General features: G+C 40.5%; 8 protein-coding genes across 27 annotated transcripts in view; 7 read left to right on the forward strand and 1 right to left on the reverse strand.

Moving 5' to 3' along the window:
• Window positions 1–36: 36 nt before the first annotated feature.
• On the forward strand, window positions 37–2,788 carry bola3 (bolA family member 3). The gene is made up of 4 exons (XM_061882690.1): window positions 37–203; window positions 280–400; window positions 1,984–2,072; window positions 2,389–2,788. The coding sequence occupies exons 1-4, from the start codon at window positions 138–140 to the stop codon at window positions 2,449–2,451; spliced, it is 339 nt and encodes a 112-aa protein (XP_061738674.1). The 5' UTR covers window positions 37–137; the 3' UTR covers window positions 2,452–2,788.
• Window positions 2,789–2,931: 143 nt separating this feature from the next.
• vat1l (vesicle amine transport 1-like) lies at window positions 2,932–44,576 on the forward strand. 2 transcript variants are annotated; one of them, XM_061882667.1, is made up of 9 exons: window positions 2,932–5,668; window positions 8,690–8,819; window positions 8,936–9,151; window positions 15,860–16,002; window positions 22,604–22,707; window positions 28,242–28,297; window positions 28,401–28,595; window positions 39,445–39,528; window positions 41,134–44,576. In XM_061882667.1, exons 1-9 carry the CDS (start codon window positions 5,451–5,453, stop codon window positions 41,230–41,232), a joined length of 1,245 nt encoding a protein of 414 aa, XP_061738651.1. In that variant the 5' UTR covers window positions 2,932–5,450; the 3' UTR covers window positions 41,233–44,576. The 2 variants fall into 2 exon arrangements, with proteins under 2 accessions (XP_061738651.1, XP_061738660.1); XM_061882676.1 differs by lacking the exon at window positions 39,445–39,528.
• Window positions 44,577–45,731: 1,155 nt separating this feature from the next.
• clec3a (C-type lectin domain family 3, member A) lies at window positions 45,732–51,355 on the forward strand. Of its 2 annotated transcripts, none has more exons than XM_061922583.1 (3): window positions 45,732–45,869; window positions 45,947–46,033; window positions 50,019–51,355. In XM_061922583.1, the coding sequence occupies exons 1-3, from the start codon at window positions 45,776–45,778 to the stop codon at window positions 50,414–50,416; spliced, it is 579 nt and encodes a 192-aa protein (XP_061778567.1). In that variant the 5' UTR covers window positions 45,732–45,775; the 3' UTR covers window positions 50,417–51,355. The 2 variants fall into 2 exon arrangements, with proteins under 2 accessions (XP_061778567.1, XP_061778572.1); XM_061922588.1 differs by having other exon boundaries at window positions 45,953–46,033.
• A 4,046-nt stretch (window positions 51,356–55,401) lies between these two features.
• usp47 (ubiquitin specific peptidase 47) lies at window positions 55,402–95,863 on the forward strand. 2 transcript variants are annotated; one of them, XM_061882710.1, is made up of 29 exons: window positions 55,402–55,721; window positions 64,650–64,844; window positions 65,529–65,645; window positions 66,544–66,694; window positions 66,792–66,888; window positions 66,961–67,106; window positions 67,200–67,279; window positions 69,477–69,626; window positions 69,734–69,829; window positions 69,940–70,092; window positions 70,216–70,374; window positions 72,212–72,343; window positions 72,774–72,850; window positions 81,452–81,507; window positions 82,041–82,153; window positions 82,235–82,336; window positions 82,414–82,621; window positions 82,717–82,832; window positions 82,965–83,084; window positions 83,186–83,981; window positions 85,376–85,551; window positions 85,632–85,712; window positions 85,797–85,912; window positions 85,993–86,111; window positions 86,185–86,315; window positions 86,392–86,439; window positions 86,524–86,654; window positions 88,114–88,307; window positions 90,753–95,863. In XM_061882710.1, exons 1-28 carry the CDS (start codon window positions 55,677–55,679, stop codon window positions 88,277–88,279), a joined length of 4,077 nt encoding a protein of 1,358 aa, XP_061738694.1. In that variant the 5' UTR covers window positions 55,402–55,676; the 3' UTR covers window positions 88,280–88,307; window positions 90,753–95,863. The 2 variants fall into 2 exon arrangements, with proteins under 2 accessions (XP_061738694.1, XP_061738685.1); XM_061882701.1 differs by lacking the exon at window positions 90,753–95,863 and having other exon boundaries at window positions 88,114–89,205.
• dkk3a (dickkopf WNT signaling pathway inhibitor 3a) lies at window positions 83,654–107,976 on the reverse strand. Its single transcript, XM_061882809.1, has 7 exons — window positions 107,858–107,976; window positions 106,526–106,819; window positions 106,335–106,394; window positions 103,742–103,834; window positions 94,477–94,621; window positions 91,142–91,277; window positions 83,654–90,853 (listed from the first exon to the last, which is right to left on the reverse strand). Exons 2-7 carry the CDS (start codon window positions 106,805–106,807, stop codon window positions 90,766–90,768), a joined length of 804 nt encoding a protein of 267 aa, XP_061738793.1. The 5' UTR covers window positions 106,808–106,819; window positions 107,858–107,976; the 3' UTR covers window positions 83,654–90,765.
• mical2a (microtubule associated monooxygenase, calponin and LIM domain containing 2a) lies at window positions 107,709–198,485 on the forward strand. Of its 11 annotated transcripts, XM_061882777.1 has the most exons (25): window positions 107,718–108,170; window positions 136,591–136,960; window positions 141,864–142,071; window positions 145,196–145,312; window positions 145,909–146,010; window positions 149,329–149,484; window positions 149,571–149,671; window positions 150,044–150,301; window positions 150,412–150,527; window positions 151,559–151,685; window positions 153,494–153,578; window positions 153,882–154,029; window positions 154,818–155,017; window positions 162,617–162,720; window positions 162,827–162,898; window positions 165,910–166,029; window positions 167,339–167,443; window positions 169,886–170,149; window positions 181,291–181,398; window positions 183,716–183,896; window positions 184,083–184,153; window positions 184,222–184,318; window positions 185,695–185,725; window positions 189,710–189,741; window positions 195,046–196,773. In XM_061882777.1, exons 2-23 carry the CDS (start codon window positions 136,700–136,702, stop codon window positions 185,721–185,723), a joined length of 3,030 nt encoding a protein of 1,009 aa, XP_061738761.1. In that variant the 5' UTR covers window positions 107,718–108,170; window positions 136,591–136,699; the 3' UTR covers window positions 185,724–185,725; window positions 189,710–189,741; window positions 195,046–196,773. The 11 variants fall into 11 exon arrangements, with proteins under 11 accessions (XP_061738722.1, XP_061738706.1, XP_061738731.1 ...); XM_061882770.1 differs by lacking the exons at window positions 189,710–189,741; window positions 195,046–196,773 and adding an exon at window positions 198,031–198,485; XM_061882762.1 differs by lacking the exon at window positions 189,710–189,741 and having other exon boundaries at window positions 107,719–108,170.
• Window positions 198,486–200,472: 1,987 nt separating this feature from the next.
• Window positions 200,473–202,648, forward strand: LOC133540229 (craniofacial development protein 2-like). The gene has a single exon (XM_061882821.1). It carries the CDS (start codon window positions 201,142–201,144, stop codon window positions 201,793–201,795), a length of 654 nt encoding a protein of 217 aa, XP_061738805.1. The 5' UTR covers window positions 200,473–201,141; the 3' UTR covers window positions 201,796–202,648.
• Window positions 202,649–248,454: 45,806 nt separating this feature from the next.
• The window catches only part of tead1b (TEA domain family member 1b), a 179,241-nt gene continuing 139,337 nt past the window's right edge, over window positions 248,455–288,358 (forward strand). For all 7 annotated transcript variants that reach the window (XM_061882826.1, XM_061882839.1, XM_061882847.1 and 4 more), the window contains exons 1-2: window positions 248,455–248,622; window positions 249,045–249,174. The gene's annotated coding sequence lies outside the window, so the exon portion shown is untranslated. The remainder of the gene's footprint in view (window positions 248,623–249,044; window positions 249,175–288,358) is intronic.

Here is a 288,358-nt window from a genome sequence, read left to right on the forward strand (position 1 = left end):
ACATACAGTCGTCGCATTCTTCAAATGTCGTACCCGGATGTTTGACGTCATATTTAAGGGACGTTGTGTAAAGAGTCACGAGCCATATACATAAACTCCTCGCTCCAGTTTAACAAAAAAAAAAAATAATAACCAGCATGTTTTCCATGTTGGCTGGTAAGGGCTCTATCATATCTGCGCTTCGGATTGTTTGCAGGAGTAAGGTAAATACATTTTTAAAAAAACATGGCGTTCACTGTCTGATAGTGGTTGGCTATAATTTCTCCTCTGCGCCTGAAGGCAGTCCTTGGCCGGCCCAGGCGGTGTCTGTCCACGCAGACGGAGGGAGAAGTCCGCATCGCGAAGATACTCAAGGAGAAATTCCCTCTGGCATCATCGCTCAAAGTCGTGGATATATCGGGTACGTGAAAACCATACATAATAAAACATTTGAACTCAATATGACATTGAACAAGATACTTCATGTATCCCAATTAAAACTGAATACGTTTTGGTCTAAAATGGCATATACCGTTTTTCCTTGAATTGCCGCCTGGGCGCTAATTAATTTAAAACCTCTTCTCACTCCTGCGCTTACCAAAGGCATGCGGTAAAAGTAAGCATGCGCTAATTATTTTAAAACCTCTTTTCACTCCGGCACTTACACAAGGTATGCAGTAAAATTAGTTGAGATTTAGTAGAGAACATCCACAATAAAGTTTGCAACAGTCGGTACTGAGAGAAATGCCCTGCTCCTACCGGAAGTCGCAGACAATGACGTCGCAAATGTGGGGGCTCCTCACATATTCACATTGATTTTAATGGGAGCCTTCAACAAAAAGTGCTATTCGGACCGAGAAAACGAGAATTTCCCCTTTAATTTGAGTGAGGATTAAATATTTGTGTTTGAGGATATTGATAGCGACGGACTAGAAAAAAAAAAAAAAAAGTTTAAAAAAAAACGTGATTGAATTGGGACGGATTCAGATGTTTTTAGACACATTTACTAGGATAATTCTGGGAAATTCCTTATCTTTCTATTGTGTTGCTAGTGTTTTAGTGAGTTTAACAGTACCTGATAGTCGGAAGGGTGTCTCCACGGGTGTCTTGACGCGCAGTGTCTCAGGGAAGTCGACGGCAGTTTCATGGATGGCCCCAGCTCAGTTTTTCTCCGGTAAGAAGCGACTTTTCAACCACAATTTTCTCACCGAAACCTGCTGGTTGACATTTGGTCGTGTTTCATGTTTGCTTGACCGCGCTCTTATCCATAATAAATTTTCACCTCCGGGAATTTTAAACAAGGAATCACCGTGTGTTTGTGTGACTAAAGGCTAAAGTTTCCCAACTCCATCTTTCTACAGTGACTCCTCCAATATTAATTTAACAAATTGCCAAAGATTCAGCAACACAGATCTCCAAAATACTGTGTAATTATGCCGTTAAAGCCGACGACATTTAGCTGTGTGTGTGCGTAGAGCTCATACTTCCTAAAAACGCTTGACGTCTTGCGTACACGTCATCATTACACGACGTTTTCAAGACGAAACTCCCGGGAAATTTAAAATTGCAATTTAGTAAACTAAAAAAGCCGTATTGGCATGTGTTACAATGTTAATATTTCATCATTGATATATAAACTATCAGACTGTGTGGTGGGTAGTAGTGGGTTTCAGTAGGCCTTTAATCTTCTTCCCTTTATGCGATTTCAAATTACCAGTATTGAAATCAGCCTCCTCCATTTTGAAAATGACGACAGGGGAAGTGTCACTCGCGACGTCACGAGTTTGACCAGGCGGTAATATTAAGCACGCGCAAATTATTTTAGGAAGCGAGTTTGACCCGGCAGTAATTCAAGGCAGGCGCATACTATATGCCCTGCGGCAATTCAAGGAAATACGGTATTGATTTTGTTTTAAGTCCGGCATTGTGAATTTGTTTAGTGACGTTCGCTACTTGTTCAAGATCAGCAATTATCCCATAACCTTGTGTGCGATCTTGCTCCAGGCGGCTGTGGGGCCATGTATGAGGTCCACATAGAGTCCAGTGAGTTCAAAGACAAGAGAACTATTCAGCAACACCAGCTCGTTAATCAGGTACTTGTCCGTGTTGAGTACATCCACCCATTTTCCACTTCATTTTGTGAACCTACCATGAATTGATTAATGTGGACCCCGACTTCAAAGAGTTGAAAAACTTATTCGGGTGTTACCATTTAGTGGTCAGTTGTATGGAATAGGAACTGTACTCTACTATTAAATGTTTAAAATAAAGTTAAAATAATTCCTCCTGACAGTGAATCAAAATAGAGCATCATTTAAGACAGAGTGCTTTCACTGGCCTTTTGTAATAGTTGTCTGCGCTTACTCACATTTGAATTATATTTCCTCTCTGTTTGTTTTTCCCCTACAGGCACTGAAGGAAGAGATTCAAGGAATGCATGGGCTGAGAATATTCACAGATATTCCAAAATAATACTATACAAATTTCACTACTACTACAAAATATGCCATGAATCAACAATTTGTTGGTAGATATTATACATAAACAAATAATGTGAAATACAACATTGCATACAGTAAACATACACAAAACAACGGATGGTCCTGCAGTTTAAAGTATTGCCACGTTGCCTGAGGCTGTGAGGCAAATATATACTCTTAATGTCCCAGGATAGTTTATGTATTGCACCTGAATCAGTCAGTACACTGCACATGGGGATAGTGTATTTATTTATGATAAACCAACACTATGCTAGAATGTATAAGCAATTTTTACTTGACTTGCTCCATTAAACTATTTTGTATTATTACATTCTTTATTTACTTTTCGTTAGAAAGAAGACTATTTCAGTGCCTAAAAAAATTAAACCAAACAAGATCCTGGATATGTATAGTACCATTGATTATTTCATAAAATAAATCAGTTTCTAAAACCATACATTTGGTAAATAACCAAACAAAAACATTTGTATGACTACCTATTGTGAAGTAGATATGGCATATAACCAGAGTATATATTGATTGTGATACTGATGATTTTGGATATACAGGTTTCTGTAAAGCTTCTGACCACAAGATTAGGTACACCCAAGATCCAAAACAAGAACTGTGTCAAAACATTTGCATTCAACAAAGATAATAGGCCTGATGCTCTAAACAGTATAATGCACTGCTGATTTTTGGGAGAACATTTCTTCCGGGAGGTTTTCGGGAGAGGCACTGAATTCCGGGAGTCTCCCGGAAAATCCGGGAGGGTTGGCAAGTATGCACATATGACTTCTTCCCCAGAAATGAAAACCACTGATGGTCAACCAGGCTAAGATGACTGTTTTACAGTAAGTAACGTGGAAACTATTTGAGTAGAAAAAGCTTAAATCTTCCTGCAGAAAGCAGATGCGAGCAAAAAAAATTCAACTGCAGTAGATACCTATACTTTATCAAAAAAAGATTTGTTGAGTGATATTAAGGATTCTGCGTCGGGCGTGTTTCCAGACATAGTGAATTATTGTACTCCAGATGTCATTCTACACAACAAAACAGATGAAAACTTGGAAAAGCATGGAGGTCTACAACTTCTTGGTGTGTAACTGGGTCAAAGAAATCGGTATCAGGACTCTGGGATAAATATACATTGTTTTTATCTTGAGTAAGGTTGCATTTAATGATTTAATTTGGGCAGCAATGTTTGTTGCTTTGCTGTTACACGCACAGTTTACGAGTTTCCCCATCTTCAACAAAATCTAACCATAGATGTCAACATTGTGAATGTGCTGAAATCTTCATTTATGATCGTTTCCTCTGGTAAAAGCTCAACTCTTTTAGGATTTGTTCACATTTGGCTCGTAGGTGCTATTGAAACACTCGTGGCAAAAATGTGTTTTAATAAATTTGAATTATATCAAGACAATACTTAAATGGGAAATAATAAAGGTTAAAAGTACGTCAACAAACCTTTCACAAAGATATCACTGCAAACTCATGCATTCTTCGACTCTGCTCCCTTGGACTGGAATGTGTGCTGCTTTTCTTCTTGTTTAGTAAAATCGTGCACTCCTCTTTTCTTTTTGACTACCTTTTAAAGAACTCTAAAGAAACGTTTATCCTTTTCGCAATTTAAACGTACAGCCAAAAACAACACAAGCATAGGGCATTTTTCTTCAAGAAAGGCTAAATCGTGCCCATACCCATTGAAGACAAAGCTAGCTTGACCTTCACACATATTTAATGAGCGGGACGTGAAATGAAAAGTTCATTTTGGTTTCATCTGACCACATGACATTCTCCCAATCCTCTGCTGTATCATGCATGTACCCATTTTGGTATAAACCCAACTCGTCGTGTTTGGAGGAAAAGAATACTGAGTTGCATCCCAAGAACACCACACCTACTGTGAAGCATGGGGGTGGAAACATCATGCTTTGGGGCTGTTTTTCTGCTAAAGGGACAGGACGATTGATCCTTGTTAAGGAAAGAATAAATGGGGCCATGTATCGTGAGATTTTGAGCCAAAACCTCCTTCCATCAGTGAGAGCTTTGAATGGTTGACCAAATACTTATTTTCCACCATAATTTACAAATAATTTAAAATTCCTACAATGTGAATTACTGGATTTTTTTTCACATTCCGTCTCTCACAGTTGAAGTGTACCTATGATGAAAATTACAGACCTCTGTCATCATTTTAAGTGGGAGAACTTGCACAATCGGTGGCTGACTAAATACCTTTTTGCCTCACTGTATTTGTAAATTGCAATCAGTGAATATGTTGAAGAATGAGGGCTTTGCTTTTCATTTCCAAGTGTCCGTAAAGGCATCTCACTTGTTGAGTGACTCAAGCCACATGAGATCGGTAGGTCGTGAGTTCAAACCCCGGCCGAGTCATACTAAAGACTTTAAAAATGGGACCCATTACCTCCCTGCTTGGCATTCAGCATCAAGGGTTGGAATTGGGGGTTAAATCACCAAAAACTATTCCCGGGCGCGGCTAGGGCTGCTGCTCGCTGCTCCCCTCACCTCCCAGGGTGTGATCAAGGGTGATGGGTCAAATGCAGGGAATAATTTTGCCACACCTAATGTGTGGGTGACAATCATTGGTACTTTAACTTTAACTTTAGCATGCATTGGTGAAGTGTAAAACTCCCTGTCACAGTACATTCCAGTGCAATGCAAATGTAGTACGTTACACCAGGAGGTGGCGCACTTGCCACTCGATCAAGCCTATGTGGATATGACGACTGAACGAACACCTACACCAATCATGACAAGTTCATTAAAATGACAAAATGTTCAAGGAGCTGGAATGACAATTCTAACGAGATTATGTGGGTGTGTGAACGCATGAGCGAGTGAATGCGGGCATCAGACGGTGGGCCAAGTCTGCGGTTCAGCACACAGCGCCACTGTGCAGGTTGCAGCGCACATCGGTGACCCTTCCGGCAAAGCAGCTCCAAGAATCGAGCACCAGCCGCACTCATGGCTCATGAAGGAGCACACATGACAGAGGAAAGCGAGTGCATGATCGGCAGAGACGTTGGCAAGAAGCAGGGAAGCGTGCATGAATCCTGCGGGAATGTTAAAGAGATGCGGGCGGTGGTGCTGTCAGGCTTCGGGGGGCTCAACAAACTCCGCGTGACGAAGAAGCCAATGCCCGAGTGTAAGCCTGGTGAAGTGAAGATCCGCGTCAAAACATGGTAAATATGCACACCACATGATGTCACTGCATGGTAAATATGCACATTTAATGACGTCAATGTTGGTTAGGGATGTGCACGTGCACGGATGATACAGAAGCCACAGGTCTTTTTTTCCCCCACTGAAGGTGTGGGCATGTAGCTTGATTATTTGCAACCTGTTATGTACATTTGGCACTTTTTGGTTAATGTTTCGGAAAATACAATTGTATTGTTTTGCATTCCTGTGATGAGATGGTGACTTGTCCAGGGTGTACGCCGCCTTCCTCCTGAATGAGGCTGAATTGCATAAACGGTCAAGGTAAAGAAACCTACTGTTGTGAATGTAGCCCCACTGATGAGTCACTTTCCCCTCACAGGACTAATATACAAACCCTGTTGCCATATGAGTTGGGAAATTGTGTTAGATGTAAATAAAAACAGAAAACAATGATTTGCAAATCATTTTCAACCCATATTCAATTGAATGCACTACAAAGACAAGATATTTGATGTTCAAACTCACAAACTTTTTTTTTTTTGTTGCAAATAATAGGTAACTTAGAATTTCATGGCTGCAACACGTGCCAAAGTAGTTGGGAAAGGGCATGTTCACCACAATGTTACATCACCTTTTCTTTTAACAACACTCAATAAATGTTTGGGAAATGAGGAAACTAATTGTTGAAGCTTTGAAAGTGGAATTCTTTCCCATTCTTGTTTTATGTAGAGCTTCAGTCGTTCAACAGTACGGGGTCTCCGCTGTCATATTTTACGCTTCATAATGCGCCACACATTTTCAATGTGAGACAGCTCTGGACTGCAGGCGGGCCAGGAAAGTACCCGCACTCTTTTTTTACGAAGCCACGCTGTTGTATCACGTGCTGAATGTGGCTTGGCATTGTCTTGCTGAAATAAGCAGGGGCGTCCATGAAAAAGACTGCGCTTAGATGGCAGCATATGTTTTTCAAAAATCAGTATGTACCTTTCACCATTAATGGTGCCTTCACAGATGTGTAAGGTACCCATGCCTTGGGCACTAATGCACCCCCATACCATCACAGATGCTGGCTTTTGAACTTTGCTTCGATAACAGTCTGGATGGTTCGCTTCCCCTCTGGTCCGGATGACATGATGTGGAATATTTCCAAAAACAATTTGAAATGTGGACTCGTAAGGCCACAGAACATTTTTCCACATTGCATCAGTCCATCTTAGATGATCTCGGGCCCAGAGAAGCCGGCGGCGTTTCTGGATGTTGTTGATAAATGGCTTTTGCTTTGCATAGTACAGCTTTAACTTGTACTTACAGATGTAGCGACAAACTGTAGTTACTGACAGTGGTTTTCTGAAGTGTTCCTGAGCCAATGTGGTGATATCCTTTAGAGATTGATGTCAGTTTTTGATACAGTGCCATCTGAGGGATCCAAGGTCACGGTCATTCAATGGTGGTTTCTGGCCATGCCGCTTACGTGGAGTGATTTCTCCATATTCTCTGAACCTTTTGATGATATTATGGACCGTAGATGTTGAAATCCCTAAATTTCTTGCAATAGCACTTTGAGAAACGTTGTTTTTAAACTGTTTGACTATTTGCTCACACAGTTGTGGACAAAGGGGTGTACCTCGCCCCATCCTTTCTTGTGAAAGACTGAGCATTTTTTGGGAAGCTGTTTTTATACCCCATCATGGCACCCACCTGTTCCCAATTAGCCTGCACAACTGTGGGATGTTCCAAATAAGTGTTTGATGAACATTCCTCAACTTTATCAGTATTTATTGCCACCTTTCCCAACTTGTTTGTCACATGTTGCTGCCATCAAATTCTGAAGCTAATGATTATTTGCAAAAAAAAAAAAGTTCATCAGTTTGAACATCAAATACCGTATTTCCTTGAATTGCCGCAGGGCATATAGTATGCGGCTGCCTTGAATTACTGCCGGGTCAAACTCGCTTCGCAAAATAATTTGCGCATGCTTAGTATCACCCCCGGTCAAACTCGTGATGTCTCGAGTGACACTTCCCTTGTCATCATTTTCAAAATAGAGGAGGCTGATTTCAATACCGGTAATTTGAAATCGCATAAAGTGAAGAAGATTAAGAGCTATTCAGTAGGATTAAAGGTCCAAACTTACATCACACTCAAATTTTTACTGCATGCCTTTGGTGAGTGCCAGAGTGAGAAGAGGTTTTAAAATAATTAGCACATGCTTACTTTTACCGCATGCCTTTTGTAAGCGCAGGAGTGAGAAGAGGTTCTAAATTAATTAGCGTCTGGGCGGAAATTCATGGAAACACGGCATGTTGTCTTTGTAGCATATTCAACTGAATATGGGTTGAAAATGATTTGCAAATAATTTTATTCCGTCTATATTTACATCTAACACAACTTCCCAAATCATATGGAAACGGGGTTTGTAGACATTGGTCACCAAATCATCCATCCATTCTTTTTTCTACCGCTTCTCCCCTTTTGGGGTCACAGTGGGGCTGGAACTATGCCCTAAACAAGTAGCGTCCTTGTCACAGTTCTAACACAGACAACATTCCCCTGCAATATCAAATGGAATTAAAAACATCTACTATTGGGATTCTCAAACTGTGGTATGTGTACCACTGCCGCTATGCTGGCTCCTTGTAGTGGTACGCCAAAGACGCACAGTGTTTTATTTGTCTATATTCAAACAGCGTGTGACTGTTCAAACTGTGTCTAATGGCCAAAATATTTAATATGCTTGTTAAAAAAAACCTCACTTGTTTTTAATGAATACATAGGCCTACTACGCTGCTGTATTTTAATGTAATTATGGTGGTTCTTGGAGAGCCCAATTTTTTCTGAGGTGGTAATTTGTGAAAAAAGTTCAATAACCACTGGTCTACTGTATAAAAGGCAGTGGCGTAGAATTGCATGTCTCCCTCCAACATCAGTACATCAGATGAATGCTTCTTTAAAAGTGATATTTTAATTTTAATGAAAGAATAAATCTATAATTGTAGTGTCTGTCTATCACATTCTGTGATCCTCTTTAATATGCGTTGCAGTGGTTTAAATTTCCTGGATTTGATGGTCCGTCAGGGAACTATTGACTGTCCTCCGAGGGCACCTCTTGTTCCGGGCTTCGAATGCTGCGGAATCGTGGAGTCCGTGGGTGAAACCACAAAGGGATTTGAGGTTGGTCAAAAAGAAGCATCCACCTCCTTTTAATATGCAAATTAGCACTGCCTGAACCGCCTTTTTTGTCGTGTTTTTTTGCATGCACTGTCTTTTGCTTCTATCCATCCTTTCAGATAGGTGACAGAGTCATGGCGTTTGTCAACTACAACGCCTGGGCAGAAGTTGTCTGTGCTCCAGAGGAGTTTGTGTACAAAATGCCCGACGAAATGACTTTTGCGGAGGCCGCGGCGTTCGCTCTGAACTTTGTTGCTGCCTACATGATGCTCTTTGAGCTGGCCAACCTCCGAGAGGGCATGTCAGTGCTTGTGCATTCAGCTGGGGGTGCTGTTGTAAGTCAAACAAGTGAATAATTCTCTTGTTCTCATTCTGTACACACGAGGGATGCAGCAATCCATTATTTTAGTAATCGAGTAATCGTATACGACACACTTTTAAGCCTCAATGTGTATTTTTGGGAAAATTGTTGAAATAATTATAATTTAAAAAAAATCTACATGATAAAAAAATAGAATTAAATTAGACTTAACCTAAGAAAAAATGTTTTTAAACTCTACGCTGTTCGCCACCAGATAGATCACTGCACTCACACACTATGTCTAGGTATTACAGTTCCGGGCACTCCATTTTTATTAGTTGCACTCATAAGGTGATTAACCGAAGCAACAAAATATAAATCAAAGCTTTTTTTTTCTAATCAAATGTAATTAAATTGATTAATCCAGGAGTGTCAAACGTAGGGCCCGCGGGCCGGATCAGGCCCTCGAACAGGTTTTATCCGGCCCGTGGGATGAGTTTGCTAAGTACACAAATTAACCTGAAATTTTTGAATTAAAAAAACAGCTCTTCTACATGTGTCTACTGGATGTTGCAATAGCAATTCTTTGTATCTCTGTAGATCAGGGGTCGGAAACCCGCGGCTCTTGGATCACTCTGATGTGGCTCAGCTGCATACTTGCCGACCCCCCCATTTTTCCGGGAAGTTTTCCGGATTTCAGTGTCTCGCCCAGAAATCTCCCCAGGATAACATTCTCAGATTTTCACCCGGAGAACAATATTGAGGGCGTGCCGTCATCTTGACCATGTCGTCGCGTCCACTTTAAGGCCACCCTCAGTGTGACCTGTATGGCTGTTGGTCTTTCATTCACTTATGTGTGTCTGCAGAAGCCATATACAACATGTGAACGGGCTGGTAAGCTGTTTGTTATGGTTGTAGAGGGCGCTTAACGCATTGTCATCATAGCACGCCCTTATTATTGTTGTTTGGGTGAAAACCAGCACAGTCGAGAGAAAGGTTGCCCTGAAACTTGGTAGTCTTCCAGAAAACTTGAGATGGTTGGCAAATGTGATGTTGTCAAGCAGCATTCAAATAAAACTCGCGGGCCGCACTAATATTAAATTTTCATATTAAGGTGCGGGCCGCGAGTCTGAGAACCCAGGTTAATACATAGCACAAAACAAAAGCACAAAAAAAAAACTATGTACGCTGTGTTATTTCATTTTAAATTTCAAAAGAGTCTTGTGCCTCCCATAGTTTTCTTTATTTTGTGAAACGGGTCAAAATGGCTCTTTGAGTGGTAAAGGTTGGCGACCCCTGCTGTAGATGATGGTACATATGTACAAAATAAACCACATGATGTTAGCACATCAATCGAGGAAAATTATCAAACTACATACATGGGATACTGTAATTTGATTTTGATATTTTTTTATCTTGATTGATGGAAAATGAACACCATTGAGTTGACTGATGAACATTATCACATCATTCATTCAGAAAATATAAATAACGACAAATAAAGGTAGAATACTATTAACCGCAACATGTAAGGGTAAAAAAACAACATTATGATTTGTACATTTTCAGAAAGTGCTTCTTCTATTTTTAAACACAGAAAACAATCTGCAGGTGTCTTTATTTTGAAGTTATCGTGCAGGGATTTTACCAGTCCGGCCCACTTGGGAGTAAATTTTTCCCCATGTGGCCCCCGATCTAAAAGCAGTTTGACAACCCTGAATTAATCGTTGCCGCCTCAGCACACATGCACAATCAAGCGATATCCATTAAAAGATCTTTATCACAAATATACTAAATTAACTTTATAATTAAGTTCATTTCAAATGAATGGCTTCACATTACAGTTGTCCCTCATTTATTGCTGTTAATTTGTTCCGGACATGACCACGATAAATACAGAGTAGAAATCATTTAATATTAAAAAAAAAAATCTCTTTAGCTAGCTTGTAAATATATTTTTGACATTATTACAGCCCTTTGGAAATGAAATAACACCCTTAAGTCACCTTTACATTATTTTAATCCAATATACCGTATTTTTCGGATTATAAATCGCAGTTTTTTTCATAGATTGTTCTGGGGTGTGACTCATTCTTTAGAGCGATTTATGTGTGAAATTATTACCACGTTACCGTAAAATATCAAATAATATTTTTTATCTCATTTACATAAGAGACTAAACGTACCAATAGAAGAGGAAGCGGCTCATTGTCTACCTTTGGAGTTGGCAGAGTTGTTTAGAAGCGACACCGGGGAAGAAGATTTCATCGGATTTAGCGATTAGGAGTGACAGATTGTTTGGTAAACGTATAGCATGTGTTATATGTTATATCTTGTGCTTGAAAATAGTTACGTTAGGACCAAAAAATGGAGACTATACTTTGAAAAATGTTTTGAAAATCTGCCATGTGGTAAGCCTTGATGTGGCGATGGACGACTGTATACTTAAAAACATTTTTTATTACGTTTGAGATCCAACAATAGTGTATTTGTAGAGTATTACCCAAAATATAGTTTAAACATACATTGAGTAAGCCCTATGGTAACAAAGTGTTTTGTGTCTCTAGCTTTAAAGGGGACCTACTATAGAAAACCAACTTTTCCTACCTATCTGTACCTGTTTTTTGGGGTATTTGGGATCTGCATTAGTCCTGAACATTTTAAATCAAACCATGGAGTCATGGTGGAGATATTTGTTAAACAGTCTTGCCTTCCTTCATACTTCCTCCAAACGAGCCGTTTGGAATTTGCCCAATTTGTGACCTTCCTCCCATTGCTAACATCAGCGGATATTTTCATATGTGGTAAAGTTCAAAACTTTGCACGAGTCCGCCATTATAGTCTGAGGCTGTAGTCAACGAGATCCTTCTTTTTTTCCATTCTTTTGTTGTGGGGCAGACTGGCTCCTATATGCACATGCATCCTCCGCTGTTGCCATTTTTTAATACAATTTTTTTATAGCTCACACTTATATCTGCCAGTAGATTTTGCTATGGAAGCCCTAAAAACTAGAGGACACAGTAGAAGTGGAGGCAGCAGACCAAACGACTCAGAAAGCAGCTTGAAGATAGTCTGTGAAACCAAATATATGCAAAATTTGGACCAAAGAGCCACCATTACATGTTATGTTGACAACAAACAAGTGTTTTAAATGTAGAAAAAATGTGATATAACCCCTTTAATGCTAATAAGTGGTGTTTGTCCAGAGTGTGTGGCTCCAAGTAGGGCGCTTGTGCGCTTTACCAACTATTTACATATACACTGTGACTCTGCACTTGTCCAATGTAATATATGTCATACTGTAACATTAAGGAATGGGACAGGAAGATATCAAATTTAGCCACACTAGTACAGCACCAAGCAGGGAATAAACATAAAACTATGGTACGAGCGGGAGTTGCCAGTGCCACAAAACACCTAGAAAAGTTGGCTAACAAAAGTAGCTGTAGGAGGGCAAGTAGAAAATTAGCAAAAATGTACAGTAATACCTCAATGTACGAGCTTAATTGGTTCAATGAGAGAGCTCTTAATTTAAAAAAAATTGTATCTCAAATCAACACCACACTTTGAAATGATAATAAATAAATGGGTTTGGTGCTTGACCCCACCAGAACAGCACCATTGTAACATGTACAGTGGGGCAAAAAAAGTATTTAGTCAGCCACCGATTGTGCAAGTTCTCCCACTTAAAATGATGACAGAGGTCTGTAATTTTCATCATAGGTACACTTCAACTGTGAGTCAGAATGTGAAAAAAAGAAGATTGATCCGCGATAAGGAAAGAATGAATGGGGCCATGTATCGTGAGATTTTGAGCCAAAACCTCCTTCCATCAGTGAGAGCTTTGAATGGTTGACCAAATACTTATTGTCCACCATAATTTACAAATAAATTCTTTAAAATTCCTACAATGTGAATTCCTGGATTTTTTTTCACATTCTGTCTCTCACAGTTGAAGTGTACCTATGATGAAAATTACAAACTTCTGTCATCATTTTAAGTGGGGGAACTTGCACAATCGGTGGCTGACTAAATACTTTTTTGCCCCAATGTAACACAAGTTTTAAAAATTAAAACAAGCTTCTGGATAATAAATACTGTATTAAAAACAACATAATAGAATTCATGACAAGTACAGTAGTTATATGAAGCAATGTAAAAAGAATGTAGACTATTTACCTTGGAGAGTGGACTTCTTCCAAATGCTTTGCTGTTAAACACACCATCAGCGCCTTGTTCATATGTTTATGGATAAATGTCTCTCATTTAGAATATTTTCAACATTCTTGACTAGCGTTATTGACTCATTCTACTTCAGTACGCTGCAGACTAGTAGTGATACGCTGAAATTGTTTTGCCAAGTCGACTCCCTGCTCTCTCATGTTTGTGATGATTTCTTTCTTTAATTCAATGACTATCATTCACTTCTATTTCTCAGCATTGTCCTTTGCACTCATTTCCTTCCATACCATAATATGAAAAAAAATTGTAGTTGATCTACCGACATGTTAATAATGATAGTGAGTAATACCAGATTTTTGGGCGGATCTTACAGGGTTCACTGTAACATGTCCTACGGCAGGTACGCTTTTAACTCAAATTGGTGCTTGTAACTTGTAACAGGCTCTAAAGATACATATTCTTAGATCTCTTTAGTGTACGTCACTAAAAGTCCATTTTACTTAATAGGCGACCTTTCAGGCGAATAGGTGTTTCTCGTAGTCTTGTTGAGATGTTTACGTTGAGAGTAAAAATCAATTTCCTCTTAAGGGGAAGAATACAGTTCTTTTTTTTAAATAGTACATATGACAACAAAGTATTTTATCTAGTCTTTTTTATTTCAATTAAATTAATTTAGTATTATTTTTTATAATGATTTTAGTTTTATTCATGATTTTATTTTCCTTTTTGTAATTTTATGACTCTGCAAATCAAATCAAATCAAATCAACTTTATTTATAAAGAACATTTAAAATTTACCACAGGGGTAGACAAAATGCTGTACAATAGGCAGGTTAAAAGATAACACAAGGAAAACGAGCAAACACAACACAACACAAACGGAGCACGATAAAAATATAAATAAATAAATAAAACATAGGAAACAGGTTCACAGCAGGTGCATAATGGGATGCCATAGCACTTTAAATTGTCTTGTTTGCGAATTGTGCCCTATAAATTAAAGGCCTACTGAAATGAGATTTTCTTATTTAAAAGGGGATAGCAGGTCCAATCTATGTGTCATACTTGATCATTTTGCAATATTGCCATATTTTTGCTGAAAGGATTTAGAAGAGAACATCCACGATAAAGTTCGCAACTGGAGAAAAGCCCTGCCTCTACCGGAAGTCGCAGACGATGACGTCACATGTTGATGGCTCCTCACATCTTCACATTGATTTTAATGGGAGCCTCTAACAAAAACAGCTATTCAGACCGAGAAAAAGACAATTTCCCAATTAATTTGAGTGAGGATGAAAGATTTGTGTTTGAGGATATTGATAGCGACGGACTAGAAAAAAAAAAAAAAAAACGTGATCGCATTGAGACGGATTCATATGTTTTTAGAGACATTTACTAGGATAATTGTGGGAAATTCCTTATCTTTCTATTGTGTTGCTAGTGTTTTAGTGAGTTTAATAGTACCTGATAGTCGGAGGTGTGTGTCCACGGGTGTCTTCACGCGCAGTGTCTCAGGGAAGTCGACGGCAGCTTTATAGACGGCACAAGCTCAGCTGATCTCCGGTAAGAAGCGTCTTTTTAACCACAATTTTCTCACCGAAACCTGATGGTTGACATTCGGTTGGGATCCATGTCCGCTCTGATCCATAGTAAAGTTTCACCTCCGTGAATTTTAAATAAGGAATCACCGTGTGTTTGTGTGGCTAAAGGCTAAAGGCTAAAGCTTCCCAACTCCATCTTTCTACTTTGACTTCTCCAATATTAATTGAACAAATTGCAAAAGATTCAGCAACACAGATCTCCAAAATACTGTGTAATTATGCCTTTAAAGGAGACGACTTTTAGCTGTGTGTGTACGAAGCGCTCATATTCATAACAGCCCGTGACGTCAAGCGTACACGTCATCATTACGCGACATTTTCAAGAAAAAACTCCCGGGAAATTTAAAATTGCAATTTAATATTTCATCATTGATATATAAACTATCAGACTGCGTGGTGGGTAGTAGTGGGTTTCAGTAGGCCTTTAACTTGCCTTTTTCTTACAAGGCACAATACTTTGGAGTGCATTTCTACACCACTGCAACCACAGGCACAATAATAAACATAAAACCAGTATTGCTGAAATCTTGTGAAATAATTATACAATGTTTACTTTGCTGATCAGATAGGGGTTAATAGCACCAAATATGTATCTTTGCTGTAAAAAAACGCTACTTTGTGAGGACTGGATTGTATTGGAGCTCATTAAATTGTGCAATTTTATTGGAGTGCACATTTAAATGCACCACCCTATCATGTTAGATGACAGTTTTGTGTTAAAAAGTGTTTTTTGTATAGCTTTAAATGCTGATAGATATTAAACTTCCGTAAATTGTCTGTTATCAGCCACTATTTAAAATCCAGACACAATAGTGTTAAATAAATGAAGAATAGGAGCTATATTGTACAACACCCAAATGCAAGTAATACATAACCATGGTTTATCATCTCAATAAGAATTATATTGAACACTTGGGCAGCTGCTGATAAACTATCATATTTGTCATTGTCGCCTTCAGGGCCAAGCTGTGGCTCAGCTGTGTTCCACTCTACCTAATGTCACCGTCTTTGGCCTGGCCTCAAGTTTCAAACACGCCGCCATCAAGGACTCGGTGACTCATCTATTTGACAGAAATGCTGATTACATACACGAAGTCAAAAAGTAAGCTCCTAGCAACAACTTTAATCCTTTTTTTGCTATTGATGTTCACTTCATGTGCTTTTGTAATGGGATGGCATTGCACGGGATGACGTGGGCAGGAAATGGCCGGTTGTTCTGATCACATTGGACTTACTGAGCGAGGTTCCCGTTTCATGGTTTGTCGTCATGGTCACCATGGCAATGCAGATCTAATCCCAGGGGCGCACTGAAGGTTTGCAATTGAGCCAATCAAGGGCTGATTATTGTATAATATATTACTGTATATTTGCACGTTTACTTCCAGATAAAAAATTGTACTGTAACTATAATTTTTAGATTGCAATGACATTTTGCCTTCTGCCTACATATCAAGAGTGGTAGTGGATTAATCTGCCTTTCATCTCTCTGCACCACACATTCCACTCAGGATCAAGGCCAAAGTATTACTAAATCAGTGTTTTTTACAAAAGGAATCACAAGACCACAAAGCAGAAAGTAGGCAATATAGGTCCCCTAAATAATGGCATGCCATTCATTCTTTGATATCCATCCATTCATTTTCTACCGCTTATTCCCTTTGGGGGTCACGTGGGGCGCTGGTGCCTATCTCAGCTACAATCGGGCGGAAGGCGGCGTACACCCTGGACAAGTTGCCACCTCATCGCAGGGCCATTCTTTGATATACCTGCTTTCAAAGGCCTACTGAAATGAGATGTTCTTATTGCAACGGGGATAGCAGGTCCATTCTATGTGTCATACTTGATCATTTCGCGATATTGCCATATTTTTGCTGAAAGGATTTAGTAGAGAACATCCACAATAAAGTTCGCAACTTTTGCTTGCTAACACAAAAGCCCTGCCTCTACCGGAAGTTGAGAGAGTAAAAATCAATTTCCTCTTAAGGGGACGAATACAGTTCTTTTTTTGAAATCAATCAATCAATCAATCAATGTTTACTTATATAGCCCTAAATCACTAGTGTCTCAAAGGGCTGCACAAACCACCACGACATCCTCGGTAGGCCCACATAAGGGCAAGGAAAACTCACACCCAGTGGGACGTCGGTGACAATGATGACTATGAGAACCTTAGAGAGGAGGAAAGCAATGGATGTCGAGCGGGTCTAACATGATACTGTGAAAGTTCAATCCACAATGGATCCAACACAGTCGCGAGAGTCCAGTCCAAAGCGGATCCAACATAGCAGCGAGAGTCCCGTTCACAGCGGAGCCAGCAGGAAACCATCCCAAGCGGAGGCGGATCAGCATCGCAGAGATGTCCCCAGCCGATACACAGGCAAGCAGTACATGGCCACCGGATCGGACCGGACCCCCTCCACAAGGGAGAGTGGGACATAGAAGAAAAAGAAAAGAAACGGCAGATCAACTGGTCTAAAAAGGGAGTCTATTTAAAGGCTAGAGTATACAAATGAGTTTTAAGGTGAGACTTAAATGCTTCTACTGAGGTGGCATCTCGAACTGTTACCGGGAGGGAATTCCAGAGTACTGGAGCCCGAACGGAAAACGCTCTATAGCCCGCAGACTTTTTTTGGGCTTTGGGAATCACTAACAAGCCGGAGTCCTTTGAACGCAGATTTCTTGCCGGGACATATGGTGCAATACAATCGGCAAGATAGGATGGAGCTAGACCGTGTAGTATTTTATACGTAAGTAGTAAAACCTTAAAGTCACATCTTAAGTGCACAGGAAGCCAGTGCAGGTGAGCCAGTACAGGCGTAATGTGATCAAACTTTCTTGTTCTTGTCAAAAGTCTAGCAGCCGCATTTTGTACCAACTGTAATCTTTTAATGCTAGACATGGGGAGACCCGAAAATAATACGTTACAGTAGTCGAGGCGAGACGTAACAAACGCATGGATAATGATCTCAGCGTCTTTAGTGGACAGAATGGAGCAAATTTTAGCGATATTACGGAGATGAAAGAAGGCCGTTTTAGTAACGCTTTTAATGTGTGCCTCAAAGGAGAGAGTTGGGTCGAAGATAATACCCAGATTCTTTACCGTGTCGCCTTGTTTAATTGTTTGGTTGTCAAATGTTAGAGTTGTATTATTAAATAGAGTTCGGTGTCTAGCAGGACCGATAATCAGCATTTCCGTTTTTTTGGCGTTGAGTTGCAAAAAGTTAGCGGACATCCATTGTTTAATTTCATTAAGACACGCCTCCAGCTGACTACAATCCGGCGTGTTGGTCAGCTTTGGGGGCATGTAGAGTTGGGTGTCATCAGCATAACAGTGAAAGCTAATACCGTATTTGCGTATGATGTCACCTAGCGGCAGCATATAGATGCTGAAGAGTGCAGGGCCAAGGACCGAACCCTGGGGAACTCCACACGTTACCTTAACGTAGTCCGAGGTCACATTGTTATGGGAGACACACTGCATCCTATCAGTAAGATAAGAGTTAAACCAAGACAGGGCTAAGTCTGACATACCAATTCGTGTTTTGATACGTTCTAATAAAATATTATGATCGACGGTATCGAAAGCAGCGCTAAGATCGAGGAGCAGCAACATAGATGACGCATCAGAATCCATTGTTAGCAATAGATCATTAGTCATTTTTGCGAGGGCATTCTCCGTGGAGTGATTTGCCCTGAAACCGGATTGAAAGGTTTCACATGGATTGTTAGACGCTAAGTGTTCATTTAACTGCTCCGCAACAATTTTTTCGAGGATTTTTTAAATAAAGGGAAGGTGAGACACCGGTCGGTAGTTTACCATGAGGTCAGGATCGAGGTTAGGTCTTTTAAGAATAGGATGAATAACCACTTTTTTGAATGCTAGGGGAACAGTGCCCGAGGAGAGTGATAAGTTTATAATATTTAGCACTGATGGACCTAATAATACAAAGAGCTCCTTGATCAGTTTCCCAGGAAGAGGGTCAAGTAAACAGGTTGTCTGTTTTATTCCATTTACACGTTGTAACAATTCCTCTAATGTTATTTCCTCAAAACGAGAGAAACTATTTTGGAGGGCAGTATCCGCCGTATATACCATCGTATCAGTGTTAATAGAACCCCGTTGTAGCTGGGACGCATTGTCTTTAATCTCCTTTCTAATGACTTCAATTTTTTTACTGAAGAATTGCATAAAGTCATCAGCTACTGGAAGGGGTCCCTTGTTGGGTTAGCGATGCTACCGTACTAAACAAAAATTTAGGATCGTTTTTATTACGGTGGATGAGATTTGAGTAATATTTAGCTTTAGCTAAGGTAAGCATGCGTTTATAAGTTATTAAACCATCACTCCATGCTTGATGGTGCACCTCAAGTTTAGTCGTGCGCCATTTGCGATCCAGCTTTCTACATAATAATTTCTGAGCTCTAGTTTCTTCTGTAAACCACGGGGTGCGCTTTTTTGGAGCCTTTTTTAACTTTAGCGGTGCTATGTTATCAATGGTTTCGCGCAGGGCGTCGTTAAAGTTGTTAGTGAGGTTATCAATAGAGCCCACATACTTTGGGAATGGTGCCATTACCGAGGGCAATAGGTCAGCAAGAGTTGTCGTTGTGGCTGTATTAATGTTGCGGCTGCTATAGCAGTTATTATTACTATTAGTTTGACGAACATGCGTCTGAACCTCGAATTTTATAAGGTAATGATCGGACAATACTTTAGTATACGGGAGTATCGTAACTTTGGAAACGGTGATACCCCTGACAAGCACTAGGTCTATCGTATTACCGTTGCGATGCGTGGGTTCATTTATTATTTGTGTGAGACCACAGCTATCAATTACAGTCTGGAGCGCTACGCACGGTGGGTCCGATGGGGTATTCATATGGATATTAAAGTCCCCCATTATGATTATATTATCGGCGTGTGTCACTAGATCAGCAACGAACTCTGAGAATTAATTGATAAAGTCCGAATAGGGCCCTGGGGGGCGGTAGATAACAGCCAGGTGTAGAGGCAGCGGTGTGACAGACCTCATGGTAAGCACCTCAAACGATTTATATTTATTATTTATGTTAGGACTAAGGTTAAAGTTTTCGTTGTATATTAGTGCGACCCCCCCACCCCTTTTAAGCGGACGGGCAATATGCGCATGTGTAAAGTTAGGAGGACATGCCTCATTTAGCGCAAAAAAGTTGTTTGGTTTAAGCCAGGTTTCGCTGAGACCGATGACGTTAAGATTGTTGTCTCTGATAATATCATTAACTAATAACGTTTTGGGAGACAATGATCTTATGTTTAAAAAACCTATATTATAGGTAGTGGGCTGTTTCAGGGAATTTTTGATCAAATTATCCGTAGTAGCAATATTAATAATGTTGTGTTTATTATGCCCAGTGCATTTAGTATAGTTACGACCATATCTAGGAATTGATACGACAGGAATTTTCCGATTGTTTGATTGTTGCTTTGATAAACTGCACGCATCATGGTTAGCCACCTCAGTAACGGGGATTTTCCGATTGTTTGTTTGTTGCTTTGATAAACTGCACGCATCATAGTTAGCCACCTCGGTAAAACACATGTCCAACGCTGAAACACTCAAAGCAGAAAAAACTTGTTCTAATTTAACTGACTCCTTACCCAGACCAGTAGTCTCGCATTTTCCATTTAAATCCGTCTTCAGGATGGAAGGAAGTGGTGTTCTGTGGGGATTAGCCTTCTGCTTTGTTTTTAGCCCCGCTCGACATCCGCGTTTCCGATCACGAAATAGTGCATATGACAACAAAGTATTTTATCTAGTCTTTTTTATTTTAATTAAATTAATTTAGTATTATTTTTTATAATGATTTTAGTTTTATTCATGATTTTATTCTCCTTTTTGTAATTTTATGACTCTGCAAATCAAATCAAATCAACCTTATTTATAAAGCACATTTAAAATTTACCACAGGGGTAGCCAAAATGCTGTACAATTGGCAGGTTAAAAGATAACACAAGGAAAACGAGCAAACACAACACAACACAAACAGAGCACGATAAAAATATCAATAAATAAATGAATAAAACATAGAAAACAGGTTCACAGCAGGTGCATAATGGGATGCCATAGCACTTTGAATTGTCTTGTTTGCGAATTGTGCCCTATAAATTAAAGGCCTACTGAAATGAGATTTTCTTATTTAAACGGGGATAGCAGGTCCATTCTATCTGTCATACTTGATCATTTCGCGATATTGCCATATTTTTGCTGAAAGGATTTAGTAGAGAACATCCACGATAAAGTTTGCAACCGGAGAAAAGCCCTGCCTCTACCGGAAGTCGCAGACGATGACGTCACATGTTGATGGCTCCTCACATCTTCACATTGATTTTAATGGGAGCCTCTAACAAAAACAGCTATTCAGACCGAGAAAAAGACAATTTCCCTATTAATTTGAGTGAGGATGAAAGATTCGTGTTTGAGGATATTGATAGCAACGGACTAGAAAAAAAAAAACACGATTGCATTGGGACGGATTCCGATGTTTTTAGACACATTTACTAGGATCATCCTAGGAAATCCCTTATCTTTCTATTGTGTTGCTAGTGTTTTAGTGAGTTTAACAGTACCTGATAGTCAGAAGTGTGTGTCCACGGATGTCTTGACGCGCAGTGTCTCAGGGAAGTCGACGGCAGCTTTATGGGCGGCACAAGCTCAGCTGATCTCCGGTAAGAAGCGACTTTTTACCTCAATTTTCTCACCGAAACCTGATGGTTGACATTCGGTCTGGATCCGTGTTCGCAGTGATCCATAGTAAAGTTTCACCTCCGTGAATTTTAAACAAGGAATCACCGTGTGTTTGTGTGACTAAAGGCTAAAGCTTCCCAACTCCATCTTTCTACTTTGACTTCTCCAATGTTAATTGAACAAATTGCAAAAGATTCAGCAACACAGATCTCCAAAATACTGTGTTATTATGCCGTTAAAGCCGACGACTTTTAGCTGTGTGTGTACGCAGCGCTCATATTCCCTAACAGCCCGTGACGTCAAGCGTACACGTCATCATTACGCGACGTTTTCAAGAAAAAAGTCCCGGGAAATTTAAAATTGCAATTTAGTAAACTAAAAAGGCCGTATTGGCTTGTGTTGCAATGTTAATATTTCATCATTGATATATAAACTATCAGACTGCGTGGTGGGTAGTAGTGGGTTTCTGTAGGCCTTTAATCCGCCTCGGACACTACATCACTTGTGGCAGTGATAGTCATGGAATATTTCTAAGGGAATGTAGGTTGTAAGAGGAATGTTGGCTTTATATTACAGTGACACCATTAGACGTGTAAACATGCAAATAAAAAAGAAATATGTTTTTAGTAGAAGATTTTCCTGTTCTAACAAAATGTACTGTTAGGATAGTTAAATGTTGCCCAATTAGTACAGTAGGGAACACGCAAAAGCGGGATACACGGCTCTAATGGCTGAACTTAAGTCTAGATGTGTGTGCCAAATTAGGTTGGTGTTGAAATGTTATCAATAGGAAGAAAGAAACACAACACAATAGCAATTCGACAATGTATTCTTATAACCACTGGTCAAGAGCCAGTAGCATGTGAAGAAACTATACTGTACACAGTCACAACAGCCTGGTCACACACTGCTGTGGGATGCCATTCCATATGTTTATATTTCTCCCCCTAATGGACATGTACTTTGTTGTTGATGTTTTAGGATATCTCCAGAGGGAGTAGACATTGTGTTGGATTGTCTGTGTGGGGAAAACACAGGGAAAGGCCTCAGTCTGCTGAAACCATTGGGAACATACATCCTCTATGGTAGGAAACAGACAATGTGTGTGTGTGTGTGTGTGTGTGTGTGTGTGTGTGTGTGTGTGTGTGTGTGTGTGTGTGTGTGTGTGTGTGTGTGTGTGTGTGTGTGTGTGTAAATTAAAAAAATGTTGCGATTCCCTCTGATTAGTCATTAGATTTACACCCCCGTTATTTACTTTTTAAATTGGATCTCAAGTCTGTACACTGCTCCTGGAATTTTATTTTCCTGAGGGAACTCTCCTGAAAGAATCAATGAAGTACTACCTAGGGACAGCGTGGCGCAGTGGGAGAGTGGCCGTGCGCAACCCGAGGGTCCCTGGTTCAAATCCCACCTAGTACCAACCTCGTCACGTCCGTTGTGTCCTGAGCAAGACACTTCACCCTTGCTCCTGATGGGTGCTGGTTGGCGCCTTGCATGGCAGCTCCCTCCATCAGTGTGTGAATGTGTGTGTGAATGGGTAAATGTGGAAGTAATGTCAAAGCGCTTTGAGTACCTTGAAGGTAGAAAAGCGCTATACAAGTACAACCCATTTACCTATCTATCTATCTATCTATCTATCTATCTATCTATCTATCTATCTATCCATCCATCCATCCATCTATCCAGCTATCCATCCATCCATCAATGGGCCAGTATGTAAGATTGTGACTGTATCACAAGGCATTACAATTACGACTCTTAAATGTGTTATTTTGAAATGTCTTTATTTAAAAGTAGATAAATTAACTTTTCAGTCAGTCAATTTTTAAACAATATAAAAGAACATGATGAAAATGGAGCTTATCTATTTAAAATAACTGCATTCTTTACAAATTATGTACAGTTATCAAAGTATTCTACTTGTCCAAAACCAAGTCAAGGGACAAAATTTTAAAGGGGAACTGCACTTTTCTCTGGAATAATTTGCCTATCGGTCATAATCATTATGAAAGACAAGACGACGGATGGAATTTTTAAAAATGCATTTTAAATATTAAATAAAAGCGATCAAAAGTCAGCTTACAATGGAGCCTATGGGAGCCGATCTATTCTTCCTATAAAGCCCTTAAAAAGCATCCAAACACCTCCATTAAGGTTTTATATACATGATTTAAGTATGTATGTAATATAGTAACAGGCACATTTATAATAACATTTAATATTTACATATTTTGATTTTAAGCATACGCAGCGCATTAATTTAAAAATCGCATCACGTTTGCTTTCTTTTCTTCATCACTGTTTATTACTCACTGCAGACTTCATGAGAGCCTCCAAACATTTTAAAACATCACTTACTGTACAATGTCTTCTGTTGTTAGGATGCTGTTTGCTAGGATGTTCATATATTTCCATTTAGATGAAGAATGACTCAAAATCCTCAAGAAGAGAGGATTATGGTCTGAAGATCTTTTTGCGTTGTTCTCGCCATTTCCGGGTGTAATTCTACTAACTTGTCGTATTATGTCATGAGCCTTCATCTATCCAGATTGGAGGCATGATTCATGATCTACAAAATCTTTCAGGGAGTGAGGAAGCAGCAGACCACTCGATGATGTCAACATCAGCACACACGGTTTGTGATCATGGCACCGCTATAAATAGATCACCTGCATTAGTGCTCATAATAACAATATCACTAATACTTGGTTAATATTCAAGTCAAAAAATGCAAGTGTTGTTGGCATTTATTGAATGTTTTTTTATTGGGCTTTATGGGTGGAATAAAGGACCATGCATTGGCTCCACCGTAAGCAGACTTTTATTTATGTTTATTTATAAGTTAGAATGCATAAAAAAACATCCCTCGTCATGTCTTTCATAATGATTGTGAACGATAGGCAAAATTCCCCCCCCAAAATTAAGCTTTCCTTTAATATTTTCTTTGTAGAAAAAAAACAAAAAAAAACTAGATAGAGGGGACTTTCCTCCTCTATCCATCATACAACATGCAGGTCCGTGCTGGAGGAGGGGTCACGTGATGGTAACAATTTCTGTCATGGTACCACAGGGACAGCATGAAGGAAAACGTTTGTGGTTTTGAAACTTTTTCATATCACGGTATACAATGGAAGCGGCCCACACGTATTTACAATGTGTTATTTTCTTGTGAGGTTCACAATGCTGCTTAATGGAAACATTTTGGGGCAAATAAACCCACTGTGAATTAAATTGCAATATTTAAAATGTGTCCATTAAGACCATGATAAGATTAAAAAAAATAGATCTTGGATACTCAAAAAATAAAATGGAAATTAGATATACAACCCTTAAACATATGGAATCACCAGTCTTAGAGGATATAATTAAGTCGTTTTATTTGGTTGAAAAAAGCAGATAGTAATACTATTTTAACTTTCTGGCTTTAAGTAACACTCAAATAAAAAACAATTAAAAACATGATGTTAGTCAGTAACAGTTTGATTTTAGGACAGTTAGAGTGAAACACATGGAATCACTCAATTGTTATGGTAAATTATGGAATCATGAAAAACAAAACAAAAACACTACAACACACTACCAGTAGTTTGTTGCACCATCTTTGTTTTTGTAACAGCTTGCAGTCTCTTGAGGAATCAATCTTGCTCCAAATTTCTCTGATTGCTGTTGTCAAGACCAGCTGTCGGAATTATCAAAGTGTGGTTAAAGCTGAGAAAACAAAATATCTCTCAGACTTACTTTCAAAAAGTGTCAGCAAGCCACATGTTCTTTTCAAAACTATTAGTTCTGTTTTTAATCCGAATTCAGCCACTTCACTGGACATGACAAGTGAAACTTGTGAAAAATTGCCCTCCTTTTTTAATGACAAGGTTGCTTCTATTCCAGCAAATCTATCTCTTTCCCCATTGAGTTTCAGTGCTCGGCTGTGTTTTGTCAGTTTGAGTCTGTGTCCATGCCTGAGCTTACAGGAATAGTTGACAAACTAAAACTCTCATCCTGTCCCACAGACTCATTCCCCCCTCGCTTTTTTAAAGAGGATTTTATCTGTTAGAGACGTCATCAACAGCAGCTTGATTTCTGGCAGTGTACCCACTTTTTGTAAAGGAGCTGTTGTTGAGCCTTTGATAAGAAAAAAACAACAGGTCATGATCCTACAAGTTTGTCAATTTTTGGGCCCATTTCTAAATTACCTTTGGTGTCAAACATTTTGGAGAGCTGTGTTTTGGTGCAACTGCAGCCTTTTTTAGTTGAAAAGACCACTTTAGATCCATTTCAGTCTGGATACAAAGCTTTGCACAGTACTGAATCTGCACTTTTAAATGTTTTTAATGACTTGCTTTTAATGTCTGATTCTGACAGCTCTGCTATTTTAGTGCTTTTAGATCTCACAGCTGCCTTTGACACAATTGACCACACAATAAAGCGCCTGAAAGACTGTGTGGATGTCAGGGGGACTGCATTCGAGTGGTTCAGATCCTACCTGTCAGAGAGGTCATTCTCTGTCAGGCTGGGAGACGCCACTTCTTCTTCTGCTCCGCTTTACTGTGGTGTCCCCCAGGGATCTATTCTAGGCCCCATCCTGTTCACTCTATATCTCCTTCCTCTTGGAGAGATTTTTTTAGAGGCATAGAGTGTCTTATCACTTTTATGCAGACGACTGCCAAATTTTTATGCCGATTTCAAAAGGCCACGGCCCCCTGACACCCCCTCTCAACTGTCTATGTGACGTCAAGGCTTGGTTAGCCCAGAATGTTTTGATAATAAATGAGGGAAAAATGGAAATTTTAGTTTTTGGTCCGGCCCTCATTGACTTGGGGCTGTAGCAAAATTATGTGCGTCCCAAGGTCACCAGCCTTGGCATCACTATAGGCAGTAATTTTAAACTTGAAAAACAACTCAATGTCGTTTTAAAACCATGTTTTATCATCTTCGTCTTTTAGAAAAAGTAAAAACGTTTTTATATTCTAACATTTTTGAACAAGTCGTGCATGCTTTTATTTCAAGTCGCCTGGACTACTGCAATGCACTTTATGCTGGCAGTAGCCAAAAAGCTCTCTCCTGGTTGCAGTTAGTCCAGAACGCGGCAGCACAACTAAGGGTCCAGGAAACACGAGCGTATCACCCCAATTCTTGAGACTTTGCACTGGCTCTCTGTTCATTTCAGAATTGATTTAAAAAAAAAAAATCTGTTTGGTTTTAAAGCTTTGCATGGACTGGCACCTCATTATATCTCGGACCTCATCCAAATTTACACTCCTGCGCGCACTATGAGGTCTGAGAGGCAGCTCCAGCTCCTGGTGCCTAAGATGAGACTTAAAACCAGGGGAGACAGGGCCTTCTCTGTGGTCGGCTCTAAACTGGAACACTCTGCCCTTCCATGTTCCAACTGCTCCCACAGTGGAGTGTTTTAAGTCTCTTTAAAGGCTTTTAACACTACATGAGTTGTGTGGTCCTCTGTGTTTTTAAATTTGTATTTCTATTTATTGTTTCAATTGGTTTTACCCTTTAAAATAGTTTTTAAACTTATTTATTTTTAAAAAAAAATTTATATTTATTTATTTTTACATCACTGAATATGACTTACATCTGGATCGTCATCCATAGTCCATGTTTACTTTTCCTTAGCCCATTGTAACCTTGTTTTTTTCTGTTAAGTTGCTAATGGCGGCTTTCGTTTAGCTTTTCTGTATTTAAATCCCATTTCCTTTTGTCGGTTTCTTACAGTTTGGTTTCAAACGGTTACTCCAGTTTTTGCCCATTTGCTCTTCATTTGTTTTGCTGTGCATTTTCTGTTTTCAAGACATATTGCTTTAAGTTTTCGGTCTTGGCACTTTGAAGTTTTCTTTGGTCTATAAGTATGCTTGTCATTTACAAACTTGCTATGTTGTTTGTACTTGATCCAGATTTTAGACACACCTGACTGTGAACAATCAACATCTTTTGCAACATTCACTTTCTTTAGGAAGTTTTACTATCCTCTCCTTTCTTTCAATTGACATCTGTCCTGTTGGTGCCATGATTCATGTCAAATCACCTGATGCTACAGCTCTCCAAGGTGTGAACACCCTTTTTTAATTGCAAACTAATGAACAAATTTAATCTGCTGTTAGCTTTAGAGATAAAAACATTACAGTGTGATTTATAATCATTTTCCTCAAAATTGAATGATTCCATAATTGCTCGATATAATGAAACTGTTACTGACTACCCCAGTTTATTTTCTTGATTAATTTTAGTATGTATCAAAGCCAGAAAGTTTCAATTGAAATGATTATAATTTTGTGTCATGTCTGTTATTGTTTTTTTTCTACAAAATTAAACAACTGAATGAACTGTGATTACATATTTTTTTTCCCGGAGTTGTGTTCTGAGTCACAGCTAAACTGCTGTTAATCACTCAAATGATTTTCAAGCCTCATGAATCGAGCAACATAATTACATTGCCAATTAATGATTTAGTGCCAGTTACTGTACATGTGCAAAGGCATGTTTGCACGGATGCTGAGGTGGAAAGGTGCCAATCGTTTCTCCCCCTTCTTAGCCATCATGCTTTGCTTTTTATTGTCCACTCAACTTTGTCCTGCAACACCCAGCGATCCTTTTATTTTTGTTTTTTCAGGCGCGTCAAATATGGTAACCGGGGAGACAAAGAGTTTCTTCAGCTTTGCAAAATCCGTGAGTTCGAGTTGTCGTGCATCATCCTCGTTTGATGTTAGCATACGTCACGCACATTTCACAGCAAATTATGAATTTGTATTGTTTGTTGTTTTCCTCCAAGTGGTGGCAGGTGGAGAAAGTGAATCCTATTAAACTGTATGAGGAGAACAAAGTCATGGCAGGATTCTCGCTCCTCAACCTGCTCTTCAAACAGGGAAGGTCCCGTTTGGTGAAATTAGTGATGGACAAACTTTTGTGTCTCTACGACCAAAAAAAGATAAAGCCAGTGGTGGACTCTTTGTGGGCTCTGGAGGAGGTAAGAGTTCTGATCAAAGGTAAAACATAAATTCTATCCATCCATATATCTTCTGTACTACGAATCCTGTTCAGTGCTCCAGTCACCCCAGACTTGTCATTGATCAATCGCAGGGCTTTTGTGAATGGGACATTGAGTTGCAATTGATCCCAGGTTGGCAAGTTAAAAAAAAATGCTAATGTTATTGATTTAATGTGGCTCTTAAAGTTCAAGTCTTAGTACATTATTAAGCCTGGATTTCTTCTTACCGGATTACTAATTTTCAGAGAGAAGGTCTTAAAATCACTGGTAATATTTTCTCTTTTCTTCTGTGGGCCGCAAACAAAGATTTCAGTTTTGTTTGAGTTTTGCTGAAGAATATCGCTTTGCATCCTCGCATTGATCATCTATATTATGCAGGGACTCTCAGTGATACGTACTGTAGATCTGAGTGTCTGCATAGGACACATTGTAGCTATGTATTAGCTGGCCTAATTGGCAGCATGAAAGGAAGATAGATGTTACCAATTAGAGTTACCAGTTTCAACAAATTATGTCCTTTTTTCGAGATGGGTCTTAAACCGGTTAAGAGCAGAACCAGATATTCCAACCCAGTCTTCTAACCTCTGTAATAAGATGGTATGGTCAACTGTGTCAACTGCAGCACTCAGGTACAGCAGAATTAAGACTGACTTTTCCTGTGTCTGTGTTCAGGTGGAGATCATTTGTCACCTTGATCAGAGCTGTTTCAGTGATGCGGTTTGATTGATTGATTGAGAATTTCATTAGTAGCTTGCAAAGTACAGTACATATTCCGTACAATTGACTACTAAATGGTAGCACCAAAATAAGTTTCATCAATTCATGGTATAAATATATACTATCAGTATAATGCAGTTAATCGTCAGGTGGGGCCTTAAGCCTGACTTGAAAGTATCAAATGAATTGCAAGCTGTTGGTATACAACTTTTTCTAGGACTTTGCGCAACAATGTCGGGTTTGATGGTTGTTGTTACTCTGGCATCAAGCCTAATCTTCTTTTGAGGGGGCTTAATGACAGCTGTTTTTAAGGCCTTTGAAAATGTTCCAGGCTGAAGTGGGATGTAACTGGATGAGAGATTTGTGGTAAGAAATATAGTAGGTAACACATCAGTGCAGCATGTTCATTGACTAAGAATGTGGAAGACGTACTGAATCTGAATATAAAACAACAAGATAGTAAGTACAGGCATTTTGAATAAAATTCATAAAACGTTTTTTACAGCAATTAATCGAACGCCATTTTTTTTTTGGGTGGGACAATGTCAGCTATGGATGTTTACCCACAGATGGTGGGTAGGCTGTGCATCTTTTCCCTGCACGATTAACTCACTCCTACAAAAAGCCAATGAACAAGATTCACTTTTCCACAAGTCGCAAGGAGATTGAATATGACATAGACAACTCCTAATTCAAAGACCATCCAAGGACAATCTCTTTGTAGTTGTCAGGTCATGGTTTATTTTATTTTGAATGGTCTAAAAATGACATGAAGCAACTCCACATGTTTTCATTAACCATTAACGAAGGTAGTAGGCCAGCAAAATGAGCAGGAGAAAGTACAGCTTCTTTGTGCCTACCTGTTTTCCGAGTCTCTTCCTGTGTTTTGGTTTAGGTATAGTCCATTAGGCGACTGTTTATTTATCTGTACCATTGCAGATTTAGGTGTATTTCGAAAGGTTTAGAGGCAGATATAAAAGCGATCACGAAACCAATATTTCAAATGGGATGGAGTGGATTTTTAGACTCTCAAGAAAAATATTTTTAAAAAGATTTAAACCATTTATCATCACCAGGTGATTGCTGTTACCTCACTTCACTGACACTCACGGTATTTCGAGAATAAAGCAGGTTAAGGGTAGCATTAAAACAAGAGAGAGTGATTGTAGAGTTTGAGCAGAAAATGCCATATTGCTGTTTTGTTCTTGGGCGTTTCAGTTGTTCAAATAGAGAGATAGGGAAGACCTTTCATAGAGTCCCAAATGAAGTGGCTCATAAAGGTAATAAAGTCAGGAAAAAACAAAAGTGCGTCAAAGCAAATGGCTCTTAAAAATATCCCTTTCATTATCTTGACGAATACAATAAGACCATGTATGCAGTGACCATATTGTAAAAAGGTTGTTTGAACATTGGATTTGTTTAACAAACTTTCTGTGAAGTAATCAAGTTTGGTAGCAGAATCAAACGTTAAGAAAGGACAATATATCACATTAGTTTTTTGTTGGGTTTTTTTATGGTTGATATGCCTATAAATATAAATACGGAGTGCTGGTTGTGCAAATAAACTGATATGTTAAGTCCTAGTAATAAATATTGTGATTGTTAGTCCAATCCACCATATTTTCCTTGTCCATTTTCATATCAGAAACTAAAAGCTTAGTTTTTGTGCAGGAAAGCCAAGATCGACACGGATGACCACGTTATAGCGTCTTTGGTTTTATTTATTTGCATCAAGAAAATATCCCTAATAGTATTAATAAACTAGATGAATAAATCTCTCGCAGGCTAACCAGCATATACTGTATCTTGATATTGCAAGCAAAGATTCCTGCTGAACAACATGGACATATGCAGCTAAATAATGAGAAAAATATACTTAAATCAAAAACAATTTCAGACATAAATTGTAGATGAAACTAATATTTGTAGCAGGAAATAAAACACAAACAAACTTATCCTTTTTGTCATTAGCGTCACGATCACAGCAGCACAGCACTCGTTATGTCAATCAAATACGTTACTTACAGATGTTTTTTTTTTTTTTGTCCTGTCCAGCTTCTCGGGCAAATCATATAGTTGATGTAGATGCCTGTATCGACTGTTCAGATTTACTTTACAAAAGAGAAGTGTAAGATACTTCTCTTGTTGCCTTATTTGAATGTGACTTTATTAAATGTATTTATATTATCATTTGGTCCAGAAAGAGAAAAAAAGGAAGACAGAGGGGGAAATTGTGGGGATGAGAGGGGGATTAGACAGAGAGACCAAAACAACAACAGAAGTTACTTACTGATATTAATGTTTCATTTGTGGACCCCTCAAATGTAAACACAATCTTTTCTTCTCTAAATTCTGTAAATGTGAAATGAAGTCAGGAAGCAGTAACGTCTTGGTGATGATAAATGGTTTAAATATTTTTGTTAGGAGTGTAAAAATCAGCTCCATCCTATTTAAAAAAAAAAAAAATCATGATTGCTTTTATACTTGGGCAGCACAGAGGAAGAGGGGTCAGTGCATCTTCCTCACAATAAGAAGGTCCCGAGTAGTCCTGGGTTCAATCCCGGGCTCGGGATCTTTCTGTGTGGAGTTTGCATGTTCTCCCCGTGACTGCATGGGTTCCCTCCGGGTACTCCGGCTTCCTCCCACCTCCAAAGACATGCACCTGGGGATAGGTTGATTGGCAACGCTAAATTGGCCCTAGTGTGTGAATGTGAATGTTGTCTATCTGTGTTGGCCCTGCGATGAGGTAGCGACTTGTCCAGGGTGTACTCCGCCTTCCGCCTGAATGCAGCTGAGATAGGCTCCAGGTACCCCCCGCGACCCCAAAAGAGACAAACTGTAGAACAAGGATGGATGGATGGCTGGCTTTTATACTTGCCTCAAACCTTTCAAAATACACCTAAATCTGCAAGGATTCAGATAAATAAACAGTAAACTAATGGGGCTCAGATCATCTCCTGAAACCCAGAAGTGCCCGGCTGTGCCTCTCGGTCACGTGATTGCAACCCACCTATAAAGTTTCTGTCCAGCGCTCTTATTTGTTTTTTTCTTATCTTTCTGTTTGTCTTCACTCTCAGCCATTTTACCTTTGCCTGAGCATTGTTTTCTTAATCTGTTTCTGGATTGTCAATTTGACCTGCACAACGCTTCTCTTCTCTGCATTTTGTCACTCCAGAGTCACGTTTAACATGTGATACAAAAGTTTAATAGATGATCTAATAGATATGTAGACAATTTCATCCAGTGTTTCTAAAATAGTGAGTCAAGACCCCCCTGGGGGGTACCGATGTTTCCATTGTCAATGTGTACACTCTAGAATTACTGTTAGAGCGATATACGAGCCTACAACTACTGTAAGTTCAAACAGTACTAGTCAACCTGCTCCATGTTCTAACCAGTACAAGTATTGATTGCACAGGAATTATGCGCACAGAGCTAACAGAGGCGGAGAGATGGAGAAGTTTGTGACAGGAACAAAATAAAAAAAGGAGCTGTCATCAGCGTTAAGGAAAATAACCTGAGTGAAAACACCCCATAGTACAACAAAGTATAGCCTTTTAATTCACACTAAATACAGTAGCTATTCTGATTATGATTATGATTGTGATACTGATTCTGATTCTGCCCCCAAAAAAAGGTGTGTTGGAAAGTGATGGCAACAAAAAAAGACAACAAATTAACCACCCGATTCGGTTTTTCAGACTGGGGGGAAAAAACTGCACTTCAAGATATTTGATGTTTATTAAATTGCAACTTTTGCAAACAGAGATTGCGAGTTAAACGTATTTTTATGTTTGTTTACTTATTTAAGACAAGTTATTCACCGTCCAGCAAAATTTGTAATTGTTTCAGGCCTAGTGATTGCCATGGTCAGTCAATTAGTCAGTTTGCAACATGATTTAAACAGTTACTGTATGGGCAGATTTTCGTTTAACTTTCGGGAAATGTCCGAAACGGGATAAAGAACAAGTGATTAGATTGTGAGGGTGTACTTCATAATTTCTACTATGTTAACGTACGTTTACGGTACGGCACTGAACTTTCCTGTTTGTGTATGCAAGATCGTTTACTCAGTTTATCTCATTTTGCTATGGAACTAACACACCCAGCTGCTGACATTGATGGAAAGAGTAAACCCTCTTGCAGCCTGTGCTTAAGTAACCTCTCTATGCCTTTACCTTCAGACTTCTTCTGTTTGTTTGAGATTGTCATTGATGCCACAATTGGTGGAAAAGTGTATTACTATTGAGTACCGCCGCAGCCCTTACGGAACACAGCTGAGAAACACAGATTTAATGCCGCTCACGGCCCAACAATGGGTCCTGGCCTTATGGTTGAGAAACACTGTAGTAGCGTAGTGTATGGTCAGTACCAGTGGCGGGCCATGCATTTCACACCTAGGCTTTCAGTGATGTCCTACTTTGCCCAACTTTAATAAATACCTTTCATAATACCATAATTAATGTCACCACATGACTACGGCTGCAGAAATACTATACAGAATCACACTTGTGCACTACTGTCCATTAAAACACGTCAATAGTGTACAAAACTGGCTATTTTCCGGCGCATTTAAAAATCAATAAAAAACACATCAGCAATTAAAACATATCTCCATGGTCATAATCAAAATAATTGTCAAAACATATTAAACGTGAACAAATAAAGAAATAACATATTTGAACTCATAATCCGCAGCACCCATTGGAAGCCATAAGCCAGGGGTTGATTCGATTCGATTGGAAGTGTCAAACTAACTCACCGGTTAGAGTGAGTTAGGTTGACCTCATCTTACGAGATCTAGCTTCTCCCAAAAAATTTTTCCAGAATATGACCTTGCAAATACACACTATATTGCCAAAAGTATTTGGCCACCTGCCTTTACTCACATATGACCTTGAAGTGCCATCCCATGGAATCGTCCAAAATGTTTTGGTATCTTGGAGCATTCAAAGTTCCTTTCTTTGGAACTAAAGGGCCAAGCCCAACTCCTGAAAACCCAACCCCACATTAAATTCCTCCTTCACCAAATGTCCCACTCGGGACAATGCAGTCCGAAATGTAGCGTTCTTCTGGCAACCTCCAAACCCAGACTGGTCCATCAGATTGCCAGATGGAAGAGCGTGATTCATCACTCCAGAGAACGCGTCTCCACTGCTCTAGAGTCCAGTGGCGACATGCTTTACACCAGTGGTTCTCAAATGGGGGTACGCGTACCCCTGGGGGTACTTGAAGGTATGCCAAGGGGTACGTGAGTGTGGAGGTTTCCTGCGTCTCGCCCGGCTTCTTCTGACCACAGTATCACACAGCTCAGGATACAGGTTTGACACAGTATTTAATACATCTTTTACTTTACACAATTGTCCGTCTGTCCAGCTTCTCAGGTTTGACACAGTCTTTAGTATATCTTTTACTTTACACAATTGTCCGTCTGTCCAACTTCTCAGGTTTGACACAGTCTTTAGTACATCTTTTACTTTACACAATTGTCCGTCTGTCCAGCTTTTCAGCTGTCTCTTGTTCGTCTCTGTGCGTCTGTCCTGCGTCCTCATGCCTCCCTCCATTTCATGGTCTCCAGCGCTGCTAATAAAGGGAACAGGTGATTAGATCACTCGTTCCAGCTGAGGTATCCACTCACCTGTTGGCTGCTTCATGGCCGGCCCCTGCACACACCCCGCCCGCAGGGGACGCGTGGAACACGCCCCTCTCCACAGTGAGATTTTTTTTTAAATATTCTAAAAATAGCAACACTTCAAAAATCCTTTATAAATATATTTATTGAATAGTACTTCAACAAAATATGAATGTAACATCATAAACTGTGAAAAGAAATGCAACAAGGCAATATTCAGTGTTGGCAGCTAAATTTTTTTGTGGACATGTACCATAAATATTTATGTTAAAGATTTATTTTTTTGTGAAGAAATGTTTAGAATTAAGTTCATGAATCCAGATGGATCTCTATTACAATCCCCAAAGAGGGCACTTTGGGTTGATGATTACTTCTATGTACAGAAATATTTATTTATAATTGAATCACTTGTTTATTTTTCAACAAGTTTTTAGTTATTTGTATATCTTTTTTTCCAAATTGTTCAAGAAAGACCACTACAAATGACCAATATTTTGCACGGTTATACAATTTAATAAATCAGAAACTGATGACATAGTGCTGTATTTTACCTCTTCATCTCTTTTTTTCAACCAAAAATGCTTTGCTCTGATTAGGGGGTACTTGAATCAAAAATATGTTCACAAGGGGTACATCACTGAAAAAAGGTTGAGAACCACTGCTTTACACCACTGCATCCCATGCCTTGCATTGGACTTGGTGATATATGGCTTAGATGCAGCAGCTGCGAGGAAATTTCCCGACTGGATTTGTTGCACAGGTGGCATCCTATGACAGTTCCACGCTAGAAGTCACTGAGCATGGCCCATTTCTTCACAAATGTTTGTAGAAACAGTCTCCATGCCTAAGTGCTTGATTTTATACACCGGGCCAAGTGATTAGGACACCTGGTTATCATCATTTGGATGGGTGGCCAAATACTTTTGGCAATATAGTGCATATATGCAACCAGGCTTGTCGCAACCACATAGGCAAACTAGTCAGTTGGCTAGGGCCCCCAACTAAAAGAGGGGCCCCTAACAATGACTAGTAATGTTTTAAAATTTAACAGCAACAGCAGCTTTGTGATTCTATCATCGAAAAAATACAATGACGATATCAGAATAATGTCAAAGACACTAGCTGTGTCCCCCTTGAGGGCCCCCTTCCAGCAGCCAAAAGTCTCATATGCACAATGACACTGACAATAACCAATTAATCAATGCCAATGACACTATTGCACAGTCTCATCGACACTGCGGAATCCCCCTACCAGCAGCCAACCAAGTTGGAAGAGTGTGCACAGCCACTCGTCGTGACGTAATCTGAACTTTTGCTGACTGCCAGTCGAAATACGGTTAAAAAAATTAAACAAATTTACCCTCCAGGTACCCTCTTTGCCTAGGGCCCCCAAATACCTAGAAACAGGCCTGTCTGCAAGCTAATCAACATTTTACTCTACTTCCTTGTGGGTTAAAAAAGCGAGTCAATATCAGAGTTGTCTGGGAGCTGGGTATGGCTCCGATGTGGCACTACTTGCACTCGCAACTCAACACTTGTGATTGGATGCTCACTTGTGTGAGTCACAAGTGAGTATCCAATCACAGGAGGCGTGAAAGTCACAGGAAGCTATCTAAAAGGGTTACTGACAACAACTTGTGATCTGATTGCTATCACAATTGTCTATCAACATCATGTGCCCGGTTCACCTATATTGCACACGATGGCATAATGCTAGCTGAATTCTGATTGAATAAAAGCTCTAATGTAAGAACAGTAACACCTGAGCCCAATATGACATGAAGAGAATATGATGAATAATTGTATATATTTAGGGCAGGGGTCTGCAACCCACGGCTCTTTGACCACTCTGATGTGGCTCAGCCGCTTACTTGCCGACCGCCCGGAGTAGTCCGGTAGATTTCCAAATTTCAGTGTCTCTATCAGAAATCTCCCGGGTAAACATTCTTCGATTTTCACCCGGACATCAATTTTGAGGACGTGCCATGATGACAATGCCTCGACCACCCTTTCTACATGTCATTGTGCCAGGATTTTCACCATGCTACCTGCGTGCCGGCCGGTCGGTTACATTTTGGATGCGACCTCTATCCGAACGCATTCGCTACTGCAAGGCATACTTGCTCAACAGCCATACAGGTCCCACTGAGGGTTGTGATTTAAACAACTTTAACACTCTTACTAATATGCGCAACACTGTGAACCCACACCAAACAAGAATGACAACACATTTCGGGAGAACATCCTCACTATTACACAACAGAAACACAACATAACAAATACCCAGAATCCCATGTATCCCTGACTATTCCGGGCTGCATTATACACCCGCCCCACCCAACCCCGCCCACCTCAACCAACGCACGGAAGGGTGGGGGGTTGGGTTGGTGCTAGCTGGGTGTATAATTTAGCCCGGAAGAGTCAGGTATACATGTGATTCTGGGTGTTTGTTCTGTCGTGTTTAATGTTGTGTTATAGTGAGGATGTTCTTTCTGAAATGTGTTTGTCATTCTTGTTTGGTGTGGGTTCACAGTGTGGCGCATATTAGTAAGAGTGCCAAAGTTGTTTAAATGACCCCCCTCAGTGTGACCTGTATTGCTGTTGAATAAGGATGCCTTGCAGTCTCTCATGTGTGTCTGCAATAGCATCCTCAAACAATTATTTGAGCTGGCAAGCTATTTTTGTACAAGCTGTAGAGGGTGCTAGCAGTAGTGCCATCATTGTACGCCCTTATTATTGTTCATTGGGTGAACACCAGCGTATATCCGAGAAAATAATTACTCTGAAATTCGGGAGTCTCCCGGGAAAATTGGGAGGGTGGGCAGGTGTGACGCTGTCAAGCGGCATTCATATAAAACTTGTGGGCCGCACTAACATTAAATTTTCATATTAAGGTGCGGGCCGCGTGTCTGAGACCCCTGGTTTATACATAGCACAAAGCAAAAAAAACTCTGTATGCAGTATTATTTCATTATAAATTTCAATAGAGTTATGTGGCTCACATTGTTTTCTTTACTTTGTGAAACGGGTCAAAATGGCTCTTGGAGTGGTAAAGGTTGCCAACCCCTGATTTAGGGAAAGTAAATTAGAAATGAAATTAACTTTTTATCAATTTATAATCATAATTTATGTTAGGCCATCAGAGAAGGCCTTGGCGGCCCACCACTGATACTGACTGGTCATTAGGTGTCAATAACATTAAAAGCATGAATATTCGAAAGTTAATAAATGTACGTATGAAAGTAAAACAGTATTTCACAAAAGCGAACAAAACTAAGATCTCATTTGCGACTTTTAATGGCTTAAAAAAAGGTTAGGTCACGTTTTTGAGGTTCTGATCCGGCGCAGTACCAAGATAGATTAATAAAGATTAACAGGAAATAATAAAGATATCATTACAATTTTATTAAACGCTTCGACTGCAAGTTTGATTGTTGAATCTTCCGAATCAAATGGTCAACTATTTGAAGACAGCTCTGATCTTTTCATTATTTTATTTTCTCTTTCCATAGCAATGATAATTATTGAAAACACTGTATCTGGTGCAGTGATAAGCATTGCTCCTATTCAAGCAGTTGTGCTGGGTTCAGTTCTTGGCCAACGCAGATTTCATGTTTGTTGGTCTGATGGTTGAAGTTCACAGACTTTCCCTCTGACTTCAGGTTTGGGTTTTTCCTGGTAGGAATCCAATTTGTTGCATTCACTGAAGAAGGTTAGGATGGTGTGCATGGATACAATGTCAGGGCACATTCAGCCTCATTTGTTGTCATAGAAAATATTAAAGATTGTTTTAGTTTACGTGTTGTCGTTGGGTATGGATTTTTCAAACCGTAGGCATCGTATAGTTCTTTAGCTGCTCTCTTACAGTACTTATATATTACTGACAAGTTTAAGATTGTAATACTTTATAAACTGTCTCAATTATCAGTGTTTGTTTTCTGTGAGACAATGTGTAAGGCAAAAGTTTCTGACCTATTTTCACCTTTGGCCTGTGTTATAGCATGTTTAACAAATTAGTGTGTATGGGACACACAAAGAAAGACATTGAATGGTGCTTCTCTAATTAGATAAAATATTTATTTAGCATTTTTTAAGCAACAGAATGTCAGAATTCTACTTCAAAAGGATCATAATGATTCACTGGTTTGTAATAGGGAGATTAGAGGCTCTGTTGTTGCCATGGTAACCCGGATTGCCTGCTTTTGTGGTGCATAATAATTGGTGGACCAGCCAGGACACTTCTCATGTTGTGTTAATGATGATATTGACAACTGTTTGCAGTGCTTGTACATTTTTTTGACATCATAGTTTACCACAGATACACTTTGTTTGAGTTCAGCACTAGAGTTTAGGTATTTTACATTAATATGCTTGTCTTTCTGCACTTATGAACATATGCAGTCTCATTACATTGGGTTGATGCCTGCGCCTTAAGTAAGCTGTCCTAAATTCTTATTTTTTTATTTTGGTTATTTTCAGGTTAAAGAGGCCATGCAGAGAATTCATGACAGAGGAAATATTGGGAAACTAATTTTGGATGTCGAGAAGTCACCTACTCCCTTGGTAACAGCAATTTCTTTAATCAATCAAGTACATTTCCCAGCAAAAGTATTGCCAGCATAATTGATCTGAAGTTTCCTGTTATTAAAAAAAACTTCTTCTTAAATATGAAATATGTAAAAAAGAAATTAAGTACAATAAGATGGATGCAGTTCAGTATAAATTCAGGATAGGGCTAAAAGTTGAAACTAATAATGCTGCACTTGTAATCAAAAGAAAAAAGTTAATTTTTTAGCAATACTAATAACCCAAAAACAAATTTTTATTGAACTGCAGAGGCATTCTAGAAATATAATTTGTTATACTGTGTACATATATATATATATATATATGTATATATATATATATATATATATATATATATATACATATATATATATATATATATATATTGTGCCATTAGGAGTGCATGTCTGATGCAAGGGCATGTTTATATACACATAGCCGTGTGTGTGTATACATATATGTGTTTGTGTGTGTATATATATATATATATATATATATATATATATATATATATATATATATATATATATATATATATATGATAAATGGGTTGTACTTGTATAGCGCTTTTCTACCTTCAAGATACTCAAAGCGCTTTGACACTACTTCCACATTTACCCTTTCACACACACATTCACACACTGATGGAGGGAGCTGCCATGCAAGGCGCTAACCAGCACCCATCAGGAGCAAGGGAGAAGTGTATTGCTCAGGACACAACGGACGTGTCGAGGTTGGTACTAGGTGGGGATTGAACCTGGAACCCTCGGGTTGCGCACAGCCACTCTACCACTCGCCACGCCATATATTTATATATATATATATATATATATATATATATATATATATATATACATATATGTATGTCTGTCAGGGCTGTCAAAGTTAATGCATGTCATTATTTAAAAAAATAATATTATTACATCATTTAATCATTTCATTTTTCTGTATGTTGTTATTTTATTTGTTTATTGAGGATTTAATTCATTTATAACATACCTGTCCGCAGATTGTGGTTTTTCATGGTGCATTAAAAAACAACAACCACAAAAGCTAAGCAGTTTAGCTTTGTGTTCCACTATTGTTCCTAAAATAAAAATATAAAGAGGTAGGTATATGTTATTGATGAGCATGGTACATGAGAAATATATATTTTTTTAAAGCCTTCTGATAATATTATAAAGATATACAGTATGTTGGTATAAAATAGATATTTTACAGACTGATTTGATTTATAGTGCTTTATTTCGTGTTTGTTCATTTTCAAGGCATTTAAAGTTCAAAATAAAGATCAGTGAGAAGAATATCATCTTGTTTTTCAGATGATCTGCGTTCACCTCTCACAAAATACTCACCAAAACGTGTTTAGCTACAATACAGTGAGGGATATTACGTGTTTTCTGGTGCTCATTAGCTTGTGCAGGTATACCTGATGTAATGGCTGATGACACTGGCCTATAGAAGAGCTTACATTTTAGGCTTGGATTGTGTATCTGTTTCAGATCACATTGTGGTTCACTGCACCTTTGAATTGAGTGAGTCATTTGATGTTTCACTATCAAGTCATGATGGACCAGTAATCCTTTTTCTTTTCCCCATCAGATGGCCAGTGACAGCACTGAGACCAGTGAAGCGGGGGAAGAGGAAGAGGAGCCCGAGGGGGACAATGACAACAAAGAGCGCATGCCTTTTATCCATTAGACCCGACCTGACAGGCTATGAGCTTCACCTTGTAGTGTCACAGTCCCAGAGTAGTGCCGTCCGTGTGCATGTCATGTACTTTTGGAAGTATATTCATTTTATTTGTTTTTACTTCAGAATCTTTTGCGTACTTGGTCGACTATGAGAACTGCATGAAGGAATGTCTGTTTTTGTTTGTTGTTTTTTTTTGTTTCACAATTATTTGAAACTGAGCTACATCTAGAGAAAACAATTACCTCAATACACTATGATAGAATATGCAACTTGGCCCAAAGACCTGCTGTAATCATAGAAGATCAATTGTATAAAAAAAATTCCTTGTTAATGACCAATGATACGTCACATTATTTTTTACAGTAGGTGCCAATCCTGTTTTATTACGGGATCACTTGTGCCTTTGAGTGCGTAATACTTGAAACATGTTCCGTAATGTCAGGCTAGACGTGAAGAACCTAACAAAAGAGAAATTTATTCATGATATGATGAAATATGTATTTTATTTCACAACTCTTACTAAAATGTTTTATATTTATTTTAGTGCTGTCATATGATTACATATTTTAATCAAATGAATCACACTTTTAATATGGATTAATCATTATTAATCACAGGTTCTTACTCAATTGCATAATTTTTATTAACTTCAAAAATATTTGGACACAAATCCAAGAATAACTTTTTTTTAGGTTTTAGTTTAATGCACTTAATTTATTTCCTCAAAATCTAGCAACAGTTTGATCTAAAGTCCTTGTCAGTGTGTATACCAGGGGTCACCAACCCGCGGGCACCAGGTAGCCCGCAAGGAGCAGATGAGTAGCCCGCTGGCCTGTTCTAAAAATAGCTCAAATAGCAGCACTTACCAGTGTGCTGCCTCTATTTTTTAAATTGTATTTATTTACTTGCAAGCTGGTCTCGCTTTGCTCGACATTTTTAATTCTAAGAGAGACAAAACTCAAATAGAATATGAAAATCCAAGAAAACTTGGTCTTCACTTGTTTGAATAAATTCATTTATTTTTTTACTTTGCTTCTTATAACTTTCAGAAAAACAATTTTAGAGACGAAATACAACCTTAAAAATTATTTTAAGATTTTTAAGCACATATACCTTTTTACCTTTTAAATTCCCTCCTCTTCTTTTCTGACCATTTAAATCAATGTTCAAGTATTTTTTTTTTTATTGTAAAGAATAATAAATACATTTTATTTTAATTCTTCATTTTAGCTTCTGTTTTTTCGACGAAGAATATTTGTGAAACATTTCTTCAAACTTATGATTAAAATTCAAAAAAATTACTCTGGCAAATCTAGAAAATCTATAGAATCAAATGTAAATCCTATTTCAAAGTATTTTAAATTTATTTTAAAATTTTTGTTCTGGAAAATCTAAAAGAAATAATGATTTGTCTTTGTTAGAAATATAACTCGGTCCAATTTGTTACATATTATAAAAAAAAGTGCAGATTGGATTTTAAGCTATTTAAAACATGTCATCAAAATTCTAAAATTATTCTTAATCAGGAAAAATTACTAATGATGTTCCGTAAATTATTATTATTTTTTTCCAAAAAGATTCAAATTAGATAGTTTTTCTCTTGATTTTTTTCGTTTGAATTTTGACTTTCTAACAGTCAAAATTGAATATAAACTATGCTTCAAAATTTAATGTTCATTTTTTTCGTGTTTTCTCCTCTTTTAAACCGTTCAATTAAGTATTTTTTTCATCATTTATTCTTTACAAAAAACCTTCCGTAAAAGGAAAAAAAATGTAAGATGGAATGACAGACAGAAATACCCATTTATATATATATACTGTATATATTTATTAAAGGTAAATTGAGCAAATTGCACATTTCTGGCAATTTATTTAAGTGTGTATCAAACTGGTAGCCTTTCGCATTAATCAGTACCCAAGAAGTAGCTCTTGGTTTCAAAAAGGTTGGTGACCCCTGGTGTATACAGTAAGAAAAATCTGCCAGCGAGCACACCAGTCAGAGTCTCCTCACTGATTTTTGCAGTGACTTATGTAATGACCTGACCCTGACCGTATAACAACATGCTCCGCCTTTTAGGCAACCATCCACAGTTAAGGTAAAACAATCTCTAGTCTGTGCATATACATGATAAATTGCGATTATTTTTTTGTAATTATTGTCATGAATTAACTTGTTAATTTTGACAGTCCTAATTTATTTCCAAGTTACAAATATGGTAATGTTTTTTGACATTGTGGCCTTAACAGGACTTTATTTGTGTTTCAAAAGGTACATTTTATAATCTGTTTCAGCACAAACTTGTGAAATGGAAACAAATTGAAATGCATGGGATGCTTTCGTCCACTCAGACTTTTTTTTACCTGTCTGACCAAAGTTACTTCTACTTGCTGGTGCCTGAAAACAAATGTGCCCTAATATTTTTAGAATAAACATCGCTGCAAAATAGAAAATAGACATTTTTAACCGACCCAACTCTACTCAGATGAGGTATGCCACTTTTGCAGAACTGACATAACTAACTTAAGCCACAGTATTCTTAACACCTTCAAAATTTATTCAAATCAGATCCATCATAGAAAGGAATATTTGTTATAATCAGAAAATAGCTATTTATTCAGTAGTCACTTGAAATTACTCTAAGTATCATGTATTTATATTAGGGATGTAAAGGTATCAACATCTCATGGTACAAAATTGTCTCGATATTCAGCCCACTATTATTGTGGTATGTGTCCAAAAAAAAAAAAAGACTTGGCATAGTGTGTAAAATGAAGTGGCAGGAATGTTTAGGATAGACACAATTACTGTAATTCAACACAGACGTAATGCTCAAATGTTCTAATCAAATGTATCACTCCAAAAAAGTATATATGTATATTTTTTTAAATATACTTTGAGTTAGGTGTCTTTTAACTGACAATATAACTATCCAGTGTAACAAAATGTTATTGTTTTGTAAACACATATGTATGTATATATATATATATATATATATATATATACACATACACACACACACATACATATATATATATATATATATATATATATACAGATCTATATATAGATATATATATGCATATGTGTATCTATAGATATATATCTATGTATATATATGAAGTGAAGTATATTTATTTAGCTCTTTTCTCAAGTGACTCAAAGCGCTTTACATAGTGAAACCCAATATCTAAGTTACATTTAAACCAGTGTGGGTGGCACTGGGAGCAGGTGGGTAAAGTGTCTTGCCCAAGTACACAACGGCAGTGACTAGGATGGCTGAAGCGGGAATCGAACCTGCAACCCTCAGGTTGCTGGCACGGCCACTCTACCAACCGAGCTATACCGCCAACCGAGCTGTATATATATATATATATATATATATATATATATATATATATATATATATATATATATATATATATATATATATATATATATATATATATATATATATATATATACAGTTCTATATATATATATCTATCTATATATATATATATATATATATATATATATATATATATATATATATATATATAGACGTATATAAACATATACATAGATATAGATACATACATAGATATATACACATTTTCTACTGCTTGTCCCTTTTTGGGTGGCGCGGGGTGCTGGAACTTATCTCAGCTGCATTCGGGCGGAAGGCGGGGTACACCCTGGACAAGTCGCCACCTTATCACAGGGCCAACACAGATAAACAGACAACATTTTGTCTGTATAACTTTTTGGTCATGAATTAAGCATTTACAAGAATAAAAATGGCCTAATAAACTAAAAATGTCTTACTAAAAATTCCATGTCCATGTCCGAAATCAATAAACAGCGCTTATTGCGTGCGAGAGTGCGCGGGTGTGAAAAGAGAAGGAAAAAGAGCATGCTTTTGTGTGTTTGTGATATTGTATTACTCATATTGTTTTGAAAAAAGTGCTTTTGAAAACTTCCCTGGCCACTGATTTATACATTGTGCACTTTGTTTACATGAATAAATTGATCTGCAAAATATGAGGAAAGTGTCATTTTTGTATTTTTTGCAAACTACAAACACAAAAACAATAATTGTTTTGATGAGTACAAATGCAATGTTTTAAACTTTGCAAATAAATAGAATTTACAATGGGGGTTGAACAATTTTTGAATGTGACTGTCTATGCTTTAATATCATATTAATTAACTGAAATCCTCAGGAAAAGCTACTCTAGCTGGCATGAGCTAGCGATATTTTTGACAAACATTTACTGTAATATTTTTGGCACGTCTACAGTTGTCAGTGAGAACTTTCAGCATTTGAAATTAAAGGACACGCAGTGAAGCCCAAGTCAATATTTCTCAAAAAATCCAGACACAAGGAAGGCATTATTTGTCACTCCACCTTAATGTCTCCTTCACCTCCTCTGCATGAAAAAAACCACCACCATATTAGCCAATGCAGTGGCAGCACACGGAAAGCTAGTAAATATATTGGGCTGTCCTCAGACTTTGACTCCTTTCACACCAGTACAAGGTGTACCACTGTATTCACCGGTCTCCAACATGGCTCGTCTCGGCCTCCCCGTCTTTTTTGTCCTGTGCTTCTCTCTCTTCCAGTCCAGCTATGGACTTCCGCCTCGCATCAAGAAGGCAACTGGTAAGCTTACATTATTATCAGAACGTCATTTTTATTACAGTAGATGTTGACCTAATATTATTTTCTTGTGCATTGAGCTGCAGAGGAGGATGACTTTAAGGGCCAGCTCGAGAAGTTGTGGCGAGAAGTGAATTTATTGAAAGAGATGCAAGCCTTGCAGACAGGTATAGGTGCAATTCTTACAATAATGGCTTAATGAGGTATTTCTTTTTAACAATAGAATTGTGGCCAAAGGTAACTCGGATTTTGTCTTTGGTTACAAAGTAAAACATATTAAGTTAACCCAGCTCCTCATAGTTTGTTTGAACTACATTTACTATTAAACATTGTCGTACATATCATTTTTGTATTCATAGGTTTATAATATACTGTACAATAGAGACTGTATCATATCATTAGACATTGGCCAACTCATCTGTAACACCTCCAGTATTTGTTATCATAGTAATAACAGAACTAACAAATAATAGTACTATCATTATTATTATCATTAATTGTGATACCAATGTCATGTTTTTTCATGGCAGAGGGTTTGATGCCCTGCCTGTGTCAGAGAGGGCACCAGGCGTAAAGAAAAGAAAACAGACATCCATTTGGTTTACTCACTGTGGCGACCGTTGACAGGGAAAAAACACAAAAGTGGAAAAAAACTTTAATATTTATGTGGGATACTGTATTTATAATTTACTATCTATATAGTTTGTAAACATACACTATATAATAATGGTCATACACTGTACACTAAGTGTCTACCCTTTTGAGTGCAATGGCTTGGAAACATTTTGACTGTTAAAGGGGAACTGCCCTTTTATGGAATTTTGCCTATTGGCCCTGCGATGAGGTGGCCACTTGTCCAGGGTGTACTCCGCCTTCAGCCTGTTTGTAGCTGAAATAGGCACCCGTTCATGTCAGGCTTGGACAAAGGAATTAACTCAGATGCAGAGTATGGATACTTAGTAGGGCTTTTATTTTGACTGCTCTTTCACCTCCAGAGTCAGATTAATACAAAATCTACAAATAACAAAAACAGTCAGCGAAAAAGGTTCCAAAAAGGGGAATAACCAAGAATTACTCCTAAAAGGAGGAAAATACAAAAACAAAGACAAACTAAAATTTGCGCCAAATCTGCTATGAAACTTATACATAACATAAAACGATCCAACAGGAGGAAGAAAACAATGATTACGAAAATGTCTACACTTAATCTTAAACTAACAATTCTAAACAAAAATTCACTCAAGAAATTTTAGGAAGGAAAGATTAGTAGGGAAAAAAAATAACTCACCACTTTGGTTGAAAAAAAACAAAATAGCAAAATTCACTCTACTGAGGAGGAGAAAAAGTCAAACTCAAAATAGCAGCATGGGAATTCAGGATCCAGGAAAATAAGTGTGGGACGAGGCAAGGCATGGACATAGACATGGAAGCGAGACAAGCACGAAAACTCGAGACAATATGGCATGGAACAAGGGGAGGCATGGGCTTATATGACACATGACGGTAATGGGAAACAGGTGGAAACAATCAGGGGTGAGGGATGACGTCAGACTGATGACACAAGAGGGGTAAGTGATCTGAAACAAGAGGAGTTGTTTTTCAAAGTAAAACATGCAATTCGCAAGACGGAAAAAAAAACAAGACATCCCTCACCGCGGTGTGACAGTTCACAAGCATTGAAAAAACAAATACATCCGTCGTCATGTCTTTCATAACGATTGTGAACAATTGGCACGTTCCAAAAAAAAGTGCAGTTACCCTTTAAAAGTAGAGATGCTAAAAAAATATAAATCAACCAAAAACAATCAATCTAATTCATTCGTATTCTAAATCAATTCCTCATTTTCAATCGATTAAAAAAACTAAAATTATATATATATATATATATATATATATATATATATATATATATATATATATATATATATATATATATATGTATGTATATAACAAGAAAAGACCATGTGACTGCTGGAGAGACAGCTGACAGGGGGAAATAATGCTACAGACACAACTAAAGAGAGAACACCCCCAGAATCTGCGAGAGCGGGGGCGGAAGATGACTCATCGACGGATACCATGGTTTTAGACCCAGGAACAGAAATGACTACAAGGAAGACTAGCACTGAACAAGAACCAGGCACAGCATTATCATCAACATTGCAGAAAAGGCTCCAGGTGTGTTCTTGTGGTTGGAAGAAAATAACATCTTCACAGGGCTTGAAAATACATCAAGGAAAGAAAGGGTGCATGAGAGAGGGAAAACAGGGATCTCGCATTGATAAGTACTTCTTGAGAAGTCAATCAAATCAGTCGATTGAAGTCCAGCAACGGGAGTCTCACCAAAGATTGCAGGACATCAGCCGCCGTGAGGAACGAAACTCAAGCACATTGACAGATGCACAGGAAGGTGCAGAGCCCATCCAGCCAAGGAAGCCTGCAGTGGAAAAGAAGATCAGCAGGAGAAAACCTCGGGTGAAATGGCCCGGAGCCTCCAAATAGAAAGGATGGGCAATCATAAACTCAGACCTAATCAGCATCCTACATGGACTAAAGGGCACCGTCGAAAGAAAGCTTGACAAGATGGGAAACATCTACAACTATGGGGCAGAACGATATGGAGCAAGAGTCAAAACGACAAAGGTAGTAACACCACAATGCAAGTCCAGACGGCAGCAGGAGATAGAATGCCCGATATGGGAGAGAAGACAACTTAAGAAGAAGTGGAGGAAGTGTTCAGACAGTGAGAAAGAAGGCATTAACAATCTCCAGGGAACCATCAAAAACCGGTTAACAGCCCTGAGACGAGCAGAAAACCTGCAAAAACAGCGGAAAAAGAAAAAACGTGCAAGATCAAGTTTTTTCTAGGACCCCTTTAAATTTGTGAAATCACTTTTCACTGAAGAAAAGGGGGCAAACCTAAAAACCCCTTAGCAGGAGCTGGAGAGACATCTGGAAGAAATGTTTGTGGATGACAAGAAGAACGTGCAGACAGTTATTCCATCGGACATCCCACCAATTGAACAACCACAACACCAGATGGACATTAGCCCCCCAAATTTGAATGAAGTGGAGAAAGCAGTAAAGCGGGCAAGAGCATCATCAGACCCAGGGCCAAATGGAGTTCCGTATCAACACTTCAAAAGTGCCCCTGATGTACTTTGCTTCCTGTGGCGGCTAATGAGGGTGGCTTGGGAGAAGGGAATCATACCCAAAGCATGGCGTAGGGCCGGGGAGTCTTGATTCCGAAGGAGAAGGAATCTACAGATATCAGCCAGTTCCGCCCCATCAGCCACCTCAATGTCGAGGGTAAGATTTTCTTCAGTGTAGTTGCCCAGAGGATGACCTACTACCTGGACAAGAACAGATTTGTGGATAGCTCAGTCCAAAAAACAGGAATCCCAGGGTTTTCCGGATGCCTCGAACACACCAGCATAATCTGGCATCGAATCCAGGCTGCGAAGAAAGAGAGGAGAGATCTCCACATCATCTTCCAAGACCCTGTCACCATGAGACGTTCTGGGGTTAAAGGAGCGAAACGTTGATGAATGGTGGTCCCCAGCTGATGACCCGTTTATGCCCACAGAGGTGTTAGTGGGGTGTCACAGCACACCTGTCAAAAGGCACTGGAGGAGGTGCGTCAGGAAGCAATGCCCAGCAGGAATTCCATCACCTGTATCTTAATATGCGATAATCATGGGTACTTTAACTTTCTTTTTTCTTTTTTTCTTTTTCTTTTCCTAGTTTATTTCAAACATGACATACCTACAACATTTTAACTTTAACTTTAAAATGAATGGGCGGATGGAAAATGACATTCATTAAAGCACAACATTTAAAAATGACATTTGGATGATACAATTGCATTTGTGGCTAAATTTTAGGTTGTTTTGTTTGGTTAATTTGAATTATGTAAGCAAGTATTTTACTGTAATTAATCCAAATTCCAAAGTGTATTAAATCCATCCATCCATTTTCTACCGCTTATTCCCTATTGGGGTCGCGGGGGGCGCTGGCGCCTATCTCAGCTACAATCGGGCGGAAGGCGGGGTACACCCTGGACAAGTCGCCACCTCATCGCAGGGCCAATCTGACAAAAAAAAAAAAAGCATTTTAGCAGCACTTAATGAAACACATATTTCTGTTCAACAGTGTGCCTCCGTGGCATCAAAGTTCACAGGAAGTGCTACCTTACAATTGAGGTACCCAAACACTACCACGAGGCGAATGAAGACTGCATCGCCCAAGGAGGTACCCTTGCTACGCCACGAGATGCTATGGAGAACAATGAACTGCGAGACTACGCTAAGAGAAGTTCTCCAGGCTCCAAGGACTTCTGGATCGGCGTGGCTGACATAGTGAAAGAAGGCCAGTATGTTGACGTCAACAGCCAGCCCGTGGTCTACCTCAACTGGGATCGCTCCAAGAAGCAGCCCACAGGAACCAAGAGGGAGAGCTGTGTGGCTCTTTCAGTAGCTTCACAGGGCAAGTGGTACGACGAGGTGTGTCGCAGCTTGAAAAAGTACATTTGTGAATATATTATCCCCTGAAGGCTACCCAGTGCTGTAGGCTTGATGACCAGCTACTTCCTTTGCAAGTCTATGGATGAAAGAAAGAGCATCTCTTGCCGAAAATGTGATGGTAAATGCAAAGTAAACATCATTGTTAGTATTGCCCAGTCCAAACACGCTGTTTAGTTCAGGGATGTCCAAAGTGCGGCCTGATGGCCATTTGCAGCCCAAAGCTTTTTTTTATTAGCTAGCGATATTTTCAAGAAAAAATAAAAGCAACTCGGATTACAACATTTCACAAAAAAATAAAAATGTAATACATTTGTGTAAATCCAAATAAGATCCAAAACCCAAAATGGCTGACGACCTCTGTGTCTAACAGTATATTGTATGGTCTTTGATGATTTTCGGGCATCCTATCATGATAAACGTGTCCAATTGTTTTGCAATACAGTAAGTTTTTAAGTGTGCTAAAGTCTTAAAACATGTTTAAGTTGGCGGAATTATATTTGTAAAGGGTTTTGATTAGATATTACACTCTAATTTGCTTTGCTACTTATCACATACAGCTAAGTTGTTGTGTGCCAATCGCTTGATTGACCGACTTTGTATTGTTTGAGTGTCTTTAGTGTACACAATTTACCAAAGTGCATGCCCTGTATCATTAAATTTTTCTGTATGCAACTTATGCAACTCTGACTGAAAAATATTTGGACAGCAGTGGTTTAGTAGTACATTTGTTTTAACATAATCAATTTAAACTAAGTAATAAAAAATTAAGTATGAGAGTTACATTATTTTCTAGTTGTGACGTCTAGCCACTTTATAAATGTGTGCAATTAAAGCGGATTTCCCTTCACGATAGCTGGTGCTGCTCAGGAGTGCAATGATGCTCATCGCTTTTTATTTGCTGCATCTTTTATCAACCAGTCTGAAAATGTATGACAACCAACAAAGAATAAAGAACAATATGGCTGATTTATGGTTTCTGTGAGTACTTTTGAACTCCGAATGCCTCCCTAGAGGGGTGTTTAGGGCACGTCCAACCGGTAGGAGGCCACGGGGAAGACCCAGGACACGTTGGAAGACTATCTCTCCCGGCTGGCCTGGGAACGCCTCAGGATCCCCCGTAAGAGCTGGATGAAGTAGCTGGGGAGAGGAAAGTCTGGGCTTCCCTGCTTACGCTGCTGCCCCCGCGACCAGACCTTGGATAAGCGGAAGAAGATGGTGTGTACTTTTTAAATTCCCGTTGCATTTACCTCGGCAAAAAAAAATCTTACTCTTGCTTCCGTATTTTACAATATCTAACAGTTGCTTTTAGAGACATTTGGCTAAGAAACATCATAAGTAACTATAAAAAAGTAATTAAAATCAACATATAAATGCTGGTATTAATGTTGCCCCTGATTTTTTGCCTTTCACACTTTTACCAATTACTACCGCAAACTGTTACGGCGTCGTTTATAAACTGCTGTTACATAAAGTGTCCAGCAGAGAGTGCTCTATTACTGACTGTACTGTACTGCGCTGTGTCAATATATGAAGCACAAGCACTGATAAAGATGCATTACTGTATGGATGTTTAAATCATTTCAAATGATTTAATGTGGCACAGTATTAACGACATATCAGTGTGTACTGGGCTTTAATAACCATGTTTTGTTTACAAACATATTTAACAGTGTGATGTTATGGCTGCTTCGTCTGAAAGTCAAGTTTGGAGACGTTTTTGAGATTGTACAAACCCCGTTTCCATATGAGTTGGGAAATTGTGTTAGATGTAAATATAAACGGAATACAATGATTTGCAAATCATTTTCAACCCATATTCAATTGAATGTGGTACAAAGAAAACATAATTGAAGTCAAAACTGATAAACATTTTTTTTTTTGCAAATAATCATTAACTTTAGAATTTGATGCCAGCAACACGTGACAAAGAAGTTGGGAAAGGTGGCAATAAACACTGATAAAGTTGAGGAATGCTCATCAAACACTTATTTGGAATATCCCACAGGTGTGCAGGCTAATTGGGAACAGGTGGGTGCCATGATTGGGTATAAAAGCAGCTTCCATGAAATGCTAAGTAATTCACAAACAAGGATGGGGCGAGGGTCACCAATTTGTAAGCAAATTGTCAAACAGTTTTAGAACAACATTTCTCAATGAGCTATTGCAAGGAATTTAGAGATTTATAGGCGCAAAGTTCAAAAGCCAGCCTCTGTTATGGTATGGGGGTGTATTAGGGCCCAAGGCATGGGTAACTTACACATCTGTGAAGGCACCATTAATGCTGAAAGGTCCATACAGGTTTTGGAGCAACATATTGTAGCTGAGATAAGCGCCAGCGCCCCCCGCGACCCCGAAAGGGAATAAGCGGTAGAAAATGGATGGATGGATGGATGTTATCATCCAAGCAACGTTATCATAGACGTCCCTGCTTATTTCAGCAAGACAATGCCAAGCCAGGTGTTACAACAGCGTTGCTTTGTAGTAAAAGAGTGCGGGTACTTTCCTGGCCCTGCAATGAGGTGGCGACTTGTCCAGGGTGTACCCCGCATTCCGCCCGACTGTAGCTGAGATAGCCGCCAGCACCCCCCGCGACCCCAAAAGGGAATAAGCGGTAGAAATGGATGGATGGATGGTGGGTGAGGGGTTAGTGCGTCTGCCTCACAATAAGAAGGTCCTACAGTCCTGGGTTCAATCCCAGGCTCGGGATCTTTCTGTGTGGAGTTTGCATGTTCTCCCCGTGAATGCGTGGGTTCCCTCCGGGTACTCCGGCTTCCTCCCACCTCCAAAGACATGCACCTGGGGATAGGTTGATTGGCAACACTAAATTGGCCCTAGTGTGTGAATGTGAGTGTGAATGTTGTCTGTCTATCTGTGTTGGCCCTGCGATGAGGTGGCGACTTGTCCAGGGTGTACCCCGCCTTCTGCCCGATTGTAGCTGAGATAGGCGCCAGCGCCCCCCGCGACCCCGAAAGGGAATAAGCGGTAGAAAATGGATGGATGGATAGATTTTAATTAGTTTCGGGCAGGTGGCGGTTGAACCATCCGGAAATATTTGATATGCATGGTTCTGTGATCGGTATCCTTTGCAATTCGAAGTGTCATTTAAGACCCATGTCTTAAAGCGAAGAAGACAATAAGGGGCACTATTATTCTCCTTTAAAACTGCCGGTAGTCACTCAGATAATAAGTCACTCAGATAATGAGTGATAGGGCACGCTATGAAGACATTGCCTGTCTCCTACTGCAACATGTACGATCTACGTGTCAGTCCAGCGTCATGTTGTATGTGGCTTACGCAGCAAAATGCACACGACTGCAAGGCATACTGGGTGACACAGAGTACACTAATGGTTGTGATATAAACAATTTTAACACTCTTACTAATATGCGCCACGCTGTGAAGCCACACCAATTAAGAACGACAAACACATTTCGGGAGAACATCCTCACAGTAACACAACATAAACGCAACACAACAAATACCCATAATCCTTTGTATTCATGACACTTCCTGACTATTTTATACACCCAGTTAGCAGCAATGCCCCCCCCCCCTGTGCGTCAGTAAGGTGGGCGGGGTTGGGGGCGCAGGGGTGTAAAATATATTCAGGAATTGTCACGGATACAAAGGATTATGGGTATTTGTTGTGTCGCGTTTATGTTGTGTTACTGTGAGGATGTTCTCCCGAAATGTGTTTGTCAATCTTGTTGGGTTTGGCTTGACAGCGTGGCGCATATTAGTGTTAAAGTTGTTTATAACACAACCATCAGTGTACTCTGTATCACCCAGTATGCCTTTCAATCCTGAACATGTAATTGCAGAAGCTGCACATAACATGTTGATAAACCAACAATCAGTTCGTACATGTTGTTAATGGTGTCTAAGGCAATGGCTTCACAGCACGCCCATATTCTTGTGACCAGGATGAACGTTAATGGATAGTCACTGGAACGTCAACGGCTCCACTTGTCATCATTACACTGTGAAACAGGTTTAAACAGCCCTGTAAGTGGTAAAGGCGAACAACCTCTGATGTATTTCAGTGGGCGGTTGGCAGGCGGGTACGGTCCTGATAAAATGTTGGTTCGGGTGGACGGCGGGTGGATGATGACTTTGGTGATGCGGATGATATAATTGCCTATCCGCGCATCTCTAGTGTCAATGTGAGTGTGAATGTTGTCTGTCTATCTGTGTTGGGCCTCTGATGAGGTGGCGACTTGTCCAGGGTGTACACCGCCTTCTGCCCGATTGTATCTGAGATAGGCACCAGCGACCCCAAAAAGGGATCAAGCGGTAAAAAATGGATGGATGGAGTTCCCAAATGTTTATTGAGTGTTGTTAAAAGAAAATCTGATGTAACACAGTGGTGAAAATGCCCTTTCCCAACTACTTTGGCATGTGTTGCAGCCATGAAATTCTAAGTTAATTATTATTAGCAAAAAAAAAAAAGTTTATGAGTTTGAACATTAAATATATTGTATTTGTAGTGCATTCAATTGAATATGGGTTGAAAAGGATTTGCTAATCATTCTATTTCGTTTATATTTACATCTAACACAATTTCCCAACTCATATGGAAACGGGGTTTGTGTATATTATTGAGTCCTCAATTTTGGCAGTCGGATTAATTCAGTATTTTTGGTTCATTCATCTATTTTGTAGTGTGTACGTATGAACGTATTTTTTTTTTGCACTCATTAAAAATATTTATCCGGCCGTCATCCACTTTCTACCGCTTGTCCCTCTCACGTTCATGAAAACGATTGCTGACTAAAGCAAAGTGAGTGAGCAGTTGCGCTACCTAGCGGGGAACTTGAGCTATTACACCTACATCTACTTAATCTCCCAAAAAACAAAAATACCAACAACATAAATACTATTTTAGACCATAGTCCGTAGCTTTAATACTTTTTTTTTCGAAACATAGAAATGCAAACCAAAATAAACAAAGGTCGGTGTTGTTCGGTTGAAATAAAGGCACTTAAACGACGTCATCGTGTCGCGCGCGTCACGTACGTGCGCATGACGTCAGAGGTAGCAAATGAAGTCTCACGCCAGGAACACAGCGGCCATTTTTCTCGGTAGCACGGCTTCCTTGCCGAGTGTCACCCGGAGTGTTGAGATCACTTTGATAAGCTTCCAAGTTTGAACAAGTGTTCGGGAGGCTTATCGACGCATCCAAAGTCTGAACGACAGGACAAAAGCCATGCCAGTGTGGTCTTCCGCGAAGGTTTTTCGCTGACATCCTTGTCCGAGTAGACGCTTGTCTAAAAAAGTGTCGCACAAATGGAAATGGTGCCCAGCGAGGAGAAGCAGTTCGTATCGAAAGAGGTGAGCTGAACTTGGCTGTTTGCTGACATCCTGAGTTATCGTCCAGTGAGCGAAAACAACGAGAGAAGTTTACTACAGAAGTGTTGTTTAGAGGCTAACTCTCAGCTGCTAACTGTTAGCTGAAGATGACTTGGACGGCCTCTCGTGACATGGATAATAACTAACATTGGCGCCGCAGCTGCCGTCACTACGTTGAATACAAAATTTCAGCTTTAGCCCAATTCTCAATAAAGTGTCCAAACCGCGAATTGGACTGACTGACAACAAGTTGTGCATATTTAAACGCTATTTGCGCAACAAACAATTAGCAGCTGCTAGCACAGTTCGGCTAGCCAATGTCGTCTGATTAAGTCCAAACATTGTCAACAACTCTAGTTTGCTAAACTATCGATAATGCAATATTTACATAAATATACATGTATTTCAGACGTCCTGGTTGTTGCAATAGACATGTGACGCCAATTTTTATTTGTAATTTTTATATCTTTTTGTTGACGTTTTCCAGGTTGTTTTGAAATGAAGTTTGAGCCTATCACTTTATGCTAGCTAACGTGCGTCAAAGGGTAGTCATAGTCAAATGTGCCATTTCACTTCTATCAGTAGTCTCAACCGAGTTTTGGGATTTTTTTAAAGCATTTAGATTGCTTAAAGGTGTTAGCCGTTGACGTTTTAGCACACTTTATCGACTTGGTGGTCAGCTGTCACTTAACCTTGTTTGTTATGCTCCATTTGACTCGATGCTTTCTAATTCTACTGTTAGTTTACACCGTGCAAATTACAAAATGTTCATTTTTTTAACAAAGGTTTTGTATTTCATGAAAAAACATCCCCCACTGTTAAAAATTTAGAAATGTAGCCGCTGATGCTCATTTGCTGCTCAATCTTTATTATTTTGAATTGCCGAGATCACATATATAATCCATATTTACCCCTGTACGTCTAAAAGGCTGCCAAAAATTATTTTGAGTTCAAATTAGGGCTGGGCGATGTTGTAGGCACAATACCAATGTGAGCAATTTGCAAAATGCGCAACCGCATTTTGCACATTTGTATAATGCGCAATCTTTTTGCAAATTGCTTCCAGCTATATATTTGAATAATGTGTGGTGCACATTTTGCAAATCAATGGGCGCAAATGCATGTTTTTGCTGTCAAAATAATTTATTAAATACTTATGTAAATCTATTCATTTGTAGTCGGGACAATATAACTGAATATTGCCCTCAAATCAGTCCAACCCCAACCCTAACCACTATACAGTGTACATCCACGACTAAACTACTGACTAAACTACTACCACAACTTGCTTTACTATTTATAAAATAAAATAATGTAGAGGAACTGACTAAACCATCCACAAAATCTCGTCTTAAATCTTGTCTAGCGATATGCAAATTGCTTGCGCACAATGGAAATGACGTATAATTTGCAAAGTGCGCGAGATTGGTGAAATGCTTACAAACAATAGTCAAATGTGCCATTTCACTTCTCTCAGTAGTCTCAACCAAGTTTTGGGATTTTTAAAGCATTTAGATTGCTTAAAGGTGTTAGCCGTCGACGTTTTAGCACGCTTTATCGACTTGGTGGTCAGCTGTCACTTAGCCTTGTTTGTTATGCTCCATTTGACTCGATGCTTTCTAATTCTATTGTTAGTTTACACCAGGGGTCACCAACGCGGTGCCCGCGGGCACCAGGTCGTCCTGAAGGACCAGATGAGTAGCCCGCTGGCCTGTTCTAAAGATAGCTCAAATAGCAGCACTTATCAGTGAGCTGCCTCTATTTTTTTTAATTTTATTTATTTACTAGCAAGCTGGTCTTGCTTTGCTCAATATTTTTAATTCTAAGAGGGACAAAACTCAAATAGAATTTGAAAATCCAAGAAAATATTTTAAAGACTTGGTCTTCACTTGTTTAAATAAATTCATTTATTTTTTTACTTTGCTTCTTATAACTTTCAGAAAGAGGATTTTAAAGAAAAATACAACCGTAAAACTTATTTTAGGATTTTTAAACATACCTTTTTACCTTTTAAATTCCTTCCTCTTCTTTCCTGGCAATTTAAAATTTAAAGCCCACCAGGCTGCACCAAACTTTTGGTGCCTTGTTGACACAGAAAAGTACAGGGGTGTATGCGCAGCAGTTATGAAGGTTGCAAGCCTGTTTGGTTCAACTTATCTTTGTGAAATAGCCTTTTCTGACATGAACTTCATCAAGAACAAACACAGAACACGCCTCACTGATGCACATCTGCAAGACTCACTCAGAGTTGCAGTGTCAAATTACACACCAGAGTACAATACACTAGTTAACAGCATGCAATACCAGGCTTCCCACTAACTGACAAAGCAACAGATAACAGATTTGGTGTCCAGTTCAAAGTGTGACATGATTTATTTAAAAAATTGAGAATTGACTTTTGTATTTTACATGAATTATTATTTGTGCAAACATGGTGCAAAGTAATTCACGATTTGTTAAAAAATATTACTGGCTAGCTAGTTAAAATGGGATATTGTGATTTCACAAGACTGTGAAAATGTTCAATTTGAAAAGCGTGCACTTAGAGAAAATGAAAATATAAAGTGTTGCTCATTGATATTTATCTGTTTCTATATATATTTGTGAGAAATAATTAAAATGATCAGTGTTTCCACAAAGATAAATATCATTAATTATTAATAATAACATAGAGTTAAAGGTAAATTGAGCAAATTGACTATTTCTGGTAATTTATTTAAGTGTGTATCAAACTTGTAGCCCTTCGCATTAATCAGTACCCAAGAAGTAGCTCTTGGTTTCAAAAAGGTTGGTGACCCCTGGTTTACACTATGCAAATTACAAAATGTTCTTATTTTTTTGACTAAGCTTTTTGTATTTCATGAAAAAAAATCCCCCACTGTTATAAATTTAGAAATGTAGCCGCTGATGCTCATTTGCTGCTCAATCTTTATTATTTTGAATTGCGGAGATCACAAATATATTCCATATTTTCCCCTATACGTCTAAAAGGCTGCCAAAAATTATTTTGAGTTCAAATTAGGGCTGGGTGATGATGTAGGCACAATACCAATGTGAGCAATTTGCAAAATGCGCAACCGCATTTTGCAAATTTGTATAATGCGCAATCTTTTTGCAAATTGCTTCCAGCTATATATTTGAATAATGTGCGGCGCACATTTTGCAAATCAATGGGCGCAATTTGTATAATGCACAATTTGTATAATGCACAATCTTTTTGGCAATTTTGGGAATTGCTTCCAGCTATATATTGATTGTGTTGGAAGTTCTGGCAACCAACCCTAACCCTTAATGCCATCTACGCAGTGTTGGGAGACTGTTATGCTGTTTTTCTTCTGTTTGATGTAGCTTTCTGTGCAGGATTCCGAAAATTCTTCTTCAGTCGTCTTCAAACCATCCATTTGCACAGTCGCGCCATTTTCAAACAAAATCTCGTCTTGCGATATGCAAATTGCTTGCGCACAATGGAAATGACGTATAATTTGCAATGTGCTCGAGATTGGTGAAATGCTTACAACAGTGATATGGCCTTTTTTTAGTATCTCAATATTTTTAGGCCATATCCCGATACATGATATATATCTCGATATTTTGACTTGGTTTTGAATTAAACACTTGATACATATAATCACAGCAGTATGATGATTCAAGATGTCTACATTAAAACATTCCTGTTCATACTGCATTAATATATGCTCATTTTATACTTTCATGCAGAGAGGGAAATCACAACTAAGTAAATTGACCAAAAATGTTTTTATTAAACAGTTGTTAAGCAATGGCACAAACGTTCATGTCATTTCCAAAACAGAAAGTGCAAGATTGTCACCTACATTTTAAAATAAGCTATTAGTGCACTGTAGCGGTAAAGTCCTATACTATTACTGCTACTGGTTGCCGAATATAAATGAAGCTAGTTCAGACGTGTGCAGCCAGCTAATAATTGATGTCCAAAATTGTGTCCATGTTTAACAAAAATATTTAATTTCATAAAGTCACATTTATATAACACACTTTGTACAAAAACTGAAAATACAAGGGAGCAAACAAACACTAGCCTGGCACTATCAAAAACTGTTGCGCCTCTACTCAGCAACACCTGAGCAAGATCCTGACTCCTCCCTAAATAGAGAGGCACTTGGCCTTGGAGCCAACCCCTTTAGTGACGTCATCAATTTGACAGACAGAAAGTGTATTTGGCACTAACAGTTCACTTTTGTGCATGATGTCGCTAAGATGACTTATCAAAACAACACAAAATTAAAGTGCACTTTTTGTACAGAACACAACTACAATAGTTAAAAACAAATAAATTGCACTTTTGTGCATAATGTCACACAAGATTTTTCAAAAACTGTCAAATAAAAGTGAACTGCATAATAGGAAATCAGTGTATGTCCTTCGTTCTGTGGTAGGTTCCTGTGGTCGTTATCTCCTTCTGTTGTTGATTTTTTTTTTATACAGTGTTGATCTGGAAATGGTTGCTTCGACATATTGTTGATGTGGCACCAAACAGAGATGTTGACATGCAGTTTCAAGCACTCTTCATTCTTTAGCAATTGACTTTTCAAAAGATACTACAAATTAGCAGTGCTACTACTTTTTGTAGCAACTTTTTTGCCACATAATTGTCCAACATATTCTTGTTCGAAGCCAAACCACCGCCAGACGATGCACTCTGTGCTGTTTTTCTTGGGAATTTATTATTCCCCCATTTGTTACCAGATTTGCACCTTCTCTCTCTCGTATTACCACTCGCATCGCACCGTTCGCATCACAGCTAATGTTACCCATGTAGCTACCTCTCTGCTCGGGTAGGGCATGTAACATTGCACGCGTGACAGTATGTGACGTATGTAAGAAGGTGTGCTTGTTTTTATGTCTCTGTGAGAAGGAGAGCCAAGAAAGAGTGGGAAACGGATGTAGTGTAATGACCGCAGCTAAAAGCAACTGTGTGAGAACATATAATCGAATATCAAGATATGGTCATTTTCTATATCGCAGAGACAAACCCGCGATATATTGAGTATATCAATATATTGCCCAGCCCTGGTAGAACCGGAAGTGAAACAGACACAGCGATTGAGGAGCGGGAGCCTACCCATCGTCTGTGCTCTGTTGTGGGACAATAATACAATTGGATCTCTTTATATATTAAGCCAATACTTAAATATAAATCAATAAACTTTTCCCACGGATGATGGGTAGGCTCCTCCATCGTTTTGTCTGTTTCACTTCTGGTTCACCATCGCTGTGTCTGTTTTACTTCCGGTTCACTGACATAGGAAAAAAAACTAATAATTGTTTTCCATCCATGTCCCTGTAGGGACTTCGTACCGATATGGCTGAAAACTCTATCACAATATACGTTTTTATATTGGTCGATACTGATAACTGTTGATATTTTTAGGACCTATGAAATATATTGGCAAGGAGAAAGTTTATTAAATGTTAACATATTTATTTCAAATCTAACTGTGCTCTGATTATAAACCCCCCAGCTATCAAGGCAGGAAGGAAAGGAAATTTAAAACACCACCATGGAAAACAATGTAAACACAATTCTGAAATCACGGTAAACACTTAACAACAACCTCTATAAATTAACATGCAAAAAAGGGAAATATGTAAGAAATGCTTAATAAAGTGTAACAAATTAGGGCAAAGTGTTAAAATGCATGGAGAAATCTGATAAAACAGTTTTTGGAGGTTTTTGCCAGGAAGTTAGTTACAAGTGGTAGGAAATGGATGGATGGATTCTTATTTATATATGGACATTTTTATGTTATGCAGAATATATATAAATATTTTTGGACCAAAAAAATTTTAAAGTACAACGTTTGTTATATTTGTTATGTTTTTTGTTAATACACTCATGTACTCGACTCTTTACCTGTTGTTTCCGTACATCTGAATAGGGAACGGACGAGGGTTGAAAAGAAAAGATGAGCGCTCGAAGGATTATGGTCCGTTTAAAAAAAAAATCCCTGTTTTATTGACAATTCCTTCCCTCTCTGCCGCACTCTCTGCTTTATTCATTTTTATTCTATCTTTTCACTACATGCAGAGAATCAACAGCGAGACAGCAAGATGGCCCAACCAAACTTGATAGTTGATACTGTTACGCAATTGGCTGTTTAGCACGTCTCTTCCTGTTGTGTTAGGTAACCAGACCGCAAGTGGCTTTGTTTATGCAACCAACCATAATTAATTCTTTACGTTTGTTACCTACAAAAAAATATCTATATATAATCACATTTTTTATTGATACTTATTACTTGTCTTTCGCAATATATATTGATATCTTTTTATCATCCCAGTCTTAATTCCAACACTTCATTTAAGCTTGCTGCAAGTGACTTTACTGCACCTTATTCATAACTGGACTAAATTCAACCAACCATACTTCATTCTTTCGGGTTTTTTCCTACCAAAAAAAAAAAATTAATACAATCACATTTGTTATTGATATTGATAACCGGTACATGTCTTTAGCAATACATATTGATATCTTTTTTATCAGCCCAGCCTTAATTCCAACATTTTATTTAAGCTTGCTGCAAGTGACTTTACTGCACCTTATTCATAACTGGAATAAATTCCTTTGACATTATGTTACTATATATGAAACTGGACCAGTCAGGTTCAAACTTTGCACCCAGTTAAAAACATTTTTACTTTCGGATTTGAACATGTTTGTTTTGCTTGTCCAAAACTGGCAATAAGGTTCCTTTTGGGGCGTTTGTTTGACATTAGAGTTTAAAACCGTGCTTCTGTACTGTTATTTTGACTATTCCACTGAATTTGTTGTAAAAATGTCTGTCTTTATTGTGTGGTTTAGTAGATTTTAATTTAAAAGTAAGTCTTAATGTTTTAATTTAATCTTATCAGCTGGTGCTTATTGATACTTTGAACTTTGGTCATATGTTACCATTACTGCCTTTTAAATCAGGTATAGCTGCACAAATATTAGAGCCTCTACTGCTGTGCTATACATGTGGCTTCATGTCGGCACGCTGTGATTATATCCATGGTAAAAATACCCTTTAATCTTATAATACACTTGTGTGTAGTCAGCTGCAGCTTCTTTATGGTACGTGCCACTCACTTTTTGCTAAGATTACAAACCGAACACGTGTTGCAGAATTATAAAATAAAAACAAAGCTTGTTGTTGCCCGTACTGACAAGCATCACAAATGCACTTTTTTTTTAAGCAGACGTGCTTTGTATTGTCATCCATTTCTGTGTCCATTACTATTAGGGTATGTTTTGGAGCTGCAGACAGTCTTTTTGATGAAATGAAGAGGATTTCCCAGGTAGCAATGCCTCATGTTTGTGTGTGCTGTGGGAAAGAGCCCTCATCCAAGCATCTTGGTAGCTAGCTGCATGTACTACAGACCCATGAATACCATACAGTTAAAACCTTCATTTAGGACTTATCATAGCAAATTACACATGTAAACATAAAAGACTAAACAAACAATGGTCTTTAACAGACTATTTTTATACCAATTACTGTTTCCAAGCAAGATTTCTGTATGAAAAATATGATAATTAAAATATGCTGTATAACTATGGGGTGAGTTGAAGATTTTGGAGTAAAAGCTTTTGGAGTAAAAGCTTTTTTTTTTTGTTTATACTACGGATATAACGGTAAACTACGGTACAACTCCAGATGATTAGTATTACTGTTTTAAAAATACAATGATCATAATCCTGTGATTGATAACAATTTGATAAACTCACGGACCGGTGATACTGTTCATTTACTGGAGAAGCATGCGAGCACTAACTCATTAGCCATCTTAAATGCCAACACAAATACATAGGACATTGGCGTCTCTCACCATTAAGAAACCGGACACTTAACTACTAACTTGTATCAACACATTGCTGTCTGAGCAACTGAACTATTCAATTGCGTACATTGAATCTACACATTTTGCTATTTTAGATAGAGTGATCGATCTGTAATGGCAACAGAAAGTGAACTCGCATGTTTTTTATTGTTCTTAAAAAACAATAAAACCTTTACAAATCAAAAACAAATCAGATAAACACATTTAAGCACACAAAAATATGGCAAGAACAATATTCTATATTTCTTCTGCCAATTAAATAACAGTATATTATGTACCCATCCATTTAATGAATATTCAAATAAAAACTGGTTCAAAGATTTCAGTGTATGTATAAGTACTTTATGAGCACATTCAAAAATACCGTGACGATAATAACATGATAATTTAATTCACAATAACCGTGATATAACATTTTAATATCCCTATATCCCTATTTTAATGAACATTTACATAGTTAATCTTTGCAGTGCTAGTAAGTAATAAGACAGAAGGTTATATGTTCGCTCTTTGCATTTTTCTTAGTTAAAGTTATGATACAAACTATCACTAAACATTGTGAAATTTTTATGAATTGAACAGTTCTTTACATAATTGTCGCTATGAGCTGAAAGTAACTTTATTATTATTCAAATGACAGTATTTTTCTGTCTTCATGAACCAGGAAGTACATTTTACTATACAGATGTTCCTTTCCTTTGCATTTGAATTTTTTGGTCATGTTTTAATCTAGATTTAAATGTGTAGCATGGGCCCTGACTTTTTTATTTAACACTTTATAAAATGTAATTGGGTATGAAGTTTGAACTTTTTATTTCACTCGTCTTTTGCTATCCTTGTCAAAGACATGTTTAAATGTCGTCTGATAACTTGCTGCATGTGTTGTAGAAGGTCACACAACTTGTATTTTGACTGTCTGATCAGTAAAACTTCCATTTGTGCTGGCTCTCTACGTTGCATTGCACAATTAAAAAAAAAAAGGTAACCTCTTACTGGCTTCTTACAGATTAAATTTAGAAACTATGTATGTTATTTTGTCTTGTGTTTCAGATCCAAAAAGCCGCAGAGGAGCCCAGAGTGCTGTGTATAATCCAGGACATTACCAGTGCGAAGACTGTCAATGAGAGGTTGACCTTTAACCTGCCAGCATCCACTGCACTCTCCAAACTTTATGAAGATGTTGCCCACAAAGCAGGATATGTGAACGGCTCATTTGACCTCGCCTGGGGAAACACACATGACATGGTTGGGAAAATTACTGTACTGCACAAGTCATTAAAATCTGGTTGTCATGCCATTGAAGTGTTTTTGAATTTGGTTACACTTTTTAAAGTTGTTCCAATGTATATGTTCTGTATCTGAACCTTAGTGATGATTGGATATTGGAAAGTCACACAGGGCTCTTTTTTCCCCCTTTCTTCCAATAATGAATTTGGACATACCATTGTTCAAAGTAAACACAATATGATAGTGTTGTTAAAAATGTGATTGCTCATATTTGCTTAAGCTGAATGGCATAGAAGAAAGGCAATCCCTATGTGTGCATATAAACTACGTGCTCTTTTGTGTTCATACTGGCTCCCTTCGAGGAGCCCAAGGTAATCCTGATGCTGACCTAGCCCGGCCAAAGCCTAGGTGCTGTGCCTGTTATCTCAGAGTAGATCAATGGATTAAGCTACTGTATGTTTCTACTGGCGCCCTCTTGCTTGCTCACCCTCGGCATACGCAGCAGGACACAAGTGTGTGACTGCGTAGAGTGCACATGTTGACATGAAGTTACTTTCCTTCTATACATGAATGCAGTAAATATTCTCAAAAAGAACAGTGGAACTCTTAAAGTGTTCCTGTGAGCTTAACCAGTTAGCAGAATGTGGCAAGCCAGTTGATTGAAAATATTGTTGCCTAAAAAGTCCTGTTTTGCACATTTAGGCACCTCTGGACCACAGCGGTGAAATGTCGCTCTTGAATTGTGGCTTTGAGCCTGGCGGAAAGAGGAATTTCCTTCAATTGACAGACAAAGATGGAGTACAACCTCAAGTAACATCGGTGAGTGGTGCGCAATAAAAATAAGATTATTAAAATTATGTGGCTGGCTTTCACAAAGTAAAAATCAACTTGATCCCAACATGTTGCAATGAGTAGCTAATGATACCCCATCACTGAAGACACATCGAAAGTTCAAGCTTTTGCTTTATATCAAGTGGATCCAATATTGGTCTACATAAAACACTAAAAACGGCTTTCAGAATTACATTTAGGTTAACTGCTATCTTACACATTATTGAAACCTGTAAAAATACAGATTAAGTTATTTTACTGTAATGTGATATTGGATCTTAAACATGCAACCCGAGAGTTCACAGCTGTATCTATTTCTGATATTTAAACATTTTCCCCACATACAATATATGTATGACCAAGGAGGATTTTAAGAAAATGTAGTTCATGGCCACACATACTTTAGAAATGCATATTTGTCTGTGTGTTGTCCACTTGTCAACACACAGACATATACTTTTGTCTTTAGAAACAGCCATTTGTATACTCCGCACAGAGTAGAGTTTCAAGAACCTTTTACGAAGTTTCCTGTGCCTCATGTAAGTGCGTTGATTTTAAAGATAATGTACACGTCATTGTACATCTAATATATCTGTGTTCAGTTTGAAGACAGGTGTTGCCACAAAGTCAGCTGTGGCTGCCTTTTCAGGCTTCTATTTAGACAAAATGCTCATGACTGTTGGTGAATGATTTTTTTTATGGATATAGATTGTTTAGGAATGCCAATTGTGTTGATGGAGAGATGTTTTGAAAAAAATCTTTATTTGTGCGTTCATATAACCGTGAAGGGGAGCATAAAGCTGTTGTGTTGGCGCACAACTGAAAATGTTAAATTTTTACCTATTAAGGTTTTTACTAGTACCGGTATGTGTGTCCATGTATTCAGGAAGAGACAGCAGCTGTAGATGGCAGTGGACTTGATGATTGCTCCCAAGAGCGCTTCATTGGACCCCTGCCGAGAGACAGCACAGTTGGCTGTAGTGGTGACTGCAGCCCCTCTTACTCCTACACTTCCATTCTTAACAAATCTGAGACAGGTATAGCCCGGTTGCTGCGTAAATTTGCAATGTTGATTTTGTTCAACCTGGTTGGCCAGCTGGCTTCTTAGCTTTCTTTTTCTCTCCACCACTCTAGGTTATGTGGGTTTGGTCAACCAAGCAATGACCTGCTATTTAAACAGTCTTTTGCAAACTCTGTTCATGACCCCAGAGTTCAGAAATGCACTGTACAAGTAAGTATCTCTTTAAAGCCATAGGGGAAGGTTGCAGTTTGGTAAATCCTATATAAACACTACTTTTTACAGCTGGGAGTTCGAGGACTTGGAAGAGGATCCAGTCACTAGCATTCCCTACCAGCTGCAAAGACTGTTTGTTCTACTTCAGACTAGTAAGAAACGTTCCATTGAGACGACCGATGTGACGCGCAGCTTTGGCTGGGACAGCAGTGAGGGTGAGCGGTCGCACTCTCTAGCGACTGGAATGTTGCTGTTTGAAGGGAAACATGATATGTCTTTACATTTATTTTGTTATGTTTTTTTATCAGCTTGGCAACAGCATGATGTTCAAGAACTTTGCAGGGTCATGTTTGATGCCCTCGAGCAAAAGTGGAAGCAAACCGAACAGGTAGGAGAAAGAAGGGAATACCAGCCCTCCATCAAAAAAACAAACCAAAACAAAGCAAAAATGGCTTTTTGTGAGAAAAGGCAAATATGCCAGTTTGGCTTAAAAGAGTTTTCCACTTAATTTTTTAGCTCAGGGCTGAAAGAACTGCAAACACTTAGGCCTGTGTCTATACAGCCATGTGGTCGACATGGGACTAAATAAGCTTGTGATTACATCTCATTGAAAAAAAAAAATGCAAGTTATACAAATATGCCGGGTATTTGTATAAACTACTGCGAGACTTGTGCTACATTTTGTGGTTATAACAATTCCTATTAATATATATATTTTTTTACATGCGCATAACAGAATAATATGTAATTATGCGTAGCTGTACTAAGGAAAACATCGCTTTTTGTCAACTTTTTTCCTTTTATGATTATTGCTGGAGCATAAAGTGGACATGGCCGTCCATTGAAAGTGAATTGAAATTAGACATTATAAAATGTTTTGGGAAGTGAATAAATGGCAATGAGCAAGTGTTTGGGTCAATTAAAAATATGTTAAGAGGAACCACAATTTACGAACCCCTCCATTTGCAAACATTTCTATTTACAAACTTTTGGATCGGTCCAATTATGATTCCATGTGCGAATTATGTTTCTGTGTATGAACGCTTCATTTATTGAGTCATTCATTTTGTAGGGCGCATAATTGTGGCAGAGCCCTCCACTCATCTCTGGACAGGAGACTTTGTAGTCACATCTCAGCGTTTTCAGTGTGTGTGCCTTTTGTGTGTTTTTTCTCTTTTTGACAAGTTTTTGTCCATTTTGCTAACCTTAAAATTAGTCCCAAAAAGCCAACAGACCAGCGAGTGGAGGGTCCCCTGTCCCCGTTTTTCTCTCTCTCTCTCGTTCTGTTCCTTTCATTCAGCTCCATTCACTATCTATGTGGATGAATAATACTTTTTAAATGTTTATTATTGTAGAAAAATGGTTGTTAAAGATTATTGTGCTAAGGATCATTCGTGACTGCATCATACAGTATACAGCACAGGTCTGCTTGTTATTAAATATAACTTTTATCTCACACCCCTTTGATTGATATAAAGTTCATGTTTACATTGTTTCTTACGGGTAGCTCTGCTTCACTGTACAAACATTCAGGTTTACGATCCCTGTTGAAGAACCAATTAAGTTTGTAAATCAATGGTCCACTGTAACTCTGAAGATGTGAAGGGATTCTCTGAATTAAATAGTGATAACCAACGTAGTGGTCTCATTATTGACACTTCATCCTCCAAATAGCCTATCTCTCCCTCCCATGTAATGCCCCTTACATTTTGCAATCCACAGGAATAGAAGTAAGGAGGCATTTTTATCAATATTAGTCATGAATTGTTGTATTTGGTCTTTTCATTACTGTATTTTATATGTCCTTTTTTGTTCTGTGTACTGTGTAAGTGACTTGGATGTTAAATTTAAGTATAAAGTCTGACATTTACTAAAACTACAACGCCAACGTTTCATATGTAGACTGAGGACCTAGTGTACACAAACACAACCTGTTTGGCTATGATTTGAGATACATATGAGGGGGACAATTGGTGAATGATGGATGGTATCTGAACCGGTTTTTAGGGAGAATTTCTTTATCAGATTGTTAATTGAGGACAAATACACAAGATAGCTGTTCTCACCCTGCATACACTGTATTTCAAATTAAAAAAAAAAAAAAAATCACAGTTTTTGTCACCTCATGTTAAAAAATACATGAGCATTGTTTGCATTGCCTTTACAAACACAAACAGACAAATTATAAAATATAGTTTTCCATCCATCCATCCATTTACTACCGCTTATTCCCTTTTGGGGTCGCGGGGGGCGCTGGCGCCTATCTCAGCTACAATCGGGCGCAAGGCGGGTTATACCCTGGACAAGTCGCCCACTCATCTCAGAAAATATGGTTTTCTTTTTTCCTAATATTCTTCTGTCAACGTTTTTAGAAATTCATTAAAACGGCAACAAACTGTTTACATGAATGTTCCCATTAAGGGCCTTTAGTCAATCAAGATAGTCAAGCCATTCAATGATTAGTAGTTCATAACAATAGTTGATCTGTGATGTAATTATCTTAACGGTTACCGTTACTCTTCTATTTTTTAGGTCATCATGTAAGTGGTTGTGAGGCCCTGACACTTGTGCATTCCTCTCCTCAGGCTGACCTGATCAATCAGCTGTACCAGGGCAAGCTCAAAGACTATGTCCGTTGTCTAGAGTGTGGCTATGAAAGCTGGAGAATTGATACTTACCTGGACATCCCTCTTGTAATAAGACCTTTTGGGGCCAGCCAAGCCTACGGCAGTGTGGTGTGTTTCTCTCTTACATTCAATTAATTTCCACATTTCATACTGTGTTATCACAGGAGTGATTATTTCCATGCAAATTAAAAGTAAATTAAATTTGGCTGTTCCAGGAGGAGGCTTTGCAGGCATTCATACAGCCAGAAACATTAGATGGGCCCAATCAGTACTTCTGCGAGCGCTGCAAAAAGAAATGCGATGCCCGGAAGGTGAGCTCACTCTGAATGAGTTTGCACAATCTGTATGCAGCATTCAATAGAGCTCTTATGAAAGTTCCTTTTACAATAATTTCCCTTCTCTGATAAATATTTCTCTGAAGGGTCTGAGGTTTTTGCATTTTCCTTACCTGCTGACGCTGCAGCTGAAGCGATTTGATTTTGACTACAGCACTATGCATCGCATCAAGCTCAATGATCGCATGACTTTCCCTGAGGAACTTGACATGAGTCCATTCATTGATGTGGAAGATGAGGTAAGAAGCTTTGGAATACCAGAGGTAGAACTGAAATATGTCAAACAGTTCATTTAATGGGAGCTCCTAGCTCCTCGACCCTATTATAATCAGTGACTAAAATCCTTTTTGTTGTGTGTACAGAAGTCACCTCAGACAGAAAGCTGCACTGACAGTGGAGCAGAGAATGAAGGCAGTTGCCACAGCGACCAGATGAGCAATGATTTCTCCACTGATGATTGTGTTGATGAGGGCATCTGCCTGGACAGCACTGTCAGTGCAGAGAGGGTCCTTAAGCCAAAGGTATTTAATTTAGGTCTGAGTCAATAACAAATTTTGCTTGACGATATATTGACCTACTGATTATTCCAGATAAATGATATTATTGCCATTATTTTTATCGGACGAAGTTAACCATTGATGTAATGATAATACATAATAATAATGCATGTATGTCCTTTCAAATGCAATAACTTCTATTTTTCATATATTTTACCATTGTAATGTAAACTTAAATCTCCAAGTAAAATTTGGGTCTGTGGGACCCGTTTAAATTTTTTACTAAAAGAAAAATGTATACAATTAATTAATTTTTTCTAACTGAGATTCACTGACTTTGGCTCATTTTCTGTGAAAAACATATATATCAGAATACATATTTAATGACCACACACACCATACACCCCCCCTACATATCTCTATTACTACATATAAAAAAAGTCCGGGTCCACCCAACCCCGGGCTTATAGAAGTGTGGTAATTGATGTCTGTGTACCACACACACACACACACAAACACAAACACAAAGCAGGCCTAGACAGAAGGAGGACAGAGTGTAGGTACACAGAACATCAGTGTTTCAAATGTGCGAGAAATTGAGAGCAGACAGTTTTGACGAACAATGTTGCAACCTTGTGTGGGAACCGCAGGTGCAGAAACACAAAATAGGAATTTATGTGGGATACAGAAACTGGCAGAGAAATTTTTCGAGGAACATTCATATCGTTGTTTCTCAGCTAGCGTTTGTGGGTCTGAGGGACCTGTTGCATTTTGTGGCTTTAAATGCCTCACAATCAAACACTTAAAATACTGAACAGATGTTTACCTTATCCCAATAAACATCTGTTCAGTATTTTAAGATAAAAGTGTTTGATTGTGAGGCATTAAAAGCCACAAAATGCAACGGGTCCATCTGACCCACAAACGCTGGCTGAGTATCAACAATATGAACATTACAAGAAAATATACTTTTGTGAGCGAAATGTTGCACTAGAGTAAAAATCACGACTAAGAACAAGAAAATATGTTAAGTGGGGATTGTGAGGCTGAAATATACACAACTACACACTTAACTGACACGTTAGGACATTTTAAACAAAAAGTGCAGAGTAACAAAACACTACAGTAATAACGGGTCATATTCAAACAGACTGAGATTCCGAGTGAGGAACACCGACATGACATAACATAACATATATATTTGCAGCAGTTTTCGAAATGCAATATTGAATGTCAGCATGTCTTTGGTGATGTATTTTACCATACTTTCTATAAATGTTTACTATTTTCCACTGTTTTGTTTACTCTGACCTAATTTGTTTGCCAAACACGTCAGTGAGTGGGGGCTGTCTAGTTGTGTTTTGTTCCAAAGGTTTAAACTGCTATCTTCCCACACTGGTGCAGTGGCATTTGGTTTTGTGGTGATTTTGTCCATGTTAGCTGTTACATGCTAACTTATTGCACTGTGGGATGCTGACCGACCAGCGGTCCCGCATCGCTGCACCAACACTCAGAGACACTTAATGAGGACAAAATGATTCACTCCCTTCATTCCATTTTGCTATGGTACAAATGTGCATAGCTGCTGAAAGCGACGAAAAGGGTGAATGCTCTCCAAGTATGTACATAGTATTTTATCGACGCTGGAAAACTTACCGACTTAATTTTTATTTATCGTTTGTTAATTGACATATTGATTATTGGGCCAGGCCTAATTTAATCACTTGACAGATGCACATTGTTTTAAACATATAGTAAGAAAAGTAAATGCACTTAAACTATGTTATAGTTTTAAACTTTGAAAGAAAGTATTTCATTCATACCATATTGATGAAGGCTTATTTCTTTTTCTTTTTTGCAGAGTTTGCCGAGCTACGAGCTGTTTTCTGTCATGGTACATTCTGGAAGTGCAGCAGGTGGCCACTATTATGCCTGCATCAAATCTTTCACCGATGGCCAGTGGTACAGTTTTAATGACCAGCATGTTAGCAAGGTCAGTCAGTCATCAACCAGTGGGAGACCCGGCCCCAAAAAAAAATACATTTTTTTATTTTTTATTAATAGTTTGGCCAAGTCTCACCCCCGGCCAAACTACAAAAAAAACGCGACTTATAGTCCGAAAAGTACGGTAAATTAAGGTGATTACCTTTTTTGGCGAGGCAGTCTACAACAACAATGATACATTGTTAAACTTGTAGTGACAATAAAATGTAAATATTAATATATTTGTAATGACAGGAATGTTGAGAAAATCTTGTAATGGGGTACCCATTCAAATGATTAGTTCATGTGTATAGCCAAGACATTTCACCAACATTTGTAAACAAAAAGGCATCCCGTGTAATATATCAATGCTAATGATACCTTGCAGTCGAGTCATATTTGTTGACTCATGTTTGAACACGTGTTTTTTTAATGGACAGATAACACAGGAGGACATCAGAAAAACCTATGGAGGGTCCTCGGGGAGCAGGGGATATTATTCCAGTGCCTTTGCAAGGTAATTTGCTCTTTATTATTCTTTCTCCGTTTCTGTATTTTGAAAATTTGAAATAACGGATGTAAGCAACTTGAAACTTTTACAGGGTTTCTGCGAGGCATTAAAAAGCATAAGGTCATTAAATAGGTTTTGTAAAAATTAAGTCTTTAAATGCATTAAATGTGATGTTCAGAGGTTTTAAAAATGGTATACATTTGTTGGACTTTAATAGTCAATATGTCAATCAATCGAACGATAAATCAAAATGAATATAGGAACATTGCTGTCATCGATTAATTTCTAATTCTGTTTTTTTTTTCTTTGTTTCTGGTTTTAAAACTGGATACAAGAGATCTTTAAGGTCCTGAAGCCTGAAAAGCGCTGCCTCAATAAGGCAAAATTAAACGCAGCCCAATCCTTCCTATTTTTTGGTTACTATAGGCGTGTAGTCCTTAAAGGGGAACTGTACTTTTTTTGTTTTTGAATTTTGCCTGTCAATCACAATCATCATCACATGTCACATGATGATAGATGTTTTTTTCTTTGCATTCTAAATATAAAATAAATGTGATCAAAAGTCTTCTTACCAAATAGCCTATGAAGCTCTTAAACCATCCAAACACCTCAATTGAGTTTTTTTTATAATACATGTTGTAATTATATATTTAATTTAGTAACGGGCACATTTACAATAACATGTTATGTTTACATTTTTTGATCATTTAAAGCATACGCGACACATTAATTAAAAAAATGCATCAATGTTTCCTTTTTTCTTTCACTGATTACAACTCACTGCAGACTTCATGAAAGCCAGCAAACACAATAAAACATCACTTACTGTGCAATGTCTGCTGTCATTAAAATGCCGACTGCTACAATGTTCATATATTTAGATGAAGAATGACCATGATCCTCACGAAGAAACGGGGTAGGGAAGCGGGGTGGACCAAGCGTCTTTTTGTGTCGTTCTCGCCATTTCCGGTTCATAACTGTTTAAGTGTACCAAATTGTCAAAATGCGTCCTCAGACTACTTCTGTCCAGGTGAGGTGCATGATTTATGATCTACAATAAACTTCCAGGGAGCAAGGAAGCGAGTAAACACCTCGCCAGTCAATCATCGAAATTGTACACAGGCTTGTGATCACAGCGGCGCTATAAATAGTTTGTCTGCGTTACAGCATTTATAATAACAATATCACTAATACTTGATTATTATTCAAATCATCAAATGTAGAGTATTGTTGGCGGCTTTTGAATGGTAATTTTTTATTTGGGGGGGTGTGAAATAGAGGACTTTCCATTGGCTCCTCAGTAAGCAGACTTTTATTTACTTTTATTAATTTACAAGCTAAAATGCGTTGGGGGAAAACATCCATCCGGCGCCATGTCTTACATAATGTTTGTGAACAATAGGCAAAATTCCAAAAGAAGTGCAGTTGCCCTTTAACTCCGACACGATGTTATGTTAATGAGGAATCAGGGCTTGTTTCATACACGACTCCTTTTATTTAATTTTCCACTTCAACACACATTAGCTAACTTGGCTAACATTTGCAACTCCTGTGACGCAGCCACCTCATGTCATCTATGGTAGCTTAGGATGGAGAAATTAGACGATTATCACTACAGACCACAACTTATATCAGGATTTCCCACTGGGGAACTGGACGGCAAAATTAAACGGCTTTGCAATTCTTTCGTCACTGTTTGCTTGAAGCCCTTAAAGAGGAACTCCACGTTTTTTATTTTATTTTGCCCCTCGTTGACGATCATTATGAGACAAGAACACGTCTTTTTTTTTATTAAGATTGTAAGATGATGAAAATTTCTTGAAAGATGCGCTAGTGGAAGTCACCGTTGTAGCCTTTAGAGCCCTCAAAGACTACTTCTAAACCCTCCACGTTTTGAATACACACTGCAAGGCGGTATGTAATTCAGTTCATAACAATATGTAATATGTTGAACATTTAGCGTATTTTTGATAACGTTAATCAATTTTTTCGCACATTGATTTCCTTTTACATAGCAGTGCATGTTGTCCAGGCTTATACTCGCCCTGGTGGGGTCTCCCAAGACAAACAGGTCCTAAGTGAGGGATCAGACGAACAGCAGCTCAAAGACCTTTATGGAATGTACAACTCGAGGATCTAGATTTTCCTCGCCCTGATACGGGTCACCGGGCTCCCCTCCAGAGCCAGGCCCTGAGGTGGGGCACAATGGCGAGCGCCTGGTGGCCGGGCCTGCTCAGCCCAAAGAGGAAATGTGGGCACCCCTCCAATGGGCTCACCACTCGTGGGAGGGGTCATAGAGGTCGAGTGCAGTGTGAGCTTTGCGCAAGGTGGAGAAGTTCCGGCGATATATAGTCGAACTCACTTCGACGCACAGCAAGGACTCTAGAACCAGTTCTCTCGAGAGGGGCTGGACTCTTTTCCACTCTGGCGTTGCAAGCAATGAGAGACGACAGGCTGGGGTGGCAATTCTTGTTTCCCCCCCGCCTTAAAGCCTGCACGTTGGATTTAACCCAGTAGACGAGAGGGTAGCTTCCTTCCGCCTTGGGGTGGGGGGACAGGTCCCGACTGTTTGTGCTTACGCACCAAACAGCAGCTCAGAGTACCCACTCTTTTTTGGATTCCCTTGAGGGAGTACTGGAGAATGATCCCTCGGGTGGTTCCCTTGTTCTGCTGGGGGACTTCAACGGTCATGTTGCAACGACAGTGAAACCTGGAGAGGCGTGATTGGGAAGAATGACCGTCCGGATCTGAACCCAAGTGGTGCTTTGTTATTGGACTTTTGTGTTCGTCACGGATTGTCTAAAACGAACACAATGTTCTGACATAAGGGTGTCCATATGTGCACTTGGCACCAGGACACCATCGCCTTAGTTCCATGATTGACTTTGTAGTTGTGCCATCGGATTTGCGGCCTCATGTTTTGGACACTGGGTGAATAGAGCGGCAGAGCTTTCTACCGATCACCACCTGGTGGTGAGCTGGCTCCGATGGTGGGGGAGGAAGCCGGACAGATCTGGCAGGCCCAAACGCATTGTGAGGGTCTTCTGGGAACGTCTGGCAGAGTCTCCTGTCAGAGAGAGTTTCAAATTCCCACCTCCGGAAGAACTTTGAACATGTCACGAGGAAGGCACTGGATATAGAGTCTGAGTGAACCATTTTCCATGCCTCTATTGTCGAGGCGGACGATTGGAGCTGTGGCCGCAAGGTAGTTGGTGCCTGTCGTGGCCGTATTCCTAGAACCCGCTGGTAGACACCAGTAGTGAGAGGGATGCCGTCAAGCTGAATAAAGAGTCCTATCGGGTCCTTTTGGCTCATGGGACTCCAGAAGCAGCGGACAGGTACCGACAGGCCAAGCGAAGTGCGGCTTCAGTGGTCGCGGAGGCAAAAACCCGGAGATGGGAGGAGTTTGGGGAACCCATGGAAAACGGCTTTGAAGCGATTCTGGTCCCCCATCCGTCGCCTCAGGGGGGATGCAGTGCACTGTCAACACCGTGTATGGTAAGGATAGTATGCTGCTGACGTCTACTGCGGCTGTTGTGGATCAGTGGAGGGAATACTTCGAAGACATCCTCAATCCCACCAACACATCTTCCTATGAGGAAGCAGTTCCTGGGGAATCTGTGGTGGGCTCTCCTGTTTGTAGGGCTGAGGTTGCCAAGGGCTGAGGTTGCCAAGGTAGTTAAGAAGCTCCACGGTGGCAAGGCCTCAGGGGTGGATGAGATCCGCCTGAAGTTTCTTAAGGCTCTGGATGTTGTGGGGCTTTCTTGGTTGACAAGACTCTGAAACATCACGTGGACATCGGGGGCGGTACCTCTGGATTGGCAGACCGGGGTGGTGGTTCCTTTCTTTAAGAAGGGGAACAGGAGGGTGTGTTCCAACTATCGTGGGATCACACTACTCAGCCTTCCCGGTAAGGTCTATTCAGGTGTACTGGAGAGGAGGCTACGCCAGATAGTCGAACTTCGGATCCAGGAGGAACAGTGTGGTTTTAGTCCTGGTCGTGGAACGGCAGACCAGCTCTATACTGTTGGCAGGGTCCTTGAGAGTTTGCCCAACCAGTCTACATGTGCTTTGTGGACTTGGAGAAGACATTTGACCGTGTACCCCGGGAAATCCTCTGGGGATTGCTCAGAGAGTATGGGGTATCGGACTGTCTGATTGTGGCGATCCGCCCCCTGTACGATCAGTGTCAGAGCTTCGTCCGCATTGCTGGCAGTAAGTCGCACCCTTTTCCAGTGAGGGTTGGACTCCATCAAGGCTGGCCTTTGTCACCGATTCTGTTCATAATTTTTATGGACATAATTTTTAGGCACAGTCAAGGCATTGAGGGCATCCGGTTTGGTGGCTGCAGGATTAGGGCTCTGCATTTTGCAGATGATGTGGTCCTTCCTGATGGCTTCAACCGGCCAGAATCTTCAGCTCTCACTAGATAGGTTCGCAGCCAAGTGTGAAGTGACTGAGATGAGAATCAGCATGTCCAAGTCCATGGTTCTAGCCCGGGAAAAGGTGGCGTGCCATCTCCAAGTTGGGGAGGAGATCTTGCCGCCAGTGGAGGGGTTCAAGTACCTAGGAGTCTTACTCACGAGTGGGGGAAGAGTGGCTCGTGAGATCAACAGGCGGATCGATGCGGCGTCTTCGGTAATGCGGATGCTGCATCGATTCGTTGTGGTGAAGAAGGAACTCAGCCGGAAGGCGAATCTCTCAATTTACCGTTCGATCTACGTTCCCATCCTCACCTATGGTCATGAGCTTTGTGTTACGACCGACAGGACAAGATCTCGGGTGCAAGCAGCCGAAATGAGTTTTTCTTCCGCCGGGTGGCAGGTCTCTTTCTTAGAGATAGCGTGAGAAGCTCTCTCATCCGGGAGGAGCTCAGAGTAAAGCCGCTGCTCCTCCACATCGAGAGGAGCCGGGTGAGGTGGTTCGGTCATCTGCTCAGGATGCCACCCGAACGCCTCCCTAGGGAGGTGTTTGGGGCACGTCCGGCCGGCAGGAGACCAAGGGAAAGACCCAGGACACGTTGGGAAGACTATGTCTCCCGGCTGGCTTGGAATGCTTCGGGATCCCCCGGGAGGACCTGGACAAAGTGGGTGGGGAGAGGGAAGTCTGGGCTTCTCTGCTTAGTCTGCTTCCCTTGCGACCCGACCTCAGATAAGCAGAAGAAAATGGATGGATGGATGGATGCATGTGCGACTTCCAACAAGAGCTGTGTGTTCCTACTTCCGGATACAAAACGCTTGTGTGTATTCTAATCGCGGCAGACTTGGTAACAAACAACGCAGACCACTATTTTTGGACAAATGAGAATTCACAACCTTTTCCTTTTGAACCTGAATGAGCGGATGATGAACTGTTGCTTCTAGAAGCAGGCACAAAGGGAAGAGTGATACGTTGGAGCAGACAGAAGCCAATAGAGTGAGGTGAAAGCGACTCCAAGCTGCAAATGTGGAATTTGGAGCCAAAATATTTTAGACATAAATGGAATGCTTAGCCCAACCAAACCAAAAAAACATCACAGGGCATGCTGGACCAAACAGGCATCTTGTAAGTCAGTGGTTCTCAAATGGGGGTACGCGTACCCCTGGGGGTACTTGAAGGTATGCCAAGGGGTACGTGAGATTTTTTTAAAAATCTTCTAAAAATAGCAACAATTCAAAAATCCTTTATAAATATATTTATTGAATAATACTTCAACAAAATATGAATGTAAGTTCATAAACTGTGAAAAAGAAATGCAACAATGCAATATTCAGTGTTGACAGCTAGATTTTTTTGTGGCCATGTTCCATAAATATTGATGTTAAAGATTTCTTCTTTTGTGAAGAAATGTTTAGAATTAAAGTTGATGAATCCAGATGGATCTCAACTACAATCCCCAAAAAGGGCACTTTAAGTTGATGATTACTTCTATGTGTAGAAATTTTTATTTATAATTGAATCACTTGTTTATTTTTCAAAAAGTTTTTAGTTGTTTTTGAATCTTTCTTTCCAAATAGTTCAAGAAAGACCACTACAAATGAGCAATATTTTGCACTGTTATACAATTTAATAAACCAGAAACTGATGACATAGTGCTGTATTTTACTTCTTTATCTCTTTTTTTCAACCAAAAAAGCTTTGCTCTGATTAGGGGGTACTTGAATTAAAAAAAAATTCACAGGGGGTACTTTTACTGAAAAAAGGTTGAGAACCACTGGTGTATGTCACACTTTAAATTGATCATGATGCATACGCTGTTTGGATAACTGCGTACAAACAAAACTTGAAATTAACGCTTTACAGATACTGTAGTATGATTGTTCATGTTTTTAAGTCAGTAGATTGGTGTCTTCTCACAAACTCTAACATGTTTCGTGTTGTCAAACATGTTTCGTGTTGTCATAGAAGCTAGCTTATCTCTTGCCGTAGTTTGCTTTTTTACGGTTAATACCGAAGCACGCCAATGTGTTACTTTGATAGAAAGAGTTCCTCGGTGTTCGCTCTTACAATAACAATGTCGCTACAGCTTAGTTATAGAGATTACGGAACGTAAATTAAGTATTGGTGACGGTTTTGCATTTTTAAAGTGATTTTGAGGTATGATTGCTCCTATTCGCCGACTGCTACCCTCCTGTAACAAGCCGATTTTTACATGTTAGAATGCAAAAAAAACCCTAAAAACTTGTCTTCTTGTCTCTCATAATAATCTTTAACGATAGGCAAATTTCTCAAACAGTGCAGTTCTCCTTTTAACTCTGACACCATGCCATGTTAATGAGGATGATGGACTTGTTTCATACACTACTCATTTATTTCAGACTCAACTTCAACATACGAGAGCTAACTTGGCTAACATTAGCAACTCTTGTAATCCCAGCACTTTATGTGACCTCCTATGGTGACATACAATGGAAAAACAAGGCACAACACTTTATTCACTGACATTCCCACAGTAAATGTTATTATAGTTTCTTGTGCTGCCTGTTTATTTATACATAACTTGCTATCTAATGTACCCATTGTAATCTACTTTAAGCGTGTAAAATACAATCTCTTCCATCCATCCTTCCATTTTCTACCACTTATTCCCTTTTGGGGTGGCGGGGGGCGCTGGCGCCTATCTATGCTACAATCGGGCGGAAGGCGGTGTACACCCTGGACAAGTCGCCATCTCATACAATCTATTCAAGATGTTAAATTGACTCAGCCTATTTTTAAAGCACCGAAAGGGCTTATCCAGATTTTCCTAATATCATTCCATGTAATTTCTTTTTCTGAAATGTTGAAATCAATCATCCATTTCAAACACATGAATCATTTGCCTTCCTCATATGATGTTCATTTATTATACCATAAAACTTATGAACTATTTTTATCAATTTTATTTTGATTGAAAAACAAATCCTCCATTTTGTGGCTGTATAAAGCATATTTTCCGAGGATATGCATGTTTACAGCATTTTCTTGAGATAAAAAAAAAACTTCTGGGTATATTATAATGATCAAGTGGGTATATTGTAACGATCAGCTAATTTAGAAATTGATGTTTTTTACATGGCTTAAGTGCAGTTCCCTTTTAATAATTGTGATTAAAGGTACATCTAATGATTGTTAGGCAAAAGCTTTTAATTAGATATTTTTTACAGCCAGTGCAAAAAGTAAAAACACAGGATCCTTGAAATGCTACATCCTGTGAATATGCTAATGTGGCAAAAGCAAGAAAATGAATACATTTTTAGGAAAATGTGAAATTGCAAATTTCAGCAAAGGCGGCTGGCTGGCAAACCTTTTTTAAACTTGTTTGTCGATTGTAAACCTAGATGGGCGTTGAGGCGTTCTGCAGCATGTGCCAGAAGACCTCCACACTTTGCTGAATGGGCATCTGTGTGGTTAAATCACACATGCTATTGGTTAATCACAAGTCGGCGATAAAATGCAAGCAGCAGTTAAAGGTGCCAAATTTCTTTGGCAAGACCAACAACGCCACCTTTGCTGCCACCACCACATGAATAAATAAAAATCAATTATCAGATGAAACTGGCTTGAATAAAAAATGTGTCCTCCAGTTTGTGGCTATTTTAAGGCCTATTTTCAGAGGATATTAATTTTTACAGCATCTTTTAAAGATATACAATTTAAGAAATACCTCTGTGTTTATAATATTGATCAACTAATTCAGAATTGGATGTTTGTTTGCAGGGCTGAGAGGCAGAACCTTTTAAAAGGCTATTATCTACGGCCATGCACAAACTCAGAACACCTGATGCTACTCAAGAAGAATAATTAAATAAAAATACATCCTCAGATGAAACAGTCTTGCGGGCCAATTCTCATTCACTAGATAGTAACACTTAATGTAATTGTAAACGTTTGAACTATTCAGGATTATAATTTTCAAATGTTTACAATTATGTGTGTTTACAGACAGTTGTATACTTTTCACTAGATACAACCATATGCAGTTAGAGATGGGCATTACATTTTTTTCAAGTGACATTAAAATGGCATTGAAATCATTAAATTTAATTTGCTGATACCTGTAGAAACTCTGTATTTAGTGTTTTCCAGTGATTAGGACCGGTAGAACAGGATTCTTGTTTGTTTATGTAAGTATTTTCTCTCCAACAGCTCTACAAACGCTTACATGCTGATTTATAGATTGAAAGATCCCTCAAGGAATGCAAGTAAGACATTTACACATTATATCTCTGACTAATAATGGTAATGGTAAATACTTGTATAGCGCTTTTCTACCCCCAAGGTACTCAAAGCGGTTTGACACTATTTCAATAAATATAGTTAGCTTTTCACTGCACAGTTTCTAGTGCAGTTCTACCCTTTATGATTCAGCATTAGTTAAATAATTGCAAAAGCAAATGTATTATTGATTTTATTATTGATCTTTCCAAGTCCATCGAAGATATTAGGGAGCATTATTGCGTGACCTTTGTTAATGAGGCTGTGACTAAAAATAAATCTTATGTATTTCACTAAATTACAAATCATGGGGAAGCAACGTTGTAAATTCAATTTCCCTGATTCTGAAAGTTTTGTGTTTACAGTTTAATACCTTCACATTTTGTGTGAATAGAGCTTTAAGCTTATGACCTATTTGTTTTTGTCAGAAATGCATTAAACTTGGACATGTGTTATAATATTGCTTGTTCTGTTAATTGTATTTTGATTGATAATGTCAATGTGTGTCTCCTATCTAAAGAGTATTTATCTGTGGAGGACTTTCCAGAGCATATACAGAGTTTGGTTCAGAAAGAGAAAGAGTCTGAAGAACAAGAGAAGAGACAGAAAGAGATTGAGCGCAATACTTGCAAGGTAAAAAATGATCCCCGGGCATTATTAAATATCTGCTTCTCTGTATCTAATTCTTTTGACACATTGTCCTCCCCCCATCAGATCAAGCTGTTTTGTTTGCACCCTTCAAAGATGATGATGGAGAGCAAGCTGGAAGTGCATAAAGACAAAACTCTCAAAGAAGCAACTGAAATGGCCTACAAGGTTTGTTGGTTCACAAAACTTTTATTATGCCCATTTCTAGCCTGTTAAAGGTGATTAGGTCTTGAACTTTATTTTAGATGATGGAGCTAGAGAGGTTAGTCCCTGTGGACTGCTGTCGCTTGGTGAAGTATGATGAGTTTCATGAGTACCTGGAGCGCTCCTATGAGAGCGAGGAGGACACACCCATGGGCCTTCTGCTGGGAGGTGTCAAGTCCTCCTACATGTTTGATTTGCTGCTGGAGACTCGGAGGCCAGAGCAAGCGTTCCTGCCTTATAAACCTGGAGGTAAGCTGGTGTTGTAGAACTCTTCACCACTTTCAACTTCATTTGTAATCTCTAAAATATTTCTACTTTATGTGTGTGATGCTGTTTTGCTACAGAGGTCATGGTAAAGGTTCATGTTGTGAATCTAAGAACTGAAACCATTGCCCCTCCAATCAGTGTTCGAGCCTACCTGAACCAGACCATCACTGAATTCAAACAGCTTATTGCACAGGTTTCTGACTTTTCTGAATTTTACCCCTGCTCATTTTCCTGATTCAAATGCTTCAATCCCAATGAAACCTGTGGCATATGTATTTAAATCATGTGTAATTTAACAATTCTTATTATATTTGCTCTCAACCAGGCAACAGAACTTTCTGCAGAAACAATGCGTGTGGTTCTCGAACGCTGCTATAATGACCTGAGGCTTCTCTATGTTCCAAACAAAACACTTAAAGCAGAAGGTTTCTTCAGGAGTAACAAGGTTTGTATGTTCATTTTAGTTCTTGCTGACCATATTCCACTTTATAATTGCCAGAATTTCATACTTAACATTCTCCTTGTATCTTACATTTTGTGTATTAGATTTTTGTGGAGAGTTCAGAGTCAACTGATCATCAAGTGGCTTTTACTGACTCGCTGCTGTGGAAGTTGTTGGATCGCCATGGGAATACTATCCGGCTTTTAGTTCTGTTGCCAGAGCAGGCTCCTGGCACTCTGACGATCAGAACTGTTTGCCAAAAACTTGGCAGTGACGCGACCTTTGAAGGTTCAAAGGGCAACAGGAAATCTGTGGAGGCTATCCTAGAGGAGAGCACAGAAAAGTTGAAGAACCTGTCCCTGCAGCAGCAGCAGGGCTCCAGCACCAGCGACAGCCAGAAAAGCTCTGATGCCAGTGACTTTGAACATGTTGAGTCTCCAAGTCAAGAGCCGGACTCAAACTCACCATGCGTAGCCGCAGACAAGAGAGAACTAGAGAATCGGATTGAGGCCACCACTGGGTGCAGTAGCACGAGTGTCTCATCTGACCCAGCAAACCATTTTCCCTGCGAGGAACGCTCGGACTCTGAGGTAAACAATGACCGCAGCACCAGCTCAGTGGACAGCGACATCCTGAGCTCCAGTCACAGTAGCGACACATTGTGCAATGCAGACAGTGGTCCCATCCAGCTGGCCAATGGCTTGGACTCGCACAGCATCACCAGTAGCCGTCGCTCCAAAGCCCACGAGGGAAAAAAAGAGACCTGGGACACAGCAGAGGAAGACTCTGGGACGGACAGCGAGTATGACGACAACGGGAAGAACAAAACACAGGCCCATTACTTGTACTTTAGAGCAGAACCTTGTTCCCAGGATGATCCTGCCTGTAATGCACAAAAATGTATGTCGCTTCTATTCATGATGGAATTTAGAAAATTATACTCAAACCTGTCTATAGCAACCACTAAGGGGAAACTGCAAAAGTGGCCACCACATGAAGGTTAAAAGCCATATTGAGCCAGGATTTGCAGTGCTTGCAGCTATCACAAACTCACAAGTTGAAGCTGGATACGACGGGTAGCATTAGATTAGTAACCACAAGGTATGAGATGATGGTAGTGTCAATGATTTCTTAGACGGCAAGATTAAAGAGCTGCTGCTTTCTGATTTGTTGAAAGTTTGAGAAAACATGAGGCAGAGTGCTCGTTAGTGCAGGATACTATGTATGCGGCCCTAATTGACGTATGTATGGCACTGCCAGCCACGTATGCAAATGGCCATGCCGGGTGTTCACAAATCGCAAGTGAGCGTTATCATTAATTGATATTATTAGAATATTATGAAAGAAAGCAATTCACAACAAGAAAACAATCATTATCGTAGCAAGTTTATCCGAAAAAAACTAAATAACAACTGAGACTTCATCTATACAGGTGTCTGCTATAAGGAAGGTTTTTAAATCTACTTTTCTCTGCAGGGGAACTTTTTGTGGCAACTGTTGACAGGTTTGACAGAACTGTGTATTTTTCATGTTGTGTCTTCAAATGAGTAAGTTTAGAGAAAATTGGCTTGCTGATTATGGAGAAAAGCAGTGTCACCGAACAATACTGCATATTGTTAACAACCGTGTTTTGTTTTGAGATTCTTAATTTAGGGGACAATAATGGAATGATTATTTCCTGTAAGATATTAGTAAAGCTTTCTTAAACGTATTAGGTCAACTCAAACGCCTATGGTGAGAAGCTAAACAGTTCCATCTTGGCAGAGTAAGCAATCTTGATTGTGTTCTGTTGATTGAAAAAAGTCAGTGAGAACGTCAGTTTGAGGTACGATAAAAATCTCAGAAGCCAAGAAATCCAAGCGTGTTTTTACGCAGTGTAATGTTTGAAGCACAATTCTATACAGTCTCAATGTCACATAGAAAGCGGATCGTAGATAAGTAACTGGTAAATGATAGTCTGTAGTTGGAGATTTTAGAATCTCCAAGTAAATTGTGCCTTTTTTTTGGCTCTGATGACATGCTTGCTGCTATAAACTGATTGATTTCATTGCCCTCAGCAAAGATTCCAATAGCATGAAGGCTTTTTCACAATTATCTATTACAGTGGAAATGTTTTGAAGTGGCTATTAACTAGACTGCATCAAATACTACTCATATGTATGTTTCTAAACAGGACTTGTATAGCTTTTGACATAGATATACATATTTTGTACTAAAATAATCTAATACCCTGCAAATATTAATGTTTTGTTTTTTTGAGAGTTTGCTCGTGTTAAACTGTGTTTAATCTTCAGTTTTAGCGGTTCATGTGGACAAGAGGATAACATTGGCAGCGTTCAAACAGAACCTGGAACCCTATGTGGGTGTTGCTTCGACCCAGTTCAAAGTGTTTCGGGTTTACGCCAACAACCAGGAGTTTGAGAGTGTAAGACTCAATGAAACACTGTCATCGTTCTCTGATGATAACAAGGTCAGGGTTATTTATCAAAACTGCTTTCATTTGGTTATGTTTTAGTGCCATGTAACGTTACATTTCATTGCACACTGCAGATAACCATTCGCCTTGGGAGAGCACTTAAAAAGGGTGAATACAGAGTGAAGGTCTATCAACTGCTGGTAAATGAGCAGGAGGTGAGAGGCAAAGCAAAACAGATATTATTGGTGCAAGTGACCTGATTATAGAGCTAAATGTTGTCTTCCAATTGTTTTATGTAGCCATGCAAGTTCCTCGTGGACACTGTGTTTGCCAAGGGCATGACTGTCAGACAGTCTAAAGAGGAGCTGCTTCCTCTGTTAAAAGAGCAGTGCAAGCTTGACGTCAGCATTGATCAGTATGCCCACACATGTACACAAGTTCACACAACCACAAGTTAAAGCCCAGCACCTGAACACATTTTGTTTCTCAATTTAGGGTGCGCCTCAGGAAAAAGACATGGAAGAATCCAGGCACCGTATTCCTTGATTACCATGTATATGAGGAAGACATCAGCATCTCCTCTAACTGGGAAGTTTTCCTGGAAGCCCTTAATGGTAACTCATATCTGAGAAAAATACAGTACTGTACTGAAAGTGCTGTCATAAAGTGTACTGATTGTTTTCCCAGAGCCAGAGAAGATGAAATCAATGTCTCAGCTGGCCGTCCTAACCCGTAGGTGGAGCCCAGCTATAATGAAGCTTGGTTCCTTCCAGGAAATCATTCTGGAAAGCAGCAATGTCGAAGAACTTAAGGAGAAGGTGCTCTGAAATGGCTCCTCACAATAGTTAAAATTAAAGTTGCTCCAATTGAGCTTTTTCTTTGTTGTGATTGCAGCTCAGTGAAATCAGTAAAATTCCACTTGAAAAGCTTGAGTTTGCCAAGGTGTGTGATTTCCTCTCACTGTCATTTGATCTAACTTGCTTCTGTTATAGTTTTAACTGAGTCATTGCATGTTGCTATGTGCAGGGTCGAGGAACATTTCCCTGTGACATTTCAGTGCTGGAGATCCATCAGGATTTAGACTGGAACCCAAAGGTGTCAACGTTAAACATGTGGCCTCTGTATATCTGTGACGATGGTGCCGTGGTCTTCTACAGGTTAGCTACTTTTCACGTAAATTCTTTTTTAATCGTTCCTGTGCTACTCGTCAAGGTGCAACTAAAGATTATTTAATTTGTTGACTGGTCAGCGAATATTGTTTTGACTTGTTATACAATTGTTCATGATCTTCCCTACATGTTGACATTGAGTCTAAGTTTATTTTATTTCAGTCCATTCATTTTCCACCGCTTGTCCCTCCGGGGTCGCGGGGGGCTCGAGCTTATCCAGCTTAAGACAGGGTACAACCTGGACAAGTTGGCCAACACAAAGACACACAACCATTAAAATTCACACACTAGGGCCAATTTAGTGTTGCCAATCAACCTATCCCTGTGTGCATGTCTCTGGAGATGGGAGTAAGCCGGCATACTGTGTTTTAAATTAGATTCCAACAAAAGAAACAAAATACTGCAAAACTAGTGGTTTTACTTCATTACATTAAGTACTGTATATAACCACAGTGAAAAAGAAATCAACCGACTTAAATTGCAAGATGTGATTAAAACATGACAGTTGAAGTATTTTATTCCAGTAGTGTTAGGGTTTTTCATAAGCATGCACAATAATGGACATTTGAACCCATTTCCAGACCTTTACAATTATTTACCGAAAACAATAACCAATATTTATGTATATATATTTGCACAAGATTTTGTGAAATAAAATTAATGAACAGCTCACACTTACGCCCATAATGGCACATACACGCTACCAAAAATATACACGTTTATTGTAGGGAAAATGATTCATGTTGAGTATTTCTTTACATAAATACCTGTAATTTGAGTGCAAATACACTCTATTTCTGACTCATGAAAACAATTGAAGTATGTAGAGTATAAAGAAGTTGGAATTTATTTTTATTTAAACTTATCAATTATTTAATTGATAAACAAGCGACTCATTCTGAATACGATTTCATTAAATAAATAAAAAATACCTGTCCAAACCTGCTATAAATGAGGTCAATAGAACAAAGCCAGAAAGATAATGCATTGCTTAGTCACATCTCTTGTTGATTGACTAAAATAAATATAATTATATTTTTTTGTGACTGTTATAAAAGTACAATAAGTAAGCCTCATAGAAAGGCAACATTCCATTGTAGAAGATAAATAAATCTTGGTTCAAAGAGAAAAGTGCGATTTGTCTACTAATAGATAATTAAAAGTGACTTGAAGTGCCTCCAGATGAATTATATAGTTCAACACAATTATATTAGTGTTGCCCCTAATGCTTTATCATCAGTCCTGTGGCTTTACGATTTCTGCAGTTGCTACAATTAACACTAGATCTCAGCTTTGCAACACAGACAGCTTTGTGCTGCTTCCATAGATCTTCACAACGGTAAATTTTAAGATGACTTTTCAGAGTCGTTTTGTTGAAACTCGTCTTCAACCCCCGCCCCCTTGTACTGTACGTGACTGAGACCTTCATTACTGTGGTTGTGTGCAGGGACAGCACAGAGGAGCCTATGGAGCTATCAGAGGATGAGCGCAATGAACTAATGAAGAAGGAGAGCAGCCGCCTGCTCAAGACTGGACATCGAGTCAGCTACTCACCACGTAAAGAGAAGGCCCTTAAGATCTACTTGGATGGAGGCCCTGCTAAGGACCCGTGACAGGACTGTGTTCCAACAGCGTCTCTGGGTCAGTTTGATTTTCTGGCTGCTGCAGCCCAGTGGCTGACCGTCTCAGTGAGACTCAAGGTGTGGATAAGCGGTCCGAAAAAAACTTGAAAGCCAAACAGTGTTGTGAAGTTGAAATGCCCTCAGCCTCCTCTCTGAGCTCTGAAACCCTATTGCACACTGTTGGTTGTATCGTACTGTAAAGTTTATTGGGAGTTTGAGAAGGTAGTCCTGCCAGAAAATGAATCCTACACACTGTTTGGACAAATTGGCGTTAATGTTGGATGTTCTAGACCTGAACATATTCATCCTCTCACTCGTCACACTTTCTCTGCTTGCACTTCCTCTTCTCACACTTCATTGTCAAGCATTACGGCATGACACATCAGGCAAGCTGCTCTATGATTGGTATGTCTTCATTCCTTGATCAACACCACCTCCACTAGGTTGTCAGACCAAGAGCTTCAAATTACTAATGAAGAACTCCAAGTAAAGATTCTCAATTGAACAGCCTTGTTTTCTGTAAATTGTGATTCCCTTCAATTGTAATCAACATTTGAGGCTGAGTTCACACCCGTTTGTAATAACCTAAGGTGTATTTGTTGATTCAACTACCTGATCTCATGTTTAACTTAGGGGAGCTCGCTTTTATTTGGGTTTTTCACTTACAAGCAGGAGGTGGAGTGGGTGCCCCCACCCACTGCTGCTTGATAAGATGGACACCAGAGGGTGGAGAAAGGCCACCAAACCACCTGTGTCTCACCGGCTGGGCTTTGATGCTGGTACCAGCTGTTCACTGTAGAAATGCCAATATCAGAAGAAATTCTGTTTTTTTCCGTTGGTGTTTGTTTTGAAATTCAAATCCTGTGAAAATAGTTTGAGATGTTTTTAGGATTTAATTAAAATGCTTTATTTCATAACCTCAGATTATTTTATTTTTTTAAATTTTCAAAGTGATTTCGTTTGAATTTAGTCAATCTTTAAAAGACTGAATTTGTTTACAACTTGTAAACAAAACACATATAGACTGGATTTTAGGGCTGCGAATCTTTGGGTGTCCCAAGATTCGATTCAATATCGATTGTTGGGATCGCGATTCGATTATATATCAATTTTTTTTTTCGATTCAACGCGATTCTCGATTCAAAAACAATATTTTTCCAATTCAAAACGATTCTGTATTCATTTGATACATAGGATTTCAGCAGGATCTACCCCAGTCTGCTGACACGCTAGCAGAGTAGTAGATTTAAAAAAAAAAACTTTTATAATTGTAAAGGACAATGTTTTATCAACTGATTGCAATAATTTAAATTTGTTTTAACTATTAAACAAACCAAAAATATGACTTATTTTATCTTTGTGAAAACATTAGACACAGTGTGTTAAGCTTACGAGATGCGATGCAAGTGTAAGCCACTGTGACACTATTGTTCTTTTTTTTTATTTTTATAAACGTCTAATGATAATGTCAATGAGGGATTTTTAATCACTGCTATGCTGAAATTATAAATAATATCGATACTGTTGTTGATATTAATTTTTGTTTCACTACTTTTGGTTTGTTCTGTGTCGTGTTTGTGTCTCCTCTCAATTGCTGTTTATTGCAGTTCTGAGTGCTGCTGGGTCAGGTTTGGTTTTGGAATTGGATTGCATTGTTATGGTATTGCTATGTATTGGTTTGTTGGATTGTTAAAAAAAAAAAAATCATTAAAAAAAAAAAATTAGAATCGCTTCTGAATCGCACAACATGAGAATCGCGATTCGTATTCGAATGTATTTTTTTCCCCCCACACCCCTACTGGATTTGTTTAAAAACTGTAAATAATACACCTCCAGCAAATGCATATATAAATCAAATAATGGTAGTATTCCATTGTATATTAATGTTAAGATGCTATGTACTTACCTTTGATTATGTATGGGGTACAATGTTCTGTTGCTGCATTGTTTATTATCGTGGTTCATCTGCCCTGCATCATTTAATTTTTTGGGTCATTTTCTATACCGTTTGTCAGTGTTTTTGATTTACACGGGGATTGAACTGGAGTGCACCGATTGAATCGAGTGTGATGGGCAACAAGCCAAAAGCCCAAGATGTGAGCTCGTTGTACAGCCCCACATTATTTATTTATATATATATATATATATATATATATATATATTTGTATATATATATATATATATTTGTATATGCTCCTTGATAATGGCAACATTGATTGAATTTGTACAACTTTTAATTGTGCAATACATTATATATGCTGTTGAAGTGCATAAAGTTGAGTGCATACTAGCAGTTGAGTGCTTACTAGCAGTGGGGTTACAAACCCTGCTTGGATCTGATGAGTGTCTAGTGAACCCTCCAGGCCAGTCACCTACAATTGGCTATTCACTGACTAACAAAACAGACTTTTAAACCTAAGGTAAGCATGAAAAACACATTTCATGCTGTGTTTCTCTTGTGTAGGTCTGCAAAGCATTTACAGGACGTAGTCTATGGCTGAGTAAAGGCTGTCCGTCAAGTCCTCTTCACTCGTGTGGACTGCTTGAAGACACATGGAGCCTCGCCTGTTAGAAGTGAGAGAATTGTTAATGAGTCATCAACAAGCATACAAAATATTTTTCATGGCCAATAACGTTTTTTTGTTTACTGCCCATTTAGCATTTTTTTCCTGCTTTACAGCTGCCAATGCTGCAAACTGAGCAAATTGTGTTCAGATCTGAGTGTTCTTTCATATTATGATTAAACTTCTCATTGACTTTGAAAATAATTTAGGTTCTTTTAACCAGCCAGGAAGTTGCACACAAACAAATAGAGGTACTAATAAATACATGTATGGATGGATGTGTGCTTACCCCAGACGCTGGCAGTGGAGATCCCCTCCACAGGGACAGTGTTTCTTGGGGGATTTATCCGCTGTCAGTTGGGTGGAAGCAGGAAAACAACGCTCTCGCTCAATAGGCTTTGCAGAGCAGACTGGGAAGAGCAGGGCTAAACATAACAACATGCAATGTTACACTTCTAATACACAAGTATACTGCAACAACACTTTCACTATTACAGTAGTATGCTTAAATAACACTAATACTACACTAGTATGTTACAATAACACTTCTATTACTACACTAGTATGCTGCAACAACACTTCTATTACACTAGTATGCTGCAATAACACTAATACTACACTACTATGCTGCAACAACCCTTCCACTATTACACTAGAATGGTGCAATAACAATACTACACTAGTATGTTGCTATAACACTTCTATTACACTAGTATGCTGCAATAACACTAATACTACACTAGTATGCTGCAACAACACTTCTATTACACTAGTATGCTGCAATAACACTAATACTACACTACTATGCTGCAACAACACTTCCACTATTACACTAGTATGCTGCAATAACACCACTATTACACTAGTATGCTGCAATAACACTACTATTACACTAGTATGCTGCAATAACACTTCTATTACTACACTGGTATGCTGCAATAACACTTATATTACACTTGTATGCTGCTATAACACTTCTACAAAACCAGTGAAGTTGGCATGTTGTGTAAATAGTAAATAAAAACAGAATACAATGATTTACAAATCCTTTTCAGCCTATATTCAAGTGAATAGACTGCAAAGACAAGATACCTAACGTTAAAGCTTGTAAACTTTGTTATTTGGTAGGAAATTTTAGCTTGCCTGCATCATGTTTTTTTTTAAAAAGTTGGAACAAGTGGCAAAAAAGACAGAAATATGAGGAATGCTCATCAAACACTTATTTTCAACATCCCACTTGGGAACAGGTGGGTGCCATGATTGGTTATAAAAGCAGCTTCCATTAAATGCTCAGTCATTCACAAACAAGGATGGGGCGAGAGTCACCACTTTTGTCAACAAATGCGTGACCAAATTGTCAAACAGTTTAATAACATTTCTCAACAAGCTATTGTAGGGAATTTAGAGATTTGACCATATCTGGTCCGTAATATCAAAAGGTTCAGAGAATCTGGAGAATTCACTGCACATAAGCGGCAATGCTTCGATTTTCGATCCCTCAGGCGGTACTGCATCAAAAAGCGACATAAGTGTATAAAGGATATCACCACATGGCCTCAGGAACACCTCAGAAAACCAATGTCAGTAACTACAGTTTGTCGCTACATCTGTAAGTGCAAGTTAAAACTCTACTATGCAAAGCAAAGCCATTTATCAACAACACCCAGAAACGCCACCAGCTTCGCTGGTCCTGAGCTCATCTAAGATGGACTGATGCGAAGTGGAAAAGTGTTCTGTGGTCTGACGAGTCCACATTTCAAATTGTTTTTGGAAACTGAACATGGTGTCCTCCAAACCTAAGAGGAAAAGAACCATCCGAACTGTTTTAGGCGCAAAGTTCAAAAGCCAGCGTCTGTGATGGTATGGGGGTGTATTAGTACCCAATGCATGGGTAACTTAAACATCTGTGATGCACCAATAATGCTGAAAGATACATACAGGTTTTGTAGCAACATATGTTGCCATCCATGCAATGTCTTTTTCATGGACGCCCCTGCTGATTTCAGCAAGACAATGCCAAGCCACATGTTACAACAGTGTGGCTTCATAGTAAAATAATGCGGGTAATAGACTGGAGTGCCTGTAGTCTAGAGACCTGTCTCTCGTTGAAAATGTGTGGCGTAATATGAAGCATAAAAGACGACAATGGAGACCCCGCACTGTTGAACAACTAATGCTGTACATCAAGCAAAAATGCGAAAGAATTTCACCTTTAAAGCTTCAAAAATCGGTGTCCTAGTTCCCAAACATTTACTGAGGGTTGTTAAAAGGAAAGGCCATCTAATGCAGTGTTGTTGCCATTAAATTCTAAGTTAATGATTATTTGCAAAAATAATTAATGATTTTTTGCCCAAAAAATTGAAGGACATAAAATATTTTGCCTTTGCTGTCTATTCAAATGAATATAAGTTGAAAAGGATTTGCTAAACATTGTATTCTGTTTTAAATACTATTTACACAACGTGCCATCTTCACTGGTTTTTGGTTTTGTAATTGCTGCAAAAACACTTCTAATACTAAACTAGTATACTGCAATAACACTTCTAATACTACTCTAGTATGCTGCAATAAGACTTCTAATACTACAGTAGTATACTGCAATAACACTTCTAATACTACTCTAGTATGCTGCAATAACACCTCTAATACTACAGTAGTATACTGCAATAACACTTCTAATACTACTCTAGTATGCTGCAATAACACTTCTAATACTACAGTAGTATACTGCAATAACACTTCTAATACTACTCTAGTATGCTGCGATAACACTTCTAATACTACAGTATGCTGCAATAACACTTTTAATATTACACGAGTATTTTGCAATAACACTTTTTACTAGGGGTGTGGAAAAAAATCGATTCGAATTTGAATCACGATTCGCACGTTGTGCGATTCAGAATCGATTCTCATTTTTTAAAAATCGATTTTTTTAATTTTTATCAATCCAACAAAACAATACCATAACAATGCAATCCAATTCCAAAACCAAACCTGACCCAGCAACACTCAGAACTGCAATAAACAGAGCAATTGAGAGGAGACACAAACACGACACAGAACAAACCAAAAGTAGTGAAACAAAAATGAATATTATCAACAACAGTATCAATATTAGTTGTAATTTCAGCATAGCAGTGATTAAAAATCCCTCATTGACATTATCATTAGACATTTATAAAAAAAAGAACAATAGTGTCACAGTGGCTTACACTTGCATCACATCTCATAAGCTTGACAACACACTGTGTCCAATATTTTCACAAAGATAAAATAAGCCATATTTTTGGTGCGTTTAATAGTTAAACAAATTTACATTATTGCAATCAGTTGATAAAACATTGTCCTTTACAATAATAAAAGCTTTTTACAAAAATCTACTCTGCTTGCATGTCAGCAGACTGGGGTAGATCCTGCTGAAATCCTATGTATTGAATGAATAGAGAATCCTTTTAAATCGGGAAAAAATATTTTTTGAATCGAAAATCGTATTGAATTGAAAAAAAATTTTTTTGAATCGAATTGTTACACCAAGAATCAATATTGAATCGAAACGTGGGACACCCAAAGATTCGCAGCCCTAATTTTTACACTAGCATGCTGAATAGGACTCCACATCACCTGAGTGGAAGGCACAGCAGAGGTCCTGGCTGCAGTGGTCTTGGTGCTGGCATGTACTCCCCGCGTGTCCTTTGGTTGCATTTGGACTGCACTGACCCCAAACACACAACTGAGTGTCACAGCATTCCTCATCTTCAGCGCAGGGCTGCAATGGCAAACAGGAATATAATTATTGTTAGCGAGTGATGATTGGAGTAGTAATTACATTTAATACATATTTTCTTGTCCTGTTTGCAACACAGAGCTGAATAGATACAAATCAATCCTTGTTTTTCGTTAATTATTTTATTCACTAAGATAGAGCTATATACTTAACAAAAACAAGACTGACCATTGAGAAATTGCATATTGTCATATTGGACAAGTATTGACAGCAGGCATCAATATCTTTCATGGTTATTGTTAATGAGAATTTATTACAAACAATTTTAAAAATAACAAACTCAATCATACTTTAATGATGTCCAAAATCTTACTCTCTAAAATATGTTTGTAAGAGACAAAGCCATTCTAATGGAGACAAAGTAGTACCACGAGGAAGAACATATTTTATTGTTATTTTATGTATGAACTCTTACCGTACCGTGTTTTACGGATAGAGGGCTTCGCACAATGCATTGTTGCTATTTGGTAGCCGTTTTGGAAGACTTTGTTCAGTAACACACTTTTATTGTTAATCATTCATCCAGTGATAGTGAAAAATGCCGACTCGACATTGACGGCTTCTTCTTCTTCAATAATTGGGATACTCGAAAGTAGTTTAGATTAATGTTCCAACAATCGCAACTGGACTGTTTGGTTTGTCTTAGAAGACTTTTTGCCTCTCATCCAAGTAGGCTTCATCAGTTCATACTCATATTCTTTGGTTAGATCTAGTCTTGCGGCTGATGCCAAAACCCCAAATAATTATAATAATAAATGGTGATTCTAACTGTTTTGGGCTGATAGTGGTTGATCCACAGCGATCACACTGCCACACAATACTTCGATGCTTAAAAGGGGAAGTTACACTTCAACGACTGTCCTTGGCATTGACAGAAGGATTGCTCGTTTGCAACTCAACAGTTTTTCGCTCTACAATAGGGTGAAACCTTCCTTGCCCAGGCACACCCTCCTGGTTTTTGGAGTATAAATGTTTTGGGTTTTGGCACCAGCCGCTAGACTAGATCAGACCAATCTAAATCTAAGACTCGTTTTGACCAAACAAAGTCTATGAGCATGAACTGATGAAGCCTACTCGGAGGAACAGCGAAACGTCTTCGAAGACAAACCAAACAGTCAAGTTGCGATCGATTAAATGCCCCGAGAATACAATGACCTGGATGAATGACAACATTCAGAGGCAATTGATGTTCCAACAGTTTGTCATTAAACTTTTTTCCTCGCACTTGTCATCCCTCAGTTTGCCTATGACTTTTTGGTACTTGACTGGAAACTTCTCTGGCACATAGTCTGCACTGTACTCTTTCCTCACTGCCAAACAAATGGTAAATGGGTTACACTTGTATAGCGCTTTTCTACTTTCAAGGTTCTCAAAGCGCTTTGACACTATTTCCACATTCACCCATACACACACATTCACACACTGATGGCGGGAGCTGCCATGCAAGGCCCTAACCACGAACCATCAGGAGCAAGGGTGAAGTGTCTTGCTCAAGGACACAACAGGCGTGACGAGGTTAGTAGAAGGTGGGGATTGAACCAGGAACCCTCAGGTTGCTGGCACGGCCACTCTCCCAACCGCGCCACAACAAACTGGTTTGTCTTCTTTCACTTTCTTAAGGACACTATCATACCCGGCCTGAGAAATGTTCACAGTTGTCTTATTTGCTGGAGTTTCATTTCTGTTTACTTGTCAGTCGGTATCAATCTGTTTATCCAGCTGTTTCTTCAGGGTCTTTACAGATGTATAATCAATCTCACTTACATACAGTATGTTATGCTTGTTGTTGAAGTAGGCAGCGTCCATTGAAATGGTCTGTATTTATATAGCGCTTTACCATACCTGGAATGTTACCCAAAGCGCTTTACATTATGCATTACATTCACACACTGATGGAAAGTTAACCAACCATGACCCATCGGGAACAAGGTTGAAGTCTGTGTTCCCCCTTTATCCACCGTGTTTGAAGGTTGCACAGAAAGAGTGAATATTTTTCCATAAGTTGTTTCTACAGTGCATCTGGAAAGTATTCATAAGGCTTCTCTTTTTCTACATTTTGTTATGCCCATCCATCCATTTTCTAACGCTTATTCCCTTTGGGGTCGTGGGGGGCGCTGGTGCCTATCTCAGCTACAATCGGGCGGAAGGCGAGGTACACCCTGGACAAGTCCACACCTCATCGCAGAGCCAACACAGATAGACACAACATTCACACTCACATTCACACACTAGGGCCAATTTTACCATGAATTGATTAACGTGGACCCCGACTTAAACAAGTTGAAAAACTTATTCGGGTGTTACCATTTAGTGGTCAATTGTATGGAATATGTACTGAACTCTGCAATCTACTAATAAAAGTATCAATCAATCAAATTTAGTGTTGCCAATCAACCTATCCCCAGGTGCATGTCTTTGGAGGTGGGAGGAAGCCGGAGTACCCGGAGGGAACCCACGCAGTCACGGGAAGAACATGCAAACTCCACAAAGAAAGATCCCGAGCCTGGGATTGAACCCAGGACTACTCAGGACCTTCGTATTGTGAGGCAGACGCACCAACCCCTCTTCCATCGTGCTGCCTCATTTTGTTATGTTACACCTTTATTCCAAAATGGAATAGTACAATTTTTGGTTTCAAAATTGTACACACATTACCTCATAATGACAATGTAACATCTTTCAACAAAGTATCAAACAAAGGCTATGAATACTTACGTACATTTTTTATTTTTAATGAAATAGCAAAATTAGAAAAATAAAAACCTTTTTTACATTGTCATTAAGAGGTAATGTGTGTATATGTTGAGAACCAAACTAGCATCATTTCATTTTGGAAAAATGCTGTATCATAACAAATTGTGGAAATAGTGGAGCGCTGTGAATACTTTATAGATGCACTGTAGTCAGACAAGGCAAGTGCAAAAATAGCTTTCGTGGATGTGGCCATCTTCATTTCCGACCTACACTGTGACGTCCAACTTCCAAGGTAAATGGAATACACCATCATTTCTGGGAGTGATGCGACCCCAGCTTTGGCAACACAATGACTATGGGGTTTATACAGATAAACACAAACATCAGGAACTCATCCACAAATAAACTGGTCATAGCTTTCTAGATTCTTAAAATTTTGAAAGTCCCTCACAGTGTAAAATGGGCCTGGTTGAAAAATTAGGTATTTCACTAAGTTCGGGTATGAAACATCCAGGAGGTTATTTGGATCTCTGCTTGTCAATTTGGTAAGAATCCTTACATCCATTTAGGGCTGTTTTCTCCTTAAAACGAGTATAGGAACTTCTTTTCTAGAGACTCAGAGTATTTGTCCATTGTACCAAAGCCGGTGCAATGTCAATTTCCACTGAGACGTTCAGAATTATCACGTGTGCAAACAAAGCCTTCCAATACGGCCGACAGCCATGCATTGTTGGATATGTGTGCAAAACCACTCCCTCTATGGGAGTGGTTCTGCAGCTTTTTCAGGTTAGTACCACCTCAGAAAACACTTCGCTCTCCAAGTACCACCGGAACGACCAACATTAAAATACATTAGCGTAGCAGGCCTAAATATTCATTAACCAAGGGAGATGTTTTTTTTAACAAGTATATTTAAAGGCCTACTGAAATGAGATTTTCTTATTTAAACGGGGATAGCAGGTCCATTCTATGTGTCACACTTGATCATTTTGCGATATTGCCATATTTTTGCTGAAAAGATTTAGTAGAGAGCATCGACGATAAAGTTCACAACTTTTGGTCGCTAATAGAAAAGCCTTGCCATTCTATTAGCGACCACGATGACGTCACCTGTGTGAGGGCTCCTCACATTGTTTTTAATGGGAGCCTCCAACAAAAAGCTATTCAGACCGAGAAAACGACAATTTCCCCATTAAATTGATCCAGGATGAAAGATTCGTGTTTGAGGATATTGATAGCGAAGGGTTAGAAAAAAAAAAAAAAAAGGCGATTGCATTGGGACGGATTCAGATGTTTTTAGACACATTTACTAGGATAATTCTGGGGAATCCCTTATCTTTCTATTGTGTTGCTAGTGTTTTAGTGAGTTTAATAGTACCTGATAGTCAGAAGGGTGTCTCCACGGGTGTGTTGACGCCAATGTCTCAGGGAAGTCGACGGCAGCTGTATGGATGGCACAAGCTCAGCTGATCTCCGGTAAGTGGTGACTTTTTACCACAATTTTCTCACCGAAAACTGCTGGTTGACATTTGGTCGGGATCTATGTTCGCTTGACCGCTCTGATCCATAGTAAAGTTTCACCTCCGGGAATTTTAAACAAGGAATCACCGTGTGTTTGTGTGGCTAAAGCTTCCCAACTCCATCTTTCTACTTTGACTTCTCCATTATTAATTGAACAAATTGCAAAAGATTTAACAACATAGATGTCCAAAATACTGCGTAATTATGCCGTTAAAGCAGACGACTTTTAGCTGTGTGTGTGTGCAGCGCTAATATTTCCTTACAGTCCGTGACGTCACGCGTACACGTCATCATTACACGACGTTTTCAACAAGAAACTCCCGGGATATTTAAAATTGCAATTCAGTAAACTAAAAAGGCCGTATTGGCATGTGTTGCAATGGTAATATTTTATCATTGATATATAAATTATCAGACTGCGTGGTCGGTAGTAGTGGGTTTCTGTAGGCCTTTAACATTTGTGGTCACTGTAACGCTACACACAGTTTAAACAGAAACAATGTGTTTGAATACTTAATCAAGTGGTGCACCACTAGATGGAGCCCCCAGAGTTTGAGAATCCCTACTGTATAGCATTTCCTATGCACATCCTGTTTCTGCATGTATTACTATTTCAATGTTTTGTTGTTCTTGTATATCTTGTATGATGGACCCCAGGAAGACTAGTAGCTACTGTGGGGTTACATTACAAACAGCTAAACAAATACTTGTTTTTGTATGTGACATAATAAATGGATGGATGGATAATAAATGGAATACAGCCTATCACTACCCAAATCCGGGCAGCACGGTGTTACAGGGGTTGGGGCATGTTTTTTACAATACGAAGGTCTTGAGTTGTCCTGGGTTCAATCCCGGGATCGGGATCTTTCTGTGTGGAGTTTGCATGTTCTCCCCGTGACTGCGTGGGTTCCCTCCAGGTACTCCAGCTTCCTCCCACCTTCAAAAACATGCACCTGGGGATAGGTTGATTGGCCCTAGTGTGTGAATGTGAGTGTGAAAGTTGTCTGTCTATCTGTGTTGGCCCTGCGATGAGGTGGCGACTTGTCCAGAGTGTACACCGCCTTCCGCCGGAATTCAACTGAGATAAGCTCCAGCGACCCCCCACGACTCCGAACGGGACAAGCAGTAGAAAATAGATGGATGGACTACCCAAGTCGTTCTGCACATGTGCGAGTCTTACTGTCACCTGGAATGTTTACAACATTCATTCAACTAAGACTATAATGATAATTTGGTGATAATCGTTTTTACAACAATGGGTCCGGAACTACAAAATGAATTAAATAAGAACTTTGAGAAATATATTGCTAACAGTGCTGCCACAACGTCCAAAAATGGATAAAATACTAAAGATGCTTCTCAATGGGCCTGAGCACGAAGCTACTTGGTCACCACTAGCGCCCCTAGTGGTTGTGACCCGTTAGCACACAGCCTGCACCGTTTCTGCCCAGATCATCCACATGTTCTATACTTAAGTGCATTTAAATACTTTCTTCCTTATTACAAGTGGTACACTATACATGTACAGCACACCCCACAGTAAAGTACAGATGGACTGAAACACGTAAAGGGGCACTGTACTTTTGGAATTTTTACCTATCGTTCACAATCATTATGAAAAACATGACGACGGATGGATTGTTTTTTATGCATTCTTGCTAGTAAATAAACCGAAATAAAAGTCTGCTTACAGGGCAACCAATGGGTTATCCTATAATTTTCCCATAAAATCCAATAAATAATCATTCAAAAACCGCCAATAATACTCCATTTTTATTTTGTGATTTGAATATTAACCAAGTATTAGTGATATGTTTATTATAAGCGCCAATGCAGACAAACCATTAATAGCGGTGCCATGATCACTCTATATTTACATCATCGAGTGGTCTGCTGATTCCTCGCTTCCTTGCTCCCTGGAACCTTACTGTAGATCATAAATCGTGCCTCTCACCTGGACAGAAAATGTCTGAGGAGGTATTCCGACAGGTTGGTACACTTTGACGGCCGTATAGACCTGAAACTGGCGAGGACGATAACGAAAAGCTACTTGGTCCCCCCTGCTGCCACCCCTTATCTTTGTGGGGATTATAAGACATTCTTCACCTAAATGGCAATATATGAACATCCTAGCAATCAACACAACAGCAGACATTGTACAGTAAGTGATGTTTTAGTATGTTTGTTAAGTCTGCAGTGAGTAATAATAATCAGCGTTGAAGAAGAAAAAAGCAAACGTGATGCGTTTTTAAAATTAATGTGCTGCCTATGCCTAAAATTATTAAAATATGTAAATATTAAATTTTATTATAAATATTTATTTACCTTACTACATTACATACATACTAATATCATGTACAAAAAACATTAATGGAGGTGTTTGGATGTTTTTTTAAGGGGTTTGTAGCCGGAATTGTGTGGCTCTTATAGGCTCCATTGGTAGCAAATTTTTGATCGCATTTATTTAATATTTACAATGCAAAAAATAACAACATCCATTGTCATGTTTCTTATAATGATTGTGAACAATTGGCAAAATTCCAAAAATAGTGTAATTCTCCTTTAAATTGAAATTAAGTATGTTACAAGTACAGTGAGACTCTCACTCGTGATATACAGTGAAGCAAAAAAGTATTTAGTCAGCCACCGATTGTGCAAGTTCTCCCATTTAAAATGATGACAGAGGTCTGTAATTTTCATCATAGGTACACTTCAACTGTGAGACATAATGTGGGGAAAAAAATCCAGGAATTCACATTGTAGGAATTTTAAAGAATTTATTTGTAAATTATGGTGGAAAATAAGTATTTGGTCAACCATTCAAAGCTCTCACTGATGGAAGGAGGTTTTGGCTCAAAATCTCATGATACATGGCCCCATTCATTCTTTCCTTAACACGGATCATTCGTGCTGTCCCCTTGGCAGAAAAACAGCCCCAAAGCATGATGTTTCCACCCCCATGCTTCACAGTAGGTATGGTGTTGTTGGGATGCAACTCAGTATTCTTATTCCTCCAAACACGACGAGTTGAGTTTATACCAAAAAGTTCTATTTTTGTTTCATCTGACCACATGACATTCTCCCAATACTCTGCTGTATCATCCATGTATCCATTTTGGTATAAACTCAACTCGTCATGTTTGGAGGAAGAAGAATACTGAGTTGCATCCCAAGAACACCACACCTACTGTGAAGCATGGGGGTGGAAACATCATGCTTTGGGGCTGTTTTTCTGCTAAGGGGACAGGAAGATTGATCCGTGTTAAGGAAAGAATGAATGGGGCCATGTTTCATGAGATTTTGAGCCAAAACCTCCTTCCATCAATGAGAGCTTTGAATGGTAGACCAAATACTTATTTTCCACCATAATTTACAAATAAATTATTCCTACAATGTGAATTCCTGTATTTTTTTTCACATTCTGTCTCTCACAGTTGAAGTGTACCTATGATGAAAATTACAGACCTCTGTCATCATTTTAAGTGGGAGAACTTGCCCAATCGCACCCTCAAGAACCCTGCCGAGAGTATAGAGCTGGTCCACAGTTCCACGACCAGGACGAAAACCACACTGTTCCTCCTGAATCCGAGGTTCGACTATCCGGCGAAGCCTCCTCTCCAGTACACCTGAATAAACCTTACCGGGAAGGCTGAGGAGTGTGATCCCACGATAGTTGGAACACAATCTACATGTGCTTTGTGGACTTGGAGAAGGCATTCGACCGTGTCCCTCGGGAAGTCCTGTGGGGAGTGCTCAGAGAGTATGGGGTATCGGACTGTCTGATTGTGGCGGTCCGCTCCCTGTATGATCAGTGTCAGAGCTTGGTCCGCATTGCTGGCAGTAAGTCGGACACTTTTCCAGTGAAGGTTGGACTCCGCCAAGGCTGTCCTTTGTCACCGATTCTGTTCATAACTTTTATGGACAGAATTTCTAGGCGCAGTCAAGGCGTTGAGGGGTTCCGGTTTGGTGGACACGGGATTAGGTCTCTGCTTTTTGCAGATGATGTAGTCCTGATGGCTTCATCTGGCCGGGATCTTCAGCTCTCACTGGATCGGTTCGCAGCCGAGTGTGAAGCGACCGGAATGAGAATCAGCACCTCCAAGTCCGAGTCCATGGTTCTCGCCCGGAAAAGGGTGGAGTGCCATCTCCGGGTTGGGGAGGAGACCCTGCCCCAAGTGGAGGAGTTCAAGTACCTAGGAGTCTTGTTCACGAGTGGGGGAAGAGTGGATCGTGAGATCGACAGGCGGATCGGTGCGGCCTCTTCAGTAATGCGGACGTTGTACCGATCCGTTTTGGTGAAGAAGGAGCTGAGCCGGAAGGCAAAGCTCTCAATTTACCGGTCGATCTACGTTCCCATCCTCACCTATGGTCATGAGCTTTGGGTCATGACCGAAAAGATAAGATCACGGGTACAAGCGGCCGAAATGAGTTTCCTCCGCCGGGTGGCGGGGCTCTCCCTTAGAGATAGGGTGAGAAGCTCTGCCATCCGGGAGGAGCTCAACGTAAAGCCGCTGCTCCTCCACATCGAGAGGAGCCAGATGAGGTGGTTCGGGCATCTGGTCAGGATGCCACCCGAACGCCTCCCTAGGGAGGTGTTTAGGGCACGTCCAACCGGTAGGAAAAAGACTATGTCTCCCGGCTGGCCTGGGAACGCCTCGGGATCCCCCGGGAAGAGCTGGACGAAGTGGCTGGGGATAGGGAAGTCTGGGCTTCCCTGCTTAGGCTGCTGCCCCCGCGACCCGACCTCGGATAAGCGGAAGATGATGGATGGATGGATGGAACTTGCCCAATCGGTGGCTGACTAAATACTTTTTTTGCCCCACTGTATGTCACTGCTTTGCTCAAAATATAATATTATATACTGCTTTTATTCTATTCACTCACCATGTCAGTTTCCTTGCAAGCTTGACACTTGGAGTAGTGTTTCTCCAAAAGACAGTACCTCCCCTTCCCACAATCCTCAGTGGTGACGCAGCCCTAAAACAGCAACATTTACCTGTAAATTCAACAGTTTAGGCTCGGCCTTATAGTCTTGCTTGTCGTAGAGTACATAATGTACATAAAACAATTGCTTAACAGTGCACATTAATGTACATGTAAAACATGGCAGAGTCACTAAGCATTTAACTGTTTAATATCATACATGAATGTGATACAAATCAAGGCATGTTTGACAAAATATTTCAAAAAAGAATAAACTATACATCTCATACAATTTGTGAATAGTAGAATTTATGTAATTTACTGTATACAGTATGAACCTGTGTATCATTTGATTGGCATACTATTGTGTATACAAAACGCTAAGTACAAGGCTCAAGGGCCAGTTCTATATTATACATATAATTTTACACACTATACAGTATAGATGAGAGCATATATTTCTGCCAATAGGCGTTCGGTGTGTGTGTATTAAAAAGAAAAAAAGATGTTCAGCGAAGTTATTATCCCATATGATTTGTGGCTATATTATTTTGTAAAACGGACCAACACTCGCCACAAAATTAACGACCACAATATTGATTTTTCAAAAATGATTTCAAAGATTGAAAGTTTCCATCAATCCCACGTGGGTGCTCGGCATTATCCATGGGTGTTCGGGCCCCTAGACACCCACGGGATCGGTGGCTATGGACGAGAGTCGCTGCTGCGTGTCTGCATCAATTTGGAGGTTCTGAAAGTAGTTTTTAGTCTTATAACTGTGGTACCAGAAGCAGGCAAATAAAACATGTTTAACAATTATAAATGTTGCTTTTAAAATGACAGTGGTCTACAGTATAACTGCAATAAATAATTTTGAGAAGTGTTTCAACCTCGATTGACCACCCCTCTTTATGAAGACCTGTTTACGGAGAACTTTTTTTACAGATAAAGCAAACATTTACCTTTAGTATCTTGTTTTTAATACATTTGTAACAATATTAATAGTATTAATAATTGATTTGATTTATAAGGCGCTTTTCTAAACACTCAAAACGCTTAACAGAGAAGTAAGAATCCATCATTCATTCACTCCAGATTCACACTTTGCTGGTGGTAAGCCACAATTTTAGCCACAGCTGGGGTAGACTGGCGGAATCTTGGCTGCCAATTAGCGCCTACCGCCCCAAAGGACCTTCACCAAATAGTCATTCACACTCATTCACCAAAGTGCCCGGCGCTGGGGGCAGGTGGGTGAAGTGTCTTGCTCATTGACACAACGACTGTGGTTATGGCGGAAGCTGGGATTGAAACCTGGAACCCTCAAGTTGCCGGTAGGGTCGCTCTACCATCTGAGCCGCGCCGTCCCAGAGAATTTGTTTTGGCGCCATCTATTGTATTGCTTGTAAGAATCTCCAGATCGCCCTGTCTTTTTTAGACGTTTTCTACTGAAAAAAATATGATTGTGTATTCTGATTGGTACTAGTTAGTACAGTGTTTTTCAACCACTGTGCCGTGGCACATTAGTGTACCATGGGATATTGTCTGGTGTGCCACAGGAGATGATGTAATTTCACCTAATTGGGTTAAAAATATTTCTTGCAAACCAGTAATTATAATCTGAAAATGTGCCGTTGTTGAGTGGCAGTGCTGCCTAGAGATCAGCAGAGTAACCGTGTAATACTCTTCCATATCAGTAGATGGCAGCAGGTAGATAATTGCTTTGTGGCTGTTGGTCGGGAACATGGTTTGTCGTAATCACAATATGCAGACGACAGCGGCGTGCAGGTCAAAAGGTGTCTAATGTTTAAACCATACCATGCATTAATAAACAAGGAACCCAACTTAAACAAGTTGAAAAACTTATTCGGGTGTTACTACCATTTAGTGGTCAATTGTACGGAATATGTACTGTACTGTTCAATCTACTAATAAAAGTTTCAATCAATCAAATCAAAAACCAAAAATAAAGAAAAGGCAACTGCAGCTAAGAAAAGGCATTGAAGCTTAACGAAGGCTATTCAAAACAAAGCTAAAACTGAAATTGCTGCAAAGTAAACAAAAACAGAATGCTGGACAACAGCAAAGACTTACAGCGTGTGGAGCTGCAGACGGCGTCAACAAAGTACATCCGTACATGACATGACGATCAACAACAAAATAGGAAACACTACACACAGGAAAACACCCAAAAACTCCAAATAAGTCACGGCGTGATGGGACAGGTCATGACAGTACACCTACTTTGAGACAAGCTATAGTGATGCATGGTTGGTTATGGTTTGCATTTATATCCAACATTTGCGAAAACGACTTTTTACCGTCAATATTGGCTGCTGAGTTTCATTTTTTCACGTTTTCCACTAGTAGTTTGTGCGTCGCAATTTTTACAATGAAAAAAATGTGCCTTGGCTCAAAAAGGTTGAACAACACTGAGTCAGTACACCACTGCAAACGACAACCACAGTTATAGATGCAATGTTTTAATGTAGTTGGCCTATTTAGCTTTTGTACCTAATGTTTTGGCCGTTGAGTGCATTGAACATGAAGTACTCACAGTGTCAATGTGGTTGTCTGGCTCATTGTCCGGGACAGTTGTTGTAGCAATGATTTTCTCCTGTAAGAAAGTATGACATCATCGGGTCAAAGTCACCTTCTTGCATCATAACCCATCCGAAACACCACACCTCAACTACTTTATAATACTCATTAACCATAAAACAACATTTGCTGTATCATGTTTCCTACTTGCTGCTCAGTTTCTAGCTGCTCATCATGGTCCAGTTGCTCCCTTTGCACCAATATGTGGTCCTCTGGAATAGAATTGTCAAGGATGTGGCTAATTCCTGAGTCCACTGTATCAGGGAGGATGCCATTGCAAGTGCTTAGGAGGGTTATAAGTAGCAGCACGGGGACTTGCATGGTGGTTGCAGTCAGCATCTTCTTCTCCATCATCACCATGATCAGGCAGCTGCTGCACAACAGTAAAGAAGGCGGGGCGCTGCATCGAATGACGTCATAGTGGCGCATTGAGATGCATTCCTGCTGAACGTAAACAAAAAGAAAACATACTTTTTTTAAAAACAAACTAAATATTGAATGCATCTTCTTAACACTGCATTAAAAAATATATATAAATAAATAAATTAATAAAAAATTAAATAAAAATAACACAAAAAAGAATCAAGAAAACACAACATGCTGCTATGTTTTTTTGTAAAGTGTTAATTTAAAGAAAATGGAGCATCTTGCTCCACATTTACAAGGGAAAACGGATATTATGAATAAGTAATGTGTTACCTTAAATTAATTACCATACATATCAGATAATACACATAAAGTCATATGCTGCTGATAGTACATAACTTTAAAAACAGCAGATGTAAAAAACATCTGTTTTTTTTCCCTCAAGGGTTTCCTTTACCTGACACTTTATTAAGTACACCTGTACAATTAGATGAAATGGATTTTCTTAAAAGTATACAATATTTTTTTATGCCCTGCTACCAAACATTTTCGTATTTGATCCCATTTAATGGTGCATTTCATTTTTAAAAAATCATAAATCGTTTTATTTGTGTGAATGACCAACTTGCCTAAAACGTTCTTTTTTTATTCCCTTGCCTTACATATTTATTTATTTATCTATTTACATCTGTATAAATCATAAAGCTAAACGTATTCGTAATGTAAATATGACGATTATAGATTAGCTATACACGCTTTTAACTCACTTTTAAAAACACACTGACGTTTGTTGTTGTTTCATAGCTGTAGTATCACAATCTGGCCACAAGATGGTGCAGCGAAAGTAACAAGCCAAATGTGCAGTTTCAGAACTTGGCAACTAGATGGCGAGTGATTAGCCGAGGCTTGACTTACACAATTTTACCACGAAGTGTTAATTACAGTAAGTACACCTTGTTGTTTTCCTTCCGTGTTTTTTTTTTTTTTTTGCTGCTACTCACATGCATGGAATGTGTCTGACACGTGTTTATACCACCACACCTGGCGCTGTGTGTAAAGTGAAAGAATACTTTCATTTGCCTCATAATGGCTGCCTTTTTTTATGCTGCCTACCTATGCTAGCCTGACGATGCATTCAAAGACCGCCAGGTGCGGGGGAACTCGTGTGTGTTTCTAAAGAAACTGCACAAGAACTTTAAAAAAAGGTCTTGTGGTGGCGGCGAAAGAACAAAAAAAAAAAAAAAGAGTACAAGTTGTAAAGATCATAGTCTCCTCCTGTGGACTGGCAGCAACCGGGGCTGTGGGATGTGTCCACTGTCCACTGTCCACTGTCCACTCCCGAGCACCGCCCTTCCACACCGGCTGACATCCAGCAGACACCCAGCAGCAAGGACCTGGGAGGGAAGTGTCTTTCGGTCCTGGACATGTGAGTTTATTTGTATTTATTTCGAGTTACCTTCTTTTAGAAAAGTCATTGCCACTGCATTGAATGCGAAGTAAGTCTTTTATGCTCTTTTTTCAAGTTAGGTATCTGTGCTTGCTCCATGATAACAACACGTGTTATATTTTATGCGACCATGTAGTTTATTATCAACTTCCTCAATATTTTTAGTTTTTTTTTTGGTGCTAGAACTCACAGAGCCAGTCTGTTAAAAGTCATGACTTCTGCTTTTCCCTCTACCTGCCCAGTAGCATCTCTCAATGTTTGTGTGTACAAAGCAAGGTGTGCTGTTGAAATGCCAGGAACTTGTTAATGTTTTCTTAGTCAGGTCAAAATTCTGCTACTGAACTTTTTTTTTCAGTATCTTGGTGTTGGTTTGTGACATCTCCAAAAGTTTGAAGAAGTTTCAAAATGAAGTGTATCTTGCCCGTGTTGTAAGCACAATACTAATGGCGCGCATTTTGCAAATTTAATGTCAAATCAAATTAAATCAAATCAAATGTGTATTGGATTAATCACTATACAGTGTACATCCACGACAGAACTACTGACTAAACTACTACCACAACTTGGTTGACCATTTATAAAATATAATAATGAACTTGATATAGGCCACCCGGCCTGAATCCACGCTTGGTAGTAGTTTAGTCAGTAGTTTAGTCGTGGATGTACACTGTATAGTGATGAATCCAATAAACTCTTGATTTGATTTGATTTGATTTTACATTAAATTTGCAAAATGCGGTTGCGCATTTTGCAAATTGCGCGCCATTGGTATTGTACTTACAAGACCAATACTTGTTTGTGCTGTCACATACAAAATGATGTAGAGGTGCTGAAAAATTGCTATGCATACCCTAATTGGAAGTCCTATTTATTCGGATTCTATAGCAATTAATATTAATTATCTTTTTCTTTTTTTTTTTTACAATCAGTTTTAAAAAATAAATTTTAGGCCATCTCCACGCTTACTCACTGCAGCAGCAGAGAAGGAAGCTCTTGTAATCCGTAACCTCTTCTGAAAAGGTTTTATTATAGACTTAGACAAACTTTAATGATCCACAAGGAAAAAGGTTCCACACAGTAGCTCAGTTACAATTATGGAAAATGTAAGGATGGAAAGGACAATGCAGATATAAATAGACTAAATGTAGCGATGTAAAATATAACATATGTACGTAATTTTTCAGTGTGTTGGGGTTGGTTTGTAACTTCTCCAAAAGTTTGAAGAAGTTTCAGAATGAAGTGTATCTTGCCAATACATGTTTGTGCTGTCACATACAAAATGATGTAGAGGTGCTGAAAAATTGCTACGCATACCCAAATCGCGTCTCATGTTTATTCTGATTCTATAGCAATTAATATTAATTATCTTTTTTTAGAATCAATTAAAACAATTTTTTTAGGCCATCTCCACGCTTACTCACTGCAGCAGCAGAGAAGGAAGCTCTTGTAGTCCGTAACCTTTCCTGAAAAGGTTTTGTTATAGACTTAGACTTAGACAAACTTTAATGATCCACAAGGGAAATTGTTCCACACAGTAGCTCAGTTACAATTATGGAAAATGTAAGGATGGAAAGGACAATGCAGGTATAAATAGACTAAATATAGTGATGTAAAATATAACATATGTACGTAATATTTACATATTATATACACTATATTATATATACAGATGTATAATAGTATATTATGTTTATATCATATATACAGTATATAACAATTACCATGTACAATATTACAGTATATGTGACAGGTGTATACAGTATTTGTCAGGTAATAGACAGATATCATCTATTGCTGTATGGCGAGTGATTATACAGCTGGATGGAGTGCGGAATGAAGGAGTCCTTGAATCGAACACTGTGGGAATGATGTTGAAGGAGCCTGTTGGAGTATGAACTCCACTTTCCCTCAATTGTCTGGTGGACTGAGTGGGCAGGATTGTCCATGATGGCCAGCAGTTTGTCCAGTGTCCTCCTGTCCCTCACTGACACAAACACCTCCAACTGCGTGCCAATAGTTTGGCCGACTTTCCAAATCAGTTTGTCAATCCGGTTTGAGTCCCTTTTGCTGGTGCTGCTCCCCCAACAGACCACTGCGAAGTACAGGGCACTGGCCACAACAGACTGATAATGTAATGCCCATCCATCCTTTGGGGGTCGTAGGGGGCGCTGGTGCCTATCTCAGCTACAATCGGGCGGAAGGCTGGGTACACCCAGGACAAGTCACCACCTCATCGCAGGGCCAACACAGATAGACAACATTCACACTCACATTCACACACTAGGGCCAGTTCAGTGCTGCCAATCAACCTATCCCCAGGTGCATGTCTGTGGAAGTGGGAGGAAGCCGGAATACCCGGAGGGAACCCACGCAGTCATAGAGAGAACATGCAAACTCCACACAGAATGATCCCGAGCCCGGGATTGAACCCAGGACTACTCAGGACCTTCTTATTGTGAGGCAGACGCACTAACCCCTCTGCCACCGTGCTGCCCCGTTTAAAAGCCAAAGAGCAAAAATATGTTTTAAGACGTGATTTAAAACTCATTAAGAGGGAGCTGTCCGAATAGCAAGAGGGATATTGTTCCAAAGTTTTGGAGCCACAACAGAAAATGCACGATCACCTCTGGATTTTAAACACGTTTTTGGGACGACAAGAAGAAACTGATCAGCTGACCTCAGAGACCTTGTGAGGGTGTACATTTTCAAAAGATCTGACATACTGTATATTGTGGCGCTAATCTGTTAAGAGATTTAAAAACAAACAACAATTTGTTTAAATGAATTCTAAAATGAACTGGGAGACGGTGAAGGGATGCTATAATGGGGGTAATGTGTTCATGTTTATAGTGCCAGTGAAAAGGCGAGCAGCAGCATTTTGGAGTAACTGCAATCAAGCGATTGAGACCTGGTTCATTCCGACGTAGAGGGAGTTGCAGTAGTCCAAGCGTGATTAAATAAAAGCATTGATTTCCAGTTCAAAGTCGTAAAAATATAAAAGTGATTGAATTTTTGGTAAAAGTCTTAGATGATAAAAAATAGATGGTACAACAGAGTTAACCTGCTGCTCCAATTTAAAATCATTGTCGAACTTAAAACAAATATTTGTGTGTCTTGGTTTTAAATAAGGCATCAAGGGGTCCAGGTCACTGGGGGAGCTTTCTGCTTTACTTTTGAGTCAAATAAAATTATTTCGTCTTGTTCTCATTTAAGTGTAGAAAGTAGATAAGACTGTAATTGTAGAAACACAGCTCTTTGAAATCTTTGAAATTAAAGGAAGCTTCGAAACGTGTCTAAAATGGGATAAAATAGAGGGATCTAAATTTGGATTTTTTTAGCAGAGGTTCTACAACAGCTTGCTGAAAATAATTTTGGACAGTCCCTGAAGCAAGACTGCAGTTAGTTATTTCTTGGGCATGGGGGCCAATGACATCCCAGACATCTTTGAACAGACGAGGTGGCATTGAATCAACAAACATTACCCCTAAAATCGGAATTGAATCGAATTATTGTAAGATTCACATTCCTAGTGTCCAAACTTTTTGCCCTGAAAAGGGTTTTTAAGTTATGCCTGGGTTTAGAGATGTAATTATGTACAAATTTCATATCACAATTATTGCTACCAAAAGTACCATGGTTATCGTTGCACTTGCGGTATTGTTGATTGTGCTCGAAAAGTACTTTTACACACACTGAAATCAAGTTGTTTTTTTTCCAAATACCGATAAATACACACTGTAAGAAAACCCACCTCTTTTGCATGTTTTATGGTCCTTATGCTTCACTGATAGTGTTTTAGTCTTAGTATTTTATCTTAATGGCTAAGCTTTTAAATATGGGTTTGTACTTAAGCACTTGTTTAAAATGAAAAATCTTAAACCAATGATTTATTGTATCATTAATATTTATTATATCTGTCGGTCGTCCTATGCTGTTCAGCGGTTCTTGAAGAGGAACTGCACTTATTTATTTATTTTTTCGAAAATTTGTGTATTGTTCACAATCATTGTAAAAGACATGACGGCGGATGTATTTTTTTAATGCATTCTTACTCGTAAATAAACGTAAATAAAAGTCTGCTTACAGCGGAGATAATGGAAGGTCCTCTATTCCGCCCATAACACCCAATAAAAAAACATCCAAAAAGCGCCAACAATATTCCATTTGCATTTTGTTACTTTGATTTGTGAGTTTTTGTTATTATAAGTACTAACGCAGACAAACTATTTATGGTGGTACCGTGATCAATAACTTGTGTGCCAATGTAGCCAATTTAGACTCGGAAATGGCGAGAACGACACAAAAAGACGCTTGGTTGCACCCTCCTTTTCTTTGCAGGAATTATTAGTCATTCTTAATATAAATAGGAATACATGAACATGGGCTTCACGGTGGCAGAGGGGTTAGTGCATCTGCCTCACAATACGAAGGTCCCGCAGTCCTGGGTTCAAATCCAGGCTCGGGATCTTTCTGTGTGGAGTTTGCATGTCCTCCCCGTGAATGCGTGGGTTCCCTCCGGGTACTCCGGCTTCCTCCCACTTCCAAAGACATGCACCTGGGGATAGGTTGATTGGCAACACTAAATTGGCCCTAGTGTGTAAATGTGAGTGTGAATGTTGTCTGTCTATCTGTGTTGGCCCTGCGATGAGGTCGCGACTTGTCCAGGGTGTACGCCGCCTTCCGCCTGATTGTAGCTGAGATAGGCGCCAGCGCCCCCCGCGCCCCCAAAAAGGAATAAGCGGTAGAAAATGGATGGATGGATGGAATACATGAACATCCTTGCAGTCAGCAAGACATTGTAAGTGATGTTTTATTATGTTTGTTGGCTCTCACAAAGTCTGCAGTCAGTCGAAAATGGACAATATGATGCGTTTTTTAAATGAATGCGCCTTGTATGCTTAAAATGAGCAAAGTACAGACATATAAAATGTTAGTCTGAATGTGCTGGTTACTACATTACATATATACTTACAGTGTGTATATAAAACCTTAATGGAGTTTTTTTTTTTTTTATGGGCTTTATAGGCAGAATAGAGCGGCTCTATAATAAGCAAACCTTTGATCATATTCATCCATCCATCCATCTTCTTCCGCTTATCTGAGATCGGGTCGCGGGGGCAGCAGCCTAGGCAGGGAAGCCCAGACGTTCCTCTCCCCAGCCACTTTGTCCAGAGACATACTGTAGAATGCATTTAAATAAATTCCCCATTAAACACACTGTAAAAACAATCACTCTGTACTATAAGAGCACGGATTTTAGGTTCAGTGTGCACAATTGAATAGCTTAGTTGCTCAGACAGAAATTTGTTTGTACTGTATAAATTTCGATTAGGCTACATTGTTTGTTGATGGGAAAAGACGTTAATGTCTTTTGTTTAATATTGGCATTTGAGCTAGTATCAGTCAGTCAGGAGGTTATCAAAGTGCAGTTATCAATAACGGTTTTTCGATTATTTTTTATTCAAAATGGTTAACACCAACTGTCACAAGTTTTACAGTGGTTATTATTAATACCTTTTATTATTTAATCCCTAGCCTGGTTTATTATTTTTATGTTGTGAATAATCAATTACAAGATCTTTTCAATTTCTCAAATCATAACTTTTTAGTTATGCCTTTAGTGGCATAATTTATCCAAAATGGCGGTGAGAAAGTGTTTTCAGAGTACGGCAGCAACAAGGACATTTTTTGTTTTCTGGGGAGCTAAATACTGACCTCATGGTACCTACTCCTTCCTGCCACTTCACGAAAAATTGTACTATGAACAAAGCACTGCTTGATATCGGATTCTGTACTATTCTTCCGTTTATATCAAATATTCAATTCTTTACTGTTTGCTGATAATCATTAGCACATAACCGGTCAAAAGGTGGTGGGAGAGGAGGGTACCCCTGACCATTCACAACAGAGTAGACTTGGTTGAAGAACTGGTTTTGGAATCCAAGCGTTTTGCCCAAGAGGAGAAAAATGCAGATCCATGCAGTATTTTTTATTTTCCCCCAATATAATCTTTGCAATGAAGTTTGCATTGACCTCATTATTTACAAAGTAGAAAACAAACATTTGCAGTTAAGAGAATCGAGCATGTGCAGTCAAAATATATTATTTGATTAATCCGCGTGTACATGATTAATGTGATAATTTATTTTGTGGTTTATCACATTTTTGCCAGACCGACCTAAAACACATCGGAAACAAACACCTTGAAAGCATCCGCGTAAAGGTTGCAGACATCCCCTTTAACTGACACACATGTTTAAATTACACAAAAAGTTCACACTTTATGTTGGTAAAATAGATATAAATGGTAAAAAAGTATTTTTCAAAACTATTTAAATGGAAAAACGGATTTCATGGAGCCCGAGTTAGGTGTGACAAAATTAAGGCAGTTTTTTATTCGCATTGTGTTGACCTATAAAAGATACATTTTAAACTAACAAAAATTGAAGACTTTTAAAGTGACACACAGTATATCCATCCACACCAGAGCTTGAATGTTTTCTTGAAGCATGACTTGATAAGATATATGGTATGACTTCACAGTATGAGCACATTTACTGTCTGGAATGATTCACATTTCTTGCACTATGATGCGTGATGTGTTGAAAAACATCTCGCTTTCTCAAGTCCTTATTTTCCGTTAACTGCTAAGCTTCTATTTCTTCTTAAATTCATTCGACTGCACAAGTGCTGGAATACAAAAGCTGCGTGGTGGCCTGTATGATTTACACCTGGAGATGATCAACAGCTCAGCTGCTACCACAATATTTATGGACTTTCCCTCTGAGTTCATTCAGAAGAATCGCCCTAAAGTTAGGGCTCATTAAATCTTATTATATGTTGGGCTATTATTTAACAGTTTTTTTTTTGGCCAAATGGCTGCAGGACTAATGTTCTGAACGTGCGTAGTGATTACTGGTTTTACTCCGATTTACATCCTCCATTTGCCTGGAGCACTTATAATGTATGCAATATTCTCAAGAAAGCTATAAGGAGAACCTGTAGAACTAGAAGCTGCTAAAACAACATATTTACATTGCAAAGTACAAATGTAGAAGTCAAACTTTTACTTAAGGAACCACTTTGCCTTGTCATTTATTTGACTTGCATCAATCAGGATTCAGAAATACAAGTGGTTATTAGAGATGTCTCATGCTGTGAAAGACACACACATCATGCTGTGGTTAAAAATTGAATAAAGCGTAGGTTTCATGTGGTCCATTAAAGTGGGCATGAGTGAAACTAGTGCTCGTTACTGCCAGGGAGGTGTTGGCAACATTCTCCTTCCTTCCTCTCAGCAGGTTGCAAAAATGGACTTGTGTACAACAAAACAGGTTAAAAATAGACTAGATGAACTATATAGTCACCGCCATAGAATAAATAAGATGCCGATGAAGCATATGTTATACATACAGTATGCCATCCTACAGGTGTTGAGGCCTTAGGTCATGCAGAAGATTTTGCAACCATGTTGTCTGAGTAAACGTGTCCAATTTTCCCTCCAACTTTTCATATGTGTGAGCAAGGGCCAAAACTCCTTGAGCATTCAGTGGCGCACATGTGACCGACGGCAGACGTGCACACTGTTAAGCGCTTATCTTTTTATTCGATTTCGTGCGCGGCCTAGATTTCCCGTGCGCAGAGGACGCGTGAGCAGTGTGCAACTGCACAGGCGCGTACCTTAGAGGGAATGTTGGACGTGTCCTCTCGTAGTCAAGTCGCTAAAAAGGAATTTTACAGATGCGTCACTCCTGATCTGTGAACCTTACAGGAAACCAGACACATTTTTTATCAGGATAACTTGGAATAAAATAAAATTACTGAAATAAGGTAGCACATGGCGAGGAGTTGACTCATTATTTATACAAGGAATAGGTATTATTAAGTTATATTAATCCAAATTTTATTCATATCCTTGTCAAAATGTGCAGTTAAAGTGAATTTAAGAAATCCTATATTTACTGCTGTCAAATGATAAAAAAAAAAAAATCTGATCAATCACACTTTTAAATTTGGATTAATTATTATTTTCTTGCATGTTTTAAATTAGCTTCAAAAAGAGCCCAAAAGGATAACACAAAACCAATTTTATTGTCTGAATGTCCTCTACAGGAACATGTTTAAAATGTTTTACTTGAATTTATTTGATCAAAACTTGGAAACAGTTTTTTCTAAGCTACAGTCTGGGTTTATTTTGGAGTGAAATTTGCCATTCTCCTCACTCACTCATCTTTGCACCGACGTATGCATTGAGCTGATCACTGACCGTAAAACAACCAGGGCCGCTTTCAGGAAACCAGGATTTAGGTAGAGGAGCATTTGTGCTCAAAATAAATTCCTTCAGTAATCTTTGTATAAACATGAATAATGCAATATTTTTTGTGATTAATAACATAAATACTTTTTGACAGTCCTAATTATATTATATATATTTATTTGTATACTTTATAAAATAGTCTGATATACATTGGGGGTGAAGAAATTACTGTTTTTTCAGGACTAATAAGCCGCTACTTTTTTCCCAAGCTTTGAACCATGCGGCTAATACAAAGTTATGGCAAGTCTAATGGATTTTTCTTCGCTAATGACAAAATTATGGAATGAATTAAGCAAAGAACTCAATGTACTAAGATGATCCCCTTTAGAAAACTGTTCAAGCTTATTAAACTGTTTACAAAGTAAAAGGAAGAAGAATCCTGATTTAACATCCTGAAACTTATTAAAAAAAGAAAAAAGAAAATCTTACTTAGCTCAAAGAATGACTAAAGACTTCAATGACTTTTCTGTTTTGTTTGATCAGCCGGTTTACTGCAATGTGTTACAGGCAACATCTGGAAACAACTAAGGTATTTATAAAAAAAAACATATCCTTGTCAAAACACTTACAAAATCTTTCTATGTAAATATGTAATTTCCCAACGTACCGGTATATATCTGTGGCTTGTAGTCTGGTGTGGCTAATATATGAAAAACGTTTTTTATCTTAAATTTTAGTGGCTTATACTCTGGAAAATATGGTATAAAAATGCAAATAAAATATTTCAGTAATGTTTGTTCCATGACAGAACTTGTAACTTGAAATAATCATGCCTTAAATCAATGTTTCCAATTGTACTTAAAGAAGTACATTAATTATTCGCATTTTTTTTGTCCTTCTTGTCACACTGTTTTGTTCTGCTTCATGCACATCTCAGTCATTTTGTTCAATGATTTATTTTTTTGATTTAATGTGTAAAATGCACTAATTTTTAGCACTGTTTGGCAAACTTACTTTCTTTAAACCCATGGTTGGAAAAAGTAAGTGTTGTCTGCCTTGCTGTTAGCTAATTCTAACAAGAGGAGGTTGGGTGACTCTTACGGGGAACGCTCTTGCTTTCGCTACATTACCTTTTGGTAATGTAGCGAGTCAAGGTACCACTGTGCAAAAAAAACTAAACAATGAGGGGACTTATGTGTTATTATTGACACGAGTTAAACACAAGTTGTAGTTTGTCCAATGTTTGTATCTTGTTTACTGACTCTCTTGTTGGTATCGTTTAAAGGTCATGTGTTGCAACATAAAACCTGTCTATTCTCAGCCTGCCTCAACCCATTGATGACGGACAAAATACTCTATTTTTGGCTGCCTGTAATGCAGTTTAGTCTTTTGCTGTGACTGATGAAAGATGGCCACAAGACTTTGACCTTGGCCTCTTTTATATTGCAGCTTTTTGTGCTCATTTTCTCTACAAATAGCAAGGAATATGCTTTATTTATACTTTCTAATTTATTTATTGGTTTTTGAAAAGTCAAATCAATGCATTTGCACCCAGTCATCTTTAAACCTCCAGAGATTAGAATATATGATCTAGCTAAAGTCAAAGGTCAGATGTGTTCAAACAAACTTCTTGAGACGTTCAGGGACTGAATTTAAAGATGTCAACATGGCCTGAAGTAGCTGAGGCCAAAGGTTTAGTCGGTACATGTTGATTTACTTTTTTGGATTATTGTCCAGAGCACACTTCTAATGGCGCTCAGGTCAAAGGTCAGACGTGTTGTTGTACTACACTGATCAAAGATTTTGTCAGTGAGTCAATTGTTGTGTTTCAAACTTTGCTACTTTTTATTCAGCCTGGGAAAGTTTGTAATGCATAAGCGCCGCATGTAACTTATTTTACAAGCTCTCTAACATCAAGTGTTTTTCAACCATTGTGCTGTGGTACAGTGGTTGAAAAACAGTCTGGTGAGATACAGGAAACAGTCCGTGATACAGGCTGGTGAGATACAGTCTGGTGTGCAGTGTGAGATTATCTAATTTCACCTATTTGGGTTAAATATTTTTTTTTCAAACCAGTAATTATAGTTTGCAAATTGTGTTGTTGTTGAGTGTCTGTGCTGTTTAGAGCTCGGCAGAGTAACCATGTAACACCATATCAGTAGGTGGCAGCCGGTAGCTAATTGCTTTGTAGATGTCGGAAACTGCGGGGGGCGGTGTGCAGGTTAAACGGTGTCTAATGCTTAAACTAAAAATAAATAAAAGGTGAGTGGCCCGAAGAAAAGGCATTGAAGCTTAGGGAAGGCTATGCAGAACAAAACTAAAACTGAACTGGCTACAAAGTAAACAAAAACAGAATGCTGGACGACAGCAAAGACTTAATGTGGAGCAAAGACGGCCTTCATAATGTACATCCGAACATGACATGACAATCAACAATGTGCCTACCAAAAGGGATACAAACAACTGAAATATTCTTGATTGCTAAAATAAAGTAGATGCGGGAAATATCACTCAAAGGAAGACATGAAAGTCCTACAGGAAAATATCAAAAACACAGGAAAAGCCACCAAAATAGGAGCGCAAGACAAGAACTACAACACTACACACAGGAAAACAGCAAAAAAATTATGAGTCATGGTGTGATGTGACAGTACACATACCTTGAGACGAGAGCTATGCTTGGTTATGGTTTAATGTCATATCCAACAATTGCGACAACGACTTTTTACTCTCAACATATTTTTGTTTTTTAATGATTTCTGCTGGTGGTGTGCCTCCGGATTTTTTTCAATCCAAAAAATGTGCACTTGCTTGAAAAAGGTTGAAAACACTGTCTTACACAATACGGTCAATGATCAGATCAAAGCACACAGTATATCAGTACAAAAATGAGTGGGAGAGAAATTCTACTCCATAATACATCCTGACAGAACTTTGGATACAATTTTTTTGCCAATATTTGGTGCCAACAAATGATTTACATAAGTAAAACACTTAAAAATGTTCCTGGATGACATTCTGACAATAAAACTGCATTTGTGTCTTTTCTTAAGCAACATTTATTTACGCAAGCGATTTATCACCTGTGATTAATCCAAATTGAAAAATGTGACTAATCGGATGTAACAATAGGAACTAGGACTCTGTTTATTTTGCACACGTGAGTATTTGAGTGATGGACACAAAAGGACACAGTTGGCTACAAGCGATATGTATGTTTGTGTATCAAAGGTAATGCTCGAATGTCTATAGTTTGTTGAGTCAGGACTACACAGAGCAAACTAAAACACGAAAGCTGGCTGTACCTTCTTGTGATGTGGACTGACGCTATTGCAGGACTGGGTTAGCCAATAACCGGGAGGACATATTTTTAATGGTTTGTTTTGCTCATTCTCTCAGGGCACGATGATGTCGCTCAATCGTGCATAACAACTGTCTAGTGTAATCAAAGCAGGAACAACAAAGTATAACAATACCAGTGTTACCCCCAAAATATTTGTTAGTTAAGGTGGTGTCTCTACAGGGTGAAGTGGGCGACGCCCTGTCTTGGAAGGGGCTGTCGCCACCGCCATCATCGCTACCTGGGGGGGGCAATAGACTACAGACTGTGGTGAAGTAGGCCGGCTTCGCGGCTAGAAGAAGCCAACAATTTTTGGTTGTGTTTTTGAATGACAATATACAATATATATCTTGATATTTTTCCCGTAATGTAAAAACAAAATACAAAACAGTAACCTCGAGGACTGCGAGCTAGCTGAGCTGCCGCTGATATTTCTAGAACGTCAACCGGCTCATAGTTATATTACTAGTAGTTGACTTGGAAGTGTTTATAATAATTTGGTTAGAGTCTGCTGCATTATAGTCATCTGCTAAACACCTTTCTGCTAACCCGCACGTTCCTCCTCTCTGCCTGCTTCTGCCATGAGCACTGACTCCATGCGCTCTGAATACTCACTGCTGATTGGCTGTTACCGCTCTGTGTGTAACCAATCAGGTTGTGTGGGTGGGACAATGCTGGGTGCTGCAGAGACGTACTAACAAAGGCAGAGGCAGTACAAAGCGTAGCAACTTGTTAAGACTTTAGGTTAGCACCAAATAATAATATAAATATATTATCAAATTATAAAGTCAAATACAAATAAGGCAACAAGAGAAGTATCCTACACTTTTCTTTTGTAAGGTAAATCTGAACAGCCGATATGGGCATCTACATCAACTATATGATTTGCCTGAGAAGCTGGACAGGACAAAAAAAAGTAAATAAATAAGTAAAATGAAGAAAAAAAGGAAATACATATATATATTTAAAAATATATATAGTTTAGGTGATGGCTCTTTATTGTTAAGGCGGCCGCCTTAACAACAAAGCACTACGGGAAACCCTGATATATCAAGTCTTAATTGCTCAAATGGCACAACACTGTGACAAATACTACTTTAACCAACAGGATGGCCTTTTATCTCAGATTATGCTCACAACCAATAACTAATCGCACATATTTCAAATTACTCACAAGTTTAGGTACGAGTAAATTGCACACAGTATCGGATTGGCATTGCCTATTACAGCCTGAATTTTACTTATCAAATTGGAAAATAAACCAGGGATATTGCACATCAGTTTTACGTTGCCTGTGCTGTACATGGTTTGGATAAACAAATAAACAATTAGAGCAAACCGCTAAAAAAAATGTAAATGCTGAATTTTTGCTCAAATGTTATTTTAAGACAACGCTTATAATTGATATTCAGTATAAATGGTAATAATAATAAAACACAAAAAAATACAAAAAGAGCAAAGTTGACTTCTGCAAAAACAAAAGGCCCAAGGTAACTAAGGTCAAAGGTCATTAAAGCATGCATTTGATTTAAAAGACAGTGAACAAATTCATTTGAGCTAACAAGTTTATTGGAACTTGAATTGTTGAACATTTGTGTTACTTTCACAAATACAGTCTACTAAATAATTGGAAGATGGCCGATTGAAATACATTGTAGCATACTCCAATTATTCATTTCTACCTATTATGAATTATTATCTGTCACTTGATCAGCTATTATATGCTGTGGTAGATGATGGATTGTGGTTTTAACTGTGTCAAAAGTGCGATTTGAGTATGTATCATTTTTGTCAGTGTTATTTAAACCAGCTGCATCTTGAATGAGGTGTTCTTCATCGCCTATCAGTGTTTTTCACGTCATATCTTGAACACACTCATCCTGAAGAGCGATAGGGGTTGAGAACTATGCAGTGATTGGCATTGGCCACTGGGCCTAAAAGTCACATGAGGCATGCTTATCAGAGCAAACGGATGGTTCCTTCCTGGTTTTCTTTGGCCTGCTCTGTTATTACAAATTTGTGGCTTGGCTGCACTATGTGTGTGTGTGTGCTTGTGCGTGTGTTTCCCAGCGCTCCCAATGTTTTCGTTTGTGCTGTCAGCTTCCTATTGTACTCTCAAGATCATTGCGTCACTTTTTTTTACTTGATTATCACGTCTGTGTTGTCTACTGTGGTTTCTAGCAGTCAACGTTTCTGTTGTCTTTTATGTGAGCTATGCTTTGCTAGTCGACGTCAGGCTAATAGTTTTTCTGCTCATCCCTAATAATTGCAACATCTTTAATAAAACTACACCAGATATGTTGGTAGTTATGGCTGCTGTTCTACCCTGGAGTTCTACTTCTAAAAGCTCTGCATTCCTTCTGAAATTTCTTTCAGAATGTTTGATTACTGCCAAAAGTCTTCTGAGCGGAAAAATAAGTTTTAAGGATTACATACCAGAATCGTGCTGTGGGCTACAGTACTGTATATCCTGTAGGAGAGATGCAGACTGTAAGATTGTGCCTGTTCAAAGTACAGTACAGTTGTACAGCGCATATCAATCAATCAATCAATCAATCAATGTTTACTTATATAGCCCTAAATCACCAGTGTCTCAAAGGGCTGCACAAACCACAACACAAACCACTACGACATCCTCGGTAGGCCCACATAAGGGCAAGGAAAACTCACACCCAGTTTGACGTCGGTGACAATGATGACCCAGTGGGACGTCGGTGACAATGATGACTATGAGAACCTTGGAGAGGATGAAAGCAATGGATGTCGAGCGGGTGTAACATGATACTGTGAAAGTTCAATCCATAATGGATCCAACACAGCCGCGAGAGTCTAAACATTTTTTGATGCATTAGTGGCATTGCTGTTGATACCAACAGAAACCACCTAAAGCAGATTGTCTCTCTCTCTTACGTGTCCATCATCCACGAATGCAATATGTTTGGCCAGGCGCTTGTGCAGTAGAGACCCTTCTCATTTGCAGCCATTGGATCCTCCAAGCTGCATTGGTCATCCAGGAGTGGGCATCTCAACAGGTGTGGAATAGATTGTTCAGAATTCAGGCAGAATAATAATAATTAATACATTCATGAATAAATCAAGAGAACAAAAATGTGACTTGCCAAAATGCCTCAACTTAGTGTTTTGCGATAAGAGCTGTCTCTCAGGTAATTGTTATGCTTTACGTTGCAAGAAAAAAACTTGAGTTACGAGCATTTAGTTAGTGTAGCAAATGTCACAGTCAACCTTTTACATCCACCTGTCTAAGTTGCTAGCATATGCTTTATAGCAAGATATCGACATAAATTTGTTTTTGTTGGCCCTGCGATGAAGTGGCGACTTGTCCAGGGTGTACCCCGCCTTCCCCCCGATTGTAGCTGAGATAGGCGCCAGCGCCCCCCGCGACCCCGAAAGGGAATAAGCGGTAGAAAATGGATGGATGGATGGATGGATAGAAAGGAAGAAAGTGAGTGCGAAAGACAGTGCTGAAGGGAAGTGGATAATGTTCATTGAATTGAAGAAATTAAATAAGCGGAAGATGATAGAAATCATCAAAGAACATGACCAAGTGTTTCGTTAACTTGGTGAAGCAATCCAAGCCTATCACTACTAGTCTGAAGAATGAGTCTAACGCCAGCCAAGAATGTTAAAATAATATCTCAATTGTGGACTTTTATCCATGAAAATATGGAAAAGCTGTTGGTGTGTTTGACAGAGAAGCAGTTGGAAGTAGATACCGCAGAAGTCTACTCTCCAAAGAACATTCTGTACATTGTTATATTACTTTATAAAAATCACTGTAGTTGTTTGTAGTACATTATATCGTATTGTATTTATGGATCATTTCTTATCTAAAACTTAGTTTTTTGTATTAAAAGGCATGTTAAAATCCTGCTGTTTTATAGGAGCCAAGTACTAATTAATCAGATTTTAATTTGTTTGAGTAGGAGACGTTACTTTAAGATATTAGTGTTTTGAGTTAAGAGCTCCGTCACAAAACCAATGGTAAACTGAGTTACTACTGTACTGTATTGAAACAAGTATGACATTTTATCAAGCCAAATGTTCTTGTTCTGTTCTATTTAGTTTTTAGGTTGTATTTTAAAGAAATTGGTACATATTTTGTAAGGTATGTGCAGCAAAAGTTCTCTGTAACAAAACATTTCTTTTCAGTCAAAAAGTTGTACTTTTTTAATTATTTTGTTACCTTGTTTTCAATGATTTATTATTTGCAGTATCAAGAAGTCTGTTAAATGTATGGGCAGTTTTTTGTTTTGTTTTTTGTTATCAAAAAATGTCTGACGGCTTCCAAATATTTTTTTTTGTATCAAGTCTCTGTCACCTTATGTAGTTTGTACTTTTGATAAACTGACCCAAATGAAAAAAATAAGGGACAAGCGGTAGAAAATGGATGGATGTAACAAAATATGATGTAACATTTTGAAAAGTTGTGACCAGTGGCGAATATTTGATTAAACAAATCATTATTGATGGGAGATTGCCAAAGAAGCCAAAATGCTGGGTGCTTTGTATTATTGTAAGGATTTTGTGTGTTTGTTTATTAGGCTGCTCCTTTTTTCACTGTTTTACAATCCCTCTGCTTGACTACAATACACCTCATTCATATGTGTGTGTATTTTTATGGGGTAATGTGTTACATAGTGCATGTTTTCATGCGTGTGTGTGCGTGCGTGCATGCGTGTGTTTAGTCTATATTCCTTCCTTACAGCAGGCCAGGTGTAACAGGTACATTCTTTACATTCCACTGGAAGCTGATATCTTGCTATGGTCTCATATACTGTAGGCATGTCTTTTATGTGCCACTATGATACTTTTTGTGTTCCTGCTTACAATTTGTAGATAAAACACATTAATACACAAATAAACTAGAAAAGCACTTGTAGAGTGCTCAGTAGTATAGAATTCTTTAGAAAAAATCCTAAATTAAGACAGTGATCCGGAACCCTCACAAAAAATCGAATCACTTGTTCTTTATCCCTAATGTTCAACCAAAATCAGCCAATAAGTGTGTTTGTTAGAGTGGAATGAAACAATTTAATCACTTGTACCATAACCAATTTCTAACATTTTCTGAACGTTTTTTTAAAATCAGCCCATAACTTTTGGAGCTGTGTTGCAAACTAACTACCCCAGTGAATACATAACCTCCTGGCAGAAGTAGTACAGTATTATAAACAGCTTAGCATGATGCAGTTGAGTTCCACACTGCTGTAAACTACAGCCATAACAATAAACATTAATAAATTAATAATACATTGTTAGAGATAACCATCATGTACCTCACCGGGCAACCTTTATTTGTCCATAACAGTGATTTTCAAACTGTGATACGTGTACCACTAGTGTAGTTTTACTGTTCAAACTGAGTGTATGTTAGACTTGGACTTCCTTTTCTTGTTATTTAATTTTGGTAGGGTCTCCCAAGGCAAACAGGTCCTAAGTGAAGGATCAGACAAAGAGCAGCTTGAAGCCCTTTATGAAGAAGACATATCGAGGACGCAGATTTCTCTCGCCCGGACGCGGGTCACCGGGGCCCCCCTCTGGAGCCAGGCCCGGAGGTGGGGCACGATGGTAAGCGCCATGGGGCCCGGTCGGGCACAGCCCAAAGAGGCAATGTGGGTCCCCCCTCCAATTGGCTCACCACCCGTAGCAGAGCCCATAGAGGTTGGGTGCGATTTGAGCTGGGTGGCAGCTGAAGGCAGGTCACTCGGTGGTCTGATCCTCTGCTACCTAAGCTAGCTCTTGGGACGTGGAATATCACCTCACTGGGGGGGAAGGAGCCTGAACTAGTGCGCAAAGTGGAGAAGTTCCGGCTGGATATAGTCGGACTCACTTCGACACATAGCAAGGGCTCTGGAACCAGTTCTCTCGAGAGGGGCTGGACTCTCTTCCACTCTGGCGTTTCCGGCAGTGAGAGGCGAAGGGTTGGAGTGGCCGCCTGGATCTGAACCCGAGTGGTGTTTTGTTATTGGACTTTTGTGCTCGTCACAGTTTGTCCATAACAAACACCATGTTCAAACAGAAGGGTGTCCATATGTGCACTTGGCACCAGGACACCCTAGGCCGCAGTTCCATGATCCACTTTGTAGTTGTGTCATCGGATTTGCGGCCTCATGTTTTGGACACTCGGGTGAAGAGAGGGACGGAGCTTTCTACCGATCACCACCTGGTGGTGAGTTGGCTGCAATAGTGGGGGAAGATGCCGGACAGACCTGGCAGGCCCAAACACATTGTGAGGGTCTGCTGGGAACGTCTGGCAGAGTCTCCTGTCAGAGAAAGTTTCAATTACCACCTGCGGAAGAACTTTGAAGATGTCACGTGGGAGGTGCTGGACACAGAGTCCTAGTGGACCATGTTCCGCACCTCTATTGTCGAGGTGGCTGATTGGAGCTGTGGCCGCAAGGTAACTTAGCGCTTGTCGGGCCGTAATCCTAAAACCCGTTGGTGGACACCAGCGGTGAGGGATGCCGTCAGACTGAAGGTGTCCTATCGGGTTCTTTTGGCTCATAGGACTCCGGAGGCAGTGGACAGGTACCGACAGGCCAAGCGGTGTACAGCTTCAGCGGTCGCGGAGGCAAAAACTCGGACATTGGACGACTCCTGGGAAGCCATGGAAAACGACTTCCGGACGGCTTCGAAGCGATTGTGGACCACCATCCGCCACCTCAGAAAGGGGAAGCAGTACACTGTCAACACTGTGTATGGTGCTGATGGTGTTCTGCTGACCTCAACTGCGGATGTTGTGGATCGGTGGAAGGAATACTTCGAAGACCTCCTCAATCCCCCCCAACACGTCTTCCTATGAGGAATTAGTGCTTGGGGAATCTGTGGTGGGCTCTCCTATTTATGGGGCTGGGGTTGCTGAGGTAGTTAAATATCTCCTCGGTGGCAAGGCCCCGGGGGTGGACGAGATCCACCCGGAGTTCCTTAAGGCTCTGAATGCTGTGGGGCTGTCTTGGTTGACAAGACGCTGCAGCATCGCGTGGACATCGGGGGCGGTGCCTCTGGATTGGCAGACCGGGGTGGTGGTCCCTTTCTTTAAGAAGGGGGACCGGAGGGTGTGTTCCAACTATCGTGGGATCACACTCCTCAGCCTTCCCGGTAAGGTTTATTCAGGTGTACTGGAGAGGAGCCTACGCCAGATAGTCGAACCTCGGATTCAGGAGGAACAATGTGGTTTTCATCCTGGTCGTGGAACTGTGGACCAGCTCTATTCTCTCGGCAGGGCTCTTGAGGGTGCATGGGAGTTTGCCCAACCAGTCTCCATGTGCTTTGTGGACTTGGAGAAGGCATTCGACTGTGTCCCTCGGGAAGTCCTGTGGGGAGTGCTCAGAGAATATGGGGTATTGGACTGTCTGATTGTGGCAGTTCGCTCCCTATACGATGAGTGCCAGAGCTTGGTCCGCATTGCCGGCAGTAAGTCGGACACGTTTCCAGTGAGGGTTGGACTCCGCCAAGGCTGTCCTTTGTCACCGATTCTGTTCATAACCTTAATGGACGCAGTCAAGGCGTTGAAGGGTTCCGGTTAGGTGGCCGCGGGATTAGGTGTCTGCTTTTTGCAGATGATGTGGTCCTGATGGTTTAATTTGACCGGGATCTTTAGCTCTCACTGGATCGGTTTGCAGCCGAGTCTGAAGCGACTGGAATGAGAATCAGCACCTCTAAGTTCGAATCCATGGTTCTGCCCCGGAAAAGGGTGGAGTGTCATTTTCGGGTTGGGGAGGAGACCCTGCCCCAAGTGGAGGAGTTCAAGTACCTAGGAGTCTTCTTCACAAGTGAGGGAAGAGTGGATCCTTAGATCGACAGGCGGATCAGTGCGGCATCTTCAGTAATGCGGATGTTGTACCGATCCGTTGTGGTGAAAAAGGAGCTGAGCCGGAAGGCAAAGCTCTCAATTTACTGGTCGATCTACGTTCCCATCCTTACCTATGGTCATGAGCTTTGGGTTATGACCCAAAGGATAAAATCACGGGTAAAAGCAGCCAAAGTGAGTTTCCTCCGTCGGGTGGCGGGGCTCTCCCTTAGAGATTAGGTGAGAAGCTCTACCATCCGGGAGGAGCTCAAAGTAAAGCCGCTGCTCCTCCACATCGAGAGGAGACAGATGAGGTGGTTCGGGCATCTGGTGAGGATGCCACCCGAACACCTCCCTAGGGAGGTGTTTAGGGCACGTCCAACCGGTAGGAGGCCATGGGGAAGACCCAGGACACGTTGGGAAGACTATGTCTCCCGGCTAGCCTGGGAACGCCTCGGGATCCCCTAGGAAGAGCTGGACGAAGTGGCTGGGGAGAGGGAAGTCTGGGCTTCCCTGCTTAGGCTGCTGCCCCCGCGACCCGACCTCGGATAAGCGGAAGAAGATGGATGGATGGATGGATGTCAGATAATTACAGTACATACAGTAATATAATTATCATATTACATACAGTATGTTTACTGTGGCTTTCCCACTTATGATTTCTTATTCTTATTGAAAGGGACAAGCGGTAGAAAATGGATGGTTGTTCACGTTCTCACTGATCTGAGGTCAAACACATGAGAAACATAGAAACACATAGAAAACTACGTTGCTATAAAGCATTCCGTGCTCAATCTGTGATGTATGTCGCATGCGTACCCGCGTTTGTATTCTATGCCCTTCATCTGTCATTAAGATGTATTTTCACGGCCGTGCTGCAGCCTCGCCGTGTCTGCCCGCATGTGACTTTTCCATTTTGTCAGCGTGCGATAGTGATGGTGGAAGTCTACACTGCTTCAGACAACCTCGCGTGAGAGAGAGCTGTGACTTGGCTGTGGCGATACTTAAGTGGTAGATTTTCATTAGCATATGTTTTCACTCATTTGTGTCCTTTTTTCTTTCTTGGACTGAAACTGAGAATGTTGTTAACATAACTTTTTATGAATACTAGATTAGATTCATGAGCTGTGTTAATTTGAGGAATAAATCAATCAGTAGAGGAAACTGTTCCTTTCATACTTTCTAGTTTTCTCAGTATCTGTCTCTGATTTCACATGACGTATATTAGCTCACAGACATTCCTCACCATACTTGGACGCTTTTGCATCATTTATCATGTTTGCAGGTATGTGTGTTTGGTGATTTAAAATAATCCATTGTTGACACTGGAATAATGTAAACAAAGACATATATTGGGTGATTCACAGCAGCAGCAAACAAAGTGACAGGATACAATTTAATTTGCAAAAACAAAACTCCAAAAACTGAGTTTTTTGGGTTTGTTATTTACCAGTAAGTTCAAAACATAATTTCAGGTGCTGAAGTAAACCAAATGAAAACCCCAAAAGTACTTTAAAAAAACAACAGCTTGCCTTTTGGGTAAACACTGTTAAAGTAAGTAAAGTATCAGTGATAGTCACACACACACAGGGTGTGGTGAAATTAACCTCTGCATGTGATCCATCCCCTTGTTCACCCCCTGGGAGGTGAGGAGAGCAGTGAGTAGCAGCGGTGGCCGCGCCCAGGCATCATTATTGGTGATTTAAGCCCCAATTCCAACCCTTGATGCTGAGTGCCAAGCAAGGAGGTAATGGGTCCCATTTTTATCGTCTTTGGTATGACCTACCGATCTCAGGGCAGACACTAACCACAAGGCCACTGAAATTGTTATAGATAAAGTATAATTTGATTTGATCAGATTAAAATAACTTTTTTGAATACATGCTCAATTGTAGCTGAGATAGGCTCCCGCGACCCCGAAGAGAATACGCGGTAGAAAATGGATGGATGGATGCATACATGTGACGATAGGTCACTTCATTACTGTTGGTGTTCCTTGTTCTTGTATTTACTTCCTGTCAGTGCTCTTTTTTTTTTTTTTTTTTTTCTGTTTGTTCCGCGGAGCACTGTTTTCTCCTCACCTGCTGTTGATTGGCAGCTGGTCCACACCTGCTGCCAATCAGCATATGTCTATTTATGTTTTCACTCGAGCACTACTCAGTGCTCGAAGATCACACTGTTTGGAACCTTTGTTTGCAAGACTGCTTCATTTTTCTGTTACATTAGATTAAAACTGTTTATACCTTCTCTTCGCTCTCCCGGTTCCTGCATCTTGGGATCACGAGAACAGCAGCCATGCGAGTTCCTAACACATACATAAAATAATTCAACAGCCACATTTTAGATATATGATTCTTAAACCGTGGTGCTCCGTTGAGTAGTAAACCAAATAATCACTTAATTGAATATTCAAACACAGTGTTACTGTTCAAACTGTGTGTTATGTTACAGCGGCCAAAAATATTAGATATAAATATTAGAAAAACATTTGCCTTTTTTAAATTAATATTTAGGCCTACTACGTTACTGTTTTTAATGTTCATTGTGATGGCGCTTGAAGAGCCAAGTATTTTCTGAGGTGATACTTGGTGAAAAAGTTTAAAAAACACTTATTTAGATAAAGTAGTGTTCTAGTGACAACCAAAATCTTTCCTTAAAGGGGCTCTTTGCAACATTTACACAGATGCCAAGAGGGCGTCAACTTTCCAATTTATTTACACAATATATCCCGCCCACTTACAGCTTCTCGTACATAATTACATACAAATGTAACACGTTAGGCGTTGTTAGCTATTAATGTGGTTAGTGTAGGCTGTCATTGAATGCCTATTCTATCATAACAACAACAACATGACTGCAAATTGTTTGTTGCTTCTCTTGGACTGTTTTTCTACATTGTAGTGAAGTGAACGCTTTTCTTTAGTGACTCAAAGCGCTTTACATAGTGAAATCCATTATTTAAGTTACATTTTAAACCAATGTGGGTGGCACTGGAAGCAGGTGGGTGAAGTGTCTTGTCCAAGGACACAACTGTGACTAGGATGGCAGAAGCGGAGCTTAAACCTAAAACCCTCAGGTCACTGGCACAGCTGCTCTACTAACCGAGCTACAAAATGTATCCTTGGGCTTTATTCCATGTCACCAAATATGACATACTGCATCATTACATATGTTGCTGCTAGATGTGGGCCTTTACCCAAAGTACTTCAATGTCAAGTTTCACAAAAAGTACATTATATAAGCACTGTTAGATAAAAAAGAATAATACTTAAATAAACTGACATTAACATTGCAAATGAGCCCTTAAGGGGACTATTTATTGAAATACAAAGGTGGCTCCCATTGTATAATCTTAATGCAATAGGTCAAAATGACATCATTACCCAGGATGCATTTCTGCGAAAGTATTGCGTATTTGTTAATTTCAGACTAAATATTTTTTTTACTACAATAAATATGATTTCCGATAATGTTGGACATTTACTTGCATTCAAGATCATTTCCTTGGAGGAATAAAAAGGCAACCGTATAAGTGACAATGTTAGGATGAGTACTAATTGTATTGTCCAATATTTTGGAAAATTATGCAACTGGGATTGGCTTTAGCATCACCCAAGACCCTTAGAAGAACAAGCGGTAGAAAATGGATGGATAAATGGATGAATAGTGTAAAAACGGGGGAATTTTGGGGTTAAAAATTTTTTTTTTGTCCTAATCAAGACAAATGATTCAATGGTGGAATTGTTTAAATGAGTTGAAAAATTTGAGAGGAGTAGTCAAAAGAAAAAAAGGGCAGAACAACTTTTCAAATAACTGTAAAACCTGTAATATTGGGGAATGTTTGTTCAATGAGCCCATGTCCTGAAAGCGCTGAACGTTTTGACGCTTGAACGGGATCAATTGAATGAACGGTCTGGGAGTTAGAGGCGGATGAAAAACGCTACGGAAGAATAAATAAATGGATCTATTCTGGTGTAGAATAAGATAGTGTGAATGTCTTTACACAATGAGTGATAGTGGGCAGACAGTAGAGGGTTGAACTCCTGCTGATGGAGCAGATCAGAGCTGGTTGAGGCACGTGGCCGAGGAATGTGGTCTGGTTGTGTTTGAATGAATGCTCTGAAAGGTGAAAGGTCTTGTTTGGGACTGGAGGGGTCCCTTTGGACAATGTCATTTCTATCCGGCAGGCTTTTTTTTTATGTAGCTAAACTTTATAATAGATTGTATGCATTGGGGCTTGGCTTGAAAGTGCTGTATAAACAGTTTCATTTCACTGCCACCTGAAGCCCAGGATGAGGCGTGGCAGTAATAGGGGATTACCTTGGGAAGGGTGGTTTTGGTGTCCTGTGTAGCCAGCTTGGTCCCCCCCAGAGGCACAGCCCCATTCCCCTCTATAGGACATTGGAATATCAAAGGTTTCAAACCTCACAGAAGTGGTGATGCACAGTCTCCACCTTTTGTTAGAGCTCACACTCACGTCGTGTTCTGGCTCTGACTTACTGGCAGGGCATTCAAAACACTTGATGGTTGATTGCCGGGAACACAAAACTTCTTCCCAACATTTCAAAACCTTACAAGTGTGTTCGCTCACTCTCATACCCGCAGTTTCTCCACTCTGGATCAGAACAAGTGTCAACACCATTTAACTGTAACTAATGCCTGTTACATAAGAATCCAGAAGCAAAGGAGATGTTTAATCTTTTTTTTTATAGGTTTAAAGGTTATATAGTTCTATATAGTTAACATATGTAGCATCTTGTCACCATGTGTCATTTTGCTTTATTGCTTCATTTTTCACTGCATCACCATGTTATCTAAAGCCTGCTGATGGCTCGTAGGATAACAACTACAATATTTGCTCATTGGAAACAAAATTCAAGCCCTTTTAAATGTACGAAATTTGAATTTTTTTCCACCTTTTAAAAACATAAATTTAGACCAGGGGTTTTCAAGGTCTTCCAAATGGATGGAGATGTAGAAGGGGGATCCCCTACTTATATATCTTGAATAAAACTGGTCTTAAAGGTATCTAACTACAGTTTCTGGGTAATGTTAAACAATCCATGTGATCCTTGTAAATGTGTATTTAAAGATTGTTGAAAATCTCTGGTTTTGGGCCAAACAATATGTTAATCAGGGGCATGTCAAAATACAAAACCCAAAACCAGTGAAGTTGGCAGGTTGTGTAAATCGTAAATAAAAACAGAATACAATGATTTGCAAATCTTTTTCAACTTATATTCAATTGAATAGACTGCAAAGACCAGATATTTAATGTTCGAACTGAGAAACTTATTTGTTTTTACAAATCATCATTAACTTAGAATTTAATGGCAGGAACACATTGCAAAAAAGTTGGCACCGAGGCAATTTACCACTGTTACATCGCCTTTCCTTTTAACAACACTCAGTAAATGTTTGGAAACTGTGGAGACCAATTTTTGAAGCTTTTCAGGTACAATTCTTTACCATTCTTGCTTGATGTACAACTTAAGTAGTTTGACAGTCCGGGGTCTCCATTGTCGTATATTATGCTTCAGTCCGGGGTCTCAGTTGTCGTATTTTACAATTCATAATGCGCCACACATTTTCATTGGGAGACAGGTCTGGACCACAGGCAGGCCAGTCTAGTACCCACACTCTTTTATTACAAAGCCACGCTGTTGTAACACGTGCAGAATGTGGCTTAGCATTGTTTTGCTGGAATAAGCAGGGGCGTCCATGAAAAAGACGGCGCTTAGATGGCAGCATATGTTGTTCCAAAACCTGTATGTACCTTTCAGCATTAATGGTGCCTTCACAGATGTGTAAGTTACCCATGTCTTGGGCAATAATACACCCCCATACCATCACTGATGCTGGCTTGTGAACTTTGCGCCTATAACTGTCCGGATGGTTCTTATCCTCCTTGGTCCGGAGGACATGACGTCCACAGTTTCCAAAAACCATTTGAAATGTGGACTCGTCAGACCACAGAACACTTTTCTACTCTGCAATAATCCATTTTAGATGAGGTGTGCCCCAGAGAAACCAGCGGAGTTTCTGGGTGTTGTTGATGAATTGGTTTCGCTTTGCATCGTAGAGTTTAAACTTGCACTTACACATGTAGCGGCAAACTGTAGTTACTGACAGTGATGTTCTGAAGTGTTCCTGAGCTCATGTGGTGATATCCTTTACACACTGATGTCGCTTTTTGATGCAGTACCTTCTGAGGGATCGGAGGTCATGGGCATTGCCGCTTACGTGCAGTGAATTCTGAAGATTCTCTGAAACTTTTGATACTACGGACCGTAGGTGGTGATATCCCTAAATTCCTTGCAATAGCTCGTTGAGAAATGTTGTTCTTAATGTGTTCGAGAAGTTGCTTACACATTTGTTCACAAAGTGGTGACTCTCGCCCAATCCTTGTTTGTGAATGACTGAGTATTTCATGGAAGCTGCTTTTGTACCCAATCATGGTACCCACTTGTTCCCAATTAGTCTGTTCACCTGTGGTATGTTCCAAGTAAGTGTTTGATGAGCATCCCTCAATTTTTTCAGTCTTTTTTTCCACTGGTGACAACTTTTTTTAAACATGTTGCAGGCATCAAATTCCAAATGAGCTAATATTTAAAAAAAAATAAAGTTTCTCAATTCGAACGTTAAGTATCTTGTCTTTGCAGTCTATTCAATTTCATATAGGTTTGAAAGGATTTGAAAAATCATTATATTCTGTGTTTATTTACGATTCACACGACATGCCAACTTCAGTGCTTTTGGGTTTTGTAGGTAACAATCACAATGTTGTATTTTATTTATCAGCAGAAACACCCTGTACATATTATAGATCACTGTTTCAAAGCAATAGGGCCCCCCGAGAGGCTGCCAAAAATATCTGTTTCTCAGCTGTGGTGCGTGTGGGCCACAGCAGTACTCGGTTGTAAAAGACTTAAATGGGTTGAAGTTGAATAGAGCTTTTCTACCTTTAAGGTACTCAAAGCGCTTTGACACTACTTCCACATTTACCCATTCACACACACATTCACACACTGATGGAGGGAGCTGCCATGCAAGGCGCTAACCAGCACCCATCAGGAGCAAGGGGGAAGTGTCTTGCTCAGGACACAACGGATGTGACGAGGTTGGTACTAGGTGGGGATTAAACCGGGGACCCGCGGGTTGCGCACGGCCACTCTTCCACTGCACCACGCCGTCCCTATCACTTTTCCACCACTTGTGGCACTAATGACAATATCAAACAAATTAAAGAAGTGGGCACAAATGACAATATCAAACAAATAGAAGAAGTCTGGCATTGAAGTCATAGAGAAGTTTTTTCAGTTCAAAAATTATGACTGGAGTGGTGATGATGTATTTCATTTGCACTTAAATTGTATTGACAGTTTATATGAGAAACAGATATATTATTATTTATTATTAGGTTAGAATTTATTTATTTTAGCACTGCATAATTGTTTATATTTTTGTAAATTTAGTTTTCATAAGTCCCTCCTTTTGCAGTATTTCTGATTAGTTATTTTTTAAAATCAACCTGACCTGAGCCATTATAATAGTCATTTAATTATAATACAATAATTTTGTTTTTATAATTTTTTTTGTGTGTGTTTGTTTTGTTTTGAACGGCATGTTCAGCTTGCCACTTGCCTGTGCATGAAAAGTGCTATATAAATAAAGTTTGCTTTGATTTCATATGATCTGACAAGTTTTATCATGTTAAACTTTTAAGAATTATTGAATATGAAATTTAAGAATAAGATTATTAATTCAGTGTTAATATATTTCACAGTTGTAGAAAACTTGGGCCCCGAGGTCAAAAAGGTTAAAAACCCCTGTATAAAGCACATGTTACAAACATCTAGTACCACTGGCAGTATAAGAGTTAAAGGGGACCTATGATGATATGAATCTAGATTTAAAATACTTCCTTGTCGATTAGATAATTAATAGGTATTAGATATCCGTTGGTGTACAGTCTCTTTTATAACTCGTTTTGTGAGATTGTCTGCAATATGTTTGTTTGTGTAGGTGTCCGCAGATTGCAAATTAAACTACGCCCTACCCTCACCAACAGTGATATAATTCCATCCATCCATTTTCTACCGCTTGTCCTTTATGGAGTCGCGGGGGTAGTGTAGCTGCACACAGACAAAAGACGGTGTACACCCTGGACAAGTCACTACCTCATCGCAAGGCCAACACAAAAAGACAACATTCACACTCACATTAATTCCTCACTATACAAAAGTCCTGGGTTCAATCCTGGGCTTGGGATCTTTCTGTGTGGGGTTTGCATGTTCTCCCTTTGACTGCGTGGGTTCCCTCCGGGTACTCCGGCTTCCTCCCACCTCCAAAGACATGCACCTTAGGGATAGGTTGATTGGCCTCACTAAATTGGCTTATCTTTTGAAAATGTACACTGTCTAAATAAGAATATATCTGGAAGTTGTCACTGCTATTTTTCTTCAACACGATCGAAAATAAATTTCCTAAACATTATATAAATTCCCCTGCATAAAAAACGCTGCTTTTAGCAGCGTGTATGTTGTTGATCCATGTCACACATTGGTGTTAATATAAGCACACTACACAAATAAATAAAAACAATACTTTATCCTACCTTTTTTGTGTTTCCTCATAGCTTGAAGCAGAGTTGCTCTCCTTCTGGCTGAGAGCTTGACTTAATGTCCAAATAAGTACATCCACCTTGCTCTGACATCACAACGTAGCCCGACTGCAAAACCCCGTAACAGAGGCAACAAACAAAAGAAAAAAACTGTACGGCCAAATCCTGAACCTTATGATTTGATGATTTGCCATTGTAACAACAATATTGAGTCCCCTTTAAAGCAAACAAGTTATTTTTTACAGGTTCATTGAAAAAGTAGGCCTTTTTTTTAAACCTAAATATGGTCATCTTAAGCACAGTAATGTAATGAGGCGTCTCTGTATCCTTCGCCCCAAGATGACGTAAGTCTGTTTTTTGCCTCCTCAGACGGGGCATGATGGTGCGGGCCAAGCACAGGGTGTAGCCACATCTGGCAGAGCGCTTGCAAGAAGCACGAGCCTCGGCACACCCAAGCATCCACCGCAGTCTTGGAGAGATGGGAGAGACGGAGGAGGAGAGGGAAAACAACTCTGGGAAGCTCTTTGAGGATTTCATCCAGGCTTCCACCTGTAAGGAAACCTTGCAGGCCTTCAATGTCCTATGTGGACAGCTGGACCTGGAACCTGGCGACAGCAACCTCTACTGCAGTCTGAAGGCTAATGTCACCTTCTGGAAGGCCAAAGCACTATGGAGCAAACTGGACAAGAGGATGTCCCACAAGGAGTACCAGAAAGGTCAAGCCTGTGCAGGCACCAAGGTAGGAAAAAGGATTTGTTTTACACTGGTATGTAATTTTTGCCAGATAGTGATTATTTCTGATGCTTGAAAAATAGTTTATCGTGTATGTGTGTGGTTCCATTATGAAAAATATGCTTCATATAGTGCAAATCTGGAAATACTTGACGGTGTTATTTTTAAGTTGTGTGCAATAGGTTTTATGACCTCATAGTAATATGTATGCCAAAACAAATAGTAATTACATTGCTTTGCAAACCAACTGGAAACTGTAATTTCCCTCGCAAGTTGCAGAGACAGAGTGGAGAGGTTTATCTTAAAAACAGAAAGAAACTAAAGACAACATTTTGTATAAAAAGAAAAGTCAGACATGCTTTTTTTTAATGAACAGTGAAAATATTTTTGTTCGTGCTTTTCAATAAAGCAACAATAAATAATACATCTTAAATACATTTGACTTGATTTACAAACAAATGGCCAAAATCTTCCGTTGCTTTACATATAAAATACAATTAAGAAAAACATTCAGATTCTAATTTGCTGTGCAGCCTGGAACAAAGTTAACACAAAAAGTGTGTCTAAATTCGGCAGTACGATACGACGGTCCTGGCTCGATCCCCGGGCTCGGGGTCTTTCTGTATGGAGTTTGCATGTTTTCCTCCTGTGACTGCGTTGGTTTTCTCCAGATACTCCGGCTTTCTCCCACCTCTAAAGATATGCATCTGGGGATAGGTTGGTTGGCAATCTAAATTGGCCCTAATGTGTGAATGGGAGTGTGAATGTTGGCCCTTTGATAAGGTGGCCCACCCAAGTGCAGCTGCTATGGGCTCCAGAACCCCGCGACCCCGAAAGGGACAAGCGCTAGAAAATGGATGGATGGATGTCTAAATTCTAGGTAGGGAGCTGCCTTTATGAGGTCATGTAGTTAATTGATCTGTCTGCCCTTTACTTGTTAATAATGTATTTTAATAAAACATACACAACCTACTTATACGTGACAACTACATTGTTCTTGACTTATTTTATGTCAACTCAGCCCCTTGTAAAGAGACAGATGTGATATTCCTCAGCACTACATTTTACTCACTGTCTCTGTGATGTCATGTCTGTGATTTGTATTACATTGCGTTGTTGGCGAGAACTGTAATGCATAATTTCATGTAATATATGTTGTGACTTCATTTAAATTGACTTGTTTGTGCTAGTTTGTAGCGGTTTACTGCTCATGTTCACCAGTGGACAATATTGGTTACAGTATGTGGGCGTCGTTTCCTCCATGACAGTGGGGGTACAAGTGACACAGGAACTGCAGATGTGCTGACTCAGCAGATGTGCAGGAAAAAGCCTCGATCATGTGGAAAGATATGTCAGTGGAAACAGACTGTTGTTTTGATTTGCTTAAAGTGCAGTTCTACAGTAATACAAATATATTGTCATGTTGGTTAGAAGAAACCTTTACTTAGCTGGCAGCAGTGGGTAATTTACATCATGCTTACTGATAACCTGTGGCATCGTGACACACTATGTCATCACCTACATCTCACAGTGGAACAAGAGGAAAACATGGTGACTCATTGCTGTTACCAAGGAAACAACTACCATTCACACATCTTTTCCAGCCATCGTCACCTGGTTTTTAGTTGAAAGCTCTGTGGAATGTATCTCCATCTTAAGTTTGATATTAGTTAAATGAACTAGTAGATGGGTTTATAGAAAAAAGGGCTGGTCTTTATTGATCATACTACAAACGTACATCATCATGACTGTAGGTTAACCTCAACCTTTTTTTTTTTTTAATGTAACTGCTACATTAAAGCAATAGTATAGTAATTTCTTTGAAATTACAGCTTTTTGATCATCTAGATGTTGTCATGGATATCTCTAATTGCATATTACTGGACCATGTTGCAGCTTTTTATTCCATCAGGAATGGACAGACAAGTAAAGAACCAGATGTCATCTTTTCCCCTGACTCATCTTCTCTTAGGGACCTAAACAGTGTAAAATTTTAATCTTTCAGTGATTTAAAAATACATCACAGACTTCCCACAATAGTGTCTTGGAAGTGTGTTTCCTATTAAACCCTAGTGGGAACACTCTGTTTCATGTGTCTGGAGCTTTAATGCTAATAAGTTGTTGTCCACATCTGTGCTTCTATTATTATGCACTTTATCCACTTTTTACGTATTTGTTGTAACGCTACACCTTTTCAACTGAATAGATATAATCGGATACCAAATACCATCATATGAAACAACTAGGGCTGCCAAAGTTAACACTTTAAAGGGGAAATGCACTTTTTTGGAATTTTGCCCAACAGTCACCATTATTATGAGACAAGAAGACAGATGTATTTTAATAAATGGAGCTTGTGGAAGTTTATTCTAGATCATAAGTAATGCTTCTCACATTGATAGTAGAAGGATGAGGACATAATCAGACAAATTGGTTAATTTTGGCATCCAATATAGACACTTAAATGGCAAGAAAGACACAAAGACGATTGGTTCCACACCCCCCTTTTTCTTTGCGAGGAGTATGAGGCATTCTTCATCTAAACTGTAATAAATCAACATTTTATCAATTGGCATCCCAGTGACAGCAGACATTGCAGAGTAAGTGATGTTTTATTTTTGTTGGCTCTCATGAAGTCTGCAGTGAGTTGATAATCAGTGATGTCGTTGAAGGAAAAAGCAAACGTGACATGTTTTTGAAATTATCGCATATGTTTAAAATGAACAAAATATGTAAATATTGCGTTATTATAAATGTCCCTGTTACTACATTACATATATACTTACATATTGTATAGAAAACCTTGATGACGGTGTTTGGATATTCTTTTAAGCGCTATATTGGCAGAGTAGAGCGACTCTCATGGGCTCCGTTTTAAGTGGATTTTTGATAACATTTTTTTACTAGTTAAAATGCCTAAAAAATGCAAACCATACGTGTGCTTCCAGCTTGTCTTGCTGAATGAAATTGTAAAAAAGTGCAGTTCCCCTTTAATTTATACAATTATTTGCAACAAAAATACGATTATTCACACAATTTTGACCGCACATGCATTTTTTACCTTAACTGTGGATGGTTACCCAAAAGCAGGAGCACGTTGCTTTACAGTCAGGTCAATGCATATGTCCGTGCAAAGTGAGTGAGATGTCTCCTACTGTTGTGCTCGGTGGCAAACTGTAAGGACGTAAATAACATACAGTCAAGAAAAACATTTAATCCTGTAAGACATTCTGACAATACATTGCATTTAGGTCAAAATATTGCTGTGATTTTTCAAAGTTAATTTCAATTATGCATGCAAGTTTAAATGTATTGCAATTAATCAAATTGCTAAAGTGTGATGAATCTGATTATAAATGTAATCGTTTGACCGCACTAAAAACAACGTATCATTATGGAGTGGGACAAGAGGACGCAAACATTAGCAGCACGAGCATAGCTGTTTGAGCTACAGTGCTAACATTACACTCACATTTGAGCGAACAAAATGATACAACTTACAGTTCCTATTTCTGTAGCTGACTGACAGATAGTTGACAGAGTTTCAGAAAATATTTTAAGATGTGTAGCGAAGCCTTTCCCTCAATACTGTCCTCTGTGAAGTGGTGGGTGAGCTCATCTAACTATAGGGATAAGTGAGAGTGGTATCATAAACACTGTGTTTGCTTTTCTATTAAAAGTGTGGCATCAAGTGACAGAGATGATACAATTGTTGTTCGTAAACAGGCTCTAAGAAGACACACTAATGATAGAATATCATTGATTAACGTGGAGCCCGACTAAAAAAAGAAGTTGAAAAACTTATTTGGGAGTTACCATTTAGTGGTCACTTCTACAGAATATGTACTGTACTGTGTAAACTGTACTGTTTCACACAATGTATTCTCTTCCTTTGCAATCTACTAATAAAAGTTTAAATCAATCAATCAATCAAGTGGATTAGTCAATTTGCATATTAAGAGAACTTGAAAACTGTCTTCCTGGCCATTCCACTTGTCAATCATGAGATTCGTCTCCACTTAATGTAAATGTAGCACATACTATAGCGCCTGGTCTTTTGTTTTGTGACAGTAATTACTCTTTGTATTCCGCCAGTTAGAAAATCTTTTCCAATGTTGCTGGTCATTGGCTGGTCCAAATTTCATTACAGGCAGCAAGTAGACATCAGGGAGACTAAAGATGTATTTTTCGCTGTTGATGTTTTCTTATTTAAGGTAGGCAGGCATGGAGATACGTTTACCCAGATATTTTTCTGGGTGAATAGACTAATATCCCCCCAGAAATCCTGGTTAACTGCAAAGTAGGACGGTGGACCAATTCAATGGTTTAAATATACAAGTGCCCCCTTTTGTCCATATTTATTTGTGTTTTTTATCACCAGCATGAACAAACTTCAACATTCATTCTATTCTGCATGAAATGTCAAAAGAACAAAAACTATACAGTTCTTCTCATGTTTAAACGTTTAGAGGGGAAAGAAGAAAACAGATATCCAGACGGACTTGCGTCACTTCTTTCATCTATCTTCCAAAAGCTGATGTCATTTTTTTGGGCAGCCGTCTCTAAAACCAAGGCAAGAGAGACGCTGTAACTTCAATCAAGGTGACTTCATGCGCTTTGCAGCCAAGGCTGACACATGAACAAGATCTCTGATAATGACAACCTGTAATCACTGTTCTCAGTGGTGATCATGGAATTTGGCAACCTCTTCTCATTGTTCATCTGTTTTTTCTAACAATGAGACCTGATGAGGTCATTTTATGACTGTCCCGACTCTGTCTGGTGTCTGGTAATGGTAATCTCTGCATGTGATTTAAGTCTGCAGCTTTTTTAGGAAATAAACTAAATGTCACTTCATTATCTAACCAATGTGACACCCAACAATACTCATTAACAATTTGTCCTCCTAGTGCCTCATCATTGGAGGAGGTCCGTGCGGCCTGCGTACAGCCATCGAGCTGGCCTTGATGGGCTCCAAAGTGATGGTGATCGAGAAGAGGGACTCCTTTTCCAGAAATAATGTGCTGCACCTTTGGCCCTTCACCATTCATGACCTGAGGGGCCTCGGGGCCAAAAAGTTTTACGGGAAATTCTGTGCCGGCGCCATAGATCACATCAGTAAGTAGTACTTACTGTAATTAGCAGTTGTCAGTTTGAATGACAGCTGTGATATGCTGTGCAGCATTATATGTTTTGCTTCTAAGTACAGTTTTACAAATATGGCATTGAATAAAATGCTGTAAAACAATACAGTTCATTAATTTTGGGCCACCACTAGCTTGGCTGCTGGTAAAAATTTTGGTGTAGTGCCATGTTGCCTTGTTGTATTCATTAGGCTTGTTTTTGTAAAAATGTTTTGCCTTAATTGTGCATATTTTTCTAAATAATAATCAATATTCACATTTGTAGGAATTATTTCATCACATGCTATTCAACTGTATGTGATGAATAAAAATTCATATAAACCTTTGGCCAGTGGAACCTCGATTTACTAACCTCTCGTTTTGCGAACATTTCGATTCACTAACTGTTAGATTGAGCCAAATATGCCTATGTGTGCGAATCATTTCTTAGTGCACAAACCATGTCTCTGTGAATGAACGCTTCATTCATGGATTTTATGTCCTACTGGCAGACATAGTGTGCTTGCTTGTATTGAAGAGATTGACGTAGCGTGTTTCGTACCACAGCAACTTTTCAATTGCGATGAGACCAGACTTTTCTGCAAAAAGATGCCAAAAAGCGGACATAGCGGAGGAAAAAAAACATTATCTCTCTCAGCAGCTGCTCATTTGCCGGTGATAATTTAAATTCTTTTTTTTTTTAAATGTTTATTATTGTAACAATGTGCTTGTTAAAGTTAAGTTTTTTTTGATTTTTTATTCTTTGTGAGGGCACCAAAGAGACTTCTTTGTGTGTGCTCGTGTTGACAGAGCAGTGCATACATGTCATCATTATTTTGGCTCGTTAATCAAAAGATGGTTGATCCATCACCCACTTGTTATGTTTGTTTGAAGTACTGCAGAGCACTTTATAATGTGTTCAAAGTGTACACACCTTCACTAAAATATGGACTTTTGTCAAGGCTGCAACCCATTCTTGATGATTAAATTGTTTCTTGTGGAGAAATTTGCTTCACTATAGGAACTTTTCTTTTTACAAGCCCTGTTCAAGAACTAGTTAAGTTCGTACATTGAGGTTCCACTGTATAACATTCATTTTCAGTATATTCTGTATCCTAACAAGACAGAAAAATATTTTTTTTAGTCCGGCATTGTGATAGCAACCAGTCTAATTATGGCCTTGTACTTTTACACATTATTACAGCACACTATAAGTAACAACATGACACTGTTACGTTATTTCATGTTTATTGTACACCCACTTATCCAGTTCATGGTACACCAGCACAATATAAGGAGCAAAATATTGGAAACCCTGCACATCATTTTGACTTCAATCTTTGGGTATGCTGATATAGTGTTCATATGCAGGCTGTTCTCCAGTTTAGTTTGGTGAAGCTCTAATGTTATGTCTCGCTCAATTGCTAACATCTTCCCTGCTAACGTTAGCTGTGGCTGCAGCAAGACTGTGTGGTTAAGCTGCTTTGTTGGTAAACAAACTGCTATGATTAAAGAAGATTTATCACTACCTTTTATCAATAGTGCCATCAGAGCGTTTTGAATATAAAATGTCAGCTGGGAGCGGTGGAGTCTCTGCTGCGGAGAAAAGATGAGAAGCAGGGATTCCGCTTCTATTCACCGCTCCTTACAACTACAATGGGAACATATCAGCGTCTGCTAAACATGACCAACAGACAAATCAATTTCCACTTCAGGGTGTGCCTGACCATTGTTTTACAACCCCAACAAGTAAAACACATCATCAACAGGGCGGGGAAACTCTTGAGTCACAGACATACAGAGACAATAACATTAGCGATTAGATATATTAACACGATTGAAAAACACAATGAGCTAAATATGACTAAGTAATTAATCGCAATTAAACACAATTTAAGTAACAAGACTCCTAGACCACTGAACGAGTCTCTGTAAACCCATAATCAGATGATGATAATAGAAAAATGTTAAATATAGAAAGTGTACAATCACGGAATATCATCTCAAAAAAGTTTTGTGATTATATAGGAAATCTCAGAGATGAAATAAAGAATCTTAGAGAGGAAAAAAAAGCACTCCGCCAAGATATGAAGCCAATAAGACAATACCGCTCTGAAGATTTCCATTGATGAGATGGATCACAACACACAAACGAATTATGTAATTGTGACCGGCTTCGTTTTACACCCAGGTCCTATGCCAGAGCAGATGACAGCAGGAGAAGTAGATCCCTGCACGTGATGTTGTCTCTACCGAGCAACAAGCGGTAAACTTTCTGCAATCAAAGGAAGTTGATATGTTGAAATTTTCACCAGCGACACTTGCATTCCACTCTATTGAAGAAACAGCAATACTACACCAGCAGTCATCATCGATAAGTTCACCAACAGGATTTTTTTTAATGAAACTGCTGAAACAAGCTAAGTGGTACACATATGTTCATGAATGAGCACCTCAGTCAATGCAACGGGGACATCGCCAAAAAAGCACACGACTTGAGGAAACCAGGGAACATACAGGGCACTTGGAGCGCCAACTGCAAAATCTACATCAAGCTGAATGGAGGACCAGAAGAAAAAGCACGTCTGTACATTTAATAAAGCCTATAAAGTTTTGACAACATCGATAATTGAGGACACAAGTAGCAAACTAAAAATGATGCAATCTACAATTAACATAAAGAGTACAATGTTCCTAACCATTACTGAATAAGAACACAATCATCAACATTCATTGACATTCATAAAGCAACACAAAATATTGCTGAACAGTAACTTATGGAAATGAAAACTTCTTCCAACATAGACCATAAAGGGCTGTAATTGGAGAATCCTGTAACATTAGAGAAGATTCATTTCCTGGAACATATTTTGTATTGTCTCATGCTTATCTGAGTCTCTGTGTACTCTCACTGTAGAAATTTAAAAAATATTCTATACATTTTCCTTATGAACAACTGAAGGTATCTTAGCAGCTTTAAAAAATGTTTTTTTTATTTTTTATTAACAGCACTTCCTTTTAAGTCTTCTGCCACCTTGCAGGGGAGGCCCCCATCGATTTTTGTTAAATGAATTCAACATTTACTCAAAGACTAAATCCACTGTACTGTTTCTTAACAGGTATCAGGCAGCTGCAGCTCATGCTGCTGAAGGTGGCCCTTATCGTTGGAGTGGAATTTCACATCAATGTGGAGTTTGTCAAGCTGCTGGAGCCTCCCGAGAACCAGGAAAATGAAAGTACGCCCCTATCCAAACAATAACAAGCTACAGGAGAAGATAGACAAGTTGTCACCTTAATAATACGCTCTTTTGTGTGACGGCAGCAGGAAAAGCAACTCGACCTGCCCCTCCCGCGTTGACTTTGCAGCTGTAATATGAATACGCTGATAACAACAAGAGCCTCGCCTAAATATAGACATACTTCTTTCCCAAGCTGCTGAAGCTTAGCCCTAGCCAATAATATAGTGGATTGCATTTTCCACATGGACATGTTACACAACAAAATGCTAAGATTCAAAATGTGAACTCAAAACCCACAAAAAAGAGTTTAAAATATGATGTGCGTGGAGATATTTGATGGCGCATGATGTATTTTACCATCTTTGTTTGAGATCATGCTGGGAAGAAGCATGATCAGAATGTACAATGGCAGCCAGAGATTTCATTCATATGCATATCCCTTAAGCAAAAGCAAGTCATCAGTTTCTCACGCTACGTGGCCATTTCTGTCTCTGCCAAAGAAATAAGGCACAAAGAGAATATTTATATAATGTGTTTTCCCTCCCTCCTCCCCCTCTCACTCCTGCTTTTTTCCGTGGTCGTCTCCCTCTCAGGGATCGGGTGGAGAGCCGCAATCCGACCTGCTGATCACCCCGTGGCTGACTTTGAGTTTGACGTTGTGGTTGGGGCGGACGGGCGCAGAAACACGCTGGAAGGTGAGAAGTCACCAAAGAAAGGGAACTTAACGTGTTGACGCCTAGGGGATGTACTTTTCTTTAAAGGGACATAGGGACAATGCCGTTATATTAAGTTACCACATAAGGTCAAGGAAACAACCGAGACTCAAATAAAATGTTACCACCAGCACTTAAATCACATAACTGGAAAATTTTTTATCTCTTTATGTATGTTCAAACTGCAGCTTAAAACAGTATAAATGTTATATTACTCTGGTTATATTTTAAATGTTTAAATACTGTAACGCACTGCATTATTAATACACAGTCTACAATGTACAGTCTCACTATTGTACTGAAAACATTTATACTAATATTTGAAAATATTTTATTTTCAATTAGTTAACATTTTTTATTGGTGTAATGCCATCCATCCATTTTCTACCGCTAGTCCCTTTTGGGGTCGCGGGGGGTGCTGGAGCCTATCTCAGCTGCATTCGAGCAGGAGGCGGTTTATACCCTGGAGAAGTTGGTATACCATGACAGGGCCAACACAGATAAACAACATTCACATTCACACTCACATTCACACATTAGGGCCAAATTATTGTTGCCAGTCAACCTATTCCCAGAGGTGGGAGGAAGGTGTAATTATTTATTATAAATCAGTAATATTACAGCATGTGAAAGACTTAAGCCGTCGTCTTGTTGGTTCATTGGACCACCAAGGAAAGACATGCGTCTGAGCAAGTGTAGACTTCATTTCTCAATAAACAAAAAGTATTTTGCGTGTTCCTTCTCAGCTTTCACGTTGTCTGCGTCTGCCTCTTGCTCTCTTCCGGGTTGCACGCGCTGCTGCTCGTGTTGTCGTCTCTCTCTCGTTCCTTCCTTGTATGGGTTGCTCTCGCTCCGCACCATCACTAGCCCCGTTCTCTCCTTCTTCTCCCCTTTTATACAGCGAGAGGAGATATGTTAATTGTGTACAAGTGCGCGATCCACACACCTGATCTTGTTTGTGGCGTCGCTCACGGCACGCCCAGCCTCGCCGCTAGATCGCCATCCGCGCCTCTCCGCCACCATCTTGGGCCGGGCTCTAGCATGCCCTGCCTCTCTGTCGGACCGTCGGCTCCGCCTCTCCCCACAGCACAAATATCTTATTTATTACAATTACATTAATGATACTACATTTTATTTATTTTTCTATAATAATTATTACCATGTTTTTGAAATGAGTTCTTTCTCCAAAATAATACAAATTAATATAACAAAATAATATAGAAACATTTGAAATGATAGTAACGGTGATAATTATAGGTACATACTATTATCCAGTATTGTATTTTAATTAATTACTATTATTGTTTAAATTGTAGCGTAATAATGATCATTGTCAATACTGTTATTAGTGTTTACTTGATTAATTCATTTTTTATGAATTCTGGTATCATATTTGTATATACTGGGTCTGCTGATGTCGTTCTGTGTTTTTACTGTTGTCGCTCTCTGTCTTGTCCCCACATTTCACCCCTTTGACTTTTTTATTTATTTATTCAAACTCCTCCTTATGCGGTCCGGTTGCGGAAAACACTTAATATATCCAAACATCTAATAAAGTTCAACACAAATTTGTAGAACGGCCATGATAGCAACTTTAGGGTTTCAGGTTCGATCCTCGTTTCCGCCATCCTAGTCACTGCAGTTGTGTCCTTGGGCAGACCTACTACCAGGGCCACCCACACTGGATTAAATGTAGTTTAAAGATGTAGATTATGGGTTTCATTATGTAAAGCACTTTGAGTCTCGAGAAAATAAATAAAACTCTACGTAAATGTAATTTAACATTAATATTAGCCCATTTGGCTGGACAGGATTGGTTTAAAAAACTAACTAATAATAATATAGTGTATAATATATTATTTTAACATATGTATGTTATAAAATGTAAAACAGCTGTGTTTTCTTAAATGTTTTCAAAGTGGATCAGAAAGCCTATTTACCTACAGTGTACCCCCAATATAAAGGAGCATGTGTGTCTGTGAGCATGTAGAAGTCACATGAAAGCACCAAAGGATCAGAATACATAAATAGAATACACCATAGCGGAGCAGCTGATGCATGCTGGATTGTCTCCATGTTTTTGCATAATTTGTTTTTAGACCGTCTCTGCTTGCTGTGGCCAATACACATTGGATGGGTATTCCTAAAATGGTCAATTTTGTGCGTTTTTGGCTTCTTTCATCATGAAGCAGCCCACAGGAAATGAGTCATCTGCAGCAGGTCTGCTTTTTTTAGTGCACTAATTGTGGCCAAACAGTCCTATTTTTAACTTTGGGGTTAAACCTATTTTCTTTTCTTTTCTGCAATGCTTATCATAAGTAATCTCCTTCATGTGCATGACTGAAAGGCTGGTATGTGCAAAATACAAAACTGAAATGTTCTTCAACTCATGTCTACATTGCAGAAGATATTTAGTAATCCATGTGTGTGTAAAATCAAAACATTCGAGTTTTTCATGATTTTCACATTCCAAAATATGTTGGGTTAATTAATGACTCCAAATTGTCCATATATGTTAATGTGAGTGTGAATGGATGTGTGTACAGTGGAAGCTTAATTTGAACAGAGATCATCAAAAATGTTTGTATAGCGAAGCTATTTTTTTCATAATAAACAATGTAAACATTATTAATGGTTTCCAATCCAGTTTTGAGTAAAAAGTTGTACACACTGAACATAATATAAATAAAGTGTTATACAGTACTGTAGATCAAACTAACATAACAAGGGTGTGATTAATCAACTCTCTATTTACTAATAATGCTAAAACAACGACAAGCAGAACTGTTCTCCTCCTATATGCAGCTGCCCTGCCGACGCACACACACACACACACACACACACACACACACACACACACACACACACACACACAGTCACTAGCCCTGTGGCGCACTGACAGTTTGACAAAACTCCTTAACTTCAACAACCAAGTGGCTCCAATGATTAGGAATAAAACATAAAAAAATCCACTTTACCTTGTTGGTTAATATTTTTTGCGTGCAGCAGAAAGTGGGGGTGGGTGAGATGGGAAGCAGTATCGACAACGCTATGGATACTTCCTAAAAGGTTTCAAACCACACGTTGCTTATCCATTGTTTTCTTTAGACTAATTTTGAGCTAGTAAAACTAGAAAAATGCTGTAAAAGGCTAAAAACACTGAAAAAGCGCCCAAAGTAGCAATTAGCGCAGTAGCTAACAACAACACTGCTCTGCTGACTGAATTAGCAATCAGCCCAGCACAAAATGGCTGTAATGCATTATCTGTCATTATATCTCTCCTTGTGTTTTTGTCCGCAGGTTTCAAAAGAAAAGAATTTCGTGGTAAACTGGCAATTGCCATCACCGCCAACTTTGTCAACAGGAACACGACGGCAGAGGCCAAGGTGGAGGAGATCAGTGGTGTGGCCTTCATTTTCAACCAGAAGTTCTTTCTTGACCTCAAAGATGAAACAGGTGATGCCTTCAGGGACACAACACAAGATGCTGATGTGTTTGCTGCGAGCATCTGACAGTTTTGACAACTCTCCTTTTTAACGCAGGCATTGACCTGGAGAACATTGTGTACTACAAGGACAACACACACTACTTTGTCATGACGGCAAAGAAACAGAGCTTGCTGGATAAAGGAGTTGTTCTCAATGTGAGTTTATAAGTGAATGTTTTTATTCTCACATATGCCAGGGGTTTTGCAATTACTTTCTGTCATGCCCCCCTGTAGGGGATTGTTATTATATAGGGGACACTATTGAGAACCTGATATCTATTTAATTAATCGGTGCAAAACATTGTGAATTTCTGGCTCCAGGAGTCATAGTATCTGCAACAAACAATTGCCAAGTTATTTTAGCCAGAGGATTGTGTAAGCATGAATAAAAACACTTACACTAAATGTCTCACTTGCTTACCTGCCCCGTTATTTAAGAAGAGAAGTAACATTACTTGTGTGTGATAGCCCCCCAGTGGTTTAAGTGTGAACCCTCACCTCGCGTTTATATTGTCTTGTTGTTTGCAGGATTACATGGAGACGAACAGGCTGCTGAGCCGTGATAACGTCGACCAGGAAGCACTTTTGTGCTATGCCAGAGAGGCTGCTGACTTTGGCACCAACTACCAGCTACCCACGCTGGAGTTTGCCATAAACCACTGCGGGCAGCCAGACGTGGCAATGTTTGACTTCACCAGCATGCACGCCTCTGAGAACGCCGCTCTCGTCAGGGAGCGATTTGGACACCAGTTGCTAGTTGCTCTGGTGGGCGACAGCCTGTTGGAAGTAAGGGATCAAGAGGATCACTGACTTTTTGATTGACTATATGTGTCACAATATTTTTTCCCACACAATGTATGTCTGATATATTTCATATTTGCTGTGTGTGTTTGCAGCCCTTCTGGCCCATGGGGACGGGCTGCGCCAGAGGCTTCCTGGCTGCCTTTGACTCAGCTTGGATGGTAAAGAGATGGGCTCAGGGTCGAACAGTTCTTGAGGTGCTGGCAGAGAGGTATGGGATACAGTGAACTCACCAGCCACATCATTAAGAAAATCTGCATTAATGAGATCCAATACAAAGTGTAGTAATTATCAGTTTTAATGTGCATTGGCGTAGAACTGCCATGCCTTATTTGAGGATTGTTCATGGTAAAAAAAATTGAATCACATCCAAATCCCGATTCTAATTTAGTTCAACTATAAATAATTTCATAATTTTCAAAAATCAATTGAAAATATTTTTTAGGCTAAATCTCCATGCATAGCCTGCACATTTACGTCGGCAGCCAAGTTGATCTTTTGTAACATGTTGTGAAAAGGTTTTAGCATTTTTATACCACATAATGTATTGTGAAAATTAGTTAGAATCGAAAATCGTTTCTGAGGCAAAATGTCCCCACAAGAATAGAAATAGAATCGATTCCTAAAAGTGAGCGCCATTTTATTGTATCTTCTCAAGGGACAACACTAGATAAATAGATCTCGGGTATGCTTTAGAGCAGTGGTCCCCAACCACCGGGCCACGGCCCGGTACTGGGCCGTGGCCCGATAGGTACCGGGGCCGCAGAAGAATTTTTTATTAAAAAAAAAAAAAATGTTTTTTTTTGTTTTTTTTTTTAATTAAATCAACATAAAAAACACAATATACACTTACAAACAGTGCACCAACCACAAAAAAAATCCCTTTTTCATGACGAAAACGTCCCTTTTTCATGACAAAGAAGAAAGAAAAAAAAAGAAAAAAAAAGGACATTCATGTTATATGTTATTTATTCACATTCAACTACATGCAATTCTGTGGGCTCAATGTTTTTGTGTATTTAAAGACATGCACATAAAACATGTACAAAGGTACATTTCCACAAATTAAAAAATAGACACGGCCCCCCTGCAGTACCTCTGGGCATCGCGGTCCCACCGTTGAAGACCTCTGCTTCGGAGTAGTCGGCGTATTGCAGTGTAAACTCTTGTATTGTATCTCATACCACATGTTGTAAGTGTATTTATACAGTGACCATTATCTATCGATTTGTGTTTTTTTAGGGAAAGCATATACAGATTGCTGCCACAGACGACACCTGAAAACATCACCAAAAACTTGGAACAGTACACCATCGACCCAGCAACACGATACCCAAATCTCATGTCCTCGTGTGTCAGGCCTCTTCAGGTACAAATATTTTTTTTATGTAGCGTGTACATTTTTGTGTACAGTCGTACCTCAACTTACGAGCGTAATTGGTTCTGTGACGGAGCTCCTAATTAAAAACACTTGTATCTCAAATAAATATCTACCACTGAAATAAATTGAAATAAGTTTTGCTTGGCCTTCCAAAACAAATCAGTTTCAACAGATAAAATGTATTTTAAAGGGGTCACAGTATTATTATTTTTTCTACATTTAAAACATTTTATTGTGGTCTACGGTTGTGGTTCTTTGCTCAAAATTTTGCATGGATTGTATTTTACGGACTATCTTCAAGCCGCTTTCTTACCCACTATTCAGGATGCACAGTTTTTTGGGTGGTCTTATTTACGTATCTCCACTTCAACTGTGTCTTCTCCGTCTGTGTCAGCCATGTAGTTTTTAGCGCTTCCATTTGGAGTCTACTGTCACATCCATCCATCCATCATCTTCCGCTTATCCGAGGTCGGGTCGCGGGGGCAACAGCCTAAGCATATGAGTTAGAACTATACACTACATTTTATTAGAAATAGCAAAAGGGGTTACATAACATAAACATAAAAAAATGTATGTATTACCATGAATTGATTAACGTGGACCCCGACTTAAACAAGTTGAAAAACTTGTTTAAGTCGGGGTCAATTGTACGGAATATGTACTGTTTTGTACAATCTACTAATAAAAGTTCCAATCAATCAAGCACAAGGTGAATGTTTATGTACGAACCAGTCTGCTCCCCAACAAGAGGATAGAGGAAAAAGGAGCTTATTGAATACAATGCAGACTACAATGGCGGACTCGCGCAAAGTACTTTGTGTAAATTTTGACCATACATGGAGATATCCACTGGTGACACCAATTGTAAAAACAAATTCCATTCGTATAGAGGAATAGTAATGGAAGTCAAGATTTTTTTATAAATATATCTCTGCAAGGTCTCCATGGTTTGATTTGCACATTTTCGGGACTTACGCAGATCCTAAATACACCAAAACAGGTACCGATAGATAAGACAAGTTGGTTTTGCATTGTAGCTGAGATAGGTGCCAGCGCCCCACCACAACCTCAAAAGGGAATAAGCGGTAGAAAATGAATGGATGGATGGATGGATCCCCTTTAAAAAGGGGCTTGTGCAGCCCTTTGAGACATTTGTGATATAGGGCTATATAAATAAACTTTGATTGATGATTGATTGATAAAAAGAAAAGCATTTCAATAAGAAATGTACAAAAACAAGAAAAAAGAATGTAATACTAAGATTACTGTAGTTTCATAAAGTAATATAATAATGTACACAATATACGTTAGGCAGTTGACTTCTATGGTATCTCCTTCCAGCTGCTTCGCCGTCAAACACACCATCAGCAATGTTTTAATATTTTCATGGAAAAATATGCACCATTTTGATATTATTTTGCCAACCTTGGCGGGCGGTAGTCTCATTCTGCTTCAGTATGGTGCACACAAGCAGGGATACGCTCCAACTTGCCTGTGTATAAAAAGTGCTTTATATATAAAACTTTCTGATTAGATTTGACGCTCAAATTGTCCGTTTCTATGGTTTGAAAACTAAGTTATGTGGATCTTTAGCTATAAGCTAATGCTAGCAAGTAAGACCATATGTTTTGGGCGGATCTTACATGGTTTACTGTGAAGTTTGCTATGCTAACTATTCTCCAACTCCAATTTTTGTGGGCAACTTAAAGCATAACACTTTGTCAAGCGACAGCTCCTATCCCAAAATTCTCTTAAGTTAAAGGTCCACCGTATATAATACTTCTTCCTCTCTTCAGGTGCGTCACTTGTACTTGAGTGGAGAATTGAATACCTGCTCTTTGGAGCGTGCCACCTCCATCCGTCGACCTATCTGCAGACGAGGTAGAGACATCTCAGCTGCACTGTGATCTGGCTCCTATTTTGAAAGGACCATGTGTAGTTAGTTGTTCTTCAAAGAGGAAGTCATTCTTTGTGGTTTGTTTTTACATGTGGGTTGACAGGGAAGAGGAAGCTGTGAAATGGAAGCTCGCATGTTGTTGTAGAGCCAAATTCAAAGTTGCTTTCTCCTCTTTTAAACACTAATTTAAAAATGCTTCTGTCCAGATGAAAATGCTCAAATTTCCTGCAGCATTTACTTGTTTGGACTTTTATATTGTTTAAACCAACTTGTGTGTGTCCCTACAGATTCTGAAATCAGACCGGCAAGGCTTCTCACATGGTGCCAAACACAGACAGAGGGCTACCGAGATGTAGCGATCACTGACCTCACATCCTCTTGGAGAAGTGGCTACGGCCTGTGTGCCCTGATTCACAGGTTCAAACCCCAACTGATGTATGTGCCACTTAGAAAACCACCTACACGTTACAGGCTAGCAAACAGTCTAACAACTAACTGGTTAAAATGCTCTCTCTCTCTGTGTGTGTGCGTGCTTTTGGTTTTATTCTGGCTGTATTACGGCTTTGGCTGAATCCCTTTGCAGAATAAATGATATCCTCTTCTGCTTAAATTATTGCCTTTCCACATGCCACTGCAATTTCATATGGTCGTTTATGTGTTGAGGAAAAATTTGGCATTTCGCCTTCCACCCCACTCTTAATGTACGCCTGTCAGCACAGTGGAATTGTACAAATTGAGTAGGTTTGCAGAAAGTAAGGGGAAAAAGAGGGCCTACTGTATGTTTTGTGTATTATTGCATTGACATTATTTTCTGAAGGCGTCTGCACATTGTCAGAGCTGTTCCTATTCATCTGTTCATCAAGTCATTTTCTAGGGAAAGAATGTTTCTCCGCATAGCAAATGCACTATGGTGGCGTTAAGTGTTTTTACATTCTTGTGCACTTTATAATGCTCAGCTTTTCTTTTGTCATCTGATACCCACAATGCATTTGACACTTTCCTTTCTTGCGATTTAACTCCAAACTAACAATGACAACGAAAGCATAAGGCTGATATACACCTTCGTATATATATATATATATATATATATATATGTATATATATATATATACATATATATATATATATATATATATATATATATACTGTATAAAAGAATCAACTTTGGATGTGCAATGCATATACTGGTTCACACTCAAGGCCCTATCATCTTCATCCGTCAGAGACTTTGAGACACTCAATGAGGAAAACCAGGCCGCCAACCTCCAGCTGGCTTTTGATATCGTAGAGCGGGAATTTGGGATCCGACCTTTCGCATCCGTGAAAGAGCTGAGTGGTTCCCTGGAGCTGGAAAAGACCAAAATGATCAGCTACCTTTCCAAGATATACGAACTCTTCAGAGGCACACCTTTACCGGATGAAGGTACTCCCGTCCACCAATGCTATTCTATACCATACTCTACACTAAACCATACTACTTTACGCCACGTATACTATATACCAGTGCACTAAACTACATATACTGTACCGTGAAGTGTGTTGATGACTTTGATGGGGGTGCCATAGAGGAGACTATTGCAGTAGTCATGCCTCGTTGAGATGAAAGAGTGTTTGAGTGTTTCAGCCGCTGTTGATGACAGTATGGGTCGGAGGCAGGCAGTGTTACGGAGGTGGAAGAATGCAGTTTTGGTGGTCTGTTTGGCATGGGGTAATGAACGAGAGAGTGGGGTCAAAGAGGACTCCTAGGTAAGGTTATAGACTATGTTGGCGGGGGTGACGATGGAACCATCAATATTGAGGGAAAAGTTCTGGATAGGATAGGATAGGTTTTTATTGTCATTGCACAAGTACAACAAAACTTTGTTTTCAGCACATACCCGTGTACAGGGTTACAGAACAGGAACGCTGATGGGTCGCCACAAGGCGCCCCGTAAAAGATGTGGAAGAATGAGTAAAAATAATACAATCTAGACTGGGCTCAATCTGGAGTGAGAAAAAATCTCCATAGCAAAGTAAATATACATATTGCAACATACATCTCGAGAGGGACGGCGTGGCGCAGTGGAAGAGTGGCCGTGCGCAACCCGAGGGTCCCTGGTTCAATCCCCGCCTAGTACCAACCTCGTCACGCCCGTTGTGTCCTGAGCAAGACACTTCACCCTTGCTCCTGATGGGTGCTGGTTAGCGCCTTGCATGGCAGCTCCCTCCATCAGTGTGTGAATGTGTGTGTGAATGGGTAAATGTTGAAGTAGTGTCAAAGCGCTTTGAGTACCTTGAAGGTAGAAAAGCGCTGTACAAGTACAACCCATTTATCATATATCTAGCAACAGGGAGTACGGGGTTATGGTGGTAGGCCACAGCTCTCAGGCGCTGACCATCCTTTAATCACCCCTATGGGATTTGCGTCGAGGGCGTTGGATGGAGGTGGGGGTTATGTATGTGTGTGACGTATATTTTTGTGGATGCATGTTTGTGTGTAAGCCTGCAGTGCGTCTCTGTTGCGCGGCCTTGATGTTATGCAGTTGCTAGTCCAAAGTCAACAAAAACAGGTGTGTATCCATGAGAGACAAGAAGGGAGTTTGTTGTGTCTTTGCTGCACTGTCCTTCGGGAGAGTCTTGAAGCCAGGGAAACAATCCAAGTTAGAATGTCTTTTATATGAGTGAAAATAACATTTACTTTGACATCTAAATTGTCTATGACTGATCCTCAAACCTGCGGGGCAGACAGTCCAATGTTATCCAAAATCACAAGTGTCCAAAGTTCTTCCCTCATCTTCCAATCATTTGTGGCAGCTTTGGGGTAATTTGAAGACTGCCAGCAATTTCTAATTTGTCGACAAACCAGAGCAACGCTTTACTCCAATCAGCAGATGTCCTGTTGTCATAATTCCGAACAGGTAGATACAGTGGGGCAAAAAAGTATTTAGTCAGCCACCGATTGTGCAAGTTCTCGCACTTAAAATGATGACAGAGGTCTGTAATTTTAATCATAGGTACACTTCAACTGTGAGAGACAGATTTTGAAAAAAAAATCCAGGAATTCACATTGTAGGAATTTTTAAAGAATTTATTTGTAAATTATGGTGGAAAATAAGTATTTGTTCACTTCAAACAAGGAATATCTCTGACTCTCACAGACCTGTAACTTCTTCTTTAAGAAGCTCTTTTGTCCTTCACACGTTACCTGTATTAATGGAACCTGTTTGAACTCGTTATCTGTATAAAAGACACCTGTCCACAGCCTCAAACAGTCAGACTTCTATGACCAAGACCAAAGAGCTGTCAAAGGACACCAGGAAAATAATTGTAGACCTGCACCAGACAAGGAAGAGTGAATCTACAATAGGCAAGCAGGTTGGTGTGAAAAAATCAACTGTGGGAGCAATTGTCAAAAATTGGAAGACATACAAGACCACTGATAATCTCCATCGATCTGGGGCTCCACGCAAGATCTCATCCTGTGGGGTCAAAATGATAATGAGAACGGTGAGCAAAAATCCCAGAACCACACGGGGGGACCTGGTTAATGACCTGCAGAGAGCTGGGACCAAAGTAACAAAGTTTACCATCAGTAACACACTACGCCGACAGGGAATCAAATCCTGCAGTGCCAGACGTGTCCCCCTGCTTAAGACAGGCCCGTCTGAAGTTTGGCAGAGAGCTCATGGATGATACAGCAGAGGATTGGGAGAATGTCATGTGGTCAGATGAAACCAAAATAGAACTTTTTGGTATAAACTCAACTCGTCGTGTTTGGAGGAAGAAGAATGGGAGAAAAAAATAGAAGACTAAAATAAATTTTAAAAAATCGGTCTTAGCCTGGGCCCCGGAGAAGGGGTGCAGACTGAGGCCAAGGAAAAAAAACAACTCATAGCCACATGTGTGTAAGAGGGAAACATCAAAGAACACAGAGGACATTAAAGACATTAAAGCAGCTGATACAACCAGACACTTAAATAAATAAATAATAAATGGGTTGTACTTGTATAGCGCTTTTCTACCTTCAAGGTACTCAAAGCGCTTTGACACTACTTCCACATTTACCCATTCACACACACATTCACACACTGATGGAGGGAGCTGCCATGCAAGGCGCCAACCAGCACCCATCAGGAGCAAGGGTGAAGTGTCTTGCTCAGGACACAACGGACGTGACGAGGTTGGTACTAGGTGGCCTCTGCGGTGTTCCACGCCATCGTCCGCTGGGGTGGAGGGAGCATGGCCAGAGACAGAAGCAGACCCAACAAAGCAACCAAGACAGCCGACTCCACTTTCGGCCAGTGTCCAGTCCGCATCGATGAGCGAGGATGGACCTCTGTCATCATTTAAAGTGGGAGAACTTGCACAATCGGTGGCGGACTAAATACTTTTTTGCCCCACTGTATTTTTACGTCCTCGACAGAAAAGGGTTGCCAGGCACAAGGCACTCCTTCTTCTCCTAAGAGTCCGTCGTGTGTCCAGCAACAACTGCTCCGTCACGACAAGCAGGTTCCCCTAAACCAGGGGTCGGCAACCCGCGGCTCTTTGACCGCTCTGATGTGGCTCAACCGCATACTTGCCGACTGCCCGGAGAAGTCCGGTAGATTTCCAAATTTCAGTGTCTCTATCAGAAATCTCCTGGGTAAACGTTTTTCGATTTTCACTCATACATCAACTATGAGGGCATGCCTTGATGAAAATGCCTCGAACACCCTTTCTACATGTCTTCGCGCCAGGATTTTCCCCATTCCATCTGCGTGCCGGCCGGCCGGTCACATTATGGATGCAACCTCTATCTTAACGCAAACGCTACTGTAAGGCATACTTGGTCAACAGCCATACAGGTCACAGTGAGGGTTGTGATATAAACAACTTTAACACTCTTACTAATATGCGCCACACTAGGAACCCACACCAAACAAGAATGACAAACACATTTTGGCAGAACAACCTTACTATAACAACATAAACATGACAGAACAAATACCCATAATCCCATGTATCCCCGACTATTCCGGACTACAGTATACACCCCGCCCCCCCCCCAACCCCGCCCACTTCAACCGATACTTGGGGGGGTTGGGTTGGTGGTAGCTGGGTGTATATTGTAGCCTGGAATAGTCAGGGATACATGGGATTATGGGTATTTGTCCTGTCGTGTTTATGTTGTGTTATGGTGAGGATGTTCTCCTGAAATGTGTTTGTCATTCTTGTTTGGTGTGGGTTCCCAGTGTGGCGTGTATTAGTAAGAGTGATAAAGTTGTTCAAACAGCCACCCTCACTGTGACCTGTATTGCTGTTGAATAAGGACGCCTTGCAGTCTCCTGCGTGTATCTGCAATAGCCTCGTCAAACAATTCTTTGGGCTGGCAAGCTATTTGTAAAAGCTGTAGAGGGCGCTAGCGGTAGTGCCATCATTGTACGCCCTTATTGTACGCTGGTGTTCATTGGGTGAACACCAGCGTAAATTCGAGAGAACAATTACTCTGAAATTCGAGAGTCTCCCGGGAAAATTGGGAGGGTTGGCAGGTGTGACGCTGTCAAGCGGCATTCATATAAAACTTGCGGGCCACACAAACATAACATTTTTATATTAAGGTTCGGGCCGCGTGTCTGAGACCCCTGGTTTATACTATAGCACAAAACAAAACAAAAACTCTGTATGCAGTATTATTTCATTATAAATTTAAAAAGAGTTATGTGGCTCACATTGTTTTCTCTACTTTGTGAAATGGGTCAAAATGGCTCTTTGAGTGGTAAAGGTTGCCGACCCCTGCCCTAAACCCAAGATCTTGTCAATTTCGTTTAGGCCAGTTAAAAAGTTCCAGTGTTGATTTGCAGAGCAGTGCAAAAATAGGCAACAAAAAAGTTGAGACAAGATAAAGAAGCAAGCAGGAGAGATAAGGGAGAGGAAAGGGGAGTTGGGAAAGGTGGCAATAAATACTGATAAAGTTGAGGAATGCTCATCAAACACTTATATGGAACATCCCACAGGTGTGCAGGCTAATTGGGAACATTGGGTGCCATGATTGGGTATAAAAGAAGCTTCCATGAAATGCTAAGTAAGGAATTTAGGGATTTTGCCTTCTACGGCAGTGGTGTCCAACCACTGCCAATTGGTACCGGGCCGCAGAATAATTTTTTATTCATTTTTATTAAAAAAATAAATAAATAAAATTTAATTAATTTTTTTATTAAATCAACATAAAAAACACAATATACACTTACAAGTAGTGCACCAACCACAAAAACCTCCCTTTTTCATGACAAAAACGTCCCTTTTTCATGACAAAGAAAAAAAAAAAAAAGGACACCCCCCGCGCCCGTTCCCTCAGTTCCCAAACATTTATTGACTGTTGTTTAAAGAAAATGTTATGTAACGCAGTGGTGAACATGCCCTTTCCCAACTACTTTGGCACGTGTTGCAGCCATGAAATTTTGAGTTAATTATTATTTGCAAAAAAAAAAAAGTTTATGAGTTTGGACATCAAATATCTTGTCTTTGTAGTGCATTCAATTGAATATGGGATGAAAAGGATTTGAAAATCATTGTATTCCGTTTATATTTACATCTAACACAATTTCCCAACTCATATTGAAACGGGGTTTGTACAATTGAATTTTAGAAGGTTTGATTGCATCCAGGTTTTTGTCAATAAGGCAGGCGGTGAGGTGTAAAGGGTGGTAGCAGTTATGGTTTAGGGGAGGTAGAACTGTGTGTCGTCGGCGTAACAGTGGAACTGGAGGCGATGGCTGCGGAGGATCTGTCCAATTGGAAGAATGGAAAGGATGAAAGGAAGGAGACCAAGCACCGAGACCTGAGGACACTGTGGGTAACAGGAGTTGTGACCGATTGGCATTTTTGTATGGAAATGAATTGGTTTCTGTCAGAGAGATAAGATTTGAACCAGGAGAGTGCAGCGTAAAGTTAAGGGTGAATTTGAGGCGTGAGATGGAATGATTAATGGTATCAACGGCAGCACTGAGGTCAAGAAGGATGTGGACGTTGAGGAATCCGATGTCTGATGATAACAAGCGGTCATTGGTCACTTTGATAAGGGCAGTCTCAGTGCTGTGTTTGGAGTGGAAAACAGATTGGAACTGTTCAAAGAGGTCATTCGAGTCCAGATACCGTAGGCAGCGAGTTGCTTGGCTATGACTCGTTCCAGAACTTGTGACAGACAAAGCAGGTTGGAGATGCGCCTGTATGTGTTGGGGTAGTCGGGGTCGATGACAGCTTTTTGAGTATGGGTGTTACTCCAGCGAGTTTTAGGGGAGAGGGAACCTAACTTGAGGAGGTGTTTACAGTTTTAGTGATGAGTAGGGAAACCTTGGGGAGGCAGGCCTTTTGGAGATAAAATGTCAGTGCAAGGAACTGCCTATATATTTTACACTGGTCCAAAGTCCTCTGCACCAGTGTTTCTTAACCATAGGTTAAGATGGAATGCGTGCGCCACCTAGAATGCCACCAAATAATTTTTTTTCCAGCTGTGGTCCGTATAAGCCACAATGGTATTGAGTTGTAATACACTTTTCTACCATTTGTGGCAGTAATGACAATCTCAAACAAAAAGAAGAAGTTTGGAGCAAGTCATAGTTTCTTAAGCACAAAAATGATCACTAAAGTGGTGAAGCTGTATTTTATTTTGCACTTTTGTTGTATTGACAGTTTATTCAAGAAACATCGATATTATTATTAATGTTTATTATTGATTTAGTTAGAATGTATTTATTTTAGCACAGCGTAGTTTTATGAACGTTTTTCAGTTTTTAGGAGTCCCTTCTTTTGCAGTATAATTAATGAGTTTATGTTTGTAATCAGCCTGACCTTAGCCTTGATAATAATATTTGTGGTTGTAAGTCTTTGTAAACTGTAAGTAGGTGAGATATAATTATTGAATACGATTAAAAGGAAGCATAAGATTACCAATTTAGTGTTAATATTTGAGTGGGCACCACTTTAGTGGAAAAGTTGGGCCCCGAGGTCAAAAAGGTTGAGAAACACTGCTCTATACAACAGTGAAGTGTGAAGTGAATTATATGTATACAGCGCTTTTCTCTAGTGACTCAAAGCGCTTTACATAGTGAAACCCAATATCTAAGTTATATTTTTAAACCAGTGTGGGTGGCACTGGGAGCAGGTGGGTAAAGTGTCTTGCCCAAGGACACAACGGCAGTGACTAGGATGACAGAAGCGGGGATTGAACCTGCAACTCTCAAGTTGCTGGCACGGTCGCTCTACCAAACGAGCTATACCGCTAGCACACAGAAGTGTGCTAGTGTTTGTAGGAATTTGCTGCAAAAATGTTAGTCCCTCCCAAGTTTTGAACTGAACACCGATGCCGATCTGGTTGTTATTTCCAGGCCAGATTTGCCCTCTAAGTCGCTCGTTGAATAACCCTGCTATACAGAATTCTGGTAAACTCTACTGAACGCCATTCCTGTTGTCTGAAGTCAGCCCTTCTCTTTACACTATGATGCACTGGTATGTTATACAGAACTGCGCTGAACTATGAAGCATTCTACTGGACTCTATTATAAAGTAAACTATTGATATATATTTAACATTATTCCAATCTATTGTTTTTTGCTTAATGTCTTTAACTGTAATATTCTTTACCCTGTTTTAAGTAATTGTATGTTACTTAACTTTTAATGTTAGTTTTGTCAGTTGTTATTCCAGACAAAGTAAAACTATTCCCTTTCAGTTGATTTCCTGTGACTAACTGTGAGTTGTGCATTCCTCCCGGTCAAGTATGCGGGGATGTGTGGAATGTGTGTTTGTACCAGTGCTTTGAACCGCTGTGGACTGACGGACAGAAAGACAGACCACCCAAATTATTTCACGTCATACAACCATTTACCTTCCTCTAAAAGCTGTTTATTCAAAGCTGAACTTTAGCCAGCTTCAATTTACTAACTCCTTATATGTAGACCCTTTGTATATTCTGTTTTTGGCTTTATGCACTGATATTATTTGACATTTATGGCTGCGTGTTGTGGAAAGTCTAAGAGCTTTATTTCTGTCACACGTTGTAACACAGGCTCCAGAAGAGTGGATCAAAACTGTGAAGATTATTCATCTCAGGAAGTCCAAAGTATTAATAATGTTCTTAATCTTGCTCTGCCAAGGAAACGTGTTCCGAAGGTAACCTTGGAAACTACCTTGTACTTTTAACTGTAAAATTATCATCTTTTTTTTTACTGCCATTCCATGCTGATTTTCTGTTTTTCCCCCTCTGCTGTACTTATAGGATGAGAAGAAGTCAGATGGTACAGATCCAATTTACAAAAGGAGAAGAACATTTTGCACTTACTTGGACGAGGTTTGTAGAAAGAATTATAGATTTTTTCAAAATACCTGTAGCTACAGTTGGTTGGTTGCATTGTGTGTTGGCTAGTTTATTTCAAACTGAAATTCAAGGTTACATAGAATACATCTCATGATTACGGTTACACGATTCCATTTGGCCTAAAAGAAGTCGAAAGAAGCACAGCTGATATTTACAAAATCACAGCAATTTGTTTGATTATTTCACTTCCTGTGTTCAATATACAGTGGTACCTCAGCTTTTTAGTACCTTCATTTATGGGTAATTTGAGATTTAAGCCTTAAATTGCGGGCATAATTTCAGTTACGAGCATTTACGCCACTGTTTGAAGTAGTGTTTGTAACACTTTTTGAGCAATAAAGAATTAATATACGGTTACACGATGTTGTTCCTGCTTCATTTACACAAAAAACCGACAAGCTTGACCGCCGCTCCGACACAATCCTGCCTTCAAACCACTGGGACGAAGGAAGTTAGTGCGACGGAGAAGAAGTGGACGACCGAATCAGAAACAAACCATTAAAAATACGTCCAACTGGTTAGCAGCCTGTGCAGCAAGTCAACCCCGCTGCAGCATCGTCAGTCCACATCACACAAGTTGCAGCCAGCTTCTGCGGCATGTAGACACAAACAAATGCGACTGACTTTTTTATCCATAAGAATATTGAGAAGCTTCAGATGTTGTGATTAGCGTGTTTCAATTTGTTCGGTCTAGTCCTGAATCAACAAACTGGTCAATCAAGCATTACCTTTGTGACAAAGACATACATATCGCTTGTTGCCAACTGTGACTTCCTCGGTTACACAATTAAGGTCCATAACTTAAATCCCTGTGCAACATAAACAGCGACTGTTTAGTTCCTCTTGTTACACGACCGGGAAACAGCCCATAGGAGACACTTGCAAAAATCTGCTCCTCAAAGAATATTACATTATTTCATAAAACTACCACTACTTCTCTGCTCCTGTACATGGTATTGTAATATTTTTCAAACAATATTCACTATACAAAAGTTAGGTATTTGTTTTAAAAGGTGTGTTAAATGTTTCAATCGTAGTGTTTTTGGGAGGGCCATCACAGATATAATTGATTTCAATTCATTTAATTGGACGGGACTGCATTGAGATACAGTATGAGTTACACGTTCGGCCGAGAAACATGTGCTTGTAAGTTGAGGTACCACTGAACTTGTAAAAATATGTGTCAATTTTGTATATTAGCAATATGTCATGCATATAAAAAAATGTCTGCTGCTCATATGACTACAAATTAGAATTCAGCCCTTGAAATAGGTATTTGAAGAACTCCTTTATTGCTTTGTTCTATAATGCCAGGAAGTTCATGCATGCCAGTTCATATTTTATTTAATCCAAAGTATTTGTTCATGTTGCAAGTGATAGCAGCTGTGGGTAAGAGGATGAGTTCAGTGCATATTAGATAGATATACAGTGCATCTGGTAAGTATTCACAGTGCCTCACCTTTTCCACAATTTGTTGTTACAACCTTGTTTCAAAATAGAATACATTCATTTTGTCCTCAAAATTCTACAAACAATAGCTCATGATGACAATGTGAAAAAGTAGACTTGGTGTGGCTTTCCTGGTACAGCAGCCATGCCAGCAACTTGAAGTTTCCAGGGTTTATTCCAGCTTCTGCCATCGTAGTTGCTGCCGCTGTGTCCTTTGGCAAGACACTTGACCCACCTTGCTCCATGTGCCACTCACACAATGTTTTAACTGTAGCTTAAAAATGTAGATGATTGGTTTCACCAGGGCTGGGCGATATACCGGTATGGCGATATACAGTATATATATATATATATATATATATATATATATATATATATATATACATACAACTATCTTTTGATGTGCCTTTGTTATGGCTGTTTGCTCTTCTCTGGCCCTGCTGGGCAAAGAATAGGGCATCCTCTTGGCTCACCCCCGCCACTTGCGTGTTTACGTTACAGGGGCTTCTCTGACGCACTATGATGCTGTGCATCAAATAATAACAATAAAAATTTGCCGCACTCCCGAGTGATGCAATGCTTCAGTCAGCGACTGCATTTGGCTATTAGTGAGTGACTACAGCTTTATTTAAACATACACCAATTTGCTTTAGAACCTATATCTGTCCTTGTATCAACTCATCACTAATCTCATCTGTTTATATTGTTCACAGAAGCCATCGATAGTTCCTCTCTGTTGCTTGCTCGGCGTGTCAAATGTTTAGCTACAACTCTGTTTAAAAGTGCTTCTACCTCTCAAGCTCCCTCTAGTCTATCCTGTCTAGTCTCCCAGTTCCGGCCACTGAAAACATCCCGACAGTATGCTGCCACCATACATGCTGGAGCCTATCTCAGCTGCAATTGGGCGAAAGGCGGGGTACACCCTGGACAAGTCACTATCTCATCGCAGGGCCAACACAGATAGAGAGACAACATTCACACTCACATTCACACACTAGGATCAATTTAGTGTTGCCAATCAACCTATTCCCAGGTTCATGTTTTTGGGGGTCGAGAGAAGCCCATGCAGTCGAACCCAGGACCTTCATATTGTGAGGCACACACCCTGTTCAACCATGATTTTATTTAGTTGTTTGTTTTTAATACATTAAAATGTCGAGGAAAAAAAATGCTTTTCACATTGTCATCATGGGATATTGACTGTAAGATTTTTGAGAGAAAAATGAATGTATTCAATTTTAAAATAAGGCTGTACCATAACTAAATGTGGAAAAAGTGAAGCGCTTTGAATAATTTCCAGATGCACTGTACACCAAAAGTGTTTTTATGGAAAGCTCACTTTTACTGTGGGTAGTTGCTAATAAGGATCAATGCCTGAAGAATGATATCTAGCAACAAAGATGAGCAGTATGGGTCACCTAAAAAACAAAAATTGGCCCAGTACATATGGCATTAAATAGCTTATAAAAAAAAACGAAGAAAAAAAAGTGTTAAAGTGTCATACATATTTAAGATTTTTTTTTCTTCCTTTCTAGGCCACCAAAGGCCCCTCAGTATTAAACGGAAAGGAACCCAAAGAGAACAGAGTGCGCTCCATGGCCACACAGTTGCAAGCCAAGTTTGACAGTAATTCAAGTTACATCCAACGTAAACAGGTGAGGACTAATCAACTTAACAGAAATTATTTGGCAATATATTTTCACTACAGTTTTAAAGGCCTACTGAAACCCACTACTACCGACCACGCAGTCTGATAGTTTATATATCAATGATAAAATATTAACATTGCAACACATGCCAATACGGCCGGTTTAGTTTACTAAATTACAATTTTAAATTTCCGTGAAGTATCCTGTTGAAAACGTCGCGGAATGAAGACGCGTATGATGACGCGTGCGCGTGACATCACAGGTTGTAGCGGACATGTTCTTCCAGCCCGATCTAAGCTATAAGTGGTCTGCTTTAATCGCATAATTACACAGATTTCTGGACATCTGTGTTGCTGAATCTTTTGCAATTTGTTCAATTAATAATGGAGACTACAAAGAAGAAAGTTGTTGGTGTATTACGATCGGCGTAGCAAAACAAACACAGCCGGTGTTTATTTGTTTACATTCCCTAAAGATGACGGTGAAGCTTTAATATGGAACAGAGCGGTCAAACGAACATGGTTCTTTACCACATGTCAACCGGCAGGTTTCGGTGAGAAAATGGTGGTAATATGTTGGGTTTTACCGTAGACATGAGCGGAGCTTGTGTCGTTCCTCCTGCAGCTGTCAAAGAGGCAGCTGCGATTCTCTTGTCTCCTTCGTGGCTTCCCTCAGAGACACTGGCGGTCACCACACCCCTCCGTTTTTCAGGTATGACTATATAATCTCACTAAAACACTAGTAACAGAATAAGCAGATAAGGGATTTTCCAGAATTATCCTAGTAAATGTGTCTAATAACTTCTGAATCGCTCCCACTGCCCTCGTTTTTTTTATTTTTTTATTCTAGTCCTTCAGTCTTACTATCCTCATCCACGAATATTTCATCCTCGCTCAAATTAATGGGGAAATTGACGCTTTCTCGGTCCAAATCGCTCTAGCTGCTGGTGGCCATGATTGTAAACAATGTGAGGACGTGAGGAGCTCTACAACCAGTTACGTCACGCGCACATCGTCTGCTACTTCCGGTACAGACAAGGCTTTTTTATTAGCGGCCAAAAGTTGCGAACTTTATTGTTAATGTTCTCTACTAAATCCTTTCAGCAAAAATATGGCAATAACGCAAAATGATCAGTTATGACACATAGAATGGACCTGCTATCCCCGTTTAAATAAGAAAATCTCATTTCAGAAGGCCTTTAAAGTGGTAGTAAAACCCTCCTTTCACCGCTGCTAAACATCTTTTCTTGTCTTTTACACGCAGCTCTGGTGCCTTTTATATTAACTCACTTTTCAACTTTTCTGCCAAATCTCAGTCAGACTGTGAGAGATCATCTCCTGTTCATAGTTTCGGACCTGCTGAGTGCGTGCACTTAAAAGTATTGCCTCCTGTTCCGCACAAACCGCCTCCTGAATTGCAGGTAGACCTTTTACCTGGACTCTTGGAGTGAAGATAGGAACACAGTTAGCATAGTTTCTCTTGATCTGCATGCTGTAATGCATCAGAGATTGCTATTCAAAAACATACTGGTGGCTTTTTACATTCTTTAGCCCTTACTCATTTTCCTTATCAGCATATGTCAAATTCCCTCATTAGTCATTGAGATTTCGCCACAGAGACTTTGCAATTGTACAACATAACTATCACACTTGCAGACAAGCTCTATAAATCTTAATGAGAATGATGGCAGCGTGAAGGAATTTAAAAAAACTTCCACTGGTAGAGAGAGACTGGAAAAAAATATGCATCCTTCTGACATTTGGTATGAGAGTTCTGCATCGCCCCGAGGCGGTAGATGAACTCGTCTGTCAGGTGAACGCTGCTGTTTCTTTCCTTTTGTAACGACCCACTAGGAGAATTTTGTTTTCATTTTGCGTCACAAATGAGTTTATATATTTTACTTATTAAACTGAAGAAGTTCCACCGGCTTTCCTCGGTCGTGTGCTTTCTTTGCGATGTCGTCGTTGTTTAGTCAGCTGCTCATTCATTCAGAACAGTGGTCCCCAACCACCGGTCCCAGGACCTGTACCGGTCTGTAAAGCATTTGCTACCAGGCCGCACAGAAACATTTGATAATATATAAATGACCGCATTTTCTCCAACACAAACGGCAACTGCACTTTTTTTTAAATTATGCCTATCATTCACAATCCTTTATGTAAAACAAGAACACATTTTTTTTTTTAATGCATTCTAAATATTAAATTAGTGCCTACAATGGAGACTATGGGAGTTGCTCTATCCTGCCTATAAAGAAATTCAACGTTTCTTTCAACATCAATACTACTAATCACAACAGACCTCATGAGAGCCATCAAAGACTACTTTGGGATAAATGATCCAGAACCTTATGTTTTTTAGCCTGAATATGAGGAGGATTATCTACAGGCTTTAGAAGGTGTGTGCTAATTATGTAACAGTATTGCTAAGTGCTAAACAAGAAATTCAAACTCAGAACTACGAAAATAATAAAGCAAACACTTACTGTACATTTTCTGTTCTCACTGCGAGGCTGACTGTTAGGATGTTGATATATTCCCATTTAGATGAAGAATGACTCATAATCTTCGTGTAGGATTAAAAAAAAAAAGGTCTGTGCAACTGAGCATCTTGTGGCCGTCTTTCTTGACATTTCCAGGTTTATATTGTCTGTCAAAGTGTACCAACTCCTCAGTTCAAATGTAGTATTGTTGGCGGTTTTTGGATGGTTATATATCGGGTTTTATGGTCGGAAATCAATCAATCAATCAGTCAATGTTTACTTATATAGCCCTAAATCACTAGTGTCTCAAAGGGCTGCACAAACCACCACGACATCCTCGGTAGGCCCACATAAGGGCAAGGAAAACTCACACCCAGTGGGACATTGGTGACAATAATGACCCAGTGGAAAAAAAGCAATGACATCATAGTTCCCAAGGGCTCCATTGTAAGCTGACGAAAAAGACACGTGTGATCATGTCTCTCATTATGATTGTGAATTATAGGCAAAAAAAAAAGTGCAGTTCCCATTTAACTTCCGCCTGTCCCCATCGACAAACCGAAAAGCTTGTTCATAAATGCAGAATAAATCTCCTGATAAGAAGTCGCCATTTCCTATATTTGTTATATCTTTGTTACATGGGACAATGCAAATTAATGAGCATATAAAATTTAACTGCGCCATATTGTAGTCAAAGGCTAATTTACATCTGCAGTTCTCGGCAGTATGGTCATCCTGCTGGGGACCATCTCACTGCAAAGAAACAAGCCCAGGGCTCCCTGATATTTAGCAGTATATTGAGTTGTATTTTTCAAGCACTTTGCTGTATTTATTTGGCACAGAGGACGGGGCTGTTAATGAAACGAGGCCCACATTAAACTGGTCCCTGGTGCAAAAAAGGATGTGGACCTCTGATTTATTCCTGCCACATTTACCTTCATTGAAAGTATAACTATTGCCACCTGTTACTTTGTTGAGGAAAACATCTATTTCATCCACTGCCCTGCCTTAAGGCCTCTCACAAGGTGTAATGCAGAGGGGTTGAACCCAACAAAAACACAGGTTCAGCAATAAAACTTTTTTCAGCTGATTACACAATTTCATCTTCAATGCTTAGCTCGAAATGAAAGCTGATTAAATAAGGATATCAATCCAAATAAAGTTAAAAAAACACTTATATTGTTTTAATTCATGGGCTAAGACATACCCTGTAGTAATGTAGTGGTTTACATAATATGACTGTAAAGCAGCTGCTGTGGCCTACTTTACATTCACTTTGTAGAAGGATGGTGTGAAGCATATAAAACCACCAGAATGCTTTTGTCAGTGACCTCTAAACTCTTTTGTAGTTCTTGACCCAGTGTTTATCATCACTTTCAGTTTCAAGTCCGTATCAAACATGCAGCACAAAAGTTGAAATGTGTGCCAGGCGAGGCACGAGACAAAGACCATCAGCTGCCGCTTCAGCCTGAGTGCTTCTTCTCTTTTGTGAAGCTCAGACATGTGGCACAGACATATGAACGGGCCAAGACCCCGCCAGAAACAGAGAGTACATCATACACCACACCCTCTGTCCACTCAACAGTTACATTCATGTCGAGAGTTCTGCAGCGCCTCAAGGAGGTGGATGAACTCATCTGTGAGGTGAACAGTCTTCTTTTCACTCTGTTTAATCTCCCCTTTCACTTCTCCTTTTTCAGCCTATTGCATCTTGTGATGGTCAGTGAAGAAAAGTTGATTATACCTTTTGTAATGTGCACATTTAGATTGTGATGTCAGCCCTTAATTACTCCTTGCAGCTGGACCATAGCTGCAGCAGGCCAACAAACCTGGCGGGCCCAGGTTGTGGCAGATTAATGGCTCATCTAAATTTGCGTGTGTGGAGCGGATTGGCCCCAGACCGAGCCGCAGACTCGGGCTTGGTCTGGCGAGTTAATCATTCACATTACTAGCTAAAAAAAACTTTAAATTAGTTTGTTGAGTCAAGTTTTTGTGGATTTTGACAAGACGCTCTATTGGTTAATCATTTGATTGTTAGAATATCAATCACTTAGCTTTAGTGTTAAACCCAAAACCTCTGTGGTGATAATGTAGTTTGCTATTTTGCAAAGGACTACAAAAAAGTCATAGAATTGCAAAAATTATATATATACAAACTCCATTTCCATTTGAGTTGGGAAATTGTGTTAGATGTAATTATAAACGGAATACAATGATTTGTAAATCCTTTTCAACCCATATTCAGTTGAATGTGCTACAAAGACAACATATTTGATGTTCAAACTGATAAACATTTCTCTCTTTTTGCAAATAATCATTAACTTTAGAATTTGATGCCAGCAACACGTGACAAAGAAGTTGGGAAAGGTGGCACTAAATACTGATAAAGTTGAGGATTGCTCATCAAACACTTATTTGGAAAATCCCACAGGTGTGCAGGCTAATTGGGAACAGGTGGGTGCCATGATTGGGTATAAAAACAGCTTCCCAAAAAAATGCTCAGTCTTTCACAAGAAATGAGGGGGCCAGGTACAACCCTTTGTCCACAACTGCGTGAGCAAATAGTCAAACAGTTTAAGAACAACGTTTCTCAAATTCCAATTGCAAGATATTTAGGGATTTCAACATCTACGGTCCTGTGACAGACTCATGCCGTCGCGTGGGTTCCCAGGACCATCAAGGAAGGACATTGCTTGAACAGGTGTAGACTTCTTTATTTTTCATAAAGAAAATCTTTTTCTGGTAACTTTTCAGTCGCCTGCGTCGTCTGCCTCTCGCTCTCCCTTTGCTCTCTTCCGCGTAACATGCGCTGCGTCTTCTGGCTCTCGTGTCTCTCGCTCGTCTTGTTCCTCTTCCGCCTCTCGTGCTGCTGATACCCTTTTATACAGTGAGAGGAGATTCATTAATAGTGTACAGGTGCGCGACCCCCGCACCTGATCTCGATTGCGGCATCGCTGCCTCGTTTGCATTTGCACTTGCATGGCTTAATTTTGAGACAAGATGCAAGCTGGAACTCAGACCGGCTAAGCAAACTCCCCCCTCGCCTTTTTAAAGGGGTGGGAAATGAAGACTGCCACCTGTGTCCCCGGTCTTCTCTTCATTTTCCCCTTGTTCTTCTTCTCTGTCTTTGTCTTCCTCTTCCACCACCACTACTTCTTCTTCTTCTTCCACTACCACCACTTCTTCTTCTACCACCACCACTTCTACTTCTTCTTCTTCTTTTTCTTCTTTTTCTTCTACCACCACCACTTCTTTTTCCTTCCTCTTCTTCTTCTTCTTCCACCGCCACTTCTTCTTTCACCGCTTCTTCTTCCACCACTTCTTTAGGGGGGCACTACTCCTTGAGACGCTGCCGGCTGCCTGCCGCCAGATCCGTGAACGCGCCGACGAGAGCCCAGAGTAGATCCCCCTCCCTCGCCTCCGATGGTCCTTCCATCCTTCCGCGTTGCATGCGCGTCTTCTGGCTCTCATGTCTCTCGCACCTCTCGTTCCTCTTCCGCCTCTCGGGCTGATGATACCCTTTTATACAGCGAGAGGAGATTTATTAATAGTGTACAGGTGTGCGACCCCCGCACCTGATCTCGATTGCGGCGTCGCTGCCGGCACGCCTCGCCGTCCACGCCTCCATCTTGGGCCATAATATCATCAAAAGGTTCAGAGAATCTGGAGAAATCACTCCACGTAAGCGGCATGGCCGCAAACCGACATTTAATGACCGTGACCTTCGATCCCTCAGACGGCACTGTATCAAAAAACGACATCAACCTCTAAAGGATATCACCACATGTGCTTAGGAAGACTTCAGAAAACCACTGTCACTAAATACAGTTTGTCGCTACCATTGTAAGTGCAAGTTAAAACTCTACTATGCAAAGCGAAAGCCATTTATCAACAACAGCCAGAAACACCGCCGGCTTCTCTGGGTCCAAGGTAATCTAAGATGGACTGATGCAAAGTGGAAAAGTGGTCTGTGGTCTGATGAGTCCACATATCTAATTGTTTTTGGAAATATTCAACATCGTGTCATCCGGACCAAAGGAGAAGCGAACCATTCAAACTGTTATCGACAAAAAATGTTTAAAAGCCAGCAACTGTGGTGGTATGGGTGTGCATTAGTGCTCAAGGCATGGGTAACTTACACATCTGTGAAGGCACCATTAATGCTGAAAGGTACATACAGGTTTTGGAACAACAGCGCCGTTTTTTTCATGGACGCCCCTGCTTATTTCAGCAAGACAATGCCAAGCCACATTCAGCACGTGTTACAACAACGTGGCTTTGTTAAAAAAAAGAGTGTGGGTACTTGCCTGGCCCGCCTGCAGTCCAGACCTGTCTCCCATTGAAAATGTGTGGCGTATTATGAAGCGTAAAATACAACAGTGGAGATCTCGACTGTTGAACAACTGAAGCTCTACATAAAACAAGAATGGGAAATAATTCCACTTTCAAAGCTTCAACAATTAGTTTCCTCAGTTCCCAAACGTTTATTGAGTGTTGTTAAAAGAAAAGGTGATGTAACACAGTGGTGAACATGCCCTTTCCCAACTACTTTGGCATGTGTTGCAGCCATGAAATTCTAAGTTAATTATTTGCAAAAAAAACCCACAAAGTTTATGAGTTTGAACATCAAATATCTTGTCTTTGTAGTGCATTCAATTGAATATTGGTTGAAAAAGATTTGCAAATCATTGTATTCTGTTTATCAATGAATCAATGAATGTTTATTTATATAGCCCTAAATCACAAATGTCTCAAAGGACTGTACAAACCATTACGACCACGACATCCTCGGAAGAACCCACAAAAGGGCAAGGAAAACTCACACCCAGTGGGCAGGGAGAATTCACATCCAGTGGGTCCCCCCGCCTCTAGGGGACCGAAAGCAATGGATGTCGAGCGGGTCTAACATGATACCGTGAAAGTTCAATCCATAGTGGCTCCAACATAGCCGCGAGAGTTCAGTTCAAAGCGGATCCAAGACAGCACCGAGAGTCCCGTCCACAGGAAACCATCTCAAGCGGAGGCGGATCAGCAGCGTAGAGATGTCCCCAACCGATACACAGGCGAGCGGTCCATCCTGGGTCTCGACTCTGGACAGCCAGTACTTCATCCATGGTCATCGGACCGGACCCCCTCCACAAGGGAGGGGGAGACATAGGAGAAAAAAGAAAAGAAGCGGCAGATCAACTGGTCTAAAAAGGAGGTCTATTTAAAGGCTAGAGTATACAGATGAGTTTTAAGGTGAGACTTAAATGCTTCTACTGAGGTAGCATCTCAAACTGTTACCGGGAGGGCATTCCAGAGTACTGGAGCCCGAACGGAAAACGCTCTATAGCCCGCAGACTTTTTTTGGGCTTTAGGAATCACTAATAAGCCGTAGTCTTTTGAACGCAGATTTCTTGCCGGGACATATGGTACAATACAATCGGCAAGATAGGATGGAGCTAGACCGTGTAGTATTTTATACGTAAGTAGAAAAACCTTAAAGTCACATCTTAAGTGCACAGGAAGCCAGTGCAGGTGAGCCAGTACAGGCGTAATGTGATCAAACTTTCTTGTTCTTGTCAAAAGTCTAGCAGCCGCATTTTGTACCAACTGTAATCTTTTACTGCTAGACATGGGGAGACCCGAAAATAATACGATACAGTAATCGAGACGAGACGTAACAAACGCTTGGATAATGATCTCGGCGTCTTTAGTGGACAAAATGGAGCGAATTTCAGCGATATTACGGAGATGAAAGATGGCCGTTTTAGTAACGCTTTTAATGTGTGACTCAAAGGAGAGAGTTGGGTCGAAGATTTTTTACTGAGTCACCTTGTTTTATTATTTGGTTGTCAAATGTTAAAGTTGTATTATTAAATAGAGGTCGGTGTCTAGCAGGACCGATAGTCAGCATTTCCGTTTTTTTGGCGTTAAGTTGCAAAAAATTAGCGGACATCCATTGTTTAATTTCATTAAGACACGCTTCCAACTGACTACAGTCCGGCGTGTTGGTCGGCTTTAGGGGCATGTAGAGGTAGGTGTCACCAGCATAGCAGTGAAAGCGAATACCGTATTTGCGTATGACGTCACCCAGCGGCAGCATGTAGATGCCGAAGAGTGCAGGGCCAAGGACCGAACCCTGGGGAACTCCACACGTTACCTTAACATAGTCCGAGGTCACACTGTTATGGGAGACGCAGTGCACCCTGTCAGTAAGATAAGAGTTAAACCAAGACAGGGCTAAGTCTGACATACCAATTCGTGTTTTGATACGCTCTAATGAAATATTATGATCGACGGTATCGAAAGCAGCGCTAAGATCGAGGAGCAGCAACATAGATGACGCATCAGAATCCATCGTTAGCAATAGATCATTAGTCATTTTTGCGAGGGCTGTCTCAGTAGAGGGATTTGCCCTGAAACCGTATTGAAAGGTTTCACATAGATTGTTAAACGCTAGGTGTTCATTTAGCTGCTCTGCAACAATTTTTCGAGGATTTTCGAAAGAAAGGGAAGGTGAGACATCGGTCGGTAGTTTACCATGGAGGATCGAGGTTAGGTCTTTTAAGGAGAGGATGAATAACCGCTTTTTTGAATGCTAGGGGAACAGTGCCCGAGGAAAGTGATAAGTTTATAATATTTATCACTGATGGACCTAATAATACAAAAAGCTCCTTGATAAGTTTCCCAGGAAGTGGTTCAAGTAAACATGTTGTTTGTTTTATTCCATTTACACGTTGTAACAATTCTTCTAATGTTATTTCATCAAAACGAGAGAAACTGTTTTGAATATTTGCAGTATCCGCCGTATATACAGCCGTATCTGTGTTAATAGAACCCAGTTGTAGAACGCATTGCCTTTAATCTCCTTTCTAATAAGTTCAATTTTCTTATTAAAGAACTTCATAAAGTCATCTGCCGAATGGGTGGAGCTACTGGAAGGAGTCCCTTGTTGGGTTAGCGATGCTACTGTACTAAACAAAAATTTTGGATCGTTTTTATTAAGGCGGATGAGATTTGAGTAATAATTAGTTTTGGCTAAGTTAAGCATGCGTTTATAAGTTATTAAACTATCACTCCATGCTTGATGGTGCACCTCAAGTTTATTCGTGCGCCATTTGCGTTCCAGCTTTCTACATAATAATTTCTGAGCTCTAGTTACTTCAGTAAACCATGGCGTACGCCTTTTTGGAGCCTTTTTTAACTTCAGCGGTGCTATACTATCAATGGTTTCGCGCAGGGCGTTGTTAAAGTTGTTAGTGAGGTTATCAATAGAGCCCACATACTTTGGGAATTGTGCCATTACCGAGGGCAGTAGGCCAGCAAGAGTCGTTGTCGTGGCAGCATTAATGTTGCGGCTGCTATAGCAGTTATTAGTCTGGAGCGCCTCGCACGGTGGGTCCGATGGGGTATTCATATGGATATTAAAGTCCCCCATTATAATTAGATTATCGGCGTGCGTCACTAGATCAGCAACAAACTCTGAGAATTCACTGATAAAGTCTGAATAGGGCCCTGGGGGGCGGTAGATAACAGCCAGGCACAGAGGTAGCGGTGTGGCAGACCTCATAGAAAGCACCTCAAACGATTTATATTTATTATTTAAGTTAGGACTAAAGTTACAGTTTTTGTTGTATATTAGTGCGAGCCCCCCTCCCTTAAAAGGGGACGGGCAATATGCGCATTCGTATAGTTAGGAGGAGATGCCTCATTTATCGCAAAAAAGTCGTCTGGTTTAAGCCAGGTTTCGCTAAGACCGATGACGTTAAGGTTGTTGTCTCTAATGACCTCATTAACTAATAACATTTTGGGAGACAAAGATCTGATGTTTAGAAAGCCCATATTATAGGTAGTGGGCTGTTTTAAGGAGTTGTTGATAACATTATCCGTAGTAGCAATATTAATAGTGTTGCGTTTATTATGCGCAGTGCACTTAAAATAATTACGACCATATCTAGGAATTGATATGACGGGAATTTTCAGATTGTCTACTTGGTGCTGCGATAAACTGAACGCATCATAATTTGCCACCTCAGTAGAAATCATGTCTAATTCTGATGTAGTCATAGTCATAGCAGAAAAAACATTATGTGAGTTGTGTATTATTCTAAGAAAATTGCTATGTGTACAGGGATTATCCAGCCTGGTGCTGGCTAGTTCTAACTTAATTGACTCCATACCCAGGCTAGCAGGCTCTGTAATTGCCTGTGACCGGGCTTGCTCTAGTGCAGTTAGTCAAATGTGGCTCAATACGAAATCTATGTTCCGAGACAAGAGGATAGCGCCTTCCTGGTTAGGGTGAAGGCCGTCTCTCCTCAGCAAGCCAGGCTTGCCCCAGAAAGAGGGCCAATTATCAATAAACGTAAATCCCTGTTGTCTACAGAAACTATCCACCCACTTGTTAAGAGAGACTAATCTGCTATATCTCTCATCATTGCCTCTCCCAGGCAGGGGGCCAGAGACAATTACTCGATGCCTGGACATCTTTCTAGCGAGATTACAAGCCCTGGCTATGTTTCTCTTTGTAATCTCTGATTGTCTCATCCTAACGTCTTTGGAGCCAACGTGTATTACTATATTCGCATAACTAGTGGTGCGGTTAGCCTGTCGTATGTGTTTACTAGGCCTGTTGCGAGTTATCTCCCTAAGATTAGCTTCAATGTCAGGTGCTCTGCCCCTGGGAATAAATATATATTTATATATGTAACACAATTTCCCAACTCGTATGGAAACAGGGTTTGTATATATATATATATATATACACATATATGTATGTATATATATATATATATATATATATATATATATATATATATATACATATATGTATGTATATGTATATACATATATATATAAATGTATGTATATATATGTATGTATATATGCATATATATGTATATATATATGTATATGTATGTATAGTTATATGAATTTATATGTATATATATATATATATACATATATATTTATATATATAATGTGTGTGTATTGCTGAATTTACCCCAGGGATCAATAAAGTACTATGTATTCTATTCTATATATGTGTGTATGTATATATATATATATATATATATATATATATATATATATATATATATGTATTAGAGATGCGCGGTTTACGGTCTCATCCGCGGATAAACAGCGGGTCGGGCGGGTGACATGACAAAAAAATAGATTTTAATTAGATTCCGGCGGGTGGCGGTTGAACAATTCGGAAATATTTGATATACATGGTTCTGGGATCGGTATCCTTTACCATTCAAAGAGCCATTTAGGACCCGTGTCACAAAGCGAAGAAGACAATAGGAGACGCATACATTTTCTAGAGTGACTGCCGGCAGTCATCCAGTTAATAAGTATTTAAGCGTGCTATGAAGCCATTGGCTTTGTCGCCTTCTACAGCATGTACGAACTGCTTGTCAGTGTAGCAACACGTTGCGGGTGGCTTCCGCAGACACACGCACACGACTGCAAGGCATACTGGTTGACACAGAGTACACTAATGGTTGTGATATAAACAATTTTAACACTCTTAGTAATATGCGCCACGCTGTGAAGCCACACCAAACAAGAATGACAAACACATTTCGGGAGAACATCCTCCCAGTAACACAACATAAACGCAACACAACAAATACCCAGAATCCTTTGCATCCATAAAAATTCCTGACTATTTTATACACCCCTGGTCTAGTCTTACATCAGAACAATTTAAGTCTGAGCATAAACTAATGAAGTCTTGGATCCAACCAATGGTCCAGCTTTCTTCATTTTTGTTTTTGACTTTCCTGGTGAACATTCTGTCTCTAAGTTACAATAAGGCTAGCATAAAAGCTGTGGTGACGTTCCGCGAGGTAGAGAAGTTCCGGCTGGATATAGTCGGACTCACCTCGACGCACAGCAAGGGCTCTGGAACCAGTTCTCTCGAGAGGGACTGGACCCTCTTCCACTCTGGCGTTGCCGGCAGTGAGAGGCGACGGGCTGGGGTGGCAATTCTCGTTGCCCCCCAGCTCAAAGCCTGCACGTTTGAGTTCAACCCAGTGGACGAGAGGATAGCTTCCCTTCGCCTTCGGGTGGGGGGACGGGTCCTGACTGTTGTTTGTGCTTACGCACCAAACAGCAGTTCAGAATACCCACCCTTTTTGGGCACACTCGAGGGAGTACTGGAAAGTGCTCCCCCAGGTGATTCCCTTGTCCTACTGGGGGACTTCAACGCTCATGTTGGCAACGACAGTGAAACCTGGAGAGGCGTGATTGGGAAGAATGGTCGCCCGGATCTAAACCCGAGTGGTGTTTTGTTATTGGACTTTTGTGCTCGTCACAGTTTGTCCATAACAAACACCATGTTCAAACATAAGGGTGTCCATATGTGCACTTGGCACCAGGACACCCTAGGCCGCAGTTCCATGATCGACTTTGTAGTTATGTCATCGGATTTGCGGCCTTATGTTTTGGACACTCGGGTGAAGAGAGGGGCGGAGCTTTCTACCGATCACCACCTGGTGGTGAGTTGGCTACGATGGTGGGGGAGGATGCCGGACAGACCTGGCAGGCCCAAACGCATTGTGAGGGTCTGCTGGGAACGTCTGGCAGAGGCTCCTGTCAGAGAGAGTTTCAATTCACACCTCCGGGAGAACTTTGAACATGTCACGAGGGAGGTGCGGGACATTGAGTCCGAGTGGACCATGTTCCGAACCTCTATTGTCGAGGCGGCTGACTGGAGCTGTGGCCGCAAGGTTGTTGGTGCCTGTCGTGGCGGTAATCCCAGAACCCGTTGGTGGACACCAGCAGTGAGGGATGCCGTCAAGCTGAAGAAGGAGTCCTATCGGGTTCTTTTGGCTCATAGGACTCCGGAGGCAGTGGACGGGTACCGACGGGCCAAGCGGTGTGCAGCTTTAGCGGTCGCGGAGGCAAAAACTCGGACATGGGAAGAGTTCGGGGAAGCCATGGAAAACGACTTCCGGACGGCTTCGAAGTGATTCTGGACCACCGTCCGCCGCCTCAGGAAGGGGAAGCAGTGCACTATCAACACCGTGTATGGTGCGGATGGTGTTCTGCTGACTTCGACTGTGGATGTTGTGGATCGGTGGAGGGAATACTTCGAAGACCTCCTCAATCCCACCAACACGTCTTCCTTTGAGGAAGCGGTGCCTGGGGAAGCTGCAGTGGACTCTCCTATTTCTGGGGCTGAGGTCGCTGAGGTAGTTAAAAAGCTCCTCGGCGGCAAGGCCCCGGGGTGGATGAGATCCGCCCGGAGTTCCTTAAGGCTCTGGATGCTGTGGGGCTGTCTTGGTTGACAAGACTCTGCAGCATCGCGTGGACATCGGGGGCGGTACCTCTGGATTGGCAGACCGGGGTGGTGGTCCCTCTCTTTAAGAAGGGGGACCGGAGGGTGTGTTCCAACTATCGTGGGATCACACTCCTCAGCCTTCCCGGTAAGGTTTATTCAGGTGTACTGGAGAGGAGGCTTCGCCGGATAGTCGAACCTCGGATTCAGGAGGAACAGTGTGGTTTTCGTCCTGGTCGTGGAACTGTGGACCAGCTCTATACTCTCGGCAGAGTTCTTGAGGGTGCATGGGAGTTTGCCCAACCAGTCTACATGTGCTTTGTGGACTTGGAGAAGGCATTCGACCGTGTCCCTCGGGGAGTCCTGTGGGGAGTGCTCAGAGAGTATGGGGTACCGGACTGTCTTATTATGGCAGTCCGCTCCCTGTACGATCAGTGTCAGAGCTTGGTCCGCATTGCTGGCAGTAAGTCGGACACGTTTCCAGTGAGGGTTGGACTCCGCCAAGGCTGTCCTTTGTCACCGATTCTGTTCATAACTTTTATGGACAGAATTTCTAGGCGCAGCCAAGGCGTTGAGGGGATCCGGTTTGGTGGCCACGGGATTAGGTCTCTGCTTTTTGCAGATGATGTAGTCCTGATGGCTTCATCTGACCGGGATCTTCACCTCTCACTGGATCGGTTCGCAGCCGAGTGTGAAGCGACCGGAATGAGAATCAGCACCTCCAAGTCCGAGTCCATGGTTGTCGCCCGGAAATGGGTGGAGTGCCATCTCCGGGTTGGGGAGGAGACCCTGCCCCAAGTGGAGGAGTTCAAGTACCTAGGAGTCTTGTTCACGAGTGAGGGAAGAGTGGATGGTGAGATCGACAGGCGGATCGGTGCGGCGTCTACAGTAATGCGGACGTTGTATCGATCCGTTGTGGTGAAGAAGGAGCTGAGCCGGAAGGCAAAGCTCTCAATTTACCGGTCGATCTACGTTCCCATCCTCACCTATGGTCATGAGCTTTGGGTCATGACCGAAAGGATAAGATCACGGGTACAAGCGGCCGAAATGAGTTTCCTCCGCCGTGTGGCGGGTCTCTCCCTTAGAGATAGGGTGAGAAGCTCTGCCATCCGGGAGGAACTCAAAGTAAAGCCGCTGCTCCTCCACATGGAGAGGAGCCAGATGAGGTGGTTCGGGCATCTGGTCAGGATGCCACCCGAACGCCTCCCTAGGGAGGTGTTTAGGGCACGTCCAGCTGGTAGGAGGCCACGGGGAAGACCCAGGACACGTTGGGAAGACTATGTCTCCCGGCTGGCCTGGGAACGCCTCGGGATCCCCCGGGAAGAGCTAGACAAAGTGGCTGGAGATAGGGAAGTCTGGGCTTCCCTGCTTAGGCTGCTGCCACCTCGACCCGACCTCGGATAAGCGGAAGATGATGGATGGATGGATGGAAAAGCTGTGGACTGTTCCTATGTCTGAAAGGGTTTAAACTTAGTTTGACCAGAAGCTGATGTTTTGTTTCTGTGATTTTTAGAAAAAAGTTCAGTCACAACAAACTAGAGAGTTTCAATCAAAGAGCATAAAGGAAAAAGCAAATCACCTCAGCGGGTTGATCTCAGGGGACAGATCTGTTGTTGTCAAGGTGACTATCCTACTGTATGCTCGACATTTGACCCCCACCCTTGGCTTGTGTTTGCTTGCATGTTTGGACACGTGGCATTTTGGCCGCTCAACACCTACACTAAGCTTATATGCCTCATGTCATGGTGTTGGGTGTTTGCCTGATAATGGGAATGGTGTGAAACATGCACTATATGGACAACTATACGACCATGTAAATCTATCAAATATTGATGGTCCCTATTTTCCGTTTATCTGGGAAAACTTGACAGGATGTCTGTCAGAGTTTGTTTAGGGTCAGGGGTCAATGATGATGGGAGTATGACTGGGTTGAGGTCATTGCTCACAGGTTCTTCTCCAACAGACCCTCAAACTAAGTAAGTGGTCTAAATGATCAGTCCATATGTATTTTAAATTTATAGAGCATGACCTGTTGATGTGTGTCTTGATTTTTGATTGTAATGAAGACAAAATGTACTTATCTTCCTGAATATTAGTTTGAAGTGTGATGGTGCAACATAGAGGAGAGCATACATCGTATGCATCTTTTTACAGTATATATCACACACTAATAAATGCTGCAGCATCTTTTTTCACGAGTTGGCTTTGCTGTGTCTGCTTTTTCTGCATGTGTGCTTTTTTTTAATGCAAATGGTGTTTTTTTGAGGTTCTCACTACTCCCATCTCAAGCATTCTGCTCCATTGCAACACACCTTTTAGTGGTTGCAGTTCATCATGCTACATTATTTTTGTTTTTACTTGTTGGAAATATTTTTAACTAAATGAGGTTTCGTAATTTTGACTTAATCATCTTCCACGAGCATGTGGCTCCCCCTGCTGTTTGTGCTGAGCACTGTTTGAAGTTGTTCAACATATGGGATGAACTTCTTTAAATGGATTTACTGCACAGTGTTTCCTACAAGTATTCATCTGTCTGAGGACAGTGGAACCTCAAAACGCGTCATTGAAATGAAATATTCTGAACAGTTAGTTACATCATCCAAAAGATTACGTTAATAAAACCTTTTTTAACTGTACAGTTATCATTTCAATACTTAACTGTCAAACAACTGTAAACAGACGATAAATCCATCACCACGACAATAGCAAAATAGTCTCTTCACATAAATGTGTACAACATATAAGACTCAGTCATGTTTTGGTAGAAGTGCACATTTACAAACTTTTTTCAACATGAGGTTCTGTGCACGTTTTCTTGTATGGATAAATAAATGCATGTGTTTAATTTATTTCACAAGTTTTTTTATAGCATTGTTTTGAATACCGTATATACAAAATACATGTTGAGCATATATACAGTAGTTTTGTACATACCACAATTTACACCAACTATGAGTTGCTGGTAATAATGCATGTCATTAGGTTATATTGTTATGATTTAAAATATACGTATAATCTGGCCCAGTTTTGAAAGTACTTGTACTTCTGTAAGTATAAACATGGACGTTAGTGATGTAATGACTACTAGTATTTAGGACAGACCGCGTTAAAAAAACCCCAGACCGTTTCAAATCAAAAGGAAAATAAAACCGTGATTGATAACGGCTCTTTCATAAACTCACGGACTGGTGATACTGCTCATTTCTTAGAGAAAAAAGCTAGTGTGCTAATCGCAAGTTAGAAGCTGAATAATCGCTAGCTCGCTTTAATGCTAATATGAATACCAGACACATTAACATCTTTCCCTATTTACCCCAATCTAAACTTGTATAAACATTGCTATCCGAGCAACAAAGATATTAAATTGTGCTCATTGAATCTACACAAAGTTGTAAATACAAAGATTTTTTTTTTTAATTAATCTTCATTTAAAAAACAAAGTGATACAAAACAGAGCATCTATCTTTAAACTGCTTTCTGATGTCTTTTCAGGATGTGCGATTAGTGCTTCCATATGGAGTCTACTCACAGATATAATAAGTTAGACCTATACACCACTTTGTAGTATAAATGGAAGCAGCGGAGGATGCATGTGCATGTACGAGCCATTTTGCCCCACAACTAGAGGTTGGAGAAAAAGACGCAGCTTATTCATTGGTACAATGTCGGACTAAAACATCGGACTCGCGCAAAACTCTATAGGTAAACATCTACCATTTATGGAAATATTTGCTGACGTCACAAGTTGGCCAAATTCCAATCGGCTCGTTTGGAAGAAGTGTGGAGAAAGACAATATTGTTTTGTAAATATCTCCGCCATGGTTTCAGTTGAGATTTTTAGGACTTAAGCAGATCCCACATACACAAAAACAAGTAAGACATGTTGGTTTTGCATAACGGGTCCTCACATTGTTTTTTGGGGGTTTTGTGTTCTTCAGGGCAGCTCAGTCCAAAAGACGTTCCCCCAGTCGAGTGAAAAGTGTCACTCCTGTGAGCGGCGAGTTTATTTGGTGGAGAGGATTTGTGCAGAGGGATTGTACTTCCACAGGGAGTGTTTCCGCTGCGCCAAGTGCAGTTCTACACTGCGCCAGGGATCACATGCCTTCGACTCTCAACATGGTACCACTTCTTTGTTTCCTCTCCGACACTGATAGAGTATAAGCACTTGTATTGTATTAAGTTGTTGTTATAATTGTTTTTAGGTCCAGAACTACAAAATAAGTGCAAATGTCAGCATTAGAAAGACCTTTACTTAAGTAATGACCACTGAGCACAATTGACACTAACATTGAGATGTTTTGACAGGAAAATTGTACTGCAAGCTTCACTTTGGGCAACGTCAAAATGGTTTGCAAAGGAATCTGTCTGCCCGCTCAGTAAGTATCCTGCAGCACAGTTTGTATGGCCAATATTTTCTATTAAATATCAAATGTCTCTGTTTCAGGATCCTTTTGAAAGCCAAGTTCAAAAGCGATGTGGAGCTAATGAAGAGGGCGTCGCCTCGTCCCGAGCGTTGGAGCTGCAGAGCCGACCTGCAGCAGGTACCTTCAGCGCTTTCGTAAGGAAGCAGCTGAGCTGGCCGCTGAGTGTGGCGCACGCGGTGTGTAGCACCCCGCGCCGTGTCTCCCGCCGTGTACGCAGTGCAGCACGGGCCGTGGCTGGACACCTGAGGGACAATGTCCAGGACTATGTGTTCATGTATGAGCTACTGAGCATGAGCTTGCCCCTGCTGCTGGTTTTATTCGACGTTCTGCTGCAGATCCAAATGGAGGCCGTGCCGAGCAGGCAGGGCTCTTTAATGTTGTGGCTGCAGGAGCAAGCCGGCCTCATCTAGATGTTCTAATCTCACAGGAAAAAACGCCAAGGTGCTCATTATTTCAAACGCAGATCAGCACACCTCTAAAGAGATTGTGTCGATTTCAAGGTAGCATTAAATATGTGCAGAAGGATTCAGACCGGTAACAATCACTCATAAACATGCTTTACAACATTTCCTAATCCTAAAAATGTATCAAAAGTCATAAATAGGACGTTAAAAACAGACTTCCAAATGCGCATTCTGGATCAAGTCTGACTGTTTTTAGGCCTGCACATGCATTTTTCTGCAGAAAGAGGGCAGATTGTTATACATACTGCGAGTTTTGGTTTATATGGCGATATGCACGTTCTTACTTATAATTCTTCTTTCATCATTCGGCAGTTGAATAGCTTCTTGTTGATGAATCCAGGCCAAAAGCAAGTTGAGATGCCAGGCTGCTAAAATGTCAATTGCTGGATGTTTCTATGACTGATCTTACAGCACAGCTGAAGTCATAAAGACTTACTGCCTTCATGCACTTTATCATTAGGAAACTGCCTTAAAGATTTAGCAGCAGCACCAAAGAGTGGATATAGGTCTGCTGTGATCTCGCCCATTTTATTTTATTTGTTATTATCAATACTGTGGACTCCTCAGTGTTTAGTTTGTACTTTGCTGCCATCTACTGTTTACTCAGCAACACGAGGGTGTTAGACAGCACCCTCTTCTTTCAAAGAAAACACTTTACATGAGCGTTAAATCATTTCCAAAGACTATCTTTTTTACTGTAGACAATAGAGATGGGCCATGTTGCCACTCTTGCGCTAACCTTTTTAATTACGCTTTCATGTTGCTTCCTTCAGCATCTATAGATGCTGACTGAGCTTTTTTTCCCCACAACTTTTGAAGTGTTTACAACATTACTGTTTCATTACATGCCACATGACTGAAATAACTGAATGAGCAGAATATCCTTAGTCTGAGTAATGTTTGCATCCATGATTATTACTGTGTAACTTCTTCTTTCTAAAAGTATGTGATTTTTTTAAACACATTCTGCTTCCGTGTGGTTTTTGTTGTGTCTCTAATGTGTTGTCAATTGTTGTCTTTCCCTTGCAGCAGCTGGGTGGTTACAGGTGCCCCGTTAAAGGTGATCCCGTGCATGCTCACGTTAGTTGTGCATGGTATGAAGTAACAACTAAAGCGTGGGTCTGCTATAACTACATGATTGTGAGAGGATCAAAGTCGTAATCCTCCATGACTCACAAAAAGCTGCTGTGTGGCTTTGTGTTTGGAAGCTACCGTGGTACCTCGGTTTGTGAACGCCCCACTTTCCGTGCGATTCTATTTACCTGCTTCTGTGGAATGAAGGCTCCAAACAAAGAATCCAACACGTTGGCAACAGTCTTGATACCTTTTAAGACTACAAAATAATTCACCATGGGACCTTCGATGAAGAAGGTGAGAAACACTATTGACTTCAAGAACAAACTAGTTAAGTACAAAGGGATCTCCCCTGTCTTTAATATAGATGTATCAATACATTTAAAAGGGATGTTAAATGTTTAGTCATTTCATTCCAAAATATTTGTTTTTAGTGCAATTTGGTCTTTGACCTTCGGTAAGTAATTACTGTGCTAACGACAACTGAGGAACCACTGTTACCGATAGTTGAACTTGAACGAACTTGTCAAGTTCATAATGAAATAAAAAGTGCTTGTTTTGACTGTGAGTTCGTTTTTTAAAGGGGAACATTATCACCATTTCAGAAGGGTTAAAACCAATCAGAATCAGTTCCCAGTGGCTTATTTTATTTTTCGAAGTATTTTTCAAAATGTTACCCATCCCGGAATATCCCTAAAAAAAGCTTTAAAGTGCCTGATTTCCGCTATCTGTAAAGCCACCGTCCATTTTCCTGTTACGTCATCCAGTGTTGCCAACACAGCAAGATATAGCGACATTAGCTCGGATTCAGACTCGGATTTCAGCGGTTTAAGCGATTCAACAGATTACGCATGTATTGAAACGGATGGTTGGAGTATGGAGGCAGATAGCGAAAACGAAATTGAAGAAGAAACTGAAGCTATTGAGCACATAGCTATTGACGCTATTTGGCCATGTCTGCCTCAGCATCGCCAGTAAAATGTGCAGACCAAAGATCGGAAGTTTCGCATCTTGTGACACTGGATCAACTTAAATCTGTCGATTGGTAAGTGTTTGTTTGGCATTAAATGTGGGTGGAGGGAAACGCTGGGTGCAAATATAGTTTCAAATGTACATACAGCTAGCCTAAATAGCATGTTAGCATCGATTAGCTGGCAGTCATGCCGTGACCAAATATGTCTGATTAGCACATAAGGCAATAACATCAACAAAACTCACCTTTGTGATTTAGTTGACTTTATCGTTGGAAATGCATCTGCAGGTTATCCATACATGTCTGTGCCATGTCTGTCTTAGCATCGCCGGTAAAATGTGCAGACACCCTGGCACATTCAAAGGGGGTCTGGCAGAAGATTTCTTTGACTTTATCGTTGGAAATGCATCTGCTTTGAGTGTCGCAGGATATCCACACAATCTAGCCATCTCTGTAGTAGCATAGCTTTCGTCGGTAAAGTGTGCGGAACAAACGACTGACCATTTCGTCAGCTTTCCCCACACCCTCGTATTTTGAACAAACGTCGTACAAATTCTTGCCACTTTTGCATCTTTGGGCCAGTGGTGCAACTTGAATCCCTCCCTGTTAGTGTTGTTACACCCTCCAACAACACACCGACGAGGCATGATGTCTCCAAGGTTCCAGAAAATAGTCGAAAAACGAAAAATAACAGAGCTGAGAGCCGGTGTTTGTAATGTGCTTGAGAAAATGGCGGCTCTATTACCTAGGTGACGTCACGTTCTGACGTCATTGCTCCGAAATCGATGAATAGAAAGGCGTTTAATTCGCCAAAATTCACCCATTTAGAGTTCGGAAATCGGTTAAAAAAATATATGGTCTTTTTTCTGCAACATCAAGGTATATATTGACGCTTACATAGGTCTGGTGATAATGTTCCCCTTTTAACAATTCAAACTGAAGAAACAAAAGTGACATTAAAATTAAAAAACTGAATTGGACACTCCAAACATTGTTCAAGTACTGCCAACAACAGAAGAGTCCAAAGCCATTAACGCCTCGGCCTGCATCTGCTGCTGTTTTTGGCCTGCTTGTTGTCCAAATAAAGTCAAACACAAAAACAACAGTAACAATGTAAGAAAAAGGAACAAAAAATGTGAAGGAAAAAGGTTTGACAGTTTGTCTCTAATAACTAATTAGAAAACTAATGTTTTGTCACGTATATCACACAGTTTTGTCTTTAAAACCTTTAAAAGGCTTAATTGGCCACATGCGTGGACAGCACCTTCAGTTCCTATTTCCAAACTTGTGTACACTACTGAATTTGGGTCTAATGCCGCTTATGTGGACACTTATACCCCTATCTAGTGGTGTCAGAAGAGTATAACATACAATGGAATTAGGGGAAAAAAAAGGGTAAAAATAAGAATTAGCATATCACTAAACATGAAGTACACGCATACTTGCCAACCTTGAGACCTCGGGAGGTGGGGGTGGGGCGGGGGGTCGTGGTTAAGAGGGGAGGAGTATATTTAAATCTACAATTCACCAACTCGAGTATTTCATACATATATATCATATATATATATATAGATATATATATATGTGAAATACATGACTTTCAGTGAATTCTAGCTATATATATTTATTTTATTATATATATATATAAATAAAATAAATTGTTGAATTTCAGACGGCACCTATCAAATACACAGTAATAAAAACACAGTTGTTCTACTACCTGTACTGTGCTTGCTGGTTACTAAAAAAACACTTACCTCTCACTATTTGAGTAACCTTTCTTCTGCCATTTATTTCTTCATTTTGCTCGTCGACGATGTAATATATTGGGTTGGAGTCAATAACCAGGCGAGGTGATGAAGTTACTGTGGGCTTCAGAACAGACTCCCTCACTTTCCGTCAGGTGCCAAACCACGTAAATCTTTGGCCAATCAAAAAGCAACCCCACAACGCTATATCCAACATTCACCAGGAGATGGCAACAGACAACATAGAATCACTCTATTACAGACGTCGTCGCCATGGCTGTAACTTCCTCGTTCTTCTGCTTCGTCTCCTTGTGTGCAGTTTTTTAATGAAATCCGTAGATGCTGCAATGTAATGTGATTGGACGGGCAGGCAAGCTGTTTATATAGTGGGAAAGTGGACGTGAAAACAGGCTGTCCCCACTCAGGTCCAGCTGAATTTCAGGAGATTTTCGGGAGAGGCGCTGAATTTCGGGAGTCTCCCGGAAAATCCCGGAGGGTTGCCAAGTATGAGTACACGTTTGTTGCTTATGGACTAAGTACATCATATCAAAAGACGATTCTTAGTTTTTATTCTAATTAGGGTCCAATAAGGCCAAATAGCAAAGAGAAATTAAGAAAGCATGTAAACAAACAGTTTGGGCCTTAAGAGTTTTAATATGTATTTAGCATTTTTATTTTTGCTTTAATTTAGGTATGCAATCCTTGGTGGAAAAAGTTTGGACACCCATATAAATGAATAAAAAAATACAAATTGGGGGGCGACTGGCGAGTCAAGCCGAACATTTGCGCCAGGCCAGAACTTGCTGCTCAGCTCGTCCCTTTAGCCCGCCCACAGGCTCACTTGTCACGTGTCCCTTTAGCCCGCCCACAGGCTCACTTGTCACGTGTCCCTTTAGCCCGCCCACAGGCTCTCTTGTCACGTGTCCCTTTAGCCCGCCCACAGGCTCACTTGTCACGTGTCCCTTTAGCCCGCCCACAGGCTAATTTTTAACTTTCTGGCGCCGCCAACGTGACAATGATTGACGGCTCCTAGCAGCTGACCAATCAGCAGTCAGGTGCCAGATAAGCGCGAGTTGGCTTCCACACAGCAATATGACGAGCGGGTCAGACACATAAAACATAAAACCTCCAAACAAGAGGAGTGCTCCACTCAAAGGTAGTTTGGTTTTTGACCAAAAACTAATTGCCGCCAAAATGTTTGCTATTTCTGGTAGTGTAATAGCTTAGTTTCAGTCTTTTGTTCCTACAGGTATGGTTTGATTCCCAGCCAGGACATGCAAGGTAAACAAATTAAATCCTAATGCAATCTTTCAAGAACAAAGTGAAGTGTTGTATTTTATTCTGTTGATTTTATTGTTTCTAATGATAACAATTACAATAATAAACATTAAACTAATTGTTTCCCATTGATATTACTCGAAAACATGCATCTAATCCTTTTAAACCTCGCTCCTTCAAGCCCCCTGCACCTAGGATAGATGTGTTCCTGTCATTTTTGCAATCCAAATGGCATCCCTCTTTTTTAGAGGATATCCTCAATAAATAATGTTGAGGTCTCAAATTCTTAACCCTTCCCGTCAGTGTTGGTACAATTCTAGGAATTAAAATGCTTTTAAAGGTAATTTTTATGTCAAAACAATTGTAATATGTTATAGTCAGGATTTTTTCAAAGGCTGATTGTTTAATCAGAATGCACTCTCATGGATATCAAACAAAACTGAACTCATAGTGCATATGGCAGGTGAACAATGATATAGAAAAGGGGTCTCGAACATGCGGCCCGCGAGACGTTATTTTGCGGACCGCACCTTGATGTGAAAATTTAATGTTGGTGCGGCCTGTGAGTTTTGTATGAATGGCGCTTTACAGCTTCATACTTGTATACCCTTGATTTATCCTGGAGGCTCCTAATTTTCAGTGCCCCTCTAGGGGTAATTATTCTGCCAAATTTCATCCTAACAACAATATTGAGTTGGCACCATGGAGGTACTATCTTGAACATCCTCTACAAAACAGCGTGCCAGCTCAGCCACATGTTGTATTTAGCTTCTGTAGACGCAGTAAGCGACTGCAAGACTTAGTTGATCAACAGCCATACAGGTCACACTGAGGGTGCCCGTATAAACAACTTTAACACTGTTACAAAAATGTGCCACACTGTGAACCCACACCAAACAAGAATGACAAACAGATTTTGGGAGAACATCCGCACCGTAACACAAAATAAACACAACAGAACAAATACCCAGAATCCCATGCAGCCCTAACTATTCCGGGCTACAATATACACCCACACCCCCCAACCCCGCCCCTCTGCAATCACGTACAATATGGACCGAAAATACAACAAAAAAAAAAATTGCCTGGAGCCTCAAGAAATTAAAAGTCTTATATAAGTGTTATAATGAAGGCAACACATGATGTAAGTGTCAATATTGGCTATATTAGCCTACTATCAAAGGCTGACGGAAATCTTCGTTGACAAAAATTTTGAAATGTACTATTTATTTACACATTTTTACAAAATTTGAAATCATTAGTAAAATGGAGTCTTCTTCGAATGGATGTATTACAATCTTTGCAAGCTGGGTAATTTCTGCTGTGGTCTATAACGGCACACATACAACTATGAGAAATTCCGCCAATAATACAGATAATGTGTCATGAGACATGCAAATATAAATTGAATTAAGAGGACTTAAAGGAAATTAAATGAGCTCATATATACTTACAAACAAGCCATAATGATGCAATATATACATACAGCTACCCCTAATAGAATGTTAGTATCGATTACCTTGCAGTCATGCAGTGACCAAATAAGCCTGTTTAGCACTGCGCACAAGTCAATAACATCAACAAAGCTCACCTTTGTGCATTCACGCATAACATTAAAAGTTCAGTGGGCAAAATAAGACAAAAAAGGAGTGGCATAAAACCATACTTGCCAACCTTGAGACCGCCGAATTCGGGAGATTGGTGGGGGGAGGGGGGTTAAGGGAGAGGAGTATATTTATAGCCAGAATTCACTGAAAGTCAAGTATTTCTTATATATATATATATATATATATATATGTATATATATATATATATATAAGAAATACTAGAATTTCAGTGTTCACTTACTTACACATATACACACACATAACACTCCTCTCTACTCATTGTTGTATTTGAAAGTGCAATGCTTTGCAGCCAGTAGCACAGCTTTTGAAGGAGCATAGGTATGGGCAGCGTCTGTGACATTTAATTTGCAGGAAAGAAGTGAGTTTAGGGTTTAATTGTCCATCCTCGTTCTATTCTCTGTCACTATCTTTTTTTGGACATTACTACTTGCCCTAGTTTTGAAGCAATGAATGAATGGCTTCCGGAAGTTGTGTGTCAGTGTATTAACATGCCGGCTGGAATAAACACACGCTAAGAAATAGCGCCGTGCATGCCTACTTTATGGGTTGTATATAAACCTATGGATAACGGAGACATATATAATAGTCTCCTTCTTGTTTTGTGTGCAGTTGCGCACTGAGCTCCAAAAGCCATAAATGTTATAACATGACTGTACCGCCACGCTGTTCATATGGAGGAAAAGTGGACGTGGCGACAGGCTGTCCTCACTCAGGTCCGGCTGGAAATTGGGAGGAATTCAGGAGAATGGTTGTCCTTGGAGATTTTTAGGAGAGGCACTGAAATTTGTGAGTCTCCCGGAAAATTCGGGAGGGTTGGCAAGTATGCATAAAACTCGTCTTAGAAAGTCGGGGAAAGTTGTGCTTGTGAACAAACTACAGTGAGTTTAAGGACCACCAAAATTAGTATGACAAAACGGCACTTGTCAAATGGTCTCTTATCGCTGAAGCATGTTTAAGGTAAACAGTGTGATTTCTAACAAATAGGAAGGTTTGTGTCATGTTTGTCCTCCTAAAGAAACCATATTAAAACAAACAAAAAATGTTTTTCCATTTATTTATACATTTTTGAAAAATCTCCAGAGTGCTACTAGGCCTGCGTTTTAGAGCCACATGCAGTTCTTGACAAATAGTTTTTTTAGCAGTAGTTTTGGCCCTCGGTCGACCAAAACATGTTTTTGGATGTCTTCACACAATATATGTGTCTGAGGATCAAAGATCAACATCTTAACAAAAACTATATTTATGCAGTTGTAAGAGGATTCATATAGGCCCATTTGTCGCTGTCTACTTGACACATGAAACGTGACGAATTGGGGGGTGCACTATCCGCTTTAGACGCCAGATGGCAGTAGAGTGTCAAATGTCCCTAAAATATGTTTTGCAGCAATTCCAACTTTCACCAAAGCACAGTTTTAGTAAAGAGTAGCGCTTGCCATCATTTTCAACAGACTGCATTACAAATGCTATGAGAAAATTATCTATTGATTATGTTTCTCTTCTGAATCGCTCCTAAGGTTTTAAGCTGCTGTTTCAATGAGGGACAAAACAAATCTCCCCAAAGGAGCACCAGACCTTCACAATAGCTAAACTTCCCAGAGCTGACACACACACACACATATATATGTATATATATATATATATATATATATATATATATATATATATATATATATATATATATATATATATATATATATATATATATATATAAACACACACACAGTTGTGATCAAAATTATTCAACCCCCACACAATTTTGGTGTTTTAGAAAGTTGGACATTTGTTCCGTATTTTGTTTATAGTCATATCAAATAAAGATGCATTAAATAGACAAATGCAACTTGAATTACAACATTACATTTTGTAACATACCAAACAGTGTCATTTCTCTTAATATCTCATTGACAAAATTATTCAACCCCTTGAAGATCATAAATCTTAAGAACAGAATTTGAATAAGGTATTTTCTATTAGGTGCAACAATTAAACTGATTGAAAAAGACTGACTCTCAGCTTCTTGTAGATGGTCAATGGTGTATTTGCAACATGGTGAAGTCCAGGGAGTGGTCAAAGAAGTCAACAGAGGAGGTAATTTATCTTCATAAGAAAGGATATGGATATAAGAAAATAGCAAAGACATTACACAGTCCAAGAGACACAGTTGGGAGCATAATTCACAAGTTTAAAGCTAAAGGCACAGTGGAAACACTACCTGGGCGTGGTAGAAAGACGATGCTGTGTGCAACTGCTGTCCGGTATTTGAAGCCTACAGTGGTGAAAAACCCCCGGGTTACAGCTGAGCAACTACAACAGGACATTGCAGAGGCGGGAACGCAGGTTTCGTCCCAGACAATGAGGCGCGCACTACGAGATGAAGGCCTCCATGCCAGAACTCCCAGGCGCACCCCACTTCTGACTACCAGGCACAAGAAAACTAGACTCCAGTGTGCCAAAAATCACCTGGACAAACCCCAAAGGTTTTGGGAAACTGTTCTATGGAGTGATGAGACAAAACTGGAACTCTTTGGGCCTATGAATCAACGTTATGTCTGGAGGAGAAAAATTAAGCTTACAAAGAGAAGAACACCTTTCCTACTGTTGAGCATGGTGGGGGGTCAATCATGTTTTGGGGCTGTTTTTCTGCCTCAGGTATCGGGAACCTCCAGCACGTTCAAGGCACTATGAATTCTATTTCCTACCAGGATATATTAGCTGCAAATGTCATGAAGTCAGTGACGAAGCTGAGGCTTGGGAGATGTTGGACCTTCCAACAGGACAACGATCCCAAACATACCTCCAAATCAACATCAGAGTGGTTGCAGAAGAAGGGCTGGAAGACTCTGGAGTGGCCTTCACAGTCGCCAGACCTAAATCCTGTAGAAAACCTGTGGTGGGACTTGAGGAAGGCAGTTGCAGCACGCAAGCCCAAGAATATGAATGAACTGGCCTTTGCCCAAGAGGAATGGGCTAAAATACCTGTAGATCGTTGCAAGAAGCTTGTGTCCGGTTATGTATCACGTTTGAAGGATGTAATTACTGCCAAAGGGTGTTCTACTAAGTACTAAAGATGCATGTAACTAGGTGGTTGAATCATTTTGTCAATGAGATATTAAGAAAAATGTCCTTTTTTGGTATTTTGTAAAATACAGTGTTGCAATTTAAGTTGCATTTGTCTATTTGACACATCTTTACTTGATATGACTATAAACAAAATACGGAATAAATGTCCAACTTGCTAAAACACCAAAATTGTGTGGGGGTGGAATAATTTTGATCACAACTGTATATATATATATATATATATATATATATATATATATATATATATATATATATATATATATATATATATTTAGACCACAAACTATTTGACACTGAATCTACAGAACCTTTACTTGCTCTAGCTAAGTGGTGCGTTCCATTTTGCTTCCATTTTTTTCAAGCTGTACTAATCAAGCATCAGCTATTGTGGCCGTCCTTAATACTGTAGATGAGCATGATATTCCACTGACTGATGTTTGACATTGAAAGCAGCTGCTGGAATAAGTTACTGACCACCTTATGAAGATTGAAGTTATTATTGCTGTAACTAATTGAACAGAAACCTTCATTGATTTTCATCTCACTGCACCAACGAGAGATTTCAAAATGTTTCACTGTGTGTTTGTGTTTTCTTTAGAGAAACCTGTACAAGTGGGATATCACTCATATTTGGAGAAAATCATATCTGAATATTGGAACGATTTTGTGTTGTAATTGTATGATGAACTCAATGTTTCTGCATTGTTTTGTTTCTGTTTCTGTATGTTTGGATTTTCTGAGTCTGTTTACCATTATTGGCTTATGTACACACTCAATGCTGGTATTTTTAACTGCAAATAAGGCTCGTCATGTTCCATGTTTTACTTGACGTTAACCTGAAATTTCAAATTAATACATGGTTATAACCCAAATACCATATTTTTATAGAGCTCACCGGTATTTAAGCCGCACCCACCAAATTTTTGAAAAAAAAAAATGTTTACATATATTTGCCGCACCGGACTATGAGCCGCAGATATATTCCGGTACGAAATATTTTCAAAATTTTTATTTACATGCCAAAGTTGTTGCCAAACAGTGTCTATAACACGGCAGTAAAACAAATGATTAAACAAAAGAGAAGTAGTCGTCATGATACCACTGGCTGCGGAAGCTCGCTCTCCAATCAGCTAAACAGAATCAATAACTTCAAAGTGACGTCTTGGTGAATTTACATAACTGAAACCATGCAAAAAGAGTGTCATAGTACATTAGTAATACAAACACAGACACTTGTAAATGTATTAGCATATTTGGACTGGAACATTTCCAAAGGCAAATAAACTGCAGTCATACAGAAGAACAGTCTGGAAGCCAGAATACTGAAGAACTATTGGCCCATTTCAAACCTGCCATTTTCGGGCAAAGTCCTATAAAAAGTTGTATACCAACAGCTTAGTGACTCGTGTGTGTTTGATGCTATCCAGTCAGGCTTTAGGTCCCACCCTGGCACTGACACAGCTCTGATCAATATAACAAATGATGTCTTCCTGAACACAGAAGCAGGAAAAGTCTCAGTCTTGGTTCTGCTGGACTTGAGTGCTGCCTTTGACACAGTTGACCATACTATCTTAATGCAGAAAACTGGGTGGGAATATCTGGTTTTGTGTTTAACCGGTTCAAGTCCTGTCTCGATCACAAGACATACTTTGTTGAAATTAGTAACTGTCTTTGAGCAAAGTGCTATGACCTGTGGTGTTCCTCAGGACTCGATTCTCGGACCCCTGTTGTTCAACTTGTACATGCTGCCACTAGTTCCGCTAATTCGCAGTTTCAAGGTGTTACCTGCTCGAGTCCTGACTAGAACCAGGAAATACAACCACATTAATCCACTGCACTGGCTTCCGGTTGCTCAGAAAATAGACTTAAAAACTGCTTTCCTTGTGTAGAAGTCTTTCCATGGTCTTGCGTCAAAGTACATGTCTGACATGTTAGACACATATGGACCATCTCGAGCTCTGAGAACGTCAAGGAGTGGTCTTCTGCTGTTGCCCACAGTCAGGACCAAACATGGTGAAACCGCGTTTCAGTTTTATGCTCCTAAAGTCTGGAATGGTCTTCCTGAAGATGTGAGACAGGACTCAACGTTGGCAATGTGCAAATCCAGGCTGAAAACACTTTTATTTACTTGTGCATATGACAACTGAAAATAATTTATCTACAGTATTTTATTGATTTGAATTAATTATGATTATTTTTATGATTGTATTACTATATACATTTTTATTTTTGCCTTTTAATTTTCTGTAAAAGCACTTTGAATTAACTTCTGTTCAAATTGTGCTCAATGAATAAAATTGCCTTGCCTTACCTTTGCAAATGGTAATGATGCCAGCTTGATTATATTACAATAACACGTACAAACATGCATGACAACAACCATACAGAAATCACACATGGGAAGGTTTAGTATGTATGAATTGTTTTCGTTATATTGTAAAACTTACAAACTTTGCTTGGGGTGATGATAGAACAATCCATTCAAGCAAAAACGCTATGGATGGTTGTACTTCCGGTTCTAGGCACAAAACAGGAAGTACATTTTCAACCTGCAGCACCTGCAGTGAGCAAACTCATCCAAAACATGTTCTGTCTACACATCTCTTAAAATGTAATAATCATATATTCTTCTGTTTTATGATACTTTACATTAGTTTTGGATGATACCACAAATTTGGGTATCAATCCGATACCAAGTAGTTACGGGATCTTACATATCCAAAGTCCTCATGTGTCCAGGGACATATTTCCTGAGTTTATAAACATAATATATATTTTTTAAAAACGAAAGAAGATGTTGTGATGCCAAAAAATATCAACGTAATCATAGTAGTATCGACCAGATACATGCCTGTACTTGATATCATTACAGTGACTGTTAGGTGTTGATCCACTATTGGCGTTTGTTTACATTTGATGACAGTGATCTACGGTGTGTAGTGAAACGTGTTTAGCTATTCCTCATCCTGCAGTGATGATACTTGTAAAAACTTACTTTATTCCTCGCCATGGAGGCGAGGATTAGTGATTTAGAAGTTTCTCTTCCCAAACCTATCCCTGACTGCTCAAACCTTCCTTCGTTCAAAAGCCTTCTCAAAACACACCTATTCAGATCTGCTTTTAACCAGTGATTAGTGTTCTGTGTCCTGTAATGTCCCGTCTTGTAAATGTCCAGTATTATAATGTATTTTACAATGTACTGCTTTTATATTTTTTATTGCTATAATCCCTAGTCCAACAGCCACACAGACACATTCCCAGTTCAACCAAGGCGCTGAAGATTTGAAGATTTGAAATGGGCTCAAGACGCCTGACGTATAAGGCAAATACATTTTTCTAAGCAAAAATGTAACAAATAAATATTAAATATGTAGAAGTGTATTTTTTTGTAGTTGGAAAAATGATTGATGTCGAGTTGTCTTATTGTACATTGCCATCATGTGATCCCGCATTCTCGCTTGCTCGTTTGTCCGTGTTGATGGTCTTGTATTGCCCATTCAATTTGAAGCTGAAATGTTACCATAACGGGACATTTGGCTTTCTAATCATATTTTTTTTCCTCCTACTTTTTTTGGCTTTGCAGGACTTGTTCACTGGCGAGTGGCGAGTAGGGAGGCTGTCTGTGCTTCCTGTGTGTAAAGCTCGCGCTATGACCACCGAAACACAGATTGTGAATGAGTGAAAAGAGTTCTCACTGCGTTCAGTTACTTGTACTGTTAAATAAACGCGCTTAGGTGCTGGGAGCGATGCAAATAGTGGGACGTCTTTCTCTCGCGAGGCTCAACAATTCTGATGGGCAAATATGGCTGTAACTCAAATACCGGTGACAACCAGGGAAAAAACACCCAAAAACTTCGGCCTCTTTCAGTTATTTATCACACTAATCATGAACTATCTTATTACAGTGTCTGTAAAGTATTAGCCCACATTTCATGTTTTGTTTGTACACAGCTAGCTTAACAGTTTATGTACTGTAGTTGTACTAACACGCATGATGTGGTGCGTGTATCATGATCAATATTGAAATGACTCACGTGATGGACATTCATGCATTTGCTCCGGCTGACCAGGGATGTTTTTTTCTGGCCTAATCTGGGTAAGCACTCCATTTATGTTGAAATAGATTGTCTCCAAGTTCCACACTTACAGCTTCAAGTCCCGCCGACCTCACTCTATCAGCTTCTGTCTCCTCCAATATTTCACACTCTTCTTTTTGTCAGCAAAGTCAGCATTCGTCTTTTCAGCTGCAAAAAGATAATGTTGTGAATCATCATTTCCCAAAAATAGTCGTCTTAGTTTTCTATTAGGAAGTCTGCCATGATTAGCACACACTCGCGTTTGTTGCTGGAAGTTGGACGTGCACTGCTATAGAAACAGAAATCAATAAGATGAGAAATAATTTCTGACAATGCTTAAAATTCCCAAAATACGGTAAATATTGAATATATTTCCTATTGTTGATATGAAGGTCAATCAATCAATCAATGTTTACTTATATAGCCCTAAATCACTATTGTCTCAAAGGGCTGCACAAACCACTACGACATCCTCGGTAGGCCCACATAAGGGCAAGGAAAAATTCACACCCAGTGGGACGTCGGTGACAATGATGACTATGAGAACCTTGGAGAGGAGGAAAGCAATGGATGTCGAGCGGGTCTAACATGATACTGTGAAAGTTCAATCCATAATGGATCCAACACAGTCGCAAGAGTCCAGACCAAAGCGGATCCAACACAGCAGCGAGAGTCCCGTTCACAGCGGAGCCAGCAGGAAAACATCCCAAGCGGAGGCGGATCAGCAGTGCAGACATGTCCCCAGCCGATACACAGGCAAGCAGTACATGGCCACCGGATCGGACCGGACCCCCTCCACAAGGGAGAGTGGGATATAGGAGAAAAAGAAAAGAAACGGCAGATCAACTGGTCTAAAAAGGAGGTCTATTTAAAGGCTAGAGTATACAGATTAGTTTTAAGGTGAGACTTAAATGCTTCTACTGAGGTGGCATCTCGAACTGTTACCGGGAGGGCATTCCAGAGTACTGGAGCCCGAAATGAAAACGCTCTATAGCCCGCAGACTTTTTTTGGGCTTTGGGAATCACTAATAAGCCGGAGTCCTTTGAACGCAGATTTCTTGCCGGGACATATGGTACAATACAATCGGCAAGATAGGCTGGAGCTAGACCGTGTAGTATTTTATACGTAAGTAGTAAAACCTTAAAGTCACATCTTAAGTGCACAGGAAGCCAGTGCAGGTGAGCCAGTACAGGAGTAATGTGATCAAACTTTCTTGTTCTTGTCAAAAGTCTAGCAGCCGCATTTTGTACCAACTGTAATCTTTTAATGCTAGACATGGGGAGACCCGAAAATAGTACGTTACAGTAATCGAGACAAGACGTAACAAACGCATGGATAATGATCTCAGCGTCTTTAGGTGTCTGTTACTTTGTTACTAAATGTAGTAATATATAAATAAATAAAGAAATATATATATATATATATATATATATATATATATATATATATATATATATTACTGTATCATCTTTAAAATCGTAAAAAAAAAAGGTGTATATCTTCTTGTTTGTCATAATGATTGGGAACAATAGGCAAAATTCCAAAAAAGTTCAGTTCCCCTTCATGCAACATTTACAGCCAAATGCAGATTCCCTTTGTCTTTGTTGTCTGTACTGCAGTTAGTGCAAATCCTGCAGGCACAATAGATGTTGCACAACGTTATTGCTGTACAGTAGAAGCGTTGTCTTTCCCTCAGTGTTAAACTAAGAATCCATTTACACAGTGATGATGGGGATGATTAGCATTTGAGCAGTAGGGCAATCAAAGCCTAAAATTGGGCTAAAATTACAGAATGCCATAAAAGTTGATGAAAACACAAAATGCTGGGAAAAGACTCATCTGAAAAATATTGCCATTATGATAGCACTTTGACACAAATCATCGTTTTTATTATCTACGTGGAAAGAGAGTCACAGCAGGCGGTGGAAATAAATTGTTTTTTTGTCTATTTACATGACCCTTTGGAGAATAAAATATATAGTAATCTGCAAGACTTGCAGTTAAAGACGGCAGCTATTTCCATTCCTTTTTATTTAATGGTCATCCTTTTCAGGTAAATGTAAATTTAATGGGGAAACTGCACTTTTTGTTGGGGTTGCAATGCAATCCTCATGTAAGTTAAGAACACGTTTTTTTTTTTCTATGCATTCCAATTTTTAATATACAGCAAGTTTGACGTGGCTAACAATGCAGCTAATAGGACTAATGTATTGTGCCCATAAAGCCTTCTAAAGAAACATCCAGAGGGCCAACAATACTCCATTTACATCTTATGACCTAAATTTTAACCAAGTATTAGCGATATTTATATTTTTGCTCTCCCTGTGCTGGTACCTTGCCGTGGTGGAGAGTCTTGCGTGTCTCAATGACCCTTGAAAGCTATACCGGTGGGGGATCACATGCCGGGCAGGTTTCAGGATAGAGGCCAGACAGAAATCAGCACCCGGTCTTCCAGTTTGGGGGTTGGGTGTGAGGTTAACAACCCCACCCTGTAAAAAAGCACCATGTTACAGAAAAGACGAGAAGGAGCCATTCCGGTACACTATGGCGGAGAAGAGAGGGCGCATCCTTGGATGTATCTACTGTATGACGGGGCCGGGTGAAAGCCCGACTTCTGATGACCCCGATCTTCGAAACCAAAGCCAACACCAGAGTAAGTATCTGGAACGTGCGCACACTGTTCCAGTGTGGGCGCATGGACCAGGTGCTGAAGACTATGAGGGACTATCGCCTGGACATCTTAGGCATTAGTGAAATAAGGTGGACTGGGCAGGGGCGCCTCGTGATTGATGGAGCAACCGTTGTTTTCTCTGGGAAGCAAGACCACCATACCAATGGAGTCGGGATCATCCTTTCCAACTGTGCGGCGCAAGCGCTAGTGGGATGGAAACCGGTGAATGAGCGCATTGTCACAGCAAGGCTGTATACTAGACGTGCCGGAGTCACCATCGTGCAAGTCTATGCCCCAACCGAGGTTGCCTCAGAAGAGCACAAGGGTTCTTTCTACATCCAGCTCCAAGCCGTGTTTGATGAGATCCCCAGCTACGACATAAAGATGCTGATTGGAGCCCTAAATGCGGAATTGGATGGCGACAGAAGGGGCCTCAATCCCCCAGTGGAACCATATGGATCTGCAAGCTCTACCAATGACAACGGGGAGATGCTGATGATGATGCTGATGCTAGCCAGCACCAACGGCCTCAGCATTGGCAACACGTTTTTCAAGCACAAACAGATCCATAAGATAACATGGGTTTCACCTGGGGGCTGAACCCAAAATGAGCTGGACTACATATGCATAAACACAAGGTGGGGTTCATCACTGCTAGACGTTCGTGCACACACGGGTGCAGTTGTAGGCTCAGATCACTTTCTTGTGGTGGGTAAAATCAGGCTGAAGTTGAAAAAGGTGCAAAAAATGCAGCTCAAGAGACCCTACGCAGTGGAAAAGCTTAAAGGCCTACTGAAACCCACTACTACCGACCACACAGTCTGATAGTTTTTATATCAATGATGAAATATTAACATTGCAACACATGCCAATACGGACGGTTTAGTTTACTAAATTGCAATTTTAAATTTCCCGCGGAGTTTCTTGTTGAAACTTTGCGGAATGATGACGCGTGCGCGTGACGTCACGGACTGTCAGGAAATATTAGCGCAGCACTATTTGCTGCTAAAAGTCGTCTCTTTTCATCCCGCAATTAAACCGTATTCTGGAGATCTGTGTTGCTGAATCTTTTGCAATTTGTTCAATTAATAATGGAGAAGTCAAAGTAGAAAGATGGAGTTGGGAAGCTTTAGCCTCTAGCCACACAAACACACGGTGATTCCTTGTTTAAAATTCCCGGAGGTGAAGCTTTACTATGGATCAGAGCGGTCAAGCGAACATGGTCCCCGACCACTTGTCAACCGGCAGGTTTCGGTGAGAAAATTGTTAAAAAGTCGCTTCTTACCGGAGATCTGTGGAGTTTGCGCCGTCCTTGTATCTGCCGTCGACTTCCCTCCAGACACTGGCCTCAAGACACCCGCGGACACACCCCTCCGACTATCAGGTACTATTTAATCTCACTAAAACACTAGCAACACAATAGAAAGATAAGGGATTTACCAGAATTATCCTAATAAATGTGTCTAAAAACATCCGACTCTGTCCCAATGCAATCGCCTTTTTTTTTTAACTTTATTATTTTTATTTTTTCTAGTCGTTCGCTATCAATATCATCATCCACAAATCTTTCATCCTCGCTCAAATTAATGGGGAAATTGTCGTTTTCTCAGTCTGAATAGCTCTTGCTGCTGGAGGCTTCCATTATAAAAAATGTGAGGACGTGAGGAGCTCTCACCCTTGTGACGTCATAGTCTGCGACTTCCGGTAAAGGCAAGGCTTTTTTATCAGCACCAAAAGTTGCGAACTTTATTGTCGATGTTCTCTACGAAATCCTTTTTAGCAAAAATAGCGCAATATCGCGAAATGATCAAGTATGACACATAGAATGGACCTGCTATCCCCGTTTAAATAAGAGAATCTCATTTCAGTAGAAACCGTTTTAGGCAGAAGAAGGGGCACCAACAATGAGAGATGGATAACAGAAAAGACCTGGAAATTGATTGACGAAAGGAAGATGGCAAAGATGGAAAGAGAACTGAAGAGGAGGCTATGATGCTGGAGGATTAAAGACGAGGAGTACAGACACCTGGACCGGGAAGTAAAAAAGAGCTGCAGGAAAGACAAACGGAGGTGGCTGGAGGAGAACGCAAAAGAAGCACAAGAGGCAGCAGAGAAAACAACACTAAAACACTCTACAGGATTGTGCGGGAGCTAACCAGCTCCAGGAGCAGCTCCGGGGTGCCAATCTAGAGCAGGGATGGCAGGGCACTCCTAAGCGACGAGGAACAGGAGGCAAGGTGGTTGGAGCACTTCAAAGAGGTTGTCAACCAGCCAAAACCTCCCACTCTCTTCCTTTTTGATCGGGAAACACCAACCCCAACTCTGACAGTCACCTCAGAAGTGATAACCAGGACCGAGGTTACCCAAGCAATCAAGAGCCTCAAGAACAGCAAGGCACCAGGACTCGACGAGGTATCTGCTGAGTTGCTGAAGCACGGTCAAGAGGTGGTCGTGGAGAGCCTCACGCACCTGTTTAACCTGATCTGGCATGCCGAAGAAGTCCCTGCCGGCTGGAGACGAGGGGTTATAGTGTCTCTGCCAAAGAAGGGAAACCTCGCAGACTGCAACAACTGGCGGGGCATCACACTCCTGTCGATCTCAGGCAAGGCTTTCTGTAATGTGCTGCTCCAGCGCCTAAAAGACGAGGTAGATAACATCTTAAGGGAAGAGCAAGTCGGATTCCGAAAGGGAAGGTCCTGCGCGGAACAATCTTCACTCTTCGTAACATCATAGAACAGTGCCAAGAATCAGAGGTGTGGCCTCGAGTCACATGACTTGGACTCGAGTCAGACTCCAGTCATGAATTTGATGACTTTAGACTCGACTTGACAAAATGTAAAAAGACTTGCAACTCGACTTAGACTTTAACATCAATGACTTGTGACTTGACTTGGACTTGAGCCTTTTGACTTGACATGATTTGCTACTTTCCCCAAAACCCAACGATTAAAAAGTTATTCAGGAGCGCTCCGTATCTTCCATTGTGTACGCGTGTTTGTCAACATGTGTGCGATGACAGCCTGTGCGCTACTTGTCAGAACAACAGCCAATCAAATTACATCCACGTTGTTTTCATCACACAGCATTCATCCAATCAAATTGGAGGAAAACCAACGAAGAAGAGCTTTCAAACAACAAAAGAATAAGTGAATACAATTATGCCATAAAGTGTTTCGTTTGGGTATTAAAACTACAACTTGGTCAACAAAACAGGAATTTCCGTAAGCAAAACATGCGGTTGGAAGATTACAGACGGAGACGCATCAATTTACAACTTCGTTCGACATTTGAAGTTGCACAAAGAAGGGTAAGTTTTGAATGTTAGCTTGCGTTTATTGGCTGAGTAACGTGACTTTATTTGCTGTGGAGTTAAATCAGTGAGGGTGTAAACTCACTGCTAACATTAGAACCATAGACATCTTATAAGTAGACGCAGCATCGAGTGCTACTGCCTATTTATTGCTGCAGACGAGACGCGGGGCCGCCATCTTGGAGTGGTGATCCGCTCCACTCAGTGCAATTTATTTGGCAGGAGCAATGAACTGTCAGCGCATTTAATTCATATTAACTCACTGAATACCACTTATATTCACGCGCTTTTTTGTCATACGTGTAACTATGATAAAGGACACATGTCTTGGCGTGTTCATAATTTGCTTAACAGAAATAGAATATTCTTATATGCTATAAGTGACCAGACGTCCAAGATCAAAACTGGGAATATAATCCCAGAGAAGGGGAAAAAACAGTCAGCTATTTTGAAGTTGAAGAAACAATATGATTAGGTTATATATACATGTGTATATCCTACATAAACAATGTATGAATACATTACATATCTATATATCTTACGGACCTATAGACCAGATGTTCTCAAATGGGGGTACTTGAAGGTATGCAAAGGGGTACATGATATTTTTTTTAATATTCTAAAAATAGCAACAATTCAAAATCCTTTATAAATATATCTATTGAAAAATACTTCAACAAAATATGAATGTAAATTCATAAACTGTGAAAAGAAATACAACAATGCAATATTCAGTGTTGACAGCTAGATTTTTTGTGGACATGTTCCATAAATATTGATGTTAAAGATTTATTTTTTGTGAAGAAATGTTTAGAATGAAGTTGATGAATCCAGATGGATCTCTATTACAATCCCCAAAGAGGGCACTTTAAGTTGATGATTACTTCTATGTGTAGAAATCTTTATTTATACTTGAATCACTTGTTTATTTTTCAACAAGTTTTTAGTTATATTTACATCTTTTTTTGTATAAATAGTTTAACAAAGACCACTACAATTGTGCAATATTTTGCACTGTTGTACAGTTTAATAAATCAGAAACTGATGACATAGTGCTGTATTTTACTTCTTTATCTCTTTTTTCAACCAGAAATGCTTTGCTCTGATTAGGGGGTACTTGAATTAAAAAAATGTTCACAGGAGTTACATCACTGAAAAAAACGTTGAGAACCACTGTTATAGACTTTATCTCTGTTGCTGCAACAGCAGAGAGTTTTTTCTGTCTTGACACTTTGTATTGATATTTTCTATTACATTCTTCCTTTAAATGACCATGTTTACAGTGATTGTTCTATATGTATTTTTCATATATGTTGCTTTGGATAAAAGTGTCTGCCAAATACTTAAACATATATAAACACCTGAAAGTCTTTATTTCAGCTAAAACCACCAATCTGTTTCACTGGATTCAGGATAAAAACAAATTCTGTCTTACCCAACAAAGTTAGTATTTGAATATTGTTACTTGAATACTTATCTGTGGTTACAATAAAATGAGAATGCATCATAATCAATGGCGGCTGGTGAATTTTGTTTTAGGTGGGCCTGAAAGTTTGTAAACCAAATACCTGTAGGGGGGTCATCCTCCCCCAGAAGATTTCTTTGTGATTTTCACGTACAAATATTGTAGTTCTTTGCTCCTGCTTAACTCTGTGGTAATATTCTTTTCACAAAATACAACCAATAGTATGTTAATGTAAATTCTTACTTGTGAAAAGTAATCCTCCAATTCCTATTTTCAACTGTCCGCTCAATTGAGCAGGAAAACGCTGAATACCAGCCCAGCATCTTTTTTTTCTACCTGTCAAATGTTAGTTTAGGCTGTTTGCCGGCTCCTCATCACCACTTCAAGATGGCGGCCAAATTGCTTGCGTCACAGCAGCCAATTCTGCGTCTACTTATAAGATGTCTACGGTTATAACGTCATTGCTAACATGGCAATCTGTTGCATCCACTGCAGATCTTACCTTATTCATACTTATTGTCAAGTGATTTTTTTTTTAAGTAGGGTTGCATGAGGTACCTACACATAACGTTACATTAATGAATGTATCACACACAGTAACGTAACATTAGACGGCGGTCAGCAGCACCGCGTATTTTAGCCACCTACAAAAAGACAAACATAATCAAATAAAGGTCAGTTAAAATGTATACTATATTAAGAATATGTGTACATATTCCATAGAGCCCTGACATCTAACAAGTACAGCACTGTTCATTGTTATGTTCATGTATTTGTTGTTTTTCATGTGTACACACACATAAACACATACAGTATGAGATGAGATCAATGAGATAAGGTGACAACATGACATAAACTGCTGATGAACTAGTTACAATGCAATATTCCATGGAAATACAATGTTAACACTTTTGTGCAAATAAGTACAGTTGCACTTGTTTTTTCAAATGTGTTTATACTGTAAAGGAATGAGTTAAATGTTTAGAATAACTGGTTAATAGTGCTATTATGAAGTGCAATGTCAGCACTGTTTTTTTTAATAATAAATACATACAGCGTTTTAAAAGCATACACAATCTGTGTACATATATTAGTCTGTGGTTAAAAAGACTTGAAATGACTCGAAACCCAAAATGCAGGACTTGAGACTTGACTTGAGACTTTCCAGCATTGACTTTGGACTTGACTCGGACTTGCCTGTCTTGACTCGGGACTTGACTCGAGACTTGAGGGCAAAGACTTGAGACTTACTTGTGACTTGCAAAACAATGACTTGGTCCCACCTCTGCCAAGAATTCCAGACACCCCTCATCATCATGGATTTCAAGAAAGCCTTCGACAGCATCCTCCGGGAATCACTGTGGAAGATCCTCTAGCTATACGGTATACCATCAAAGTAAGTCAGCATCTTCAGAACCCTGTACCACAACTCCACTTGTCGAGTGAAAACCACCAACAGCACAACCAACGACTTTGACATTGTGACCGGGGTAAGACAGGGTTGCATCTTGTCACCCTTACTGTTCATCAATGTCACAGACTTTGCCATGAGAAAGTCTGTGGTTGGAGCAAACCTCGGCATTAAGTGGGGAGGGGGCAGACTGGCATATCTGGATTTTGCGGACGACTTGGTTCTGCTTAGCCATTCCTACGCTGCGCTCCAAAAATTGACCAACAATCTGCATGAGCAAGGGGAAAAAGTCGGCCTACGTATAAGCCAAGAGAAGACCAAGGCCATGACCGTCGCACAAGACCTAAACGTTCCACTGCTCACCGTAGGCGAACAAGGCATAGAGTACGTTAAGAACTACACGTATCTGGGAAGCAACATTTCAAACATTTGAGACGCAGAAAAGGATGTACAGACTAGTATCGGAAAATCTGCAGGAGTTTTCCAACGCCTCTGGAACATCTGGTAATCAAAATCGATCAGTACGTCCACAAAGCTGCGCCTCTATACGTCAGTGGTCATTCCTACAGTGACCTATGCCTGTGAGACGTGGATGAAGACATCAAACATTACTAACAAGCTTGATGTCTTCCACCGAGGGGGCCTCAGATACATCTTGAGGATCTCATGGAGAGACCCCATCACCATTGACGAGGTGATGAGAAGGGCAGGGGTAGCACCATTGTCCGAAATAGTCTCTGACAGGAGAAGGAGAATGGCTGGACACGTACTCCGACTGCCAAGAGAGAGACCGGCAAGTGTGGCAATGGACTGGGTGCCAGTAAAAAGAAAGCGGAAGAAAGGACGGCCAAAGAATACGTTGAGACAAACAGCCGAGGAGGACCAGAGAGAGATGGGAGTCAGCTGGCACGGAGCAAGAAGGGTCGACAGTGACCGGAACAAATGGAGGGGACTCGTCGCCCAATATTCCAACAGGAACGGGAGGAACTAAGTCTAAGTACTAAGTAAGTATTAGCGATATTGTTATTACAAGCGGTAACTCAGGCAAACTACTTTTAGTTCTGCCGTGATCACAGAGCGTTTACCAGCTTACATAGCTACAGTGTTGACATATTGAGCCGGTGAGCTGCTGCATCGCCTCTGAGTTAGTGAAAGTTAATTATAGATTATCAATCATGCATCTCACTTTGATAGTAGAAAGTTGTTGCCATAAACTGAGAAGTATTATATATATTATATTATTATTATTTATTTTGTGTTTAGCACTTAACAATACTACTGCATGATAGTATTGGGCCTAGTGTGTGAATGTGAGTGTGAATGTTGTCTGTCTATCTGTGTTGGCCCTGCGATGAGGTGGAGACTTGTCCAGGGTGTACGCCGCCTTCCGCCCGAATGCAGCTGAGATAGGCTACAGCATCCCACACAACCCTGAACAGGACAAGCGGTTGGAAATGGATGGATATCTGATTAGCAAACAGTTTCTAAAACTTGTAGATCATCCTCCTTATATTCAGGCCTAAAATATAATGTTCTGGATCATCCCAAAGTAGTATTTGATGGCTCTCATTAGGTCCATCATGATTATTAGTGTTGTTGTAGTTGTTGAAGGAAATTGTGAACGTTATCATGTGTCTGTGAAATTAACACACTACTTAAAATGGCCGAATTACATGTTTTTATTAATATGCCTCTTACTACATGCTTGGATATTTTCTTTATTAGGCGGACTCATAGAGCGACTCATAGGCTCCATTATTAGCTGTCTTTTGCTAACGTTTATTTACGAGTTGGAATGCATTAAAAAAAATTAAAATGTGTGTGCCTCACATAATGCAAATCTAAGAAAAAATTCAATTAAAAAAAATGCAGTTACTCTTAACCCAGCTGACTTGGGGTTAGAGGTGAGTACAACCAAGAATGTTCACCAACCAATCACACCCAATTATACAGCCAAACATGTTTTTGTGCTCACAAAACAAATACTTGTTGTCTTCAGTAAACAGTCTTCCTATGTTCCGGAAACCATCTCCTGTTACTCCTGAGACGATGTTTCCTAACCATATGCAGCACGGTGGAACAGGGGTTAGTACATGTGCCTCACAATACAAAGGTCCTGAGTCGTCCTGAGTTCAATCCTGGGCTCGGGATCTTTCTGTGTGGAGTTTGCATGTCCTCCCCGTGACTGCGTGGGTTCGCTCCGGGTACTCCGGCTTCCTCCCACTTCCAAAGACATGCACCTGCGGATAGGTTGATTGGCAACACTAAATTGGCCCTATTGTGTGAATGTGAGTGTGAATGTTGTCTGTCTATCTGTGTTGGCCCTGCGATGAGGTGGCAACTTGTCCAGGCTGTACCCCGCCTTTCGGCCGATTGTAGCTGAGATAGGCTCCAGCGCCCCCCGCGACCCCAAAAAAGGACAAGCGGTACAAAATGGATGGATAATATTTTATTGGGCTGCGAGCGCTCCCTACTGGGCTGACAAAAATATCTGTTTCTCAGCTGTGGTCCGTATTGGTGGCAACAGTACTCAGTTGTAATACACTTTTCCCCTCTTGTGGTAGTAATGACAATATCAAACAAACAGAGGAAGTCTGGAGCTAAAGTCCTATAAGTATCTTAAGTGCAAAAATGTTGAAGCTGTATTTTCATTTGCACTTTATTTTATTGACAATTAAGTTAAGGAAAATATTCATTATTCATTTAGTTTATTATTCTAGCACACAAAAATTACATGTACATTTATTTTTCTCAGTTATTCATAGGTCCTTTCTTATGCATAATATTTATTTAGTACTTATTTTTCCAATCAGCTTGACCTAAACCTACAGTTTGCGTTATAATAATCTTTGTCATTAACACATGATTTTTGTATAATTTGACAAAGTTTTAAACCGTAAATTGGTTAGATAAAATTAATTACTCTGATTAAAATGAAGAGTATATTTCCTCTGTTGTGGAAAAGTTGGGCCTTCTGGTCAGAAAGGTAAAGAACTCCTGTACTAATAGGTATCCCAAAGTATTGCAGGGCTCGGGGAACCAAACACGCCTTAGATTTTCCCTCAAAGGGTAAATTCTCCTGACATTATTATTCCATTCCATATATTGTACTAGCTTACATGTACTACATTTCTCTAATATGATCTAAAAACTTGGATGAGGGGAAATTCTGAATCCACTGTTTACATAGACAATAAAACAATTCATCCAATCATGACATGCATTTTATTTCCGGAAATAAGTAATAAGAAACTACTTACACCTCTGTGGTAAACAAATTTTGCGTCGACCGCACGTCCTCAGTTCATTTTTTGTTTGTACTCCACATGTTTATTTTCCAGTGATAGGTAGTAAAAAGCTACATTTAGCCTAGCTATGTAGCTTAACTACCTTTTCCAGTAGCTTGGTGGTAGCCTAGCTGCTTTTTAACGAGTAGCTTTTCTTGTAGCTTAGTTACTTTTAGAGCCATGTAGCGAGGTAGCATACATCAAAGCTACAAGCTACAAAAAGAGAAAATGGACTGCGAATCCATGTCAAAAAAATGATACAGAGAAAATCGAATGACCTCGATGAATGAGAATATCCGTATACACGGAGAAAATCTATGATGATTGGTTGGTGTCCGTATGATGAGTCATAATTGGCTAAGGTTAGGGCGAAACATTACAGACTGACCAATCAGAGGCAACATAACATACTTGCCAACCTTGAGACCTCCGATTTCGGGGGTGGGGGCGTATTTGAATGTATAACTGTAGAAATCGAAGTAGAAAAATAAAAATAAAATAAACGTCAGTTGTGCCTATAGAACACCTGGATCATGTCTGGATACATTCAATGAAAAACTTGATTATTTATTTAGTAAGTTAAATAAAATCCATATTGTGTGCGGTGATTTTAATATTAATTTTATGAGTCCCATGGACAGTACCAAAACAACAGATTTTATAACAGGATTGTACAGTAATAATTTCTTTCCCCTTATAACAAAACCAACCCGAAGAACCGTAGACTTTGCCACACTGATCGATAACATTTTCACCAATCAACCGGAGAATCAAATAATAGCAGGATTACTATTTAATGACATAAATGATCATCTACCTGTATTCAGCATTTTCCACGATTTCTTTGATAGGAGAAAAGATAAAAAAGCTGTCCAATATAGATTTATTAGACATCAAACACACGAAACTATGGCAGCATTCAAGTCTGAGTTATGTGCCCAAGACTGGAGGGAGGTTTATACCTCCACAGACCCGGATGAGGCATATGAAACTTTTCTTAATATTTTCAGAAAACTGTACGATAAGCACTGTCCAATTAAAAAATATGTCATTAAAGACAGCACCGTTAAAGACAAAATGCAGAGGTATGGTGTCAGAGGTCTTGCTCATGGTTGGTTGAAAAGTTATCTTGGTGGCAGAGAGCAGAATGTGCATATGAACAATGTAGATTCAGACAAAAAGATCATAACACATGGAGTACCCCAAGGTTCTGTACTGAGACCAAAATTGTTTTTACTGTATATTAATGATATTTCTAAAATCCTTAAAAAACTCAACTGTATTCTTTTTTCTGATGATACAAGTCTGTACTGTTCTGGGCAACACCTTGACCAACTCCTAGAGACTGTAGAGATCGAACTCCACATACTAAAGCAATGGTTTGATGCCAATAAACTATCAATCAACCTAAATAAAACTAAATATATAATTTTTGGAAATAGGAAAAATAACATACAGCCTTATATTACAATTAATGATATGGAGATAGAAAGGGTGTATTCAATAACATTTTTGGGAATCTATATAGATGATAAATTAAATTGGAAACTGTACATAAATATACTTAAGACAAAGATGGCAAAAAATATTGCTATGTTACATAAAATTAAAAACTCTGTGAATCAAAAGGCTCTTATCATGTTATATAATTCTTTCATACTCCCATATCTTAACTATTGTGTTGAAATCTAGGGAAACAATTACAAATCAAACATCAACTCTATATTTTTTCTTCAAAAGAAAGCGATTAGAATTGTAACTTATGCAAATTATCATGACCATACCAATGCTCTGTTCATTAAATTAAAAACATTAAAACTGCATGATCTTGTTGACCTCAATACTACTATTGTGGCTTTCAAAGCTCATAACCACATGCTGCCTGGATGTTTACAAGTGAGATTTAAACCCAGAGAGAATCCCTATGACCTCAGAGGTTCAGCTTTCTTTCAGAAAGCAAAAATAAGAACAAGCTTAAAAAGTAGATGTGTTTCTGTTAGAGGAGTGGAACAGCTTGGATGATTCCTTAAAATGTTCCAGTCCCATTCACACATTTAAAAAACACTTTAAGACCAATGTCTTGAAAAAATATATCACTCTTGAATTAACATTGTAGTTAATACTATGATTAATGTTAATTAAAAATTAAACATGAGATATAAATAATAATAGAAGTATATATTATATATTGTATATATAATTAGTGCAAAGGTCTATATATACACAGGGATATTTCACATGCCTGTACTGTGTATAAAATTGAACTACGTTCATGTTGTTTATAATGTTGTTTATAATGTGTATTTATAATAAGTTGTGCAAAGGACATTTTATAATTTTCAGAAGTTCATTTTGTACTCAAAATTGTTTTTAGGATTAGGCACAATAAGTGTTTAACTTCAGCCTAAACCCTTTCGGTCTGTAACATTTTTATTTTCAATCTATGAATGTACAACTTTTTATTTTCAATCTATGAATGTACAACTGTTTGTTTGCTTTGTTGACCATTGACCGAAGAACAATAAACTTGAGAATAACTTGGTCGGGGGTTGGGCGAGGGGCGTGGTTGGGGGGTGGGGCGTGGTTGGGGGCGTGGTTAAGAGGGGAGGAGTATATTGACAGCTATCCATCCATCCATTTTCCTACCGCTTATTCCCTTTGGGGTCACGGGGGGATCTGGTGCCTATCTCAGCTACAATCTGGTGGAAGGCGGGGTACACCCTGGACAAGTCGCCACCTCATCACAGTATGTGTCGAAATCTTTATAATTGAATCACGTGTTTATTTTTCAACAAGTTTTTAGTTATTTTTATATCTTTTTTTCCAAATAGTTCAAGAAAGACCACTACAAATGAGCAATATTTTACTGTTATACAATTTAATAAATCAGAAACTGATGACATAGTGCTGTATTTTACTTCTTTATCTTTTTTTTTTCAACCAAAAATGCTTTGCTCTGATTAGGGGGTACTTGAATTAAAAAATGTTCACAAGGGGTACATCTCTAAAAAAAGGTTGAGGACCACTGCTCTAAAAGCCGTAGATGTTATTGTCACATATGCATGCACAGTAGATGGCAGTATTGTCCTGTTTAAGAGTGTCACACCTTTGCTGTTTACGGCAGACGAACTGCTTTACGGTAGACGAAAACATCACTGCGGTTGTTGTGTGTTGTTACTGCGCTGGGAGGACGTTAATGAAACTGCCTAACAATAAACCCACATAAGAAACCAAGAACTCGCCCTCGATCATTCTACAGTTATAACGTCATTGGGCAAGGACTCTGTTTACATTGTGGGAAAGCGGACGTGAAAACAGGCTGTCGACAAGTCACTCGGGTCCGCATGGAGATAGAAGGGGCGTGGCCTCCAGCTCCACCTGAATTTCGGGAGATTTTCGGGAGAAAATTGGTCCCGGAAGGTTTTCGGGAGAGGCGCTGAATTTCGGGAGTCTCCCGGACAATCCAGGAGGGTTGGCCAGTATGCAACATAAGGCGGGTCATCGAAACGAGTAAGCAAAATAGTAACAGTCACATGACGACAAAGGAGTCAGAGACCGAAGAATGCTTGGATCTAACGACTCAAAAAAAGGAACATAGCTGAGGGATTCTCTCTCACTGATTGAAGATGATATGCAGGAAACCCACAATAATGCGTGTCTTGAGCCATATTTTGACAAATGTATATGTATAGAGAAAACAATGCCCAAAACCTTAGTTTTTAGTTATTTACTGAAAATCATAACTGCTCTCTTCATCAAAGATGTCACACTTGCGGCGCATCTTGTTGCGCGGAGTTGCCACCTCTTGGATGCACGTTGACCAGACAGGCAGGAGTACAGGTAAGAACTTGATTTTAATATATAAAACAAAAGAACACTGGTACAAAAAAGGAAAATAAAGGGCATGCCTACACACGGGAAGCTAATGCTAAACTTAGCTTGAAACAAAAGTACAAAAATGTGAGGTGCCGACCGCACGCGAAGCTAAGGCGGAACTTAGCACATGGAAAACATAAGACCGAATACATACGTGACTTGTTGCGTAAAGCAAACAATGAGCCGAGAGCGAACTAAGGAATCAGGTGGGCTTAAATACACAAATAATAATCAGAACACAGGTGAGCCTGACGCCAGAGCAGGTGAATCAAATGTCAAAACCATGGCGACGAACACAAACAAGGAAATACATAACTGAAGGGATCGGCAGAGTCTAGAAATAAACATGATCAAAAACATAACAGGCAAAACCATAAACAATCCGAGTCGCGGATCGTGACAAAAGACGTCCAACACAAATAAAATCCATCCATTTTCTACCAGGGGTGCTGGAGCCTATATCAGCTGCACTCAGGCGGAAAGTGAGGCATCGCAGGGTCGCAGGGGCAGCACAGTGAAAGAGGGGTTAGTGCATCTGCCTCACAATACGAAGGTCTTGGGTTCGATCCTGCACTCGGGTTCTTTCTGTGTGGAGTTTGCATGTTCTCCCAGTGACTGCGTGAGTTCCCTCCGGGTACTCAGGCTTCCTCCCACCTCCAAAGACGTGCACCTGGGGATAGGTTGATTGGCAACACTACAAACCCCGTTTCCATATGAGTTGGGGAATTGTGTTAGCTGTAAATATAAACGGAATACAATGATTTGTAAATCCTTTTTAACCCATATTCATTAATGCACTACAAAGACAAGATATTTGATGTTCAAACTCATAAACTTAATTTTTTGGGGGGAAAATAATAATTAACTTAGAATTTCATGGCTGCAACACGTGTCAAAGTAGTTGGGAAAGGGCATGTTCACCCCTGTGATACATCACCTTTTCTTTTAACAAGTAAACAGTAAACGTTTGGGAACTGAGGAAACTAATTGTTGAAGCTTTGAAAGTGAAATTTTTCCCATTCTTGTTTTATGTAGAGCTTCAGTCGTTCAACAGTCCGGGGTCTCCGCTGTCGTATTTTACGCTTCATAATGTTCCACACATTTTCGATGGGAGACAGGTCTGGACTGCAGGTGGGCCAGGAAAGTACCCGCACTCTTTTACTACGACCATACCATCACAGATGCTGGCTTTTGAACTTTAGCGCTTATAAAAATCCGGATGGTTATTTTCCTCTTTGTTCTGGAGGACACCACGTTCACAGTTTCCATATATAATTTGAAATGTGGACTCGTCAGACCACAGAACACCTTTCCACTTTGCATCAGTCCATCTTAGATGAGCTCGGGCCCAGCGAAGCCAGCTGCGTTCCTTGGTGTTGTTAATAAATGGGTTTTGCTTTGCATAGCAGAGTTTTAACTTGCATTTACAGATGTAGCAACCAACTATAGTTACTGACAATGATTTTATGAAGTGTTCCTGAGCCCATGTGGTGATATCCTTTACACACTGATGTCTGATTTTGATGCAGTACCGCGAGAGGGATCAATGTTCCATAATATCATCGCTTACGTGCAGTGATTTCTCCAGATTCTCTGAACCTTTTGATGATTTTACGGACCGTATATGGTAAAATCCCTAAATTCCTTGCAATAGCTCGCTGAGAAATGTTGTTCTAAAACTGTTAGACAATTTGTTTACAAATTGATAAACCTACTTAGCATTTCATGGAAGCTGTGTTTATACCCAATCATGGCCCCCACCTGTTCCCAATTAACCTGCACACCTGTGGGATGTTCCAAATAAATGTTAGATGAGCATTCCTCAACTTTATCAGTATTTATAGCCACCTTTCCCAAATTCTTTGTCACATGTTGCTGGCATCAAATTCTAAAGTTAATGATTATTTGCAAAAAAAAAAAATGTTTATAAGTTTGAAAATCAAATATGTTGTCTTTGCAGCATATTCAACTGAATATGGGTTGAAAATGATTTGCAAATCATTGTATTCCGTTTATATTTAAATCTAACACATTTTCCCAACTCATATGGAAATGGGGTTTGTAAATTGTCCCTAGACTACAGTGTGAATGTTTTCTGTCTATCAGTGTTGGTCCTGCGACAAATGAAATGAAAAGTGAAAAGTTTTACTGCAAATTGCCATTACCAACTGTTCCCTAAAATCACTCAATCCAATGTTTTTTTTGCCAAGATATAGACAGTTGCTGTTTTTTTTACTGTATGTAGAGAAAATGAATACCATTACAAGCGTGGGCCAATGAAAAAGGCAAACTAAATAAATACTTACATGTGTGTTGCAGCGAGGTAGTTGTAGGGTGTCCCCAGCTAAACGACAGATAGTTATTAGTAATAGACCCTTATTAGGTCTATTTGTACACTCTCAGTTACATTAACATTGATACTACACTTGTGGGCCTATAGATAGAAATGTCGTTAAATGTAGCTTTAATGTAGCAAGCTACTTTTGCCATGTAGCTTGTAGTGTAGCTTGCTACAATTCTGCTAGGATAGCTTCCACTGTAGCTTACTTAGCTACATTAAATCGAGAGTAACATGTAGCTCAGCTTACTACATTTTCCAAGTAGATTTCCCATCACCGCTAATTTCAGACATCAGTGATTTTACCCCAACTATGAAGACAGTGTATGAATGGACACCGTTCAGAAACAATCAACAAAAAATACTTGTTCAAAATGTGTTTTTTTTCCAAATGGACCATATCGGATCATAGTCTTCCGATTGATGTGTCTTTATGAAGCATTTTTAATAAATGATAAATGGGTTGTACTTGTATAGCGCTTTTCTACCTTCAAGGTACTCAAAGCGCTTTGACACTACTTCCACATTTACCCATTCACACACACATTCACACACTGATGGAGGGAGCTGCCATGCAAGGCGCTAACCAGCACCCATCAGGAGCAAGGGTGAAGTGTCTTGCTCAGGACACAACGGACGTGACGAGGTTGGTTCTAGGTGGGATTTGAACCAGTCACCCTCGGGTTGCTGATTGGGCCTTTATTCAGATTATGTGTGTCCATTGTTGACATGGCTACTACGTACACACAAAATCAGATCATATGAACAAGCTGTAAATCAGAGATGTCAGTTTGCATCCCAACTATGCTTGCGATGAAAACCAGTATCTCTTCGGTAACCAATTCCAGCCTTCTACAACACAAGTCCTTATTGACCTCAAAGTCTCCTGCTCATCAGACTCTTTAACAACAGACCCTTGAAGTACCTTTTTGCCCTCAAAAGATCTAACTACAATTCAAACTGGGCCAGTTAGATCATTTCCTCAAGTAAAGGTCCACAAAATCATGATATCTAAGTTGCGTTCCGGTTTAGTGTGTGATAGCTGTTGAAGTAGCTTTGTAGTTGTATCAATGACAGCATGTAAAAAAAAACAACAGGATTTTAAACATAGGCTGGAATTGTCTGAGTGTGCATTCATTAGCATCTGTTGGACAGTGACTCCATACTGTGTAGGTTACATACAAACATATGCCAGTCGGTGCGTTAAAAGTACATGGGGCTGAGTATCATTGTTTGACTAAGAGATCATCGCATTAGATTCTAAGTTGCTGACCCGTCTCTGGAAAACTCTTTCTAATGAGGCCACCATGACTAGCTGCCAGCTAAAAGGCCATCTTCAGGCTTCCTGTTGCTGTTTTCCCCAATACTTTGCCAAACGACCAGAGCTTCCTTAGGGCTCAACATTAGATAAAACAGCAGCCATGCTCATACACCACTAAGCAACAATGCAAGGAGGTGCCGGCCAACACAGTCCAACAATATCATCAACAGTCAATGTTGGGAGATTAGATGTGGTAGAACCATTTAAATAGTTTGGTGTAGTCTTTGATTCCATCATAAATTTCAAGCAGCATGTTAAGAAAATTTAATATATAATTAGGTTTAATTTGTCCAATATTAAACACATTAGACCACGGGTGTCAAACTGTGGTCCGCGGGCCAAATTTTTGTAATTTCATTTGGCCCTTGCGGCAATATCAAATTAACATTAGAGCTGAACCACCGGTACTATACAGCGGCGGTGCCGCTGTAACACCGTATTCACCGCTAATACTCATACTTGCCAACCCTCCCGACTTTCCCAGGAGACTCCCAAAGTTCAGTATCCCTCCCGGAAACCTATCGGGGCAACCATTGTCCCAAATTTCTCTCTATTTCTACCCGGACAACAATATTAAGGGCGTGCCATACAAGCACTGTCTTGAACATTCTCTACAACCTGTCGCCACGTCCGCTTTTCCTCCATACAATGAGCGTGCCAGCTAAGTCACATAATATAAGCGGATTGTACACACACACAAGTGAATGCAATGCATACTTGATCAACAGCCATATAGGTCACTCTGAGGGTGGCCGTATAAATAAATTTAACACTGTTAAAAATATGCGCCACACTGTGAACCCACACTAAACACATGTCAAACACATTTCTGGAGAAGAACCGCACCATAACACAACATAAACACAACAGAACAAATACCCAGAACCCCTTGCAGTACTAACTCTTCCAGGACGCTACAATATAAACCCCCCCGCTACCACCAAACCCCGCCCACCTAATTGTTATTTTATTTTCAAATTTATTAGCCTGTGGAAAAAGCTAATGTTGATATTTACCTCAGAAGGCTGCAAGTAGAAAAGAGGCATTCAATTTTTATTTACATTTTATTTGATATGCCATTGATCATTTTTAATTATTATTATTATTATTTGAAACTGGATTTTGCATGTCACTATAAAGTTATATAAGCCTTGCTTGTTCAATATTCAATGCAAAACTTGTTTGGGTCCCTATGAAAAGGTTAAGTTGTTCAACTCTGGCCCGCAGCTTTGTTCAGTTTAAAATTTTGGCACACTCTGTATTTGAGTTTGACACCCCTGCATTAGACCTTCTCTCACTACAGAGTCGCCAAAGGTTTATGCATGCCATGATATTCAACCACATAAACTAATGCTATACAGCTTGGTCCCATACCTCAGAGAATATCCTGAAGCCACTAAAGTCTTTCATCAAGAGAACACTAAAAATTCTCGACTAAAAGCCTCTAAAGTATCGTTATTGTAACATTTTAAGTTTCGGCAAGTATAATATCTTGGATTTAGACAATTATCAGATATTCATGGGCACTTGCCTCATCTTTAGAGTTCTAAAGAAACTTGCTTCCCCTCCCTTGATAAATTTTATTAATAAAAAAACAGCAGCCTAGTAAACACCAGAGCGGTGACCAGAGGGGACTGCAAGGTACAAAGGTGCAGGACTGAATTAGGCCAAATGGTGGGGTCTATCAGAGGCATACAGCCATGGAACAGGCTGCCATTTAAAACTGCACTGAAACAGTGGTTGCAAACTAATCAGACATGCACGCACAATTAGATTATTCAATTGTAGCTGAGATTGGCACCAGCGCCCCCCGCGACCCTAAAGAGAATAAGCGGTAGAAATTGGGTGGACATGTTGTTTTTGTTTGCTGTTTGTTTTATTTTTTGTCCATGGTCTGTGCTTATGGTATGCTTGTAATGTATAATTTCTTGTGATTGATGCATTCTTTAGTATCATGACCTGTTGAATTTTTATTGTTTTAACCCGCCTTAGAACAACGGATGAAAATTTGTTATTGTGCTAACTCCGGCATATTTACATTGTTGTTCTATGTTGATGAATATGCATCGTCCTAATTCAAATAAATAAACAGTTCGAGCTCCAAAGCTTTTTGTGGAGTGACGGAACCGATGAGCCGACAGTGGGCTGGGAGAAATGGGTGTCCTGACCAAGATGGCGGCCAGGACGCTGATGGCTGCAGTGTCGCTCCAGGCGAGCCTCGCCTATCCGCTCTGCTGCATGCCCCGCCTCCTGGCCGCCATCTTGGTCAGGACAACCATTTCTCCCAGCTCGCTGTCAGCTCATCTGCTCCGTCTCTCCACACATTTCTTGACTATCCTTGCGGTCAGGGCCATCAAGAAGTCCCACAATGATTCACTTATGTATACAAGTTTTTTGAAATTCTCCTTCTAATAGTCAAGACCTGAGTCATAACTTCCCATGTCAGAAAGCTCGTTTGCTAGTCTGGTCATGATAATCTGTTAAAGTCCAACACAACCCCCATAAATCCAACCACCGAAGGACTCACATCCTACTGTTGTTTGCATGACAGCTGACTCTTCCTCCTCACCCTCCCTGTCTCTCAGCAAGCCTCGCCATCCAGCGTGAGTTGACTCTGCTGCTCTGCTCTACAAGCTGACGGTCAACACCACCGGGGAAACTCACTCGCTATCATTTGCCAGCTCAGGGGAGAAGAAATTACATTAATTGACGTTTCTTTTAACTCTTCTTTACAGCCTTAATTCTAGACTGATTTAGCCATACCTTTACCACTTTTGACTTATGTTTGGGGTCATTGTCCTGTTGGAACACCCAACTGTGCCCAAGACCCAACCTCCGGGCTGATGATCTTAGGTTGTCCTGATGAATTTGGAGGTAATCCTCCTTTTTCATTGTCCTATTTAATGCAACCACTGACATTGGCAGTAAAACAGACCCAGAGCATAATACTACCACCACCATGCTTGACGGTAGGCTGGTGTATCTGGGATTAAAGGCCTCACCTTTTCTCCTCCAAACATATTCCTGGGTATTGTGGCCAAACAGCTAAAACAAAATGTTTATTTGACATCACATGGACAAAGATAAGACCTTCTGGAGGGGAAAAAATAAATAAATAAATAAATAAAAATTATATATACATATATATATATATATATATATATATATATATATATATATATATATATATATGGATATATATATATATATATATATATATATATATGGATATATATATATATGGATATATATATATATATATATATCCATATATATATATATATATGGATATATATATATATATATATATATCCATATATATATATATATATGGATATCTAGATATATATATATATGGATATATATATATATATATATGGATATATAGATATATATATATATGGATATATAGATATATATATATATATATATGGATATATATATATCTATATATATGGATATATAGATGTATATATATATGGATATATAGATATATATGTATGGATAAATATATATATATATATATATATATATCTATATATATATATATATATATATATATGGATATATATATATATATATATGGATATATATATATATATATATATATATATATATATATATATATATATATATATATAGATAGATATATAGATATATAGATGAGGTGGTTCGGGCATCTGGTCAGGATGCCACCCAAACGCCTCCCGAGAGAGGTGTTTAGGGCACGTCCAACTGGCAGGAGGCCACGGGGAAGACCCAGGACACGTTGGGAAGACTAGGTGTCCCGGCTGGCCTAGGAACGCCTCGGGATCCCCCGGGAAGAGCTAGATGAATTGGCTGGGGAGAGGAAAGTCTGAGCTTCCCTACTTAGGCTGCTGCCCCCGCGACCCGACCTCGGATAAGCGGAAGGAGATGGATTGATGGATGGATAAATATATATATCTACAAACCCTGTTTCCATATGAGTTGGGAAATTGTGTTACATGTAAATATAAATGGAATACAAGGATTTGCAAATAATTTTCAACCCTTATTCATTTGAATATGCTACAAAGACAACATATTTGAAGTTAAAACTGATAAACATTTTTTTGTGCAAATAATCATTAACTTTAGTATTTTTTTGCCAGCAACACATGACAAAGAAGTTGGGAAAGGTGGCAATAAATACTGATAAAGTTGAGGAATGCTCATCAAAGACTTATTTGGAACATCCCACAGGTGTTCAGGCTAATTGGGAACAGGTGGGTGCCATGATTGGGTATAAAAACAGCTCCCATGAAATGCTAAGTAATTCACAAACAAGGTCCGTAAAATCATCAAAAAGTTCAGAGAATCTGGAGAAATCACTGCACGTAAGCGACTATATTACAGACCTTTGAACCCTTAGGCGGTACTGCTTCAAAAACCGACACCAGTGTGTAAAGGATATCACCACATGGGCTCAGGAACACTTCATAAAGCCACTGTCAGTAACTATACTTGGTCGCTACATCTGTAAGTGCAAGTGAAAACTCTGCTATGCAAAACGAAAGCCATTTATCAACAACACCAAGGAACACCGCCGGCTTCGCTGGACCCGAGCTAATCTAAGATGGACTGATGTAAAGTGGTCAAGTATTCTGTGGTCTGACCAGTCCACATTTCAAATTATATTTGGAAACTGTGGACGTGGTGTCCTCCGGAACAAAGAGGAAAATAACCATCCGGATTGTTATAGGCGCAAAGTCCATCTGTGATGGTATGGGGGTGTATCAGTGCCCAAGGCATGGGTAACTTACACATCTGTGAAGGCACCATTAATGCTGAAAGATACTTACAGGTTTTGGAGCAACATATGTTGTCATCCAAGCAACGTTATCATGGACGCCACTGCTTATTTCAGCAAAACAATGCCAAGCCACGTCTTACAACAGCATGGCTTTGTAGTAAAAGAGTGCGGGTACTTTCCTGGCCTGCCTGCAGTCCAGACCTGTCTCCCATCGAAAATGTGTGGCGCATTATGAAGCGTAAAATACGACAGTGGAGATCCCGGACTGTTGTACGACTAAAGCTCTACATAAAACAAGAATGGGAAAGAATTCCCTCCCCCCCATCTCCCGAATTCGGAGGTCTCAAAGTTGGCAAGTATGGGTGCCACCCCTGAAAAAAGTCTGGACATGCCACTGTTGTGCACTCTCTCCATTCATATTCCCAAATATTATTTGTGAGAAACTGATTTTGACATCGCTACTGACAGCTTAAAATGATTTTGTGAATGTTAGTTTCTTGCTAACCCACTGCAACAATATAACTTTTTAAATGGTAAGTTTTTTTTTAAGATTAAGACATTATTTTGTGGGATTTGTGCCATTTGGTAATATATCACGATTTGCAGTTTAAAGTGCAACCAGGTTGAGAAGCTTCAGTAGTTGTGTGCGCTCAATATTGAGTCCATGATGTCTTGCTGTATCCATACCCTCTAACATTAAAGCAAGAGAGTGAACAATGCTTTTCTATAAACTATTGTTCTGATCACACCGAGGCCCTGAGATTTGCTTTTTCCCCGAAAAGAAAAATGATCACCCATAATCAGACATCCTACACCGAAATGCCGTGAATGAGAATTTACAGCCATTAGGAGTAATTACACTCCTGCCTTCATATACCACAGCCTATTCTACCATGTAAAGTGTTTTTCTACTCAATGTGGGATGATATGTGCTTTTACTTCTGTTAGGAAAAATACTGAAAGGTATGAGCGGGGAAAGCGTGACAGTGAGTGTGACCTTATATTTGTAATTGTGTGTTATTGATTTATGAGACACTCCAACTGGAGAATCCATCAGGTGTTTTTCCCCTGTCACTCACTTTTGATTTATAATGTTCAGATTCTTTGAAGTTTGTTCATTCTCCAGCATTGCTATTGTCGCAAACATAAAGTAGTGCCTGAAACAACTCAGTTCGCAATATTTAACGTCAGTCGTTCTAGATATTTTGTGTCATACGGCGTGAGCCAAACTATGTATTACTGCCAGATGGCAGAATTTTTCCAGCTGTGATTCTTTTTGATAACTGCACGTAAAGCCGGTTGTTCAAAAAACATGTGTCTGTGTGATACCACAAAATCCTTTGCCTCTGCAAAAATCTGCGTGCACATCTGGTCATAATCACATTTTAAACATCGTTATGCAATAATCTGACTTTAATGTCTGTATCCTTCGGGCAATATTTTTTGTTGCACAGGCGACATTGCTGCTGCAGAGATAAAGAGATTAGCCCGTAACCTGCAAGTGCACAAACTGTTTAAAACAATGCAATCAAATGGGTAAAAAAGCCCTTTGCATTTCAAGTGGAGGTTTCAAACTAATAGATTTTTAACAGGAATATTTTATTCAGTTACTATCTATAAAAGTGTGTTATAAATCCAATCTACTATTATTGCAGCATGCATTTGAGTACCACTGGTTTTGTTTTCATTTTTGCTTTTTTTTAGGATGATTTATTTCCATTTTGATCTAATTTACAGAACTTACTTGTTTCTATCTATTTTTTGTAATATCTGCGATTGAATAGATCAGGCTGAGTAGGCTGAGCAGTCCAGTGCGTCTGCCTCACAATACGAAGGTCATGAGTAGTCATGGGTTCAATCCCGGGCTTGGGATCCTTCTGTGTGGAGTTTGCAAGTTCTCCCCTTGGCTGCGTGGGTTCCTTCCGGGTAGTCCGACTTCCTCCCACCACCAAAGACATGCACCTGGGGATAGGTTGATTAGCAACACTAAATGGGCCCTAGTGTGTGAATGTGAGTGTGAATGTTGTCTGTTTATCTATGTTGGCCCTGTGATGAGGTGGCAACTTGTCCAGGGTGTACGCCGCCTTCTGCCCAATTGTAGCTGAGATAGGCACCAGCGCCTTCCGCGACCCCAAAGGGAATGAGCAGTAGAAAAATGGATGGATGGATGGATGGATGGATGGATGGATGTATGAGCCAAATCTGTTTAATTCTACTGTATTTCTATTGGCCCCAGTAGAAACGTTAAAATGCAGGATTAACTAACAAATCATATACTATAAAAGGCTTTTGCTCTTTAGCAGTGGATCAGACATTCATTAAATTATGAGTATGATTTAGGATAGGTTGATTGGCAACATTAAATGGGCCCTAGTGTGTGAATGTCAGTGTGAATGTTGTCTGTCTATCTGTGTTGGCCCTGCGATGAGGTGGCAACTTGTCCAAGGTGTACCCCGCCTTCCGCCCGAAGGCAGCTGAGATAGGCTCCAGCGACCCCGAAAGGGACAAGCGGGAGAAAATGGATGGATGGATAGTCTATTACTGTCAGTGTTTCCCCCAGATTGCCAGATTTGGTTAACATTATGTCATCATACAATTTGCATAAATCTGTGATGATCCATGGGCTAAACAAATGTTGTAATTTCTTTTTAAACAAATGTGTTATTATTTATTAGTATTAAAATATACTTTTTCTTATTCTATATAATTTTGCTCTATTTTTCAATTGTTGCTGCCTATTGTCAGCTGGATTGAGAAGTTTTTAATGGTTTTGGAGACACCTCCCATCCCTGGCTCACCAAAATATGTTACACTGCTTGAACGATGGGCCACCTGTTTCGTTGTGCGACACATTTTTTTTCAGGATCAAGATGCAAAACAATTAAAACAGTGTTACAACCGGAGCTTGACGTCTCTGCTTTCCTCATATCACGTACTGACAGACTTCTTCTACAGTGCCAGTTACTGATACCAAGGCACCAAGTGGCATGAATATAACTAAGAATATTGTTAGCTATTCTTCATAGCTAAGAATAATGAGTGAGTCTTTGTAATGGAGATGCCTTCTCTTTGAACCCACCAGCAGTGCCTTTATATTGTAGCGTCCCGGAAGAGTTGGTGTCGCAGGGGGTTCTGGGTATTTGTGTTGTTGTGTTTCTGTTGCTTTGCGGTGCTGATGTTCTCCCGAAAAGCATTTGTTGTTCTTGTTTGGTGTGATTCACAGGGGGGTGCATGTTTGTGACAGTTTTGGTGTTGTTTATGCGGCCACCATAAGTGTGACCTGTGGGGCTGTTGAGTAAGTACGCATTGCTTTCACTTGTGTGTGTGTGTGTGTTCAAAATTAACATGATCATTACAGCTGGTAATGATCGTACAATGTGTCAGCATTTCTTGATGTCTTTGAGTAGAGATCTTTAAAGAATCCCGTCCAACGCTACATTGGTGTCAGAAGTGGGATGGCTTTCTCAGAGAAACTTGAGGATCTCATCAATTGCCTGGAGAATGCACTTCCGAATGAAGATCAACTACCTCATCACCAGGAAGAGGAAAGGAACAAGTGCCGCCCTGGTGGATTGGAGGCTCCACTACCTCAGCGACAAGTAAGGGAGAGGAACTTGCGCCGCCCTGGTGGACTGGAGGCCCATCTACTTGGAGGAAGAATGGAAGCTCAATCTGATGGGACAAGAGTGGAAGTGCAACCGGATGGAGGAAGTACGCCTCATGTGGGAAGGAGTGCCAGGCGAAGAAGTGCCTCTCCTGTGCTGATGGTTGACACAAATTCCCTGCGAGATGACTACAGGCCAAGCATCGTCACACCAAAGCTTCCTCACTATAGTGGAGAAGGCTCTATTGAATCCTTCCTCCTTCAGGTCCAGCTAGCAGCACATTTAAATGGCTGGTCTGATGTGGCAACCGCAGGGCATGTGGCGCTGTCCCTGGAAGGCCCAGCCCTACAGTGTTTGGTCGATTTACAAGAGGAGGAATTGGCTGATTGGCATGCCATGCGCGAGGCTCTTCAACGACGGGCGACCAATCCATGCAGACGAAGCACGAGAGCAGCTGTACAAGCGGCGACGCCTTTTGGGAGAAAGTCTCGGAGCTTATGCTGCGGGCCTTCACCGTCTGGTGCGAAGGGGCCACCCTGCGTTTCCAGAAGTATTACAAGAAGAGCTCACCGTGCAAGCTTTTGTCCGTGGTCTACAGCCTGAACGACTTCGAGAACACCTCAGACTGTTTGCTAAACACTCTCTCTCTGCCGCATTGATTGAAGCCGAACGTGTGGAGCACGTCCTGTGTCCAGATGGCCGCCGTGAGGTTCCGCGAGTCCGCCAGGCTGGATGTGACGAGACAGAACGAGGGGGACCGGCCAAGTGACTGCAACGCCACGGCTACGCTCCTCCCGGAGGAGGCAGACCGAAGTGAACTGTTACCGCTGCGGTGTCCCTGGCCACATTGCCAGACACTGTCCAGCCCCTTCCCCCATTGATGTTGCTGCTGAGGTGTCGTCAAACTAGAGAGGGGTGTCAGTGTCCGGGAACTGACACCCGGGATGGTTTCTACTATACCCGAGGATGACGCACAGCGCCTGGGCAGGGCCCGGGGGCTATACCTGGAATGTGAGCTTGATGGAACGGTCTGCAGAGCCCTGGTTGACACGGGGTCCACTATCTCCATCATCCGGCCGGGTGTCCTTCCCCACTTGCAGCACAGCTTGCCACCAGGCTGGACAATCACCAACACCCAAATTACAACAGTCACAGGAAGCAAGGCCGCCATGCTGGGCCAAGGGACAGTGTGCATTAAGGTGGCGGGCCAAGAGAGACGACACCCATTCTGGCTGGCTGACATTCAAGACCCCTGCATTGTTGGACTTGACCTGTTGGAGATGTGGGGAGCCGTGGTCGATGTATCTAGGGCCATGCTTCATCTTGGTGAGAAAACAATTGCCCTTCAGGGGACTGATGAGCCCGGCGACTGCAGAGTGACAGCCCCCACAGAGCCATCCACTGCTACGGCCTTCATGGTGGACCAGGAGAAGTCTCAACCTAACCCTTCTACTAATAGACCGCCTACTAAAGAGACTCAGCAAGCTATTGCAGAACTGTTAGAGCGAAGCAGTCAAGGCCTGGATACCAATCAACAGGACCGACTGAAAAGCTTACTAAATGCCTTCCAGGACATTTTTGCAGCAAAAGATGAAGACTGCACGCACACCAGTCTCGTACTCCACGACATCGACACAGGAGACGCACGACCAATCACCCACGCCATCTGCCCCTTGCCAAACGAGTGGCTGCCCAGGAGAAAATTAAGGAGATGCGCCAGGCGGGCGTCATCGAGCCCTCCAGTAGTCCATGGGCAGCACCCGCAGTTCTGGTCAAGAAGAAGGATGGCTCGTGGCGGTTTTGTGTCGACTACAGACGGCTCAACGATGTAACCCGCAAGGATTCCTACCCGTTGCCGCGCATAGATGATGCGTTGGACTACATAACTGGCTCCTCCTGGTTCAGCTCCCTGGATCTCCGCAGCGGCTATTGGCAGGTGGAGTTGGCTGCCGAAGCTCGACCAAAGACAGCATTCACGATAGGTCAAGGACTCTGGCAGTTCAAGGTGATGCCATTTGGGCTTTGCAACGCACCTGCCACTTTTGAGCGGTTGATGGAGAGAGTGCTGGCCTCCATCCCCCGTGATCGCTGTGTGGTATACCTGGATGACCTCCTGGTGCATGCTGCAGGATTTAAGGGGGCTCTACAGAACCTCCAGCATGTGTTTCAAGCCATTCGTCAGGCTAGGCTGCGATTGAACCCCAAAAAGTGCCATTTGCTTCGGCGTGAAGTTTCCTTCCTGGGGCATGTCGTTAGTGGGCAAGGTGTTGCCACTGATCCAGCCAAGGTTGCTACTGTCCGTGACTGGCCAACGCCAAGAGATGTTAAAGAGCTGCGGAGTTTCCTAGGACTGGCCTTCTATTACCGGAGATTCATCAAGGACTTTGCAACCATCGCTGGCCCCTTGCACCAGCTCACACACAAGGGACAGTTATTTGAATGGACAGACAGCTGCAATGAGGCCTTTACACAGCTGCGAGAGGCCTTGGTCCGAGTTCCAGTGTTGGCCTACCCAGACCCCAGCCGACCTTTCGTGGTTGATACAGATGCCAGTGATGTCGGTGTGGGGGTTGTGCTGTCACAGGAAGGGAATCACGGCGAGCAGGTGGTGGCCTTTTACAGTCGGGGGTTGAGCAAGCCAGAGCGGAACTACTGCGTCACTCGTCGGGAATTGTTGGCCATTGTCCTCGGCCTTCGCCATTTCCGTCCCTACCTTTATGGTCAAAGGTTTGTGTTGCGGACTGATCACGCCTCCCTCACCTGGTTGCTGAACTTCAAGGAACCCGAGGGGCAGCTTGCCAGGTGGGTCGAGATCTTGCAGGAATATGACTTCACGATTTCTCATCGACCAGGCCGCCTGCATGGCAACGCTGACGCGTTGTCCAGACGTCCCTGTGAGGAGGCGTGTCGTTTCTGCCGGCGGGCGGAGGAGCGGTGCATGCCAGACCCGTCAGTAGCTGCAGTCAGACAACATGACATCACGGTCGGCCTGGACTGCTTCACCCCCCAACAATTGATCAACCATCAAAGGCAAGACCCAGTGCTTGAGAGAGCTCGCAGCTGGGTGGGGGCACAGCGGCGGCCGGAATGGGCCACAGTGGTGCACTTGGACACTGAGACCAAAGCACTGTACTCCCAGTGGGACAGCCTCCTGTTGTCTCGCGACCTGCTTTATCGTCGCTGGTAAGCCCCGACAGGACAACATGCTGCCCTCCAACTCGTGGTACCCCGTGTGCTGCGGCCTCAGATCCTCGAAGTGATGCATGGCTTCCCAGGGACTGGCCATTTTGGAGTGACCAAGACCTTGCTCCGACTGAGGCAGCGTTTTTACTGGCCAGGCTGTCGCCGTGACGTAGAGATGCATGTCCATCGCTGTGATGCATGCACCGCAAAGAAAGGTCCCACGCGCCGCTCCCATGCTCCCTTGCAGCAGTTCCAGGTGGGGGCCCCTATGGAACGAGTGGGTGTGGACATTCTAGGCCCGTTCCCGGTCACTGATAGCGGAAACCGCTACATCTTAGTGGCCATGGACTATTTCACAAAGTGGCCCGAAGCGTATGCGGTACCCGACCAGAGCGCTGCGACAACTGCAGAGAGATTGGTTTCGGAGATGTTCTGCCTATTTGGAGCTCCAGAGGAGCTGCACAGCGACCAGGGACGGAACTTCGAGTCCCAGGTATTCCAGGAAGTGTGCCGTCGCCTGGGTGTGAAAAAGACTCGCACCACACCGCTGCATCCCCAGAGCGACGGGTTGGTGGAGCGTTTTAATAGGACTTTGGCCACACAACTTGCCATTCTCACTGACAAGCGGCAGAAAGACTGGGACTTACACCTCCCACTCATTCTTTGGGCCTACAGGACAGCGGTGCAGGAGTCAACACGCTGCACCCCTGCATCATTAATGTTTGGTCACGAACTGCGTACGCCTGTTGATTTGGTTTTTGGCCCAGCCCCTGAACCAGAAGTGAGCGGAGCACCGGGCCTGGACTACTACTACCACCTTGTGGAGCGGCTAAGGGAGGCCCACGAGTTTGCCCGGACCAGTCTAATGGAGGCTGGGGTCCAACAGAAGCAAGCATATGACCTCCGCAGTCGAGGCCAGGCCTTTGAACCCGGCGCACATGTCTAGGTCTACAACCCGGTGAGAAAGAAAGGACTCTCCCCAAAGCTCACTAGCCACTGGGTGGGACCCTGCAAGGTCCTCCAGAGGTTGTCCGACGTGGTCTATCGGATACGACTGGCACCTCGGAACCGGCTGGTGGTGCTGCACCGGGACCGCTTGGCCCCATACCAGCCATTGGACCAGAGCCGAGGGCACTTGGACTCAAGTACCCTGCCGGAGAGGGAGATACCCCCAGGGAGAAATGAGGATGCTGAAATAACCCCCCCTTCTGACTTACCTGCAGACAGTGGTGGCAGCCAGCCGCCAACAGGGGGGCGTCGACGACGCCAGTTACCTCAGCACCTACGGGACTTTGTGATGAACGCATGGGCTGTTGGGGACAACGAACCCAGCTAGGTGGGGGCTGTGTAGCGTCCCGGAAGAGTTGGTGTCGCAGGAGGTTCTGGGTATTTGTGTTGTTGTGTTTCTGTTGCTTTGCGGTGCTGATGTTCTCCCGAAAAGCATTTGTTGTTCTTGTTTGGTGTGATTCACAGGGGGGTGCCTGTTTGTGACAGTTTTGGTGTTGTTTATGCGGCCACCATAAGTGTGATCTGTGGGGCTGTTGACTAAGTACGCATTGCTTTCACTTGTGTGTGTGTGTGTTCAAAATTAACATGATCATTAAAGCTGGTAATGATCGTACAACGTGTCAGCATTTCTTGATGTCTTTCAGTAGAGACTTTTAAAGAATCCCGTCCAATGCTACAATATCATTGTCTATGCGGACTATTTCCTTCCTCCGCGACTATCTAAATATTGCATGATGCATAGAAAAACACAGTAAACCTTGACATCACAAAAACATGAGTCCATTAACAGTATTTAAATCGAGTTTTCTGACCTTAAAGATGTTTAATGGGTGGGGGTGCAACTATTTAGATCAAAGTAAATCACTTAGTGCCACATATAAACGAAAAACACATTTTATTGTCAATATACAAACCCTCATCCTCAAGAGCCAGCTAAATGGATGGAAGGCCTGGAACTTACCGGTGGAGGTGGGCTGTAGAGGCTTTGCGGGGCGGTCGCTCTGGAGAGCCTTCGGACTGCTGGGGGTCGAGGGGATGGCTAGGAAGCGGCTGGTAGCCAACACCACTAAAAGGGCAGAAGAAGCATCACGCTGGATTTGGATACAAAGAAAGGTGCGGTGGCAGAGCCGACCTACTGAAGGACTAGGGACATAGAGTTGGGTGGCATTCAGCAGGGGTAGAGCCAGGACGCTGGATCTGCCGTCGAGCCCCTCCGAAGCGTCATGGGCTTAATTCGACGAAACGTTAATGACGGGGGGTGCCCATTTGAGAACCTTCTGATGCCAACCAACTGATGTCCAGTTAAGGTATGCGGTCAAACTTAGTCTTGACTCAGGGAGGAGGACGTCCCTGCCATGCAGAGTCCCGATGGTGCCTTGATAGAAGGAGAGATGAAGAGAGCGAGGCCACAGGCTCACAAATGGTGCAGGGGCGAGTACCTGTAAAGGTGAGCCAGTTGCGATACCCTTATCGTATTTTGCATATATAGTTCAATATATAATTGACATTTTCAGGATTTACCATTGGAGAGAGAATGACTCTGTAGATGTTTAATCTAAGCCATTTTATAGTACCAGAAATTTATGCTTTGGCTTTCTTACTTTTCGTCTCCTCCCCCCTTGAGCCGACGCGGAACCACGGTGAGGCGCTGGTCTCGCTATATGATTTGGGATGTTGTGTTATGGTAAAAGTCAAATAAAAATTAGATGACTGGTGGTTATCACCTGTGTCTATATTTCATACAGTTTTAGCAAAACAAAAACAACGACTGTACCAAACATAGCTGCGGCGCGGGAACAAAAGTGTAGTCAGCGTTAGGGGGGCGTGGTAAGGAGGGCTTTATTTGCATCTAACGACTCAGCCTCTTCAAACGAACCGTTTTTAGAAGCAACCAGAAAGTGTTTTAGGCCCCGTTTACAGAAAACCGGATCAGGTTATCCAGGGTAAATTCCACCTAAACTCATCTGTGTCCACACACAACAATGCCACCATTTCAATCGACCTAATACGCATGCGCGAAATAAAAAAAGAAAATCCACGTGAGCGTCCATCTGCTCAAAATCTCTCTAGTAGATGACTTTACTTCACTGTGAAGTTGTTGTTTAAAAGAGCTATATTGTAAATAGTTTGCTGTGCATTTTACATTTGTTTTCTGTGTTTTGTGTGCAAGTTTTAAATTAAAATGCATCCCCTTTGAACAATATCCAGTGTTGTGGTATTTTAATGAACTAGAATTCAGTGTGCTGTGGGGCCCTATTGTAGTGAATGACACCTGAGCCATCATACATGAATCAAATCTTTAATCGACATGAGAAAGTAGACAATGCGATAAAGAACATTTTACAACAATTAATCGAGGGATCTCTCTCTCTCTCTCTATATATATATATGAGAATACTTCAACGGCGGAGTCAAACCACAACAATGTTTATATATATATATATATATATATATATATATATATATATATATATATATATATATATATAGGGGTGTTGGAAAAAATTGATTCGAATACGAATCGAATCGAATACGTTTTGCGATTCGGAATCGATTCTCTTTTTTCTTTTTTAAATAATTTTTTTTTAAATAAATTTTTTTCTTTTTTTTAATCAATCCAACAAAACAATACACAGGAATACCATAACAATGCAATCCAATTCCAAAACCAAACCTGACCCAGCAACACTCAGAACTGGAATAAAGACACAAACACGACACAGAACAATATTATCAACAACAGTATCAATATTAGTTATAATTTCACCATAGCAGTGATTAAAAATCCCTCATTGACATTAGCATTAGATATTTATAAAAAAAAAAAAAAAAGAACAATGGTGTCACAGTGGCTTACACGTGCATCGCATCTCATAAGCTTGACAACACACTGTGTCCAATATTTTCACAAAGATGAAATAAGTCATATTTTTGGTTCGTTTAATAGTTAAAATAAATTTACATTATTGCAATCAGTTGATAAAACATTGTCCTTTACAATTATAGAAGTTTAAAAAAAAAAATCTACTACTCTGCTAGCATGTCAGCAGACTGGGGTAGATCCTGCTGAAATCCTATGTATTGAATGAATACAGAATCGTTTTGAGTCGGAAAAATATCGTTTTTGAATCGAGAATCGAATCGAATCGAAAAAATCGATATATTATCAAATCGTGACCCCAAGAATCGATAAGGAATCGAATCGTGGGACACCCAAAGATTCACAGCCCTAATATATATATATATATATATATATATATATATATATATATATATATATGTATATATATATATATATATGTGTGTGTTCTTTTCTGAGATATGGCATCAGGGGATAAGCTGGGTTACCCAAAAGAAAAACAGAGACCAGCTATTCATCTTCCAGCAGTTGTTTGGGACATGAAGGGATGGTTCCATCTTTAAGTTGCGCACTAATGACGGCGTTAGTGAAGATGCGGGCGAGCACGCTGAAGATGCAGGCGAGCACGCTGCCTGGCCATTTTACAGTCACATCCATAAAGCAATATTTGTAGTCACACACTGCCTGTATCACATCCACGGGAGGACAGGACAATGTTTTTCAGTAAGTAGAATCATAGCTGACCCGGACATTCAAAAGTTTTCCTGCTGTCTGAGATGTGTTGTATCCGAAATAGTTGCAATTGCACGTTTTCTTTACTTAAGGCAGGGGTCTCAAACATGCGGCCTGCGGGCCAATTGCGGCCCGCGAGACGTTATTTTGCGGCCCGCACTTTGATATGACAATTTAATGTTGGTGCGACCCGCAAGTTTAATATGAACGGAACGTGACAGCGTCATACAACCCAAAGTTCCCAATTTTCAAGGGAGTCCTCTTAATATCAGGGTATTCATTCTCTAGTATTCCCTGCTGATTTTTACCCAATCAACAATACTCAGGGGTGCCGCAATGGCACTGTTCTTAACGCCCTCTGAATCCTGTACAGACAGCTTGCAAGCCTATTTGATTGTTACATTTGGCTGAGCAGTACACATGTGTGATGTTGCAAGACATATTTGTTCAACAGCTACACAAGTCACACTGAGGGTGGCCGTAAAAAAAACTTTAACACTGTTACAACTGTGTGCCAGACTGTGAACCCACACCAAACACGAAGGACAAACACATTTCAGGAGAACATCCACACCGTAATACAACATAAACGCAACAGAACAACTACTCAGAATCCCATGCAGCCCTGACTCTTACGGGCTACAATACACGCACCCACGCTACCACCAACCTCCCATGCCCCCACCCTCCCTACTTGCGTCGGTTGAGGTTGTGTATATTGTAGCCCGGGAGAGTTTGGGGTGCAAGGTGTTCTGGGTATTTTTTCTCTTGTGTTTAAGTTGTATTACGGTGCGGATGTTCTCCCAAAATGTGTTTGTCATTCCTGTTTGGTGTGGGTTGAAAGTGTGGCGCATATTTGTAGCAGTGTTAAAGTCGTTTATATGGCCACCCTCAGTATGACCTGTACGGCTGTTGAGTAAGTACGTCTTGCAGGCACTAACGTTGTTCTGCATAAGTCTCGCACAACATGATTTAGAGTTATCACTTTAGTTGTGTTATGTGCGCAATGACGTGTTGTAGAGCACGAGATGTCTTATAATTGGTACGCTATGTGAAGGTATGCCAAGGGTTAAGTGAGATTTATCAAAAACATTCTAAAAAATAGCAGTCAGTCATAAATACTTAATAAATATATTTAATTGATAACACTTCAACACAATATGAATGTAAGTTTACAAACTGTGAAAAGAATGCAACAATGCAATATTCAGTGTTGACAGCTACATTTTTTGTGGACATGTTCCATAAATATTGATATTAAAGATGTATTTTTATTGTGAAGAAAAGTTTAGAATTAAGTTCATGAATCCAGATGGATCTCTATTACAATCCCCTAAGAGGGCACTTTAAGTTGATGATTACTTCTATGTGTAGAAATCGTTATTTATAATTAAATTACTTGTTTATTTTTCAACAAGTTATTTAGTTATTTTCATATCTTTTTTTAAAATAGTTAAAGAAAGACCACTACAAATGAGCAATATTTTGCACTGTTATACAATTTAATAAATCAGAAACTGATGACATAGTGCTGTATTTTACTTCTTTATCTCTTTTTTTCCAACCAAAATGCTTTGCTCTGATTAGGGGGTACTTGAATTATAAAAATGTTCACAGGGGGTACATCACTGAAAGAGGTTGAGAACCACTGTTGTAGAGGACGTTAAAGGCAATGCAATCACGGCAGCCCTTAATAATGTCGGCCGGGTGAAAATTGGGACAAATTCGGGAAAATGATTGCACCGGTAGATTGTCGGGAAGTGCACTGAAATTCAGGAGTCTCCCGGAAAAATCGTGAGGGTTGGCTTTCCTGCGCTAGCAATGCTTGGGCGGGAAAGCCATTCATAGAAGGTGAATTCATTAAAAAGTGCATGTTAGATTTTTTAAGAAATCTTTTCTTGCGGCCCAGCCTCACCCAGTTTCTGCATCCAGTGGCCCCCAGGTAAATTGAGTTTGAGACCCCTGACTTAAGGTATTCATGTGTGATTTCCACAAGCGTCTGTACATGTAGAAGAAGGAGAAACACTACATGTCTGGATGATCCGCCTCCATCTTTTTAGCTGCGGTTGTGATGAATCTGGCTGGGGCGCGTTCTTTTTGATTTCACTTCCTGTGTGGGGCGAGGTCTTTCTAGGGTCACTTCCTCTCCGAACTCAGTTTGTAAACGATCCATGAGTCCATACAAAGCTATGTGCTGGAAATTCAAGAAATACACGGCAGACTTACCGTGTAAAAATTTGTGTGAGGAGGGGGACCTTAAACGATGGGTTAGTGTGGCTGAAAAGGGGCTTAGGCTAAATAATTATTTGTTTAAGGGGTTGAATGACTTAGTGTAGACATGGCCTTAAAGAATCTTTGCAAAATGTTGACCAAAGAACGATCACTATGTTATGCAGACCAAAATGAAGTGATTTAAAAAAAGTGGAAAAAATCATGCTATGACCCCTTTAATAGTTTTTGCAAAGAATACCGTCCAATGTTGGCATTGACCATTGATAGACAGTTTAAAGTTTATGCACACCTCAGGTGCTTGATCAGTAGAAAACGATAGCACTTGAGAAGCCCCATAAGTTAAATATTGAGCTAACTTGTCAGTACGTACAATGCTTGTTTACATTACTGCAACTTACAACCACAAGAACATTGTCAAAACAAATCAAAACAAATCACGACTGTTTTTGTAAAGAATACTTTTGCGCTAGATTAATTTGACAGTGCAGCTGTACTCCATGTTGTGATGGCAAGTGTATAGTTAAATATCGCAGCATTTGCTGATTGAACAATCGCAAAACAATCAGCATTTTATCAAAATATGTATGCTAAAAAAACAATGAAGTCATGTGAAAGGTTTAAATGAAAAAAATGAATTGACAGACAAGAATGATGGGCGTTTCAACCCTCTACCTTCCAATCTTTGGGCCAAACATGCACAGACAGGCGTTAAAAGGTGTCGATGGATGTCTTCAGAGGGCCAGTCGTTCATCTTTCAAGATGGTTTTCTTTTGAGAGAACGGTGTCAAAAGACTGCCTATCTCTAATGGATGGCTTGTTCAGACACGAACACATTTTGCTGCGGCTCTTTGTCTAACCCATGCACATCTATGAAAAAGTTGGGCTTTAATTTATAGAACATTTTTATTTTAAAAAAATGATGATCGAGGAAACTGAGAGCACTCCTAAACACTTTTTTTGCTATTGAAAACATTACTGATCAATTTTTAGTTGTCTGCCACTCACTTCTCTTCATAGCTACCTGACCTCATCCTCTCACCATCACTTTATCAACTGCACTCACGACGCTGCTCCCATGTAATGTTGGCTGAAAAACAGCAACACTAACTGAGGATGTGTTATTGACTTTTATCTTGCCATCCAGCTGGGTCGCTGACATTGGAGTATCATGGAAACTAGAACCAATATCACCCAAATATTTGGTTTAGCTATGCTTTTGCCCAGAAGCATGTAATGCAGATAAAGGGAAATAATCCATCCATCCATCCATTTTCTACCGCTTGTCCCGTTCGAAGTCGCGGGGGGTCGCTGGTGACCTATCTCAGCTTCATTCGGGCGGAAAGCGGTGAACACCCTTTGACAAGTCGCCATCTGGGAAATAAACTTTTCTTCACAATCAAAAGGTACTGCCTGATGAAATACAGTATTCCCTCGCTACAACACGGTTCACTTTACACAGCCCCACTGTTACACTGATTTTTTTTGTGAGTGTAATTTTATCGTGTTGCATGCTTTGTTTTGTTTTTTTACAGCGTATGAATACACATTGTGTTCTGTGTCCTGATTCGGTAAAGGATTGTAGACCATTGTCAATCAATCTTCTTTATGCAATGTGTCATGTACAGTACAGAATGCATTCAGCTTGCCTAAATTACAAAATACATACAGTGTACAGTACTGTAAAAAAACATGCAATACATTTTTTTTAAAAACTGCAAATGAAAAAACATGCACAGTAAATGAAAAAAAGCATCCTGTAAATGAAAAAACATATCATGTAAACAAAAAGTATTTAGAATGAACAAAAAACACATATAAAACAAACAAACAAAAAAAACACTTCTACTCCACGGATTTCACTTAAGGCGGGTATTTTTTGACAAGGGGACACTGTATATGTGTACATTTATTCGCACAGCTATATCCAAACACTCCATAGTGAAATTATCCAAAACTCCATAGTGTAGTTATCCAAAACCAAAAAAAAACACTACTTCATCAAAACAAATGCAACTGGAAAATGCTGCACATTAAAAACGGTGCACTCACATCAACACTGCGAGAACAAAAACAAATGCAAAAGAAAATCCTGCAAATGCAAAAAACAGCGGGGAAGGCGCAGTGGGCGGCGTTGAGTCTCTCGGCGGCCACCCGGATGCATTTCCAGAACCTGCGCCGCGCCATACTGGATCGGCTCGGCAGAAACCCGGAGGATCACTGACACCGGATCTGGGACCTGAAGTTGGGCCCCGAGAGCCGCCCCTTTGTGCTGGCGCAGCAGCTGAGGGACGCGGCAACCCGGTGGCTCCAGCCCAAGTCTGAAGACAATCACATATTCGAGTTGGTAGTGTTGGAGCAGTTTATTGTCTCGATTCCGGCCAGGACCTCCGCGTTGGTGAAATACCACCGCCCCGGGGACTTGATGACGGCAGTAAACCTGGCTGAGGACCACCTGGTGGTCCAAAGGGAGGCATCGGCGAGGCCGGCCGAGAGACCCACACCAGCACCCCGCCGACGATTACAACAACAGGGGGCACGGGACGATAATCTCTTCTCTGCTGGTTTTTTCCAGGATACCAGCGCTGCTGAGAGGTGGGTTCCCTCGCAGATGGCCCCTTGGACACCAGGGTTGTTGTGCTGGGGGTGCGGACAGCCCAGGCACGTGCAAGGGGACTGGTCCCTGATGGAGGTTGGGCAAGCGATACGGGTTATCGGCCCCCCAGCGCCCGCCACCAATCGGGCGGTGACGTACTGTGTCGATAAGGGTGCAAGGGAAAACATACCGGGCGATGGTGGATTCAGGATGCAAACAGTCCATGATTCACCAAAGCCTGGTTCGACACGGGGAAAAATTAAGTGTACTCATGGGGATGTGCACGAGTACCCTATTGTGCCAGTGGAAATTTGGTATAAGGGTCAAAAGCATAGTTTCAAGGTTGCCGTAAGCGTACACCTTATTTATCCCGTAATTTTAGGGACCAATTGGCCGGGGTTTAATCATCTGGTGACACAATGTGTGGGGATGCGTTCACGGACCGTAGCAAAGGGGAATATCCACGCAGTTCTTAGTGGCGACGCGGGTTCATCCGACACTGCCGAGCAGAAACCGGCGGGGGCTTCGAGGGAAGTCCCCACGCCCCCCCAGTGGCACCCTGCGGAGCATTTTCCCCTCGAGCAGTCCCTTGATGAAACCTTGCGCGTGGCCTGGGACCAGGTGGATTACATCGATGGTCAGCTGGTGCGCCCGGGGAAAGCGCGGGTGTTCCCCCACTTTTCAATTATTAGGGACAGGTTATACCGAGTGAGCCGTGACACACAAACCGGAGAGGAATCCAACAAGTTGTTGGTGCCAAAATGCCGCCGAGAAATGGTTTTCCAGGTGGCGCATTTTAATCCCATGTCTGGCCACATAGGGTACGATAAAAAACTCAATCAGGTCATGGTCCGATTCTATTGGCCGGGCACCCGGGCAGACTTGCGCCGATGGTGCGCTGCCTGACCGGATTGCCAGTTGTTGAATCCGGCAGCAACATCAAAGGAACCCTTGCACCCATTAGCGCTCATGGAGGTCCTTTTCGAGAGAATTGGGATGGACCTCAGCGGACCATTCCACCCGAGCACATGGGGATACCGCTTTGTGCTAGTCTTGGTGGACTACGCAACGTGCTACCCTGAAGCAGTGCCTCTGCGCTCGATCTCTGCCAAGAGTGTTACGCAAGCTATGTTTCAGGTCACTTCCCAAGTCAGAATCCCAGAAGAGATTCTGACTGACCAGGGCACGTCCTTTATGTCACGCACGATAAAAGAACTGTACGGGTTACTGGGAATTAAGGCCATCCGCACCAGCGTATACCATCCACAAACAGATGGGTTGGCGGAGAGATTAAATAAAACGCTGAAAACCATGATCCGTAAGTTTACGTACGAGGACAAACCAAATTGGGATAAATAGCTGGATCCCCTAATGTTTGCGATGCGGGAGGTATTTCAGGCCTCCGTAGGCTTTGCGCCTTTTGAACTATTGTATTGCCGGAGGCCGTACAGAGTGCTGGACGTAATTAAGGAACGCTGGGAGAAGGGTCCAAGCTCCAGCAAAAACGAAATTCACTATGTCATGGACATGCGAGCAAAACTCCACACGGTGGGGCGCGAGAATTTGCTCAGCGCCCATGATGGTCAGCAACGCGCGTATAACAAGGGGACTCAGCTAACAAAATTTTCACCAAAATGTTCAAAAGTGTTTGTATTGCTTCCAACCTCCAGCTCCAAATTACTTGCAAAGTAGCAAGGGCCCTTTGAGGTCACGCGGCAAGTGGGTGATGTGAATTACAAGGTTTGGCGCTTGGACCGGGGCAGAGACACCAAGCTCTACCATCTGAACATACTGAAAGTATGGAAGGAGGCGGAGTCTGTTTCTATGGTAACGGCAGTGAGGGAGGAGGAGGAGTTTGGGACCAGAGATACCGTGCTCTGCCCCGCACCCTCCCCTCCCTGCGACAACCAGCTAACGTTAGCACAGAGAGCGGACGTTGCCAAACTGCAGCAGCGCTTCTCTGATGTGTTCTCCTCTCAGCCCGGCCACACGAATCTCATTCAGCATTATATTGACACCAGCCCAGGCGTTACGGTGCGGTCTCGGCCATACCGGCTCCCCGAACAAAAACGCAAAGTAGTTTGGGAAGAATTAAAAACCATGCTTGAGTTGGGGGTAATAGAAGAATCCCACAGCACGTGGTGCAGCCCCATCGTTCTGGTAGGGAAGAAGGATGGTTCTGTGAGGTTCTGTGTAGATTACCACAAAATGAATGAAATATCAAGTTTTGATGTGTACCCAATGCTTCGGGTCAACGAGCTCCTGGATCGGCTGGGCACTGTACAGATGTTAATTACAATATCATGTAGCGTCCAGAGGGGGCGCCCATTGAATGTGTTGTGTGGATTAACAGTGTGGGTTAACAAGCACGAGTAAAGGAAGCTTTGTGAAGTTTACACAAAGTGTCTGGAGTCTGCTTTCACGCATATAAACACTACTACAACATGGTGTCAGAAGTAGGCAAAACTACTGTGGGTAAAAAGTAGGCGTAGTTGAGAGTAGTGAGGCTGAAATAGTCCAGCCGAGGTTGTCATTGTTTACCTGGCCGGTGGCAGGCTAAACTACGCTGGGCTACGGAGAGCACGGAGAGCAGCGGAGCCACATCGGAGCCCAGATAAGGATGGGAGATGACATATCAAATATTCTCCATCGCGCCCCTTGGCAGCTTCAACTTCGAGGAGCCCAGTTTGTGGCCGCAATGGTTGAGACGGTTCGAGAGGTTCAGGATGGCATCAGGATTGAGCGGAAAAGAAGACGGCTATCAGGTCAACTCTCTACTGTATGTGATGGGTGAAAAGAGTGACGACACATCAGTACGTTACCACTAAGTGACCAACAGAAGACAGTCTATGCAGAGGTGACAAAAGCCTTTGATGAACATTTTGTGGGTAAGCACAATGTCCTTTATGAACGTGCTAAGTTTAATAGCAGACAGCAACAACAAGACAAGTCTGCAGAGAACTTTATCACAGATGTGCATAAACTGGCAGAACACTGCAAATTCGGTGCCTTAAATGAGGAAATGATAAGACCCCGCATAGTGGTCGGGATAAGAAACTCCAGGCTGTCAGAGAGATTTCAGTTAGACACAGACCTCACGCTGGCAAAAACAATAACCCAGGTTAGGCAGCAGGAAGAAATAAAGACACAACAGCAACTGCTACAAGGAACACACAGAAATTAAAGGTGCTAATGTGGATGCCATAAACACAAACAGAGGGAAAACACAATATAGACAAGCTCCCCACGCAGACCAGAGCAGTCTACGTCCAAGCCAAGCTGTATGGATGTTGATCAAATATGCCTTGCATTCGCTCATGTGTGAGTGTCAAAGCCGCATATATAATGTGGCTGTGCCGACACGCTGTTTGTACGGAGGAAAAGGGGACGTGACGACAGGTTGTAGAGGACATTAAAAGGCAGTGCCTTTAAGGCACGCCCCCAATATTGTTGTCCTGGTGGAAATTGGCAGAATTTTGGTAGAATGGTTGCCTGGGGAGATTTTCAGGAGGGGCACCGAAATTCGTGAGTCTCCTGGAAAAATTCGGGAGGGTTGGCAAGTATGGGTTACAGTGAAGTCAAGTGCGACACACGCTCATCATATTCTGGTACAGCAAAAAAAAGCATGTTCCCCGAGGTTGTGTAACCCCCCCCCCCCCCCCCGACATTGCACCATGCCCTCCCCCCAAATGGAGCCCGTCCCACTGTTTGAGAAAGATTGCGTTAGCTGCATTGCCAGCCACCAAAAACATGCAGCTATTTACAAATTATATTGAAAAAAACAAAAACAAAAAACCTTTGTCTTTTTGTGTATCATTAGAATTGTAAACAATAGGCAAAATTCCTCCAAAAGTGCAGTTCCGCTACACTTCCTTGATACCGAAGTACATGTCAAACTACTTCCATGACGTAAATGACCGCCATAACCACAACACCAGGGGGAGCTCCACAAACCACGTTAAACCCAGATTCCGATCTAACAAAGTTCTTAACTCATTCTCTTTCTATGCCACATCAATATGGAATGCACTTCCAATGGGTGTAAAAGAAGGTGCATCTCTATCCTCCTTCAAAAGCTCACTAAAAGAACACCTCCAGGCAACTTCAACCTTAAACTAACACCCTGCCTCCTCCACATCCCACCTCCCTGGATTGTAAATAATCAAATGTAAATTATCAAATGGATATACTTGTTTTTATGCTTTCTGAACTCACTATGTTCACTGCTCGCTGTAAATATCCTACCAAGTCAGATCTACACTGTTTCAATGTTCATTTCTCTGATGATGCAATTGTTGATGACTGAAGTGGTGATTTCAAACGAACCTAACCCACCGGGGGCAGAGGGGTTAGTGCGTCTGCTTCACAATACAAAGGTCCTGAGTAGTCCTGGGCTCAATCCCGGGCTCGGGATATTTCTGTGTGGAGTTTGCATGTCCCCCCCGTGACTGCATGGGTTCCCTCCGGCTTCTTCCCACTTCCAAAGACATGCACCTGGGGATAGGTTGATTGGCAACACTAAATTGGCCCTAGTGTGTGAATGTGTGTGTGAATTGTGTTGGCCCTGCGATGAGGTGGCGACTTGTCCAGGGTGTACCCCGCCATCCGCCCGATTGTAGCTGAGATAGGCACCAGCGCCCCCCGCGAACCCAAAGGGAATAAGCGGTAGAAATGGATGGATGGACTTTTGAGGTCACGCTGAAAGTGGGTGATGTGAATTACAAGGTTCGGCGCTCGGACCGGGGCGGAGACACTCAGATCTACCATCTGAACATACTGAAAGCATGGAAGGAGGCGGAGTCTGTTTCCATGGTAACGGCAGTGAGGGAGGAGGAGGAGTTTGGGACCAGAGATACCGTGCTCTGCCCCGCCTCACAATACAAAAGTCTTGAGTAGTCCTGGGCTCAATCCCAGGCTCGGGATCTTTCTGTGTGGAGTTTGCATGTACTCCCCGTGACTGCGTGGGTTCCCTACGGCTTCCTCCCACTTCCAAAGACATGCACCTGGGGATAGGTTGATTGGCAACACTAAATTGGCCCTAGTGTGTGAATGTGTGTGTGAATTGTGTTGGCCCTGCAATGAGGTGACGACTTGTCCAGGGTGTATCCCGCCATCCGCCCGATTTTAGCTGAGATAGGCACCAGCGACCCCGGCGACCCCAAAGGGAATAAGCGGTAGGAAATGGATGGATGGACTAGCCCAACCCCCCCGTCCCATCACCACATCCCACTCACCGGATTGTAGATAATGTTAATAATTCAATGTATATACTCTGATGATTAACTTGTATGCTGATCGTATACATTTGTACCATGAATTGATTAACGTGGACCCCGACTTAAACAAGTTGAAAAACTTATTTGGGTGTTACCATTTAGTGGTCAATTGTACGGAATATGTACTGTACTGTGCAATCTACTAATAAAAGTTTCAATTTAATAATACTGTTACGACTGGTTGGCATAGTGATGCCAAATTGGTCCCTTCGAGGATGCGTCGGCATGAACACAGCAACGGTAAGTTTAAATGATTTATTACATTTAACAAAAACAGACTATGAACAAAAACACTGGAGCTAACAGACAAAAATAAACCAATGGCGCTAGCATGAAAGCTAGGAATAGAAAATACAAAAAACTATACTTGGCACGAATCACACAAAAGAGTAAACAAAAAAACATTCAGCATGAAAGCTGGAATATCGAGTGGCTTAGCGTAAGAGCTAGCGAGAAAATACATACGGGTAGTAGACAGTCGTGAATGTTGCTCAAAGGCAAATTAGAGTCCCAGAAAGAATGACAAAAAGGGACGGGCTTAAATAGGTGAGTAATCAAAAAGTGACAGGTGTGCAGAAAACGTGATTAGCAGGTGCGATCAATGAGGAACCATGGTGACTGACTAAACAGGAAGTAAGAGTGTAGAACAGTGATACAACAACTGGAAGTATAAAACATATGTGGTGATCCAAGTAGCGGATCGCAACAAATACAACTTTAACATTTGACAACCAAACAATTAAACAAAGCGACTCGGTAAAGAATCTGGGTATTATCTTCGACCCAACTCTCTCCTTTGAGCCACACATTAAAAGCGTTACTAAAACGGCCTTCTTTCATCTCCGTAATATCGCTAAAATTTGCTCCATTCTGTCCACTAAAGACGCTGAGATCATTATCCATGCGTTTGTTACCTGACGCCTCGATTACTATATCGTATTATTTTCGGGTCTCCCCATGTCCAGCATTAAAAGATTACAGTTGGTACAAAATGCGGCTGCTAGACTTTTGACAAGAACAAGAAAGTTTGATCATATTGCGCCTATACTGGCTCACCTGCATTGGCTTCGTGTGCACTTAAGATGTGTGACTTTAAGGTTTTACTACTTACGTATAAAATACTACACGGTCTAGCTCCAGCCTATCTTGCCGATTGTGTTGTACCATATGTCCCGGCAAGAAATCTGCGTTCAAAGGACTCCGGCTTATTAGTGATTCCCAAAGCTCAAAAAAAATCTGCGGGCTATAGAGCGTTTTTTGTTCGGGCTCCAGTACTCAGGAATGCCCTCCAGGTAACAGTTCGAGATGCCACCTCAGTAGAAGCATTTAAGTCTCACCTTAAAACTCATTTGTATACTCTAGCCTTTAAATAGACCTCCTTTTTAGACCAGTTGAGCTGCTGTTTCTTTTATTTTTCTCCTATGTCCCATTCTCCTTTGTGGAGGGGGTCCCGTCCGATCCGGTGGCCATGGATGACGTACTGGCTGTCCAGAGTCGGGACCCAGGATGGACCGCTCGTCCAGAGTCGGGACCCAGGATGGACCGCTTGCCTGTGTATTGGCTTGGGACATCCCTGCGCTGCTGACCCGCCTCCGCTTGGGATGGTTTCCTGCTGGCTCCGCTGTGAACGGGACTCTTGCTGCTGTGTTGGATCTGCTTTGGACTGGACTCTCACGGCTGTGTTGGATCCATTATGGATTGAACTTTCACAGTATCATGTTAGACCCGCTCGACATCCATTGCTTTCGTCCTCTCCAAGGTTCTCATAGTCATCATTGTCACCGATGTCCCACTGGGTGTGAGTTTTCCTTGCCCTTATGTGGGCCTACCGAGGATGTCGTAGTGGTTTGTGTTGTGGTTTGTGCAGCCCTTTGAGACACGAGTGATTTAGGGCTACATAAGTAAACATTGATTGAATGAATCCCCTTTAAGTTGGTTCAACTCCACAAATACAATAAACTGATAACACAGTTTAAAAACTGACGGTTAGGACTTTAATTAAGAATCACACAAGGTATAAACACTGGTGGAGGACTTTGTCACATGGTGTGGAAAGAACCACCTCCAGCTCAATGTGATGAAGTCCAAGGAGCTGGTTGTGGACCTGGGAAGGAGGAGGAATACTCTGGCGACCCCTGTTTCCATCAAGGTGGTGGATGTGGTCATGGTTGAGGATTATAAATACCTAGTTGTACACATCGACAACAAGCTGAAATGGTCAAAACACGCTGAGGCACTGTACAAGAAGGGACAGAGCCACCTCTACTTCCTCAGGAGGCTAGGATCCTTCAACATCTGTGCAAAGATGTTGAAGACGTTCTACGAGTCGATGGTGGCGAGCGCCTTCTTGTACGCCGTGGCCTGCTGGGGCAGTGGGCTGAGAGTGAGACACGCAAACAGACTGGACAAGTTGGTAGAGAAGGCCAGTAACGTGGTGGGAGTGCATCTAGACTGTCTGGCGGTGGTGTCAGAGAGAAGAAGTGTAGCAAAACTCCTAGCCATTATGGACAACACCGCTCACCCACTACACTCGGACCTTGCGGAGAAAACGAACACGTTCTATGGAAGGCTCAGACTCCCAAAATGCAACACGGAATGACACAGGAGGTCCTTCATAACGACAGCCATTAGACCGTATAATGCATATGTTCATTGACTGCACTTAAATCCATCCATTCATTTCCTACCGCTTATTCCCTTTTTGGGATCGCGGGGGGCTCTGGCGCCTATCTCAGCTACAATCGCGCGGAAGGCGGGGTACACCCTGGACAAGTCGCCACCTCATCGCAGGGCCAACGCAGATAGACAGACAACATTCACACTCACATTCACATACTAGGGCCAATTTAGTGTTGCCAATCAACCTATCCCCAGGTGCATGTATTTGGAAGTGGGAGGAAGCCGGAGTACCCGGAGGGAACCCACGCATTCACGGGGAGAACATGCTAACTCCACAAAGAAAGACCAGGACTGCAGGACCTTCGTATTGTGAGGCAGACGCACTAACCCCTCTTCCACAGTGAAGCCCTGTACTTAAATGTAAAATATATTTATATTGTTCATCCATCCATCCATCCATCATCTTCCGCTTATCCGAGGTCGGGTCGCGGGGGCAGCAGCCTAAGCAGGGAAGCCCAGACTTCCCTATCTCCAGCCACTTCGTCTAGCTCTTCCCGGGGGATCCCGAGGCGTTCCCAGGCCAGCCGGGAGACATAGTCTTTCCAACGTGTCCTGGGTGCGGCGTCTTCAGTAATGCGGACGTTGTATCGATCCGTTGTGGTGAAGAAGGAGCTGAGCCGGAAGGCAAAGCTCTCAATTTACCGGTCGATCTACGTTCCCATCCTCACCTATGGTCATGAGCTTTGGGTCATGACCGAAAGGATAAGATCACGTGTACAAGCGGCCGAAATGAGTTTCCTCCGCCGGGTGGCGGGGCTCTCCCTTAGAGATAGGGTGAGAAGCTCTGCCATCCGGGAGGAGCTCAACGTAAAGCCGCTGCTCCTCCACATCGAGAGGAGCCAGATGAGGTGGTTCGGGCATCTGGTCAGGATGCCACCCGAACGCCTCCCTAGGGATGTGTTTAGGGCACGTCCAGCTGGTAGGAGGCCACGGGGAAGACCCAGGACACGTATATTGTTCATATATTATATATTATACAAATAATATATGATATAAATTATCTTATTTATTATTATTATTGTCTACTGTGAGCGAACTGTGGTGCTGAATTTCCCCCTGGGTTCAATAAAGTACTTTCTTCTATATTCTATTAAATATTACGTTGTTTATGAATGCTTTGTTTTTAATTCGGCGAAATGGATAGTAATTCGATCAAGGCCGCGGCGGAGCTGAAATGTCGAACTTTCCGCGTGTCCCTGAAGGCCACAGTTCCCGGGATGTCAGCTTGTCCTCGCGCGGCCGAGGGAGGTTGCAGGGCTCGGGATGACGCCACCTCTCTCGCTCCGCCCCCGACGCAAACTCGCTCTTCTCATTCCGAGCATTCTTTGCATCTCTGTCAGTGAGCGAAGCGATGCGCCTTCAACATCTTCCTGGCCGACTCAGAAACACCAGAATAACTTGACACTGTATTGTAAATTCCCAGTAACACCACACGAGCTTAAAAAGTGGATGTTTGATATGAATTATCAATAACGAGGTAAGTTTCCTTGCTAGTTGCAGGCATTCATACTGACTGTAGACTTTTGCTGGCTTCAGTGTACGCCTTCGACATTACTGGGCAGTTTAAACAACGCCGGCCTAGTATTTATTACATGTTTGTTATTTTCCCCACGGCGTAGCAGCGGGCGGTGGAAGAGGTTATATGGCCGCTGTTGCAACAGGCTCTTTGGACACTCTCTCTCGTCGGCCGAGCGGCTAAAATATTTTACATTTGTTACATTTTTGAGAAGAAGGCTGCTCATACGCCCCCTTTTAAAAGCGCCACGGGTCGTGTGCTCCGTGTCACATCCACACAAACACCCGGGAGCATTTTTTTAACCTCAACGCAAACACACGTCCTGCTCGAAAACAGTTTTTTGGACAAGATGACGATTGTAAGCGTTGCTCTTCTTTCCCTAGTTAGCCCAGCCTGCAGTTGTTGGAGGATTTCTACGGAGCTTTTGCGGACCACCTCGACGGAAAACACCGGAGAGACTTGTTGCTTCGCCACTCTGGACTTTGCGTGTTTCGGTCGCCATCGAAGTTTGTTGTGAGTACATATTTTTATTTATGTTGTATGTTTCTCCCCGTTTTTTAGCGTACTTCAACAAGATTAGCCAAAACGCTTTCACTGCTACTTCGCGTCTTCTGTTGACCTAAAACTAGTAAATAATATTTGTGAAGGATATGTTTCTGTGAATGTTTCACGTCCATGTTTTTCATCTTTGCCTGGTGCTCGTTGTGTGTCGGAGGAATATTAGCTTAAATTGACATTTCACTCGTTGAGAAAGTAGTACTCCGCTGTATTTGGAACTAACTCGCTTGAAAATCAACATGCCGGTGCGTTTATTTACCTCTTCACCTTTTTCCTTTGAGGAATTTTTCTTTTTGTCGTTTTAGGAAGTGCCTGTTCAGCTAAAAGTAACCTCTCACCAGGAGGCATTTTCACCAAGTTTGACTCTATACAGTATCTTCACTTCACCCCATTTGGAAGACATTCGCCCATTCTATTATGTAAAATTTATGCGTAAAAATAATCTTAGATTATTTGGTTAGCCTAATTCAAAGATATATGTTTTGCCTTTTATAGATGCTAAACTTTTTTCACAAGGGTTGCATCCTGAAAAACCAAAGGATGTGAGCACCACTTTGACATTTTATATAGGTTTTAAATGTGGAAAAAATAACAACAATATTTTACTGAGTTGTACAGCACATTAGATTGAATGTTTTTGGAAAATAATCACATTGATACGCAATTGTTTTGTGAAAGCCCTCTTCTCGTGCATTTTTCACCTTTTTTGGAGGGATTTATCTTTTTCTTTTTGGGAAGTGCCTGTTCAGCTAAAAGTAACCTCTCACCAGGAGGCATTTTCACCAAGTTTGACTCTATACAGTATCTTCACTTCACCCCATTTGGAAGACATTCGCCCATTCTATTATGTAAAATTTATGCGTAAGAATAATCTTAGATTATTTGGTTAGCCTCATTCAAAGATATATGTTTTGCCTTTTATAGATGCTAAACTTTTTTCACAAGGGTTGCATCCTGAAAAACCAAAGGATGTGAGCACCACTTTGACATTTTATATAGGTTTTAAATGTGGAAAAAATAACAACAATATTTTACTGAGTTGTACAGCACATTAGATTGAATGTTTTTGGAAAATAATCACATTGATACGCAATTGTTTTGTGAAAGCCCTCTTCTCGTGCATTTTTCACCTTTTTTGGAGGGATTTATCTTTTTCTTTTTGGGAAGTGCCTGTTCAGCTAAAAGTAACCTCTCACAAGTAGGCATTTTCACCAAGTTTGACACTATATCCTCACTTCACCCATTTGGAAGACATTCACCCATTCTATTATGAAAATGTATGCGTAAGAATCCATCCATCCATTTCCTACCGCTTATTCCCTTTGGGGTCGCGCGTGGCGCTGGTGCCTATCTCAGCTACAATCGGGCGGATATGCGTAAGAATAATCTTAGAATATTTTATTAGCCTCATTCAAAAATATAATTTTTGCCTTTTATAGATGGCAAACTTTTTTCACAAGGGTTGCATCCTGAAAAACCAAAGGATGTGAGCACCCCTTTGACATTTCATATAGGTTTTACATTTACAAAAGAACAAAACAAAAATAAAATATTTTACTGTGTTGTACAATATATTGGATTGAATGTCTTTGGAAAATAATCAAATTATCAAATTTATATGCAATTGTTTTGTGAAAGTGGCTTCACGGTGGCAGAGGGGTTAGTGTGTCTGCCTCACAATACGAAGGTCCTGCAGTCCTGGGTTCAATCCCAAACTCGGGATCTTTTTGTGTGGAGTTTGCATGTTCTCCCCGTGAATGCGTGGGTTCCCTCCGGGTACTCCAGCTTCCTCCCACTTCCAAAGACATGCACCTGGGGATAGGTTGATTGGCAACACTAAATTGGCCCTAGTGTGTGAATGTGAGTGTGAATGTTGTCTGTCTATCTGTGTTGGCCCTGCGATGAGGAGGCGACTTGTCCCGCCTTCCGCCTGATTGTAGCTGAGATAGGCGCCAGCGCCCCCCGCAACCCCAAAAGGGAATAAGCGGTAGAAAATAGATGGATGGATGTTTTGTGAAAGCCCTCTTCTTGTGCATTTTTCACCTTTTTTTTGAGGGAGTTTTTTTCTTTTTGGGAAGTACCTGTTCAGCTAAAAATAACCTCTCACAAGTAGGCATTTTCCCCAAGTTTGACACTAAGTTCTCACTTCACTCCATTTAGAAGACATTCGCCCATTCTATTATGAAAATGTATGCGTAAGAATAATCTTAGAATATGTGATTAGCCTCATTCAAAAATATATGTTTTGCCTTTTATAGATGCCAAACTTTTTTCACAAGAGTTGCATCCTGAAAAACCAAAGGATGTGAGCACCACTTTGACATTTTATATAGGTTTTAAATGTAGAAAAAACAAAAAAACTAAAATATTTTACTGTTGTACAGTATATTGGATTGAATGTTTTTTGAAAATAATCAAATTGATATGCAATTGTTTTGTGAAAGCCCTCTTCTCGTGCATTTTTCACCTTTTTTGGGGGGATTTATCTTTTTTTCGTTTTGGGAAGTGCCTGTTCAGCTAAAAGTAACCTCTCACAAGTAGGCATTTTCACCAAGTTTGACACTATATCCTCACTTCACCCTATTTGGAGGACATTCACCCATTCTATTATGAAAATGTATGCGTAAGAATCCATCCATCCATTTCCTACCGCTTATTTTGGGGTGGCGGGGGGCGCTAGTGCCTATCTCAGCTACAATCGGGCGGATATGCGTAAGGATAATCTTAGAATATTTGATTAGCCTCATTTAAAAATATAATTTTTGCCTTTTATAGATGCCAAACTTTTTTCACAAGGGTTGCATCCTCAAAAACCAAAGGATGTGAGCACCACTTTGACATTTCATATAGGTTTTAAATGTACAAAAAAACAACACAAAAATGAAATATTTTACTGTGTTGTACAATGTATTGGATTGAATGTCTTTGGAAAATAATCAAATAATCAAATAATCAAATTTATATGCAATTGTTTTGTGATAGCCCTCTTCTTGTGCATTTTTCACCTTTTTTTTGAGGGATTTTTTTTTCTTTTTGGGAAGTACCTGTTCAGCTAAAAGTAACCTCTGACAAGTAGGCATTTTCACCAAGTTTGACACTGTATCCTCACTTCACTTCATTTGGAAGACATTCGCCCATTCTATTATGAAAATGTATGCGTAATAATAATCTTAGAATATTTTATTAGCCTCATTCAAAAATATAATTTTTGCCTTTTATAGATGCCAAACTTTTTTCACAAGGGTTGCATACTGAAAAACCAAAGGATGTGAGCACCACTTTGACATTTTATATAGGTTTTAAATGTAGAAAAAACAAAACAAAATACAAATATTTTACTGTGTTGTACATTATATTGGATTGAATGTGTTTGGTAAATAATCTAATTGATATGCAATTGATTTGTGAAAGCCCTCTTCTCGTACATTTTTCACCTTTTTTGGGGGGGATTTTTTTTTTTTTCTCTTTGGGAAGTGCCTGTTCAGCTAAAAGTAACCTCACAAGTAGGCATTTTCACCAAGTTTGACACTGTATCCTCACTTCACCCCATTTGGAAGACATTCACCCATTCTATTATGAAAATGTATGCGTAAGAATAATCTTAGAATATTTGATTAGCCTCATTCAAAAATATAATTTTTGCATTTTATAGATGCCAAACTTTTTTCACAAGGGTTGCATACTGAAAAAAACAATGGATTTGACCACCACTTTGAACTTTGATAAAAGTTTTAAATGTAAAAAAAAAAATACAAATATTTTCCTGTGTTGTACAGTATATTAGATTGAATGTTTTTGGAAAATAATCCAATTGTGCGATTGCTGTTTGATATGCAATTGTTTTTTGAAAGCCCTCTTCTCATGCATTTTTCAGCAAAGGAAAGCAACAAATCGATATACATTACAATAAACAGAATTACATTTATCATACAAAGGTTTTAATTTCTTATAAATAATATCAAAAGGGACATGGATAGAAAATGGATGGATGGATAATACAGTTATAAACGTTCTTTATGCTCTGAATGTAATCTTGTCAGCATAGCGCTTTTATTGTAAAAGGTCGAAAAGTAGTACTCTGCTGTATTTGGAACCAACTCCCATGAAAAAACACAACATGCTTGCTGATGACTGGTGCCTTTATTTACCGCTTCACCTTTTTTCTTTGAGGGATTTTTATTTTTGGGAAATGTCTGTTCAACTTAAAGTAACCTCTCACTTGTAGGCATTTTCGCCAAGTTTGAAGCTATATAAATGATAAATGGGTTATACTCACTCACCCCATTTGGAAGACATGTTCCTATTCTATTATGACAGTTTATGTGTAATAATAATCTTAGAATATTTGATTAGCCTCATTCGAAAATATATTTTTTGCAATGAACTCTAGCCTTTTACAGATGCCAAAACTTTTTTCACATGGGTTGCATACAGAAAAACCAAAGGATGTGAACACCCGTTTGAAATTTTAACATAGGTTTTAAATGTTGAAAAAACTGAATAAAATAACAATATTTTGTATAGTATATTGGATTTAATGTTTTTGGAAAATAATAAAATTGTGCGATTGCGGTTTGACCTGTAATCTTGTCAGCAAAGCGCTTTTATTTTGAAGGTCGAAAAATAGTACTCTACTGTATTTGGAACTAACTTGTATGAAAAAACACAACATACCTGCTGGTGACAAGTGCCTTTATTTACCTCTTCACCTTTTTTCTTTAAGGGATTTTTCCTTTTATCTTTTTGGGAAGTGCCTGTTCTCTAAAAGTAACCTCTCACAAGTATGTATTTTCTCAAGTTTAACACTATATACCAGTGGTCCCCAACCACCGGGCCGCGGCCTAGTACCGGGCCGTGGCCCGATTGGTACCGGGCCACAGAAGAATTTTTTATTAATTTTTATTAAAAAAACAACAAAACAAAAAAAACATTTTTTTTTTTTTTTTTAAATTAAATCAACATAAAAAACAAAAAAAGGACCCCCGCACCCGCACCCCCCTACCGCACCCGGTCCGCGGGACAAATTATTAAGCATTAACAGGTCCGCGGACACAAAAAGGTTGGGGACCACTGCTATATACTATGCACTTCACCCCATTTGGAGAACATGTGCCCTTGCTATTGTAAAATATTATGTGTAAGAATAATCTTACAATATTTCATTAGCCTCTTCCAAAATATATATTTATTTACAATTAACTCTAGCCTTTTATAAATGACAAACTTTTTCCACAGGGATTGCATATTGAAAAATCAAAGGATGTGAGTGTTGCTTTGATATTTGATATATGTTTTAAATGTAAAAAACCAAACAAACAAAAATATTATACTGTGTTTTACAGTGTATTGGGGCTGCATGTTTTTGGATAATAATCAAATTGTGCAATTGCTGTTTATTATGCAATACATTTTTTTGTCCGTAATTTTAGACGGCAGTGTGAGACCGTGAGACAAAGCTTCGTGTTATTAAAGTGACTCTCGGAATCATGGCTGTCTCCCTGACGCCATGTTAGGATTTCCCAAAGTCAGCACAACTAAAGTTAAATAAGCCCATTAGAAGGACAATAGGACTTGTGGTAGCTCTGGAGGGAACACAATCTACTTTTTGACTGCAGGAAAAAACACAGTGTTTTAATGGGACCTAAATTGATTATAGCAATTGTAGATCTTCTCTGCTCAGAACACTGCTTACTTCTTCATGCGGGAGAGGATCAAATGAACAGAAAAAACACAACAAGTCCATGCATTTGCACACAACAGTTATTAACATTATTTCCAAGGAACTTGGCGTAACTCCAAACATGTCACATTATGAATCCGCTCACTGGCAGGAGAGAAAAAAGTGTTGGGGGATAGAATTGGATGCATTGTTTTCAGTTAATGCAATCGGGCAACGGGTTGGACCAAAGCCTGCATGACATTTGTGCTAGAATAGGTAGTTGTCTTTGTTTGTCCATAATAGCAATTAGGTACCCTTCAGACACCTTCTTCTTGATGTGTAGTTTAAGGTGGAAAAGTTGCATTCGTTTGAGCTTGATTACAATCCTATACTCTATATGCTTAAGGAAAACTTAAGAACGTGGAAAAAATATGTCAACTGTGATATTGACGCCTGTATTAAACATGCTGGTATCTTTAGTGTAGTATATGTGGTTAGTTAGTATAAGTACCTTAGTTGCTCTTAGACTTTCAGTTTATGGTTATGTAATATTGTGCATACTGTATGGTGTTTAGACTTGGGCTATGATAATCTGTCAACATTTTTCTGGTTTGTCAGTGTTACTAACGTAAATACATATTCAGTAAAATTGACCTATCCCCTTAATCACCCCCTGGGAAGTAAGGGGAGCAGTGGGCAGCAGTGGTGCCGCGCCCGGGACTCATTTATGGTGATTTAACCCCCAATTCCAACTCTTGATGCTTAGTGCCAAGCAGGGAGGCAATGGGTCCCATTTTTATAGTCTTTGGTATGACTCGGCCGGGGTTTGAACTAACAACTTACTGATCTCAGGGCGGACACTCTAACCACTAGGCCACTGGTTCTCAAATGGGCTACGCGTACCCCTGGGGGTACTTGAAGGTACGTGAAATTTAAAAAAAATATTCTAACAATAGCAACAATTCAAAAATCCTTTATAAATATATTTATTGAATAATACTTCAACAAAATATGAATGTAAGTTCATAAACTGTGAAAGTAAATGCAACAATGCAGTATTTAGTGTTGACTGATAGATTTTTTTGTGGACATGTTCCATGAATATTGATGTTAAAGGTTTCTTTTATTGTGAAGAAATGTTTAGAATTAAGTTAATGAATCCAGATGGATCTCTATTACAATCCCCAAAGAGGGCACTTTAAGTTGATGATTACTTCTATGTGTAGAAATCTTCATTTATAATTGAATCACTTGTTTATTTTTCAACACGTTTTTAGTTATTTACATTTCTTTTTTTCCAAATAGTTCAAGAAAGACCACTACAAATGAGCAATATTTTGCACTGTTATACAAATTAATGAATCAGAAACTGATGACATAGTGCTGTATTTTACTTATTTATCTCTTTTTTTCAACCAAAAATGCTTTGCTCTGATTAGGGGGTACTTGAATTCAAAACGTTTTAACAGGGGGTATATCCCTGAAAAAAGGTTGAGAACCAGTGCACTAGGCCACTGAGTAGAATTAATTATAACAATGTATATATATATATATATATATATATATATATATATATATATAGTTGAGGATATTTTTTTTCAGCCACATACTTCACTATTTAGATTTATACGCTTGGGTTAAATTGAAACCTTCGGTCAGCTGTTAAAAATCTATAGCAGTTTTCGCAAGTTTAAATTGTACTGTCATTAATAAATTCTTCACGGGAATGTCCCATACTCCTAGCATTTTTGTGGTAGTTTTAAGACCAAGTGATATTCCTCATACTCCTAATATGTTCCATGCTTCCCTTGAACTAACTGTACAAAAGTGTTTATTGTTATGAAAATTAAAAACGAGAGAAAACTGCAAGATAATCTCGACACAGAGTAACTAATTGTGTACTATAGATGCGATATGTTGCAGGTTTGTAGGATCATATCACATGGTCAAAGCACATTTAAAAAGAGGACACTCCCGCAGGCTTCCAGACTGTTTGTGCCCTGAGGTAAACCCTAGTCTAGAAAGGGAATTTTAAAGTGTGCGCTGCTGCTCAGCAGTTTGAGTAGGGCCCACTGAGGCTAGTGGTGAGTGCCACCAACAAGGAAAAGCTGGCTCAAAGCCACTGACGTCATCTAAGAAAATTTGTTTCATACTGCATCCATAAATGGTCTGCCGGAGGCACTTTGATTCTGTCAGACCTTGTTAGTTAATGCAACATTTTTTTGTTTAAAACATGCATGTTCAAAGTCAGACTGTCTTAGCATCAGTCTGTTGGACTTCCATTCACAGTGTCATATTTCAGTCTTTCAGTCCAATAATCATCACCACGTGGAAATCGAATTTGTCTTAACTGCACTCTCATCTTAAACTCATACTTTATATGCAGTTGCTGAAAAGTTATTCAAAAGACAGTAATGAAAAAAAACACTGTATAGGCTGTGAATCATCAGATGAGTCACCTTCAGACACCCGTCTTTGAAGTGTAAACAATCTGTGTCCTTAACCGCAAAAAAAACAGGACATCTTTGCAACTTCCTTTTCCTTATTCAGGCAATAATTGTGATCTCGGCTCGGTCACTTCAATCACTGAAAGTGTACGATTAGTGGCTTTTATTAAAATATATCCTCCTACCATTGCTGGTTCCAAATGTCTACTCTCTCTGGGTTCAGAGGAGGCACAGGAATACTAATATGCAAAATGTACATTGTAAATTAGATTAGAATTCTAGTTGTTTTCTATAAAAACTTAGCTCTTTTAAGTATTTGGGGTTTTTGCATTTATATTGTGAGAAGTTGTAAGAGTACAACAATATTGATCCATACTGTACTATTCTGTATCAATGATATATATTTATGTAAGGTATACATTTCGACACCTCACTTTAAAACAGTGCAGTATGGTTTGTTTGTGTAGCATACAGCTCAATATGCTGTTCCCAATGGATTTATCACTAGCCTTCTGTATTGACGCTGGTATGTAAGAGTTGAATAGGAAAATAACAAACAGTTATTCTCTGAAAGACATTGTGGATTACAATAGAGGAATTTATACCATTTGTGTTTGTTTACAAATACTGCCAACGTTGTGGTGTTGTATGTCTTGTATTGTGAGCAAGGAAATGCGAGTCAGAAGTGAACAGAAAACTCCACAAAATAGACGTCGAAAATTGCGTTTCTCTGAGTGTTTCAGTATATTTTCTGAGGGGAGGCTTCTTGTGCCATACTTTAAAGTCATTTGAAATAAATAAAGGAACTGGCTTACCATAGCCAAATTTTGCACAAATTGACTATGGTTAGTAGAAAATTAACATACTTACTAAATATCTTTATGTATTTAATTAACTGCTGTAAACACTGTAAAAACAGTGACAAACATTTTTTTCCTATCAAATAAAAAAATGAAAAAATTTACGTGTCCGCCATACTTGTGGAAGCAAGGCCGTCTCTCTATACGCAGATCACGCGCTGGGCATAGGACCCCGTTTTGCATGAAGAAAACATTCAACATAAGTCGCTGATGAAAATAATAATGCAATAAAAATTGCATGGTATCGTGAATGTTTATTTTGATTCGTGGCTGTCAACGACCACGTGTGTAACACAAGTGAATTTGTGTACTTTTTTGTAAACATTGAACATAAGTCGCTGATGTAAACAATAATTAAATGAAAATTGCATGGCGTTTTATATATTCGTTTATGATACAGGGGCTTCACAGTGGAAGAGGGTTTAGTGCGTCTGCCTCACAATTAAAGGTCGTGAGTAGTCCTTGGTTCAATCCCGGGCTCGGGATCTTTCTGTGTGGAGTTTGCATGTTCTCCACGTGAATGCGTGGGTTCCCTCCGGGTACTCCGGCTTCCTCCCACCTCCAAAGATATGCACCTGGGGATAGGTTGATTGGCGACAGTAAATTGGCCGTAGTGTGTGAATGTGAGTGTGAATGTTGCCTGTCTCTCTGTGTTGGCCCTGCAATGAGGTGGCAACTTGTCCAGGGTGTAACCCGCCTTCCACCCGATTGTAGCTGAGATAGGCACCAGCGCCCCCCCGCGAGCCCAAAGGTAATAAGTGGTAGAAAATGGATGGATGGATGGACATTTGATAATAGTATATCCTATACTTGTGTATGTATATGTATTCATATACAGTAGGGCAAAAAAAGTATTTAGTCAGCCTCCGATTGTGCAAGTTCTCCCACTTAAAATGATGACAGAGGTCCGTAATTTTCATCATAGGTACACTTCAACTGTGAGAGACAGAATGTGAAAAAACCCCCCAGGAATTAACATTGAAGGAATTTTAAATAATTTATTTGTAAATTATGGTGAAAAATAAGTATTTGGTCAACCATTTAAAGCTCTCACTGATGGAAGGAGGTTTTGGCTCAAAATCTCACGATACATGGCCCCATTCATTCTTTCCTTAACACGGATCAATCGTCCTGTCCCCTTAGCAGAAAAACAGCCCCAAAGCATGATGGAAATGTATCCATGTATCCAAAATGGATACATGGATGATACAGCAGAGGATTGGGAGAATGTCATGTGGTCAGATGAAACCAAAATAGAACTTTTTGGTATAAACTCAACTCGTCGTGTTTGGAGGAAGAAGAATACTGAGTTGCATCCCAAGAACACCATACCTACTGTGAAGCATGGGGGTGGAAACATCATGCTTTGGGGCTGTTTTTTTGCTAAGGGGACAGGACGATTGATCCGTGTTAAGGAAAGACTGAATGGGGCCATGTATCGTGAAGTTTAACCGCCGGGTATTATTCGTGACGTCACAAGTGACGCTTCCCTTGCCGACATTTTCAAATGGCGGTGGAATTTTTTTTTTCATTTACTGTGAGTAAACCAGGGGTCTTGTTCCACAGCCATATAGATCACAGTAATGGTTGTGATATAAACCAACTTCAACACTCCTACCAATACGCGCCAAACTCCGCGAACCCACATTAAATGATGACAAACACAATTCTGGAGAACATCGGCCCTGCAACACACCACAAACGCAACACAACACCTACCCAGAATGCAATGCACATACACCCGCTGGCACCAACACCCCCCCCCCCCCCCCCCCTTCCGTGCGTTGGTTGAGGTGGGCGGGGTTGGGGGCGCGTGTATAATACAGCCAAGAGTCACGGATGCACGGCATTATGGGTAATCCCTATGCTGCTTTTATAATGTGCCACAGAACCAATGCTCTCCAGAAATGTGCTTGGTGTGGGTTCACGGAGTGTGGCGCATATTGGTAACAGTTTTAAAGTTGTTTATATCACAAACATCAGTGTAAAAGGTATGGCTGTTGAGCAAGTATGCATTGCAATCTCGTATAAGAAGCAGCGAAATACATGCATCCCACCGGCACGCAGACAGCATGGTGTAAAAGTGGGCGCAATGACATACTGTAGAGCAGTGGTCCCTAACCACCGGGCCGCGGACGCAGAATAATTCTTTGTTATTTTAATTTTTTTCACACTCAATTTTTTACTACATGCCATTGGTAAGCGCAGAGGTGAGAAGAGGTTTTAAAATTATTAGCGCCTGCTTACTTTTACCGCATGCTTTGAATAAGCGCAGGAGTGAGAAGATGTTTTAAATTAATTAATGCCCCGGCGGCTATTCAAGGAAATACGGTATATATATATATATATATATATATATATATATATATATATATATATATATATATATATATATACTGTGTATATATATATATATATATGTATATATATATATATATATATGTATATATATATATATATATGTATATATGTATATATATATGTATATATGTATATATGTATATATATATGTATATATGTATATCTATATCTATATATATATATATATATATATATATATATATGTATGTATATATATATATATGTATGTATATATAATGTTTGCCTTGACGCCCTTCCAACTTGCCTTGGTGCCCTAAAATATGAGCCCTCCTTTAAGCCAACACTTGCCTTGACTTTAAAAAGTTAAAAAATGAGGCCTGGAATATCACTGCTATTTTCTTCTACAGGAAAGGTCGAAAATAAACAGTATAGATATTAAGTTTCATCTGGACACTCTCAAATTGATACAGAGCCCCATCAAAAAAATCTGCATTTATCAGAATGTGTCTCACTGCATGTCACATGTCGGTGTCGGCCATGATTAGACGCAAATAATATTTATTCCTACTTTATTTTGTGTTTCCGTAAATTAAGTAATAATCTTGCAATGGCGATGTCTTTTTTGTCTGAGTTTAGCAGCTAATCAAACTTTTTATTGGTGCATGCCGACAAAATCGTCCCAAATAAAATGTTGTGGACAAATAAACATGGAAATATTTATTTCATAGACAACGCAGCAGGTGGAAGGGCATGAAACAAGAAGGAATGACACACGAGGCTAAAGCTAACAATCTCGTTACAGCAGATAGAGAAGAGTCTGACTGACAGCATATATTCGAAATGCCCGCATCCATCAATCTGTGATGGCAATTATTGTCCAATGTTAAAAAAAAAAAAAAAAACCCTGAAAAATACAACTTTCAGAGGCATCCAAAACGGCATGCAAGCTCATGCCCAAATAGAATAATCTCATGATTTGACGTTTTGGTATTGGTTTACAAGAATATGCAGTATTATAACATTTATAAGTCAGAAAAGAGGAAACTCTTCATGGGTCTCCTTTAAGTTTGATATGTTGTAGTTAGCAGTGTAAAAAAAATAAAGAGGAAAATGTATGGGCACAATAAAGGCTGTCGACAAGGAAATGCAAATGGTCGCCCTCAAACTCATCACAGTGATTTGTTTTTTCATGCCCGTCCGCACGGGTCTTGAATGAGCCTGTGGCCAGCGCTCAGCCTGCTCTGCTCTCATAACCGTCACGAGATCCTCTATCTGACGGACCTTTATTTACAGCTTTAATTTCCTGAGCTTTATGTGTTCCGCTCGCGCTCCACGCCACTGAGGTGTAGGCACACACTGTCTGGAATGTGCTGCATATTTTTGATAGGCAAATATCCTCTGAGCTCTGGTTTTATTTGATATTTTAGAGGTCCATTTATGTTTATATGCATTTTGTTATTACAAGAAACAGAGGGCATTTTGGGGTCTTTAAAATTGTAGTCAAATGTCCCAGTGTAGGATTTTGTAGGACGTTTTGAATGCCTCTGATCTTTTGTGGACTGCTCAAGTGCTGATGTTGTCCGGGCCATGTTGTTGCTATGTGGTTCTCATTTTGAGGCGGGTAGAGCAGGGCTGCTTTGACACAACTGTAAATCAATCCTATTCCCTGGCAAACAAAGATTGATACCATAGTAGCCTGATAATAGGCGGTGGGGTCCAGGCGTCAGGTTTGCGTGAGATAACATAAGACACATTCACACTTTTTAGGAGGAAGAAAATAAACTCAAAAGGATTTCTTGTAAAAGGGAGAAGCCTGCCAATATTGTAGCCTTTTTTGTGGACACTCCTTGATGGTATTGTAAATACTTTTTAAAAAAAACTCATATCTTGATTTTCATAAGATTTGAAGCTTATATTTTATTTTTAATACACATGTGGATGAAATTGCAGAATCGCTTCGAAGCCGTCCGGAAGTCGTTTTCCATGGCTTCCCCGAACTCTTCCCATGTCAGAGTTTTTGCCTCCGCGACCGCTAAAGCTGCACACCGCTTGGCCCGTCGGTACCCGTCCACTGCCTCCGGAGTCCTATGAGCCAAAAGAACCCGATAGGACTCCTTCTTCAGCTTGACGGCATCCCTCACTGCTGGTGTCCACCAACGGGTTCTGGGATTACCGCCACGACAGGCACCAACAACCTTGCGGCCACAGCTCCAATCAGCCGCCTCGACAACAGAGGTTCGAAACATGGTCCACTCGGACTCAATGTCCCGCACCTCCCTCGTGACATGTTCAAAGTTCTCCCGGAGGTGTGAATTGAAACTCTCTCTGACAGGAGACTCTGCCAGACGTTCCCAGCAGACCCTCACAATGCGCTTGGGCCTGCCAGGTCTGTCCGGCATCCTCCCCCACCATCGCAGCCAACTCACCACCAGGTGGTGATCGGTAGAAAGCTCCGCCCCTCTCTTCACCCGAGTGTCCAAAACATAAGGCCGCAAATCCGATGACACAACTACAAAGTCGATCATGGAACTGCGGCCTAGGGTGTCCTGGTGCCAAGTGCACATATGGACACCCTTATGTTTGAACATGGTGTTTGTTATCGACAAATTGTGACGAGCACAAAAGTCCAATAACAAAACACCACTCGGGTTTAGATCCGGGCGACCATTCTTCCCAATCACGCCTCTCCAGGTTTCACTGTCGTTGCCAACATGAGCGTTGAAGTCTCCCAGTAGGACAAGGGAATCACCCGGAGGAGCACTTTCCAGTACTCCCTCGAGTGTACCCAAAAAGGGTGGGTATTCTGAACTGCTGTTTGGTGCGTAAGCACAAACAACAGTCAGGATCCGTCCCCCCACCCGAAGGCGAAGGGAAGCTACCCTCTCGTCCACTGGGTTGAACTCAAACGTACAGGCATTGAGCCGGGGGGCAACCAGAATTGCCACCCCAGCCCGTCGCCTCTCACTGCCGGCAACGCCAGAGTGGAAGAGGGTCCAGTCCCTCTCGAGAGAACTGGTTCCAGAGCCCTTGCTGTGCGTCGAGGTGAGTCCGACTATATCCAGCCGGAACTTCTCTACCTCGCGCACTAGCTCAGGCTCCTTCCCCCCCAGTGAGGTGACGTTCCACGTCCCAAGAGCTAGCTTCTGTAGCCGAGGATCGGACCGCCAAGTGCCCTGCCTTCGGCTGCCGCCCAGCTCACAATGCACCCGACCTCTATGGCCCCTCCTATGAGTGGTGAGCCCATTGGAGGGATGACCCACGTTGCCTCTTCGGGCTGTGCCCGGCCGGGCCCCATGGGAACAGGCCCGACCACCAGGCGCTCGCCATCGTGCCCCAACTCCGGGCCTGGCTCCAGAGTGGGGCCCCGGTGACCCACGTCCGGGCGAGGGAAATCTGGGTTCATTTCGTTGTAATTCCATAGAAGTCTTTGAAATTGCTTTTACCCTTATGACAAAAAATGAAAACAAACACAAGAAACAATGAAATATTAACTGACATAAATGCTAAAAATATTAAATGTCAGACATGACATTTTAATTTTAGTCAAAGATATGTATATATATATATATATATATATATATATATATATATATATATATATATATATATATATATATATATATATATATATATATATATACATACACATGAATGTATAATTGGGGGTTAAATCACCAAAAACTATTCCCGGGCGCGGCCACCGGTGCTTCTCACTGCTCCCCTCACCTCCCAGGGGGGATCAAGGAAATAATTTTGTGTGTGTGACAATCATTGGTACAGTACTTTAACTTGAACCTAATATATATTTATGTATGTATGTGTATATATATATGTATATATATGTACAGTATGTGTATATATATATATATATATATATATATATACAGTATGTGTATATATATATATATATATGTGTGTGTATATATATATATATATATATATATATATATATATATATATATATATATGTATATATGTGTATATATATATGTGTATATATACATATATATATATATGTATATCTATATGTGTATATATATATATGTGTATATATATATATATATTTATATATATATATATATATGTATATATACACACACACATACTGTATATATACACATACATACATAAATATATATTAGGTTCAAGTTAAAGTACTGTACATGACATTATTGGATTTATTCTAACAATAAATCTTACGGTAGAGTAAACATATGTTTCTTATTGCAATTTTGTCGTTAAATAAGATAGTGAACATACGAGACAACTTTTCTTTTATTAGTAAGTTGGTACACAAAGCCACCTAATTTAGCTGCTGACATATGCAGTAACATATTGTGTATTTTTTCATTGTATTATTTTGTCAAGTGGTAGAAAATTAATTATCAATCTACTTGTTCATTTACTGTTAATATTTGCTTGCATTGTGTTTTAATATATTCTATCCACATTTCTGTTCAAATGTAATTAACACTTATTGTTCTGTTGTTTGGATGCTTTTGATCCGATACCAAGGTAGTTACAGGATCATACATTGGTCATAATTTAAGTCTTCATGAGTCCAGGGATGTATTTTATCAGTTTATAAACATAATATAAATAAGAAAAAAATGAAAAAAGATTTTGTGATGCTAAAAAATATCGATGTACTCATAGTAGTATCAACTAGATACGTTCCTGTACTTGGTATCATTACAGTGGATATCAGGTGTAGATACACCCATGGCGTTTGTTTACATTCTGATGCCGGTGAGCTACAATATGTAGTGAAGCATGTTTAGATATTGCTCGTCCTGCAGGGATGATACTTGTAGGAACCTTACATTATTTGTTGCCATGGAGGCGAGGATTAGTGATCTAGAAGTAGCTAAAACACTGCTGACTGGGGCTGGACGTTAGCCAGCTAGCTAGCCATGTCTTAAAGCACCTCTTCTTGATGGCGTTTCAGTGTTATGACTTCACCTTTATCGTTAGTTTTTAAGCTGCTTTTAAGTACTCCGTGATTGTGCATTGCCGAACATGCTTCTCTGCTCGTAAAAAAAGCAATATCACGATATGACGAAGATGGGCCGTCATGCCGTTAACAAAAAAAGGGGTCGGGGGTACTGGTACTTTTTAAAGGCGGTACAGTACCGAATATGATTAATTAATGTCGCTATACTATATTAGTACTGGCATACCGTACAATCGTAATGTATATAAATAAACCTTTTGAAGCAATTACTGCACAGCATGCTTCAACACGAGGGGGTAACCATCAATGGGTATTTTGGCGCACTTGTCATTAGGAAAGTGCTCCACCTTGCTTGGGTTCTCTGGGTGCCGTCTCTAGCATGCATGTTTTAGATCTTTCCACAGATGTCCAATTGGATTTAAATGAGGGTTCATAGATGACCACCTCAGAGTACTCTAGTGTTTTGCCCTTAGTCAGTCTTTAAAAGGGACCTGCAGTATGATGATTTTCGTCTTTTCTGACTTATACATGTTACAATGTTGGATACTTGTGTGAAACAATGCTAAAGCGGCAAATCGTGAAGTTCATTCATTTGGGAATGAGTTTCCATGCATTTTTGGCTGCCTTCGAACTCTTGTGTTTTTCAGTCTTTTTTTTAACAGTCGGCCATTTGTGACATCACAGATTGTAGGGCTGCACATGTAATCAAATTTTAATCACAATTTAGATTTTGTTTCTCATGATCATAAAAACATTATAATCTAAAAAAAAAAAAACGATTAATGGGCTGTGGAACGTGCATGCAAATTCCTGAGCTTGTAACGGTAAAACGTATGAGTGACAGTATGGGTGAAACAAAGACCTTGTAACCTAAAAGTTCTGAGTCTCACTAAAGTTGCTACTTTTTACATGACACAGCACTACCATGCCTAATTGCTAATAACTAAACTTAACAAAATTACGGCATTTCTCTGTTCACATAACCATGGATGAAAACACAGAATTGGCCAATAAAACGTAAACCGCTGTTAAATGCAGGGATAATTAAAAAACGTGAGTGAAATGCTGTCATTGTGTGAAGAATGAACATATTGGTTTGAATAATAATTAGTCAAGTACTGCTTATTTATCCACAAAACACGTCTTAAAGTAAAACATTTAGAGACGGCCACCGACTACAAAGCAAAAGCTAGCAAGAACAATCCATTCTCCCACAACACATCTCATCTGCTTGTGTTTTTGTGAACGACAACACATCATTGAACCGGACAGCAGTCACAACTTGAGAAGCTTTGACTTTTTTTTTATGCGGCCGCAAGTTGGCTTCCCACTCTTCGTGTTCACAACAGCAGCACATCTTTCCTCTTCTCAATAACAGTGCTGTGACTGCACTAACAAAATAAGGTTTCAAAAAAGTACCTTATACACGCATAATGCACTTGAAGCAACCATTGATACATTTACAAAATGATTATGCTTTGACTTAAAATACTGGTCAAAGATGTATTGCACCAATACATGTGTGGATTTTTCGATTTAAAGGTGCTGTTTGCAACTTCCTCACAGTAAAATTGTTTAAAGCAAAAAAACCCCAAAAAAACAAGAAGGCAGCACAGTGTTAGAGGGCTTAGTGCGTCTGCCTCACAATACGAAAGTCCTGGGTTCGATCCTGCGCCAGGGATCTTTCTGTGTGGAGTTTGCATTTTCTCCCCGTGACTGCGTGGGTTCCCTACGGGTACTCCGTCATCCTCCCACCGCCGAAGACATGCACCTGAGAATAGGTTGATTGGCAACACTAATTTGGCCCTAGTGTGTGAATGTTGTCTGTCTATCTGTGGGAACGAAAGGGACAAGAGGTAGAAAATGGATGGGATGCCATCCATCCACCCTTTTTCAAATGGATGGGATGCCATCCATCCATCCATCCATTTACCGCTTGTACCATTCGGGGTCGCGGATGGATGGAAAAAAACAAGAACACCATCTGCTCGTCAGTAGCTTCCGTGTAATTCCTTCTCGTTTCATTGCCTCCCGCATTGCTCTGATGACTAAAAAAAAAATCCTTCCGTGTTTATTTGTCCACAACATTGTACATTGGACTGTTATGTCAAGATGGACCATTACACAATTATATTAGCTGCGCAACACAGACGGTTAAAGACGTCGACGATACGACTTGATTTGAGGAAATAAAATAAGGTACCAGAATGGCATAAGCATAAATTATAAATGCTGGTAAAAGCATTTTTTTATGCTGCTTTGTATTGATCAGAGAGTGGGCATGTGTACATAATTTTTGACTGGTGAATATGTATATAACCAACAATTGTATCCACTTCTGCATGACAGGTTTTATTAATAATTTCCCAGCAAGTTTTTCTCCTTCAAATTAAGTAGTAGTAATTCGTTTTCATACAACGTGCAAGTTTGAGGTCAATGGGGCATTTTTTTTGCATTGGTAGAATTCTTTTTATTCATGCATGTGTGCAAAATATGTTTAAATAAGTTAAATTCAAAAGGTAATTGCAAAAATATTTTCCTAGATTTGTTTTGAATTGATTGTCAGCATAACTGTATCTCAAGGTCTTAAGCGATACTCTTTCAAAAGACCCTTTTATTGCTACTTTTTAATTTGCTATTATAATAGAAGCTCAAGCTGTGATTCAGAATGCTCATGGTGCAATGCACATTGCTCAAAATGAAATACTTTTGTTGTTCGTGTCATAATTATGTCTTTACAACAGCTAGAAAATGTTAAGTTTTGAAATCGCATGGTGATTATGGTTTTACACATTGCGGCCTTAACTACCTTGGGCCATTATGGGGTGCACAAAAGTCATTCATGGAATCATTATTACACCTTCTGAGATAACAGCACAAAAGAACTCCACATGAAAAATTACATTTGAGACCTCTCATCTGCTATTTCATTACCTTGCTCAGTCTGATGGTTGAAATGGGTTCTCTTAATTTAAGGAGCTAGATTCCAGCTCTGTGAGGGGTTTATGTAATCTCCCAGTAAGTGTAATTTCCCATAATTCCATGTTACAGTGACTACTCTGCTTGGCTACCACAGTCACTTACTACATTGCTGGCCATTCTGCCTAGCCCATGTCTCACAACCAAGACCATTTCTATGGTGCGCACTCTGAAAAAAGAAAAGTATGCAATTATCTGTTAGCCACAAGTGTTTCAATAGGTGACATTCATACCTTCCTCTGGCAAACACAATTAGTCCCCAGATTCTATGGTACTAAGAGACCCCTTCAGTGACAACTCACATAGCTTATAAGAAGTATCTCATTTGTAGATGCATGGAAACTCTAATCTATTAAAGGTGGATGTCTTACATTCAAGACATTTTCTTTGTCAAGTTAGCAAATCAAAATCAGTAGATACTTTGGCTTGATATTACATTATTTACGAAGAAGATTTGGCTTGGTCTTTCAGCAGGTTACTGCAATATGACCCGGGCTTAGGAAGACCATGTTTTAAAAGTTAAAAACACTATTTTAAAAATATATAGTGGTGTCTCTCCAGGGGGAAGGGGGGGGGGCGATATACGATATATATGTCGATAAAAAGACAAAGCACAAAATAGTCCGAGTTACCTGAGATACTAATTATGTCATTTTAACTTAGTAAATATTGACTTACTAAGACAAATTAATGACTAAGTCAAATTAGAGTTAAAAAAGAGTTAAAAGTGGGGCCACATGCTGACATATGCTCAACTCATGCTTAATTTATTAAAGCATCTGAGAAGCCCGTAGTTGATTTTTATTATGTAAATGTTGTATTTTTATCAACATGTGATAGCAGGGAAACCAGGATCCTACATTACTAATTATTTAATGCAACTATAGCTGAAAAGTTAGTACAATTGCAATAGGAGAGACTATTCATCCCCGAACACAATGGAGTTCATGTAGGCTTTATGATGCAGTTACATTATTATATCAACTATCAGAGACAGAAACTCTTCATTTACCATAATGTCAACGGGCTAATAGTTATGTTACTAGTAGTTGACTGGGAGGTGTTTATTATAATTTGGGGAGAGTCCGCTGCATTATTCTGACCTGCTAAACACCTTTCTGCTAACCCGCACCTTCTCTCCTCTCTGCTTGTCTCTGCCTTGAGCATTGACTCCATTTGCTCTGAATACTCACTGCTGATTGGCTGTTACCGCTTTGAATACGCACTGCTGATTGGCTGTTGCATGCGCTCTGAATACGCACTGCTGATTGGCTGTTACCGCTCTGCGAGTAACCAACCAGATGGTTGTGGGGGAGTGACAATGCTGGGTGCTGCAAAGAAGCACTGACAGAGGCAGTACGAAGCATAGCAGCTTGTTAAGACTTTAGATTAGCACCAAATTATAATAAATACCGTATTTCCTTGAATAGCCTCCAGGGCACTAATTATTTTAAAACCTCTTCTCACTCCTGCGCTTATTCAAGGCATGCTGTAAGAGTAAGCAGGCACTAATAATTTTAAAACCTCTTCTCACCCCTGCTTACCAATGGCATGCAATAAAAGATTGAGTGTGATAAAAAAAAAAAAATAATATTAAATTGTTCTGCGGCCGCGGCCTGGTGGTTGGGGACCACTGCTCTACAACATGTCATCGCACCCAATTTTGCACCATGATGTCTGCGTGCCGGTAGGACGCATGTATTTCGCTGCTTCTCATACGAGATTGCAATGCATACTTGCTCAACAGCCATACCGTTTACAATGATGGTTGTGATATAAAAAACGTTAAAAGTCTTACTAATATGGGCCACACTCTGTGAACCCTAACCAAACAAGAATAACAAACACATTTCTGGAGAACATTGGCTCTGTAACACATTATAAACGCAACATAAGAATTACCCAGAATTCCAATGCATCCATGACTCTTGGCTATATTATACACGCACCCCCAACCCCGCCCACCTCAACCGATGCACGGAGATGGGCAGGGGGGCTGCGGGGGGGGGGGGGGTGTTGGGGTTGGTGCTAGCGGGTGTATATTTAGTAAGAATCTTAAAATTGTTTTATATCACAACCTTTAATGTGATCTGTATGGCTGTGGAACAAGACCCCTGGTTTACACACAGTAAAAGGAAAAAGAAAAAAACTCCTCCGCCATTTTGAAAATGACGACAAGGGAAGCGTCACTTGTGACGTTATGAATTTGACCCGACTGTTAAAGTAAGCATGCGCTAATAAATTTGGGGAGCGAGTTTTACCCAGTAGTAATTCAAGGCAGGCGCATATTACTTGCCAGGTGACTATTCAAGGAAATACGGTACATTCATTAAAGTCAAATACAAATAAAGCAACAAGAGAAGTATCCTACACTTCTCTTTTGTAAATTAAATCTGAACAGCCGATATGGGCATCTATATGATTTGCCTGAGAAGCTGGACAGGACAAAAAAAATGTTATCTAATTTTTTTCAACACTTTAGTTTAAGCCGTGGCTCTTTGTTGTTAAGGCGGCCGCCTTAAAGGGGAACATTATCAACAAACCTATGCAAGCGTCAATATATACCTTGATGTTGCAGAAAAAAGACCATGTATTTTTTTAACCGATTTCCGAACTCTAAATGGGTGAATTTTGGCAAATTAAATGCCTATATGTTTATCGGTCTTTTAGCGATGACGTCAGAACGTGACGTCACCGAGGTAATACACCCGCATCGCGAAATGATCAAGTATGACACATAGAATGTACCTGCTATCCCCGTTTAAATAAGAAAATCTCATTTCAGTAGGCCTTTAAGTTGTCCAACAGCCCTGGGTCTCCGTTGTCGTATTTTATGCTTCATATTGCGCAACACTGTTTCAACAGGAGACAGGTCTAGACTACAGGCAGGCCATTTTATTACCAGCATTATTTTACTATGAAGCCACGCTGTTGTGACATGTGGCCTGCCATTGTCTTGCTGAGATAAGCAGAGGCGTCCATGAAAAAGACGTTGCTTGGATGACAACATATGTTGCTCCAAAACCTGTATGTACCTTTTCAGCATTAATGGTGCCTTCACAGATGTGTAATTTACCCATGGTTTGGGCACCAATACACCCCCATACCATCACAGATACTGGCTTTTGAACTTTGTGCCTTTAACAAACCGGATAGTTATTTTCCTCTTTGGTACGGAGGACACGATGTCCACAGTTTCCAAAATCAATTTGAAATGTGGACTCATCAGACCACAGAACACTTTTACACTTTGCATCAGTCCATCTTAGATGAGCTCGAGCCCAGCGAAACCTGCGAGATTTCTGGGTGTTGTTGATAAATGGCTTTCGCTTTGCATAGTAGAGTTTTAACTTGCACTTGCAGATGTAGCGACAAACTGTAGTTACTGACAGTGGTTTTCTGAAGTGTTCCTAAGCCCATGTGATTATATGCTTTACACACTGATGTCGGTTTTTGATACAGTACCGCCTGAGGGATCCAAGGTCACCGGCATTCAATGTTACGTGCAGTGATTTTTCCAAATTGTTTGAACCTTTTAATTATATTACAGACTTTAGATGGTGAAATCCCTAAATTATTTGCAATAGCTTGTTGAGGATTTTTGTTATTAAATTGTTTGACAATTTGCTCACACATTTATTCACAAAGTGGTGCTCCTAGCCCCATCCTTGTTTGTGATGACTGAGCATTCCATGGAAGCTGCGTCTATACCCAATCATGGAACCCACCTATTTCCAAGTACTATCTATCTATCTATCTATTAGCCTGTTCATCATTGGGATGTTCCAAATAAGTGTTTAATGAGCATTCCTCAACTTTCTCAGTCTTTTTTGCCGATTATGCCAGCTTTTTTGAAACATGTGGCAGGCCTCAAATTCCAAATGGGCTAATATTTACAAAAAAATAACAAAGTTTTCCAGTTTGAACATTGAGTATCTTGTCTTTGCAGTGTATTCAATTGAATGTAGGTTGAAAAGGATTTGTAAATTATTGTATTCTGGTTTTATTTACGATTTACACAACGTGTCAACTTCATTGGTTTTTGGGTTTATCAATCATATCTTTCATCTGGGCCCCCAGGCAATCTTATTGCAGGAGATTAATTTTAAATCTTCTGATCACTTGAAGCTGACGATTACTTTTTTTTTTCCTTGACTAGTCAATGTACTTTTTCATAGTAGGAGTAGACTTTAACTGTTGCCCCGATCCCCAACTTGTTCGCTCATCACCCAAAACTTTCCCACCATCAAGGTCCGCTAAGTTAATTAAGTCTTTTAAATTATGTTTCAGATGTCTGGCGTTTTTTTAAAACCCTCTCGAAGGCAATACCCCTTCTCTAACGTCCATCCCACTTTTACCCGTAGTGACTACTTTGCATCAGTCCATCTAAGATGGACTGATGCAAAGCACAGCCCGAAGAGGCAACGTGGGTCACCCCTCCAATGGGCTCACCACCCGTAGCAGGGGCCATAGAGGTCGGGTGCAATGTGAGCTGGGCGTCAGCCGAAGGCAGGGCACTCGGCGGTCCGATCCTCGGTTACAGAAGCTAGCTCTTGGGACGTGGAACGTCACATCACTGGGGGGAAAGAGCCTGAGCTAGTGCGCAAAGTCGAGAAATTCTGGCTGGATATAGTCGGACTCACTTCGACGCACAGCAAGGGCTCTGGAACCACTTCTCTCGAGAGGGATTGGACCCTCTTCCACTCTGGCGTTGCCGGCAGTGAGAGGCGACTGGCTGGGGTGGCAATTCTTGTTTCCCCCCGGCTCAAAGCTTGTACGTTGGAGTTCAACCCGGTGGACGAAAGGGTAGCCTCCCTCCGCCTTCGGGTGGGGGGACGGGTCCTGACTGTTGTTTGTGCTTATGCACCAAACAGCAGTTCAGAGTACCCACCCTTTTTGGGAACACTCGAGGGAGTACTGGAAAGTGCTTCCCCGGGTGATTCCCTTGTCCTACTGGGAGACTTCAACTCTCACGTTGGCAACGACAGTGAAACCTGGAGAGGCGTGATTGGGAAGAATGGCCGCCCGGATCTGAACCCGAGTGGTGTTTTGTTATTGGACTTTTGTGCTCGTCACAGTTTGTCCATAACAAACACCATGTTCAAACATAAGGGTGTCCATATGTGCACTTGGCACCAGGACACCCTAGGCCGCAGTTCCATGATCGACTTTGTAGTTGTGTCATCGGATTTGCGGCCTCATGTTTTGGACACTCGGGTGAAGAGAGGGGCGGAGCTTTCTACCGATCACCACCTGGTGGTGAGTTGGCTGCGATGGTGGGGGAGGATGCCGGACAGACCTGGGAGGCCCAAACGCATTGTGAGGATCTGCTGGGAACGTCTGGCAGAGTCTCCTGTCAGACAAAGTTTCAATTCCCACCTCTGGAAGAACTTTGAACATGTCACGAGGGAGGTGCTGGACATTGAGTCCGAGTGGACCATGTTCCGCACCTCTATTGTCGAGGCGGCAGATCGGAGCTGTGGCCGCAAGGTAGTTGGTGCCTGTCGGGGCGGCAATCCTAAAACCCCTTGGTGGACACCAGCGGTGAGGGATGCCGTCAAGCTGAAGAAGGAGTCCTATCGGGTTCTTTTGGCTCATAGGACTCCGGAGGCAGTGCACAGATACCGACAGGCCAAGCGGTGTGCAGCTTCAGCGGTCGCGGAGGCAAAAACTCGGACATGGGAGGAGTTTGGGGAAGCCATGGAAAACGACTTCCGGACGGCTTCGAAGTGATTCTGGACCACCGTCCGCCGCCTCAGGAAGGGGAAGCAGTGCACTATCAACACCGTGTATGGTGCGGATGGTGTTCTGCTGACCTCATCTGCGGATGTTGTGGATAGGTGGAAGGAATACTTCGAAGACCTCCTCAATCCCATCAACACGTCTTCCTATGAGGAAGCAGTGCCTGGGGAATCTGTGGTGGACTCTCCTATTTCTGGGGCTGAGGTCGCTGAGGTAGTTAAAAAGCTCCTCGGTGGCAAGGCCCCAGGGGTGGACGAGATCCGCCCGGAGTTCCTTAAGGCTCTGGATGCTGTGGGGCTGTCTTGGTTGACAAGACTTTGCAACATCGCGTGGACATCGGGGGCGGTACCTCTGGATTGGTAGACTGGGGTGGTGGTTCCTCTCTTTAAGAAGGGGGACCAGAGGGTGTGTTCCAACTATCGTGGGATCACACTCCTCAGCCTTCCCGGTAAGGTTTATTCAGGTGTACTGGAGAGGAGGCTACGTCGGATAGTCGAACCTCGGATTCAGGAGGAACAGTGTGGTTTTCGTCCTGGTCGTGGAACTGTGGACCAGCTCTATACTCTCGGCAGGGTTCTTGAGGGTGCATGGGAGTTTGCCCAACCAGTCTACATGTGCTTTGTGGACTTGGAGAAGGCATTCGACCGTGTCCCCCGGGAAGTCCTGTGGGGAGTGCTCAGAGAGTATGGGGTATCGGACTGTCTTATTGTGGCGGTCCGTTCCCTGTACGATCAGTGCCAGAGCTTGGTCCGCATTGCCGGCAGTAAGTCGAACACATTTCCAGTGAGGGTTGGACTCCGCCAAGGCTGTCCTTTGTCACCGATTCTGTTCATAACTTTTATGGACAGAATTTCTAGGCGCAGTCAAGGCGTTGAGGGGTTCCGGTTTGGTAACCGCAGGATTAGTTCTCTGCTTTTTGCAGATAATGTGGTCCTTATGGCTTCATCTGACCGGGATCTTCAGCTCTCGCTGGATCGGTTCGCAGCCGAGTGTGAAGCGACCGGAATGAGAATCAGCACCTCCAAGTCCGAGTCCATGGTTCTCGCCCGGAAAAGGGTGGAATGCCATCTCCGGGTTGGGGAGGAGACCATGCCCCAAGTGGAGGAGTTCAAGTACCTAGGAGTTGTTCACGAGTGAGGAAAGAGTGGATCGTGAGATCGACAGGCGGATCGGTGCGGCGTCTTCAGTAATGCGGATGTTGTACCGATCCGTTGTGGTGAAGAAGGAGCTGAGCTGGAAGGCAAAGCTCTCAATTTACCGGTCGATCTATGTTCCCATCCTCACCTATGGTCATGAGCTTTGGGTCATGACCGAAAGGATAAGATCACGGGTACAAGCGGCTGAAATGAGTTTCCTCCGCTGTGTGGCGGGGCTCTCCCTTAGAGATAGGGTGAGAAGCTCTGCCATCCGGGAGGAGTCAAAGTAAAGCCGCTGCTCCTTCACATCGGGAGGAGCCAGATGAGGTGGTTCGGGCATCTGGTCAGGATGCCACCCGAACGCCTCCCTAGCGAGGTGTTTAGGGCACGTCCAACCGGTAGGAGGCCACGGGGAAGACCCAGGACACGTTGGGAAGACTATGTCTCCCGGCTGGCCTGGTAACGCCTCGGGATCCCCCGGGAAGAGCTAGACGAAATGGCTGGGGAGAGGGAAGTCTGAGTTTCCCTGCTTAGGCTGTTGCCCCCGCGACCCGACCTCGGATAAGCGGAAGATATTGGATGGACTACTTTCTAGTTAATACAAATTACAAACTGTACTTTCATCTAAATGTATATGCAAATATGATGCAATTGTTATCTCTCATCATGATCCAAATTTCATGGATTTACTCTTTGAAAACCTGACAACTACACGTGCGCCATATCGTCTAGATATACGATTACTTTTAAATGAGGACTTTGTGGATTTTGTTTCACTTCAAATAGATTTCTTTGTGCTCTTGAAAAAAACTCCCAGGATGTTGGCCTCTGTACTCTAGGAGGCGCTGAAGGCTTACATTTCTGGGGAGATAACATTCTATACAAGTTATGAGAAAAAACTCAGTAAGAATAAATTGACTAGTTTGACACGATGCATGTATATGTTAAATACTCTAGCTCTCAAAACCCAGATACTTATAAGGAAAGGCACTCTCTATAGTTAGTACTTGATGTCCTAGCGACAAACCGTGCTACTGAACAAATACACCATTCAAGATCTCAGTTCTATGAACATGGCGATAAAGCTGGTAAACTATTAGTTCATCATTTACGCCAGATATCAGCATCCCATCATATTGCTTGGATTCAATCTGATTCAGGTATGGTTAAAAATTATGAGACATCAATAATGTATTCAAGAATTTCTATGCGTCCCTCTACTCATCTGCTTATTGTTCTATTCCTGACTTTGAACATATTTTTGCCAATCTGTACATCCCCTCTTTTGATCAATCTGCTGCGGTAGAGTTAGAGATACCAATTACTGCTGCGGAATTAAATGTTGCTGCGTTGTCACCACGAAACGAAAAATCCCTGGGACCAGATGGCTATCCTCACGAATTAAAAAAAAAATATTTTGGCAATAGCTAGCCCCCCTGTTATTGGAGATGCACAATGAATTGTTTGAATCTGTCCGCCTCCCGTAAGCACTCAACCAAACTTCAATTTCTCTCCTCTTGAAAAAAGGCAAGGACCGTTTTTCGTGCATTTTGTATCGTTCTATTAGCCTATTATATATGGACTTCAAATTATTATCCAAACTGCTGGCTTTATGTCTGGATACTATTTGACCTTTTATTATTAATGCGGATCAAGCCAGGTTCATTTGAAATAGGCACTCCTTTTCCAATCTTCGACATCTTTTCAATATGGTGTTTGATGCACCTGCTCTTAACACTGTAGAGGCAGTGATATCTAAGGATGCAGAATAGGCATTTGACCAAGTGGAATAAAATTATCTATTTTACGTCCTGGACAGATTCGGCTTTGGTAACAGTTTTATTTCATGGATTAAGCTCTTGTATTCATCTCCTGAGGCCTCGGTCAGGACAAATACTATTTAATCCAAATATTTTCACCTTTACCGTTCCTTCTCTTCGGGAGACTCACAAATTTCAGTGCCCCTCCCGAAAATCTCCCAGGGCTACCATTCTCCCGAATTTCCCCCGATTTTCACCGGGACAACACTATCGGGGGCGTGTCTTTAAGGCACTGCCTTTCGTGTCCTCTACAACCTGTCGTCACGTCTGCTTTTCCTCCAATCAAACAGCGTACCGACTCAACCAAACAATATATGCAGCTTTAACAAATACAAAAGTGAATGCAAGGCATACTTGATCAACAGCATACAGGTCACACTGAGGGTGGCCGTACAAACAATTTAACACTGCCCAACTCAAACTCTTCCCCATCCCCCACCTATCCTTTTTTTTTTTTTTATAGATGGTCAAGTCTGTGGATCAGCAACATTAAAGATTTATACATTGACATCACCTTTGCCTCTTTCTAGCAACTTTGTAAAACATTTTCACTCCTTTTTCAACACTTTTGCAGATATCTACGTGTCCACAGTTTTGTTCATAATACCTTTCCTAGGTTTACAGATTTGCAGACTGACACCGTTTTTGATGTGTTTCCGACACCACTTACATCTTTAAGTGGATCAATCACTCATACTTATAACCACATTGGGAGAAGGATTTTGGAATGACCCTGTTTGAAAATAGCCGGACAGATTAAGCAGAGTTTATTAGTCTTCTATATGTGCAAAACACTGCTTCATCCAATGCAAGCTAATCATACTTGTAATACCAAGGTTCGACTAGCTAAATAGTCTGACAGAATATCTGAATCGTGTGATCGATGCCAACAGTCTCCAGCTAACTTAATACATAGGTGTTGGCTCTGCCCATCCCTGTGCAGTTATTGGACAGACATTTTTATACATTTTTCTTTGGTATTTGGTAACTGTAATAATTATTCCCCACAGTGTATAGTAATTACTCCTGCTCACAATAACACGTATACAGCCTGCAAGTACTTTAAAACATCAAATCAAATCAACTTTATTTATAAAGCACATTTAAAATTTACCACAGGGGTAGCCAAAGTGCTGTACAATGGACAGGTTAAAAGATAATATGAAGATCGAGCAAACAACACAACACAAACAGAACATGATAAAAAATAAATAAATAAAACATAAAAACATAAAAGCAGGTTCACAGCAGGTGTATAATGGGGCGCCATTGCAGGATGGATATCACTTAGTGTTAAAAGCCAAGGAATAAAAGTATGTTTTTAATAGAGATTTAAAAACAGGAAGAGAGGAGTATTGTATAGGAAAAGTGCAGGTGAATACTCTTCACATTACTCTGCCAGTGCCCATCCATCCATTTTGTCCCGCTTGTCCCTTTTGGGGTCAGAGGGGGGTGGGGGGGTGGGGGGCTGTGTGTTCTGGAGCCTGCATTCAGGTGAAAGGCGGGGTACACCCTGGACAAGTCGCCACATCATCGCAGGGCCAACACAGATAGACAGACAACATTCACACTCACATTAACGCACTAGGGCCAATTTAGCGTTGCCAATCAACCTATTCCCAGGTGCATGTCTTCGGAGGTGGGAGGAAGCCGGAGTACCTGGAGGGAACCCACACAGGCACGGGAGAACATGCAAAATCCACACAGTAAGATCCTGATCCCGGATAGAACTCAGGACTACTCAGGACCTATGTATTGTGAGGCACATGCAATAACACCTGTGCCACCGTGCTGCAGTGGCTACACTAAATTAGCACCACCAGGTTAAAGTTTAGCATGTACTAAATCAACAATCCTGCACAGAAAACAAAATTAGAAAAACATTCAAAAATGTTTCGGAATTAACCTTTCAAATTGTATTTAGTACCAGTTTAAATGGAACCACTGCCTATCACATTCACTTTGAAAAAGTGCATTTTCTTTATGAAGCACCTAGCTGAGATTAGCATGCTACTAGTCCGCAAACACAATGAGAAAGCACATTTGTGTTCATGACCCTAATGTCACGCGAATCACACTTTTGAAATCTCCAATTTATTGCCTGTTTATTACGGAATTATTACCCCCACCCCCTGATGAATGCCAACAGTTTGTGTGTGGAGGCATTCCCTTTGGATACAAATGAAACCCTGCATAACCTAACTTCTCCAAAAGTATCAGAATTTATTTGTTGAAAAAGTACACTGTTTATTATATCTCGAGGGCATCACCGCTTTTTTTTGCGGCACGGTTCCAACACCGGTGACAACATAAGTTGCACCTTCTGAGGGGCACAATGCTGCATCAAAAAAGCTGTATTTACCAACATTCATCTCACTGCGTATTGCACGTAAGTGTGATTGTGCGCATGCCACTATTAATTGAAAATGATACTCATTACTATCCTACAATTCCTATATTGTCTTTTTTTTTCTCAAACCAAGTAGTAATGTTGTGATCGTGCCGTCTTTTTCGATTTTAGCGACTAACCCAACTTTGTTCTAGCCCGTGCTGGCAAAACTTTCTCCTGCAAAATGCATACAACTAAATACAGAAATATTAATTTTATAGACATCATATGTAGCCATTAAGTTTTTCTTGAAACCACCTTTATCTCGGATCCCTGCAAAGCATCTCAAAAATAAATTTTGATTTGGAAACAATAGTAAAAAATTAGACCTGAATACATCAATTGGTCAATCATTTTAAACTAACTTTGATGTTATTTTACTTCAAGAAACAAATGTATGAGTAAGTTATCTGCAGCCTAGAAGGATTTGTATTGTTTAATCTATTTTAATGTTTTTTTCCACCCCCATATTTCAAAGTTTTATAGTCAAGGGTTTTTACCCCCCTAGTAACTCAACATGACAAAGAGAGTAACATGTCATCTAGATATCCTAATAGCGTTTCAAATGTTATGCCCTATGCCCCTTAAAACACCAAAGTCCATCAATCAGTTGTGAGGTGCTTTTGCAGTGTCAGCAGTTTGCACACACAAAGTGAATTCAGTAAAAAGCGCTTTCCATTCACTGGGACATTTCCCCCTTAACAGTTTACACCCATCTCCACTTCATAAATTGACATCCTACTATAGACAATTTCATCTATTTTATTTCAAAAGAGATTAAACAAAAATAATCAAACTGGTTCAAGAGTTGTATAAAGCAGAACATTGTCTAAAGCAGTGTTTTTCAACCACTTTGTTGCAGCACACTAGTGTGCTGTTAGATACAGTCTGGTGTGCTGAGGGAGATTATGTAATTTCACTTTATTGGGTTAAAAATATTTTTTGCAAACCAGTAATTATAATCCGCAAATGTGCCATTGTTGAGTGTCGGTGCTGTCTAAAGCTCTGCAGAGTAACTGTGTAATACTCTTCCATATCAGTAGGTGGCAGCTGGTAGCTAATTGCTTTGTAGATGTCAGGAACATGGTTTGTCGTGATCACAATATGCGGGAGGCAGCATGTAGGTAAAAAGGTATCTAACTCTTAAAGGGGAACATTATCACCAGACCTATGTAAGCGTCAATATATACCTTGATGTTGCAGAAAAAAGACCATATATTTTTTTAACCGATTTCCGAACTCTAAATGGGTGAATTTTGGCGAATTAAACGCCTTTCTAGTTATCGCTCTCGGAGCGATGACGTCAGAACGTGACGTCACCTAGGTAATAAAGCCGCCCTTTTCTCAAACACATTACAAACACCACGTCTGAGCTCTGTTATTTTCCGTTTTTTCGACTATTTTCTGGAACCTTGGAGACATCATGCCTCGTCGGTGTGTTGTTGGAGGGTGTAATAACACTAACAGGGAGGGATTCAAGTTGCACCACTGGCCCAAAGATGCGAAAGTGGCAAGAAATTGGACGAAATTTGTTCAAAATACGAGGGTGTGGGGAAAGCCGACAAAATGGTCAGTCGTTTGTTCCGCACACTTTAGCGACGAAAGCTATGCTACTACAGAGATTGCAAGATTGTGTGGATATCCTGCGACACTCAAAGCAGATGCATTTCCAACGATAAAGTCAAATAAAATCTGCCGCCAGACCCCCATTGAATGTGCCGGAGTGTTTGCACATTTTACCGGCTGTGCTAAGGCAGACATGGCACAGACATGTATGGATAACCTGCAGATGCCTTTCCAACTATAAAGTCAACTAAATCACAAAGGTGAGTGTTGTTGATGTTGTTGACTTATGTGCTAATCAGACATATTTGGTCATGGCATGACTGCCAGCTAATCTATGCTAATATGCTATTTAGGCTAGCTGTATGTACATTTGAAACTATATTTACATCCAGCGTTTTCCTCTACCCACATTTAATGCCAAAAAAACACTTTCCAATCGATGGATTTAAGTTGATCCAGTGTCACAAGATGCAAAACTTCCGATCGTTGGTCTGCACATTTTACCGGCGATGCTAAGGCAAACATGGCCGAATAGCGTCAATAGCTTTTCGCTCGATAGTTTCAGTTCTTTCTTCAATTTCGTTTTCGCCCCCGCGACCCCAAAAGGGAATAAGCGGTAGAAAATGGATGGCTGGATATCTGCTTCCGTACTCCAACCATCCATTTCAAACCATGCGTAATCTGTTGAATCGCTTAAGCCGCTGAAATCCGAGTCTGAATTTGAGCTAATGTCGCTATATCTTGCTGTGCTATCCGTATTGGCATCACTGGATGACGTCACAGGAAAATGAACGATGGCTTCACAGATAGCGAAAATCAGGCACTTTAAAGTTTTTTTCGGAATATTCCGGGATGGGTAAAATTTTGAAAAAAACTTCAAAAAATAAAATAAGCCACTGGGAACTGATTTTTATTGGTTTTAACCCTTCTGAAATTGTGATAATGTTCCCCTTTAAACCAAAAATAAACAAAAGGCAAGTGCCGCTAAGTGCCGCTAAAAAAAGACATTGAAACTTAGGGAAGGCTTTGCAAAACAAAACTAAAACTGAACTGGCTGCAAAGTAAACAAAAACAGAATGCTGGACGACAGCAAAGACATAGAGCGTGTGGAGCAGACGGCGTCCACAAAGTACATTCGTACATGACATGATAATGAACAATGTCCCCACTAAGAGGGATATCGTCCGCACAACTTAAATAGTCTTGATTGCTAAAACAAAGCAGGTGCGGAAAATAGTGTTCAAGGAAGACATGAAACTGCTACAGGAAAATACCAACAAATTAGAAAAAGCCACCAAAATAGGAGCGCAAGACAAAAACTAAAACACTACACACAGGAAAACAGCATAAAACTCCAAATAACTCACAGCGTGATGTGACACGTCGTGACAGTACACCTACTTTGAGACAAGAGCTATACTGATGCATGGTTGGTTATGGTTTGATTTTTATCCAACAATTGCGAGAAAACAACTTTTTCTTGTCAATATCAGCTACTGAGTTTCATTTTTTAAATGTTTTCTGCTGGTGGTGTGCCTCTGGATTTTAATTGAAAAAAAATGTGCCTTGGCTCAGAAGAGGTTGAAAAACACTGGTCTAAAGGATCAGAATATTAGCAGTTTGACTGTTAAAACGTGAACATTACCTACTATTTATTGTCGCTTGTTTCATTTAAGTCTAGACTGAACGGCTGAAGGAATGACAAGTTGAAGTGGGTACAACTGTGCTTGACCAACGATCGATTGAGAGAGGATGACAGTGTGACAGATAAGCATTGAGATGTACAGCGCACACAATGTCCTACACAAAGTTTATCAGCCGGGATGGCAGTAACAATTGGTGGTAGCTTAGCTACTTTTTTTACGAGTAGCTTTAGAGAGAAATGGGACTGCAAATCCAGGCCCTCAAAAAATATGGAGAAAACAGATTGACCTGGATAAATGAGAACATCCATACATACGGAATAAATCCATGAAGATTGGTTGGTGGTCATATGATGAGTCACAATTGGCTAAGGTTAGGGCTGAACATTTCGGACTGGCCAATCAGAGGCAAGAAACAAGCAAAATCATAACAATCAGGAAGTCAGAGACAGAGAGACGCTTCAAGCAGACATAAAAAAAAACACAATTGAAAATGGCAGGGGAATTTTCCCCTGCAGATTAGATTTTATTTTTGGTTATGAAGTTGACGTGCAAGAAACCCACAATAATGCGTGTCTTTAGCCATATTTAGACAAATGTATGCATTTAGTTTTTAGTTGTTTACTCTGTAAACCAAAATCATAACTGCTTTCTTAATTTAAGACGTGGAACACACATTTAGGAACACACATCAAGGTTTTATTGCACATAACCATCACCAACTGTTCCCAAACAACACACAAGTAATGGTTTGTTTTTGTCAAGATATACAGTAGATGCTGTTTTTTATACTGTTGGCAGAGAAAATTAATAACATTATAGGGTTGGGCCAAAGAAAAGGTAAACTAAATAAATAAATGCAGTTGGGTGTGGGGACAACTATAAGTAGTTGTAGGTTGTCCCCAGCTAAATGACAGATAGTTAATAGTGATAGACCCTTACTGGGTCCATTTATACACTCTCAGTTACATTTACATTGATATTAAACATGTTGGCCCATAGATATAAATGTTGTTAAATGTAGCTTTGATGTAGCAAGCTATTTTTGCCATGTAGCTTCTACAATTCTCAGGGGATAACTTACCCTGTAGATTAGCTACATTTAATTGAGAGTAACTTATAGCTTAGTTTACTACATTCTCCAAGTAACTTGCTGCAGATCGGTCATACCATCTTCCTCTTGTCACTTAAAAAAATACAGAGGCCATGGCCTTGGTGTCCAAAATGGTAGTTACGGTCATGGTCACAAGTAGTAGGACATATTTTGACTGTATTAGGACTTGTTGTTTAGTTTCCTTCACACATTAAACAAACACAGACAGATGATTTTCCTACTACAGCATCAAGATCAACATTCTGTGGTCTTGGATTTTCATTTTACTGGTGTACATAAGCTATAACAGTGCAGTATTTGTGTTGTGATAGGCTTCTTTGAAACATACAGTGTGTAACTATGTTTACAATGTCATTCATCTGCCTGCATCACTACATCTGTCATTGAAGGCGTCATGCATTGTCTAGAAAGAGATGATGTGCAGCTGGTTGTTGAGGTTCAAAAACAAATCATGTGGATGATGATTAGCTTTAGTTTTTGGAAGAATCAATTTGTTCCCTAGGCTTAGTCTTTTGGTCTCCTATATTTCAACATTTGACTGTGTATAGTGTATTGAATTGTTTGTTGACATGTCCTTCTCATTTATGCCAGTTGGGTTCATAAAAGGTTTCAAACCACAGCTCTTGTACTTCATCCTGCTGAGATCCGAGGTAATAAAGTGTCATTTAATTAAATTTTTGGGAAATCCCTTTCTTTTTGGATCTACTCAATGGCCTAGTGTTTAGAGTTTCCGCCCTGAGATCGGTAGGTCGTGAGTTCAAATCCCAGCCGAGTCATACCAAAGACTATTAAAATGGGACCCATTACCTCCCTGCTTGGCACTCAGCATTAAGGGTTGGAATTGGGGGTTAAATCACCACAAATGATTCCCGGGCGCGGCACCGCTGCTTCCCACTGCTTCCCACTGCTTCCCACTGCTTCCCACTGCTTCCCACTGCTCCCCTCACCTCAAAGGTGATGGGTCGAATACAGAAAATAATTTCGCCACATCTAGTATGTGTGTGACAATCATTGGTACTTTAACTTTAAAAAACTGTTTACAATTTAGAATTGTATAAAAAATATTTGTGTTATAGATTTTACAGCTTGTCAATTGTAGTATCAATTTTAATTATATTGTGTGCCTCTTTTAGGCTAAAACAAAAATTTTTAAATTTTACAGAAAACATTAGCTACGGCATTTCAGGAACATGTTTATCTTATTTGCATTGTAGAGGAACATATTGCAACTATGGCATTTAATGTACAGTATGTTTTGTTGTGGCAACCTTGATTTCAGGACTTCTGTGCATTGCTGCAGTCTATATTTTCTCGACAATGGTTCTTCTCAAAATTCTGTTTTTGATGGGTGGCTCATACTCTTCTTTTTCTTAATAATTTACTCTCTTGCCTGTTTGGTCAAGTTCGCACGAGTTGAGCAAATTATTTGCCAGATGCAGTTAAAAATATAGAAACTGTAAAGTGTAATTTACTGGTCAGTTGGACGCAATGCTGTCAGATTTCTACTGTATCAAGGAATTTGTGACACCAGCATCAAATGAATAGACAATCCCGAACAAGGTAAATATATTTGTTCTGCTCGCCATGCTATAGAAGCTCAGCATGGAGTCAGATAGGGTCCGCACCACCAATGTTGTCATCGTATTACCTAATGAATGTGGGTCTCCTGACTTAGACCAATACTTTGTCTTTCTTCAACCATCTGCTGCATACATCTTCAGATGGTTTCCCATGTGCAATTAAAGCCATCATCACTGGCTTGTTGCCATACTATTTTGTGATCACTAACTCAGGATATTTTGTGATTAAGGGCTGTATAAATAAACTTTGATTGATTGATTTCACGGCTTCACGGTGGCAGAGGGGTTAGTGCGTCTGCCTCACAATACGAAGTTCCTGCAGTCCTGGGTTCAAATCCAGGGTCGGGATCTTTCTGTGTGGAGTTTGCATGTTCTCCCCGTGAATGCGTGGGTCCCCTCCGGGTACTCCGGCTTCCTCCCACATCCAAAAACATGCACCTGGGGATAGGTTGATTGGCAACACTAAATTGGCCCTAGTGTGTGAATGTGAGTGTGAATGTTGTCTGTCTATCTGTGTTGGCCCTGCGATGAGGTGGCGACTTGTCCAGGGTGTACCCCACCTTCCGCCCGGTTGTAGCTGAGATAGGCGCCAGCGCCCCCTCTCACCCCAAAAAGGGAATAAGCGGTAGAAAATGGATGGATGATTGATTTCACCTAAATATTTTTACTGGTGCGCTCTTCCATTTTCAACTTATCACGTGTGGGGGTCGCAGCTCACTGTGGAGTCGTTCCTCCCAGAAGCAGAACGGACAACTCTGGACTAAGCGTGAGGTAGGAACATGATTTAATCCATAAATCCTACATATTACAAAAACAAAGGAACCAAACAAAAGGAAAGCGTGCCGTTCGCACGAAAAGCTAAATAACCAAAACTTAGCACAGGAATCATTAGTCAAGAAAACAAAGAATACCCAACGTAACTGTTGGATTTGCAAGCAATGAAGCAAGACCGAGTGTGGCGAGCAACATGAATAAAATAGCTATCTGATAAGTGGTTGACAGCAGCTGAGCGTGATACCACTAACCAGAGGCAGGTGAACCCAATTAATCCCCATGGTCACCAAAATAAACCCAGGAGTGCACACAACAGGAACTAACGGTGTCCAAAACTAAAAGAACACATCTAACCAAAACATGACCTGGACCACGGATCATGACAGTACCCCCTCCTTTAAGGACATATTCCAGATGTCCCACAAAAACAAGGCAAGATCAAGAGTCATGGGAGGGCGGAGGGGGGACTTGGTGGTGAATCACCAGACCAAGTGTCCCTGCAACAAACGAGGTACAGTCAGGTGGCGGCGACGCGTTGAACGCCGCTGCACTTGGCGAGACGGGCGATCAGGGAACGGCCACTTCTGTGGCAGACGGGCAGGCGGCTGCACTTGGCGAGGTGGGCGACAAGGGAACGGCCACATCCATGGCAGACGCGGAGGTGGGCGTGTCGTCGGCGAGGCAGGCGTGGAAGCAGCGGGCGTCGCCGGGTAACGCGTGGAAGCAGCAGACGTCGTCGGGGCAGGCGTGGAAGCAACAGCCGTCATTGGCATGAAAACAACAGCTAGTGCTACCCGTGGAGCAGCTACTGGTGGTAGCCGGGGTGCAGTGACTGGTGCTAGCCGTAGTACAGCAGCTGTTGCTAGCCGTGGTGTAGCTACTGGTGCTAGCCGTGGTGCAGGAAGGGTTGCTAGCCTTGGAGCAGGAACAGGAACTGGTGCTAGCTTTGGAGTAGGAAGAGGAAGGGGTGCTAGCCTTGGAGCAGGAAGAGTTGCTAGCCCTGGAGCAGGAAGATTTGCTAGCCTTGGACCAGGAAGGGTTGTTATGCTAGCCTTGGAGCAGAGACAGGTGGTGGAGAGGATGGCGTCTCCAGTCCCACTTGGGCTGAGGTTTGCCGTGGCCTAGCTGGAGGTTGTCGGTTGACATGCCCAACAACTGGTGGTGGTGGCCGGGCCGGAGGTTGCTCCCTGGCTGGGCATAGCTAAGCCACCCCACTAGCACAGCTCCCAGCACTAACCCCCCTCCCCTTCAAGGAGCGGATACCTAACGCGCTTTCTGCGGTCAGGAACCGTCCTTAGGGGTGGGTAGAGGGAGGTCAGGATAGGGGTAGACTCCTCCCCTTTAAATTGTCCAAAAAGTCAATTTCTATCCCCCACTTGAAATTGTGTGGGCGGACAAAAAGAACATGTCTGTGACGTATCGTTGGAAATGCATCTGCTTTGAGTGTCGCAGTATATCCACACATCTCTGTCAGAGCATCGCTATCGTCTGTAGCGATGCTACGACAGAACAGAACAAACGAGGGACTTTCACATCTTTCGACCACTGGTGCAACTTGAATCCGTCGATTGGTATGTATATTTATGTTGCATTAAATGTGTGTAGAGGTAAAGGCTGGATGCAAATATAGTTACAAATGAGGCATAATGATGCAATATGTACATACAGCTGGCCTAAATAGCATGGTAGCATCGATTAGCTTGCAGTCATGCCGTGCGAAAATATGTCTGATTAGCACATAAATCAATAACATCAACAAAACTCACCTTTATGATTTCGTTGACTGTATCATTGGAAATGCATCTGCTTTGAGTGTCGCGGGATATCCACACATCTCTGTCAGAGCATCGCTATCGTCGGTAGCGATGCTACGACAGAACAGAACAAACGAGGGACTTTCGCATCTTTCGACCACTGGTGCAACTTGAATCCGTCGATTGGTATGTGTTTGTTTGGCATTAAATGTGGGTGGAGGGAAAGGCTGGATACAAATATAGCTACAAATGAGGCATAATCATGCAATATGTACATGCAGCTAGCCTAAATAACATGTTAGCATCGATTAGCATGACGTGACCATTAATATGTCTGATTAGCACACTCCACGTAAGTCAACTTGAATCCATCCCTGTTCGTGTTGTTACACCCTCCGAC

This window comes from Nerophis ophidion, linkage group LG02 (assembly GCF_033978795.1).
Source record: "Nerophis ophidion isolate RoL-2023_Sa linkage group LG02, RoL_Noph_v1.0, whole genome shotgun sequence".
Lineage (NCBI taxonomy): Eukaryota > Metazoa > Chordata > Actinopteri > Syngnathiformes > Syngnathidae > Nerophis > Nerophis ophidion.

Coding starts and splice junctions, on each gene's coding strand:
- LOC133540229 (XM_061882821.1), top strand. CDS start 201,142: ATGACCCCGATCTTCGAAACCAAAGCCAACACCAGAGTAAGTATCTGG.
- bola3 (XM_061882690.1), top strand. CDS start 138: ATGTTTTCCATGTTGGCTGGTAAGGGCTCTATCATATCTGCGCTTCGG. Junction 204..279: donor GGATTGTTTGCAGGAGTAAG/GTAAATACATTT, acceptor CTGCGCCTGAAG/GCAGTCCTTGGCCGGCCCAG. Junction 2,073..2,388: donor AACACCAGCTCGTTAATCAG/GTACTTGTCCGT, acceptor TTTCCCCTACAG/GCACTGAAGGAAGAGATTCA.
- dkk3a (XM_061882809.1), bottom strand. CDS start 106,807: ATGCGCCACTATGACGTCATTCGATGCAGCGCCCCGCCTTCTTTACTG. Junction 103,835..106,334: donor CAGACAACCACATTGACACT/GTGAGTACTTCA, acceptor TTGCTGTTTTAG/GGCTGCGTCACCACTGAGGA. Junction 91,278..94,476: donor CTGCTGTGCCTTCCACTCAG/GTGATGTGGAGT, acceptor TGTTATGTTTAG/CCCTGCTCTTCCCAGTCTGC.
- vat1l (XM_061882667.1), top strand. CDS start 5,451: ATGGCTCATGAAGGAGCACACATGACAGAGGAAAGCGAGTGCATGATC. Junction 8,820..8,935: donor AAACCACAAAGGGATTTGAG/GTTGGTCAAAAA, acceptor CCATCCTTTCAG/ATAGGTGACAGAGTCATGGC. Junction 28,596..39,444: donor CTTTGTGGGCTCTGGAGGAG/GTAAGAGTTCTG, acceptor GGTTATTTTCAG/GTTAAAGAGGCCATGCAGAG.
- usp47 (XM_061882710.1), top strand. CDS start 55,677: ATGGAAATGGTGCCCAGCGAGGAGAAGCAGTTCGTATCGAAAGAG. Junction 86,112..86,184: donor TTTCCTGGAAGCCCTTAATG/GTAACTCATATC, acceptor TTGTTTTCCCAG/AGCCAGAGAAGATGAAATCA. Junction 86,440..86,523: donor AAAAGCTTGAGTTTGCCAAG/GTGTGTGATTTC, acceptor TGCTATGTGCAG/GGTCGAGGAACATTTCCCTG.
- clec3a (XM_061922583.1), top strand. CDS start 45,776: ATGGCTCGTCTCGGCCTCCCCGTCTTTTTTGTCCTGTGCTTCTCTCTC. Junction 45,870..45,946: donor TCGCATCAAGAAGGCAACTG/GTAAGCTTACAT, acceptor TTGTGCATTGAG/CTGCAGAGGAGGATGACTTT. Junction 46,034..50,018: donor GATGCAAGCCTTGCAGACAG/GTATAGGTGCAA, acceptor TCTGTTCAACAG/TGTGCCTCCGTGGCATCAAA.
- mical2a (XM_061882722.1), top strand. CDS start 136,700: ATGGGAGAGACGGAGGAGGAGAGGGAAAACAACTCTGGGAAGCTCTTT. Junction 149,485..149,570: donor TGACCTCAAAGATGAAACAG/GTGATGCCTTCA, acceptor TTTTTAACGCAG/GCATTGACCTGGAGAACATT. Junction 154,030..154,817: donor AGGTTCAAACCCCAACTGAT/GTATGTGCCACT, acceptor TTCATCCGTCAG/AGACTTTGAGACACTCAATG.